The following is a 288358-nucleotide window of genomic DNA, read 5'->3' on the forward strand; positions in this document are numbered from 1 at the left end:
CCTTGAGGCTCTCTCAGCTGAATGGCCTGGGACCAACAATTCCAAAAAGACTCTTCTTCAAAAAGATTGTCTTGGTGGCTTTTCTTCTCTGATCTCTCTGCTTGGTAAGTGCTGGAATGTTGTGATGAAATTAGGTTGCAGGATTTATCTCAAGGCTGTATAGGCCATGGGTTACTTCTCACTGTTTTGAACTGTGTTGACTCTTACGTTGGCTGAGTGGATGTTAAATTATTCTTCACGCACAGGCAGTGATCCATCAAGTACAAATGGTCTGATTTATGAAACTGATCCATAACTATGACATAAAATTTAAGTGATAGTAATCTGGATCAATAATACCAGAATGTCAACCCACAAGTTAATATGCTTGCCTTTATTTAGATTTGAGGAATAAGGATGATAAAATTATGAAAAAGCTATATTGTTTTGCTGCCTATGTTATAAAAGTATATTACAAATGGCATTAGAAGCTCACCTTATCATCTACCTACTGTGGCATGAAATGGCAGACACATAAAGAACTGTCAAGTGGCCATTTATTTCACAATTTGCCTCTGCTATCAGCAGGGCAACCATAGCAGAGCTTTGGTTCCAGGCCCCACAACATTTAAGAAAAAAAACATGTTAAGCTAAAAAATGTTTTAAGCTAAAAGTCTTCAAGATACTTATTTCATTTATATATAATTTTAAGAGTCTGAAACACTACTTTCCTAAAGGATCAGTATTCTTACTGATTATTTCCAAAAGTTTATGGCTGATCTTTCACAAAGTTCATATTTATTACTTTGTGTAAACTTTTTTTTTTTCTTCACTAGCAAAGGACAAAACAAAACCATAAAAAGAAAATAAAAACTCTGGGGTTCATAAATTCTTTGTATTAATATCTTATTTCATAATGTCACCATACAATACCTAAGGATTTTATGTGGTATAGCATTTTGTATGGAATAGCAAAGGGAAAGAAATGATTAAACATATATATAATTACATGTAAAGAGATATAACCATGTATCTATGTGTGTGTGTGTATATACATATATATACATATACATATAATTATACGCATGCATATACATGCACAGATGTCTTACCTTGGATTCTTTTGAAATTGAGCTTGACACACAGCTTAACCGCTAATGCTTCATTGGGAAGAGAATTCCAGGGTGACTGGAGTGAGCGAAAAGGGAAGTGTGGCAAAGAACAGTGGGAAGCAAATGCAAGATGATGTGTTACCATGCTGACCGCTGCTTCACAAAGAGCCGCAAAGAGACAAAGCCATTTCATCAGCTGTGCACCTGCTTGGCCATGTGTGGCAATGTTTGGACAGACAGCACAGCAAAGTCCTGCATCTAAACAGCCCATCTGGTGGGAAGAAGTGAGATGATATCTATCTGCCAGCTTTCCTTCATCTTCTGCTTCCTAATGGTCACAGTTTGCCTTGTGGGAGTTGACTCCCTTACACTTAAGAAGTTCAATCACCTGGTCCCTATGGGAGATTTGGGGAAGCCAGATACCCCTCCGTGTGATGTGTGCTTCTGGAATCAAAGTCTAAAAATGGCAGGAGGAACCAGAAACACTAGACATGTCGCTTGTTTGGCCTCAGGCATAAAATCATGTGTCAGACCCACAAGTACGTCTCCGGGTCAGTGGCCGAGATGGAGGAATTTGCTGAGGATCTACGAAACAGGTGAGGAAAAGAGAATAAAGATAGAAACATAAGATGTGAATAATGCAACATAAATATATGTATCCAGACATGGGAATGGTGTCAACATAATATATAATGCATTCTTAAATCTCTGCATTAAAGAAGGAAAAAGAGGTATGTATAAGCTTGTATAGAACAGAATATAAAACTACACTGAGCTTTGAAACGGGTGTTTGTATTTACTGAGAACCAAGTAAAAGTCTGAAAACAGAGCAATAAGGATGTATTTAGGAGACTCGGTTTGGGAAAAGAAAACCATCTTTACCCATCCTCCTCCCTTTTGTCCTTGGGTTAACTGCTTGCAGTAAAATCATTTTTTTCTGGAGATAGATAAGATAATCTTCCAAAAAATGCCCAAAATCAGAATCCTAGGAAGAGATGTCTTCCCAGAGCAGAGGAAATAGTTATATCTTTTGATTTCAAAGAACTTCTCTCCAGGTTGTCTATAGAGTAAGCAAGAAGAGCTAAGAAGCCAATGATGCAAGTGGAGAAGTTGAATCAATAAACTTGAAACCCAGAAAACTCAAGTGTGAACAATAGTCTTTCAGATAAACATGGATGAGAATTATAAGTGCTTAATTGTAAATATATTTTCTAGATGCTATGGGAAGAGATCTATGTAGGAAAAAATGACTTCTAGAAATCAAGAATGTAAGGGATCAAAATAAAATTGTTAGACCAATATACTCATAAACAAAAAGTTATTATGTAATAAAATGTCAAGAATAAGTTCATTTTAAGAATAAGAGGACAGGGGCTGGCCCGGTGGCGCACTAGTTAAGTGCACACGTTCCATGTCGGTGGCCAAGGGTTCACTGGTTTGGATCCCGGGTGTGGACATGGCATCGCTTGGCAAGCTATGCTGTGGTAGGCGTCCCACATATAAAGTAGAGGAAGACGGACACAGATGTTAGCTCAGGGCCAGACTTCCTCAGCAAAAAAGAGGAGGATTGGCAGCAGTTAGCTAATTAGCAGTTAGTTAGCAGGGCTAATCTTCCTCAAAAAATAAAATAAAATAAAAATAAGAGGACGTTAACTTTGGGGTGGAATTCTGGAAGTATCCATTAGGGTTCCATGGAAAAAATGGGAGAATGCAAACTCTTGAAATGCAAAAGATTTCTAGACATAAAAAATACATTTAGGAGCTTGTTAAGCTCTTTAAGCTCTTTAGCCACCTTCAAGAAAATTACTCCAGAGAGATGTCACTCAAGTGTTCATCTTTTAACTTGTTATTAGTGCCTGCTAACTTTGGTTTCACCATGCTTGGTGGTTTTTATATGACTCTTATTATGTGTTCCTCATTGCTGTCTCTGGCCATACCTCTCTGACACATGTGCCATTTTGGTGACTTGCCTGTGCTTTCTTGGGACACTTTCTACCTACGACAACTTGGCGTTTAGCTTTCCTCTTCCCCTTTGGTACTAAAACCTAATTCTAGTCTCACAGATTGAAGCCCCCTGATGTTGCTGTAGGTCCATCCAAGTGACTGAATGTGACTGGCTTCTTACCTTCTGTGTGCCTGTGGTAGATAGACTGTATGAACAGCCCCAATTTTCCATGCTTCTCTGTATCCACGTCCTTTGGTGGAGGATGCCCTCCCACACCGACTCTGGGCTTGCCTTGTATCTTGCTTTGGCTAAAATGACCTTAACAATTTGACCCAAATGGAGGCTTTAAGTTGCACTGGCACATTTCTACTTCCTCTCTTGCCTCTGATTGTCTTGAAAACATACTCAAGAGGGCCTGACACCATGCCTGGGCTAGCCTGTTGGAGGGATATGAAAGACATGTACAAGTGAGGATGCAAGGAGAAGAGGTCAGTTGTCCCAGCTGAGGATATCCTATATCAGGTTGCAGTCAGATGACCCCCAAATACAGCCACCTACCCAACATGTATCTGGTGCGTGAATGAGCCCAGATGAGACTAGAATTGTCATGTTGACCTGTAAAATAGACAGCAGTAATAAATGCCTATTGTTTTAAGCCACTGAGTTTTGGAGTAGGGATGCTACATAACAATAGCTAGTTGATATAGTGTCCCAATTAATTAGTGAGATTTTTGATTAAATTTATAATATAATCTTCTCCTGGGAAATGAGCCTATAGGAAGAGTTTGAGCACTTACATACTTAACAATGTCCAAGAAAATGTTCTTATTATATTTTGAAATTTCTCAGAAGCAAAAGAATAGCAAATAATTGAAGGGTTGCTTTGGGGTAGGTTGTTTTGATTTGGGAGAATTTAAACATGTCTCATCCAGAAATTGAGCATGTTCTGGGGACATTCAAACCAATGTTTGTGTTGTAAATGGCATTCCAAACCCATGTCCACATAGGTAAGAAGACCTAGGGCTGGCACACAGAAAATATTTCCCAGCAAACCATTGCATTCACTGTTACTTTGAGGTCTCTAGGAAGAAATGTGAGTGGAAATAAGTGCATTGAGGACCTTAGAAGATTTGGCAGTGCAGTTTAGATGCTTATCTGAGCCACACAAGTTAGGAATCTGGGATGGAAATCTCCTAAGAATAATCATTCTCACGAAATTTCCAATCCCTCTTGTTTTTGGCAGAATTTAAAATTCCGTGGAAATGGCTCATGTCGCAAGACTTTTGTGTGGTGTTGGCCAGCACCAGGAGGAAGAGCGGCCCAGGGAAGGAAAACCAAACCAATGTGGCTGCATGTTTTCACGCCTTTGAAAAGGTTTAGGTTTGGCTCAAGCCAAGAAAGAACACTTGGGGTTTTTATTTTGTGCCAGCTCCTTCAAATACCATTCACCTGACTCATGAAGCTTTGAACATCAAGAGGGAACAGGGAGTGAATAAATTTCAGTATTCCTGATGTTCAAACATACTTTGAACGAGACTCCTTTCTGCTGGAAGAAAGAGCAGAACACAGAATACCATTAGAGCAAAATGTACTCTTACAATCTTTGCTGGACGGTGAGTGGCAACGCAATTTGTTAATCAGTCAACTCATTATGTTTCAGGATTATAAGTGATACTATGGTGGACAAGACTTAGATTCTCCCTTGAGATAGCTCACATGGTTGAGTCAGGGGGACAAACCTGGACCAAATTATTTTGCCCTTTCCAACATTTCCCTAGAATTTTAAAATCCAGTAATGCATATTATTTATGTTTTTGAGAATAATTTTGCTATTTTACTCATCTTACCATCACATATGCTGATTTCACTGCTTGGAATGTCCCACTACCTATTGTTTGCTCGGCGAATTCCAAGTTCGATCCCAAATGCAGCTCAGACATCAACCTTAATCTTGCCAAACATAATTACTCCCTTATCTTTGCTACCTCTCTGCTTTGTACATATTTATCTTATTGCATTTAACACACAAAATTGTGTTCTTAGCACAGTGCCTGGGGCATAGATGTTCGATAAATAGAAATGGATTGCACAATACACCACTATAAAAACTTCTCTTTCTGAAACACACGAGCCCCGAATCATCATTAGCCTCATCCTTCTTTCTCAACCCCATGCTAATCACCTGTTTGTCATTCCCAGCATGGCTTTCGCCCCAGCAGCTTCCACACACCTTCTCCATCCTCTAGGTCACTCTGTGAGCCTTCTCATATGCAAATATAAGGGGTCAGCAAATGCTCATGGGTTAGGACTTTGCCATCAGCTGATCTAACTTTAAGTTGCTACTTTAAAGGGATCATAACTTCTGGACTCCAGCACCATTTATAGCACTGAATTACTTGACATCTAATAATAGGGTAATATTTGTATTTGAAATATAGAAACTCTTTCCCATGAAGTTAAAACAGGATAAGGATAATCCGATTTCATTTTTTTTTCCAGTTGCCAGTGGCTGGGTACTTCATCAGATTACAGCATGAAATGGTACACATGGAGCAATGGTCAGAGGTTTACAGCTCTGTCTGGTCCAATTAGAGTTATTATTTTTCACATTCTCCTTCCATTTCCTTGAATTTCTGCCAAGTCTCCTACAAAATAGTGCAATTGTGCAAAGGGGTGTCCAGAAAAGAGAGCACAGGAAAGGTTCAGTGAAAAACTACTCATTTCTGGAAAGACAACTGGCAGTTTATATGCTATTGCTGTGCCTGTGTACATGGGTTTTGGGTATGGGAGGGGCATGTTCGGTCTATGCACAAATGTAAGTGTCTGTCTGTCTATCTAATCTCTTTCTCTCACATGATTTGAAAAGCATGCATTGTTTTAGTCAGATGGAAGGATTATGTTACTTGAATACTGGTATTTAATGTACATTATCGCATTTATTATCATATCAAAACCAGATGTTTAAAATTTGGGCTAGAAATTCCAAAATATGGCTTGTATTACCTCAGGGTCACCCCGCCACCTAATGCTCACTGCTCAGCTGTATTTTGTTATGGCTTTAATCGAGCAATAATGTGTTTCTACAAGTCTTACTCTGGTATTAGATGACATGTGGGCTAATTTAGGTGGGTTGAGCAGACTGGTAGGGGGTTAGACAAACCAGAGCAATTTGCTTTCCCAACAATAAGAAAATACATGAAGAATTATTGCCAATAGTCAAGGCACCTCTCTCTCTCTCTCTCTCTCTTGCTTTTGCTCGCTCTCTCCTTACCTCCCGTCCTCTCTCTCTCACTCTCTTTCATTCTTTATCTTTGACTCTTTCATTTAAAATTTGTTATTTTTCCTGCCTACAAATGTCCCCCAAACTTCATCCAGAAACAGGAGCTACCTCTAATTTCTAACTTTATCTCAGCGAAAGCTACTTGAAACCTTCCTCTGATTTGCCTTTCTTACATTGCTTCTGTACTGATAAAATTAAAACAGGCAAGTCCAGAAAACTGATAGCATTCTTGATTTGAAAAATTATAATCAATGCAATTTAGATAAGGTTAAAGAAAAAAGAAATAAAAGCCTGTGTGGAACCAAGCCAGCGATTCATCTCTTTGCATTAATAAGTTCCAGCAACGGTATACAGGCACGGAAAGCCTGTTCGCCACTGCTCTTAGCAAGCACATGAGCTTAAAAATAAACTTTGACAATGTAGATCTCTTTGTCCTTTCAGGAATGGAAAACATTATGTACTTCAAAGCATGCTAAGCCTGATTTTAAAATATAGTTGGGATATTGTTACTGTGGCAATTGGGAGGGTATTTGGGCTGCACGCAGTACATGGATGCTTCATATGTAATAGTACTTGAGCCACAAACTCCTGAGAATAAATGACGCTGACAATTTTGATATGCTCATTCATAAGGAAGAAACGTCTGCCTTTTAAGTTCTCTGGAAGAACTGAGATATAGTTCCTCATTTCAATCAGGGAGTTTCTTCCTGAACCAAACTGCATAAACAGAGCATTTGAGTAGCACATTTCACTTGCATACAGCAGCGTTCGTTCATTTTTGAGTGTTTTTGGACAGGAAATTGATCTACAGGGTAACATTCGCACAAAAAAGGAAACAGTATGGGACGATGGCTTCTTAGTACAAGTGACTCCGTTCTGGAAATTACGGACAAGAAACCTTGGAAGAAGAACAGCATTAAAGATCAAAAGCATGATGACTCCTGATGAAAACATCCCCAAATGATGAACCCACGAGCAAAAAGGAACTTCTACTGTAAGTATCTTAGCAATAAAGTATCTTATCTGTTTTCAAGATTTCTGAAGTATGTGGAGTAGATTTCCAAGCACGTATTTGATGTAGGGAGACTTCATTATAGACAAGTCTATAATTAAACTCATTGGGTGGTTCCAACAGAGGGTTAGTTACTGGAATTTTTTCCATGACCTTGCAACACTGAAATAAATTGCATGTTAATGTGGGCATGTTTTATATCAGGCTTTTATTGTGTGCTGTATTTCTTCTGGCAATGCAAAATTGATCAACATATATGTCTATAAAGTCCATTACATTTGGATTCTGGTGATTTAAACTATGTTTACTTTGGTTTCATGTTATGGTTAATCCTATAATCAATTTTTTCGTGTATAGATTAACACATATATTTATAATTTACTTAGAGAGAACATTAGCTGTTTCCTCAGTGAATCTTGTTTGCATTGTAGGGAAGAGATGGCTTAGAATCTTGGAAATGAGGAAGAAAAGGTATGATAGTTTAAACCAAAACTTGGGAGCTAAGACCTTTTTTTTAAAAAAATTTTTACATTTCCATATTTATTTGGTACGGAGTTTGAAAATTTTTAGGTGTCTCTATATATGACTTTTTTCACTCTATAGGAATATTGTTGTCATCTTGAAAATGTGACTCAAGCTCACCAACAGTAGAACCCTGTGTAAATATTAAATATAGCTAAGTCCATCTTTAGTGCTGGGCATAGAGTACATACTTAATAGACAATTTTTAAGTGTTGACTATGTGCTGATGTTGGGTAATAGGACAAGTATCCTGATTATATAGTAATCATTTCATATCTTGACTTTATTTTATGAACTTATCTGTGAGTGTGATTGAATCCTGTTTAACAAAGAACTGTATAATAATGGGGTTACACTGTATTGCTATTTTCAATCAGGAATTTCTTTAAAAATCAAATTTCTAGATGATTTCTATTCTTGGTTGCTCTTCTTTTGAACAAAGGAGTTTGTTCAAGTTGTTTATCTGAGGGGATATCATAAAGTTTTTGGAGCAATTCAGTATATAAAACATCACCTTATTTCCAATTAGTAGGTAATTTCCAGGTGCTAGTTTGTGGCATTGGGACTTGGAACTTGTAATTTTGGAGCCCCCTCTGCTGAGGATTGATGGGTAAGCCAAGATGCTGGCCAAACCCTCATAGAGGGGAGATCATTTTTTATGTGTAAAGGGCATGAAAATAAACTGGGAAGTAAGTGGATGCAGAGACTCTTGGAGTCAAACCAAGTGTTTCTGGAGAGACAGGAAAGAAAATATGGAGAAAGGCATTCAGTGGGATAGAGCTGGAGAGACAACTTAAATTCCTTAGAGATGCCACCTCTGTCTCTTATGATGCCAGATAACACTGTTTCAGTCCTCTAATTTTTTTCTAGGTCACCTGCCACAGATACTTGTTAAACTGAACACATGTCTTTCTGCTACCCCAAGTAGGAAACAAGAATGCCATACGTGTAATTTTATTTAATCTTAATTAGAAGCAGTGATGGGATCCTTTGGCTAGGAACTGACAGAAGCTACATCTAAGCAATAATTATCATCAGGGTAAAAAAGTTTTGGATAATCATATATAATGTTTGGATAAGTTTAAATTATCCCATTAACAGTCTGTTCATTCTCGACTTAGATGTGTATTTTATAGGTAATTTATCCAGGTAGATCTATCAGAATATAATTCTACAAGAATAATTTGGAAGTTCTTTTAATAATGAGAAGGCTGGTTGATATCATCTGCATGAATGCTTTTTTAGGCTAAAATCATCTGGATTCAGTATGCAGAATTCTGGGACCTCAGTCAAGAAATGGTGCAACATTAGAGAAGTCCTAAGGCTTTCTCTTTAAGGAAAGGGTAGGCATTTGCTTATAATATGACAGCCAAGTAAGTAATGTACGGTAAAATGATTAAGATTTTGAGGATTATCTTCAAAAGGAAAATATAGGTTTAGACCTCACCCAACAGGATCGGGTTGTCGTTATTGATGACAAATGATAACTTGAATTTCCATGGTACATTATAATTTTTTTTAGTTAGTTGTTTGACATCCGAAAGATCTATAGGCAGAACTGTCAAAGGTTTGCTGTATCGGGAAGAATGAGCTCCCTACTGCTAGTGGATGAGGCAGCAAGCTGGAGAAACAGAGTCACACAAATATGTATTGAAATTCCAGATCCCCCACTTAAAAACTATGAGATCTTGAGAAAATTACTTAAACTCTAAGTGTCTGGTTCCCCATACATAAAATAGGGTTAATAATTCTTCCTTCTTAGAATTATTGTAAAGATTAAAGGAGATAATTTATGTCAATGGCTTGACCCATAGTATATGTGCAATAAGATGGCTATGCTACATGAGATTTAGGGACCTTTCTAATTCTGTGGTTTTAGTAATTCTAGCTCCTTAAAAGAATCTAAATTCCCTGATTGTGCTAAATGCTATCCAAAGATGCAACTCAATAGAAATGTCTGTTCTTTACCTAGTGGGCTCCTAATATGAGAAAATTGTAAAACAAAGCCGCTACAAGCACAATAAAAGAATGAATAAGGCAATCAGAATGCATGAATTGAAAGTAATGAAGTTTTTTAAAAAATATATTTTAGATGTGTTAGGTGATAAAATCAACTTGATTGACCATCCTACAGTCCTCAATGATTAAGACAGTGGGAACACTGAATTGACTGTCACTAATTAATTTGCCCTTTCATTTTGTGTCTGATCGTCTTAGGAAACCCCCTGAAACCAGCAAGTGATTTTCAGCAGAAATGGCTTTTTGAGAGTTTAAAGACTGAGGACGTTCATCTTCAAAATATTTCCTATGACATCTTTCTATGGTGGCTGCAAAAGCCAAAGTTTTATGTGGGTGGTGTATTTTGATGATTTAATTTGTGTCCATTTGTTCCAAGTGCAGAGCGCTTGGCAGAACCATCATTCTTATACTGCTGCTTCAACTGGCTTAAGCAATGTTTCACATCACAGACATGAAATAACAAATGAGCTGTTAGATTTACTATATGGAAAGTTACTATATATTTGGGATAGTGTCAGCAGTGGCTGTTAAAGAAAATATTACCTTGACTCTATATACTGCCATTTTCTTTTTAAAACATTTCCGCATATGTTCTTTCATTTTTCCTCACCCTTGAAGTAGAGAAGGATGCTACATTATTTTATAATATGAATTATAAGCCCAGAGATTAAGCAGAATTGTCTAAAGAGAATGTTGAATGTGAAGTAATGAGACTTTGCCTCCGGTATAATTTGTCTGATGGTTTTGTGACTATCTCTGATTTTTATCCAGAAATATACAAATCATCTGCTTCTCTCATTCTTTAATAAGAGTCTTAAACTTGAGTGCTAATTAACACTTACTTTGTATTGTGCGTCCACAAAGACCCCACCAATCAGGCACATACACAAAAAGATATAGTGCAACTGGGTTCAACCTTAGTCAGGTGTGCGGAAAAACCTGTTTCTGGAATTCGCTGTCTCCTCTACTATCAATATATCCCAGTCACTTCAAAAGAGTAAAGGTGTTCCTTTTTACTCACTTAAATTTTTTGTTTTATGCAGGAGTCATGGCTACAATTGTACTCTTGGCAACCTTCCTTGGCTGAAATGACACAAATCTGGAAATTTTATTTTTTATATTATATATATATATATATATATACTTATATAGACATATTTACACACATGTAAATATATATGTATAACAAATTAGCAAAGGAACAACACGAGGGAAAATGCTGCTCCATAGCTCCTCAAAGGCTGGTAAACTAGGTCTTATAGGCATAGATTCGGAGACTCAGGGCATGGTTATATCTATTGATTTCAGTCTGGTCATCAGAAGTCTTCCATGTAGGACTGAAGATTTTAGGCAGCAGAAACCACAGTTTACAGGTGCAAGAGAGAAACAGAAAACTATAGAGCAGCAGGGTCCAAATATCTCACACAAGTTATCCACTAGGTGATTTTGAAATGAAATATGTTGATTTCTTTCCTATCAGTAGCTTCATCTGTGCAATATTCTCTTAGGGCAGTTCCTTATTTTCTTTTCATTTAGAAGCTTAACATCGCCACGGGTTCTGTGCAATACTTTTGGTTGGTGGCATTTTGTGACCATGTAGGCTTAAAGAGGAAATCATGGAAGAGAGGGCTTAGATGCATTTTGAAATGAACAGAACGAAACTTGGAGAAGATCTTGTTCTGCATGAGCGTTGCTCAGACGGTTTTATCCTTATTATTCCCTCCTCCTGTGAGAGGAACAGCCTGCAAGAGTAGACCAAGTGCAGTAGAGCTAATAGAGGTGCGATTACAGGTCATTCAATGGGATGATGCCAAAGTGTCTTATTTTCATTATGCTGTTTTCATTGTTTGAAACCCGAGGTAAGAGATCAAGATGAATGGAGCCATCATGTGTAAATGCAACCAGTAACTTTTCATGCCTTGACATTTAAGAGTTCTGGATAGTCCAATCCCGAAAAAGTTCTTGCTTCTTTTCCTTCATGTTTTTAAGATTTGTTTTATTTTGGAGAAAAGTACAGGATTCTCACTGCTCCAGAGTGAGACAGTCTGCTCCCAGAACACAGGATTTTATCTTGTATTTATATGTTAAATTATTTAAAAATCTACATAAAGTAAAATTCACTAATTTTTGTGTGCATAGTTCTGCAAGTCTGGACAAGGTATAGAGTTTTGTAACCACCATCACAATTAAGATCAAAATAGCTCCTTCACCCCAAAAATGTTCCCTCATGCTGCCCCTCTGCAGTCAAAACCAGCCCCATCCCTAACCCCTGGGACCACTTGTCTGTTTTCTGTCTCAGTAGTTTTACCTTTTCCAAAATGTCATTTAAGCAAAATCATACAGTTTGCAACCTTTTGAATCTGGTTTCTTTCACTTAGCAGAATACATTTGTGCTTCATTCATCTGTCAATAGTTTGTTTCTTTTTATTGCTGAACAGTATTTTATTGTACCAAAGTTTGTTGATTTATTCACCAGGGCAGAACATTCAGGCTGTTTCCAGTTTTTGGTGATTATGATCAATGCTGCTTTAAACATAATATGCTGTAAATACAGGTTTTCGTATGAATGTAAGCGTTCATTTTTCTAGGGTAAATGAATACCTAGGAGTGGGATTACAGATCATAGGGTAAATGGACATTTAACTTTAAAAGAAACTGCCGACCTGTTGTCCAGAGTGAGTTTAACGTTTTGCCTTCCTACCAACGATGTTTGAGAGTTCTAGTTACTCTGCCTGCTTGTCAGCACTTGGTATGGTCAGTTTTTGCTTTTTAAATTTCTTAGCCATTTCAATAAGTGTGTAATGCCATCTTCTTGTTGTTTTAAAATGGTGAGCATCTTTTCATGTGCTTATTTGCAATCTGAATATCACATTTGGTGAAATGTCTGTTCAAACCTTTTGTCTATTTTTTACTCGATATTTGATTTCTTGTTGGTTTTATGAGTTCTTTTAAAATTATGGGTATAAATCCGTACCCATAATTTGTGATTTGAAGATATTTTCTGTAGTTTGTCTGTCATTTTCTTAATCATCTTTTAGAGAGAAAAAGTTTTAGTTATGATGAGGTACAATTGACCTAGTTTTTTCTCTTATGGATCATGCTCTTAGTGTTGTATCTACGAAATCTTTTCCTAACCCAAACTCATGAGCATTTTCTCCTGTGTTTTCCTTTTTCCGAAGATTAGTAATTTTGTGTTTTATATTTAGGTCCATGATCCACCATAAGTTAATGTTTTTTATATGGTATGATGTGTGGGTTGAGGTACATAATTCCTGCATATGAATGTCTAATTGTTTTAGTACCATTTATGGAAAAAACTGTCTTTTATCCATAGAATTGTATTTTCACTTGTATTAAAAATCAGTTGACTATACTTATGCAAGTCTGTTTCTAGACTCTCTATTTTGTCCCATTAATTTATGTGTGCTCGTTTCACTAATACCGTGCTGTCTTGATTAGCGTAGCTTACAGTAAGTCATGAAATCAGGTGGTGTGATTCCTCTCAACTTGTTCTTCTTTCTCAAAGTTGTTTTCTACACTCTTTGCCTTTTCATATAAGATTTTGAAACAGCTTGACAATATCTACAAAACTCCTGCTGGAATTTTGATTAAGTGTTAAATCGACAGATAAATTTGGGGAAAGTTGACATCTCAATGATATTTGAGCCATCCAGTCCACTAATTTAGCTCTTCTTTGATTTCTTTCATCAGTGTTTTGTAGTTTTCATCATACAAACTCAGCACATCTTTCACTAGATTTATACTCAGGTATTTTATTTTTTGGAGTCGTTGTAAATGACATTTAAAAATCTTCTGTTTCAATATGTGGCTATGTAGAGATATGTTGGATTGTTTTTGCATATTGCCATTTATCTTGCAAATTTGTTGTTTGTTTCTTAGTTCTAGGAGATTTTTCTGGAAACTATTTAGGTTTTCTGTGTAGACCATGTCGTCTATGCATAGAGACAGTTTTATTTGTTCCTTTCCAGTATATGTGCCTTTTATTTCTTTTACTTGCCTTATTGTACTGGGTAGGGTTTTTAGTACTATGTTGAATAGGAGTGGTGAGAACAAACATCTTTGACTTGTTCCTGATCTTGGGGGAAAAGACTGAATCGTCATCATTAAATATGGTGTTAGCTATAGGGATTTTTGTAGATATAATTTATCAGGCTAAAGAAGTTTCCTTATGTTATAATTACGTGATGCAATTTGCTGGGAGTTTTTATTATGAGTGGATTTTAGTTTTTTCGAATCCTTCTTTTGCATCTGTTGATATGATCATGTGGTTTTTCTTCTATAGTCTCTTCATACGATAGATTATATTGATTGAATTTTGAATGTTGAACTAGCCTTTCATTTCCAGGATGAACACCACTTGGTTATGAGGTATTTTCTTTTTTGTATATTGTTGGATTAATTTTGCCAAAATTTTACCGAGGATTTTTACATATATGTCCATGAGAAGTATCGGTCTGTAGTTTCCTTTTCTCGAAGTGCCTTCCTATGGCTTTCGTGTCAGGGTAATGCTGGCCTCATAAAATGTCAAAAACTCTCCTTTCTGACTCAGAGTACAGATGTTAACAAAGTGTTATTTTTAAATTAATAGAGAGAAATTAACTATCAGCTATGTCATAATGCAGTTCCATCTAGAGGATGGTAATCTAGAGAATGTAAAATAAATAAAAGCAAGAGGAACACATAATTCATACAATTCAGTGAACCTGCCTCAGAAAATTGTTTAACATGATAATCCAAATATGATGTAAGTTATGAAACCACATCCAGCCAGGAACGCCTCTCATTCCCACCTTCCTGTCATGAGATTATATTTCTACAAGGAGTCCATCTGGTAATTTTTCCATGAACTGATGAGAGTGTGTTTGATGTTTCCATGTCCCTTCTGAACAGTATAATAGGTAAGTTCCACAGGGAGATGAATTTTCCAGAGTTAGTGGAAACCCACATTTATCTTCCTGTCCTCTTGATGGTACAATTGTAGGTTGCTTCGATAATGTTGTGATGCGTGTATAATAGTATGAACTTAAGGAAGAAAGTTCTAAATTCTGAAATTAGAGCCGGGTAAACTAGTATGGCAGATGTCAACCCTTTTAGTTCAGGCACAATGTGAGAAGGCAGTATAGCATAATATGATGGTTATGAAAGTGAACTCTGCAGTTAGATTGTCTAGTTTGAACTTGCCAGCTGGGTGATTTTAGGTAACTTACTAAATGTCTCATTGGTCATTTTAAACATAACTAGTTTAAAATTCCTTTCCTTTCCCCTCTTATCTCTAGCTTCCCAAGTGTAAATCCTCTGTTTTATTGGGGTCTATGTCTCTGGAGTGTTTTCTGTATATTGGACTCCCTAATGTGACATTCTCAAATTACTCATTTTGCCAGGATTAATGTCCTACAGTAGTCCTTTGTGTGAACTGGGTTGTGGTTGCCTCTCTTTGGAGAGATTTTTGGTGGCTTTAGAGCATATCCATAGGATTCACTGGTCCTGAACTACTTTATATATTGGATTTTGAGCTTGAGATTTCTGAGCCATATAGAATTCAGGCTTATACTCAAACCATACAGGTTCTGGACTCTTTGGCAGGTAACTCTGCATCCATTTATAACCAGGTATGAGTAGTTCATTTCTGGATGAGCCCATGGTTAGTAGATAGAAATTTTCTCCTTTCTGCTAAGAATCCCAATGATGGAGGCTTGTGCTCCCAGCACCATTTTGCCCTTGGATCTTTGATTCTTTCTCACTGCTGTGGGTTCTCTCTTAATTTGTAGCACTTGGAGAGTTACCTTTGTTGATTTTGAGTTGAATAAATTTTTAAGAAGATATTCATGTTGCAGCAAATGACACGGTCTCATCATTTTTTGTGGCTAAGTAGTATTTCATTGTGTGTATGTGTACATGTATATTGCATGGATGGACCTTGAGGGTATTAAGCTAAGTGAAATAAGTAGAGAAATACTGTTTGATTTCACTTATATGTGGAAGACAAACAAACAAACAAGCACATAGATATGGAGAACAGATTGGTGGTTACCAGAGGAGAAGGGGGTGGGAGGAGGGTGAAAGGGGTAAACAGGCACATGTGTATGGGACAGATGGAAACTAGACTTTTGGTGGTGAATACGATGCAGTCTATACAGAAGCCAAAATGTAGTGATGTACACCTGAAATTTACACAATGTAATAAACCAATGTGATGTCAACAAAATAAAAACAAAAACAAACTCAAAGATATTTAGTGTACTGTAGGATTAGCAGAAACTAGGTGAGACCCAAGGAGGGAAAAGAAAAAGAAGTAAAGAGAAATAAGAACTCTGAGCTGAAACCAGAATACTGAGCAAATATAAAAGTGAGCAGTGCCCTGGAGACAAATGCCAATCCCAGCACTGAGGTCATCAGGCTGGTGTCCCTCTCGATTGTAAACTCCTCCATTAAGCGGATGCTTTGGGAGGGAGTGACAGTAATTTCAGATCAGTAGTTCCCCTGGCCTCTCTCTGGAGGAATGCATTCCCAGTTTTGGCCCCCAGGATCAAGTGTAACCAAATGTGAAGGTACAATCAAAATTTAGCAAATACCCAAGGAAATAAGCTGCATGACTGAGAGTCAATAGAAACAACAAACAACAAATTAGAACCTGAAGAACTTGAGGTGTTGGAACTACATGATGCAGAATATTAAAATTCTACATGGAATGCTTAAAAATATAACATGAAATAAAATGAGTGGCGATTAAAAGTCTGTAAAAAAATGAACATGCATATTTGAAAAAGAACCAAAATGTATTTTAGCAATGAAAAATATAATCATTGAAACACAAAACTCAATTAACAGGTTAAACACTAAAGAGAGAATTAATGAACTGGAAGGTAAGTCTAAAGATATTATTCAGAGCATGGAACATAGGGAGACAAAGATATGAAAAATACAAAATAGTAAAGAGACGTGGAGGGTCTCTTTCATTTCATTTTGCGAGAATGGAGGAAAGGCACTGCCCAGATAAATAGTAACTGAGAATTTCCCAAAATAATGAATGTCGTGCAACCAAAGATGTGTAAAACATCGAACAGGTTAATAAAAAGAAAACCACACCTGCATATATAATAGTAAAACTATAAAATATCAAAGGCAAATAGAAGATCTTAGAAGCAGCCAGAGGGGAAAAGATTACCTATGAAAGAATGGTAACTAGATTGATAGCTAACTTTATGTAAACAAATTTAAGAATGTCGGTGAAATGGACGATACATTTCTAAAACTAACGACACAAAAGAAATAAAATCTAAATATTATAATTGCCAGTGAATAATAGAAACTATTAAACTTTGGTTCTACAGTTAAAGCCACCAAAACCTTAAGGAAGATAGACTATTCCAATAAAATATAAAATCTTTCAAATTCTTTTTATGAAATGGGATTCTATTGATACAACAGCCAGCCATGCAAGTTAAAAACAAAAACACCTACAAAAAATCTTACTTACAAATATACTTAAAAGTCTTAAATAAAACCAACAAAGATAATACAGCAGCAAAGAAAGAGAGTAAGTGGATTGTTCCAAGAATGCAGGCTTATTCAATATTAGGCAAGCAATTTAATATAATTTACCATATTGACGTATTGAAAGAGAAAAACGTGGTTATATCAATAATATATATGAGGGGCCGGCTCCGTGGCCAAGTGGTTAAGTTCATGTGCTCCGCTGCGTGGCCCAGGGTTCGGATCCTGGGCGCGGACATGGCACCGCTTGTCAGGCCACATTGAGGTGGCGTCCCACATCCCACAACTAGAAGGACCTGCAACTAAGATATACAACTGTGTACGGGGGGGTTTGGGGAGATAAAGCAGAAAAACAAAAAGGCGATGGTTGTTAGCTCAGTTGCCAATCTTTAAAAAAAAAAAAAAGTATATATATATATATGGGAAAAGGCACTTAATAACAATTACATCCACTCTTAATTTATAAAACATAAACCCTTAATAAAATAAGGGAGAATGGACTTCCTGAGTACTCAAACCAGATGTCAACATTATGCTTAATGGTAAACACTAAAAGCATTACCGTTAACGTTAGGAACAAGACAAAGATGTCATAGTCATCACAATAATTTGACATTGGTACCAGTACATTCAATATCGATCTGGCTGTACCAGATAATATAACTAGGCAAAAGAAAGGAAGTAAAGATATAAAAGTGGGAAGAACGAAGTAAATTATTATTTGAGGATGATGTTATTATATACATAGAAACTCTGAGCTAATAAATAACTGTAACAAATTAAAAAACCCCATCAAAGTAATGGATATAGTAATTAGTGCCTTCAAATTATATAGCCCCAATTAAAAGACAAAATGGAGGAAAAATCTCATTTTATAGTAGCAACTAAATGGATAAAATCTTTAGGAAAAATGTGCAACCTCAAATGTGCAAAATCTATATAAAGAAAAATGTACAGAATACCCAAGGGGCTTAAAAGAACAATTGAACAAATGGAAAAGCAAATCATTTTCTTGGGTAGATATCAAGTCTTTCTAAGTTAACTTATAAATTCAACATGCTCTCAAAAATACTAACAAGATTTTTTGAACTAGAAACACTGGTTCTAAATTTCTTAAAGAAAAATAAGCACAGAAGAATAGTCAGGGAAATTATTTTTTTAAATATGAAAAATGGATATATTAAAGCATATTATAAAGCTGTAGTAACTAAAACAAAGAGGTTAAAATGTCTGAATAGACAGACAAGTGGTACAGACTATGAGGTCCAGAAACAGATCTAAAGATATGTGAGAATTCAGTGTATGATAAAAGTGTCATTTCAAATCAGCAAGAAGAAAAGGAGAATTAAGTAAATATATCATGTTGACTGAGTCGCCACTTAAGAATAAAAGGAAAGAAAGTAAATTTTCTTACATCAGTCCTTCCACCACATAAATTAAACTGAGTTAACTACTAAAAATCTAAATTAAGAAAGTAAAACCCAAATTGGGAAGTTTTTCTAAGCATAAATTAAAAGCCACACACCAAACAAAAGGATTGGTAAATGTAATTACCTGAAAAAAATCTGCAAGATAATTAACACCATAAAAAGTCAAAAGATATTTTCAAATTATATCATGGACAAAGAGATTTGATCTATATGTATATGCTTATATGTATCTAGAAAGCCTAAAACCAACATGAACATGCCTAGCAACCAAATAGAAAAAAGGCAAGCACACGCACACACACTCAAACACACACCTTCACACACACACAGAAAAGTAAGTATAAAGTAAATATGAATGACTTTAAACATAAAATGAAGTTCAATTTCACACACAGTAAGAGAAAGGAAAACATTTAGGAAATCATACGGGAAAATATTTTGACATCTATTTTATCAAAGTTGTGAAAGACAGATGTTCTCATAAATTACTGGTGGCAGTTAAAATTGATGCAACCTTAATGGAGAACAATTTTGAATGTATATAAATATTATAGATGTACATAGTCCCAGACCCAACAGTTCTACTTGTGGTTCATTCTACAGATATGTAGATGGATAACATCATATGTCGAAGGGTATTTACTGCAATGTTTTTTGTAGCAAAACATTCGAAATAATGTAAATGTTCATTATCTTGTGTATGGTGAAAGAAATTATTGTGCACACACTGCTGTGTAGCTGTGGCAGGAAGAATAAAGCAACTCAATATGCGTTCATACAGAACATCTAGACGATACCAGAATGTAAGTTCCTCATTAGAATGTAACCTTCAGAACTAACTGAATGCTTCACAGGGGCAGGAATTTTTTTTTTTTTTTTTTTTTGCCTCTCTAATTCACTGTTGTACCTAGAACAATCTTGGTACATAGAAGAGCTCAGTAATTTCTTACTAAATGAATTAAATGGATATACTGAGAAGAAGAAAGCAAGATGCAGAATATATTGAATTTGAGTTGCCAAAGGATAGTTGGTTGAAGATGTCCATTAGGTCATTGGAAATATGACTCTAGAGTTGAAGGAAAAATTGGGAATTATCTGCTAAATTTGTAGACATAGCTGAGGCAGATGTGGTAAGGTGAGTGTCTTGAGAAGAGACTGGAGATTTATTATTGGGTGGTATCAATTTGTAATGGCAGATGGAGAAAGAAGGGCCAATAAGGAAGATGAGAATGAGAAGAGCCATAGGCGGTAATCTAGGAGAAAATGGTATTTGGAGCCAAAAGAGGGACTTTTAAGAGAATGATCAACTGTATCAAATGCTGTAGTGATGTAAAGATAAGGACAGAATATGGCTAAAAGTGTCCTTTGCATTTGTTAGTTAAGAGAGTAATTTCAGTAGAGTGTTGACAGCAGAAAGCCAGTTGAGGTGTTGAGGAAAGTGAACTGGTAGTAAGGAAATTGAGGTGTGAAGTAAAAGAAAAATGAAAAAATAAATCTTATACTAATACTAGTATTTTAGATGTTTGGCCATAGAGGAAAGGGGGGGTGGGGGAGGTGGGTGGTGCACGGAAGCATCTAATATAAAAGTTTATACTTTATTTGCAAGAAAATTTAGCTCAATTTTTGTGTTGATAGAAGGGAGCCATAAAGAGGGAGAGATCAAACTGATAGGACAATGGATGAATTGAGGATCTGGACACACAGAGATAATACTGTCTAGCTTTCTGAAACAAATGGCTTGATTAAAGTATTGACCAATAGAGTAGCAAAAATAAGCTGTTTACTCATGATCAAGGAAGATTTGTGTGCATAAGAGGGGTGGTGTTCCAGGCCCTGAAATAATGTATTTATGTGGTACATTGAGCACTTAGGACTCACGGGACACAGTTATAAAAGCAATTTGATTTTTGTATTCCACAGTCTTTTTAGAAATGTCCAGTGAGCCTAGTCCTTCCCTGCTCTTGGATGCTCACTCAAGCAGACCCCTATTTCTTCTCAGGTGATAAAAGTGCCCAGAGTCCCAGGAAGAGGAAGAAATGGGTTCGATTACCTGCTATAGAGCTGTAACACTTTGAGTAGATGAAAAAGACAAGAAAGACATTCCAGACAGGGAAAAGAAGAGCAAAATATTGAAAGTACTTGCCTTCATAGCATAATGTATTTTTCCTTCATAGCACACATGATAATTGTAAAATTTTATTTATGGGATTGGTTCTTGTTTAATTACTGTCTTTCTTGGCTACTGGATATACAGAGGATTAAAAAAAATACAAAGTCTGCATGGGAAAAAGCAGAGAAGAGCAATAAGTCACCTGATGGTTCTGCAACCAGCAGGAACTCAAAATCGTTAGCAGTAATTACTGAAAGCATGGCAGGTCAATTCGAGAACATCGGCTGAAGCTGGGAGGGGTTTTGCCCATCCGGTAGCAGTTAAGTGCAAGGGGCTTATGGTGAGATGTAAAGAGGCTAGAGCAGTGGTCTAGAGCTAAGCGGTAAACTCTCAGAATCAATGAACCAGAGCTCCTTTCCAGAACTGGATGACTCCCAAGTTCACACTTCTACATACTTCTTTTAAAAAATAAAACGCATCATCAATTTAGTTATTCAATGAATAGCCATGGAGAACTTCAAACATATTGTTACTTGTAGAATTGCAATCAAATAAGGATTGAAAATGAGAGAATATAATGTATAATGAGTATATGCTTTGATAAAATACATAGTATAATTATTAAAAATGGGTGGATATTGGGGATAGCATATGCCGAACAAGAATTTTAAATGGACCCAGTAGTCATACTGTTGGTAATATTAATGTTGTTATTTTGAGGTTATTCTTCATGTAACGTGAATAAAACAGATGAGTAGTTATGTTGTATTCTAATTCTATCATCCCCTGTGACCTTGAGAATCAGGAATCCTGATATGGAAAAAAATGAGATACAGATGAAAAATATAGAAGAAGTTAACTAAAAAGTTTTTAGTCTTGAATTTGAATTGGAAATATTATTAAATCCTTAGATATTTAATATATATACATATACCTAACACATATATAGTATATAAAGTATATATATGCACTTGAGAACATATGTAATAGGGTAAGTATGTAATACAATACATATGAGGTAGATATATAGATATGTTTCGCAGCTATGTCCTAGAAAAAATTGCCAAGCACCTAGCAGCCATGAGAATCTTTAGCACCAACACTGTGATCTTGATATACCATTTTTCCACTAACAGAAGCCAAGACATCTTTGAGAAATGTGTGGGTCAAAAAATGTAGAAGACGATCATGGAACACCTTATCATATCATATAGTGAAGAAGCTCTCCAGACTAATAGGGCTACGCCATTTGTTCATGAATATGCAACCAATTTAGAAAGGCTACTATTAGCTAAAAATGGGACCATTTGAGCAGGATCATAAATGCAATGAACTGAAATCTATCAAATGTTTAAATCCATGAATTCATAATGATAAGAAAAAAACTAACTGGAAATTCAGAGAAGGCTTCTTTAAAAGTGACAGTTAAGCTGAAATTGAGGGACAAGAAGGAAAGACCTAGTGAAAACAATGAGGAGAGTATGCGTGAGCAGCCAGAAGATGAGAAGAGCTCATCCTGTGTGGCTGGAAGATAGTGAGTGAGGGGGAGAAAGGTTCAAAATGAGGTTTGAGAGATACTCAAGGCCAGTTGTTCAGGGCCATGTAGTCATGCTAAGGATTTGACCTTTCCTTTTAAATGCAATAGGAACTTCTTGAAAAGTTTTATGCAGGGAAGAGACACGATCAGACTTGAGGTTTTAAAAGATCACCCTGGGTGCTACATGTCCAGTGGATTGGAGGAGTCTGAGCAAAATCAAGTGAGAGGGGAAGCTGGTCTGGAAAGCACTCATGGAATGCAATTGCCTTTCAACATGAAAAAAAAACAATCTAAGGAAGACCTGTTGCTCTCTGGAGTGATTTTATAATCTTCTATGCCCTAAATATCTGATAAGACAAGCCCTTTTATCCTTATTTCACATTATCAATAACAGGATGTAGCATAGTCTTCTCTGACAGAACCCAGACTCCATGTAATTTCTATATTTACAATAAAAAAAAAATTAGGAGGCCCTTTTCTGTCTAATAGAGTGATATCATTTTGCTTTTACTAATGAACAGAAATTACTTACTTTTACAGTTCGTTTTTACCTTTTATGAAGCAAAGTATGGACCTTCCAAAAAAATGAGTTACAGTTGGAGACTCTGTGCTTTTTACTGAGTTCATATAAAGAAAAAAGACCCATTTCTATGTAAAAAGAGCTATTTCTCCCCTTGAGAAACACTCACAATCCGGCCTAATACTCAGCTGAGATGCCCACTATGACAATGTCAGTTGTTAATGGCTAGTGCCCATTTGTTGCTGCATCTGTTCTGATTGGTCAGTGCTGATGCACTCATGTCTGTTAAATATTAAAAACTCACTCTGCTCATGAATATTAAAATAATATTTCCAATTGTCATTTGGAACGCATTTCAGTTAATCCATCTTCTATCTAGTTGGAATTAGAGTTTGAGGAGAGGCAACACTCAGACATACCACATACAATCCCTTTTGGGGGCAACGAAGGAAGAAGGTTAAAGAGATTCATTTTAGAGATGTTATAGGTTATCTCTTCATGCATTCTGTATTTTCAGTACGCTTGGTTATTCCCCATGAAGAACAACCCAGCTGGTTTGCCCCTCTTATGCTTTTCTTTCTTTCTTTGACTCAATATTACTGTTATGTTTTTAAAAAGGAGACCACAATTTTTTACCATGCTGTATTTTGAAAAAAGAAAAAAAAAAAAAAGCCAGGAGGAGTTAAACACAAGCCGTCGTAGATCCATTGGTCAAAGTTCATAGTGTTAACTGTCTTTTTCTCCCCTGTTGAATGAGTGTTCATTTTCTGTCATTTTTGCCAGTTGTTTGGTAGTTCATTAGGTATCCTTCAGAAGTGTGATATTTTGGATATTTTCAATGGGGGCATTCTTTAAAGATGGATTTGTGCTGTAAACTCCATTAATAATGCTTGGGACCAAATTTATTGAATAAGCATATCAAGTTTGGAAATATTATTAATAATCAAAGATAAAGTCTGACTACAAAGACTTTCAGACTGCTTTTCTTGAGTGGCTTATAAATTGGTTAAAACCTACTGACCGCACTTATTTTCTCATGGGGTTCATATATGCTATCTTACAAGCCAGCTTCAAAGGAGGGATTCCAAAAATATTTTCAGCATTAAGGTATTAACCATTCGATCTCAATGGTTTTCCAGTGTGACTGTTTTAGGATGGTGCTCATTTGGATGTGTGAATTCTGGAAAGTTGGCTTCATACTTTATGGTGTATTGCCACCATACATACTCAGACAAATAATCGGGATTGAAGAGTCTCCAATTATAATGTCGTACATAGGATACCACCTCTTAATTTCATTTTATATCTTCTCTGCCTAACTCTAATCTTCTAGTATAATCAAACATGTTTCAACAGTAATGAGAAGACTTAATTACTTCAATAGTTTTAAATGATCCAAATTTTTTAAAAAATCACAGAATGTGTATTTTATTGACAGATGATAGATATAGGACAGTAAGAACATATTTTTTAACTTCACAGTAATTGTCATCTATCTTTGGACAGTGAAAAAATTATGCTTGAGGCAGTCATGTGAAATGCTTGTGATTCTCAGCTTATAATCCATATTTAAGAAATGTGATTTGATTTTCCTATAAAGTGAACTTAACTTTTATTTCAGGTTCCTTATTTTACTTGGCAGAAATGTAATCTTGGGTCAACTTGGAGTTTCTTTCAGTGTTTCAGGCTCTTTTCAGTCAGTTCAGGTTCTTCCCAAATCCCAGCTTTGCTTCTAGATTCTGGAGCTTTCAGAGGTCCAAGTCTGGGGCATGGATATTTTGACATCTGTCTTGGTAGCATTTGCTGTGCATACGTGGTTTGTGGGTCCTCACAAGCTGTGTCTTCCTTGTCTTAAACATCAGGCCTCATCAAGTCTGTTTGACAGTTTCTGAGCCCCTCTCAGGAGACATGACAAGAGTGTGGCTGTTCCCTTGTTCCACTCTGGGTCCACAGCACACTCTCTGATGCTGTCTCAGTCCTCTTTTGGCTGGATGCTTTATGCAGCCATTGCTACTCAAATGATACCATGCTGAGCAGAAAATAGTGCATCTTAAAGCAATGCAGGGCCTTACTGAGATCTGCTGAACCAAGTTCCAGATCATAGGCTCCTCTGGAATCCCCAGACCTGTCTAGGGATGTGCATCCTCCCCCTGCCTAACTTGGCCTAGAGTCAGGGGAGGGTACAAGGCCCCTTCCTAAGGATTCAGGAGCATCTTCTCTCCGATTTTTTCTCTTCTTTTCCAGCCCAGATAATCTTTATGTTCTCTGAAATAGAAAAGAAGAAACCTTGGATTTCATACATCACGATTTTTCCAACTTTAATGTTTATGAAAGGTCTTTGGCTTTTAAAACACAAAAGTCAGTGATTTCCTTCTTTGTTCTTCTTTCCTTCCCAGAGGCTATGTCTAGAAGTGGCTTTGTCAATAGGGCTAAAATCACGTGAGTAAAAAAGAATTAGTAGGAATGAAGAGAAATAGCTCAGTTATATAATATCCAAGTATGAACCATATGGTTGTTTACACATGGCTTTCCACAGCCTATAGACCTTTAAACTGAAGGAGGTGCCCTTAAAGCGTGAGACTTCCATTTCAATGGAGCTATTGCTACTGTGAAACAGCTGTGTAAATCCCTTTCAAATGACCAATCTTGCATTTCAGGAACTTTCTCTAAGGCTTAGTTTGTTTTTTGTTCCTGCATTTTTTTTCTTATATAGTTAGATTAGGCAGGAAATTTATTCTTGGAAATACATGGGCTCTTTGGGTGCCAGCCAGCCTTCTATTAAAAAGACATCTTTCTGTGTACCCCTATTTGACAAACAGAATTCCTACTATGTCATCCAGCCGTACATAACTGAACGTGTCAGCTCAGTGACCCTTTAAAGAATCACCTTTTAATATCTGCCCATTGGCCATGAGTATGTCACTTCAATAATATTTTATAGTTTGAATTGAGTTACATGGAAGCATTCTGAGAATGGAGAGACATGACAGTGTTTTACTTTAAATCACTCCACAACAGTTACCGTCAATATTTGAGTGCCCTAGTGAGTGAGCCAGGGTGTGTTATCAAGAGTTGGCATCTAAGGATGTATATTACAGCTACAGTCCATCAATCAGCAAATGTCTTTTAACAAGCACCAAATTCCTAGATTTGTTTTGACATCTATTTTCACTAACAATGGGCGTGGTGCAAAACAAGTATAAATTTTTAAAAATAATTTTTAGTTTTCAAGACCCTCTTTCCAGGTAAGAAAATTTGGATAGAAGAAGTTGCTCAAAGCTTGGTTGATTTACTGCCTCGGCTGTGCTTGATCCCAGAGAGTTGACCCTGAATTTTACATTATGCTCTGTTTTGTTTTGTCTCCCATCTGGTACACTCTGCTGCCTTTGATGTTCTTGTCATTAGGACACAGAAGAGAAAGGCTAAATCTACACAGCCAGCTCTGGGGATTTTCCTAGCCCATGCCAGGAAAATTCACCCAGGGGCAGAATTAAAGCTGCTGCCGAGAAGTGGGCAGAAGAAGGGAAACGTGGCCCCTTTGTGAATGGGGGCATTTATTTCACTTCTGGCAAAGTAGCGGTGGCATGAGGTTCCTGAGGCAGGTGTAGGGACCTGAGGGGGTGAATGATTCTGCCAGACACAGCCTCGCCCTGATACCCTGTGGACTCACTCTGTGGATCAGAGGTGACAAGCCGCACGGCCTAAAACAATCTCTGGGTGGCACCAGTATTTGGTTGAGGATGTCCAGGCTGGAGCCAAGGCTAGGGGCATGTCAGGTGTCCAGCCAGCATTCAGGTCAGCTTCTCACAGTGTTAGTTCACAATTTTAAGAGGCCCAGTGCTGCAGGTGCCCAGTCCACTTGCACAGAGGATAACATGCTCCTAACCCTGGCATTCAAAGCTGTATAAACCTATGCCATCTCCCAGGTTTATTAACGCTGCTTTCATACAAAAATGCTTGTGCTATCCCAGAATCTTGAAGCAACATGTGTTTTGGAGATGACTTGCAGTTTTCTGCCCTGAAGTTTTTCTCATGGTATTCCTCTGACTTCTCAAAATCTTACCTATACACTAAATAACACCTCCTTCAAAAAGCTTTTCGTGTCTGAAACTCCCACTGAACAAATGTTGCTTAAATAGCAAAGAGCCCTAAAAACAGCTCAGTAATTCATTGATTTCTTTTACTATGTAAGAGACTATCTGGCTGCTTATCAGGCATGTTTCAGTGATTTATAAAAGCAAAGCTAATTGCCCCACAATTGTCTTTATATCCATCGCCACCGACTAGAACTCATAAATTAACAGCCTACAGATTAGACTTCTCCAACTTTCTTTTTGCTCAAGCAAACATACATATCTATAGGAATTTATTTTTTTACTGAAATAAAGTCATACTATCCACATTACACTGCAGTTGTGTATTTAGCTTAATGATATGGCCTGGGCATAAATTGGTTACCAGGCAGTATGTCTAGAGGTTAAGAGCCAAGGCTTCAGGGTCACACTGCTTGGGTTCCAATTCAACCTCGGGAGCTAAATAATCGTGTAACTCTGGGAAAGTTATTTAACCTCCTAGTTTTCTCATTTGTTAAAAGAGGATGATAATGATTTGAACCTCACAGGGTTGTTGTCAAGGTTAAATGTTGGTACATATAAAGGGCTTAGAAGAGCACACTCAAAACATGGAGTTATACATTGCCTGTGAAGGTCAGAAAATAAGCATATACGGGGGCCGGCCAGTGGTGCAGCAGTTAAGTTCACACATTCTGTGTCAGTGGCCCAGGATTCACCAGTTTGGGTCCTGGATGCGGACCTACACACCGCTTATCAGGCTATGCTGTGGCAGGCATCCCACATATAAAATAGAGGAAGATGGGCACAGATGTTAGCTCAGGGCCAGTCTTCCTCAGCAAAGCAAAAAGAGGAGGATTGGCGGCAGATGTAAGCCCAGGGCTAATCTTCCTCAAAAAAAAAAAAAAGAAAGAAAGAAAAGTAAAGAAGCATATATACACAAACTTCTCATTTTCTCTAAATGAGATTATCATGCTTTATTTCAGTATAATATTTTCTTTCCTTTTTTGTTTCTTCTTTTGGTCCCTATCATTTTTCTTCTTCCTCCCATGTTTGCCTCTCCTACTCCAAGCACTTGAAGTAATATAAACATTAGTAAATGTAAATCCTGTTACCTAGTGTAGTCTTACATGTATTCTGTAATGCCCCCAATGATATCTAACCAGATCTCACATATATCATATGTGTATAATATGCACATGTGCACATATATCTGTATGTTTTTGTCATTATTTTGCTCTACCTAACTGAAACCATAGTGTACATAATTTTCTTTTGGTATCTTATCTTTCTCTCTCAGTAATTACTTTTGGAAATCCCTCAAAGGGCCAGCCCTGGTATCCTGGTGGTTAAGCTTGGCACATTTCTCTTTGGTAGCCCATGTTTGGTTCCTGGGCATGGACCTACACCAGTTGTCCGTCACTGGTCATCCTGTGGTGGCTGCTCACATACAAAAAGAGGAAGATTTGTAGTTGATGTTAGCTCAGGGCAAATCTTCCTCAGAAAAAAAGGGGAAAAAACCCCTCCAAGCTAGCAGATATGAACAATAATATTGTGTTCTGTGGATTACCTGAATTTTCTGAAGTATCTGAATAATACTGTGTTGTATGGATTACCATGATTTATCTCTTCATGTACATTTTTTTGCCACTACAAGGAGTGCTGCAATAAATATGTGGGCTCCCACATCTTTACTTACTGGTGATTATATTTCTAAGGGGTATATACCCCGGAGAGGGATTACTGGGTCAAAAGGTTTGCGTATTTTTAATTTTAATAAATGTTGACAGATTGCTTTCTAAAGAAGCTTTACCCATTTACAATTCCACCAGCAACATAGGAAATATTTTTTCCACATTATCTCCAATAACAATGTTATCACTGTTTAAAATTTTTGTCAGTCTGATAGGTTCAAAGTGATGGTTTATTGCTAGCTCAGTTTCCATTTCCCTATTACTGAATTAAAAAAAAGTAATTACAAATATTTGTTGGCCATTTGGATTTGCTCATCTGCAAATTGCCTATTTACATCTGTTGCTCATTTTCCTCTTCGGCTGTTGTCTTGTCAATTTTTAAAGCTCTCTTCACGTGGTCACAGCTTTTAAATGCTTATCTGTCATCTGCATTGCAAATGTGTTTTCTAAATCTATCATTTGTTTACTATCTTCACTTATAGTCTCTTCTGCTATACAGCAGTTCTTTATTAGCTTCTATCTAGGTCTGCCCCAGAAGTCCCAATAAAATATTAGAATTATAATTGTATTCAACACTTCAATCTACCTGATCTTGCTGTTTTTTTCTACATGACATGAGATAGAATCAATACTTTATTTTTTTCAGGATGGATACCCAGATTGGGGAGAAGTTTTGTTAAATAGATCTTTTTTTGTCTCCCCAAAACTGAATTATACCCTGGTCCAGTATTAATAAGATTAATACGATTTATCGGTTTCATAGGTTCTGCGTCTTTTTTATTCAATTCAGTTTATATTGTTATTTTAAAGGGAATGTTTTCTCCTCTTTCTTTTTCTAGAGAAGAGAAAAATCTGTTGGTCTTCTTACCTAGTATCTAGCCATTTCATAAATTCTCTTATCAGTGCTCATAGTTTGTCTCTTGGATTTTTAAATACGAAATCATATCATCAGCAAAAGAGAGCTAGCTTTATCTCTTTATTTTCAACATTAATACCAACTACTTAATTTTCTCATCTCATTGTTTTCACTACACTTTCCAAACTGATATTGAATAGTGACAACAAGATCTCGTCTTGATTTCTGAGTTTTCTTGGATTCTTTCTATTGTTTTGACATTGAAAATACTTTTGACTCTTGGTTTTAGTACATATTACCTTTTCCTATCTTACCTAAAGATTTTTATTGAGATTGGCTGTTAAATACTATCAAATGTCATTTCAACATCTATTAATGTGGTCATATAAGTTGTTTTCCTTCGATTTACTGAAACACCGAATTATGATGATAGATTTTCTAATTTGAACTTCTTCTGGCACACCTAGAATAAACCCTGCTCAGTCAGTTTGAAGTTTCTGTTGAGATGTAGCTGGATTCTATTTGTTCATATTTTGTTTAGAATATCTTCATTTACTTTCCTAAGTGAGATTGATCTATTTCAATCAAGTTTTGATGTTTAATTTACTCTAGCTTTATATAAAATTGGGAAGCTTTCCATATTTTCTGTGGTCTGGACTAGTATAAATTATATTCTTTAAAGGTCTGATAGACCTCAACTATGAAAATACATGATGGATCTTTCTTGCCTTTCATTCACTTCTATAGAAATTGGCCAATGAAAGTTTCCCTCCTCGTTTATGGTTAATGTCAATAACTTTTGTATTTCACTAAAAATGATCCCTTTCTATTGTCTTTTCAAATTAATTGTCACATATCTGTGTCCAATATGTCCTTATGATTCTTTTCATTCCTTTTGCATTTGTGGTTGTCTCATTCCTAAGAAAAGTAATATTTTTTATTTTTCTCTTTTTTTCTTAGCCAGGCTTCCTAGAGATTTATCTAATTTAATTGACTCTAAAAAACAACTTTTAGAATCCTGTGTTAAATTTACTTCTTAAAAAATATGTCTATACCTTTAATCTCAGCCTTGTCTTTCTTAATTCCCTCTTCCTACTTTCTCTTGCTTTGTTTTGTTATTGTCATTCTAATTCTTACGAAGTTTGCTAAGCTCAAGTTCTTTTAATCCTTCTTTAATAGCAGAGCCATTAAACTATACATTTTCCTCTGGGTAAAATTTTCACTCTTTCCTATAGGTCTTTGCATTTTTAAAACTTGTGATATATTACATTCAGTGAAGTGCATGGACCAGAAGTGTACAGTTCAAAGAGTTTTGACAAATGCATTCACTGTGTGACTTACACTCCTATTAAGATATAGAACATTTCGATTAACACAGAAAGTTCACACATGTCCCTTTCCAGTAAATTCCTTCCCACACTTAGGCAATCATCACTCTGATCTCTATCACCATAAACTAATCTTCCTGTTGTAGAACTTTATATGTTTAATAATTTAATAATTCATTTTATTGTTCCAGGATCAAATCCAGGTGATCACATTGCATTGTTACCATGTCTCCTTAATCTCCTCTGATCTGTCTCTGATGTGGGAGAGTTTCCCAATCATTTTGTTTCTATTCTTGTTTTTTCATGACCTTCATAGTCTGGGAAGTCCTACTGGTCAGGTATTTTATCGGATGCTCCTGAGTTAGAGTTTGTCTGATGTTTGCTCATGATTAGACTGGAGTTATGGGTTTTTGGAAGAATATCACACAGGTGAAGCTCCCTTCTCATCACATCACATCTGATGATGTGAGATCTCAACATGACTTACCCCCAGGGATGTTAACCTTGATCACTTGGTTACGTTAGTCTGTCAAGGTTCTCCACCATAAAGTTTCTATTTTCCCTTTCATACTCTTTTTTCAGAATCCATTCACTAAGTCCATCCTACACTCAAGGAGACAAAAATCCAGCTCCCAGCTCCTGGAAGAGAAAGTATCTCTATATATTATTTGAAATTTTCTGTAAGAAAGACTTGTTCCTTCTCCCCCATTTATTATTGACTTAATCATTTATTTATATGTGTATGGTCTTGTAGATATTAATTTTCTTTGGATTATAATCCAATGCTATTCTGTGATTGTTACTGTTGCTGTTATTTTTGCTCACGGTCTTCCAGTTTTGGCCATTGGGACCTCGTTTAGGTTGATTCCTGTATCCTTTGGACATGCTCCATTCTTTTCTTCTCCCTCTTTTTCTCCTTGTTGTTTTTCTTCTTGTACTTTCTTATTTTCTAGCACTACAAGATGCTCCAGGGTCATCTTGTGTTATTCCTGATCCAGCTCTAAATTCAGCCATTTCCCCAAGGAACCCTGGTTCCTTTTATTGGATAAAGGTGTTAGAAAGCAAGATCAGGACAAATACATGTCTATGTATTTGTCTATCTATCTGTATATACTTTCAAATATATATGAATTCATATTGATATTGATGATTTTAATCCAACATCACAGAGTTCATTCTAATCTTCTCCCCCCCGCCCCCTGCTTATTTGTAACTTCTTTCCCAAAACAATGAGAAACCTGACTCCCGTTATCACAATTTATTGACTTATTTGTTCAACTCTAGTACACACAGTTTCGGAACTGCTAACCTGTATCCCATGAGAAACAAATTTGCCAACTAGAGTTAGTATTTGCATACAAATAGTTTTGTGTTTGTACTTACAGTGTCTAGTAAAAACACTGTTTTCCAAAGTTAAGGTCAACAACCATTTTCCAAGCCCCTTTAGTGATGTTATGTCATACATTTTTAATACAGTTAGACTCATTTGTCACAGTCTGCATTCCATCCTGTCCTCTCTTAACATCTGGTTGAGTTTTTAAAATTTGCATATGGTGAAGTTACTTTTTGTATTGTACAGTTCAATGGGGATTTGGCAGATGCATAGAGTCATGAATCCAACACCCCAGTACCATACAGAGTAGTTCTATCACCCTAAGATTCCTTTCTGTGGCTCCTTTGTTGTCAATTGCTTCTCAATTTCCAAACTCCTGGAAACTGCTATCTTTCTTCCATTCCTATAGTTTTGACTTTGTCATAATGTCCTATAATTGAAATCTTCTATGTAGCCTTGTGGTCTGGCTTCTTTTACTCAGCAAAAGGCACTTAAGGTTTATCCATGTCATTGTGTGAATCACCTGAGTAATAATCTATTATATAGATGTATGTTAGTTTGTTTATCCATTCACCAATTGAGTACTATCTTGGTTGTTTCTAGTTTTTGCTGGTAATAAACAAAGCTGCTATAAACATTGGTGTACAGGTTTTTGTATGAACATAAGTTTTCAATTCACTTGGGTGAATACTTAGGAGTGGAATTGCTGGTTTCTATGGTAAGTACATGTTTAACTTTATAAGAAAATGTCAAACTGCTTCTTAAAGTGACTGTACATTTTGCCTTCCCAGAAGCAGTGAATGAGAGTTCCTATTGCTCTCCATCCTTATCAGCGTTTGGTATTGTTGGCTTTTTGATCGGTTTACAGAAGTTCTTTATATATTCTGGACACTAATCCTTTGTCAGATGCATGCATAACAAATATTTTTTCCTGGTTCACTGCTTTCCTATTTGTTTTCTTAATGATGTCATTTGATAAACAATTTTTAATTTTTATGAATTCCAATTTATTAATTTTTTATAGTCAGTGCTCTCTGTGAACTATATAAGAAATCTTTGCCTACTTCAAGTTTGTGAAGACTCTCCTATGTTTTTTTCTAGAAATTTTATAATTTTAGATCTTACTTTTAAGTCTTTAATCCACCTAAAGTTAATTTTTGTGTATGGTGAGGGTAAGCATTAAGGTTCCTTTGTTTTCCATGGGGATATCCAGTTGTGACAGCACCATTTGCTGAAAAGACATTCCTTTCCCCCATTGAAATGCTGTGGAACCTTTGTTGAAAACTGGTTGTCTACGTAAGTGTGGATCTATATCTGGTCTTTCCATTCTGTTCCATTTATCTCTTTTGCCATATCTACATTAATATCACACAATAGCTTTACAGAAGGTCATGAAACATTAGCATTGTCCTTCAACTTTGTTCTTTTTCAACATTTCTTTAACTATTTTGCATTTTCAAATTTTTAGAATGAGTTTGTCAGTTTCTTCAAAATACCTGCTTAGATTTTGAATTAGTTTGTCTTGAATCTATAGATTATTTGGGGGAGAATTTGCATCTTGGCAAAACTGAGTTTTCTAATCCTTGAACACGCCACAACTCTCCATTTGCTTAAGTTGCCTTTAATTTCTGTCAACAGTATTTTACAGTATTAGTGTACAGACGTTGAGAATCTTTCATTAAATTTATCCTTTGGTATTTCAGGTTTTTTAATGTTATTGTATATGGTAGTGTTTCCTAAATTTTATTTTCCAGTTGTTTGTTGTTAATATAGAAGCATTCAACTGATTTTATTTATTAATCTTATGTCCTACAACGTTTATAAATTCACCCATTTGTTCTAGTATTTGCTTTGAAGATACCTTAAGATTTACTAAGTGGATAATCATGTCATCTGTGACATTATTTTATTTTTTCCTTTCTATTCCTTATGCCTTTTATTCTTTTTCTTGCCTTGATATACTTGATAGGACTCCAGTTCAGTATTGAATAGAAGTGGTGAGAATGGATATTGTTCCTGATCTCGGGAGGGCAAAGCATTCGATGTTTCAGCAGTAAAAATGCTGGTAGCTGGAGGTTTGGGGGTTTTTTGTAGCCAACTTTTATCAGGTTGAGAAAGTTAGCTTTTATTGCCAAGTTACTGAGAGCTTTTTCTTTCTGTCATGAATGGGTACAGAATTTTGTTAAGTGATTTTTCTATATTTACTGTGATGATTATATGGTTTTTATTTTCTCTTTTATTATGTCAATGTGGTGAATTATGCTGATTGATTTTCAAATGTTAAGCCAACCTCATGTTCCTAAGATGAACTGCAATTGCTTGTGATGGACTGACTTTCACATACTGCTGAGTTTGACTTACTAGTTTGTTAAGGATTTCCAGATCTAAGTTCATAAGGGATATTGGTTTGTAGTTTTATTTTTTTGTAATGTCATTACCAAGCTTTGATATGAGTTATATTGATCTTGTAGAATATGCTATAAAATATTCTCTTTTCTGCTATATTTGGGAAGAGTTGTGTAAGATTGTATTATTTCTTCATTAAATGTTTGATAGAATTCATCAATGAAGTTACCTAAGCCTAGCATTTTCTTTGTGGGAAGTTTTAAATTATGGATTCAGTCATTTAGCAGTTAACTTTTAATATTTAGATATTAATATTATGATAACCTTTTTTTTTTGGTGAGGAAGATTGGCTCTGAGCTAACATCTGTTGCCAATCTTCCACTTTTTGCTTGAGGAAGATTGGCCCTGAGCTAACATCCATGCCAATCTTCCTCTACTTTTTTTATATGTGGGACACCGCCACAGCATGGGTTGATGAGTGGTGCATAAGTCTGCACCCAGGATCCAAACCTGCAAATCCCGGGCCACAGAACTGGAGCACACCAACTTAACCACTACACCACTGCACCAGTCCCAACTATCTTTTCCTAAGTCAGTTTTGATAATTTGTGTCATTCAGGGTACTTGTGAATTTCATCTAGGCTATCAAATTTATTGGCATGAGATTTTTTTAAATATGCCCTTATCATCTTTCTAAGGTTTATAGAATCTAAAGTGATCTCCCTCATTTCTGATATTGATCATTTGTGTTTTCTCTCTCTTTTTTTTGAGTGATATTCAAGGTGGTAGAAGGAAGCTGTGTGTATTCAGTGATATAGCAACAGGTGGGTAGGTTGTCAATCCTCTTCCAAGACATGAAGGGGAAGCTTCTAGCTGCCCATTCTCTTTGTGTTTTCCTAACCTCAGAGATGGAGAAAATTCAGTCCACCTGTTTCTATCTTCTTTAAATCTTAGACACCAGAGAGCCCCTGCATCTCACTTAGGGCATCATAGACCCACTCAGCCCTTCCAGGGGTCTAAGGATCTCTGAAGACAAGCCTTCTCCAGGACTCACCTCCTTCAGTTCCTTGCCCTAGGGCTCCTCAATGTTATCTCCTGAACTTTAGTCAGACCCCAGATGGAGCGGATTCACAACTCCTTTACTCATGCCCTCCAGGCATATTTTACTTGCTATTACCAACAGCTGCTGGTCCCTCAGAAGATGGGTGGTGGCTAAAGAATATGTGGTATACATACAATGGAATACTGCTCAGCCATAAAAAATACAAAATCATCCCCTTTGGAACAACATGGATGGAACTTGAGGGTATTATGTTAAGGGAAATAAACCAGACAGAGAAAGATGAACACGGATGATTTCACTCATATGTGTAAGATAAACACACACACAGATAAGGACACAGATTAGTGGTTACCAGAGAGGAAGGAGGGGCAGGGCAAAAGGGGTAAAGGGACACATACGTAAGGTGACAGACAAAAACTAGACTATTGGGGGTGATCAAAATTCAGTCTATATGGAAACTGATACATAATAATGTACACCTGAAATTACACAATATTACAAACCAATATGACCCAATAAAATAATTCAAAAAAATTTTAAGATAGAGTTGAAAGTGAATAGAGTTGGTATGTGTTAAGGTGATAACCCCTTCCATTTCAGGGTCTGAACTTTATTCTTTCTTTTTTTTCCCCTTAGTTAACAATTTTTTTTTATTGTCACAACCTTGGCTTATGACATTATATAAATTTCAGGTGTACATCATTATATTTTGATTTCCATGTAGATAACATCATGTTCACCATCCAAAGACTAATTGCAACCTGTCAGCATACATGTGTGCCTAATCACCCCTTTCACCTTCCTCCCTGTCCCCTTCTCCTCTGGTAACCACCAATCCAATCTCTGTCTCCGTGTGAGTGTTTGTTGCTGTTTTTGTCTTCTATTTGTAAGTGAGATCATATGGTATTTGATTTTCTCCCTCTGACTTATTTTGCTTAGCATAATACTCTCAAGTCTATCCATGTTGTCACAAATGGCCAGATTTCATAGGTTTTTATGCCTGAGTAGTATTCCATTGTGTTTTTATATGACATCTTCTTTATCCATTTGTCCCTTGACACCACGTTTGACCATGCAAGGGAAACAATAGAAAAAATAAACAAATGAGACTATATCAAACTAAAAAGCTTCTGCACAGCAAAGGAAACCATCAACAAATGAAAAGGCAACCTAACAATTGGGAGAAGATATTTGCAAACCATATATCAGATAAGGGGTTAATACCCAACATATATAAAGAACTCATACAGCTCAATAAGAAAAAAACTAACCACCCAACTAAAAAGTAGGCAAAAGATCTGAACAGACATTTCTCCAAAGAAGGTATACAGATGGCCAACAGGCACATGAAAAGATGTTCAACATCACTAAATATCAGGGAAATGCAAATCAAAACTACAATGAGATATCTCCTCACAACCATCAGAACAGCTGTAATTAACAAGACAGGAAATAACAAGAGTTGGAGAGGATGTGGAGAGAAGGAAAGCCTCATACACTGCTGGTGGGAATGCAAACTGGTGCGGCCACTCTGGAAAACAGTATGGACATTTCTCAAAAAATTAAGAATAGAACTCACGTATGGTCCAGCTATTTCGCTGCTGAGTATTTATTCAAAGAACATGGAAACACAAATGTATAAAGATACATGCACCCCTATGTTCATTGCAGCATTATTCACAATAGTCAAGACTGGAAGCAACCTATTCTTTAAATTTAAGTTTGTGACCACTGTCTAGAAGGCTCTATCTAAATTCACACAGCATTCCTGTCACTGTAGACAAACTCCAGAATCACTTCTTATTTTTATCTCCATGTATCTCACTTTGTTCCCAAAGAATTTGCAAAGAGACACAGAAACTGAATCAATTGCTCGTACTCCTGGAATAGGGAGCTCTTTTCCTTTGTTGTGCAGTAAATTTTAGAGAAATATTCTTTATTTACAATATCTAATCAAAAGGCTTGGTTTCTGGCATTCTCTCAATTTGACCCTTTTTTAACATCACTGAAATCACTGAAAAATGTTTTATTCCAAGCACTTCTGCTTTCTGAATGCCACATTGTTTGTTTCTATTTCTCTTCTCTCTCTCTTCCGTTTTAAGGTCATTTACATGAAAATCGTATCTTAAGATGGTTTATCAATATGTTACGATTATTTTCACCTGCAGCAGAGAATACTCTCACATCTTTTGTTGTTGCCATGGAAACAATTATGCTATCAAAGAGGAGAATTAAGATTTCAGTTAGGGTAGAAATTAGGTTGGAGACAGCTAATGTTGAAGAAATGAAAAGGCACCTACTGTTTGTACCTGAAGGAAAACAAGATGTAAATTAGATAGTAATTGGTCATTTTGTTTTAAGGCTCTCTGTAAGAATGTAAAGTCAAATTTGGAGCCATTTGTGTGAGTTTTGCTCATACAATAAAGCTAAAAAGAGTGTCATTCTGTGCTTTGATTGCTCTTTAATTTTTGTCAGCTACACTGGGTTACACACAAAAAATTACCATAACCTGGATATACTCCTATTTTAAAACTCCCCCGTAACTTAGACTGCAATTCTTCCAGTAAGGCAGGGACAATCATATCTGTTCATAAAACTTCTCACTTGAAAACAAAATTAATCTTGAGAGATGAAATGTAGCTTGATCGGCCATTTATCACGAAAGCCACTGAGTTATATAGTAATTTCCCAGAGTCTCCACTTGGGAGACCCTTTTTTCCAGTTTTCCAATAAAATCTATCTGTGTTTGTTATGTTTCCATTATCTTCCTAACTAGAAATAAATAATTGTCAAATAATGTAGTATTAGATATTAAAGAGAAGTAACTTGACGGTAAGCTATTTTGTAAATTGATGAGGAACTCAATTTGAAGGGAAAGGTACATCACAAAATTTAACCTGGAGTTGAGGCATAGTAGGGAAAACTTAAGACTCCAAGATATTTTTTAAATTATTGTCAGAAACCAAACACAATTCCATTTCATGGAGTATTTTGGAATTTTTCTCTTTAAGTTCTCTTCCTACAATTATTTTTCTCCTTTTAGGCTATGGATAGTTCAGTGCTTGGATCATTGCCATCACATACAATTTGCTTTCTAATAGTTTTTTATTTATCACTTGAAGAACTTATCTACTCTGAGCCTCCTGAGATGAGGGTGTTTCGGACAGAGGAAGAATGAATGAAGGCTTTTTCTATCACTGTTTATTGCCTCCCAGGAGAGGTGATTTTCTGCAGCGCATTACAATCAACTAGGGACTGAGCAATCTGGTTGTGGTCGCTTTACGGAACATTACGGAATGCCATTCTTTGGGCGTTTTTAGAAGTGAGGGAGGATAAGCAGGTAAGAGAAGGAGCTCTGAATTGAGTGTCTAACATATTCCAGTTCCTGTGCTAAGGACTTTCCATTATATTACAGTAATGTAGTGGTCACTGGCTTTTGAGCCAGAGTCTGAGATCTAATATGAACTCCCCACTTAGCGTTATGGGATTTGGGATATTTAACCTATCTCTGCCTTTTGCTCTCATCTGTTAGGAAAATAGTACTCTATCCACCTAAAAGCCTTGTTGCAAGGTGCATAATCAGTGCTATGTAATATTTGCAATTACCTTTAATTTTTTAAACAAACCTGTAAAGAAAGTACTGTGATTACTTCCATTTTAGAGATGACAAGGCAGAAGGTTAAAGAAATTACATAGTTTGCCCAAGGTCACTCTCCTAGTTTAGTGGCAAGATCAGAAGCTAAACCTAGGCCTGTTTGATTTTAAAGACATTTATGATTATACCAGATGTAGCTCTGCTTCTGACTTTGTGATCCCCGGGAAAGATAGTTAACACTTCAGAGCTTCCATGTACACAACTGTGTGACTAGTGGGAATCCTGGGGCTTAATGTAAACAAAAAGACTGACCCACTTAGCGGAAGTCTCTGCTTATGAAGTGGGGAAGTCACTGTCACTAGAAGTCAACTGGCATGATGGAGTAGGAAGCCGTGTGGAGTTGTAGATACAGCATGGCTGCTTGCTAGCTGTGAGGTCTGGGGCAAACCAGTTTTCTCCTGTCTACTTGGGATTCAGCCAGCTATCAATTTTCAGTGCCCGCCAGCACTCCATCAGGTGAGAATAATATCCACCAGACATGTCAACCTCTACTGACTATCGGAGGATCAAATAAAACATTTGACATAAACCTGCTGATTGTACAGCATCCGTGCTCTGCAGACAAGAAGGGGCTGTGTTGCCTGTCGACTGCCCTGTAGTCCCTCGAGACTCAGAGCCAGCCAAGCAAAACAGGTCTGCACAGGGCTGGGACCTCTGACCCAGGGCTTGTCTCTTTTTTAAATTTTTGTATTTGCATGTTTCATTCCCCTCCTCCTCATCTACCATCTCATTTCTAGCTGAACTAAGAGAAACTATCACATATTCAGCATCCACGGTCCCTGTTTCTGGAGCCAAATACTCAGAAGATTATGCCTCATTCCATTTTCCTATTTTGTTGTATTTTAGGAATTTAAATAACTGGCTCTGCCACTTCTTAGGGATTTACTTTAAGTTATTTTACTCATTAAGCCTCAGTTTTCTTATCTGTAAACTGAAAATAATAAAAACCACTTCCAAAAGTTAAATGAGATAGTAGAATTAAATATGATAGTACATATAAAGTGCTTATTAGAGTGCCTGGCTCATAGTATGTGCTAACTGGGAGTTAGCTGGTGAGACGAGCTCAGAGGATACAAAATGAGATGAAACTTGAGTGTACAAATTTTGTTTCTTGTGAGTAACTCTGGTCCAAGGTGATAGGATAGGCCAACTTTGTTTCTTCTGGCTAAAATGGGATTTGGAAATTTTCTGTGATTCATGTTGTCTCTACCTATCATTAACATGGACACTAAAGAAAATCATATATAGCCAAATTTTGATATTATTTTGCAGAAAAGGCTGGGTTTTAGACTCAGATATTTGTCCACAAAACTGTGTGCTGAACTGTTTCATTTATATGTGCCTGGGGAGGCACAGAGAAATAAGACATCGTTCCCACCGCTGATGATTTTCAGATGAATCAAGGAGTTTACAAATCTATTCCAAGGTGTGTAACTTAATCACGAAAGGGCACAGTCTGGTAAACATGGTTTTGTCAAGAGTATCAGGTTTGGGGCTTTTCAGAAGCATGCTAAGAAAACAGTCTTTTTCTGTAGGAGTTCACAGTTTCACAAACAATATTTATGAAGAGAGTCATAGAGAGGACATAGGGACAAAGGAAGAAGTGCTGAAGAAGTCATTTACTTGCCTTCAGAGGGTGTTTTATTGGAGGTGCTGGTTTAGGAAACAATGGGTATGAAAAGAAACTTGAGAAGGTTCCTGTTGAAGCTAGAGTTTTATAAGATGGGTCAGTGATGGAGTAAAAGGGCTTGATGATTTTTGGACACAAAGAGGAGCACATTCTCGTCCAAAATATAATCTTAGGAAAGGGCATCGGCAAAAGTAGAATGGATGGGCCAAGGGAGAATTGAGCTAATTTGCCCAAGAATCACAGCAGGAGAGGAGAAAGTATAAACACATTGTCTTTATTCAATTTTTAAATTTCTGTCAGTGGCGCTGGTGCTTGACAATTACCCAAGATGCTAAACTTTTACTTCTCCCTCTCTTTTATCAAACCTTCTTGGGTTGATTTTATGCTATTTTATTCTCTCATGAACTCATGACTGGTATTGCCATTTCCTATGTGGACTCACCTCCAGAAAAATTTTCCCAAAACAAATACTCATTTTTCACCTCATTTACTTTCTCTAAATTCACGATGGCTCCCACTTCACCAATGGACAAAATACAAACTCATCTTCCCACTCTAGGCTTTCTCCTTGAATCTAATCATATCTCTTATTATATAATAAATGTTTACGAATCATCTGGTATGTATCATGTACCCTCCTAGGTACCTATGATCATGCGGTAAACCAGTGCATGCCCTCATAGGGCTAACACAATCAGTATTTGAATTGCTACTTAAAACATATGTCACTGCACATCCATTAAGGTGGCTATCATAAACAAAAGAGAAAATAAGTTTTGGAGAGGATGTGGAGAAATTATTATCCTCGTGCACTGTTGTGGGAATGTAAAATGTTGCTACTGATGTGAAAAACAGCATGGCAATTGCTCAAAAAATTAAACACGGTATTACCACATGATCCAGCAATTCTCCTTCAGGGCATATACCCCAAAGAATTGAAAGCAGGGGCTTGAACAGATATTTGCACACCCATGATCACAGCAGCATTATTCACAATAGCCAGAAGGGAAGCAACACAAATGTCCATTGAAGGGTGAATGATAAAGAAAATATGATGTATACACACAATGAAATATTATTCAGCCTTAAAAAGAAAGGAAATTCTCACACATGCTACAACATGGATGAAGTTTAAAACCATTGTGCTAAGTGACATAAGCTAGTCACAAAAGGACAAATACTCTATGATTCTAGTTATATAAGGTACCTAGAGTAGTCAAATTCAGAGACATAAAGTGGAATGGTGGTTTTCAGGGGCTAGGGGAGAAGGGAATGAGGAGTTAGTGTTTAATGGGTACAGAGTTTCAGTTCGAGATGATGAAAAAAGTTCTGGAGATGAGTGGTGATGATTATTGCACAACAATGTGAATGTACTTAATGCCTCAGAACTGTACTGTTAAAATGGTTAAAATGGTAAGTGTTATGCATATTTTACCACAAAAAAATAAAATAAAATAAATATTAGGTAGTAAACAGCAAGTTAGATACTCCCAAAAAATTAAGTTAGCAAGGTGGATGGCAAACTCAAGAAATCCATAGTTGATGCCAAAAAATATTAACATGATGAAAAGATGTGAGAAAAGATAGATGTAAAATAGTTCCCCAAATATGTGGAGAATAGGAGGATAAGACAAAGATAATAAGTAAGAAATAATAGAAGAAAATTTTGCTGAGTTGAGGAAGAGCACAAGTTTGCAAAATGTACAGGCTCCTTAAGTATAATAAACTAATGAATACAGAAAAACACAGATGTTTTAGTGGTTTTTCCCAAAGTGCATTCAGGAAAATACTAGTCCTAAGGGATAGTCTGAGTGGGGAGAAAGGGTGACTACATATTAATAAATTTTGGAAATACTGTAAATATCATCCTCCTCTTAGTGATTTGTAAAACTCAATAACTTATTCTTGTGGTGAAGAAACTGTTAATTTTCATTTAACCCAGCATTTCCCTGATTCATTAGAAAAAAACACCTATTAATATCCTAAAACACACTTTGGAAAGGATAATATAATTGAAAGTATATGGGATTTTTTAGTTGGGAGGCCTGGGTTTGAATGCCAGTTATGAGTCTCAGTTTTCTCAATTATAAAGTGAGCACAGTAATAATAATATCTGCTTCATAAGGTTGAATACTAGCAGTTATGGTTGCTTGGCAAAGTAACCCATTAGCGGATTTAATTAATTGGTTAACCAATTACCACCTGCTGTCATATCCATACAATAAAATGTAGTATCCTGAAACAGTAGGGCTACAAAAGGACACAATTTGATGGGGAGCTATGAAAATTGGGCCATAATTGGGGATCTTGTTTGGCCATAGTGGTGTTCTACAGCTAGATACCTGGGAGTTAGCATGTGTTTGTGTATGCTGTGTAAGTCTGTGTGTGTGTGTTGACGGTGAGTTGGCAAGAATTTATTAACGGGCGGACAGTTGAAGACAAATTTGAGATTAGCTAGACCATGGTGCAGTAACTATGCCTACCAATAAAATAAACCTTAGTGGTCTCGTATGAAACTCAATACTGGCCTGGAGGAGTAATTTATCTGGGTCTTTGTAGCGTTAATTATGTCCCTGTATAAGCTGCAGAAGGAATCTGATCTCTTTCCTGAATGCGGCAATTTTCCTTTGCAAACTAAAATTCAAAGAGAACTGTAATCTTGCTTGTTGCTGTTCATCAAAGGATAACCTTGTGAGTAATACTTGCGATAAGGATTTTTAAGGATTATGCATAACTTGGGTTTTTTATAAATGCATATAAAATAACCCAAAATATGCATATAACCTTTGCTTAATTTGATAGACAGCATCTGAAATTCTGTCCTTGGATTATTATGTGAAAGTCCTGTTCTTCAATCTATGTATAGTTTGGCCTTGAATAATCTTTTTAAATTAAAAAATGCCCTTGAATAGTTATCCAACGTGGTCTATGTGTTCCCAGTAAGTTTTCCCGTGCTCTCATCTATAAATAAAATTTTCCATTCTGTTGTTCCTGGTTTTGCCATGCCAACAAATGCATGACTCCTATAAGAGAGTTGATGTGTGTTCTATGAATATGTCCCTTGATGCTAATAATGTACAGGCAATTTGTAGTAATTGCCTTGTTGAAGGACTCACCATTTGCAGAATGTAAACATCCATTATACTGTAAAAATAGCTCCAGAATGTAACAAGTGGAATTCTGTGTGATGGATAACACATAGTAGTAGTTCAAGTCATCATGGAAAAATCTAGTATAGCAAGAATTGCTTACAATACAGGAGTGACTCACAAATATTTAGATCTTAAGCTATACTCAGACTTGTATATTCTAGGTCATAGAGAGGAAAATAGAGCCTAATGGAATTGTCCCCTGGGGTGAATAGAAATTTCTAACAAATGGTTTTCATTTGGAAAATACTGTTTGAGAAATACAAAAGATCTACATTTTATAGAGATGGCCCTTGGCATAAAAAAAGAATAGATCTAAGAAAAATTCTTAAAAGGTTAAATATATACATATTCATGCATTTTACTTCTCAATGCTATATCAGTTTAATATTTTCCAGTTGTTGTGGATATGGTTGGGAACTATATTTGACTAAGGTCAAATTTAATCTTAGTATATAAGAATATGGAACTTAAGGAGACTACATTTTCTGATATATGATACTCATTCTGATGCTTGTGCTTTCAACCTTGAAAGATTGCGGGCAAGTAACTTCACAGAGCACAGTTAGAAGAAAGTGGTCGTTAGAATAAACAGATATAGGTTTTGTTGAATTATTACCATTTTCATAGGCTCAGATCATTTTCTCAGCCTTTTTAAACCTGTATTCTTTTATATAAACAAAATTTTATGTGTTCTTTTTATATTATATAAAATTTAAAAACACGTAAATAACATGACAAAAATTAAGGCAATGGTAAAATAAATTTTACATCAAAAGCTATATTTCTTGACTTTTCCATGTGATATAAATTTGAGCCTTAGCTTTGCTTGCTTGTCACAAGCTATTTTATCCAAGAAAGTATTGAAGTTTGAGAAGAGAGTAGGTCAATTTCAGTGTTAAGCTTGTGACAAAAGAGAAACCTATTTAAATCTCTATGGTAATTTTTTAGCAATTATCTAAGATGATCAAGTCAAACTTGATTTTAAAACTTCTTAGTTAGAGCCTGGAAAAGATTGAAAATGATTAAGAATATGGTTTTTTATAAGATGCAAAATGGGAAATTGCAGCTCATGACAGGAAAATATTGCCTGAGTTCAACTGGCAGAGAAATTAAATATGATTTAATGTTCTACTTGAGAAGATTTTTCACAGAAAATGGACCCATATATTAGCACCAATTCCTATATTAATAGTGGTTTTGGACAATATTAATAAAAATAATACCTTACTGAATACTTACCATGTGGCCATTGTGCCAAGCATTTCACATTAATTTTGAAAGATACAGAACACTGTTTTCTTTAGACTTTCTATTTAATTCTAAAACAATGGAATGAAGTAGTTAGGATTATTATCTTCATTTTAGAGATGAGGTTTAGCAAGGTATAGGAACTGAGACTTAGAGAGATTAAGTAACTGACCCAAGATCACACATCTAGCAAATGGCAGAACCTAGATTTGAACCTGGAGCTCTTTGATTCCTAAGTCTCTAGTCTTGATCATAAATTCACAGTGTATGTGATCAATACTACTAAGCAGTGATTGGCGTTTGCTCCCTCTATTAATGCAATAAAACTTCAAATATCTCTGGAAAATTTGCGAAACTCTTCCGAAATTTACTCTTTATTTTGGAGTAAACTTTTTCTCCTTGCTTTAACAATGCAGAAAATACAGCTTTTCTATTACAGATCTAATCAAGCATATTTTCCTTTAATAATCTCTAACAGAGTTAAGTATCTCAGTATAGGTATATTCCTTATCTTTAATGACAGAAGGATTTTGTGAGCAGTCGTCAGATCTGTATCAAGGAAGGCAAATAAATTGGTGTTTCACACACTGTGCAAGGTTTGGAGGCCAATTTTTGCAGGTGAAAATGCAGAGAATTCCCCAAAACATTAAGTGTTCTTCATTGAGTTTTACCAAAAATATTGACCACAAACCCAGAATTTCTGGAGTAATATCAGCAAACATTCCTATAATATTTTTTCCAGTTCAATTTATTCACTTTAAATGGTTGACGAACTTTCAAAGATACTGTCAGGCTCTCACAGTGGTCTCCCTGGTTTGAGAAAACAATTCTTATTCTTCCATACCAGGAATGAATAATAGATGAGCACAATTCTTCTTCAACAGGTATGTCACCACTAGCTGCAAAAAGGAATGAGACTTTCTTCTTCTGTAAATGGTGAGTTTGCTATCAACTCTAAGTCATCAGTTGAGCACTTAACCTAGAGTTGAAGAAGAAATATTCTAAAGTCTTTTCTGTTTTCTCCAAGCAAAGTGTAGGTAGCATTCAGACTAGGGCTTTCAAGAGAATCTCCAGTGGTATGACTTCTTTTTTTTTTACATATTTAGTGATTAATAGGGAAGTTTCATATGAAATTTCCATTGCCTTTTTGGTTTCTTGAATGTATTTCTAACACTGGCTGATCTTATGTGCTACAGAGAATCATGCTTTGCAACAAAACATGATAAATAAAATAAATAAAACAAAATAAGCAAAAATTTCCTCGCATTCTTGGTTTTTAAAAAGGCTTGCATGATTTTGGATTCAAATTTTATTCAAGTCAAACGGGCCGCCGGTGTTTTAGACAGATAATACTTAGAGTAAATTGCATTCCCTCCTTTGCTGGGGCTGTGACTTACCGTTGGCCACTCAACCGAGGGAATAGGGGAGACTGAAATTCTCCTCGCTGGTCACCAGAACCCATGCCTTGGTCAAGCTGTGTCAGCCTGGAAGCATTCCTCCAAGCCTGGGATGCATCCAATTATTGTGTGTATCAATAGTTTATACCTTTTATTGCTGAGTAGTATTCCATGGCGTGATATACTATATATACATATAGTTATAGTTTGTTTAACCATTCACCCATTAAGAGCATCTGGGTTGTTTCCATTGTTTGGCTATTGTGAATAAAACTGCTGTGAACATTATGCATAAATTTTTGTGTACGCATAAGTTTTCATTTCTCTGATGCTGAAGAACACAGTGGCTGGGTCATATAATAATTACATGTTTTGTTTCATAAGAAACTGCCAAGCTGTTTTCCAGAGTGGCTGTAACATTTTACATTCCCATCAGCAATAATATATGAGTGATGGAGTTTCTCTGCATCTTGCCAATATTTGATGTTGTCACTAAGTCTTATTTTGGCTGTTCTGATAGGGGTATAGTGATATTTCATTGTGTTACTGTGTTTTTAATTTGTTCTTTCCTAATGGCTAACAAGGTTAATCACATTTTCCTCTGCTTATTTCCCCTCTGTACATCTTCTTCAGTGAAATGTCTCTTCATGTCTCTGACCATTTTCTAGTTGAAATTTTTTAACTGTTTTAAGACATGTTAATATATCTAGATAATAGTCGATTGTTGGACATGTGGCTTACAAATATTTTCTCCCACTCTGTAACTTGTTTTTTTCATCCTCTTAATAGGATCTTTCACAGAAAAAATGTTTTTAATTTTGATGGAATCGGATTTATCAATTGTTCCTATTATGTCAACTCTAAGAACCTTTTTCATAGCCCTCGATCCCTAAGATTCTCTTTCACTTTTTCCTAAAAGTTGTACAGCTTTACATTTTACATGCAAGTCCATGTTTCAGCTGAGTTAACTTTTGAATGAAGTGTGAGGCTTGGGTTTAGCTTCATTTTTCTGCCCATGGAAGTCCAATTACTCCAGCACCATTTGATGAAAAGGCTATTCTCCTTTCATTAAATCACTTTTACATCCTTGTAAAAAATCTATTGGGCATATTTGTGTGAGTTTATTTCTGGGTTCTCTATTTTGTGTGATGGATCCAAGTGTTTCACCCTCCGTCTGTACTACACTGTCTTAATTACTATAATAGCTTTACAGTATGCGTTAATATCAGATGCTTATTCCTTCTACTTTTTTATTTGTCATGATTATTTTAGCTATTCTAGAGCCTGTGCCTTTCCATATAAACTTTAGAATAAGCTTGCCTATGTCTATGAAAACCCTGTTGAGATTTTGATAGGAATTGTATTAAGCCTATTGCTCAATTTGGGGAGAATTAACATCTTTACCATGTTAAGTCTTATAATTTGTGAAGTTTCATTTTTTGTCTTGTTTTCTTTCATTAGCATTTAGTAATTTTCAGCATACAGATCTTGTATACATTTTGTTACGGGAGCAATCATAAATGGCACTACATTTTTATTTCAATTTCTACATGTTAGTTTATAGAAATGTGACTGGTTGTTGTGTGTAGGGATGATTTTCTCAAAAAGTTGTTCATAGCTCAAAGATCTCTTGTAGTATTACGTTATAACTATTCATTAGATAATTCATTCAACAGGTATTTATTGGAAGCCTTCCATGTGTCAAGAACTGTTCTAAGTGATGAGGATAGACTAATAAAAAAAAATAGATAAAGTTCCTATACTATGGCACTTACATTCTAGTAGGGGGATGGGAGGAGAGAGATAGAGAGAGAGAACAAATGAAAAATAAATGTTTAATGTTCCAAGTGGTGATAAATGCTATTGTGTAAAATAGTGTAGATTAAAGGCATGATGACTATATAATTTATCTTCTAAACTGGGACACTTTTGAGGGTGAAATATGGCACTGAGAAAATGGCACACAAAAACAAGAGGTGTAAACTTGGACTGTCCCAGCACACTGGTATATATGGTCATTTTACTTAAAGTCATGGGGAGTGCTTATTGGGGTTGGGAGTTGCTATTGTTGATGCCCTGCAGGCCAAGTCCACCACGAACATACCCGCAAGTGAACAAAGTTGGGTTTATTAACTCGTTGCAATGAGGGACACTGCATGCCCTGGGGAACGGTGTGTTTCAGTAAGAGGTTGTTAAGAGGGGCTTATATTGGATTTAAGCTTGTGTTAGGTGATTTTGGAGAAGTTTCAAGGAAATGTGGTTTTGCTCTTGCTTGGGTACTATCAGAAACTCAAAGCAACTCTATGATTGCCTTAGTAATCTTAATAAATTTATATGGAAGGTAGAGGGAATAAAGTGGGGCTAAGGCTGAAATTGATGAAGATAGAGCAGTCACTCTTATAGCAGGAGCAAGGAGAATGTTTGACAGTGTTCTCTCTTTCCCTTATTTTTACGTAGTTATTTATTTTGGTCTCTGCTCAGACGTAGTTACAGAGCGGTCTTGTTTTTGTCTTGATCCACCACATCACAGAGCAGCCCTGTCTAATGTTGGTGTTCTGAAAAACCGTTTCCATTCAAAAGGAGAGTGCCCTTGCCTGGCTGTTAGAGCCAGGACAGCTCTAAGCTGATGTTAGAGAAAGGCCACTTTTTCTTTCTTACTATTTTATATAAAGTAGTCAGGACCAGTCCTTCTACTAAGAGGACACTTGACCCGAAGCCTGAAGGGTGTGATACAGTGAGTCTTAGGACATCTGGGGCACAGCATTCAGGCTTGGGGAACAGCAGGTGCAATGGCTCTGAAATGAGCATGTGCTTGGCACGTTAGGAAACAGAAGGAAGGTCAGCGTGTGGCTAACATGTTTGAGACTCAAATGTTAGGAAATCACGTGGGGAGGATAGTAGTGATCCAGATCATGTGGGGCCTTGCAGGTAATTGGAGGAGCTTTTGCTTTAACCCTGGGTAAGAGAAGAAACTTTTGGGTTTTTTAGATTTAATAATATAAAAATTAGGCATTCTTTTAAAGTAAAAAATATGCTCACCTTTAAACAGAAAACACTTATTATTTATGATGTTCAGTTATTTATTCATTCAACAAATCTTTATAAAGTAGCTACTACATTCCAGGAGACAGCTCACAAAGCTGTGAATAAGATAGGCAAGGCACCCCCTGTTATGGAGCTAATGTAGTAGACGAGACAAGTATAAAATGAAAAGCAATATAATTTCCAATAGAGATAATAGATGTAACTACAGTGAAAATTAATGCAGGGTAATGGTATAGAGTACTTGGGGGAGAAGGGAGTTATTTACATAGGATGGTCCTGAAAGAACTGGCTGAGAAATGATATTTGAACAAACCTTTGAATACTACAAGGAAGTCAACATTCCAAGGAAAGTATGTGTAAGGGTCCTGAAGTGGGAAAACCTGGCTTGTTTGAAAAATGATATAAAAGCCAGCGAAAGGAGAGAACCGTGAATCAGGGGAGAGTGCTGGGAGGGGCTATGGTGAGCAGTTCTCAGTGTAGCAAGAAACAATGGGAAGGTTTTAAGAAGAGAAAAGGAAAACCCTGATTGAGGTTTTAAAAATATGCTGACTATCAAGCAGAAAATGGACTGAAGGGGATGCAGTGAAAAGCTGTTGCCATGGTCCAAGTGAGAGATGGGGGTTGAGGTCTGGGTCAGGTGGTGGATTTTTAGGGATAGATATTTAGATTCAGGATAAATTTTGGAACTTCAGCTTTCAGGACTTCTTAGACTGGGAGTGAGTTACACCCCCAAGGGATATTTGAAAATGTATGGGGACATTTTTGGTTCTCATGACTGGGGAAGTGCTACTAGCACGTAGAGGCCAGGGATGCCGGGAAACATCCTACAGTGAACAGGACAGCCCCTCGCAACAGGAATTATTCACCTCAAAACATCAATGGTGCCAAGGCTGAGAAACTCTGGATTAGATGTGGTGGGAGAGGAATCAGTGAGGATTCCTAGGTTTGGGGCATCAGCAATGAGAGAACAATGTTCGTGAGTCATTTTGTGATGAAAAGGAAGGGAAGAGGAACAGTTTTGCATCATGACAATCTTGTAGAATTAAGTAACATGCTGTAGATGAGGGTAATTGTAGGTATTTCTCCGAGTTTTTATCATGGTGCTTGATTCCTCTTTTTCTTTTATTTATTTATTTATTATTATTACTTTTTTTATCAAGTTAACCTTGCTTTATAACATTTTGTTTATTATATACGTTATATATGTTTAGATGTCTGTGTAGGCTACATCACGTTCACCACCCGAAGTCTAATTGCCGTCCGTTACCATACACATGTGCCCTTTCACCCCTTTTGTCCTCCTCTTTCTCCTCTTCCCCTCTGGTAACCACCAATCCATTCTATGTATCTATGTATGTGTGTGTTTGTTGTGGTCGCTGTTTTCTTCCACATATGAGTGAGGTCATACAGTATTTGGCTTTCTCCATCTGACGTATTTTGCTTAGCATAATGCCTTAAGGTCCATCCATGTTGTTGCAAATGGCAAGATTTCACCTTTTTTATGGTTGAGTAGTATTCCATTGTACGTATATATACTGCATCTTCTTTATCCATTCATCTGTTGGTGGGCACTTAGGTTGTTTCCAAATCTTGGCTATTGTGAATAATGCTTTGATGAACATAGGGGTGCATGTATCTTTTCAAATTAGTGTTTTCATGTTCTTTGAATAAATATCCAGAAGTGAAATAGCTCAATCATGTGGTAGTTCTATTCTTAATTTTTTGAGGAATCTCTGTACTGTTTTCTGTGGTGGCTGCACTATGGAGGATTCCTCCCTTTGTTTCCTGCAAATGGTAGTTATGTTAAAGTCAGTTAGGTAGATGCAGGAAGTGAGCAATGGGTTACTTGTTTCCCCCAAACCCAGAGGGAGACGAGCTTCTCAAATTTTCACTTGCAGGGGTTTTTGGTGTTTCTATTTCTGGGTTCAGCCGGTTAACAATGAGCTTGAGGCTCCCGTCTATAAAATGGAGGCAAGATGAACAAATCTGTGGAGAGACATGGAAAACTAAACTCCTCTCAGCAGGAGAATGCTGTCTCCTGGAAATCCTCCTGGGACAATAGTGACAATGATAGTGACAAGTGATATCTTTCTTAAGTATTCTAGTTGATATGTAGGGAGGTATCAGAAATAAATTGATCAACTGACAAATGTTCGAGGCCCTAGTGTGTACAAGGACATGAGGTTAGACCTTAGAAAGTTTGTTGAGTGAGCTGTGAATAAATGAATGAGCAGACAAGCAGGTGTAGAGAGAGAAAGTGGACAAGGCAGATTATAACAGCTTCTGGAAGATGGTCAATGTACATTGTTTTGAACAGAAAACTCACCTGAAAAAGTGATGTTTCCATACTTGAACTCAAAGCACAATAGTAACTAGGAAATTCTAGAAAATGAAAAAATAAATGAATATTATCTCTCTTCTGCATTTCGTTTCTAGCTTACAAAGGTGGACCAAAAGCGTTAGATAGATACTTGTGAACTAAATACAGCCCTGGCTGTTGTGCTTTGATTTCATGTATTGCAACATTTTTTTATCATGACTTTTCAAAACTGTCCTTTCCTCAGTAAATCAAAATGGCCCTCCACCTTAAATAAATGATGGCATGGTCACCATAGATAAAAGTGCAATTTTTGAGCTGTAACTATATTTTTTGAGCTTTTCTATTTCCGTTAGTATTAATTCTATGATTAAAGAAATCTATGGTTGCTAAGATTTCCCCTAACTCAGAGTTGTCAATGTCACGTTCCTTGGTGGAAGGAATTGCATAGTTATGGGACTGTTAAATGGAGCTGAGAGTCTTTCTCCTACAAGTCAGACTTATACATAGCTCCTTTTAAATGTTTGCTCTGACTCCCGAAGCCCCCAGGCCAGTTTGAAAAACTGTCCAACAGTCTCAAAGGCTGCTTTGTTTTCGGCACCATCCCTGCACCGGGAACACAGAATTCATCACATGAGTATAAAAGTGGGATATTCTATTCAGTGTAACTTAGCTTCCCCAGGCATGTATCACACGCATGCTGGAAATGGTTGATTCTTCCACAGGCTGCAATGCACACCCACCAGTGTTCTGAGGTTTGTCAGGGACAGGAAGGCACAAGTTATCGTGTAAAAGGAAAAGTCTGCAAGTTCTGTGTCAAGGTTGCTAGTGTGTTTTTCTATAAATAGCAAGCGATAATGCAAACCACAAAAATATGTGGAGACAAGGCAACCAAAACTGGGAACACTTTTTGAGTTATAAGAGAGAGTTTCTTGGCTTTTTCCATGCAAACCAATCAGGGTTTCTTCAGAAAGACTATTCTCTGTGCAGAAGGACTTTAAATCGTTTTTCATTTTTCTAGCATGTTCTTTCCACTAGGTTTGTTTTTACTTGTCTTTACCAAATACTACGAACATTCTTGAAACTATATCTTTAAATCACTAATTTGAATGTTGAGCACACAATTCAAGTGTTAGATCACTAATTTGAATAATGAACATAGAATTAAAATTCCATGGTAATTGGACTGGATGAACTGCTTATTTAAGCATATTACATGAATATCATAACTTATCATCAAATCTAAAATACACGAGAATTCTGAAAGCTTGACCTTGAATAAGTAGTTCATATTATGTCAAGAAGTGTCTGTGGCACTTCATCTCTGAAGGCATATTACCATTATTCCTGAGTAAACAGCAGAACAAGACAAGATTTATCAATATCTGGATGTCTTTATACCACCTTCAGACGGTGTTTTATATTTCCCAATCACTGTGTGTGATTAGAAATCCTCACTACATGCTCAAAATGTCTTCCCATTTCAGGGAGAATAAGACACATACCAGTTCCTCAGGAATATAAAAGAAGCTATGAAAAAGGACTCAAAAATGAATAATGCACTCTTCATTGGTTTTAACAAGATACAATAAGACATTCCCAAAGAACAGGTTCCATAGTTACAGCCACCTTCTCAAGGAGCTTGGGCGGTACAGCAGAGGAAAAGAACATACTCTTCCAGTGGCTGTTTGAAGAGCTTTGATTTTATTATGAGGAAAAGTAAAACAGGCCCCATGAATGCCCTCTGCAGTTTCCTATCTTCTTTTGGGTCTCACTTTTCCCTGCTTGAAAAAGAGAGACAAGATTTCTAGCCTTTCTTCTCTCCAAACTTCCCTCCTATTACAGTTTAAACCCTTTACCTTCTGGTTAGGTTTCTGTATCTGGTAGGAATGTTCGTTGGGCCTATAATAGGAACTCTTGCAACCTGCCATTGATCTTCTGATCTACCTGAGAAATGGCTACAACCAACTCACATGGGAATCTAAATTTAGTGATCATACATGCCCTGTTCTTGAAGGATTCCCTGTTCTTGCCCTGTGCTCGTCTGGTGGCATGGCAAGTTACTGGAGGTTTCTTTTTATATACAATGGCTTATGGGTTACAAATCCTAAAGCATACATTTAAAGCCCAAGGTCACCTCAAAATTAAATTACTCTGTGTTTAATTTCCTAAAATATGTCACAGTACCTGAAGGAGTGGCTTATACAAATACTAAAAAGCTCAGGAGACTAGGAACATGAGGATATCTAGAATAGCGTGTTTCATAGCAACTATGCTTATTACTAGTGTTATCAAAAGTGCTGACTAAACATGAAGTTCTGACATAATTACTTTCTGAAAGTTTGTTTAGAAAGAGAGAAATGGGATAAGACAGTAATATTATAGTTATCTAAATGTTTAATGTGTACAACATTTGTAAAAACGTAGCATCCACACTATGTAAGGCAGGATGTACCTTAAAATCTCACTTAGGCTGTGGACACAACAGAACCAGATGCAACACCTGGAAACTTATTTACTATCCCAGAGACTCACACTTGATCTTAGCCAAAAGGCCAAGAAGCCTTTTGATATCCTAGAGACTCATCAGTAGAATAGGAATCATATTAGTAATTATCTAAAATGTTTATTGTAAGAACTAAATGTAAAAGTCTTAACACCGCTCTAGCTCAGAGTGGGTGATATATAACTTTGTGACTCACCTTTCTAAATCTGTACACTGCTGCTCATTTCCTAACCTGTTCTTAGCTATTCTCTGGCTATATTCATTATGTAGCTGGATTACCCAATGGTGAGACTAAGCCTGTGTTTGGGGCAATAGCAAACCAGAGGTACAACATTTTTTTTTGGAATGAAGTTGAGCTTAGCATATTTAAGCTTAGAAGTGCTATAGGATAATCATAGTTTTTTGAACTTTCTTGCCCTTACTTTTTGGCTCAGGGTTATTTTCATTTTGAACTACACAAGATGAGTGATGTGAGGAGATGAAAAATGATCTTTTAAATGTTTATAACCCTGGTTGGGCGTGTGACAAATGTCCCACAAGTGCAGAGGGACTGGACTGGAGGTCAGGGCAGAGAGAGTAGTCTCCACAAATAGCACAGCTCTGGGTGTGAGATCCAGGGCAGGACCTACACAGGTGACAAGGAAGAGATGGTTTCTGCCTTGGTCTCGATGTATACATTAGGAGCAGTGGTTCTGTGGACTGGAAGCTACCCTGACCTGCTATTAAGTTTTGGCTCTGCCACCGAAGTTCTTTCAGCTCTAGCAGTCTATGACTTCTATTTTCTATTTGTAATAATATCAATTTCAGATTAGTAATAGCAAGATGGGGAGGGGACTAGGCAGGGCCGTCTGACTAGAGTAGAAGAAGAAAGAAGGAGAGGAGACAGAAGAAAGGGAGAAAGGCCAGGAGAAAGCCAGGGGATGACAAGATGAAGAGGAGAAAGAGAGAGAGACGGGGCCAGGAGAGAAAGGGCAGTGAGTGTGAAGGAAGGAGAGAGGAGCCACAGAGCAATAGAGAACAGGCTGAGGACACAGGCTTCAGAGTCAGACAAACCTGTTTTCACATTTGGCTCTGCCACTTCCCGGTGTGTTAACCTTGGGCAAGCTGCTTCATCTTGCCAAACCCAAGGGTACCTTTCAAGGGGGCTAATTGTATCTCCCCCAGGCAAGTTGCAAGAAGTAATTCAAACCATAAAGTGTGCTGGTTTAGCACTCAGTAAGTAATGGCGGCAATGATGGTGTTGATTATATGATGATGATGATCATGATGAAGGGAAAACTAACAAAGTTTAAGAAGTAAGAAACATAAAGATATGGAAAAGAAGCCTGGGGAGTGGGAAACTAGAACATGAGGAGTAAAAGAGGAAAAAGTGAACATGAAAGAGATTGATTTTTTTGAATGCCAGGAGGACCTAACTGAAGCTTTGCCCCCAACCCTCTTCAAGGAATCCCATCTCTTTCTCTTCCTCATGGCCGTGCCCCTCCACCAGATAAATACTTTTCATTTACCTGTTCACTGGCTGGCAGGGGTATTCACTTCTCACATTGTGCGATTTACCCCTTCTTTTTTTCCTTCCAGGGGGAATGGAATTGCATTTTACGCTTGTGCCTTTTAGTACCGGGAGCTGAAACTTAATTGAAGACAGAATCCAGGACCATTACTTATGCAGATTGGGAATGGATATACGCTCACTCTAACTCTATATATCTTTCAGAAATGCCTAAAGCAAAGAAATTATTCTTGATTTCTCTTTCCCTCACCTATCAGTAAGTCCTGTTAATTTCCAAAACATGTGTTAAAATCCATTTTCTTTATCCTACTATCTCACTAACCCAGGCCACCATTGGCGATCACCAAGATTTCTGTAATAATTTTGCTTCCACTTTTTCCTCCTCCAGTCTTTCTCCAAAGATAAAATAATTCCCCCACCCATGAAAACCATCCAAAGGCTTTCCTCTGCCCTATGTATAAAATCTAAACCCTTTCTCCTTGTTTACAAAGCCCTACATAATCGCCCCATTGACCCTTCCAATTTCATTCTACTTTTCTTCTTGCCATTTACCCTCAGGCCACACAGAAGATGTTTTTCTCCCTGTTTCTTGAACTTTCCAAGTTTTGTTTTTTTCTCCTTTAGGGCCTTTCGAATAGCTCTTTCTTTTCTTTCTTATCTTCATATGCCAGACTCCTTCTTGTCATTCTGATTTAGCTTAAAATTCACTCTCTGAGCAGCTTTAGATTGCCACTCCATATAAAAGTCACCCAATCTCTTGGATCACATTACGCTATTTTACTTTTTCACACAGGCACGTTCTCCCTTCTGTTGACTGGTTAGTATATGTGGGCACATGTACATATGTATACATGTAGGTCTCCTTGTCCCCAGAATTTCAACTTTAAGAGAACAGAGGCCTTGCCTGTCTTGTTCACAAAACCTTTCCCCAATGCTAAGAATTTTGTCCAGTATATAATAGGAACTCAATAAATAATCTGTTAAATTAATGATTCAGCCTTTGAATACAGAATCCTTGCCAGTATTTTAAAATTCTTTACAGGTAATCAACATTCCATTCAAGCCGTTAAGTTAGACAGCCTCCCCATCCTTCCCCTAATTTGATAAGTTAATAACGAATAATATTTGCCAAGTCAGTAGTGATAAAAATAACACAAAATGCTCTTTAGGAAAAAAGTTGATATGATTTTATTTTTTTCACTTTCATTGTACAAACAGCTCAAAGCATCCATCTGCCTTGGGATGAAGGGGGGATTAGGACTGTCAGGGAAAGAAAAAAATATCATTTATGTTATAACTTTCAAAACAGAATCTTGTGACAAATCAGTAGCTTTAAAGGCTGAGACTGTCGAAAGAGAAAGGATTTTCTAAATATCTATAGCTCCCGTTTAACAGTTCAAAATGCCAGGCCTGGCCAAATTAGATCACAGGAATTTATATATGGGCAATCCCGTGACAGACAGGAAGGGGAAGTAAAGAAAAGAAAAGTAAAGAAAAAGGAAAGTCCATCTCATCTAACATGAGAGAAATGGAAGAAAGATAGAAAGAAGATATGGGAGGTAGAGTCACTAATACATCCTTTCTCCCCTTTTGGTCTGAACCCCAGGGCTCCAGAGGTTTGTGTTACACAAGCCTAGGGCACATCCATGGCGGACATTCTCTGGCTGTGCTCGCATTTTTTGATGAGACCCTCACACAAGGAGGTGCTGAGACAACATAGAGAGGTGGGTTTGGAGATCCCAACACAGTTGACAGGACAAACCAGCATGATCAGTCATACAGGGTTGCAGTATAAAGCTTGGCTTCAGTTTCCCTGAGGTGAGAGCCAGCAGACCTGCCCTGGGGCCCTGTAGACTTGGCAAAGATTTAGAGGGTCTGCAGTGCAGCCAGCAAGAGCTGAGATGAGCCTGAGTGAGCAAGCAGGGTCTGAGCCCCAAATGAATGAAGGAAAAAGACTCTAGGTGTACTGACCAGAGGGGTCAAGAATTATGCCTGCAGAATTCTCTGGAAGAGACCAGCCTCATGATACTTCAGGGCGATTGTTACCGACTGATTACCTCAAGGAACTCAAGGGAGGTTTTGGAAGCATTTAACTGTTTCTCCAAAATTTTGTTGTTGTTGTTATGTTAAGAGATGCAATCACCAACCACCCTGAACCAGACAGAGCCCCATCACAAGAGCAGTGCCTTTGCAGGTGAGCCGAGAGATGCCAACTGAGCCTGAGCGAGTGAATACTCACCTCTTTGTGAATATTCAGTCCCCTTCTGAAATAAAAGGCCCCTGCTTTCCCCGTGCTTGGGGACAGTCACGAGCTTGGAAGTGAGTCCTCGTGGGCTCCTATTTGCTGCAAATAAGCTCCACTTTGTGTGACAACTACTTCTGGTGGAGAGTCTGATTTTAACTTGCCAAGAGGCAAACTCGCTTTGGTTCAGTAACAGGATCAGCTAATCCCTAACAAAAGATAACATGACCTCCTCCTGAGGGGCCTCCTTCCTCCCAACCCAAGAGATGATGTAAACATTTTCCTGTGCCCTAGACGCCACCTCTGAAAGGAGCAAGGAGAAAAGAAGAGTCTGAAGGACAGAGCAAATATTCCCAGGGGACTAGGTAGCACCTACGTGCCTGGAATGATTATTGCCTCAGATAGACTTTTAAACTGAGTTGGACTCATTTTCTTCCTTCCTTCCTTTTTTTCTTTGCTCATGCCATGTAGGAGGTAAGGGATTTAAGGAAGATCAGAGTGGTTTTAGACAAAATTATAAATCTATATTTTCTCTACATACCTGAGTACAGTATGTTACTTTTGTAATCCATTCTACAATGTTCAACTGGAACTCATTCCTCATTCTGATGCCTTGAGTACTCTCTGAATACAAATTGCCTTCTCTAGAAAATATGAGACTAGTAGCGTCAGCACAGAATCTTATTTCTTAATTTTGTCACTATTTATCTGGGTATGAAAATATGAAAGAATAAATTTAGGAAGACATTTAGATATTTAAGCTGAATATTCAGTTTAAGAATATATTATTATGCAACTAGAAGACTATACATACGTATATTAATTTCTGAATGATTTTCTGATTACAGGGGACATGAATATTAGGAAAATTTGAATCACACGACCATATATTAATAGAAATAGATCTAGTACAAAACTGTACAAAATTTAAAACTCTCCAAAGAACAAGTTTTTTAATTGTTTTATTGGTGTGGGATTTTTCTCATTCAAAAATCGTTCATGCAACTTAAAAAAACTTAGGATAGTCTGTCAAATATGCAAATAGTCTTGTGGATTAAAAGTTAATTTATTAGCACTAACTCTTGGGGCCTTTGTATAAAAATATTTTGAGTTAGTTTAGATAACTGAATGGGTTTAAAAGAGAAGTGAATTTCTTCAAAAATATTCCAGAAGTACTATTTTTCTCTAAAATAGTTATCCTTGTAAATATGGTTATTCTTGTAATTAGTTTTAACTATTAAAGTTAAATCTGAGCCACTATGGCTCAGGCTGTTTCTTTGGGAACATATTATTTAGGAAATAGTTGAGGAGTTGGTGGGATAAAGATGGATTTATTAGTATTTGTTTTATTTATAAGAGGAAATAATCTTAAAGTTTAAATAATCTTAAAGTAGAAGCTTTAATTAAACAGCAACTTTAAACTCTAAAAATTATTAATAAATTATAAGGTGGCTTGAAATAATTCTACAGTATAATAATAGGTGCTAAGGATGTTCAATACAATATTATGATTTTAATAGCATCCTTCTTCCTTTCTGCTCTAGCCAATACATGGCTTTCATTAAATACTACACAGGGCTCGGACAGAGTTAATTGTCTAAGCCTGTTCAAAAGGCCTGAAATTACTCTCAGGGAATCAAAACATTATGCTGGAAACTACAGACACAGATAAGAGTGTGGGCTTTAATTTAAAGAAAAGGGATGAGTCCTGAGCCATAAACAAAGACACTCTGTATTGGTTTGAATAGCTAGAAACTTTTTTATTTTTTAAATACCGCTTCAGATAAGTTTAAACCCCTTTGGATATAAATAAGACAAGTGATCAGCTCATGAGCCAAACTTGCTGAATTGTGGGGCCAGTACCTTAGACATTGTACAATGTCAGGTATTTACATGTAGGTAGAACACACTGGGAAAATGAATATGGTATCGTTTCAAAAAAGGGCAACTCTAAGGAATAATGTAGGACAAACACAGAACCTATAAGAACTGTAAGCCTGAGGTACATAATAAACCCTTTAAGTCAGTATTCATGATAATTAGATATGGGATGGACTGAAGTTTAATTCAGCACTATCAGTGACAGTTGGTTAAGCAATTGTGCAAATAAGATCACAGAAGACTTGTTTAAATCAAAGGTCTGCTTTTAAAATCTTTTGGTATTTCTGAAGTAGATTTTGCTGTTTCCAAACTCATTTATGGACTCTTCAAACATTTATTAAGACATCTATTATATGTTGGGCCATGGTCAGAAATTTGGGGATATAAGAAATGAAAGATATAGACCCTGATTTCGAAGGAGAATGAACACACCAAAAAACCAATGAGTACAAAACAGTGTGATGAGAATTATAAAAGGATGAACCTGGTGCTAGAAGGAGGAGTCCAGAGAGCCACCTGTGAGAGAAGAAAAAGAGAGAAGGTAGTGCTCAATCTTGGAAGGAGTTCTAAAGGATGAGTGGAAGTCAGCCAGATGGATTTGGGTCCGGGAGCTAGAAGATCTTACGCAAAGGGATCGATGCATTGGAGAGCGTGGCCCGTTTGGGGGAACATAGCAGTAATAAGGCTGGGAACCAGAGCCATAATATGTGGTAGCAAGACAGAACACGAAACTGAAGAAACATGCAATTGAGAGCCTTCCACATCTTGCCAGTAGCTTGAATTTACCCTGAAGGCTGTGGGAAGCCGCTGGAAGGATTTCAGCAGGATTGTATTCTGACCACGGCAGAGAGAAAAGATTAGAAACAGGTACGGTGGAGGCGCCAACTGGGAGACTACTGCAGTAATCGAGGTGAAAAATGATGAGGTAATGAGTCCGTCTTGCTTAGCCGGTCTCCATTCCCATCTCCATGCAGGCTTGCTTTTTGGATTTTCTACACAGCATGTCTCAAGCATTTGAAAGCTACATTTTCTACCTCTTCAGAGAGTAACTGTGCTAATAATAATAACAACTAATATCTATTGAGCTCTTACCATGTGCCAAAAGTCTAGACTCTTTACACATCACAAATTGTGTAATTGTCATAACAGCCTTATAAGGAACGTACTTCATTATCTCCATTTTACACACAAAAAAAGAAAGGAACAAGGCAGTCATAAAGCAGATAAGCGTCAGAAACTTCATTCAGAGTCTGTTTTTGACCCATTTGTCATACTGTCTCTCTGCTCTCATTACTGTCCTCAATAACATAATTCTTTGGGTGATTCCTCTCCTTTCTCCTGAGTACTCTTCCCAGCCTTATTTTGATTTTGTTTTGGCTGACTGAGTTTTCAGCCACTCACTCTCAACAGTGTTTCAGGTTCTGCCCCTGGTCTTGATGCTGATAAGACCCTCGATCCACCCCTCAGCTGTGGTCACCTGCCTCCATTTAAGACTTCACAGCCTAAATGGTTGGATAGAGAAGAAAGAGTGACTTTTTAAAACTATTTATGGGTTAGAATTAGTGGGGTTTGTTAACTAAATGCATGGATTGGGTCAGGGAGAGAACAAGGACGTTATGCCGCAATTATTAGTCAAATGAACATTCAATATTTATGGTATTATGATTAAAAAATATTATTCACTGTGACCCATATAGTGCAATGTGACTATATTTCCTTTCTAGTACTACTTGTCTTTTCTCTGGAATGAATAATTGCCTCATATTTTTTTATTTGCTTAGTTTTCTCTGTACCTGTCACTATGTTTTCCCCCAAGTCTCTGACAGAAGTATAAATCTTTTCTCAGTTAATCACCCATGAGGAAATCTGTTAAATTCATTTGTAACTTGTAGACATTTCTTCAGCCTTCTTTATATTGGCTCCAAATCAGATCGTTTGTTCTCTAATTCTCTCTGATGTCTGAAGTCCTGGGGTTTCCCTTTACCTGGGATTTCTGTGAATTGCTTTTGCCTCACTTCTATAGCCTGTACCCCATGTCTTCCAATATCTTGTTCTATTTCTTAGCTTTGTTGGAGCATGTCATCCCACAGCTGCTGAGAAAGAGGCCATGGAAACTGGGCAGAGTCCAGATTGTGCCCCACATGTTAATGATGGATGTGCATTCTGATGTCAGTCTTCTGACCTAATGGAGGTGTCATGCCATGCTGCTTTCTAAATATTCTGAATGTCATCTCAACATAGGAGGTAAATGTTTTGAGAATTTTCATGTCTGAAAATAACTGTGTTCTATACTGGCATATGATTAGTTTGGCTAGGTATAGAATTCTCATTTGGATCATCATTTTCACTTAGAAATTTGAAGTCACTGCTAAACTGTCTCCAAATGTTGGTGTTAATATTTCTAAGTCCAGCATCATTCTGAATCCTGGTTTGTTGCAGGTGACCTGTTTTTTTCTCTTTTGAAGTTTTATGGATCTTTTGATCTCCCTTGTTCTTGCAGTTCTAGCTTTTTCATTTACTGAGCTGTACACTCTGGGAGCTGTTTCAGTTTGGTGACTTTTGGTCTTCAGTTCTTGAAATTTTTCTTGTATTATTTTCCTGATAATTTTCTCTGTTAAAATTTTATCTTTTCTCTTTTTCTGGAACTACTATTATTTTAACACTAGAGCTCCTGAACGAGTCTTCCATCTTATATTTTCTTTCCTATTTTTTATTCTTTGTGTTTTTTGTTGTGCTTTCTGAGTAATAGCCTCAAATTTATCAGCTTAAACTTCTCTGCAGTTTTTTATTTCTGCTACCCAAATTTTGATTTCCAAGATTTTGTTCTCTGAATATTCTTTTTTTTATAACCTCTTGTTCTTATTTTGTAGATGCAATATTTTCTCATGTTTTGATTATTAATTAATTTTATTTAATTTTCACTTATAAAGGTAGATTTATATCTTTCTTCCAGCTTTACTGAGGTATAATTGACAAATAAAAATCGTATATATTTGAGGTATGCAACATGATGAGTTGATATATGTATACATGGTGAAATGACTACCACAATCAAGCTAATTACAAGTCTATCACCTCATCCTGTTATTTCTTTTATCTCTCAGAATAATAGTTATCTTTCCCCAGAACTTTCTTTGGGTCTCCAGATTGTGTGTGTCTGAGATTTTTGTTTTCCTTTTGTTTTGATCTTTTTCATGTTAAAAGATTTCTTCTTATGTTTGATGATCCTGGTGGTCCATTATTTATTTACTTGAGGAAGATTAGCTCTGAGCTAACATCTGCTGCTAATCCTCCTCTCTTTGCTGAGGAAGACTGGCCCTGAGCTAACATCTGTTCCCATCTTCCTCTATTTTATATCTCGGAGGTCTGCCACAGCATGGCTTGACAAGCAGTGGGTAGGTCCACGCCCAAAAGCTGAACCAGCGAACCCTGGGCTTCTGAAGTAGAGCACACGAACTTAACCATTATGCCACTGGGCCAGCCCTCCATTTATTTTTAAGAGAACTAATAGCAATGTGTGTCATGGTGGGGAGATCTTTGGAGTGGTGAGTTTCTGAGTGGGAGCCACACTATAGGATCAGGCAGCAGTGAGCTGTAGATCTTTCCTCTTGGGCCTGTTAGCTTCTCCATCGAGGAATTATCTAATCCTTAGCTTAGGGGGCTGACTTAAGCCTGAGGTCAGCAATCTGGGAGCCAAGTAAAGCAAGAGAGTATTTCTTTAAACTACCTTGAAAATAGCATCGACTCTTCTTTAATTTGATCTATATTTCCTCCCAATTTGTGAGATTAGTGAGACTTTTCTTCACAAACAATTACTAAATATTTGGACCAGTCCTAGAACCTTTACCTGTCACCATATATTTTAAAATTTGTAAGACTCTAAAAATCATTCTTTCAGATGATTACATTATTTTAGTAACTTGCTGTAATGACTGAAATTTTTACCATTAAACTCTGTAAAGAAAGCACCCTTTAAATGCACCTATGTTGCCTGAAAGAAGTACCCTCATCATTTAACATAGCACGTTAGCTCGTTGTCTCTTACTCAGGATCCTCTGAAAGAATGCCACGCAGAACAGTCACTTTTGATTGGGAGAGGAATAGAGGAAACATATATTGCATGATACACTAGTCTTAATTTCCCTAATGGATTGTCATAATCGAGGATCCTGGGATGCATTAGGAACCTGAGGGACAGGGTGTGAAATGGAAATGGAGAAAGAGCACAAAGAAACAGAGCCCCTAGGTAAATTCTTCCTTGACAATATTTTCAAAGGAAAACCAAAATTAGCAGTGGTTAGATCTGTAAAGCTGAGAGCTTAAAGATGTCAGAGAAGCAAGAGGCCCATAGAATGCATCTGGGAATGTCTGTGGATGAATCTGCTTGAGTAGAGTTCTAAAGTATGAAAAGTAGCATGACGTGGGGGGTGACAAGACTGAGAAAACAAATCATTGTTATCTATCTAGCAGGTTATTTGCATTTTTTTCTTGTAACCTAAGTAAATTATTTAGATTCACATGTGCTCGTGCAAAGAGAATTAGAGAAATGAGATTCTACGTGAATCATCCAAGCTAAAATATCACCTTTACTCAAAATATCTGAAATGTCCTGATAACTGAGACAAAAGTATGTCAATTTTGCATTTTTAAAAGCTTTTATGCTATGGGGAACTCCTTTAGTCAAGGCTGTGTGTATGTGTGTGTGTGCGCGTGTATTCAATATGGATCCAACCAAAGAAATTAAATAACTGGATTTCACATATCAGGAAATTCAGAAACTGCTCAAGTCCTAGACACAGGATGTTTGGCTGCATCACCCTGGTGATGAGGCTGCAGAATCTAACGTCTAGAACAGTGTTTCCTTCCCTCGGTGATTCCAGCAGGCTTGGACTTGCTCAGTATTTTCTAGGGAGCTCACCACTTGGACACCGAGCTGCTCCCTAAAGAGATGCAGGTAATTCAGAAAGCTGTGGCTTGCTATGGGTACAGATAGGACGTGGGTCAAGGAAGAAGAGGACAAAGCTACTAAAGATTCTAGTTTTCCAGGAGTCAGAAAACAGAGGCCACTCTTTGTTTTTCTTAAACGTCAAGGCTAAGCTTCATTGAGGGGAGGATTGTTGTCAAGCGTCCAGGCTGAAGTCCATCTCTGGTAATTATATTGCTTAGACTTTAATTCCTTTGAAGTTTCAAATAGATAAGGTCTAATTTCCTCTTCCTGCTAATGCCTTCCCTCCATATACCTCTTCATTTCTTGTGTTGGTGGCTTGTGCAGTGTTGTGGGGCGGTGTTATAAGATTAGCTGTGTTTTATCAAATAGATTAGGTTATTATTTGATTTAGGGAATCTTTGGAAATGAAAGGTGATAAAGGGTTACAAATTTGTAGGTATTACTATATTCCACTTATTTAAAGTAGTTTTAAGTTGGAGAATTAGGCATTATATTATCAAGGCTTTGCTTTCTTACCCACAGAGATTTATCTAAATACTTTAAGCAAGTATTTTTAAAATTTTTTGTGAACAGAACTTTGAAAATGGAACAAGATTTTTGTATTTTGAAGAAGCCCAGAGATAAATCCTTTTACCAAGCCCAAGGGCTGTCATGAGTTTTATCTGTTTTTGAAGTTTGGATTTTTGTACATGGTATCTTCAAGTACACATACCTGTCAACTAAAAGTTGCAGAGAAACTTATATGCTCTTTAAATTTCTCTAGAAGACATGATTGATCCTTAGCCTTAGCCAGATTTTCAGAAAACAAACAAAAAGGAATGAAGGGCAAGAAATGGACTCACGCGTCAATTTCATGAATTGAGCTATATCAAATGTGAGCACTAGAACCTTTAGGACCTCAAAACCAAAGTTCTTTCCTTAGCTGTAAGCATCTGGCTACTAACTAGAAGTAAATTATGACTTCTTAATGTTTCAGTTTCACCTTAAATGAGAATTAGGTGCCCAGGAGCCAAACGGTAAAAGAGGCTTTGTCTAGGCAAATGCTTTTAGGAAACTGTGCATGTAATTAACTAGCAAGTATCTTTTTCTAAGTCACTGCTTTGTTTTCACAAATGTTACACATCCTTATTTGAAGGCAAATTTGGACAGCTTGGGTTGGCAACCCACGTCCTGAGTTGGTCTGGCTATTAACAAGTTAAATGTCCTTGGAAGAATAGTTGAGAGGAAAGGAAGGAAAGATAGCTCTTCTGAAATTTCAAAAGAGAAATTCCCACCTCTTTTTCTTGCCAATGCTCCAAACGGAATGTGAATTTGGTGACTGCTAGACTGTTTGTGGTGTGGATCTGTGGGCCAGTGTGCACAGTTCAAGCCTTGCCCGTCATTTCTGAACCCTGACTAATAACAGGTTTTGGCTTTAATACATTAGTCAGCACAAGGTTGTTTGACAGGGCAAAAAAGCATGAAAGAGACTTTACTCTGTCTCTTCTGCTTCATATTCATAAGACCTTCTTTCGTTTTTGTATTTCATTTGTTTCATTTAAGGCCGACCAGCAGATTTTAGATGATAAAGATTTTTTGCTTTAAATATGATCAGGGAAAACGGATCATTCTGAAAAAGCTCTGCGTATTTCAACATGCACAAACCTTGAGAAATTTTGAATGAAATAAAAAAGCCAGTTGAAAAGAATTCATATAATATGATACATTTATGTAAATTTTAAACTTCTTTATATTTTTATGGCTACATCTGTACATTGGAAAGACGTATTTATATTCATAAGAAGGACGAACACCAACTCCAGGAGAGTGGTTATTTGTGGGGGAGGGAGAAAGAAGAAAGCAACAGCTTGCACTGGGGTGAATTGGGACTGTAGTTGTAATCTGTTTTTCCTCAAAAAAGGAGAAAACTATAACTCCTTTTAGCATATATGGCAAAATGTTAGTACTTTTAAAATCCAGGTTTACTTTTTTGCAATATTTAATAATTCAAAATTTACAAAATTTATATAAATACAACACAGTCTCTGAGGTTGCTGAAATACTTGAGTTCATTTCAACAAGCCTTTATGGAGAATCTACTATGCATTAGGCACTGGGAACACAAACCACAAACTTGAGGGTCACATGGTCCCTACCAAAGGGAACTCACAGGCACGAGAGAAAGAGAGATGTAACAAATACAATAAAACGTGGTAATCACAATCATGTTATACATAATGGTTTCTAAATAGAATGATTGACTCTATGATGATTACTTTACTAGACAAAAGTAGAGGAAATCTAGACCAGATTAATGTTAAAAAGTCATCATGCGTTGAATTAAAAAATAATTTACTTTCATATTTAATATTTCAAAGTATTCTCAAAAAGAGGTTTTCAAAATATAATTGGCAAATGTTCCCGTGTAATTTACTTAAATACTAAATATTTATTATGTCCTTTAGCAGATGTTTCCTTTGTGGTCACTTCTGAGTCTGTCTTTATGATTCATTTTGGTTTTTATCATGGAAACATTGTCATCCCAGATTGATAGCCAAATCTTCACAGAGAGGGCTGTCTAGTTTTCATATTTTTATCGCTCAATCTTTGGAGTTTTTAGCATAGTCCTATATAAAAAATAACAATTAATTTTTTAAAAATTTCAATTCTTTTTGAATGCCTACTATATGTTATCGGATCACAGTAAAGAGGTGTTTAACCCCAAACTCAGCATTTGGGGCCAAGGGCAAAAGGGAAGACACTTGGAATTACACTTTATCCTGTCCAAAATATGCAGATACAGTGTACGAAAAACATAACGTCATGTATGAAAATGGTGCAAATGACATCCATCACTCCAGGCAGAGGAAACACTACAGTTAATTACCAAGAAGGCTGGCGAGGCACTTTGGAATCTGAACAATGCACTACTGGCTCCCCTTCTGAGAAAATACTAATGGGAAACACTAAAGTTTTTTTCCACCCAACTTTCATCCAAAGAAAAACTACCACAAAACTTAGCATTCCACAGTTGGGGTAGATATAAAAACAGGAAAAAAGGCAGTTTATTCTATTCATAGCTGTACTTGGTTACCAATAATGCTAACAGATTGCCATCAATAATTGTCAAAAATAGAACAGTAAATATTTGATATCTCAGCTGTAATTAAAATGAGCATAATGTGATATTGGGGTGCGAGGAATAAGAGAGATCTCTGATAAATCAGCAGAGGGAGCAGGTACAATATGTGAGTCACAGTAGTAAACACACATTACACCTGATGGCTCAATAGAAAACTCCGTTCCTGGGGCATGCATTGATCCCCTTAGCAACAAACAACCTGGGGTTACAAAAGCTTTACTTTAACAAAAAAATCTGTTTGTGGAAAAGAAGAGTTTATCTGTGTCCAGAAAACAGCGTTGATAACAATGAAATGGAAAAAAATCAAGCAAACCCAGAAGCATTTAAAGCAATCATGGTTGCTAAGGAGATAGAAAGTAAAGTCAACACAATGTAAGGGACAGTTTCAGACAGCAACAGTCCAAAATGTTGGGGCCACAGCCAAAGCGAGAGCTGAGTATGTGCATGGTAGAGAAAGTGGTAACACCACATCTATAACGGTGAGAATAGACCTGTAGGTCTGTTTCTTGGCTCCCAGTGTAGCCTCGTGAACCTAGCAACCATCTCCCTTTCTGACCTAACTGGATCCCACTTATCCTCCATTGTTTGCTGGCTATATTCTGGTAAGGACTTCTCCCCCATCAGGTAGAGTGGGAAAGACTCCCTGTCCTAGGAAGGAGCTGCCTGAGTTGCAGAGTCCTCTTTGTAGAACAGAAGGGCTGGAATTTGCCTCTGTCTTCTGTAGCCTGGATTACCTGATTCCTTCCTTAATCTCATTTGCCCATTTGGTTCCTAAAAGCCGGCTTCCACGTGTTTGCTGGGCCCAGCCCCAGAAGATACTCCACCTCTTCCTTTGTGTTTCACTTCTTATCTCAGATCCATCTGCTTTCCCTCTCTCCATGGTTCAGTGCTACTGGTGGGAACACTAGCATTAACAGTGACTAATGTTTATTGAGTTCTTACTATATTTCAGGTATTGTTCTAAACACTGTTCAAGTGTTAACTCTTTTAGGTCTTATTAACAAGCTGAGGTTGATACACTTTTCATCCCCGTTTCACAGATGAGGAAACAAGGCACAGTTAAGAAGTGTCTGGGCCTGGAATTAAACTAGGTGGCTCACAATCTTGACCAGTACACTATGCTGAATTTCATGCGACTCTGTGCAATAATGGAATTACGTGGGATAATAAAGGGCATGGAAGAAATACAGTGACTTTCAATGTACTAAAAATACCTTGATGTGAATTAAATGCTTTCTGATGATAAATGTCACAGTTACCATGAAATCCTTCTTTGAAGGTCTTAAGAGCTGGTGCGTGTTGGGATAGCGGTGGTCCTTTTTCCACACCAATTCAACAAATATTTGAATACCTGCTATGTGTTCTAAGAAATCAAAAGCAATTCAGATGAGATACCTGCCCTCAGAAAGCTTTCAGTCTACAGGCCAGACCCATGGCTGAGTGGTTAAGTTCACGCACTCTGCTTCAGCTAGCCCAGGGTTTCACCAATTTGGATCCTGGGTGCGGACCTAGCACCACTCATCAAGCCATGCTGAGGCAGCGTCCCACATAGCCTGATGGGAAGGACCTCCAACTAGAATATACAACTATGTACTGGGGGGCTTTGGGGAGAAGAAGAAGAAAAAGAAGTTTGGCAACAGATGTTAGCTCAGGGCCAATCTTTAAAAAATAAATAAATAAATTTTTTAAAAGCCCCATATATCTTCTCTAGAGCCACCCTTCCCCCCCACCACATCACTGAGCTCGAGGGCACATACTCACGCACATACTGATTCCAGCTCCAGGTGACTGTTCTCCTTAGCAGCCCCTGCTAACCTTAAAAAAAGGAAAAGAAAAAGAAAGCTTTTAGTCTAGAGAAAGCCAGACATATAGACACATACTAGCGTAAGAGGTGCTATACGTGTATATCAAGATACATGGGCAACAGTGATCAAATTTATCAGAAATAAAGAAGGAGGGTTTCACAGAGAAGAATAGTTAAAATACATGACCAGGCATCGGTCCTGATCAAATTAAATTCATTGTCTAAGTATATTTTTTATCTTCTAATATTTGAAGAAGCAGATTTCACAGGAACTTGGGGCCAAGTTTAATTTTCTTCATCATGTCCTGTTCTTTCTCAAATTACAGTGAGAGAGATTATGTAGTATTGAAATTTCTACGCTGGTGCCAATTGTTTTCCCAATGGGTGCTTTGGCAGTTCATAAATATATCTGCATAATTGGCTATGTTAGGCCTGGTGTGATGTTGACATGTCTTGTGACTCTCAAGGTCTGGGAGAAGCTTGTAGAGATTATGAGAACCCTGAATTAACACTTTGCCCTCAGTTATTACCTAATCATGCACATTAATTATCTCATGGAAGGGTTTGTGGCGACGATGGATGAGAAGGGCTGTATTTTGAGTGGCTGCTTAGGAAAGGTCAAAAGTGCTCGCTAATATCTAGCCTTAAGGCACTTTAGATGTGATTTCCAAACTGAAAGCTACAGCAATGTAAGAGCCTTCCATGGTAACTCACCTGCATCGGCTGGGCTCCAGCAGCAAGCTGTGCAGGGCTAGAGCCAGAGCCCCCCTGAAGCAGCTCATAGTGTGGCAGAAGTGAGCAAGCATTAAGCTGAAGCCTGGGAGAAAAGTATAATTAAGGCACTTTCATTAGAAGTAAGTAGCACCATCTTAGAGACGAAGAAACGACAGTGCTCGAGATTCATTCTCTCAAAGGAGAGAGATGAACTGGAGAATCCACAGAAAGTGTAAGTTACTTCATCAAATTTGTGGTGCAACGCATATTTGGGCACAGAATTCTGGGTGGGTGAGGGGTTGCTTCTTCTGTAATGTAGCACAGTACTGGATCTACAGGAAGGGGTGCTGATGCAACAGAAGAGAGTTCCCATGTGTGATCTAGCAGGGAGGGTGAGTATCAGTGAAATGGGGGAGAGAGGCTAGGAACAGGGTGAGGCAAGTGAGGCTAATTTGTTCAAGTGTGGGATTCGGTTCTTTCTTTCTTTAAAATTTTGAACTTCTGTTCATCATAGATTTTTTATATTAATATTGATATTCTAAAATATTGTATTAAAGTATTATTTATCTTGATTACTATGTTTTTGACACCCCCTTAAATTTTGCACCCAAGGGGAGTGCCTCACTTGCCCCACCCTTGTGGCAGCGCTGCACGACTGCCATTGAGGGAGATGTTTCTGCATGAAACGCAGATTCATTGCACCTGATTGTAGATGCAACCTCACAGGGCATCTGATCTTACCTTAACCCAGAGGCTGCAATTCGAAGGCCTGAGGACCCTTTTATTTGCCATAAACATTATTTATTTTTGAAAATCTATTTGGTTGCCCCCGTTTTGAATTGGAAGATTTCTTCTAAAACAATTTGGACATCTGACTTCTCTTGAAAAGTTGGAAGGTCGAATACACTGGCTCTAGGTTGTTGCATGGCAGGAATCAATTAAGGCCGACTAGAATCTCCCGTCCAGTTCATTGGACTCACTTCCTATCTGGATGTTACTACCTGGTGCTGTAGCCAAGGAGATTCTAAGCCTTGATTAACTGCAGGATTCTGTCAATAAAATTTCTTAAAAATGGGCTTTCATTCATTTAATAAATACTGATTTTTTTGTGCCTACTATGTGTAACGTATCATGCTGAGGAGCAAGATGACAAGGTTCCTTCCCTCTTGGAACTTTTTAAATCTCATAGGCAATGTTATGGGTTGAATTGTGCACCGCCCCCCAACCCCCCGCCCTGAAAAAGGTATATTAAGTCCTCATTCAAGTACCTCAGAAGGTGACCTTATTGGGAAATAGGGCCTTTACAGAGGTAATCAAGTTAAAATGAGGTCATTAAGATGTGCCCTAATCTAATATGACAGATGTCCTTTAAAAAGAGGGAAATCGGGATACAGAGACAAAAACAAACAGAGGGAAACACTGCGAAGACACACAGGGAGACGATGGCCGTGGGAGTGGCGTGAGGCGTCTACAAGCCAAGGAATGCCAAGGATTGCTGGTAAACGCCAGAAACCAGAAGAGGCAAGGAAAGATTTTCCGCTAGAGCTGTGGGAGACCATGGCCCTGCTGACCCTTCTGACTTGTAGCTTCCAGAACTGAGACCATAAATTTCCGATGTTCAGCCACCAAGTTTTTAGTACATTATGACAGCAGCCCCAGGAAACGAATACGTGCAGTTAGTAAATAATGGTTTGAACAAATAGTTGAATAACAACTGTGACCAACATAATGAAGGGACCATATAGAGCGCTGTGAGAGTGGATGTTGAGGTGGCGAGCTGATCTTAGTAGGAGGTTATGGGGCCTTTTCTGAGGAAGGTGTGTTTTAGCTGAGGTCTGAAAGATGAATAGAAGTTACTTTCCAGTAGTGAGGAAAACAGGCACAGTCGGCTGGAAGGACTGTTGTGTGTGTGAAGGCTCTAAGGAAAAAAGGAGTAGGATATATTCAAGAAACTGGAAACCAACTGGTGGCTGAACCACAGAGGGGAAATTGCAGAGCCTGGTTAGGTGGGCCCAAAATAATAGGGTGTATTGACTTATAGCTGTGTTACTTTGGGGAAGTTATTTAACTTCTCTGACGATAATAACAGTACTGACCTCACATGGTTGTTATGAGGATTAAATGAGATAGTAAATAAAATAGTCTTAAAAGAACGGCTGGCACATATGCCTCCAGAGATATTACCTATTGTTATGACTCCTGTTGTTCTTGTTGTTGCCATTATTACTGACAGGGCGAGGATGGTCAGTGCCCTGGGATACCCTTAGCATGCTGGTCTCTATCTTGAAGGCAATGGGAAGCTAATGTACGCTTTTAATCAGGGCATAACCAGATTTTATTTTTGCAAGATCCATCTGACGGATTAGAGGTCAGCGGGGATGCAGCCACTGGCAAAAGTTCCTGTAGACAGGTGTTGGAAGGGGCAGTCCTGCCTTGCTCACCTTGTAGAATTTGGAGAGATCACACACCATTTAAATAAATTTTGAAATTCCATAGAAAGCTGCCTTCTTGTAGGTTTCACGGTTTTCTTCTAGAACAAACACGCCCTGGGTGATGCATGGATTTTTAATCTCAGTTCTTCTATCTATTTAGCAGATGGCCTTGAGCAAGCCTTGTATGTGCTCATTTAATTATAGGCACAAACAGGTATAAGGGAGAGCTAGATTCTATATATATGGTGAAATTAAGATCTTTGGTTATTGAACACATCAAAAATATCTCTATAGAAGATCCCAAATACTCATTCTCTTTTGACTTTTTATTGCCTTTATGTCTTGTGACTTCATTTTAGAAGAGAAATTGAATTGATTTGTTCTTCACAAAGCCACATTCATTGCTATCAGAATTTGTGGCCTCAGGTGAAGGCAAAATGCTGGACTGGCAAATGTTTACAACAAATCTAAGTTTTAAATAATGCACTGGATGTGCCAAAAATTCATTAGGTAATGAAAAACCATCAAGAAAAATTGAAAATGCTCTAGTTCTTTCTGGATTTACGGTTGATTTTAATACAAAGCATCACATTTGATATAATTAGTTTGCCTAATATTGGCAGACTTAAGAAAATTATCTGATGAATTCATTGTCAGTGGAGGATTTACCTGTGATGGCAGAAGTGAGAAATGTTAAAGTTTAGATACATATCAGATAAATGTTCGTTTCCTGGTGATAGTTTATGATACTCAGCTTTAAAAGGAGAAAGGAACTCCAGAGCAGAATTTCTTCTCTGTAAATTCTAATGTTTTCTGAATTTATTCTACTATAATAGAGTATCGTTTTATAAGGATTTCTTTCCTTTACAAGACCCTTATTCAATATTTTATTCCCTGTTGAGTAAAATTATATATGAGTATTAGTTTATTTGTGATAAACACTTGTGTGTACACTGATTAAAGCACTCATGTTTATATGCAAAAGGTGGGTGTTTTGACTTACATGAATTTTCAAAACTAAAAAGAAGTCACATGGGACTAAGAACTACCATTACTAAAGAGATTCTTGCTTACGTTAAAAAATTCTTATCCTTCTTCATATTTTTGTGTGTATGTGTTTATTTTAAAGTAAACAATATACAAAGCCATTAAAAAGATATTATTGACGTATATTTTAGGGTTACTTCTCTTTTTACAAAATGAACCTCCCAACTTTGATGAATTTTGCAAAGTTTTATGGCAAAATGACATTTTTCATTTTTCAGGGTGGGTACTTTAATCAGAAATCTTTTCATCAACTCAATGAGGTTTTACTGAACAGACGTGGAAATAGTTTTACTAATGTCATTCTTTCCTTATTTTAACTCCATGATTACAAAACTGTGGTGTATTTTCTTTGCTACTATATATCCCCAAGTGCTGGAAAAGTGCCTTCCTGGTATACAGAAGGTGCCTAATAAATACTAGTTGAATGAGTGAATAAATATATTTCTTGTACCATAAATGACATAATCCATGTTGATGGTGTTGTAAATGGTAAGAACTCTTGAACTGGACACCTTTGAGACTGAGAGTATATGGTGATTTGTGCCAGCGCCTGCCATGATTTGCCAACCATGTTGGCAGGGGACCTGAGTCGCCCACTAGCCCAATTTCTCACCAGTCACAGAAACAGCCTCTGTGACTGTGAGCTATCAGAGCAGAGTGAATCCAAATTCTATTTTTCATCCAGGATTATCAAAGTGTGTTCCCTGGATGATAGCATCAGCATCAACTGAGAACTTATTATTCATGCCAATTCTCAGGCCCCAGACATAAAGCATCAGAAATTCTGGGAGTGGGCTCAGCATTCTGTGCCATACAAACCTCCAGGCGATTCTGATGCACACTCAAGTTTGAGACCCACTGCTCTAGATAATTGTTATCTGGGCACTGCTAGCATGTACTTCTTCTCTTCCTTTTCTATTCTTCCAGTGATGTCCAACTTCCCTTCTGATTGACATATTCTAATTTGAGGGGTATGAGTACTTCAAAATGAATACATTTTGTCCTTTAAGGAATTGCCTTCTTAAAGTAATTTGCATAGCCCAGATCTGACTGACATTTTATAAGCTTGCTTGGGATTTAGCTCTTGTAGTATCTATTACTACATAGCAAATTACCCCAAAACTTAGCAGCTGAAAATGAGAACCATTTATGATCTCACAGTTTTGGAGGCTCAAGAATCTGAGAGGAGCTTATGTGGGTGGTTCTGTCTCAGTTGCTCAAGAAGCTGCCCTCAATGTGTTGTCTAGGACTACAGTCATCTCATGGCTTGACTGGGGAAGAATCCACTTGCAAGCTTTCTTACATGGCTTGAAACCTCAGCTCTTGGGAGACCTCAGGAGATCTGCCTCCAGGCTTACTCACATGGGCCTCTCCTCAGGGCTGCCTTATGGCATGGCAGTAAGCTTCTGCCAGAGGGAGGGATCCAAGAGGGAGTGAGAGAGAACACACAAGAGGGAAGCCACAGTCTTTTAATAACTTAATCTTGAAAGGGACATCCCATCGCTTGTCCTATATTCTATTCATTAGCAGCCCCCATTCAAGGAGAGGGCATGACACAAGAGCTTGAATACCAGGAGGCAGGATTCACTGCAGGTCAACTTAGAGACCCTTCACATAGGGAAATTATTTCTCACTCTGTCCAATATTTTGCATTGCAATGTTTCAGTTAGGACTTTTGATTTCTAGTGTCAGAAATCTTAACACAAACTGGCAAGTACAAAAGAAAATGTGTTGAGCTTTCAAAAATTGTCACCTTGGTTCTGTTTGCTTTGTATTGGCTCCATTCTCAGGTAGCTTGTCCTCTGATATCAGCATAATCGATTCCAAGCCTTTCAGGTTCAACGTCAGTGGTATAGTGCGAAAGTCTCTTTTCCCAGAAATCACAGGCCCATGCCTGAACCAAGTGAGAGGTTGAGGAATCTCGACTGTTTTAGCTAAGACCAGGACACATATTGCACTCACAATCAGGGATGAATCCCACAAGAAACACAGCAGCTATGAGAGGGGCAGGTAAGTGCCCTCAGAGGGACCACCTCAGGCAAGCGTTTCACTGAAGTACTGCCTATACTGTTGTCTACCCCCAAGTTTGCAGTCAACTACATCTCTTGGAAAATTCCTAACCTCTCCCTCACCATCTATTCTCCACACCCAATGGATCACAGAGCCCTGTTGATCTACCGGGACTGGTCATCTCCTCTCCTCCACTCCCATCCAAATCACCACGAATCTCTCACTTGGGCTAAAGCAATAACACTTAAATTCGCTATCTATGTGCTCACATTTTTGTTCACCTTGTGCCTGTTCTTCATGTAGAAACCAGAGTGATTTTTTAAAAACGCTGTCTGATGAGATTAGTCCTTGGCTGAAAATTTATCAAAATCCCATTAACTAAATCCAGGTGCCACACCACCTGGTCTTTGCCTGTCTCTCCAGCTTGATCATGGTCCACCACCAATCCTCACTCTCCGGGCTCCCCAAATTCTCCAAGCTTCTTCCTGCCATAGGCTTTCTACACGTTCTTCCTCCCCTTGAGGAAGCTCTTTCCTTACACTATGTATCTCTCTCTTCACCCTTGCTGATCTTCCGGGTCCAACTTTAGTGTCATTTCTTTGGACAGGCCTTCCCTGACCCACCAACATTAGATAGTCTCATAGCATTATGGCACTTACTGAATTTTAATTTTATGTTTGTTTAGCACCTTCCCTCTCTAGACTGAAGCTTAACGAAGGTAGCAACCTTGTTATATCCACAGAGCTTCTGTTTGGCACCTAGTAGGCATTCAATAAATATTTGATGAACATGATTCATTCTTCCTCGTCTTAGACCCGTGCAGTCGTGTTATCCAGAAGATTAAATAAATGGCTAAATTTATTACAGAGTTGGAATTTGCTGGTGGTCTTGCGTGGCCAGGAGCTGGTTCAAGGGCCCTGGTCCAAGGGGTTGGATCAAGCACAGGAGAGTATAAAATTCTTGTGAGACTCTACAATGTTAAACATTTATATGTTGTCTCACTTTGTCTTACAACAATCTCTTGTGAGTTTAGTGTATTATTCCCATTTCATAGATGAGGAAACTGATGGTCAGAGAGATGGGACTCCCTCAAACTCATGTGGTTCAGAATTGGTAGAGTTAGGATACCCATGGAAGTCACTTTGACTCTAAAATTCCAGGCTTGATTGGAATTATGGGAAAGACAGTGGCATGGTCTTTTTTTTTTTTTTTAACTATGGCATTTTGAGTAGGCCAATTTCAGAAAGCGAAATAAACATAAAAGTGAAGCTCTGTAGATTTCATGCTGCTAGTTGGAGCAGAACAACGTGCATATGAGGGCAGTATAGAACTTTGGGGAGCTAAATCTTTTTATTACGTACTTCAGGTTTTCCTATTCATTAAAATAAAGTTCAAGAGTGTCAAGTGGTCCTGCAGCATGAAAGACTTAGAGTGCACCTGGTCTTTCTGTTGCGCTTTTGATGGGGATTTATATGTGTTGCGTAATGTAGGCATAAAATTAAATAGGATAAACCATCCCATTTCCTTGTTTCTCAGGTTGCAATGATATACAAACTAGTCTACTTCCTTTTTTGACTCTTATTTCAAAGATCATGAGTGAGTGTGTGTTTGGCACCTCTTAAAGGGGTAGGAGCATTTGATCGAGGGGGCTGTAAAGGACCTCAATGGAAGGCAAGGCTAGATCAGTGTGGGAACTGGTTTCTTGATTCAAATTATTTGTGAGGTTGAGGCTGGCTTGTTGGAGTGACTCCTGCTAATGTTACAGTTTGGAATTTTCTGTTTTAAATCTTATTTTAATGTCTCTGTCAAGTAAATCCGCTCCCCTCTCAGCACTCTACGTATGTGTGTGCCTAACGTGAGAATAATGCAAAGGGGAACATGGAGGACAATGGCGACATGTAAATTGATAGAGAAAAGGAGGGAAAAGGGCAATTCAGCATTTGGAACTGGTGGTGAGTCCTACATCCCATGAATCTGGAAAAAGGGAAGCACGATACAATCATATTTAAGCCATGAGTTAATCCCCCACTGCAGGAAGCATTAGTCAGTTTGACAGAAGGCCAGTGCTTGGTAAGGTGTGGTTAAAGTTGCAAAAGACTCAGAGGAAATAAAAAAGAATCACCAAGTTGGTGAACCAAAAGGGAAAAGAAAAAAAAAAAGAATACTCAAAGTGTTTGGGATCATTTCATCTGGAGAAAAAAAAGCCTGTGATAGAGTAGAAAATGATTCTGAAGGTGGTGAATTCATCTCATTTCCTACATATGCAGGATATCTTGGTTCCAAAGTCCTGGAGGGAGACCAGGTGAATGATGTCAGCAATCCCGCCTTCATTCAGATGTTTATCAACACCTATTCAGTACCAGTCACTGGCTATTGTGGATACTCTGGGGAACAGAGAGACGTGTTTTATGCCCTCGCTGAGCTTACCTTCTAGTTTACAAAAAGCACACCACAATGCGACACGGGCAAACATGGAAACAAAAGTTGCCCTGGGAAGCAAACAGTAAGACACCTGACTAGCCAAGATTCAGGAGAAACTTCCAGGCAGCTGAGAGAGCTGAAGGATAGTGCCTGTGATGGTTAGTTTTATGTGTCAACTTGGCTACGTTATAATACCCAGTTATTTAATCAAACACTTATCTAGGTGTTGCTATAAAGGTATTTTTTAGAGGGGGTTAATGTCTACAATAGCTGTCTTTAAAGAAAGATTACCCTAGATGATGTGGGTAGGCCTCATATAATCAGTTGAAGGTCTCACGAGCAAAAACGTAGGTTTTCCCGGAAAAGAAGAAATTCAAGCCTCAAGTATCAACTCTTGCCTGAGTTTGCAGCCTGCCAGAGCTGCTCTGGGGATTTCAAATGGACTTGCCAGTCCCCATGATCATCTGAGCCAATTCCTTAAAATAGATCTTTTACACACACACACACACACACTCTCACACACACATCCTTTTGGTGTGTTTCTCTGCGGAACCCTACTGATACAGCATCTTAGTCATGTAAAATTGAGGACAGGACTGGGGAAGGTGTGTGAGAGAAAGTGACAGTACCCAGGAAGGCCTGGAATGAAAAAGAGAAGCCAGATCAGGAAGCACATTATATGTGACCTAGAGAGTTTGAAAGAGGTTTAAGTCCAGGAGCGAGAGGATCAGATTCACATTTTAGAAAGCACATCCGATTTTATTATTCCTGAGAGTACAAGTCGAGAAAAACATGTTTCAATTCCAGCAGGAAGGAATTCCTAATAAGGAAGACATTTTTAATAGGAGAAAAGGAGGTGCTGAATCTATTTTGGAATTTTAAAAATAATTAGACATTTTTAATCATTGATAGCCACAGTCTTGCAAGAGGTTTATAACGTTCTTTTTACAACCTTACCTCTTTCGCGTCTATAGCTTTCACTAGTTTCTCGTCTATAGCTTTCACTAGGAAGTTTTCCTGGTAACTGGGAAAAAGATAAACTCACACAGCGGTGGAGGTGGGAGGGTGGAGGTCAGCAGGGGATTCCGACTACGAAAGTGGGAAGGAAGGGAGAGTTTACAAACCGACTGAAGTTCCGCTACATCATGTGTGTGGTGCGAGGACTCGCCCGTTACAGCCGCAGCCTGTACTCTGCGCGCTTTCTTCCCCTGTCTGCGGATTCGGTTCCCGCACCCGTGTCGCCACGAGTTCAGCTCCCCAGCGCGGCGGTCCACGAGTCTGGGTGGGGTCTGGTACTTGCCAAGCTGGGATCTTAATGGAGAGATAAGCTGGGAGCACCGAATTCAGACTGAGGTCCGATCTCCCACCCAAGAGCCTTCGCAACCTCTGTCCCCAGAAAAGCGGTCTTGCCCTAAGAGGCTGGCCGATTTTCCTTCCATTCCCTCTGCATCCCTAGATATCTTCACCCTGGCTCCCGGTGCGTTCCCCATCCTTTCTAGTCCGGAACATTCTGTTGATCAGAGCTCCCTGCCCAGGTCAAGCACCCTTGGAGATGAGGTGGGGGTTGCTGATGACGCGAAAACCCTTCCCCGGGTGTAACCTGGAAGAAGCCAGCAGCCTCCTTACCGCCCCCACTCTGGGAGTCTCAGGGCGCCAAAGGGGGCACTTCTCTGTACAACCCTGGGGGGGATTAAAGGGAGGGGAGGATGCCTATGTGAAGGGGTCCTGGGAGCTGCGCCCTAGAACTCGGTCCCACACCCCGCACCCCGACCGGGAAGGAGATGAGTCGGAGCCCTATGTGCCACATCGCAAGAGGAAGGATGTGGGGAGGAGGCAAGGGTAGTGGAAGAGGCTGAGAGGAGAGGCAGCAGGTGAACCCAAGGGCTGTGCCCTAAGGCGTCGAGCAGGCTGAGAGGGACTTTGGAGGGGAGCCCCAGGCAGGGGCGACGCAGGCGAGGGTTGAGCTAGGAGAGGGTGTGGAGAGGCTAGCCCAGGCGTTGAGTCAGGGAGGGGGGAGGAGACGAGGGGGAGGGAGTTCCGAAAGGAGGGAGAGGAGCCGGCGAGGGGCGAGAGGAGCGAGCCTGGAAGGGAGAACGGCCGAGGGCGCCCGGCCCGTCGAGACCGTGCCACACCCCCGCCCGGGGCACGGAGGGCTTCGCCGGGGGAGCCGCACAAAGACATGCGAAGCGGGGCTGAGCGCGGCTCGCGCACAAAGACGCCGGGGCGCACGGCCGCCGCGGCTGCCCCCACCGCCCCCGCGCCGCGCCGCGCTGGGGCCGGGCCCGCGCCGAGCCCGGGGCGGAGCGCGCGGCGGCGGCGGCTGCGGGCCGGCGCGGGACCCGGGTCGCCCGCGCTCTCCGGGTGACCCGGGCCCGGCGGCAGGCGCGCGCGGGGGCGGCGGCGCCCGAGCCCAACTTGGCGGCGGCCTCGCCCTCTGCCCAGCCCGCTGGTGTCCCCTCCTTCCCGCGATTTCGTTTCTTCTCACGCTCCCCCCTCCCGCGTCCAGCCCCGCTCTCTCCACCTTGTAAAACAAAGCCGGGGAAAATGCCTGCCCGTGCAGCTCGGAGCGCGCAACCCGACTCTGAATAAGAAGTGAGTACAATGGCGTGTTTGTGAAAGCTTCAAGTCCGTCTTTTGCAAAATACATTTTGAATGCTGCATGCCTCATGCTTCCCAGCGCGTTGCGGGAGAGACCCGGCTATAGAGCGGGAGGTGAGACCCCCACCGCCCCCCCCCACCCCCGCCGCCGCCCGCCCCGCGCTTTCCCGCCCCAGCCTCTCCTGGGAGGGCTGCAAACGCCCCGCTGGCAGCAAGCGGACGTTTTCCACCTTCCTTTCCCCTCCAAGGTGTCGGGTCGGAATCCCAATCCTCTCCTGGATGTTTCTCCCTTTCTCCCGCTGGTGCCTGGGGGTTCTGCATCTGCATTGGGTATGGGTTTGGGACACCTTGGGGGAGTTTCCGAAGGAGGAGGAGGGTCAACCCTTGGGAGTAGCCGACAGGCAGGACGCATGGTGACCCTGGTCACACTTGTTGCCCACTGCCTGGTGGGACAGGCAGTGGTGCTGAAAAAAGCTGGTTTCTCCTGGTATTGAGTAGTCAGTTGCGGCTATGAGCAAAGAAGACAGACCTGGGTGAAGATGGGAGACAACGATTAAGAGGAGACTGTGATGTGCTGGGGGCGGAGGTAGAGTGATGGTGCTGAGAGTCTGTGGAAGGGGCGAATCTTTGATTCCTTGTTCTAAGGAGCTTCTCTTTCCGATCATACATCACACGATGTGGAGATGGAAACGGAGAGGGTTCCCCATATTAAACCGAGAGAAAAGGCTGTTATGTTTTATTTTGATATGTCACCAGTTTCTGCCCATTCCGTCTGCCAAGTGTGCATTATATATATTTCTGCTAATTAAAAAATAGGGCTTAAAAGAATTAAACTACATCAGGAAATGTATTAGCTTAATACACACAGACACACGATCTTTTTAAAAAAAATCTGTCGGCTTTCCCCCAAAGCATATAATGATACTCTCTGACTTTGGCATTGGGATTTAGGCTGGGGATTTGGGAGCATCAAGGTAAACAGTCTTGGTGTTCTCCAGTTCTGCAGATTAGAAACCAGTGGTGTGAAAAATCAGAAATATGAGAGACAGAGAACCCGAGAGGAAAGGCTTGGAAAGCTTCCTTCAGAGAGATAATGTAGAGCTTCCCTGTGATTTTCTGTTATTTTTATTCCAAAAATGGCTTAATTTTAGATTTTGATCTTTATTTTTCACTCAGACTCATTAAGCAGCTTGGAGGCGGGATGGGGTGGCTAGACAGCAGATGACTGATTTCAGCTGTTATCAGCATTTCTATTAGAAAAGTTTTTTTTTTTTTTAAATTCAAACATTAAACACATATCCAGTGCTAATTGTGAGTGAAGTTGCCTTTATAAATGTTACATGTTAAAGGTGTCTATTAGTTTATGGGTTTACTCGGAGCAGGTGACTATCAGGAGGGAAACGTGGACATACCTGTCCACAGCAGGTTGAACCACAGGGAATCGTTGTAATGAGCTGTCCGTTTGTAGACCCTCCACTTAAAGCCATGGGTGCTTTTACCTCTTCAGAGCTCTGACTTCATCTCTTCAAAGTCAGGAGCATTCAGAGCTTCGCTGGGTGAAGAGCCCTCGGTTATCTGCCATTAGTGTACAGCATTATTTAGGGCTAGTGCTTCACATGGCTTTGTTTCCAAAGCTTCTTTTTAATGGGCAACTGAAGGTTTCTTTTATGAACTCAAACTGTGGTAGTCCACGTTTAACTCTCAGTGGTAGTCAAGACGGTAGGCTACAGAGCCATGTGAAAATTGACACTCTTCATTCTCTTCTTAGCCTCAAGTAAATTCAGGTTCCTGTAGGGTATTTGGGTGTAATTCCATAGGGATTTCTTCTATACTTACCTAAAAGTGACTTTTAGATGAAGTTATCATTTTATCAAATCTGTATTATATACACTAGAATAGTTTTCCTTATATCTATACCAATTATGGACTGCAAATGGATTGTTTTGGTTGAGTTGATGGTTTTTGTAAGTCTCCTATTTGTTTGCTGTTTTATTAACCCTGTGGGTTCAATGTTGCCTTTCCAATCAAATATTCTGTAGTAGATGACTTATTTTCCCCTGGAAGTCTAGTATCTCTTGTGTTTTCTAAAAAGAAATCCATTAATGATATTTTTGAATAGCTGAGTTGAATAATAAATGGATTTAGAGTCACCTCGGAGTATATGGGGCTTTGTAAGAGAACACATAAATCCACTCTAATGGAGCAATTAGCTTTGTACAGAGCATGCAAGGTCCAAGGTGTGAGACAAGGTTTTAATTTTTTTTCTTGATAATGTTCACTCCTGAAATGGAAGGAACTTATCATGTCTTGGCTGCATCTAGAATTGTGCCACTTTGGGTAGGAATACTTTTGTTTTTTAAACATGTCGGAGATCAAATAACAAAATATAGAGAATGCTTAATTATGGGCCCACTTTAGAGAGTAGGCAAAAAGAAATGGTTGGGCTATTGAGTGGTTTCTTCACCATCATGTTTTACCAGAAAATGACTAATGTTTTACTTTGAGCAACAAAGTTGGATCACAAATTCACTTATAATACAATTCTTTTATTACAATGAATTTTTAAATAAAAATAGAGAATGTTCTTTACATTGATTGCTTCTGGTATAGAGTGTTAACTTCTTGAGAACAGGAATAAAGCATGAGCTTTCTTCATGGGTATTCAAATATCTCGTTTAGTACTGTTGGCTCTTAGGAATTCAGTCAGTGTGCATTGACTGGTGTGGTGGACAGATATAAATTTAGATATTAATTAGGAAGATGTTAGGCATTCTTTTACTTTTTTAGAAGTTTCTTGGTCCACCCCCTGTTTTTTCCCTGCCATCTGGAACCCCAATAACAGCAAGAGCTAAGACCCACCCCCTTTTCCTTGAACCCATTTATATGGTCCTGGATGTGATCTAGTGGGAGTTCTGGTTTAGGTTCCAGAGCTTCCACCAGGAGAGGAAGCAGAATTCAGTCAACCTTTGCCGACCTCGTAAAGAAGCCTAACCATTACCCCTCTAATCTCCTCCATCCTAACCTTCATTCTCTGTTGTTGTCAGTGGCGGCACCTGATTTGCTGGATCCTAAATCTGCCGCTCAGAACTCCAAACCGAGGCTCTCCTTTTCCACGAAACCCACAGTGCTTGCCTCCCGGGTGGAGAGTGACACGACCATTAATGTTATGAAATGGAAGACGGTCTCCACGATTTTCCTGGTGGTTGTCCTCTATCTGATCATCGGAGCCACCGTGTTCAAAGCGTTGGAGCAGCCTCACGAGATTTCACAGAGGACCACCATCGTGATCCAGAAACAAACATTCATTTCCCAACACTCCTGTGTCAATTCGACTGAGCTGGACGAACTCATCCAGGTAATGACAGAGAAGTTGCTCCTCTGTTTCCTCTATGGGGAAAGGAAGAGCAAGAGGAAGAGGAGACAATTCAAAGCACAGTGCCGTCCTGATGTGCCTCTCAGGACCCTATTCCACTTTCTCTTTCATGTGGACTTCTTTTTCGTAGTTTCCTTGTTTCCTTTCTGCACTTCCCTCTTTCTTCCCTCTGCCATCCTTTCTCCTCCTTTTCCTTTATTTCTCCCTCCTACTGTTCCTTCTCATCCCCTTCTGCTCTTGCTCTCCTGTATTTCTGTCCTGTTGTCTTCCTGCTTTCTTTTCTTTTGCCCTGTCTTAGAACTGCCAGTAGACATGGTGGACATGAGGCTACCTTGGTGGAGGCCCTCATGGTTAGATGATCATTGCCGACTGAGAAACTTTTCTGTGGCTAATGAGAGGAAAACAGAAGGCGGAAAGAGTGCGTTAATCATGGCAGTGGCCATCACAAGATAGAAAAGATGACTTTATGGTGTGACCCTCTTGAGATGGGTGGCCCCCATGGTTAAAAAGTTGTGGCTTACGTCTTTAATCTAGCCAAAGTATGAGTCTGATAATTGCCTTTTTTTAGATGTCTAAAACTCAACTAAAAGCAATTTACTACTACACAGAAAAATGGAGTTTTTGAATAAAAATGAATTTAGTTTTAATTTACTCTGTAATAGCAGAATAGTATCCTTATGGAAAAACATTTTGTTTTAAAAGTTAATCCCAAAATGATTGAAAGTTTCATTTAGACTCCTCGGAGATGGCTGTATTTTTGTTGTAGATTTCTTTTGCACAAAACAAGTCATTGGTCAAACCAAGACTCTTGGTCAAGAAGAAAGCCCTAGTATTTTCTTTCAAGGAGAGATCTTACTGGCTGTTGAAAACGTTTTAATTGTACATATATTCATTTTCCTGTAGAACCTCCTTTTCCTACCTGATGTAAGTCAAATTGGACTGAAAATTATCTGTGAGTCATCATCTGAGCAAGTTCTTCCTCACGTTTGGTTTTGGATCATTTAAGTGAGTTGGAATAGTAGATTGAGGGAAAAAAATTATTTATTTTAATCCAGTTTCTTATTCTAAGCCCTTTCCTCTCTTAGTTGCTCTTGCCATGGATCTGCATGTGCTGTTTCCACCCTTCATAGCCCTCTCTATTTGTAGAACACACATACAAGTTCTTCATTCAAGTTTTATTGAAAGCTATCAAAGCTAATGGTCTTTGACCCACATTTAGCTCCTACCATATTCAAACACTTCTGCATCTCACCTATTTGATGTAAATTTTGAAAAGGCTCTTCAGATACTTATATACTGAATTCTCTATTTTTAGATGATAGCAACATTTTCTGTATTGACAGTGAAACCGCCAACTAATATCATCATCCCAGCCACTGCGTTGCCTGTTCTTAAATAAGATTACTTCTCCTTCACTCTCTCTTTGTGCCACATAGTGGTACGAAGAGGTACTAAAAATCTTTGAAGAATCCCCACTTCCTTTAGGTTTTAGAAGAAGACCTCTGGTTTGTCCTGGAGGTGGCATGGAGTAGTAGTAAGAGCCTAAACTTCAGGATCACATGGGATGTGTTTTAAACTCCAGTTGAGTACTGTACTAGAGATGTCATCTTGAACGAGCAATGTTTCTCGCTAAGCCTTAAATGATCTGGGATGAGGAAAGAATACCTATCAAATCAGGCTGCTGTGAAGGGTAGAGAGATAATCCATGTAAGGCGTTTAGGTGCTCAAAAAGGGTTGAGTGTGTGTGTTTGCTGCCATTGTTATTTCCTCCTCCCCCCCTTATCTCTTTATTGGGTGAAGCATCGTTTTCAGAGAATTGCATTCTTAGCGTCTAAAGTGAGGTTGTTGGTTTTGGGCAGGAAAAAAAATGCCTGGAGTTTCAGAACAATGCTGGAGGAAACCCTGTGTGGATGTGAAAGCGCTCTCACTCTTCGGTAGTCCTCAGATTTAGTCGGAACTGTGAAGATAACTTGAAGGTCATGGCAGGTGGGCCCAATCTGAAGGTGGAGACTTCATTTTTGCTACTTTGTGTTTGGAATGGACACAAACAGAGCTCAATATGAGATTTCACTTTTTTCTTTCTGCTCTACCTAGGCAGTCCATTTTAGCTTTATTAATATTCACTGCTGACTGAGTGTTTTTGCTTCTTAAAAATCTTAAGTATTTTTGTACTTGTTCAGTATTTTTCAGCGCGAAGTTCCCTATTATTTATTGTCATATCAATCACCTTTATAACCCTATAATTTTAATAAATTATTTTTTCCTTTTGAATATAATTTCTTCTGATAGAAGAAATCTTTCTAATGACATGGCTTCAAGGAATCAGATCAGTCTTTAAATAGGAAGGAAGGCAAATGAACCAGTAATCATTGATTAGAATTTCATTTCATTCATATGATTCTCATAAATTTCCAAGAGTTTTGCTCAGATTTATTTTCCCATTTAATTATCCCTTAAAATCTCCTGAGGAGATATATTAGGCAGTAGTATCACAGCATTAAGGATTAGGAAATCAAGACACAGAAAGTTCCAGTGATTTCCCCGACATGGCATCGTTAGGATGAGTTCAGGTCTTCAGAATCTTGATCTGGCATTATTTCCAGGAATCTCTGCTCTTTCAGGGCTCAGCTCCTTTCAGTGCCGAGGGTTGGAGAAGTTACAAGTTCAGCCCCAGTGTTGGTGGAGAAGGAATTCTGGATTCCTTTTATGAAGGGTAGGGAAGAATGAGGAAGTGGGTAGTCAGACAGTAAGGCCAATGCTAGGTACAGTTAATCTAATCTGACCCCAGGCTCCAGGCTATTAATTACGCCTCTCAATGGGCTATGATAACCTCACTTCGTGCTGTGGTTGCCTCACAGGGTAGGGAGGGCAATGGTGAGGGGAGACATAGGGAAATGGAGCGTTGAGCAACTGCTTCTTCTGTTAGAGTCCCAGCATGTGCGTTCCCTCTACGTGCTGTTTTTGACACCAGCCCTTCAAGGTGAGATTGAAGAGGGGGCAGAGATATCAAGACAAAGAGATCTTTCCTGGGCTGAAGTATTTTGAGCACTTTGATTTTCAACCCTCATTCCATTTAAGTTAGTGTGATGTCAGTACAGAAAAATATATGGAAACGCTAAGTTTCAAGAGTCATGAATACCATTAACCATAGTCAGCATTTAATGAGCACTATGTGCGAGGCACTGTATGTTCTAACCCTTTACATGTATTATCTCATTTAATTCTCTTAAGCACTCCTATGAGGTAAGTGCCTTATTATCCATATTTAATATGTGGAAACTGAGGCAGAGAGAGCTTCATTTTCCAAGAGCATGCAGTGGTAGAGTGCACTGTTATTCAAACCTAAGTGGCTAGACTCCAGAGTTTAAATGCTCTTAGCTCCTGTATTTGCTGCCTCTAAAAAGCTGTAGTAAGCATTAAAGTTTGCTGTAAAGTTCCCTGATATTTCATGTATTAGAATGTGATAAATATCAAATTATAGTCCTCTGTATCTAGTGATATATATTATATAGCATATCTTTCTCTCCATATACATGCAGCGTATATAACCTGGATTTTAATATTCTTTTTGAACAACACTTCCTGTTGAATTTGGAGTTCGTTGACCATCTCCTGTTTGAATTTGTTAAAGCAGTATAAGCATGTTACATTAGATATAGCTGGGCTTCAATCTAGTCATTTCCATGTTTACTGAATCAATGCTGGGATTGAAAAAAATCAAAATTTATGACCTAAACGTTGCTAATAGAAATACCCCACTGGAGATTTGACTTTTGTTTTCTCATTTGAGCCCCACCCTTCTGTGAGATAGGTGGGGAAGGCGTCTGTTTTTGGGTGAAGAAACAGACACATTTGCACAAGGTCATGCAATGGCTTCACGTCTAGATCTTTGGAGTCCTTCCGCTGAGGGGATTATCTTCTCTTTGCCCTACCCTTCTCCACTTGGTTCTCACTGCTGCATTCAGTGGCATTTATTGAGCGCCTCCAATGTGTTGACCTTTGTGCTGGGTATTGAGCCATATAAAACGCTAGATAAAACATGGCTTCTCTGAAGGCCCTCCCTCCTTCGAATTCACGTGGAGGAGACTGCTGTAAACATAGTGGCAGTAGAAGTGCTTACAGACGGAGCTGACCTACGGAGGAAAAGGTTAACCACTTAATGAGAGTTGAGAAGACAGAAGAGGTGAAAGGGCCACTGGGTTTTAAGTGCAGAGTCAGAATGCTCTAGGGGAAGAGAAGGGCATCAGCAGACGTTCTAGGCAGAAGGGGCATGCTGTGTTCCAGTAACTGAATTATCTGGTCGTGGGGGGCAGGAGCATGAGCAAGTCTGACAAAGTAGAGTAAGGCCTGTTCTTCCACATCAGAGGGTGGAGGAGATGCGCCATTGACGACACTCGGTTGTGTACTAGCGGATACCTGGAGTTACATGCCTTCCTAAGAATGCTAATGGACTAGACTTTTTAAAAAAATAAACACGTGTTTTATATTAATTCTATTATCACTCATTCATTCAAAAGTATTTATTGAATTCCTGCTATATGCATTGTTATAGGCACTGAAATACAGTGTAGAATAAAACACATGAAAATTCTTGCCCTTGGTGAGCTTACATTCTGCTGGGGAAGATAAGTATGCCAGATGGTGATAAGTCTCAGGAGGAAAAATAAAGCAGTGAAGGGGGATAGAGAATATTGGATGGTGTTGGTGATAAATTTCGGATAAGGTCACTGGGGAAGCCTCACTGATAAGGTGACTCTTAAGTAACGTGTCTGTCTGAGGAATAACGCTCGGGTAGAGGGCTCCGCATGCACAGAGGCCCTCCCCGAGGTGAGAGCGTTCCTGGCATGTAGAGGCACAAGAAGGATGCTGGGAGGGAGTAGTAGAAGGTGATGTCAGGCAGGTAGTGGTGTCCAAGTCCTGTAGGGCTCTGTAAGTTACAAGAAGTTTGGCTTTCTGGTGCAAATGAATGTCCTGCTCTGGCTTATGTTTCACAGGATCACTCGGGCTGCTGAGTTGAGAATAGACTGCAGGAAGCCATGGGTCGAAACAGAGGGAGTGCTTATGAGGCTGTTGTAATAATCCTGGTGATAGATGAGGGGGCCTAGAATTAAGGTGGTGGCAATGGGGGTTGTGAGATATGGTCAGATTCTGGATATATTTGGGGTGGAGAGCCACTGGGATTACTGGTAGACAGCATGGACAGTGCAAGGATGTGGAATCAAAGATAATAGCAAAAGTTTTGTCCTAAGGAACTGAAAGAATACAGTTCCCATTTTCCTGAGATGAGGAGCTGGTTTGGGGATGATGTCAGGAGCTTAGTTTTGGATGTTGCACTAATAGTGTCAGTTAGACAGGGTTCCGTTATTGAAAAAGATTCATGGGACCCAAAACAGCAGGGCTTACAGATCTAAAGTTTATTGCAGGAAAATGATACAGTGTAACAGCCACACTCAAATAAAGATATGTACCACAAGCAGAGGCCACATCACAGCACGGGGTCTGGAGAGGCCAGGAGCCAGCTCCCTTGTCCTCCCTCTGCAAGCCCAGGCCAGGACATACTTCTCTCTTGGATCAAGAGCCCCTAGTGTGTGCTTGGAACACCTCAGAACCCAGGGAACCCAAACTGGTGTCTTCTTGGCTGGCATTTCTGACACCCTGCTGGTGACATAGGCATTTTCTTGCTATATAACCAGCCTCTGTGGCAGAGCTTTCCAGGAGTCTCAGTGGAGAGCAGGTGCAAATCATCCATCACACTGTTATCAATAAATGATGCTGACAGGCTAGGCCTGACCTCCCTAGAACTCTTCAGGCCACGGTTATAAAACAACAGGCTTGCTCAGCGTGTCTCATACGTTTACCAGGGGACAGGTGCAGTGCAGGTACTTTAGCCAAGCAACTCGGGCCAATTCCAGGCCAGCACAGCCAAGTTCAATTTGAGGTGCCTATGAGGGCAGCTAGTGTGGATGTTGAGTAGGAAAAGTGGTGATTAGGAAAAATGATGCTGAAAATGTGAGTTGGGAGTCCAGGGGGAGGGGTCAGGCTGAAGATAGACATTTGGAAGTCATCGTTGTACAGAAGGCATTTGCAGTTAAGACGTGGGATGAAATCACCTGGAGAAAGAGTGCATGTGGAGACGAGCAGAGATTCTAGTATGATCCCAGGAGCACTTCAACATGTAGAGGTTGCTAAGGAATAAAGTAAAAAATTCACATGAATTATTGATTTACAGCCTAAGGTTTCAAGGACATTTCTCTCATTTTAGGGAACTATATCACCCTATGCCCCCAGGCCTCTTAAGGTCTTATTTTTCTTTGCCCTCAGGGACCCTTTAAAAGAAACAATTATGAAGTCTGTCTCTAGGCGTGGGAGCCATTGAAGGTGTTTGAATAGGGGCGCCCATTTATGTTTTGCTTTATGGGTCTGTTAATGGCAAACGAGATGGTTTGGCATATACAGAGCAGGCCTAGAGCTGATTGTATGTGGTGGTGAGTGGTACTACATGATTCTATATACAATGGTTTAGTGGCTATCATTCCAGTTTGTATAAGCACCCGGGTATATTAAATATTTGGCTTCAGTTTTGGAAAGTGTATACTCATCTTTTATCATTTTATTTATAGACACAATTAACATGTTGTCCAGAAAGCATCTAAAAGGGATTTTTTTTTTTCTTACCAATGATTTTACTCTTCTTGTTCAACCTTAATGAACCTAAATTTAGATTTTAGGAACACAATTCTAACAAAAAATAGACTGAAAAATGTCTAAACATCCCATAAATACTTTACGTCCCTGAGGTTGATCTCTGGAAAGAGCACATTTAGACAGCAGAATGTATAAACTTCTTGGAAGCATATGAACGTAGTAGCTTGGATTATTTTCCTAGATTATCTAGGAGCCACTTAAAGGGCTGGGCTCTGATGGTGAGGGTAACACAAGAGTGCTGTCCTGGGGGAATTAGGTACCAAGGGACCAAGGCAGATAGAGAAATCTTGGAGGAAACCATGTCAATTTCCAGTTTTCCTAGGACCCTCCCTCCTTTGTGCTACTTTCTTAGTGGAATAACTTATGTTTGCCTCCCCTTCCTGCCCATATTGTCATGCTGTCTTGACTTTCAGAATGAAAGGATTAAGATGGAATGACTTTTTCATGTGTAAGTACATGAAGGAACAACTGAGATATTGTCATGCACTGTTTCCTAATTATAGTTAGGTTTTTATTATAAAACACGAAAGTAGTTTTTCAGAAAATGATTTTATCTCCAAAGGATATTTGAAGATTAACTAGTTAATATTGGTAAAAAAATCAGTAAAGTGCTGCATGAGTGTTATACATCAATGAGTGTTATATGTCAATAAAATATCACTCAAATCGATGTGATTAAAAAGGAATATTATTTTAAATAATGGCTAGGATGTTATTTAATCACTGGAATGGTTATTTAAGAATGAGAGAAATTATTCTGCATATACATTGTAACACATTTAGAAATATTTTTTGCCTGATGATTTATTTAGTCTAAGCTAAAAACAGGACTTAAATGTAAAACTCAGTCACACAGTATTAGAGTCACATGTGACCAGTATGGATCTGTCAACAGCAATTATAATGGCTCTAAAATTCTTAGACCGTGTTTGCATTTTATCATGCATTTTAAGGAACATTTTATTATTTAATTCCAGGTCCCTTAGACATATGTATTTTAGTTCACGTTTGCAAAATGAGGAAACAGGCACAAAGTCGCGTGCAGTTCAGGAAGAAACAAAATGGCACCTTGCTCAGATTCTTTCTTATGACTCCACCTCCAGTGCCCTTCTCCTAGATAATTGTACAGGAATGTGTGCAACACAATGTCTAGTGATAGGAGCTACCCAATAAGTGTTTAGTCCAACTCTTTATCTTTTTAGAAGTACTATCATATATATTCTCAATTATTTGGTCAGGAAACAGAGAGGATATTCTTCATCGTCTCCCTTTTGCAGATAAGGAAACCGAGGCACAGAATGTTAACCCAAGTCCACTCAGCCTTTTTTAGCTTGAGATGCTGATAGCGGCACGGCAAGCATTAGAATTTCAGAGCTGCCATTCAGGTGACTCTGAAGCTTGTTTCCACTGAACCAGAAGCCCTCTTTAGAAACTACATTATTTTTTTGTGTTTTCTCACCCCTGGCTGCTCTTTTATCCCCACAAAGCACATCGGATTTCTGACCTGTGCACCTGGGACACACACTCTTCATTTTAAGTTGCTGGTGTGTCTGTGTGCTCCGTGTTGTGTGAGCATAAAGCAGCAGCAGAAGATGCAGCAGGTCTGTAAATTTGAATGCAAAATATATATTCATGGAAAACTAGAGCACAATTATAAGGCCACAAATGAGCAACTGGAATATTGTGCTAGAACTTGTGTGGCTAGGCGCTAGTCATGCTGAGGCATGACCGGGTGGGGTAAGTCAGGGAAGGCAGTTTAAAGCTGGAGGAGTCTTACCTGTAAGAAAGACATGGACCGGGATGGAAAGAGGGGGAGCAGAGGGAAAGAATTGCAAAGACACTCTAAGTTAGTGTGCCACCTGTAGGATTACAAGACTTTTACTCCTTTCTTGCTTTCTAACGTTCACAAAGTAGTAATAACGTCTTGTACAAAATCCAGATAATATAAGAGCGTATAAACAAGAAAGTAAACATCTGAAATTCCTCCACCCAAGTTGACCAAGACCTCTCTTTAGGCATATATACACATATGGATATACTGAGGGGGGGTGTGTGTGTGTTTACACACACACATATTTCCACACAGAATTTTACACACATGGGATCACGAATGCATGCCATTTTGCCATCTCCATTTTTTGTCCCCCGTTGTGTAGGGGCTCACTCAGGACTGTTCCAAGTCTAAGTTTTAGATGTTGTCCAAAGGGTTTTGATATAGAAGACCTGACACAGAGGCTGCCTACTCCCCAGGCCCCTTGTGGGGGGTGGGTAGGCTGGCTGGAGCTTGGGAGACCTCACACAGCAACTGTTTCTGGTAGAGCAGCTCTGAGCATCCTTACAACATGGTCCGTTTTGAATTCACAGGTGTTTTGTCAGGCAACACAAATATAAACTGGCATAACACATTTTTAAGGAAATGGAGTGTAGATCCAGTAAAGTGCCTGAAAATTGAAAGCTTCTCTATCAGATTAATGATGTTTTTTAAGATACACACCTTTGATTTCACAATATTCAATGCTACGCAAAGTGGAGCCTATCAGAGTCATCCTAGGACATGCTCTTTCCTTGTGTTAACACTTCTAATCAACATAAAATTTCATCAGCAAAGGTAGGGCTTTGCTTTGTGTTCTTTTGAACATAAACCCTAGAACACTGGAGGAATTGATACAGGATAGAAAACTCAGTGTCTGAGTGGGATCTGTCTTGGAGCCCCGCTTCCATCTGAATAGCAAGCAGATAATTAATGGCTGGACCGAGAAGGAAGGGGCTTTCACCTAAAAATGCATTTGCAAAACTATGCCTGTAGTTTCTGAGAATAGTTTCTTAGCGTGTGGATAATGGTAAAATTTAATCAATTACATATTCATGTATAGATTAAGAATATGATTAGAGTAAGAGAAATGCTTTGGTGAGATATGTAAGAAGATTCTAGGCAAGTTTGGTAGTAGAGATTCTTAAATTGATAGCTGTGGTTTCTTCTCAGGTTAGGACTTACAGACTTCTTCCTCTTTCTTTCTCCCTTTCCCTCTCTCTCTCTTCCCTCCTTTTGCTTTTACTTCCATTCTTTTTCGTTAATTCTCACTTTTAAATAGCTATTTTGTTATTAGCCATCTCTACCCCTTTGGGGTGAATTTTTAACAACAAAAGCATTTTTTGAGGGGGGGACAGCATCTGAAATTACTTGAGTTTTTCCCCCTCTGCTACTTTTTTTAGTTCATTCCTTATAATTTCAGTTACGGACTTAAGACCAAGACTGTGGTGGTTCTGTTTCTGACAGTGATCTCCAATGGATGGTGGCAGATGAACCTTAATAAAAGTTCTCTAGAAGGTATCAATTCCTTTGTGATATTTGGTTGGAGTAGTGAAGGTTATCGTGTGATTCTCTCAAAGTGAAGTTTAGAGTTGGAGGACAGGTAAAACAGATTTGAATTTCCTTATGGTCCTTTGGTCCAAATGGCTCATTCTCTTAACAAGTAATGTAGAGAGGAACCCAAAGTATTGAGTGAAAGAGTTCAAGCATAGAGTATTGAAGAGTATAGAAGAACAGAACCTGTGGCACTGCGAAAGAGAGAAACTTCTGGGAGATGAATGGTGGCTCCTTTCGGCCGTTCAACTGGGATCCTGTACTCTGAACTCATAGGCGTGGCCTATGGCCCCATTCACTCCTATTTTGTTATTGATTAAATATCCACATAGGTTAGTTAATATCCTTATCAATAAGGGAATGAAATGATGTTTCTGTCTCTTTTAGCTGCTTCTCTACTTTTCATTTTTATGAACATTTGAATATCTTGGCTGGATCAAGAGCAGCAATTCCTCTAGCTCTGTATTTCTACTTTTACCTGTGGTACCAAGGGACATTTAAAAACAGTGCCATAGTTCCCTTTATAAAACTAGATTTAAAAGGGAGGACTGTACCCTGAGCATCATGACATTATGAAAGATTTGTCGTGGATCTAATATTCATAAACTTAATTTATCTAAACTGTTTGAATTTAAGCATATTTCAGCCTGTACCTTCTCTTGAGATAAGTGGTATCTTATATTCTGCTCAGTAAAGTTTTTCTTTTCATTTGATCTTTTATAAAATTACGTCCTTTAAGTTTTAAGCCATTTGCTTAGTGAATTTTGTGAACAAAGTCATGTCATTCCCTTCTAAAGATAGGGACATTGTCTTTTTTATCTTTATGCTGTGCTATGTCTAGAATTCATTCTCACTCAACTCTTTATGCTTTTATAATCCATGCTGATGTGTGTCTTGAGTTTTTGCCTTTCTAATAGTCTTGTGTTTTAATCTCTTTCTTAGCACTTATAGCATCCCCTTGATTATTTTACTTATCCTTTTTTGAACTGCTTTCTGCTCAGTTAAAACTTTGATAAGTGGTGGGCTGTCACCGTGGCTGAGTGGCTAAGTTCACGCACTCTGCTTCTGCGGCCTGGGGTTCGCCATTTCAAATCCTGGGTGTGGACCTCTGCATGGCTCCTCAGGCCATGCTGTGGCGGCATCCCACACAGAAGAACTAGAATGACCTACAACTAGGATACACAAGTATGTATGGGACTTTGGGGAGGAAAAAAAAAAGAGGAAGTTTGGCAACAGATGTTAGCTCAGGGCCAATCTTCCTCACCAAAAAAAAAAACAAACAGATACCTTAAAAAAAAAAAACGCAAAACTTTGATAAGTGCCAATTAGAGCTGTGGGCAGTATTCCAGAAGAAGAGGGGTCTTAGTGTAGCACAAGAGTAGCTTTCTGTTTAATTCTTTCTTTTTCCTTTTTCTTTTTCTTCCTGTTTTATTTCTTTTACCTCCCTGGTGATGCCTAGTGTTTTGTGTGCTGGCATTGTCGATTGATGTCCTCAGGCAGAGTCGCAGTGACCCTGAGGCTTCCTCCATGTTATTGAAAACATTGTTAGAAAAGGATAGCCTGGCTTATTTTCTCCCAGATCCATTAGTTTTTACTTGACAAGGATGAACCACAACCTTGTTTGTACTCCTCTTTACCCAGGCTTGTGAGATTTTAACAGTCTTATTGGACGTTGGTCATTTCACAGTCTTAAAGAGCCTGATGTTATTTCCACACTTTGATATTTCCCTTTTTAGTGTTAAATTAAGACATTGCAGGACAGATACCTAGATTTACATTTATCCCTTCAAATATACATTTGAATATATATTCAAATATATAATAAATACATATTTATTATATATAATATTAAATATATTAAAATAATTAATATAAATAAATATATAATATATATATTTACTGCATCTACATTGTTTTATATCATTAAAACCTTATCTTTTAGATCTGTAACCAAGCATACCCATTTTGTGTGTCTGTGTGAGGAAGATTGGCCCTGAGCTAACATCTGTGCCAGTCTTCCTCTATTTTATGTGGGACACTGCAACAGCATGGCTTGATGAGTGGTACTAGGTCCATGCCCGGGATCCAAACCTGTGAACCCTGGGCCACCAAAGTGGAGCTTGTGAATTTAACCACTATGCTACCTGGCGGGCCCTAACATACCCATTTTTATAGGGAACCAATTTTTATCAGTCCTTAGTTGATAATCTTCTTTTTATGACGACTTACATTTTGTGAATTGATTTTTCTCTGGGTCCTTATGTACCCCTCTACAATGGCTATTGAATTGGTGAAGCGTGCTCTCTGTGCATTATATCCCCTTCTGGTTAGTTAGCTTGCATATGTGTTCAGAAATATTCTTTATGTGCTTTCACTCTGTTTTGCTTTTAATTTTTCTCAGAAAACTCCAGTTTATTTAGAATTTATCGTTAGGTGTGAGAGAGCTCTCATTAGTGTATCCTCAGTTTATAATAATGTGGAGTGAAAGTGCCAGTATTTGCAGACTGCTAATTTAAAAACTGTGTGTTCTTTTTAGGGGTGCCTAAGGAATCCAAACTTACCAGAAGCTTGTAGAAGTGTAGTGTGTCCTCTGGGGATGTAGCAGGGAAGGGAGCTTTGGAAATAAGTCAAGTGATAAATGTCCCACTGTGGGAAGGGAGAAGCAGTTCAGTAGACATCACATGACCACGTGGGTTACATCGATGCACATTTCAGGGAAAAGAATCTTTAACTCTTACATTTTCCACTTTTAGGGTCCCAACCTGGTTTCTTGGCTGTTGTAAAGTTTCTTTTCTGCAGTTATACATCTGTTCTTGTTTTACTGAAACTCACTCAGAGGAGTATGGGGATTCATCAGAAACTCATAATTGCTAAAACAGGACACGTTCCTTTTGGGTGAATGAAAAATTTTCCTTTCCTGTTACTATCATTTATATACTATAAAGAGTGATTTGAAAACATTTGATTTGAGTGCCAGATAGAATAACATGAACTCTCTTCCCTTGGACGTCATGTACTTTCAGCACCAGCGTGATAATGACGGGACCAGGGAAGTGGATTCTGAGATTTACTGGTGAAGAGCCACCGGTTTGTGTCCATTTAGACATTTTGTGTTAACCCTGAGCGGAGAGGTACCTAATTTGTCCTCCAGATTTGAAGGGGAGTCCTTAGTGAGGTTTGCACCACACCGTGAGTCTGTGATGCTGTGTGTTCCCAACAGGGTGGCGGTGTGGTCCAGGATTCACTAACAGATTTCCAAACAAGGCAAACTTGAATGGATTGGAAAGGAGAAGCATAGTTATTAGATGGATTTAGAGTTCTTTTATTGTTCATGAGAATGCAAGGGAGGTCTTATTTTACTTAAAGTAGCCATGGAGAGTGTGTTCTGTAATGGGCAGCGTATTTTCATACAGCAGCATCTCCAATCATCAGGACCTAGGTGTTTCTTGAGCAAAGAAGAAACTAATGAATTCAGTAGGGGTCTTCTTAGCCTTGACTTTAAAGCTCAATTTGGTGATGTGCTTCTTTTAGGTGAAATAGGATTTAAAATACTATTTGCGTAACCAGTCCATAGAGAAATTTAAATCTTGCTGGATGCGGTTCTGATTTCCTGTTGCACTGGAGGTTGGTGAGGGTCCCTCAAAACACCTATTTTAGTTGAGGCAGGCTGCCATTGTTTTCCATTTGTCTAGTTCATGCACAGATCATCAAATACATAACAAAAATGGAGATAATCATTCCCAGTTGTTAGAAAATAAAATTTTGTAAGACAAAGTTACGTTTAATCATTGGTCAAAATAACTTATCACTCATACAGGAAAAAAAAAAGAATTGATTTGCAGCATAGTTTTGTGAATGTGAACTTTTTGGACATTTGGACGTACACTAAACATCCTGAGTTCTCTTTCTGAATCCTCATCGAGAAACATTTCTGTGTTCATCTCTTATGTTCAGATAGCAGATTAGCTCTTGAAAGACCTGAGGTGAGACAGTTGGTGTGAAGATCTACTCATGTAAAGGAAGAAGTAGTTAAAATGCACATTCACTCATTTATTTATTCTGCATGTAATATTTTTTTGAAAGGCATTGTCCTAAGCATGGGGCATAATCAACACAGAATTAAACTGATGGAGTCCTGCGCTCATCAAACTGCTACCCTAGTGGGAGTGACTAAAAATAAAGAAGCACCTGAATAAGATAATTTCAGAAAGTACAAATGTTCTGAAGACTAAACAGTGACCTAATGAGATAGAATCATGGGGGGTGGGGCTCTTCTAGAAGGGCCATGTTCAGACAAGTTTTCTCTGAGGAGTGACGTTTGAAATGAGACTTGAATGAAGAAGAGTCAGTCATGTAAGGATCTTGAGGGGAGGTGGTCCAGGAAGAGAAAGCATCAGAGGCAAAGGTGAGAGCATTCTTGGTGTGTTCTAGGACCCTTGCAAACACTGGTGTGGTTGGGCATCATTAGTGATGTGAGGGAAGCAGGCCAAAGCCTTATAGGCCTTGATGAGTGGTCCAGGTTTTTTGTGCGATGGGAAGTCAACGAATAAAAAATTTTAGAAAGAAACAGATAATTATATATGTCAAAATTGTGCTAGGTAATTAATATGGTGACTTGCTAGCGGAATTAGATCGAATAAAATTAGAAAGATTAGTTGGAGAAATTTTAATGAAAGTTGATCATTTGAAGAATTTTTAAAGAAGAAGCCGGGCTCAGAGAGGGTTTGGGCCGGTAGGAGAGGAGAGAGCCTTTCAGGGGGAGGTGCTCGAAGGTGGTGGTCCAGGTGATGTATGTTCTTCTAGGGAAGATAAAGGCAGAGGGGAGATGGGTAGTTGAGGGTTCTGAGACTGATACTAGATGTGTCTCAGATCCCTTGAGAAAAAGATAATTTTAATGAGCGTAGATAATTGCTAGATGATCCTTTTGCATGAGTTCTGTGTACAAGAAGCCCTTCATTTTATTTTTATTTTCTCAAAATAAATTCTAATATTTGTTTTAGGATAAAAGATGTTTATTTTACTATTTTTTAAAAATTATTTTTTGGGCCCAGCCTGGTGGCCAAGTGATTCAAGTTTCACGTGCTCCATTTCAGCGGCCCCAGTTGACGGGTTTGGATCCCAGGTGCAGACCTACTCCACTCACCAGTCATGCTATGGAGGTGTCCCATGTACAAAAAACTAGAGGAAGATTGGCACAGATGTTAGCTCAGGGCTAATCTTCCGCAGCAAAAAAAAAAAAAAAAAAAAAAAATATATATATATATATATATTTTTAAATCTTCCACAATATTGAAATTTCTGGACATGTTACAGCTTACATGCTACCAAAATTGATTGTGTAATTACTTTTTCCTCAATAAATATAGATTTCCTTGTTTTTCTCCCTGGTTAACAAATTCCAAAGCTTCACAGCAGTTTTCGTTTCTGGAAGATGTTTTATCAGATGATGACATTTGGCTCTTGATTTGAGCAGGCCTAAGAATCTATTTCATGAGGCTATTTTTAAATAATTTGTTTTAATTAAAATTGAAAATAATCTTATTTTATAATAATGATATCATTCCTGGGGCATATTTTTCTTGGACAGCTGTACTGTCCTATTATGCAAAAAGTATTTTTTTTATTAAAGTATAGTTGACATACAATATCCTAGTAGTTTCTGGTGTACATCAGAGCGATTTGATATTTATGTACATTACAAAATGATCATCACAAGTCCAGTTACCATCTGTCATCATACAAAGTTATTATATTATTATTGACTATATTCCTTATGCTGTACGTTACATCTCCGTGATTTATTTATTTTGTAACTGGAAGTTTGTACCTCTTAATCACCTTCACCTATTTTGCCTGCCTCCCCAACCCCTCTGCCCTGTGGTATCCATCAGTTTGTTTCTTGTATCTATGAGTCTGTTTCTGTTTAGTTTTATTTGTTTGTTTGTTTTGTTTTTTGGATTCCACATATAAGTGAGAGCATATGGGATTTGTCTTTCTCTGTCTGACTTATTTCACTTAGTGTAATGCTCTCTAGGTCCATCCATGTTGTCACAAACGGCAAGATTTCATTCTTTTTTATGGCTGAGTAATATTCCATTGTATATTTATATGCATACCACATCTTTATCCATTCATCTATCGATGGACACTTAGGCTGCTTCCATATCTTGGCTATTGTAAATAATGCTGCAGGGAATATAAGGGTGCATATATATCTATTTGAGTTAGTGTTTTCGCTTTCTTTGGATAAATGCCCAGAAGTGGAATTGCTGGATCATATAGCAGTGCTATTTTTAATTTTTTGAGGAACCTTCATGTTGTTTTCCATAGTGGCTGCACCAATTTACATTCCCACCAACAGTGAACAAGGGTTCCCTTTTCTCCACATCCTCACCTACACTTTGTATTTTTTATCTTTTTGATAATAGCCATTGTAACAGGTGTGAGGTGGTATCTCATTGTGGTTTTGATTTGCATTTCCCTGATAGTTACTAGTTGAGCCTCTTGTCATGTGCCTGTTGACCATCTGTATGCCTTCTTTGAAAAAATGTCTATTCAAGTTCTCTGCCCATTTTTTAATCAGATTTTTTTTTTTTTTGACGAAGATTAGCCCTGAGCTAACTACTGCCAGTCCTCCTCTTTTTGCCGAGGAAGCCTGGCCCTGAGCTAACATCCGTGCCCATCTTCCTCTACTTTATATGTGGGACGCCTACCACAGCACGGCGTGCCAAGCGGTGCCACGTCCGCACCCGGGATCCGAACCGGCGAACCCCGGGCTGCTGAGAAGCCGAACGTGCACACTTAACTGCTGCGACACCAGACCAGCCCCTAATCAGATTTTTTAAATATTAAATTGTATAAGTTTTTATATATTTTGGATATTAATCCCTTAGCAAATGTGTGATCTGAACATACTTTCTCCCTTTCAGTAGGTAGACTTTTCATTTTGTTGATGGTTTTATTTGCTGTGCAAAAGATTTTTAGTTTGGTGTAATCCCATTTGTTTATTTCTGCTTTTGTTGCCTTTGGGGAAAAGATGGTCTCTTCAATAATGGTGTTGGGAAAACTGGACAGCTACATGCAAAAGAATGAAACTGGACCACTATCTTACACCTTATACAAAAATGAATTCAAAATATGCTAAAGACTTGAATTTAAGACTTGAAAACATAAAAATTCTAGAAGAAAACATAGGCAGTCAGCTCTTTGACCTTGGTCTTAGCCAGATTTTTTTGGACCAGTCTCCTTAGGCATGGGCGAAAAGTATTTTTTGATAGGACAGGAACTCCTGCCTTATTCTCCATTACTCAGTACCTCACAACCTTGTTATTTCTTGATCCATGGAGAGCTTGTGTGTGTTTGTGTCTTGTGTTTTATTCCCTGTGATTCTTCCCTGATGCAGGATTAAATTGCTTCACATAGCCTTCTTGATAGGGAACAAATGCGATTTCCTTCTTCTTAAGGGAGAACAAAAAAATGTTAATCTCATATATGAACCAAACTGGGCTGTGTGTCTTTGAGTCTAAAAGAAAATGCATAGAACGAGCAAAAGTGGTGACTATCTCTGAAAGACATGGAGTTATAGAAAAGATTCAGCAATAATTTTATCATAATGTATTTTGAATTAATTGCATATAACATTTTACGGAATAAACTCTCTGCATTTGGAACTTGGAATCTATATAACTATATATGTCATTTTAGAACTAAGAAAGTGAACCGTTCATTTTCCTAGGAGCATACTGCTAGTTAGCGAGAGAACAGACACTGGATCTATGACTTCCAGCTCCCCAAACATCCCCCTCCCCAACTTCTTTTCCTTTTCTTTTTTGTCTTTCTCTTACAAATGTTAGCATCATTCTAGAATCAGAGCGGCTGTTCTAACATTTTAAATTTTGTTGAAGTACGTGATCCAGGTATTTTATTCTTTGCTCTCCAGAGTGGCAGTCTGCATTGTCTATACAGCTGTACAGACGTGACTCATTATTTTGCATTTATCATCTCAGTCTTCTTGCCACTATTGCTTGCTGCCTCTTATGCCGAATGAATGAATGAAAATCTTAGCATTTTAGAAATAGAGGGAATCCTCCTGAAACTTGAGGAAAATAAAAGCAGATAGTGTCCTTATGAAGCTTCTTGCCACCAAAATTGCCAGATAAAGTTATAAATAGATTTTCTTAAAGATTAATCCTTTTAATTAAAGGATGATAAACCAAAATGCATTAGGAAAGAGAAGTGAGACAAGTTAGAATTTTAAAAAAAATTTTTATCTGATAAGTGAATCAAAATTCCATGAGGGCCAGCCCTGGTGGCCTGGTGGTTAAGTTTGGCACACACCACTTCGGTGGCCTGGGTTTGGCTCCCAGGCGTGGGCCTACACCACTTGTCTGTCAGTGGCCATGCTGTGGTGGCAGCTCACACACACAAAGATGAAGATTGACAATAGATGTTAGCTCAGTGTGAATCTTCCTCAGCAAAAAAAAAGAAAGTTCCATGAGTGTTTACCCATTGAGGGAATATCTGTTGAATGCCTATGATGTACCTGGCGCTGTATGGGGCTATGGTCCCCTCTCAAAATTGTATTTTATGATACATATTACTTTATATCCTTATTGTCTCATTTTGCAATATGTTATGAATATATCTATATCTTTAACTATAGATTTATGGAATCCTTAAAGTGCCATTTTATGGATGACCATTGTCTTTTAAAACTACTCTCCTATGTCAGAGACTTTGTCTTTTATTTTATTTTTTATTGTGGTGAAAAAACATATAGCATGAGATCTACCCTGTTCACAAATGTTTAAGTGTACAGTATAGTACTGTTAACTGGGAGTACAATTAGCAAACTCTGAAACTTTTTCATCCTGCATAACTAAAATGCTATACCATTGAACAGTGGCTCTGCATTTTCCTGTTCCCCCAGCCCCTGGTAACCACCATTCTACTTTTTGTTTCTGTGAATTTGACTACTTTATACCTCATATAAATGGAATAATTAAATATTTGGCCCTCTGTGACTGGCTTATTTTACTTAGCATAATGTCCTCAAAGCTTCTTCCATGTTGTAGCATGTGAAAGGATTTCCTTCTTTTTTAAGGCTAAATAATATTCCATTGTAGGTATATCGCATATTTTCTTTATTTATCCATTGATGGACATTTAAATTGTTTCCACCTCTTGACTATTGTGAATAATGCTACAATTAACATGAGAGTCCAGTTGTTTCTTTGAGATCTTCTTTTCAATTCTTTTGGATAAATATTCAGAAGTGGAATTGCCAGGTCATAAGCTAGTTCTATTTTTACTTTTTGAGGAATATCCATACTGTTTCCTTTAGCAGCTGCACCAATTTACATCTCTACGAATAGTGCTCAAAGGTTCCAATTTTTCCATGTTGTTGGTAAGTCTTGTTATGTTCTGTTTTTTGTTTGTTTTGTTTTTATAATGGCTGTCCTAACAGATGTCAGGTAATATCTCATTGTGGTTTTGATTTGCATTTCCCTGATGATTAATGAGGTTGAACATTTTTTCATATATCTGTTGGCTGTTTATGGCCAAGATATGTTGGCCCTATCTTCTTTGGATAAATGTCTATTCAACTCCTTTGCTTATTTTTTAAAATCAGGTTATTTGTTTCTTTGCTGTTTAGTTGTAGGAATTCCTTACATATTTTGTGTGTTAACCCCTTATCAGATATCTGGTTCACAAATATTTTCTCCCATTCTGTAGGTTGCCTTTTCACTCTGTTGACTATTTCCTTTGCTGTGAGGAAACTTTTTAGTTTGGTGAAGTCCCACTTATCTATTTTTGCTTTTGTTGCCTGTGCTTTTGGTGTCATTTCCAAGAAATCATTGTCAAGACCAATGTTACAATGCTTGTCTCTTATTTTTCTTCTAGGAGTTTTATAGTTTCAGGTCTTATGTTTAATTACATCTTTAACCCATTTTGTGTTAATTTTTGTGTATGATGTACGATAAGGGTCCAATTTCATTCTTTCTCATGTGAATTTTTCCCAGTTTTCCCAGCACCATTTGTTGAAAAGACTATCATGTCCCCGTTTTTAGTCTTGAGACTCTTGTTGAAGATCATTTGGCCATATATGCATGGGTTTATTTCTGGGCTCTCTGTTCTGTTCCATTGGTCTATAAGTCTGTCTTTATCCCAGTACCATACTGTTTTGATTCGTGTAGATTTGTAATATGTTTTGAAGTCAGGAAATGCGAGGCCTCCAGTTTTGTTCTTCTTTCTCAAGATTGTTTTGACCATGTGGGGTCTTGTGTAGTTCCATATGAATTTTAGGATTGTTTTTTGTTTCTGCAAAAGATGTCATTCAGATTTTAATAGAGATTGTATTGAATCTGTAGGTCATTTTGGGTAGTATGGACATTTTAACAATATTAAGTGTTCCAATTCATGAACACAGGATGTCTTCCTGTTTATTTCTGTCTTCTTTAGTTTCTTTCAGCAAATTTTGTAGTTATCATTATACAAGTCATTCACCTCCTTGGTTGAGTTTATTCCTAAGTATTTTATACTTTTCGTTGTTACTGTAAATGGGAATTTTTTTCATAATTTCCTCTTCAGATTGTTCACTGTTAGGATAGAAAGAAAACTGATTCTTCTGTTGCTTTTGTATCCTGCAACTTTGCTGAGTTCATTTCTTAGTACTAACAGTTTTTTGTGGAATCTTTAGGGTTTTCTACGTATAAGGTCATGCAATCTGAGCAGAGATGCTTTTACTTCTTCCTTGCTGATTTAGATGCCTTTTGTTTCTTTTTCTTGCTTAATTGCTCTGGCTAGGACTTCCAGTGCTGTGTTGAATAGAAGTGATGAGATTAAGCATCCTTGCCTCAGTCCTAATCTTAGAGGGGAAACTTTCAGGTTTTCATTGTTGAGGATGGTATTAGCAGTGGGCTTTTCATACATGGCCTTCATTATGTTGAGGTAATTTCCCTCTGTTTCTATTTTGCTAAGAACTTTTATCATGAAAGGGTGTTGCTTTTGTCAAATACTTTTTCTCTGTCTATTGAGATGATCCTGTGATTTTTGTTCTTTCTTCTGTTAATCATATTAATTTTCACGTATTGAACCATCTTTGCATCTCAGAGATAAATCCCACTTGGTGATGGTGTGATATCCTTTTAATCTGCTATTGAATTCAGTTTGCTAGTATTTTGTTGAAGATTTTTGTGTCTATATATATTCATGAGGGATACTGGCCTTTGGTTTTCTTTTCTTGTAGTGTCTTTGTCTTGCTTTGTTATCAGGGTAGTGCTGACTCTGTAAAAATGAGTTTGAAAGTGTTCCCTTCTTTCCAATTTTTTGGAAGAGTTGGAGAAAGATTGGTGTTAATTCTTCTTTAAATATTTGGTAGAATTCATCAGTGAATCCTCTGATTCTGGGCTTTTCCTTGTCGGAAGGTTTTTGATTACTAATTCATTCCCCCTACTAGTTTAGATATTTTCAGATTTCCTATTTTTTTTCATGATTCAGTCTTGGTAGATTGTCAGTTTCTAGGAATTTGTCCATTTCATTTATGTTATCCAATTTGTTGGGTATAATTGTTCATAGAAGTCTCTTCTAATCCTTTTTGTTTCTGTGGCATTGATTGTAATGTCTTCTCTTTCTGTTTTTATTTATTTGAGGCTTCTTACTTTTTTTCTTAGTCTAGCTAAAGGTTTGTCAATGTCATCTTTTCAAAAAACCAGTGCTTACCTTCGCTGAATTTTTGTGTTCTCTATTTTATTTCTGCTCTAATCTTTATTATTCCTTCTAAACTTTGAACTTTGTTCTTTTTCTAGTTTCTTTCTTTTTTTTGTCAAGATTGGCACCTGCACTAACATCTATTGCCAATCTTTATTATTTTTCTTCTTTTCCCCAAAGTCCCCCGGTACATAGTTGTATATTCTAGTTGTGAGTGCCTCTGGTTGTACTATGTGGGATGCCACCTCAACATGACCTGATGAGTGGTGCCATGTCCGCACCCAGTCCGAACCAGCGAAACCCTGGGCTGATGAAGCAGAGCTCACGAACTTAACCACTTGGCCACGGGGCAGGCTCCTTTTTCTAGTTTCTTGAGGTGTAAAGTTAGGTTCTTAATATTTGAGATGCTTCTTTCTTAATGAAGGTGTTTACCACTTTAGACTTCCCTGTTAGTGATACTTTTGCTGCATCCCATATGTTTTATGTTGCATTTTCATTTTCATATGTCTCAAGATATTTTCTGATTTCCCTTTTGATTCTTTATTGACTCATTTGTTGTTTAGGAGTGTGTTATTTAATTTCCACATATTTGTGACTTGTCCAGTTTTCCTTCTGCTATTGATTTCTAGTTTCATTCCATTTTGGTTGGAAAAGATACTTGGTATGATTTCAGTCTTCTTAAATTTGTTAAGGCTTATTTTGTAAGCTAACACAGGATCTATCCTGGAGAAGGTTCCATGTGCACTTAAGAAAAATGTGTATTCTACTGCTGTTGAGTGGCATGTTCTGTGTATGTCTGTTAGGTCCATTTGGTTTATAGTGATGTTCGTGCCTTCTGTTTCCTTATTGCTCTTCTGTCTGGATGTTCAATCTATTATTGAAAGTGGGGTATAATTGTTATGTCTTCCTGGTGAATTGACCCTTTTATCATTATATAATACTCTTCTTTGTCTCTTGTGACAGTTTCTGACAAAGTCTATTTCGTCTGGTATAGGTATGGTCACCCTTACTCTCTTTTGGTTATCATTTTCATGGAAAATCTTTTTCTGTCCGTTCTTTTCAGTCTGTGTATCACCGTAAATATAGAGTAGTTTCTTGTAAAGAGCATGTTGTTGAATTTTTTTTTATTCATTCATTCATTCATTTTGTTCATTAATTCATCCACTTTGTATCTTTTGACTGGGGAGCTTAATCTATTTACATTTAAGGTAAATTACTGATAGGAAAGAACTTTACTATTACTATTTTGTTAATTGTTTTCTGTTTGTCTTGTAGCTTTTTTGTCACTCGTTTGCTCTCTTGCCATCTTTGTTTTTGCTGATTTTTTGGTAATGATATGTTTTTTACTTCTCTTTTTATTTTGTATATCTTCTATAGTTTTTTTTTTTGTGGTTTCCGGAAGGCTTATATAAAACATCTTATAGTTATAACAGTCTATGTCAAGCTGATAACAACTTAACTTCAAGTGCATATCAAAACTCTAGTCTTTTACTTCTCCTCACACACATATTTTATGTTATTGATGTCACAAATTGCATCTTTTAAATTTTGCATCCATTAAGATATTTTTGTAGTTATAGTTATTTTTTGTATTCTTTTGTTTTAAATTCTGTATCAGCATTAAGAATGATTTATGCATCACCATTACAGTTCAATAGTATTCTGTCTTTGTCTATACATTTACCTTTACCAGTGAAATTTACACATTCCTGTGCTTTTTTGTTGCTCTCTAGCATCCTTTCGTTTGAACTTGAAGGACTCCCTTTAGCATTTCTTATAAGACAGGCCAAATGATGATGAACTTCATCAGCTTGTATTTATCTGATAAAGTCCTTGTTTATCCTTGATTTTTGAAGGATAGTTTTTCCAGATATAGCATACTTGGTTGGCAGTTTTTTCTTGCAGCGCTTTGAATATATCATCCCATTCTTTTCTGCCCTGCAAATTTTCTGTCGAGAAATCTGCTTATAGTGTTACGGGGCTTTCCTTCTATGTGACAAGTCCATTTTCTCTTGCTGCTTTCAAAGTTCTCTTTGTCTTTGACTTTTGACAATTTGATTATATATATCTTGGTGTGGGACTTCTTTACATTCATCCTAATTGGACCTTTTTGGGCTTCTTGAATCTGGATGTCCATTTTCTTCCCCAGATTTGGGACGTTTTCAGCCATTATTTCTTCCAATAAACTCTCTGCCTCTTTCTCTCTTCTACTTCTGGACCTTGGGTGTATATTAGCCTCCCTGATGGTTGTCCATAAATCCTTGGTATATTTTCACTCTATTTTTTTTGTTTGTTTCTCTGACTGGATAATTTCAAGTGTCTTGTCTTTGAGTTCCCTGATTCTTTCTGCTGCTTGATCAGGTCTGCTGTTGAATCTCTCTGAATTCCAGTACAGTTATTATATTCTTCAGCTCTAAAGTTTCTGTTTGGTTCTTTTTTATATGTTCTATCTCTTTGTTAATCTCTTTTTGTTGATGCATTGTTTTCCTGAGCTCATTGATCATATTTACGGTTTTGAATTCTTTGAGGTAATTCATATACCTTTTTTTCTCTAGTGTTTACCTCTGGAGATTTATTCTGTTTCTTTGATTGAGCCATGCTTTCCTGGTCCTTTGAGTGCCTTGTAACTTTGTGTTTCCATCTGTTCATTTGAAAAAACAGCCACCTCTCTCAGTCTTAACAAACTGGCTATGTACAGGCTAAGACTTTCACCAGTCAGCCCAGCTTGAGATTCTCTGGGCCTCTCAAACCTTTTCTGTGGGTTCATCTTCTCTGGAGTTGTGTATGTGAGTTTCCAATTAGATGGATTTGCCAGTTTCTTTTTTCAGGAGCTTGTAATCTCTTGCTGTTTCTGGTGTCTGTCTGAAGTACTGCAGGTTTTCTGCAGCTACTGCAAACCTCCTAGGTCTCTTTTATGCTCAGTGGTCCCAAGGCTGAGTATGCTGCATCCTGTCAGTGCTCTGATTTGGGTGAGACAGAAACCAGTCCTTTGGGTAGTCCCCCAAAAAGCCAGAGTATTGAACATATGCTCTACTCTTCTCTGTTAGAGAGAGGCCACCAGGCTGTATCAGCCTCTGTTTTCTGTACCATGGGTCCCCTGGAGCAGAAGCAAGCTGTCCAGCTCACTTTTGTTCTTAACGTCCCCTGGGCATCTACAGTGTGCCAGGTTCCATCAGTCCTCTGAGATAGGCAAGACAGAAACCAGTCCCCTGGATGACACCCCCAAAACCCAGAACATTAGATGCACGTTCCAACTGTTTCCCTCCCCAGGGGGAAGTTGGGGGCTGGGAGATTTCTCCTGATGACACTGTGCTGAACTGTGGAGGACTATGGCAAATGAGTGCCATGAATTTTCCTACTAGCTTCCATGTGGCTGCTTTCACGCTCACTTGGAGTTCAGGAGCCTCTTAACTTGTTTCTGGATTTCTCACTAAGGGAATTGACCTGTGCATCATTGAAGCAGTATCTCTATTGGGCGAGGAGGGTCTGGGGCTTCCTATTTCACCATCTTGCTGATGTCACCCCACTTGAGGCTGTGGGTTTTAAAGCCATGAGCAAGTCACGTAAGGTTCTTATAATTATAGAAACAATAAATAAGTAAACTAATAAACACAAAGGGTAATTTCAAATAATTCTAAGTGTTTTGAAAAAATAATATTGGTTATGTGATAGTCACTGCCTGCACTAATTAAATTGGCAGATCAAGGAATTCAGATATTTTAGCCTGGATCTGAAAAAATAATAAGTGGTCAGCTATGCACAGACATGTGAATAACTGGGGAAGGCATTTCAGGTAGAGAGGAGACCGAGTGTAAAGGTCCAGAGGCAGGCACATTCTTGTCAGGGAGGCCACCTGGTTAGAAGGGATGAATGAAGGGGGAATTTATATGAAAAAATGCTAGAGAAACAACAGGGGCCCAGATACTGTAGGGCCATAGGGCCTTGTAAATAAGCATAAGGGATCTTGGATTTTACTTGTAGTGAGTTGCAGGATCATGAAAGGACTTTGAGCAGAGCAGGGACATGCTGTGACCCATAACTTAAAGGAATTATTGTGGTTGCCCTGTGAGGAATAGAGTGAGGGTGGACAAGGTTGGGAATCCATTCCAAGAACCCAGAGGAGAGATGGTGGTGGCCTGGATGAGAACAGACGCCGAGGATGTGATGAGATGTGGTCAAATAGGATATTTTGAAAGTAAAGCTAGCAGGATTTGATGTGAGGTGTGAAAGAAGTCAAGGATGATTCGTAAGTTTTGGGCCTGAAGAACTGGAAAAATAAAGTAGCCAATTAATGAGATGGGAAAAACTCAGGTGGAGCTGGTTTCAGCTCAGGAGGTCAGTTGGCTGATGATTGGTTTGAGTTGCTGTTCAGACATCCAAGCAAGGGAGCAGTGCAGGATGAAGAAGACGCTTGGGAGTTATAAGCCTATTGATGATACTTAAAGCCTTGAGTTTAAATGAAATCACCTGGGAGTGTGGCTGGAGGGAGAACAGAACCATGGGCTCAGAGACGAGGGGAATGAGACAGCAGTCAGGGACATTGGAGGAAAGCTAGAGAGTGTGGTGTTCCATGAGCCAAGTGAAGACATGTTGCAAGATGGGAGAAATTCGTTGTGTCAAATGGTATTGCAAAGTCTTACTCTCTTTACCATGACCAATAATATGCAATTAGGACTCTATTCTATCAGTTTATGATAGTGATTTTATGTGAACTTAGAAATCAGTAAGTACAAAATGTGCCACAAATAATTCTTGAGCAGTTAGCATTACACTAGATTTATGGGCCGTATGTGACACAAACATATAAGACAATGCCTGATGAGCATCTGGGATACGTTATATGCGGATAAAATAAACAAGATGTTCACCCAGCTTCAAGCTTATGAATGGATTCTTTTTTAAAAAATTCATTTATAACTGTATTTATTGTTTGGAACTTGCAAAGTGTTTTCATATAGAAATAATATTGTAAATGATGTCCGAAGCTAGACAACCAAAGCTGTAATACAGCTAAACTATAACACCAAGACCTGAGGCTGGTTTGCCGGATTATTTTATTATTGTTTTTACTTGTTTTGACCTAGTGGTCCATTTAGGCTTTCTATGCCTCAGCTTTTTTGGAAGATAAATAAAATTTATCTGATTCCTATTAAGTGATTCCATGTCGATAATGGTCAGAGGGTTATTTTTGTGAGATGCCGCAGCACCTTGGGTCTTGCACTGCTGGTGCCAGATAGTTACTCAAGGGCGGGTTGCTGTCTAGAGGACACCCAATAGATGCACAGCAGGTGATTAAAAATGAAAAAGTGAGTGAGGTCCAAGTGCATTCGGTAATCTCCTGATGCCAACCCTCTTCTCCCTCCATGCCTCCTCTAGACTCTCAAGAGAGTGCATGTTGCTTTGCTGTGACTTTTCATTTCTCTCTGTCCCCACCCAATTTCAACATATGCTGCTTGTTCCACCAGCCTGAACACTTCCTTGGTTTGAGGGAGTTTTGAGAGCAGGAGAAGTGAAGGTCACTAAGGATGTTTGGCCCAACTGATACCTTTCCAAGCATTAGACCCATCCTTTACTCAAGGCTGCCCTGGCGGTGGCATCTTCTTATTCTAGGCTTCTGAGCAGAGAGGACCCTCCGGTCTCATACTGATTATGTGGATTTTGGGGCATCTTACCTTTCTTAGATTGCTGTGCTCTGAAATGCTCCTGGGACTGGTGTCTTTGTGTGAATGAAGATGAAGAGTACAGCATATGTTAATGATTAATGTAGAAAACATGAGGAAAGATGTCAGGCTTGTTTCCAGTGCTGATGGCTGTAGCGTGACACTCTTAAGTCAGTCTGAGAAGTGCCCGAGAGAAGGGTTTAATTGCATTTTTGTGCAGTAACTATTGGACAGGTGTCAGGGATCGCTCTGACACTCCAGTTGGCTTGAAAAGGTATAAGAAATTCTATCAGGGACCTGTTTTCAACAAAATGCATTTCAACCAATTCAATATTTGCTATAACTGGTGAGTGAATGGGTGTGTAATTGAGAAAGACAGGGGAAACTTGGAGAAAAGCTAAGAAGCAAAGACAGGATAAGTATGAATCACTACATTTTGTGAAGTTATTCATGTCCTATTTTTGCTGTCTTGATTTTGTGACATTGAGCCAAGAAATATAAACATATTATGCAGTTTTGCAAGACTTCCTTTTCTCTGCATAATGTTAGTATGTCATTAGGAAACTTACTCTGCAGTGTATTAGGAAATTTTACCTGGAACCTGAAAGCACAGAAATTGCTTATTAATGGCAATGAGTCAACTCAGTTGAAGTGAGAAATACAGAAATTTTATGAGGCCTGAAATAGAGCAACTATCAGAATATTATTGGAATGTTTTAGTGTTGTGATATTTTGCCTTAACTGATGACTGATTTGGGTTGTGGGAAGTTTGATTTATTCAAATACAAATTGGGTTAACTGGTCACTTTGTCATTTGTGCGTGCATGTACAGAGTCTCAGATTTTCGATCCTTATGATCTTTTAGTTACATATTCAGGAAGGGCAGGAAAAAGTTTATTTGTTTTTAAAACCTATAACTAAAAGAAAAAGATTGCCTTTCTGTGGAAACTTGATAAATTTCCCTAACGTTTCCCCCTGTGATTGTGTTTATATAGGTATAAAGACTTTTTTGTTTAAACTTGTATGTGTTATGGAAATACAGGCTTAAGTGTATTGGAAAATCAAATGAGTAGAGATCAGGGACATTCTACTGAAAGAAGCCAAGAGAATCTCCAAATTTGGGAATTCTGTGGATGCACGTAATTGACAGAGTGAAACTCCCTTTGTTCCATTTTGGACTATTTTTTTCTCATCAGTTTAGAACTTCAGGCCTTAAAAACTGCATGAATAAATGTTGGTTAGTGTGGTATGCCTTAGGCAAAATGGTATAAAAATATTGTCTTGCTTGCTGTATCTCCTTGATCTCAGTCTTCTGCCTACTCAAATCCTATTTTAAGGACAAGCTCTTTTAAAAGAACTTCCTAGATAGAGTGAGTATAACTTGTGTTAAGTTCCTATCTTACTCTTTTAGAACATTCTCTTCTTTGTTATCTATACAACCTTTACCTTTTCCCCTCTACTTGTCCTTTTGTTTCTTTCTGACTTCTCATTCTATCTTCTTCTCTCTCCATATTTTCCTTTTCCTTATTAATCTTCCTTCCCCTGATTATGCTGAGATAAGGTGGAAGGGGGCCAGAAGGATAGAGGTGAATTTTCTGATAGAATATTAATGTACCATACAATAATATGAAATCTAGTAAAATTCATGGAAAAATGCACAGTTGGGGAAATTCAGTATGCTTGCTTCATATGTATTTTTCTGGCTCCTTCGGAGATGCAAGGACCCCAGGGTCTTGACCATGTTTTATCCTTTCTATACCACAGTGTCATTTTGCACAGGTCTCAAAGAGTAACAGAATTGCAGTGTTTCAGGTTCAGCCCTTGTCTGATATATAAATCATCTCTCTAGCAACTTTGAAAATAGTCACTTGAATTTGGATACCATCATACAAATTCATTCAATGATAGAGGAATGGTTATGTAAACTGTTTTATGTGTAGCTACTCAGTGAGATATTGATAACTTATGAAGTGAGATATTGATGACTTCAAAATGTTTGGAACATGCTTATGTTATGAAAGTAGCTGAAAGCAGATTTAATGATTATAACTGTTAACCAAAAGTTGAATATATGCATGTTGCAAAAAACTGTTTTAGGGACTGTGATTTTTTTATTCTTATTTTTCCAAATGTCCAGTAATATGCATATTACTTTTGTGATTAAAAAAACCTTCCAAGGGCTGGCCTGGTGGCATAATGGTTAAGTTCGTGTGTTCCGCTTTGGTGGCCCAGAGTTCGCTGGTTTGGATCCCGGGTGCAGACCTACTCCACTCCTCAGCCATGCCGTGGCAGCATCCCGCATACAAAATAGAGGAAGACTGGCACAGATGTTAGCTCAGGGACAATCTTCCTCAAGCAAAAAGAGGAAGATTGGCAAGAGAAGTTAGCTTGTGGCCAATCTTCCTCACATACACACACAAAATCTTCCAAAGTGGTTATAACCAGGGGAGATGACCCTAATATCCAGCAGCTTGCCTCTTGCTTTGGGCCTGTTGATGACATCCACATCCAACTCTCTGTTGTTCCCTGCTTTGGGTTTTAAGCTTTCGTTTCTACTAATAGGAAATAAATTTACACTTTCAAAAGAGCAAGAAAAAAGCTGCACACTTCATCAGTCTGTATAAAAATAGCTTTGACATGCAGTTGCATAATCCCTAAATAGAAGGAAAGACATGAGAAGGTAAGTGAGGTGTTTACTTTTAGAGGTGCTCTCTAAAGTCTGGGGTGTGGAAACTGCTTCCTGTAGGAAATACTGTCTTTTTAAATTATAAGAATTAAGATTTTGTCTTTTTAAAAGAGGATGCTTCTTTATGAGAAGTTTCTAATTAACATGTGGTTGAACTTAGGTCGTGCATTGCTTGGAAACACATTCCAGGATTTGAAAGCCTTTTTAAGAAAACACGAAATGTGTTTTGATTCGAATTGTTTCCAACAAAAACAAAAGATTGAAAACATGATTGCCTATTACCTTTCTCACTTAAAAGATGCACTCTAGGAGAACTTTAAAAACGTTCTTCTTTACCAGATTCTAAATATAGAATGATTTAATGATCTGTGTTCTGTATAAAATATGCAAATGTACTTCTTCATCTTTTTTGTCCACATGAAGTCAGAAACATACTATCTAAAAAGAAAAAGATTATTGATGTTAGATTTAGAAAATCTAACCTTTGTCAATACTTAAAAAGTTCATTTAATTGTGGGATGTAATTTTCGGATTTCTTTTTCTTTTTTGAATTTATATAGATGCCTCTCTTTTTCCTAGACAAAAAAACAAAACAAGTGCCATCTCCATATAGCTATAGAATAGCTGAAAAACTAAGTTATGTGTAATACATGTCAAGTTCATTTATCAGACTGGAGACTAGAATGTGTATTAGTGTGGAATAATTTGATATCAAATGATGAATATATAAATTTACTTCTACTAAATCTAGTCATCTTAAATATAAACAATATCCCTTGATTTCTTGGATATATATAAAAGTTGGACACAATGTGAATTTCCAATAAAGATTCAACAGTCAGTCCATTTTTTCCCAGAATAGCATTCTCAGCCATATAGAGTTTAACTTAAACTAACAAATATACATCCTTCACAGTAGAATTGTAAGCAAGACCATCATAGACTGATTTGTTATTAACAGTTTCCTCCTTATGGGAATTAGTTTTAATACTGCGCTAATAAATATCACAGTGCAATGAAATTTAGCATGTTATTACACACTGTTTATCAAATGTAAGTATCAGTGTTTTGGATGCTACTATGAAATTGTAATTTTGTAGACCAAAAAATACTTGGATATTGACAATTTCATATGGTTCAAACTAGTATTATCATTAGTTGAGTGCTGCTTCTGGAATATTCTTGTGGAGCAATATGCTAATACAGTGTGGTTTTCCAGAAGTCGTTTGCTCCCTTGGCAGATTATCAACAGTCCCAAGTGGTACTGTGCCAGAAGTATTATCTCGTTCAAGGAGCCAACAGCATTACTTTAGTTGCTAGAATACCATGAAAGGATAAAAAGTTGAAGAAGGTGGATTTGGTTTCTGGTTTTCCCGATGGTACAACAGGTGTGCCATGGGGTGGTTTTGTATATAAGTTTGCAATAAAGCCCTGTAGTGCCGTTTCTTGGCGGAACCTAATTTGATATGTGTAATGGCCCAAAGAAGCAGCCTGAGTAATTAAGACTGCTACATGTCCCACTGACATAGAGGAGAAGCTTGTCATGCAAATGATGTTTATAAATAATATTTCAGACAGATATGGCTAATAAAGTTCAGAAAATACTTAGGAAATGGATGAGCAAATGTGACTCCTCATTGATTCATGCCCGTCGAGGTTGCCTAGGCTCCACCAGTAAATATATGTAATTTCCTGCCTTGTAAGAGGAAAGGCCACCGTGAGAGACTCTCTGGTTTTATTATCAGGACCTTTACAACAGTTCACATTATCTGGCATTGAGTGATCATAGTGTTGACACACAGCCAGAGGTTAAGAATGAGATGTGTAAGGATCTTGCAGCCTTTGGCAATAGTACTCACACATGACTGCATATTATTGATGGATGTGATCATTTTTGTGGTGTAACAATAAATAGTAATGATACCTACTATTATATCTTCTCACAAAGTCCTTTGGCAATGAGAGCATCATTTATTATTTTGCTCTCCTCATTATGCATTCTTCAAGTCTTTCAAGATAATCTTGCTTACATCGTTGAAGTGATCAAAGGCAGTGTTGTGAATGTGTGATTTGATTCCTTCCCTGAAGACTAGCCTCCACTCAGGATGAAACTAGTTCCCCCACAAGGAAATAGTGACAAACAAAGATATACAACTGTACCTTATGGAAATTTGGCAAGAGGACACTTATGTTACTCTTTGAGGAACGGTGGAATTATACAGGTGTCAGAATAATTATAACTGGATTTGCCCATTATATCAGTTTATTGGGAATAATGTCCTTTTTCAAAGGAAAAAAATAATCTTAAATATCCAGTTAAAAGTTGTCACTGAAGTGGGGGGCCGGCCCGGTGGCGCAGCGGTTAAGTTCGCACGTTCCGCTTCTCGGCGGCCCGGGGTTCGCTGGTTCGGATCCCGGGTGCGGACATGGCACTGCTTGGCAGCCATGCTGTGGTAGGCGTCCCACGTATAAAAACTAGAGGAAGATGGGCACGGATGTTAGCTCAGAGCCAGGCTTCCTCAGCAAAAAGAGGAGGACTGGCAGTAGTTAGCTGAGGGCTAATCTTCCTCCCAAAAAAAAAAAAAAAAAAAAGTTGTCACTGAGGCAGCTGTACATACATCACTGGTGTAACCTCATTAGTTGTGAATACCTTGTACCTGCAGTTCAGAGTTTTTATATCACTTAAAAATTTCAGATTATTAATGTGACTCTACTTTAGGATTATAGGTATAATAGCATATTTTAATGAAATCCTGATTATGATATTAACAGTAAAGGAATTTGTGGAAAGCATTCAGAACATTCTGTATTGTTTTGATGAACACAAGCATCTGAGCATCAGATTAAAGGAAAAAAAAGTGAAATCAGAACTTCTGGTGTCGCTTGTATTTTAAGATCCATAATATAACCTCCTCTGAAAACAATACATTCTTCAAGCCTTCCCTGGGGTTTAATTTCCAATATCTTTTCCTTCAACGAAAAAATAGCTAGTCAGTTTCTTTATAACATGTGGAAAAAGCTGTTCCTGGGGATTGGACTCATGGGAACATTTTCATGATTGTCAGTTGAATTCCAAGGCTGTGCTAGTCCCATATGATTACAGATAAGTGTGTCTTAGCAATGTTTGGTGTTAAAGCTGCATATAGTTCCAAAATGCCAGATGACATTGAAACGTCAATTTCTGACAATTCAAGAATGTGCAAATTCACAGTAGAACTCAGTGAACTTTGATTATAAAGCCATCATTGTCATGGAAACTAAAATTTTTCATAATTACATTTATAGGTAATTACCTTTATCATCTCTAAGAGTATAAGCCTCTTAGAACTCTATTTCTTTCTTTCTTTTTTTTGCTGAAGAAGATTTTCCCTGAGCTAACATCTGTGCCAATCTTCCTCTATTTTTTGTTTTTAGTATGTGGGCTGCCAGCACAGCACAGCTGCTAACAGAGTGGTGTAGGTCTGCAGCCAGGAACTGAAGCTGGGCTGCTGAAGTGGAGTGTGCTGAACTTAACCACTAGGCCACCGGGGCTGGCCCAGAGCTCTATTTCTTAAGTTTAAGCCCATACTCTTGACTAGAAGCATGTATTCAACTTTCTTTACTTAATAATGTACATTATGTGTTTCTCTATAAACTGATGGGCAAAATTGACTGTGAATCCAATCAAAATTATCTTATGCTATTTCTGTTGTAGATTTTAGGTTTGGAGTCCCTTCCTTAAGCAATACTTCAGGTAATCGTATTTTAGGATTAAATGCATAAGATCTCACATTCTCTTTACCCTAACCTAAGCAATTCAACTTATTCATAAGTCATCAGTATGATTTGATGTTCCAGAAAAGTTGCCTTCAATCGAAAAGTGGATTTTTATTATTTATGAAGTGATTGTTACTTTAGACACATAATGTGGCACTTACAGAAACAGCTCTCACGAAGGCGTTTGTTAAGTGCTCTCATGGCCTGAATTGATGTTGAAATTGCAAAGACTCTCAGATCTATGTCAGTGCACTTGCTAAGGGCATCCAATTTCCTGTAGATGTTGACCAAGAGACCTTGTACAAAAATATAAAATAAATTTACAGGAATACTCTAGAGAAAGGCCCTCATGGTAGACTCATTCTCATAGTGGTTTGACATACTCCTAGTTCCATCTGAAGCCTCTGTTGCAATAACCACAGCTCTGTGATAGCTATTTACAACCCACACATTGCCAGACATTGCTGTTTCTGATTATAAGTCTATATTTGCTTTTTTTTCTTTTTGCGTTTAAGTAATTTGTGGACCTTACCCAAGTGTCTGGATAACATTGTACGTCATCACTGACAAGCAAAAGAATAGGCTAAAGTGATGATGCTGGCTTGGAAGGCTATATTAAATCAGTTAGCTTGCTTCTAGTCAATAAAATAATTAATTTTACTTAATAGGCTGGAGTCTAAAGATGTGCCTTCTCTTTAGCTTTATGACCCATGATTTTACTTCTCCGTTTGTTACCCACTGCCTGGCACCATAAACAGTTGATAAATATTTTTTGAATCAACGGACGTTTGAAGAAATGTCTGTAAAATATAAAAATAGACTTTGGATGGAATTATAGTCTGTCTAAATCCACTCTCTCCTTTATTTTTGCTGAGAGCATTAGTTTTTCCTGAGAGTTACAAAGCTAGAGATCAGTGAGCCTGTGCTTACCTTTTTGTGTACATCTCTGATTTGTTTATTGGTACCTTAAAATATTTTCCAAAGGCATTTTTAGTTTTTTGAGTTTTATCTGTCCTTTTTGTTTGCTTGCTTTCATCATTGTTTAGTAAGATACCATTTTCTTGCCAACAGTCAATATATTTAACCACAAAACACTAAAACCATTGAGGATTTTATGTAACAAAAAACAAAGAAGTCTGCTCTCATTATTTTTGCTTACCATTGCTCTGGAAATACTGGCCAATCTAATAAGAGATGAAAAATAACAGAACATGGCTGTTGAAAGACGCAGAGATATGATGTCATTATTTGTAAGCTATGAACTTGCTTACTTTGGTTTTTCAGGTAGAAAATAAACTCAAACAAAACAAAAGGAATAGTAAGAGCTCAGTATAGAGCAGTGGTTGTGATCCTAAGATGTGGTCCCAAGACCCTCTCAGAGGTTTGATGAGGTCAACGCTATTTTCTTAGTAGTACTAGATGTTTTGCCTTTTCCGCTCTCATTGTCTCATGAGTGTTCATTGTCTCCCAGAGGCTGTGTGATGCGCTCTCCCAACAGAATGAATGTGGACGCATTTTTTAGAATGTAACTGTTTTCTGTTAAGCCAGACATTTAAGAGATTTGTAGAATTGTGAAACAGTGCTTCCCTTCTCACTAAATATTTGTTTGTTTTGGAAAACATAATTAATTTTCATAAAAGTAGGTTACTTATGTTAACACAGAATAGAATTATTGTTATTTTTAAATGAATTAATCCAAACATTTTGCAAATTAGACATTTAAACAAATGTAGTAAATATCAATGGTTGTAACTCACATATACAAAAGCTCCTTTGAGACTGTAAAGTGGTTTTGAGATAAAAAATTTGAGAATTGCTGGTGCAGAGAATGGACAATATATATTTGTGTATGCAACAGCAATAACCAGTTATAATTTAAAATGGAAAAAAAGTAAAATACACAAGAATATCCTTACAAACCTATTTGAGGTATATAAAAATACTCTATTTCAGGATATTAAAGGGGACTCAGTAAATGGAGAGTCATAGCGTGCTCTTGATGGGAAGTTTCACTATTATGATGTGTTCATTTTCCTTATTTAATTTATAGATTTCACATATATCTCAAAAAAGAAAATATGTTAGACTTTTGGAAATGAAAATTTCTTTAAAATTTAACTAAATGATTCTAAAGCTTATGCAAGAATAGTAGTTTAGTGGGGCTGGGCCTGTGGCATAGTGGTTAAGTTTGGCGCACTCCACTTCAACAGCCCGGGTTTGTGGGTTTGTATCTCAGGTGCAGACCTACACTACTTGTCAGCCATGCTGTGGTGGCAACCCATATATAAAATAGAGGCAGACTGACACAGATGTTAGCACATGGCTAATCTTCCTCAGCGAAAAAAAAAAAAGAGAGAGTAATAGATTAGTAACTGCAAAAAAATATTTTTAAAAGAAGGATAGTCAGAGAGAACTGGCTTATCTGATATTAAGTTTACAATAGACAATCAGATAAAGAGAATCAATTCTCTCAAAACTAGCTCTACTGCATGCTGTACCTATATGTGTGTGTGTGTGTGTGTGTATATGTGTGTGCATTTAGTATATGGTAAAAGAAGCATTAGTGTTCAACTTCACTCACAATCAAGGATATATAAGTGTAAACAACTCTTGTCAGCTCAGTAAAGATAAAATACTAATATTAGAGGTAACAGTATTGCTAAGCATGTGTAAATTGTTGGGGGGCAACTGTAAATTGTAACAACCTTCTTGGATAACTGCTTGCTCCTATACATCAAGTGCTTTAAAATATTCATAATCTTTAATGTGGCAAATTTATTTCTAGTAATCTCTCCTGAGGAATATTCAGAAATGAAAAAATATTTATACACAAATATGTTCACAGCAGCACTTTTTATAATTAGACAGACTTTAGAACAGCATGCATGTCTACAAATGAGGCAATGATTAAGTGAATATGGTAAGGACAGGAAAAAACTGCATATAGAATAATACTAAGTACAAATAGAGAATACGTTTCATATGCTTCATAAATCCAACTATGTAAAAGTATAGCAAAATACCAGGGGCGGATACCTTATGACATTAACAGTAGTTATCCCTGGATTCTGAAATTATGAATAATTTTTATTATTCTCTTTATGCCTTTCTGTATTTCCCTAATTTTTTTTTACAGTGAACATAATATCATTGTTAAAGTCAGTAGAAGCATTACAATCCAATTAACTTTACACACAATTATTGAAGTTTTAATTTATAGATAAAAACAAATCAGACAAAAGAGATTTTATATTGCGTTTCTGCTGTGGATTACCTGCTCTTTTCCATCTGACAGTCACCTCCTTGGATGGTGCCTTCATTTTCACAGGGTAGTTTGTGTCCATTTGCCAGTAAACTATATAACCTTAAGCAAATCACTTTACCTCTCTTGGTCTTTAGTTTTCTTGTCTATCAGGTGAAGTTCCTTCCAATTGTAAAATCTGGAAATTAAGTGATAAAGATTTCTAAAACTATTTTCCCAACAGAAACATCTTTTCCTACAATCTGTGTGTCTCTCTTTTACTGCACATTTTCTCCTAACATATTCTCTTCCATGTTGGGGCTTCTGGACCTCCCCATCTCCTCCCAAACATCTGCTGATTGAAAAAGGATTTAAAATGTCATCTTTCTGTCTGCCCCTCAGTACTACTCATGGTAGCAGCCAGATTCTAGTGTCCCTATATGAATGTCGTTGACTGTCATCTACAGGTCTTTGTCATAGAATTTATAAAAATCAGTGGAGATTCTAAGAATGTAGGTATAAATGGACTGGCTTAAGTGTGATGGTGAATTGCTGTTGCCTTTTCTTCTCATCTTAGCCTGTTTTTTGGACCTTACTGATATATACTCTCTACTGTTACAACTCTCTACTATTACTCTACTCTGTTACTGTTACATATATTGATATATACTCTCTACTGTTACACCTCCCCCAGGCTTAGATGCATGTTTCACATTTGAAATGATTAGCGCTTTGGAAATACTTGTGTTTTTGATGAAGCTATTATATATTAATTGAATTGTAGTTTGCAATCTTGATATTTTTACTCTGTGGTGCTTACTAAAGAACATTGCTATATTTAGTTGTTAATTCAAGTAAGTCATTAAATATGCTAATGGTGATGATAGGAATGCATATTGGTACAATATGCTAAGCTTCATGCCGATCCATTCACTTGATATCAAATAACTTTCTTATAATTGAACCGTTGTTAAATTTTTTAGTATGAAGTTTTAACCTATATTGTACACTTTAAATGGAAGAGCAAACCTTAGAATTGATTCTCTTTGTCTAATTAGTCATTGGGGTGGGATAAATGCTGTTTGATGCCTCCATGTGATTCCTGTGTACTGATGAATTTCTTTTTAAACTTGCAGCAAATAGTGGCAGCAGTAAATGCGGGAATTATCCCTTTAGGAAACACCTCCAATCAAATCAGTCACTGGGATTTGGGAAGTTCCTTCTTCTTTGCTGGCACTGTTATTACAACCATAGGTAGGAGACAACTTATTTCGTTTATTTTGGTACAGTTTGTAAGCTAAAATTCATTTGTTTGAATTTACTTTTTACGGTTGATCAAAATGTTCCACTTAAGTTAGACAACCAGCTTTCAGTAAGTTGACTTTTAAAGGTTTGAACAAAGGAAGGATGGAAATGAATTCGTTATTGTTTCAGAATACTGAGTTAAGTTTAATACGTGTGAAACTCAAGAGCAGTGCGTCGAGTCTTTTGACTAATGGATAGAAGTGTCAAGAACTGGCTTGAAATGATGATTTTTGGGGGGCAAATAGTTTTCAGTTTTTCCTCATCTTTGATTCTTTAGTGTAGAAAGAAAGGATTTGTGTACAATTTTGGCATTCTTTTCATGAAGTTCTCATTCGCTATCACCTTTTTCAATTTGTAAATTTCAACTCTACCGTATACCAGGTTGTTCTCGTTCTTGTATGCTTGTCTCTTATGATTACTCTAGGGTTGCTGCTTTCACACGTTGTTTTTCCAATAGTAAAAATGTATAAAAATTAACACTGAAATGTGAGGATTACAAAAAGAATTAAAGTTTAAGCCTTTGCTGTTTTGCCTTTTAATCACGTTTGTTGTAATGTTAAAAAGGGTTACATAGTGGAACATGGTCTTTTTTGGGGGCTTGACTGTCCTCACACTGAGCACCTTCTAGGCAGCCGAATGGGTACACGTGATGACGTCTCTGCTGGTAGTTATTCAGTGCTCAGGAACTATCCCAAGGATGTAAATACAGACCCCATAGTGAAAGCCCCACTTGCCGGGCTGTGAGGATTCAGAAGGGTTACAGCTGTCTTACTGTAGAGGTGGGTTTGCAGCGTAATTTTCAAGATAGGGAAGGAAATTGTCTCATTATAGTTATGAAGGAATTTCAGGTGGGAGAAAATACATGGTGGAGTGCAAAAGGGAATTCTTCCCTTCCACCTATGTTTGTGATGAGATTTCCTCTCATGGGCCTGATCTCTGATTATGGGGTGTGAATTAAGATTTAAAAGTTTTAGTTTTATTCTTTGATGTCGTTAATAAATTATGAAGAATATAAGGTTTTTAAATCAGTACTTTATATCAAAGTCCTAAATAAGAGAACGTGGTCAGTTTATGGATGAACTCTCACTTAAAATTTCCCTTTGAGAGGAATTTGTAGTGTCCTGTCATTATGTGAATCCGCTGTAATGCCTCTTTGTGCTGGATCACTTGCCAGTGAAATAAATACCTTAGCAAGTTGATTTTTGCCTTTGTTAAGAGGTCAGGGAACTATATTTACTCTTACATTTCCATCAGCTAGGTCAAAAGTTGTGTGGCTGTGAAAATCTGGAAGAATGGTAACCTTGATTTCTAACCATAATAACAGGTTAACTTTGGTGCTTAGACATCTTGGCCATTTCTACTATGGAAATAACTGTTTATTGTGTAAACTACTTAGAGTCTGGAAGGAAAAAAAAGCTCACAGACTGAGTGAGAATGGTTAGTTTCTGCCCAATGAAAACTCAAAAGTCCAAGTTATAACTCATCATGACCACCACTAAATTATTCTGCAAGAGACTTAGTTATTATGCAGACTTGCTGTTGCATCGTATGTTTATAAACAGTCTCATTTTTTGAATCCCAAATTCAGTAAGTTTTGCAGACATATACTTCAACACATGAAAAAAAAAATAAACCATTATTACCAGCCTTACCCCAAATTATAGCCATTAAGCACAGTAGCTGATTATTTAGGTTGTTTAGGGAGCTGACTGACAGCCCAGATCTCCTACTGTTCTATCTCAAGTGTTAGTCTGTGGTGGATTAAGTCATTCTAGATTACCCACATTTACTCCATGGTCTTTTTCTCCCAGGTCAAGGCCATCTCTTCTGACTTTGAACTAGATTATCATCTAGGCCAGGGTAAAAATTTTGGCCTCTTTCGTAAGTGTCTACTTGACCTCCAAATCATAATTCAATAAAATTCAAAGTACAATTATTAATATTGCTAATGATAATAATTGTGTGAGCTTTGAACTGACTTTTAGCAATCATAGAAATTGTAACCTCTAGCACTAGCTGCATTGCATTTAGTCATTTAAAAATAGAACTTGAGGCAGTTTGGGAGAATAAATTGCAGTGACTTATATAGGGTGCCTGGTACAGGCAGTGCTTCATGGAGCTGTATTGGCTGCAGTGGTCCAAGATTTTTTTATTTAGTGTTATCAATTTGTCTAAGAAGACGAAGGGCCCTTCACTATTCATTGGAAATATGCCCAAGGGAAGTTCAGTTATACAAAGTAGAATATTAAAATTTAAGGCCTAATTTTAGAGAATCTCTTCATATGTCTACTCATTGTTTCCAAAATCATACCCTTCCAAACCCTTCACAAATTCCATGCCACGGTCGGCAGACTAAAATCCATTCTTGACTATTCTCTTTCTCTCCTACCTCACTTCCAGTCCATCCGTCAATTCTGTTGGCTCTTCCTTTAAAGTAGATCCATAATTTAACTACTGCTTACCATTCAAACTGCTACCATTTTGGTCCAAGCCAGCATCATCTCAACGTCAGCATGGTTGCAGAAGGAAACCTTCTGCTCAGAATTCTTCTGTGATTTCCAGCTTGGTTAGAGCAAAAACCATAATCCATTGCTTGTCTCACCTAGTAAGAGGCAAGTTCTTTGGGTTTAGGGATTTTTGTGTGTTTGAATCTTTTCTGTATCCTCAATGCCTGACACATAGTGGATGCTTAATAATTATTTTTGGAATTAAAAACAAATAGCCATTCTAAATGGTATGGACTGTGGATTATTGGAAATTATGTAACACTCAATTGATACCTCTTATGCTAAATTGTTAGCTTTTTCAACAGATTTCATTACCAGCTTGTTTGTTTGCTTGTTCATTTATTTATTCAACAAATAATAAAACACTATCACTCTGCTACTGTAAAGATAAAAGATAAATTACTTGAGCCTAATTTGCACACAGACCAGTCAGGCAGGCCAATGGGCAAATAATCATTTACAATATAGTGTGCCAGGTACTATGGGTTAAGAGAATTTAATGGGAATGTATAGCAACGACACTTTACATAGATATTGGGGTGGGAGGGTGGGTAAGGAAAGGGCAAGGGATACTTCCCTTTCCTTAGTAAATGGTGTCCTGGTTGAGACTAGAAAGAGAATTAGGAATTTTCTAGGTGAATAAAGGTGGACAGGTAACATTCTAGGCATTGGGAGTTCATATGGGAAAGATTAGGGGTAAGAGAAAGTATATTCTGTTTGGGAATTGCAAGTTATCTAGAACTGTGGTTTGTAGTTGAAGGGATTCATCCTTAGGACCACGTCAATCGGGAAGTCAATGTAAGTAGCTCTTGGTGAGTCACTGCTGCTTCTGAGACTGCCGGGAGTGTGAGGGACACAGTCCCTGCTTGCAATCCAATTTGGGAGATGAAATTTACACATATGAAATCACTGAAGAATAACAGAAATAAGTCTTGTGTAATCGAATGTTATGTGGAACAACAGTTTAAGTGCTATAAGAAATGGGAAAAAGGAAAGAACATGTGGGCTGGACCTGGGAGCAAAGTCTTCATTAGAGAAGTTGGATTTGAAATATGCTTTGAAGAAGATGTTTTGGTTTAGATTGATGGAGGGGAAAAAGCCTCCGAGTCTGTGACATGGCTCAGCAAAAATACGAAGAGGGGAATGAACTTGATTTTTTTCGAGGCTAGAAAAGGAAGTGTTTGAGTAGACCAGAGGAATTGTTTAAAGGAATAGTGGGAAATATTACTGACTGATTCAGATGGCCAGAGTACGGTTCAAAATAATTTGATTTTTGAGAATTTTAGACCTGCTATAATGAGATGCAGCATGGATATTTTTGGAAAGTGAGGTGACAAGTTAAAAGTGATCTGAGAAGATGCATCTGTCAGGAAGAGGATCTATGGAGACTGACAGCTGAGAGAGAAATTAGGAGCCATTTCAGTGACCCATGGAAGGGGGATGAGGGTATTGACTGGGATGGTTGGAGATGGTGTTGAAAGATGAGAGTAAGACAAAATGTTCAAATAATTAGTTGCAAGAATCAATAGGCCTTGGTGGCTAATACAATGAAGAGAGAGGGGTCAAAATTTTGAATATTGAAATTAATATTTAGGTAGCAGGCTTGCAATTCATAGGCAGTGATAGTCAATCCTGTGAAGAGAAAGGAGTTAAAAAATGGCCAAGATTTTATATGTTGTGTTATATTAGGAAGCTTCGTTTTAATAGTTTCTCTCCCCTCAATTTTTGTTTGTTTATTCTTTAATTCAGATGGCTCCCTCCTGGAGCTCACAGTGAGACCGAAGAGACAAACAATCAGCACGTTAAAAAACAAGACCATTATCCACAGCAATAAATGCTACAAAGGAAGTTCATGTGCAATAACAGAGTAGACAGTGGAGCCAGAGCAGGGAGTGGGAGGTGTTCTAAAGAAGACTGATTCAAAAGCTTTCTGAGCAGGTGACATTTAAGCTGAAGCCTGAAGGATGAACAGAAATCAGCTAGGTAAAGGAGAGTGCAAAGATGAGTTCAGACAAAGGGCACAGCAATTGTGGCATGTTCAAGGAATACAGATGAAGCCATGTTGCAGAGCCTGGGGGAAGAGGCAGGGTTAGGAAGATTCACAGGAGCCAGAGTATGTAGGATTCAGTAGGTCATGGCAACGTTCTAAATTCAGTGGGAAGCCACTGAAAGATTTAAACAGAAGAGAGGCATGATGTGACTCAGGCTGCCGTTCAGAGGGCAAAAGGGGAAGCAGGAAGACCAGTGAGAGGTTATTGTGTGAATCCATATGAGAGAAGATGTTGACTTGGACCAAAGAGGTGGCAGTGAAGAGAGTGAAAAGTAGACAGATAAATGATTAAAAAAGGAAAGCTTACTGATAGAGATATACTTATCTCTGAGAATAGTGCCATGGCGGGGGGTTAGTGTTTTAAATTTTAAGTTATTTTAAAGCTAATAAGAAATCACTTATGCTCTAGGAAAGGCTGTTGGCAAAAATGATGTAGTGGACAACTATATTCTGTATTGGAGGTCAAACTGCATTGGAGGTCAATTTAAAGATTAGAATACAATGTAAGATGATTTTATTACCTGAAGGAATTAAAATATAATAAAATTTTCCCCAGTAGAAAGTAAGTTGGAATGCCAGGGTCAGAATTTCCACAAGCTTATCCCTCGATCGTCATGATCTTTGAGTGTCAGAAGGCAAATAACAAGGGCACCACTATGGTCTCCAGCAGCTTTAATATCCTAGAGCATCTTGTTAAGTCTTATGGAAAACATTTCCTTGGAGTACCAGTTCTCATATTTACAAAAGATTCTTGTTTTCTACCACTTGAGTATAGAGATTGAATTCAGTTATGTAGTTTCTGTGTTTAGTTTTTCTATGTTTTGAACCAGCCACCAGGAGTTTCAGTTTGTTTTTACCTAAATTGAATTGCTAAAGTTGTTATGACAAAGGTCACAGATTTACTACAAACCCATATTTTGCCTGTTTAGCACAATGCTTAATTGATTAGAAAAACAAAAAAAGAACAGGAAAAAAAAGTTTTGGAGTAATTTTAACAAACAGTTCCAGGTGAAAAGAAGAGGTCAGTTTTGGAAATGCGGAGGGTATGTTGAAAACTATAAAGCCTTATGCACGTCTTCAGCAGGAAATCTAGACCTTTCTGTCAGATATGGTAGAAAACTATAACTTAAAGGGTGAGGGAAAAATTGTAAGAGTATTTTCTGTTCCGTTTTGTGATCTCATGAGGCTGCTATCTGAAGTTGGAAGTGAATAGATTCAAAGCAGTGGTGTAGAATCTGACAGTAAGCATTTTCCCAGGGCATGATGTCATTGCAGCTTTCGGTGTTGAGTGTTATCTTATTAACTTAGTACCCATGTAATTCTGTGGCATTTCACTGGTCTCTTGGCTGTTCTCAGAGAACTGCCTATTGGATTTTGAAAACCCATTTTAAAGGAAAGTTAAGGTTTGTTCAGGCAGTTTACAAGGCAGATAATCTTCCACGATGACTTCCAGCTAACTCTGCCATCTCGTTGCATTTTTCTTTATGTCAGTTTGTTCAAGTGGATGACTAAATTTTTCCAAAATATGTAATTCTGGTGTTGTGTGGTTGAAGTCCAGAAGTCGAAATTAAGAAATTGTTCTAGGTCTTTGATTCTCTGTTTCTCTTCCTATCCACTTAAATTAATGAAAATAAAACCTATTTCAGGATGTTAACGTATGTTCCTGCCATTCAAAATCTTTACGTAGATTTATTTATTTTCTAATTTAAAGTGCATTTCTCAGAGAAGATGTCTTATGAATGGTAGTTAAGTTTTCATAGTTCAGAATTATGCTTGATAGGCAATAGAGCTGAATTATTGCAGGAATAGTGTTGTACACTCTGAGGCAATAATGAGACAGATTAGTCATCTTCTCCTCTCATTACGTATGTATGTTACATCAGTCACAAAGAGGTTCAACCTGGAGCATCTAGTACTCAGAATCCTGTGTTGGGGGCTGGCCTGGTGGCGCAGCGATTAAGTGTGCACGTTCCGCTTCTCAGCGGCCCGGGGTTCGCCGGTTCAGATCCTGGGTGCGGACATGGCACCACTTGGCACACCAAGCTGTGGTAGGCGTCCCACATATAAAGTAGAGAAAGATGGGCACAGATGTTAGCTCAGGGCCAGGCTTCCTCAGCAAAAAGAGGAGGACTGGCAGTAGTTAGCTCAGGGCTAATCTTCCTTGGAAAAAAAAAAAAATCCTGTGCTGGTTGGAAGGGGATTTCGGAGCGTTAGGGATATAATTTTCCCTGGAGTGAGGCAGCTTTTTTTTTTGGTGGTAAGAAAACACAGAGCGAAATAGCATAGATCTAACAGAAACTGGAAGTCCCAGTGAGAGGAGGGCCGGCCGTGGTATCAGCGTGGTAGTCATCCAGATCTTGAGGTTGTTGAAGTCAGAAATTGCTTGTATTCTAAAACAAATACACTTTCATATTTTTCTGCATACTTTTGAAAAGTGTGCAATAACGTATTTTTAATCTTCTGGAAAACAATCACTGTCAAATATTGCGATCAAGAAATTACCCAAAAATTGAAAGAAAGAATTGTCGTGAAGTTCATGCCCTGAATAAATACAGAATCAATTTTTTGTTGTCTTTTTTTCCCTTTCCAACCACTGAAATGCAGCTCTGTTTGTCATAGATTATAGATTTTATAGAGCATCTGACTGACCACCAGATACACAAATATTGCTCCAAATGTGATTAAAACTAGGTGAGATGTTTACCAGAAAAATACTTTTTGTAACTGTCTCAAGTATGTCTTTTGATAAGGAAGGAATGTAATAACATTTGTCTGGGCCTGTCTACTTTCAGCTAGTAATTATGGTACATATTTGTTTTCTTTCCAGTACTTTTTTTTTTTTTCAAATTTTTTTAGACTTGTGCAATCTTGCTCTTGGAAAATTGGCATTGTTATTTATGTGGTGCTGTAAATATAGCATGATGTTTACCAAAGACGTACCTGTGCCAAATGAAGGTCATGTGAAGTGTCGTGGTTTGTGTGTACCTAAAGTAGAATGCAGAAATGACTAATTCTAAATGGAAAGGAATTCCATGCAGCCAACTTGTGGTTCTAACATACCGTTGGGGGAAATATTGATAATATGAACAATTAAAAGTCACAGACCATCAAAATATGCACATTAATTACTAACCTTAAACTTTTTTCCCTTCTGACTTTATTTTTAAGGCAAAAACAACAAATATGAGCAAATTTAGTTGATGTGTTATACCTCTCCCCTCTAAGCTTAGATTTCTCTTATTGAAGATGCTAAAAAAGAGTGAAATTCCCAAAGGCAAGCAGCAAGAGAAGAAAAAAGGAAAGAAGGGGTATGAAATAAGTCATAATCTGCCTAAATGGCTCCTATCCAAAGCATGTATGTTTTGGGGGCTGGCCTAGTGGCGTAGTGGTTAAGTTTGCACACTCTGCTTCTGCGGCCCGGGGTTGATGGGCTTGGATCCCGGGTGTGAACATACACACCACTCATCAAACCATGTTGAGGTGGCATCCCACATACAAAATGGAGGAAGATTGGCATGAATGTTAGCTCAGTGACAATCTTCCTCAAGCAAAAAGAGGAAGATTTGGCAACAGATGTTAGCATTTCCTCATGAAAAAAAAAAAAAAGAATGCATGCTCTAGTAGGTAATTTCGATGATCTCTGTAGATAACGGAAACTAGTTTTAACTTTATTTGATGCATAAAAAATAGATTTAGACATGACCTCCTAATAAATATTATACTGACACTAAATAATATGCTATACATAGTCATGCAGACACTTAGCCTAGTTTTATTTACGTAGTACAGCTTAGAATGAAAATATTTCTCCCCTATATTTTTTTTAGAGGAGTGATACAGTAGAAGGAACATCAGATTTCATTTCAGAAAGTCTAAGTTCAGGTGTTTGTCTTTGCCACTACCTGAGCTTGTATTCTTAAGCAAATCACAGTTCTTGTATTATCCTTGATTTTCTCATTTGTCATTGGGGCTAGTGTTTCTTACAATCAGAGTTGTGAAATTTAAATAAGATTATATATGTGAAAATAGTCTGTATACTGAATGTCAGTGTACTAATTTAGAGTAAGCTGATTTTATTTTTAGAGTAATTTTTATTATTATTAAAATGAACGAATATTATCTTTTGAACATGTATTTACATTATCAATTTCAACAAAGAAAGAAAAGACATTCCTTTAATTGTTATAAAGCATATAATGTTTGCCTTCACATAATTTATTAAGGTTTGCTCAAACCAGTTATTCTCACAGTGCTAAGTGCCAGACTTGACGAGTTTCTTCTAGTTAATTTGTATTTGATTTAATGAAGTGAGTTGATTGGTTATTTTAATGATATATGGATAATCCAATATGTGATCATCAAAATAATATATAATGTAAGTTTGAGATATTACTGTTAGCTTACTGAGTATAATAAAAATTAATATTTGTATAAATCTGTTTTCTATATGATTTAAAAACAATTTATGATTCTCTGTCAGAATATGCGAAGTTATTTTCTGCAACAAACAATCCTCACATCTTGATGGCTTTACAAAATGAAAGTTTATTTCTTTTTCACACTATATGTCCAGTGTGGATTGATGGGAAGACCCTGCCCATTGTTCTTGCTCAGAGACTTCTGCTGGTGGCGCTTCCTCTTTCCATAGCCTTCATGAACGCTTTGGCATAGGGAGGAGAGCATGGGAAATTGCACACTGGCTGATCAAGCTTCTTATAAGTGCCCACATTGTTTTCACTTATATAACATCGGCCAAACCAACTTCAAGAGCATAGGTGGAGAAATGCAATTCTATGGTATGTTCAGAAAAACCAGAATATTTGGTGGCAACCCTAAAAACTACCATAAACAGATATACTAACTGAATACTCTCCTTTAAGGTTATTTGATATTCAAACTAATTAAAGATTATAAGAAAATATATTTTATATTTTAACTTGCTTTTCCAAACTATGTCTCCATGACTGCAATAGAATTTTTAATTTTTGACATGTAATATTGGCTCCTTTTGTACTATTGAAGGAGATTGTGTTCCAAAGCTACCCTCCTGTCCAGTGGTTTCATCAGTGAACTATCTCAAAATAAAAATAAAAGTTAACTTGTAAAGTTCTAATCTTAGTTTTTTGGCAGAGATTTTGCTGTTGTTGGTGATATTATTTAGGGATTCCACTAGTGTTTAGAGTATTTTAGTAATGATCACTTAACAAGGGCAAAATTATGATGACAAAAACATTCAAACCATTTAGGAAAATAAATAAAAATAAAGACTGAGTTTATTTTTGATGTAGAGGCAAAATAATGCAGGGGTCAGCAAACTATGGCCTGTGGGCAAAACACAGCCCACCACCTCTTATGTAGTTCCTGGAACACAAACACACCATTTATTTTAGTATTGTGTTTGACTGCCATCACACTGTGATGGCGGAAATGAATAGTTACAACAGAGGCCATATAGCCTGGAAAGCTGAAAATATTTATCGTCTAGCTCTTTACAGAAAAAGTTTGCCAACCATTGGACCAAAGAAAAGAGTATAAAGCAAGAAAAAATAATAGAATTTGTAAATAGAAAACCTAGATTTGAGTATTGACTCTAACATTTATTCACTGTGTGATTTTCTTCCAATGGTTGAACTTGCCTGAGTTGTTTCCTCGTGTGAATAGTCTAAATGACTTCCTAATAGGTGAATAATAATAACTGTGCTTGCCTTCTCACAGGATTTTATGAAAACTCAAAGAATAATATATTTAATAATGTTTAACTATTATTATTAACTATGCAACGAAAATTGACCATTTGTAAGGAATATGCTGTATTTCTCCATTTCTCTTCATTGTCCAATAAAGGCTGAAATAAACTTTGTGACTTCATTTCTATGAACCTCTGGGAAGAGAAGATTCAAGAGTATATAATCATGTTTCTTGAAGAACAGGTCCACAGTGTGTATGAGATTCTCAAAGGACTCCACAATCCTCAAAAAAGTTTAAACAATTGGCTCAAATAATTTCTATTTTAGTTTTCAGACTGATAAAAAATGATGTTTTGAGGCACTTAAAAAATTGCCAGAAAATACCATATTAGAAACATAGTAGCAATATGCTCATGTAGATGCCGGTGGACTAAATAACTACTACGAGAACTGGGCATAGTGCTCAGAAAGAAACCATGTGAAAATACATTTCTAAATATGAGAAAATCTTATTCTACTGCTGAGCTCTGAGTGATATTACAGTGTCAAATATTTTCAGTTCTCCCAAACTCCTGGAGATTTTGAGTTGTTTTCTGTAAACATATTGAGAAATGTTATATTTTCAAAAACTAGAGTGCTACTAATCCCCATCCGTGGCATTCTGGGTTTAAAAAATTCAGACTTTGGGAAAAACTTCAAGAAAATGAAATTTAAGTGACAGAAAAAAGTCAATATATTCTTTTGGGGATACATTAAGGGTAGAAATTGTAGATTTATGATAATAGAAAGGAGGTTGTTATGCTAAAGACACTCTTAAAATGGATAATGATAGAGAGAAAAAATATATCATAGACCTCATTGTAAATTATGTTTCACAAACTCTTCGTCTTTCTACAGTGTTTCCTGGTTGACTTTTATAAATGTTTGCTGAAAGTCTGAAGATGTGCAGTGCTAATTGCCTTTCAAAATTCATGGAAACTCTAGAAAAGATATAAATCAAGACAACTCAAGATAGGTGTTTTGTTGGTGTCAATAGAGAAAAGAAATCATATTCTTTTATGTGGCAGCATTGGACATGAGAATAGTGAGGAGTTAATGATATGCTCACTTAAAATCAAATGCCGTATACTTTTACTTAAAAATTTAATAAGGAGTACATGTACCTGATTAAAGAAATAGATTAGAAATCAATAAGCAGTATAAAAAATATAGAGAGACAGCTAAGTCTTCCTCCTGCAGCGGACCTCCAATCTCATTCTCTTTGCAGAGTCAACCACTATTAACATTTCTTAGCATTCTAGAAATCACTTGGGTCTATATATTTATGTGTGCAAGTGTGTAATTAATATATACATGTTCCTTTATTATACAAGTGAAAGCTGCTACCTTGCCATCTCCACATAATAATAGATCTTGAAAAATTTTCTTATCTCTTCCTAAAGATTTGCTTTATTTTAGCAGCTGCATAGTATTCCATTTTAATGATGTCATATCCTTATCCCCTTTGATGATCATTAGTTGTTTGTCACTACAAACAGTGCAGCATTGGATATTTAAATGTTATATAACTTATAACATATATATTTGAGATTTCACATTTTCCTTTATCCAATATCACTTTTTAACAGTCCTTTTCCTATGCTTGTTTTTTAAAAAGTTATTATTATGACTCTTTTATTTTTTAAATTGCATATATAGATTGTTTTCTTCTCATATATGGTAATATATGATTAATATAAAAATAGAAAATACAGAAATGTATAAAAAAGGAAAATAACTAGATATGACCATGTTTCCTTGTAGTAATTTTTCTGTATATGCTTGATATAGTTGATATCATATCATAATTGCTGACTTTTAGAGATATTTAACATGCTAATATCTATGATCCTTATGGATGTTATAAATTTGAGTTTGTTGACATAAGATATCTGTCATTGAGTGCCTAATTAGTTTTTCAAATTAAAAATAAAACAATGACTTAGACCTTTTAAAGTAAACTACAAAGTTACAGAAAGTCATTACTTAATCTACTTGTCATTTATAATGGCTATTACTTATACTGTGCTGCCTTACCTTTGTAAAGGAAAATAAATGTTTTGTTCACTTATTCTCTAGGCAACATGATCCCGTTATCTAAATTGTTGTATCACCCAACGTAAGATCCAAAATGTGTCACTTAAGCTGTGAGAAAAAGAATGCAGCATGTCATGTAAATACCTTGTTATGAAGATTTATCTCACAATTAGCTTACATAATCCTCAGACAATTTTTTCAATGAAGGTACGTGAGTAGAATAAATATTTGCATATTTGCAAGTAGCTTCCTTTTGCTTTCACACATGAAAGATAATTTAACTTGGTGGAGTATCAAATTCTTGGATCACAACTTTTTCCCATCACAACTGTGTGTATTTCTTCTTTATTACCTGTTGGCATTTCCTGTTAGACTGGAGTAGCTTGATACCTGCCTGATTTTCCTTTTTTTTTCTTTTTTTCTTTTTTTTTTAAAGATCAGCACCTGAGCTAACAACCGTTGCCAATCTTCTTTTTTTTCTGCTTTATCTCCCCAAACCACCCCCATACATAGTTGTATATCTTAGTTGCAGGTCCTTCTAGTTGTGGGATGTGGGACGCCACCTCAACGTGGCCTGACGAGCGGTGCCATGTCGGCGCCCAGGATCTGAACCCTGGGCCACTGCAGCGGAGCACGCTAACTTAACCACTCGGCCACGGAGCTGGGTGATTTTCCTTTTTTTATTGGTAACCTGTTTTCCTTAACTTTTTTATTTTAGAGATTTTCTTATAGTCTTGCACTGGTTTCATTTCTTTTGTTAGTTTTTTTTTTTTAAGAAAAACTTTTTTTAATTATAGTTTTGATTATTCTAGTCTAATGATTTTGTTTTTCCACCTTCAAGGACACTGATAATTTTTGTGTTGTTTCTCTGTTCTCAATTTTCTCTGTGTATCATTTGCCTCTTAACATTCTTTCTGTCTTTATTTTTTCTGTAATTCTGGAAAATCTTTTGTGTTCTGTAAGTTGCAGCCTTGATTAGAATTCTGCTGTTTCACTCTGCTCCTTAATTATCTTGAATCCAGATTTTAATTTTGCAATTGCGTGTTTAGCTTCCTTTCAATATTATATTATCATGCCCATATCTTTTCCTTACTTAATTTTGTCTTTAGATCCCAGTGAATTCATTTTTTGTTGCTTTAAACTCCAAATTCATAGATAGAGTGTTTTATTCTTTCCTGTGTGGTTTGTAAACATATTTTGCTTCTACAGTATACCATTTTCAGAGACCTGCTCTTCCTAGTCATTCATTCGTTCGCTCAGCAAATATTTATTGAGTGACTATTGAGTAGTTTCTAGGTGGTTGGAGTGCATCAAATAGACAAAAAACTAGTGAGAGACTTACTAGGGAAGTAAGTTATATAGCATGTTCCACGATAGTTAGATAGCTCTGGGGAGAAAATGGACCAGGAAAATAGGCTGGGAGTGGGAGGTACGATTTTAAAGACGTCTAAAAGGTGATATTTCTTTTCCAGTTTTCTACATTACTTGTTTTCACTTTGGATTTGTGTTTCTAACCTGTGGACATAGAGTGGAGATGGGGCCTCAGAAGTTCTTTCCACTTAGTTCACTGTGGGCAGGCTTAGTAGTGGGGTAACAAAAGTATAATGAGCTACCAATTTGTGCATTTTGGTTCACTTTCTTCTGCTGAATGGAAAGTCTCATATTCTCTGCCTGTAGGCTCTGAATTGTTATGGAAACAAGGAAATAGTATTTTTCTAGCTATTGTTCTGAGCTCTCTTTGGAAGTAGTCCTTTTGATTTCTTGCTAAAATCCTGCATTCCAGGATTAGGTTTTCTAATAGCTTGAATTTAGGGCAAAGGGCTTAATCTGAGATAGTTTTCATAACTGTGAAGAGATTACAGAAGGGGAAAAATGTATTAAGGGTACATTAGGGCAAGGGCAGGCCTTCTCATGATTATCACTTCTTTTGTACTTGTATTTCACTTCAAGGCCAAATGAGAGTGTGTAGGAAATTAGGTAGTAAGGATGCAACGTGGTGTGGAAGAGTGGTTCTCATGCCCCTCCCTGCCCTCTATCCCATGGAATCTTTTCTTTAAATTAAATTTTATGAATTTCAAACATATATAAGACAGATAAATGGGTCTCTTTGTGTGCATGTGTCTCTGTCTGTAGTGGGGCAGCGAGTGGTGGCTTGCATCCAAGGGCGGGCAGCCTGCTGCCATGGTGGGGAAGACTTTGAGGTCAGACAGATCTACGTTTAAACACTGGTTGTACCACTTTTGATTTGCCCCTATGTGTTTTATTTAACATTTCTGAGTCTTGGCATAAATAAGTTTTAAAACACTTTTCCCAGGATGTTACTTTGGGAGTTAACTAAGAAAAATATACCCAAAGTGCAGAGGATACCACAGTCCGTTGCTCATAGTGGATTGTTAGTCAGTGTTAAGTTCATTCTATACATCTTTCCTGTTCAGATGTTCCCAGTCAGAGGTTGGGAAATGGCCCTTTCTCCACCAACTTCTCCCAGTCCTAAGGCTTAAAGCACACATTGTACTCTCTGTGGGGAATTATGGCAAATCATCTTAGACAGCAAAGGAAGTTCCCCAGATAAAAGAAGAATCTACATTAGGTGGGACAGAACCAATAAAAAGATTAATAGCATATGATTGATAAGTCACCAACAGTTATTGGGTGGATTATTTGTGCTTTTTGATGATTCTTTGCTTGACAGAAATATATAAGAGGTGTAGATTGGTAAGACCTAAAAATCCAAGAGATGTTGAGAAGTCAGGAAAATTATGGCATCAGACTGAGAGATTTGTCTTTTGCATGGTCTCTTGTGTGATAGTATAATAGTAGCAAACAAAAATAGCGCTAAGTGGATTCCAGGTACTGTTTTACATGCTTTATGTATATCAAAAATTTTCATCCTTGCGACAACCCTATAAGGTAGTTGCTGTCATGATTCCCATTTTTGGATTAGCAAACAGAGATGTTGAGAGATTAAATGACATGTCTAAATCACGCAATGAGTACATGGTATTAGTGGGGTTTTAAACCCACAGAGCCTGGTACAGTGTTGGTGCTCATAACCTCTGACCTGTATTGCATCATATGTTGAAAAAAGTAGAGTATATACTTTACCATAAATTTTGAGTGAACTGATATCTGTTCTCTCCCTCCTAATGGTTAGGGACTTACTTCTAAGACTCTACCTTTCCAGGTGAAGGGGCTATGCCATTGTTACCACTGAAAAATTTCTAAGTAATTTGCAGAAAATAAGCTTGAAAAACACTGCCTTCTATCTCTGATGTGTCCCCCAACACTCTTTTTACTTGGAGATATTTTAATCAAGCAAAGTATATCTGCCTTTACCATGTGTGAGAAAACCTTGTATGTTATTCAGGCTAAATGGCCTTATTCTTTTGATATTGAGGATATAGTTTTTAAATATGTAAAATGTGCATCTTTAATTTTCTTCTATAGTATATCTTTTAAAAAATAAGATACACAAATAAGTTGGTTTGAAGATATTTAATTTGTCAAAGTCAAAGAATGTGTGGGAGTCTGGTCTCTTACCAGAGATAAATATTAAAAATGCTAATGGATGTTGAATTTAAACTGAATGTAATCAGTGCCCCTTATTGGTTTTGCTGATGTATCCTTTCATGTAAATGATCCACCTTCAGCTGTCATCACTCAAGTTGAGTATCTGGATAATTACGCGTCTTTCAGGTGGGTGGGCTGTCACACTCTCTCCCTTCTCCTGTCTGACACTAACAGTAGTTGATGAGTTTTGAATTACTGCTCCAAGGTAATAGCCGTGGCAAGTATAGTTCCTTACACTCTAATTTCAAGTTCACTTATATTAAATATAGACGCTCAACACTTGAAAACCTTGCATTTTATCTCTTCAACCTGTGCTATCTGCTTACTGCCATTACTTCAATTTTCTTGGCCCCCATTTTCCATATTTATGTAATGATGGTGTTAGAATTCTGTTGGCCATTTCAATGCTTACATTTTTCGATTTTGTTTAAAAAATTCAAGTGCCTATTTTCCCTCAACTCATGACACTTTACATTGTGGATTTAGAAAAATAATGGACCATCTTAGACAAGATACTGTCTAGCGATCCTAAGAGAGATGCCTAATTAGGTCCTCCAAAATAATAGGCTTTGTTGTGATATATTTATTATGTTTATCACTTGCTAATGAAGGGTGAAATATTCTGATAGCTACCAGTGCTTGTTTGCTTGTGACAATAAAAGGTGAACTGCAGTAACTTAGAGTACTTCATTTCATGGATTATTTGATTGGTATCAAGTAGCTGTTTTTGTTTCGTTGGGTAATCTGCAAAGTGAAGAGTGTGAATGGAGAATGTTGGCTCGGCTCCTCCATACTTTATGCTTGTTCAGGGGAAAAGTACTGTGATCATCAGCATACCATCATTTCCACCATGATTTTTATCAACACTGGACACTTATTCAGAGCATCACTGTCAGTACCTGAGCCCTGCTTTGTGGCTGGGAAAGTGACTTTAGCTGCCTGATACTCACTGACTACTTACTATATGCCAAGCACCCTACTGAGTCCTCTATGTATATTATATTACTTAACCCTCATTATTGTTTTACAAATGGGGAAACTGAGGCACAAAGAGATTTTTTGTTTTGTTTTGTTTTGTTTTTTGTCTCTCTCTTTCAGTGACAGAGTGGCAAAGCTAGGATTCAAAGCCAGATATTTAGGTTCTAGAGCCTACAGTCTTAGCTGCTATGCTATACTGCCCTCAGTATACTTGAAAGTAAATTTGAATAAGTCTATTTGCAGTTGAAGAAAATTATTGCAAATAAAAGATAATGTAGCTTTCTTGGCAATTCAGATTATTCATGTCCACCAACATCCAATTTTCTAAAATTAAAAAAAATTAAAATTTTGCATTTATTATATCTAGTTTATTACTTTTAGGGCAATTTGATGACAGAGGAATTGTATAGTCTTATCTTTTTACTACTGATAATGTTGAAGAAAAAACCATTCAATGACACTTGTTAAAGAATGATAAGGCAGACTTTATTCAGGACCACAGTCATAGGTGTAGGGACCACTGCAATGGAGTTTTGTAGTAGGGGAGAGAGATTGGGCTCAACTCTGAATACACAAAGGCAAAGTGGGAGTTTACAGCCAAGGAGCAGGGAGGGTTTCAGTGGATAGAAAATTACTAAGAGGAAACACCAGGTGTAAGGAGGGGTTTGGGCTAAACCGACCTAACAGGATCCTTACTGAAGGCTTGTCAGGGTGATCAGACATCACCTGGGTGATGGTGGAGGCTGGGGAACCCAGGATGGAGGATTCTGGCTAAACTGACTTAGTGGGATTCTTGCTAAAACTGGACTTTAAAGGACATGGAGCCCAAGGCTTAATAAAAAATAGAGCTCAGAAGAGCATGGCCACAGTTTGGTCAAGGAGAGAATCTTTGCCAATACATAGTATAGTTTTGTTTATTGCATTGTTTGATGCCAAGTATGGTCAGGAATATAACGTCAAATTATACTGAAGTCCCTATAGGAAAATTCTTTTAACAGTCACCTTTAAATCCTGATTTCCAGGAAATTCATTATCATAGCAGTTAAGAGTTCTGACTTTATAATCTCTCTCAATACATGGGAAAACTTAAATTATTCAAATGTCTTGCTAAGAAATAGTCCCCCATTTCCTTGGTGCTGTTGGATCTTTATTTGCCCCTCATGGGATAAGAGTAGGTACACATACTAAGAGACAGTTAAATAGCACATGAATTTACAGCCGTTTATAGAAATATCATTTCATTACACCTTGAACAGATCTCTGTTTGTTGGAGTGAGTCTCAGATAAAATAGTTGGCCAACATTTAGTGGTCGTGTTTTATTAAAAATGTACATCTTTAAACACTTAGCATCAAATCCAGAACAGTCAGATGCTGTCACTGTGAGAGGCATGTGAGGACTGAGAAGGACTTTGACATGAGCTGTTTCACCTCTTTCGTGTCGTGTTCACTTTAGGCTGTTCTTACCAGAGGAATGTGGGCGAAGCTCTCGTACTGTTTAAATATGTTCTCTTACTCCTGCTCCCCTCCCATGGTCTCTCTCTCCCTCTTCCCACCCCCTCTCCAAGCACATATTTGCATAGGTGAAAAGAGGTAGGATGTAGTTCCAAAGTATTAAAGAAAAAACGCTGGAGAAGTTAGGAAACAATATGCAGGGAGATTGTTATTGTTCTTGTTCTTTGGCAAACTTCCTTTGCAAGGGAATTTCCCCTCAACGGTCAGCTGTAGTTGTAGGTTATGTAAATGTATCTTGTTAGCAAACAATGTTTGGTAGAAGTTCATTCAAAAAGCAATTTAAGAAATCTGTAAGTTGCTATAGATTTGCAATTTTACAACTGTGATGTAGGGTCTTATTATGTAAGTTGCAGCTGAGGATAGCAAGGGAGCCATCTTGTGAAATGCTGTTTGAACTGCAGGCCCGTGGCTTCTGGGCCAAGAGGAAGTTTGGGAAGGTAAAGTTAAAACAGAGTGTTAAAAGGACCCTTTGATTTAGTTACTTTAATTGACACATTTGTTTTGATGCACCTGTACATCCTTTCCCAGTCTAACAGCAAATATTGGCAGAATGGCATGTCCAAGTATGGATCCAAACTTCTCTAACTGAGGAAAACTCTGAGAAACAGTGTCTATAGCCCTGATCCCAAACGCTTGCTCTATGCAATTGAGTTAATGGTTTAAATCTGTCTTACATTTAACCTAAACACATTACTTGACTTCAGTAAACCCCAGTTTCCACATTCAGAGTAGGAATAATTAGTTGTACTGAAATCTCATGGGGTTGTGAAAGTTAAATTAAATATACATATAAAGGGATTAGTAGTATATCTGGCATGTGGTGAGAAAGTGAGTGTTCAAAATTAATAGTGTTGGCCATTATTTTTATTATTGGTAGTAAAATTACTTTATTAATGGTAATGAAAATATAGTAATTTAGTTATACCATAGTCAGTCTAATCATGGTCGTCCTAAATATAAAGGGGCAGATGCAGATTTACCTTGAGACTAATGAGGGTTAAGCTTCCAGACTTCTCATTTGCATGGATTTGCTTCCTAATTTTGTATTCTTTGTTCCTAAAGAGCACCTCCCCCCATATTGTATAGCTCTTAGACCCATATATCCTGCCTCTGTTACAGATGCAAATCAGAATCACTTCTGTAGATATTTAAAAAGGCATATACACATTCCCCTCCCCTCCCAGGGGAAGACAATAATTTAGTTGTTCCTTGGTTTAAAACGAACGATCTAGAAGAACAGGGTACAACTTTGAGTGTGAAAGTTCTGAAATGAATCCATCTTTTTATCAAGACATTGTTCAACTGTCTTTTAATTAGAATCAAATTTTTCTGGAAGCCTTTTCCTTCTTCAGTGTTTAGTCTGGTTCTTTGCTTATACAGCATAGCCATGGCTCTGACTAGCTTTTTTAAAGAGACCAGACGTAATTATCATTTCACTTTCATTTCTGAAAGGCTTGCCCCCTTCCTTAAATTGCTAATTGAGCACATCCTGAATTTATGCTGTTCCTTTTCCCAACTCACCTCCAACATTTTGCGCTTATGCTCTACAATATTAATGTTTTCCTGCATCTAAAATAATTTAAATTGTCTTGCATTAAAATAATATTTTAATGTTACTTTTCGGGGTGATTTTTTAAATAACGTTTGCACAGATCAAGAACTTTGCTTTTCCTTATCAGTTCTGAATAAAATGAAAAGGAGTAAAACAAATTAGTACAGTAGAACTGTTGAGATCTGGGCATGTCTATTCAATTAAAATCTGAAGTATTAATGAAAACCAATAGACCGTTCTTTTCAATTCAACATATTTTCTTGAACATCTGCTATGAGCAAAGCACTACACAGGATATATAAAGGAAAGAAAACAGACTACAACAGAGTCTCTGCTCCCAAGAAGTTTGTCATCGAGAAGAGACAAAAGTATATCACCAAATGGCAGGAATTCATGTTAGAGTAATGCCTAATTCCTCTAATGGAAATGGACAGTACTGTGTACGTTGAAGAAGGCAATATCACAGCTGATTGAAGGGTGAGGAATGGCCGTGTGTGGGAGGTGGTGTGGAGAGGGGGCAGAAAGGACAGACAGAATTGCAACATGATAATTGCCGGGCCGCACTGGTGCCAGCCAGAAGGAGCAAACAACAACATAAGAAATATAAGGAATCAGAAAAGTCCAGCTTATTTTTTTTCAGGGGATAATGATGACTCTGGTGTTACTAAAAGGTATAACAATTTCATAACAGGGAGTGTTAGGTGAAGACTTTGAAACACCTAAGGATTTTAAAGCTACTGAGTATCAAGATTGAAGCTGCACCCTGGTGGAGAATGAACTATTATGAGATGGATTTGGGTGAGAAAAGACCACAGTTAGGCTGTTTTGATTCATTGAAGTGATGGCAGTGGAAGAGTTAAGAAGCAGAGAAAGAGAATCGAAGGGTTATGGTGGTGAGGGGGTCTGCCTCATTTCCTACAAAGCCATAGTTGGCTTTTGGATCTGGGAGTGAGGGAGCTTTGAGAACTCTGGCCCTGTGGTGATTGATTTAAGCCTAACAAGATGGCGGTGGGGAGGCCAAGAGGGTTGGGTCAGGCTATTGTCCAGATGACATGGAGTTGAGGAGCATCCTCAACACTCCTGATGTGGGGGTGTGGGGGCTGGGGAAAGGGCAGGCTTCCATGAAAAAATGCTCCATGAAGAAAGTCTTTATAAGACAGTCCATGAGGTATTAAAGAAAAAGGTCACTGAAAGACAGTGACAAGACAAAGTGAGTTGCCGCTATAGTTATCTGCTAGTCATTCACTAAGAACAAAACCCTGAATTACTGAGGAAGGGAGATGAAACATGCTAGTCTGATTGTTTTTAAAGGGAAAGTACCATTCAGAAGTCAAAGCAATAAAAAGAAACTGCAAATAAAACCTATGTGTAGAAGAGATTTCAAAGGATAACGAGAGTCAGTAGAGGGATATCTTCATGTAGCATCTTTTCATAACCCCACCATTTCAGTGGGAGCCACAACGAACCAGCTATTTGAGAATATTTTAGGTCCAAGCTCTGAAACTGTATCAGGTATTCTTGAAAACCGCAATACTTAGGATGGGGAACTGCCAGAACAGAATGGAGAGAGGGCTGCCATGAAGGACAGACAGTAGGAAGGGAGCCTCGGGAAGCATATGTTTATTTAGATATCCAATGGAAATGCACCAGGGCTACACTGATGACTAAGGCATGGTCCCTGACCTCACAGAACTTCTAATTACAGAACCGATGATTACAATCTAGTGAAATAAGTTGGAGGATCGGGAAACAGGCAGGAGGTGGTCAAACCCAGGCTTTGGGGTATGTAGTGAGGTCTTAAGGAAGGCTTCTTGGAGAAATTAATATCTAACCTAAGTAATTATGGGTTCTTAGGGATGAGCCAAATGAAGAGTGGTGGGGTTGAAGGATGTGCATTTGAGAGGCAAAGGAAGAAACATAATCAGAGGGGATCAATAGGGAGATAGTTTGATTTGGTTAACTTATTTATATCTTTCATCTGCATGGGACTTCTTTTCACATAGGATGAATTTTTTTTTCTTTAAAATAGTAACCAATTTACCTAGCACTATTAATTACACAATTATTCAATTTCCAACTTATTTATGATGCTTTAAAATATATATATATGTGCTCTTCCTGACCTTTTTCTTTTCTGTTCTTTCTTGTTTTGTTCCATCCTATTCTGCATTAGCCCAAGCTGTTCTCTAAAGTTGCATATGTCTTGATAAGATTACTTTTAGCTATTTCCTATTTCCCTTGATATTGTAAATAAGGTATTTTTCCATTTCACTTAGCACATTTGCAGTAGTTCTAAAATACTGTAGTGCTGTTGGTTTCTGCATATTTTTCATGTACTCAGCTATTTTTTTTTTTAAGATTTTATTTTTTTCCTTTTTCTCCACAAAGCCCCCCAGTACATAGTTGTATATTCTTCGTTGTGGGTCCTTCTAGTTGTGGCATGTGGGACGCTGCCTCAGCGTGGTTTGATGAGCAGTGCCATGTCCGCGCCCAGGATTCGAACTAACGAAACACTGGGCCGCCTGCAGCAGAGCGCGCGAACTTAACCACTCGGCCACGGGGCCAGCCCCTCATGTACTCAGCTGTTTTGATGAACTTTTCTCTATTCAACAATTTTCAGTATTCTCTTGTATTTACCAGAAATTTAATTCAACCCACAACTAATATATTTGTCTTTTTCTTTATAATAATTATTCCTTTTATATGTTTACTGCAATTACACCTGCTAGAACTTTCAGAAAATGATCAACAGTAGTTGTAAAATGGATATACCTTTTGCACCCTGGTTTTAAGGGAATTCTTGTTGTGCTTTAAGATTAAGTATGATAGTAAGTGTTTTGAGATAGACATTCTTTGTCATGGTAAGACAATATTCTGTTTCTAGCTCTTTAAAGAACTGTAAGAAATGGGAGAATATTGTCCAATATCTTTTTGATCTATTAATGTAATGTATTTATAGATATTCTCTCTTGATTTTACTATTGTGCAATATTTCAAATATGTAGAAATGTCTGCAAAGAAAAATATTGCACACAACCATCTATGCATCTACCATTATCAAATCTTAACAAGGCTTCATGCAGTTTTTGTTGTTACTGTTGTTAAATAATACACAATATAGAAAGTTGAAGGTCCTTCATCCTTCTCTCCAGTCTCATTGGATAGCCAGCTCTCCACTCCTCTTCATTGACAATTGATCTTCTCCCCGCCTTTGGCAGATGTCCATGTTTCCAGACATGTTGGGGTCTGTTTCTGAGCTCTCTCTTCTGTTTTGATTGGTCTGCTTTTCCTCGTCCAGTATCACATTGTCTTAGTCATATTGCTTTTTAATGGCTATAGTAGGTCCTGACATCATGTAGGGCACATCTTCCCAACTCATTTTTCCTCAAATATGTCTGAGCTATTATTGGTCCTTTATTTTCATCTGTGACTTTTATAAAAGTTCAAGTTACACTGAAAACCTTTTTGAAATATTTATTGCAGTTGCATTATGTTTAATGTAAATTTGGTAAAATTGATACCTGTATATATCCTTATTTATTCAAGTCTTCTTTCATGTCATTTATTTTGTATCTTTTTGGTAGTTTTATCCTTAAATATATTTACATATTATTTATTACATTTTTTTCTTAGATCTCTTTATTGCTATTGTTGTTGAGATATTTTGTTTTTGTATTACATCTGCTAATTGGTTCTTTCTGGAGGTATAGGAATCTTGCGGTGTGGGTGAGAAGAGCCCAGACACTGAACCTAAAATACCTGAGTTTGAATCCTAGCTCTCCCACTTTACTAGCTATGTAACCTTGGGAAAATTATTTAACCTCGCTATGCTTCAGTTTCCTCTTTTGAAAAATGAGGATAATAGTACCTACCTCATTACAGTTATTGTGAGAATTAAGTGAATTCATATGTTTAATTGGTTGTAAGAGTGCTTGGCACATAATAAGCACGTATAAATCTTTATTATTGTTATCATTGTTTTCTTGATTTTGAATCCAGAAAGCTTGTTCTTGGCTTTATTATATAGACAAGCATATCATAAAAAAATAGTAATAGCTTCAACTTTTACTTTCTCATTTTACGCCTTTTTTTCCTTCAGATTTTATAGCATTGACCCTCAATATAATATAGGAGAGAAGTCGTGATGATGATGTATTCGTTATGTTCCTGAATTTTTAAAGTCAGTGCTTGGAAGTTTCACCTTAAGTATGTGTTAGCTATTAGCTTTTCGATAAAAACCAGGTAAATAAAATTTTGTTCTGTTTCTAGTTTGGTAAAAGTTCTATCATCAATGAGGAATCGGTTTTATCAAGTGCTTTTTCTGCCTCCATATACCTACAAGGCCTTCCGGCCTTCCTTGCAGGTTACAGCAGGCCCCCATAGTCAGGTCCCCTCAGGTCCTTCCACTCTCCCCATGTCATTCAAGCCACACAGGCTTTCTCAGGCTTCCTCACATGTGCCAGGCCCGCTTCTGCTTCATGCCCTTTGCACGGGCTCATTCCCTTCTTCCCCTAGATATTTCCATAGCTCCCTCCCTTACCTCTTTCAAAGCTTTGCTCAAATGTCACCTTCTCAGTGGGGCCCACTCCAACTATGCCATTTAAAATTACAGTCCTATGTGCCATATTCCTAATGCCCCCCATTCTTCTCTATTTTTTATACCATGTAATTATTTCTAACAATTATATTTTATTTTATTGTTTTCACTCTCTATCACACTCTCCAAAAAGAGAATATTAGCTCCATTCAAACAGAGAAGACTTTCACCCTTTATTCGCTTGTTGCGTCTATAATGGTTCACATTGTAGGTACTTGATAAATATTTCTTGAATAAGTTGAATGAATTCATCTTTTGAGATAAGCATATTGTTTTCCCTTGCAATCTGCGAATGTGGTATGTTGCATTAGCTGCTTTTCTGATGTTGAATGTAAATTTGTCACTTTCTTACGATCTTGTCAGCTTTCACTTAATAGTTTACAAAGTTATGGTGCCTGATACCTACAAGATCATGATTGCTATAACATCTCTCCTATGATAGTACACGGTGCCTCACATTATTCCTAGGAATATGATTAGCCTTAATTCTATTTGATTGATATTAAAATCATTATGCTGACTTTGTTTAGAGAAGAATTTGCTGGCAAGTCTTTTCCCGTCCCTTTATTTTCATCTGATCTGTGATATTTTTATAAACTCTAATAATCTCTGTCTTTATGTTTAATGTATTTACATAAATTGTTGTGATTGTTGATATATTTGGACTTTCGTTCTACCATGTTATTTTATGTCATTCTCTGTTTCTTTTCCCCCTATTTTTCTACCCTTTTGTTGGATTGACAGTGGTTACCATTATTCTTTGACACATAGCTAATACTTTTATTTCTAGCATTTTAGCCAAGCAATGCTGAACTTGTGTATTGAACATCCCCATTCTCCCATCCGTTTTGTTGCTGTTGTACGTTGTTCACTTTTAGTGTGCATGTGTGCATGTACATGTTTTGCAGTTAATAGTCGATTAACTTTTCTGACCTGTTTTTTCCTATTTCTGTGCCCACTCCTGTTTCTCCTATGCTACGTTATCCTTCTAAGTTCTCTTTTCTTCCTTCTGAAGAATATAATTTCTCAAGCATACCTAGGTAGTTATTTTAGCGAGGGCTCTCTCAGTGGTAAGGATTATTGGTCTTTGTATGTCCGAAAATTGCTAAAATAGGACCCTCGTTCTTCTTTGATAGTTTAGCTAAATATGAAATTTCAGAACAATAGTTATGTCTCCTCTGTACTTTGAAGATATTACTCCATTATTTTCCAATGACTATTATTGCTCGTGTGTTGTTCATTTGTAAGTAATCTTTTCCCTTCTTCTATTTGATAACTTTTTAGATTTCATCTATTCCTATGTTCTTTGGTTTCTCTGTGCTATATCCAAGGTGTGGATTTATACTTATTTATCATATTCAACACTAAGAGTACACTTTCGATAGGAATTCACAAGTCTTCAATTCTCGAAAATTCTCAGCTAACAATATATTAAATATTATTTCCCTGCCAGTCATCCCATGTTTTTCTTCTGGAACTCGTATTATATGATTGTTGAGGTCTCTCCATCCTCCATGTCCCTGTCTCTTAAGTATTCCATGTTCTTATTTTAAATCTCTTTTCCTTTCTGTGTCAGGTTCTTGGTGGATTATCAGCATCGCCATCAAATTCACTAATGCTTCCTTCACTTATATTAGTGTATTTCATCTCTTTAAGAAATTAGTTAATAGTATAATTTTTAATATACCTTACTGTTTCCTTTTTTATCTACCTGTTCTTATTTTTATACCTTTTTAAAAATTATTCATAATTTTAATAAAACTTTTGTTTTTTTATCTCTGGATATTTTAATATACCTCTTTCAAAATTCAGTTCAAATTGTCTCATGAAATTATTTTCATCTAGAGTAAGTTCCTGCTCTAGGTGTTGACTGTGTTTAACTACCTTTCTTAGCATTTGATTTATTTGTGGACTTTTTATTTAGAGGCTCATGTGAAATAGAATGGCCTTTATTTTACTCTCCTGTCATTCCTCACTGTTAATTTATTGTTGGGTCCTTGCAGAATTTCCTGATACAGCACATTAAGAATTTTTGTCCCAGTACGGAGTGATTTCAGTGCTCTTCTTGGGTCTGCCCTACTATCAGTGCTTAACTGCTGCATATCGAGAGCAGTTCGAGCCTCAGTAGATTCAGCATTTGAACAGACCTGATTTAGGTGCTTCCTAGTTGGCCTGCTCTTGTATTTCAGAGATCAAAGTAAACATGGGACCAAAATTAAGCTAACCCAGCATTTTAAATGCAGAGTTTTAATGGGAATGTTTCTTACACACATACTGCCATCCTTGGTTTTCTGTGTAGCAAATCTTTGTCCATTTGTGTACCTTTGTTAATGTTTAAAGAAAAGTTAGTAGATAGAATACTTAGTTGATTTTCTCAATAATTTGGAATTTTTTTGAAACAATGTTTTCTTCATCTTTGTGTCCTCAGTATCTAGCACAGTGATTGGCATGTCGTATTTATTGAACAATTTTTCAGTGAACAGAATGAAATTGTACTGATTTTTGTGGTGATAATTTGATTTCTTATTTTCTATGTATAGTACGGAATTGATCAGAGTAAAATAATACTATGCGTTTTTTTAATCTTGCTTAATTTTCTCTCTGTGGGATTGGGCTAATAAAGTCCTACCTCCTAAATTTTTGGTCAGAATTACTTAGAATCTTTCATCTGTTTCCCTCTAGAAGAGTCTATATGAATGCCATTTCAATTTATTGTTGCTTTTATCATTGCTGTTGTCGTAAATGTAATCATAAACTACTGTCTCCACATTGAAAACTGGCTAAGAGATTAAAGATTTGCAGAAACTGCCTGTTAGTCCCGTAGAACTTTTAAATCTAGAGTATGTTGCAGCCAACAAGTCCAGTTTAACTATGTTGCTTAATTTCAGTAAGTCTCACACAGAAGGTAGAAAGTCTCACAACACTATTATCCAAAAGTGTTGCTTGTTACAAGTTTAGCCTGACATTTTTCAGTGGAAGTGAACTTGTGAAAGTTGGCCATTTGACAGGCTTTCTGTAAATATCCCAAGTACCCGTAGCCAGTAATGTATTTTGGGTTTATCAAATTATCATTATGGATATTTAAAATTTCCTAGGAATAGGTATATTCATAAGTAACAGTCCAAAGTTTAAATAACTGCAGTGGGAGACTAACTTAGGAGAACATCTCAAATCACAAGTGCAAATGGGATGGATTCAGGGCGACTTCAGCCCTGAAATGAAATGAAAGCTTGGTTCTTCAACCTGGAGGAGCCGTGGTAGGACCAGGAACAGAGGCATTTCCGTCTTTCTACACTACCTCTTGGCAAAAATGTTGGACCTTTACATAGCATTTACGCTCCAATTTTGACATACAGCATCATTTTTTTTGTGTAGTCTTATTTACCTTTCATTTCTTTATGGTTCTGTCCTAGGAGTTATGCTTAGACAATTATTCTCCTGTCTTTTCTTTGTAGTATTTTATGGTAATATTTTCTTTATATTTGATAATTCAGTCCATCTGATAATATTTAGTTTGTAATGTGAAGTAAAGACATAATTTATTTTTGAGTAGCTTACTATTTATCCCATCACTATTTACTGAATAGTCAACTTCTGTATTGATTTGAAATATTGTATGTATCAAACATTAAATTCATTTACATGCTTGGGTCCTTTTCTATATTTTCTGTTGTTTTCTTTCATTAATTTGTCACATAGTTTTAATTATTAAAACTATAGATAACATCTTTTTAATTTGAAGGTAAACTTGTCTTCCTTTTAAATATTTATTGACTACTATTGTTAATTTTATTCCAGGTGAATTTTAGAATCATTTCATTAAGTTGTAAAATTTAAAAACTGTGGAACTTGATTGCAAAGGTAGTACATTTATTAATGAGTGGGGGATAAATTTAATTTTTTGTGAGTTCCCACATAGAAACGTTGTATTTCTTTGTATGTTTTTCTTTTTCTTTATCCTCTTTCTAAAGTATTGTGAGTTTTTTAGGTTTATGTGCCAGTGAATCAGTCAAGAAATATTTATTAATTATCAATTATGCACTAATTAATAAGCCAGTAAGGTTTTGGAATTACAGTGTAAAAATATATATAAAAATAAATAATAAATCAATCTCTACACTCATAGAACTCATAGTCAAGTGGGGAATATAGACATTAAGTGGATTATTGCAAAGAATTAAATAATTGTAAGTGTGTGCAGTGCTTGAGGGGGTATTCTTTATTTGTAATATTAATAAATTCTGTCAGAAAAATGATATATCTACTTGGGACTGTACAGATGGGGGTGGCATATGTGGACTTCCTGCTAGATGGTCCATTTACAATGGACTTACAGTAGCTTTCCATGGAAGTCCCTTTCCTGAAAGCAATATGAAGAAGAGATGATAGCTGTTCTGGTGATGCACTCATTTAAATGTCAAGGGCTGGCCTTCAGGCATTGGCTGAGCTTCCATCTGGATTTCTGGCACAGACTACGTACAGTGTCTTAAATTTGACTGTATCTTATTCTGTATTGTATTCATAAATATTAGGTAGCTGAGGAGAGAAAAGCCTTAAATCGTAGTACTTGCCAATTTGTTTCTTTTTTTTAGTTGAAGTATAGTTGACATAAAATATTATATTAGTTTCAGGTGTACAACATAGTTTTGACATTTATATACCTTACTAAATGATTACCCCAAGTCTAGTAACCATCTGTTGCCATAGAAAGTCATTACAATATTATTGACTAAATTCCCTACATTACATCTCAGTGGCTTATTTTATAACTGCAGGTTTGTACCTCTTAATCCCCTTCAACTGTTTCACCCATCCCCCCACTCCCCTCCCCCTGGCAATCACCAATTTGTTCTTTACATCTATGAGTTTGTTTTTGTTTTTTGTTTGTTTGTTTTGTTTGTTAGATTTCACATATAAGTGAGATCATATGGTGTCCGTCTGACTTATTTCACTTAGCATAATACCTTCTAGGTCCATTCATTTTGTCGCAAATGGCAGGATTTCATATTTTTTTGTGGCTGGGTAACATTCCATTGTATATATGTACCGCCTCTTCTTTATTCATTCATCTATCAATGAACACTTAGGTTGCTTTCATATCTTGGCTATTGTGAATAATGCTGCAATGAACATAGGGGTGCATATATCTTTTTGAATAGGTTTTTGTTTTCTTCTGATAAATATCCAGAATAGAATTGTTGGATTGTATGGTAGTTCTATTTTTGATTTTTTGAGGACCCCATCATACTGTTTTCCATAGTGCCTACGCCAATTTACACTCCCACCAACAATGTATGAAAGTTCCCTTTTCTCTATATGCTCCCCAACACTTGTCATTTTTTGTCTTTTTGTTAATAGCCATTTTGACTGATGTGAGGTGGTTTCTCCTTGTGTTTTTTATTTTTTTTTTAAAGATTGGCACCTGGGCTAACAACTGTTGCCAATCTTTTTTTTTTTTTCTGCTTTATCTCCCCAAACCCCCCGTACATAGTTGTATATCCTAGTTGCAGGTCCTTCTAGTTGTGGGATGTGGGATGCCGCCTCAACGTGGCCTGACGAGCAGTGCCATGTCCGCGTCCAGGATCCGAACCCTGGGCCGCCGCAGCGGAGCACATGAACTTAACCGCTTGGCCACAGAGCCGGCCCCTCTCCTTGTGTTTTTGATTTGCATTTTCCTGATGATTAGTGATACTGAGCATCTTTTAATGTGCCTATTGCCCATCTGTATGTCTTCTTTGGAAAAATGTGTATTCAGGTCTTCTGCCCATTTTTTAATTGGATTGTTTGTGTTTTTGATATTGAATTGTACGAGTTCTTTATATATTTTGGATATTAACCCCTTATGGGACATATCATTTGCAAATATCTTCTCCCATTCACTATGTCAAGTTTTCATTTTGTTGATGGTTTCCTTTGCTGTGCAAAAGCTTTTTTTTTCTTTAATGTGGTCCCATTTGTTTATTTTTGCTTTTGTCGCCTTTGCCTGAGGGGACAGATCCAAAAAAAATTACTAAGAGCAATGTCAAAGAGCTTACTACCCATGTATTCTTCTAGGAGTTTTATGGTTTCAGGTTTTACATTTGTCCTTAATCATTCTGAGTTTATTTTTGTATATGGTGTGAAAAAGTGGTCCAGTTTTATTCTCTTGCATGTAGCTGTCCAGTTTTCCCGACAGCATGCATTGAAGAGACTGTCTTTTTTCCATTCTATATTCTTACCTCCTTTGTCATAGATTAATTGACCATATTAGCGTGAGTTTGTTTCTGGTCTCTCCATTCTGTTGCACTGATCTATGTGTCTGTTTTGATTACCATAACTTTGTAGTATAGTTTGAAATCAGGGAGCTTGATACTTCCAGCTTTATTCTTTCTCAAGATTGCTTTGGCTATTCAGGGTCCTTTGTGGTTCCATACAAATTTTAAGACTATTTGTTCTATATCTGTGAAAAATGCCATTGGTATTTTGATAGGGATAATGCTGAATCTGTAGATTGCTTTGGGTAATATCAACATTTTAACAATATTAATTCTTCCAACCTGTGAGGGTGGAATATCTTTCCATTCAGTTTTGTCATCTTCAGTTTCTTTCAGTAGTGTTTTATAGGTTTTGGATTAAAGGTCTTTCACCTTCTTGGGTAAATTTATTGCTGGGTATTTTATTCTTCTTGATACAGTTATAAATGGGATTATTGTCTTAATTTCTCTTTCTGATTACTTGTTATTAGTGTATATAAATGCAAGATATTTCTGTATATTAATTTTGTATCCTGCAACTTAGTGATTTCATTTATTAGTTCAAATAGTTTTTTGGTGGTGTCTTTGGGGTTTTCTATGTATAGTCTCATGTCCTCTGCAAACTGTGAGTTTTACTTTTTCCTTTTTTTGTCTGGTTGCTGTGGCTAGAACTTCCAATACTATGTTGAATAAAAGTAGTGAGAGTGGGCATCCTTGTCTTGTTCTTGATCTTAAAGGAAATGCTTTCAGCTTTTCACTGTTGAATATGATGTTAGCTGTGGGTTTGTCATATATGACATTTATTATGTTGAGGTATGTTCCTCTATACCCACTTTGTTGGGAGTTTTTTTTTTGGTGAGGAAGATTCGCCCTGGGCTAACATCTCTGCCAGTCTTCCTCTGTCTTTTCGTATGTGGGCTGCCAGCACAGTATGGCCGCTAACAGAGCGGTGTAGGTCTGTGCCTGGGAACCAAACCTGGGCTGCCGAAGTGGAGCATGCCACACTTAACCACTAGGCCACTAGGGCTGCCCCAAGAGCTTTTTATCATAAATGGATGTTGAATTTTGCCAAATGCTCTTCCTCGGTATGTTGAGATGATTATATGATTTTTATCCTTCATTTTGTTAATGTGATGTATCACATTAATTGATTTGTGGACATTACACCATCCTTGCATCCCTAGGCTCAATCCCACTTGATCATGGTGTATAATCTTTTTAATGTATTGTTGAATTTGGTTTGCTAATATATTGTTGAAGATTTTTGCATCTGTGTTTATCAGGAATATTGGCCTGTAATTTTCTTTTTTTGTAATATCCTTGTCTGGCTTTGGTCTTAGGGTAATGCTGGCCTTGGAGAATGAGTTTGGAAGCTTTCCTCCCTCTTTAATTCTTTGGAATAGTTTGAGAAGGATGGGTGTTAACTCTTGTGTAAATGTTTGTTAGAATTCACCTGTGAAGCTTTCTGGTCCTGGACGTTTGTTTCTTGGAAGTTTCTTTATTACTGATTCAGTTTCATTACTAGTAATCGGTCTGTTCAGATTTTCTGTTTCTTCATGATTCAGTCTTAAAAGATTGTATGTCTCTAGGAATTTATTCATTTCTTGTAGGTTTATCCATTTCTTCTAACTCTCTTACATTTGACTCTATCTTATTCTTTAGTGTTTTGGTAAATATTAGGTGGCTGAAGGGGGAAAAAGCCCTAAATTATAGTGCTTGCCAATTTCTGTGGTGTAAATATTCCTACTGTAGCTGATTTCAGGCTACCAATGTGAAGTCAGCTGACTTGGAAAATTTCTGAAAATTTAACAATTGATCTCTCAATCCATCTCCAGTATACACTTGAAACCCCCTCCTCCGCTCAGGTCCTGTCCTCTGGTTTCTGCCCTACCTCATCTCCTCCAAGGTCATGCCCCATCACTCTTCAGTATTCTCTGTAGCTCTTTGGAAGCTGGATTGACTGCTACTCCTTTTACTTTCTTGTTGTGCATACATTATGCCATAAACTGACAGCTGCTTTCCTCAGGGGAAACATTTTGAGTGTGAACACCTTAATTTAGGAATTAAAAGAAAATAAAACTTAGTACTGTTTGTTTTTTTACCCTTCTTGCTGTAACTGTCTATTTCACCCCAAGGCAGTAAAGATGCTGCTGACTGACCAGGGAAAGAGTCAGGAAGTCCAGACAATCACAAAGATGAATATTTTAAAAGCTTAGCATCCTCTATTGCTTAGAGTCAATGGATACCTTTCATAAATCTGTTACTAGTATCAAGTCATTTAATGAGTGTCTATTCATTGGTTAGAACACGTGGTAAATCTGTGGAGGGAAGTCTACTCTTACTTTGCACACAGAAGAGGGGGGAAGAAAACATGAGGAACCATCCCCTGAGCAGTCATGTGGTTCTCTCACCCAGGGAAATGTCTGGGGAGCTGTAGGCATGCCCTTTATGTCAGAAAACTCTAGGTCACTTTTTGTGTGCGGGCACTGGGAGTGGTGACTGTGTGAGGGATGCCACCTCTGAGCCACAGATTCAGCCTTAGAGCTCAGTGTAACGGTGGTGAGAGAAATATTTGGAAGGTGAAGCAGAAGAAAGTCAGAGAACAACCATCAGGATCCCTCATTCCTACTCCCTTCGGTCTTCCTTCTGCTAACTTTGTCGTGGAGATACTAAAAATGAAGTACCCAGATGCCACAAGGAACTGGTCACCGTTTTTTGATCAATGAAAGGTAGATTGTCTTTCCTTTCATCAGGAATTCTCTTTGGATTTTGGGTCATTTCATTGGTGATGTTAACAGGCTTCCTGAGGAAATCTTCTGTCAGCTTTTCTGAAGATGTTCCAGTGGCCTCCAGGCTGAATCTAAGTCCATGATGGATGAAAACTTGGAGTCCTTGTTTCTTATGCCCTTTTAACTTGCATGGGGCAGATCAAATTGAGCCCTCTGACAGCTAGGCTTTATTTTTTAAACAGTAGAGCCTATTTATAGCGATGCTACAGTTAGAATTTGTAAAAAGTCCTATCTTTTGTTTTTGACCCCTAATGCTTCCTGGCGGTCGGTTACTTCTTATAGCTATAACTCTGAAGACATTTGTCCTCTTATGCAAAAAGAGAAAATGGGATGGAAAAGGATAACTCAGATGTCTGCGCTCCCTCAAGCCACATAGTTATTCATCTGGAGTGGCAGTAAAGCACAGTGCGGGATCTTAGCAGGACTCTAGAAGAATCAGAAAACCCGTGTCAAAACAGTCCACCCCACCGACTTAGCAAGGCCTCCTTGTTCTTGGTAATCTGCATATTGATGTTAGACTAAATGACAGGGTTGAGGTTGTTGAGGCCCTTTCTTGAATAGTGTACTGTCCCAAATAGTTCAGGTTAAACTTTTTTTTTTTTTTTTTGAGGAAGATTAGCCCTGAGCTAACATCTGCTGCCAATCTCCCTCTTTTTACTGAGGAAGACTGGCCTTGAGCTAACATCTGTGCCCACCTTCCTCTACTTTATATGTGGGATGCCTACCATGGCATGGCCTGCCAAGCCGTGCCAGGTCCTCACCTGGATCCGAACCAGCGGACCCCGGGCTGCTGAAGCGGAACGTGCGCACTTAACTGCTGTGCCATTGGACTGGCCCCTAAACAACTTTTTAAACCTTTGGGATGGCCTTTTTTTTCTTCAAATTACCTTGATACAAGATTTCTGGGCCTTTTTCCTACTTGCCCTGGGTAGATCTCTTGCACATATTGCTCTGGTGTTCAGCATTCCAAGGCATTAGTAGATAAGAGCAAATGGAAGGTAAATGAGTTAAATGCGTAGACGCCTTACATCAGTTTTCCCTCCATCATGGAGCACCGGCTGTGGCAGACTCTTCATCCTGACTTGAGGCTTCTTCCTTTTCTCTTGGGCTCTCAGGCCTCCTTGTCTTCTGAGCAGAGCGTATATATACTGCTGGGTCCTTTATAACCCATGGAAGTTTCTTAAGCCACAACATAAGAGGACTGTGGGTAGACAAGAACCTCATTCACTCCTTCTCTGATTCTTTCTTCCCTGCACTGTGATCTACTGGGGAAAGAAAGAGGGAGCTCTGGGCTTTTTTCTTCTACATGAAATGGAAAAGCACATCAATATATTTTTTAAAAGAGTATCTTTGTTATATATGTAATACACTTTCAAGGTGTTTTAAATGATTATTATCTCATTTACTATCCTATTGTTTCATCTGCCTTCACGTTTTCTTTTCTAGCACCATTTACATGTTTGTTACTTTTCAGATACTGTAAGTAATAGGTGAAAGTTTGAGGAACAGGATATTTACATATTCTCAAAGTGTTTCCCCATAACTGATGTATTAATTGCAAAAGAAAAAATAGTAACGTTTCAGTGGAGAAATCTAGTGGACATACCTTAACCAAGTATTCAAAATCAGCCTCACTATTATAGGACAGACCGTCACGTGCCTCCAGATGTGATGTACTGAGAAGGACCCAATATCAGTTAAGTGGTATTCCTGCCAAAAATGTATAACTTGAACCTATTTATGAGAAACTATGAGACAAAAGGAAAAGAGAGCAACATTTTATGTAATAACTGGCTTGCATTGTTTAAAAAACAGTAAAGTCATAAAAGACAAAGAAAGGTTTAGGAACTATTCCAGGAGATTAAAAGAGACTAAAGCGAGATGCCAGTTAAATGCAATTCATAATCTTGGATTGGATCCTGGAACAGAGAAAAATAGCGTTACAAATGACGTTAATAGGACAATTGGCGACATTTGAATATAGACTGTCGATTAGATGATAGTAGTGCGTCAGTCCAAAATGTCAAACACTGCAGGTGATCATCTGGCCTCTGCCTGCTTCTTATAGCCTTACTCTTACTCTGTTTTGGCTGCAGTTACCTAGCATGAACTCACTTTATGTCAATTGCATCCATTACTTTTGTTCTTTGCACCGAGCATCAGATTCGGTCTGTTTCCTTTTCCTTATTTAATCATTCAGATAGTTGAAATTAGCTAGTCTGCTTCCTTCCACTCTCAGTCTTATTTTCTTCAGCACAAACACCCCCAATCCATCCAACCATTATGCATGCCTTCCTCTATGCATGCTATTTTGCCAATGTTCTTTCTAAATAATGGCACCCATAGTTTGACAGAACATTTCAGAACATAGTGGAGAGTGTGGTGTAATCATGACCCATTAATCTAACTTTTAAATAGTTTGCATAGTGATAGGGCTAAATACATTGATCCTCTAATCTTTACTTCTATCAGTGCTATTACTAATAGTAATTATAATTATTATTATAGCACTTAACATATATTGAGCACATAGAGTGTAATAGATTTTCCTAAGCACCTTTCATGTAATACCTTTCTTAGTTCCTACAACTTGATGAAGTAGGTAATAATAATATACTTTTTTAACAGGTGATAAAATAATTTGCCCGAGGTCACATATGTAATGAGTGATGGATTCAGGAATAGTTATAATATATTGCCAAACTTTTATAGAGTTTTTATCTTGATATCTCTCTCATTCAGTTTTAGACTTTAAACTAAAATGCTTTCAAAAACTATGATGTTTGCATGTCTTTCTATAAGTCTGTGGACTTATTAGATGATTCATATTTAATATCTTAGAAAACATTGGTAAATTCACAGATCCAATTTCTTTTCTGATATAAACATGAATTTACCTTATAAGCTGTTTGATATAAGCATGCATTTACCTCACATCACCAAAAAGTTGCATCGAGATGACAGAAAACATAAAAATAGTGGGAAAAAATTCCATAGTATGCTTGAAGGCAGGGAAGGTGTTGTGAGGGAACCACAATAGGAATGCATCTGGGGGCCGGATGTGAAGCTTATAGATTCAGATTGACAGTGAAGTCTTTTTGAATTGAAAAGCCCACATCCCCCATAGAAGAAAAACAGAGGATTCCAGAAAGAAAATTTTTCTAAGGGAACGTGATAAAGGCACCAAAATTAGAAACAGAAGTGAGCCCATGGGCCGTAGCCTGTAAATTCATCAAAGTTCTATGGAACCACTAATCCTAACAGTTACAGTGGCTGTCTCCAGTCTTTGCCTCCAGAATAATGCTGTGAATACAAGCTCTTCAAACAGAGTTATGTTACAGATATCCCCAGAGTAGGCAGGAGGCCTGAGGAGCAGTAAGACGGCCGTGAGCTGGTGGCTGCCATGAGAAATTAGGAGACCCTCCTCTCAGAAGTTACATGAGGTCCATGCTCACATGAAAGCCCAATCAGAAGCCAGTCCCCTTTCTTTCTGGCTAACACAACTACTTCAACTGGGCTCCTTTAAAGAGAATCTTACGTACTCTACCAGATCAGCCACAACCTCACGGAGGCTGGGAAACACATTTCAGCTGCAAATACTAACCAATTTAATATTGTATTGTGCTTACAAGTATGAAAATATGACCAGGAGCTCTCAAACATGTGAAGAAATTTACCTAAATAAAGGAAGTGTAGGACTTCTGTCAAGGAATGGAGTTAACGTATAGTACAACACTGAAAAAATGAAAAAATGAATATAATTATTATTTTCATGGCATAAGAACAGGCTAATGATAAAAGGCAAAACTCTTGAAAATTAGTTACATTAAAGTAAACTGTATATATCTACCACAACTTCTTTCTCCATTCGTCCCTTGATGGGCACCTTGGTTGCTTCCAAGTCTTGGCTATTGTGAATAATGCTCCAATGAACATGGTGGGCATATATATCTTTTCAAATTAGCGTTTCAGTGTTCTTTGGATAAATACCCAGAATTGGAATAGCTGGATCATATGGTATTTTTATTTTTAACTTTTTTGAGGAATCTCCATACTGTTTTCCATAGTAGCTGCAGCAATATCTTGCCATTTGTGACAACATGGATGGACCTTGAGAGTATTATGCTAAATGAAATAAGTCAGATGGAGAAAGACAATTATCACGTGACTGCTCTCTCATGTGCAAGATAAATCAACAAACACATAGATATGAAGACCAGATTGATGTCTACCACAGGGGAAGGTGGTGGGGGGAGGCGAAAGGGGTAAATGGGCGTGTGTGTACGGTGAGGATTGGCAACTAGACTTTTGGTGGTGAACACAGTGCAGTCTATACAGAAGTCGAAATATAACGATGTACACCTGAAATGTATATAATGTTATAAACAACTGTGACTTCAATTGAAAAAGAGACTCACCAAACCCGTAGATGAGTTGACTAGCAAGGAACACCAACCTGACTGAGTAGGAAGAAAAGAAACATGGACATATTATGGGGAGAAAAATGCATGAGTTGAAGTGACCAAATATTAGTCTAGCCCCGTCCCCCAGGGAAGGTGTTGTGAGGGAACCACAACAGGCATGGATTTTAGGGGATGATTTGAAGCTCTTCGATGATATATGCCCTTTTTGTTTCCAGAAAATGGAACACCCATATTATTTTCAAATAACAGTGAAACAAATTCAAAAATTGACCATTATAATTATAAGCCACAAAGAAAATCTCAATAGATTCCAAAAAGTGAAAATCATGCAGGCCATACTCTTTGGCCATAATAGTCATAAAACTAGAAAGTAACAACAAAAAGCCCATCCTAACATATCTATCCACATTCTTGAGTAAAAGAGGAAATTAAAAGTAGAATTCCAGATTAATTTAATATGGAGGACAATGAGAGGATTATATATCAAAAAAGGTACTCTGTGTACTTCTAGAAGGCATACATTCTTCCCTTCAAACATGTATGTAGATATTGCTTCTGTTATTTAAAAAAAATAGGGGAATTAAGCTGGACTGACTTAATCATAACAAGTAGACATCCTTACACAAAATTGGAAAACCTTCAAAATCCCCTGAACTTTAAAAATGTTTAATAATTTTAAGTTTTTAGTTATTGCTTTTTGGTAGGTACTTGAATGAAAACAAGATTTAAAATTGTTAACTTTAATCTTTAAATAATTTAAGCATATTTGAATTCTCTTAAATTAAGGCAATATACTCCTCTCCATAAATGGTAGTGAAAGCTTTCTAACTAACAGGATTATCAGTATAGAGAGATAGAAGGAAATTTAATGAAAATATTGGCGTTATTACATGTGTTACCCCCTCAGTTTTCATCATCCAGTTTAACAGGAAGATTAGCTATACTTTGTAGATTACTGAAGTATTTGCTTATGAGTATTTTATGTTGAAATATATTAAAAGGCTATGAAATACAAATGGATTCTTAACTACTTGAAATCTATAATTGATATCTTACAATATTTGGGAATTTCTGAATCAACTTTGAGGTCACATGTTTTAAACTATTACTCATTTACAAACAACTGAATTCCTTTTTTTGTATTTAGGATTTGGAAACATCTCACCGCGCACAGAAGGGGGAAAAATATTCTGTATCATCTATGCCTTACTGGGAATTCCCCTCTTTGGTTTTTTGTTGGCTGGAGTTGGAGATCAATTAGGGACCATATTTGGAAAAGGAATTGCAAAAGTGGAAGATACGTTTATTGTGAGTATGATAGCCTTTTAACTACGTATGTTTACTGTTAAATTTTTAAAAATATTCCAACTTTTCCATCACCTGGGGTACAGTTAGATATTCAGTTATTGGGGTTCCATATCAATTTATATGTACCCCCATTAGCATGCAATTGCTGTATTACTGTATTATAATACTGTATTATAATTATTTTATGCTTATCTGAATGAATAAGTTAATCCAAGAGAAAACCCCAGAAATATGTAGAAAAAAGTAAAAATCTGACAATCCTAGGTTCAAATTCCAGATGTATTGTCTCCCAGCTTATATTCTCTTACACTAGGTATTTTACCCCTAATTGTCCATTTTGTCATTTACGTAGTGTGAATAATGGTACTGGTGACGAGAGATTATTCTGAGAGTTAGAAATAATATAAATTAAAGCTTAACATAGATAGTAAATTGCTAATGATATTTTATTTAAAAAATTGCTCTGGTACCCTTGTTCCTTGCTGGTGGCATTATAGACTTATGGAGCCCATTTGTGAAGGATGTAATAATATATGGCAAGCATGATAAAAGTGATCATGTGACTTAATTTACTTATACCAATGATAGAAATTTATCTAAGGGATGTAATTCAGTAGAAGTAAAAATAATATACATGCAGATCTTCATGACTGTATTATATTCAATAGAAAAAATAAATAAAATAAAAATGTTTTTAAGCATTTTAAGTTAAAAATCATAAAAATATCATTATGATTACAAGTGTATATTCTTGAAGAAAATTATAGAAAGAGAAAATGATTGTTTTAGAAGGTGGGATTATAAATAACTTGTAACTACTGTCACCAGCATCACAAAAACATTTTATTAATTTCTCAATGATAGTTTCTTTTCACAGAAATTTCAACAGTGTTTTACATTTAACTCCATTGATGAAATAAAACTATTGAGTATTGTTTTTTCAAATTAAGTTATCATTCCAATTTTTCACGTTAGTTATGTTTCATATTTAAGTTCAAATTTAGCTCTAAAATTTTTTTACTTTTGGTATGGAGTAAGGCATGGTTATCCCAAAATAGGAGTTTTATCCTTTTTTTGGTATTATACTTTTCTTATATTGATATTAAAAGTGTTCTGCATTTATATAACCAAGAGGGCAGCTTAGTGGCATGGACTTGTAACATGACATTGTTCGTTCATTCAACATGTTTGAGTGCCTTCTGGATGTTGGGTAATGTTTCCATGCTGCATCTATATCAATGCACAAAACAAATTCCATGCCCTAGTGGTGAATACATTCCAGTGGTCACGATTCTGAATTTAGAACTAAACACTATTCTGAGAACTTTACAAACGTGAATTCCTTGAATTCTCACATATGTGATAAGGAGGGGTAGACTAGAGAAACTTGTTTTTGCTGTCCATTCTATGATTTCACAGATCTTTATCTCTAGAAGATTTTCAGGCTCTAAAATTCAGTGATATTGCTATGGTGGGGATGTGACCTATAATTTTCACAGTAGACAGGACAGATCCAGTGGGAGATGAAATATATATGGTGACTAACCTCAAAGGGAGATCTGAAGATAAACTGCTGTATGTACCAACTTCACTTAATACATTATGCTGCGGAGACTCCTGATAAAAGAAGGAGGTAAAAAAATATGGGTCCTCTGAGGGCAGCTGTAGCGTAGTGTTGTTAAAGACTTATCTTTGCCTACATATCATGTTTAATATATTTAGTTGTACGTTTCAGGTCCATAGAACATCTAGTTAAGGCCGTCTGTCAATGGGAATCAACTGTGGACTTTGTGTGTTCGTATTACACTCTCATCAATTGGATAATAATGATAGGCAAACGTGATAGGAGTGAGAGGAAAAAGTCTTCATGAAATTATTAATTTTATTAATTATCAACAGTAAATGTTTAATTCATGGTTCAGTTTTCTCCATTTTCCTGTATTTCTAGATTGTGTTTGGCCTGCAATCAGTTGTATGCCTTTAGAATAGAAATACTTCAAAAGTAGTTCAGGTAAACAAAGAATGACGTAAATTTGAAATCGTATTCTCAGAGCAAATGAATTTACTTTTGAAAGTGTTTAGCATTTGGGGTTTCCATACAATTTATATGTATCTCTATTAGCCATAACTCAATGTACATGCTTTACCTGTTGTAAAGCTATGTAAGTGTAAAGTAGTGTCATCATTAGCATTGTTTTGAGTTATTTATGTTATACCTAATTTTTATAAGTAAAGACGATTGAAAATTAAGTATAAAAGGGAATAAAATAACATTCTCACTTGCTAATTTACTGATAACAGTGTCTATAGGTTAGCTTTGCAGGCACACTGATAATCAGTCTCAATTTTTCTCTCTCTCTATCTCATTCTCTCTCTCACTTTCTCTATCTCTTTCTCTCTCATCCTTAGAAGTGGAATGTTAGTCAGACCAAGATTCGCATCATCTCAACAATCATATTTATCCTGTTTGGCTGTGTACTCTTCGTTGCTCTGCCTGCAATCATATTCAAGCACATAGAAGGCTGGAGTGCCCTGGACGCCATTTATTTTGTGGTTATCACTTTAACCACCATTGGATTTGGTGACTACGTTGCAGGTAAGTTTTCCTGGAACCAACACTGTCTTCATAACCAGTGTCCTTTCTTTAGACTTCTCACTGGGGTGTGAGGCACATCGCAGTGGCTGTGTTAGTTTCCTTGGGCTGCCATAACAAAGTACCACCAACTAAATGACTTTAAACAAAAGAAACCCATTCTTTCAGAAAAGTTCAATATAAAGGTTCCAGCAGGGGCATAATCCCTCTGAGACTCTAGGTAGCACCCTTCATTGTCTCTTTCCAGCTTCTGGCGGTGGCCATCGGTCCTTGGCCATCCTTGGCTTGCAACTGCATCGTTCTCACCTCTGCTTCCATCTTCACGTGATGTTCTCCCTGTGGCTCTGTCACTGTGTCCAAATTGTCCTCTTCTTATAAGAATACCAGTCGTATTGGCTTAAAAGCCCACCCTCCTCCAGTATGAGCTCATCTTAACTAATTACACCTCAAGGACTTTATTTCCAAATAGGGTCATGTTCTGAGGTACTGGGGGTTAGGACTTCAACATTTAATTTTGGAAGACACAATTTAATCCATCACAGTGACAGAGCCAAAAGAGGTCATTCCATGACGGTGAAAAAATGCAGAAAGGTATAGTTGAACATTTATTTTTCATTCTGTGAAAGAAATTTAAATTGTTGGTTGCTGAGAATTTTATATTCCCACCCTAATTTCAGAATCCAAATATTTGCCTCTTAACTATTTTTTCAGCAATAAAAGAATTTGAATTTAACTTATCTTTGCTCTTTTTACTTAGGCCTTTTCATGTCTTAGTTTTAAAAACACCTGAAAACTTCAGAAGATGTTCTTAGCTTCTTAAAATCCTCTTTCTCTAAGATTTTACCTCTTTTAATTTTCAATTCTCAGGACAATATTTTTGACCTTAGCTAAAGTGTCCACATTTTCTTATTCATCGTTTTCTATTTTTCCTTTCCTATATATATTATTTCAGTTGCCATCTGCTTTATTGTTGTATCTCTTAGGTCTTATATTCCTGTCATTTCGACTTTCTCAGTGTATTATCCAGTTATTATTATTGTTCTAATCCAAATTTAAATAAGTGATACTAATAGTGTAAAAGTAATGTAGTAATGCTCTCTCATGGCTCCTGAAAATCTAAACTATCCTTTAGAAAAAAATTCTGTTTGAAGTATTAGAAAAACATGTTTGAACATTTTAGTAGGTATATTCTATTAAACTTCTCAGAATAAACTCACTAGCCTAATTTAGTTTTACAAGAGTTTTATACTTTCTGGCTGCTTACTATTTATTCTTGACCAAAACCGCTTACTTAAATATTTTCAGAAAAGAAAATATGTTGTATAGTTCTATAAAACCTCAGAGAAGACTAATAGTTCATCTGTTTTTATTGACTTGTTAATTACATTTAACCTGGCAAAGCCCCCCTTTCTGGGGAATGTATAATATCCTTGAAGGTGGGGATGTTTTTGTGAGCGAAGCTTTGCCTTTGGTCAAAAATGCTGGATGCACATCTCTGTGCTGGATGGAGACCCTCAGAGAGGAGGGTGCCTCACTCTGCTGGAGATCTTTTAGTTTTCCAATTAGCAAAAGGTAGGGAGAAGAATCTCAGACATTTGTAGCTCCATATAAGAAGACAAGCTTCTGTCCTAAAATACTCATTTTTCTACCTTTCATTGATGATGTGTAATTGACTTAAGTAGAAGTAGAAAGTGCGTTAAGAGAAAGGAGAAAGTGAGACACAATGGTAACAAAATTTATACTTGAGATATGTTAATCCTAGGCTGTTGTACCACTTTATAATTAACAAGCTCTTATAGCAACTGTGTAATATTTAGGTATTAGGTGACAAGTCTTCTATTTTCAGGCCAACAGCCTTGTACTGCACGTTTTATTTTATCTTTATTTTATCTTATTTTTGCTGAGGAAGATTCACCCTGAGCTAACATCCACTGCCAATCTTCCTCTTTGTCTATGTGAGTCACTGCCACATCATGGCCACTGATGGACAGGTGGTGTAGGTCTGTGCCCAGGGACTGAACCTGGGCTGCCAAAGCAGAGCATGCTGAACTTAACCACTAGGCCACTGGGGCTGGCCATATTCTATTTTGTTTTTTTGTTTTCACTTTTTTATGGTAAAAAATACATATATTTATTTGTTTATTTTTCAACTTTATTGAGATATAATTGACAAGAAAATTGTAAGATATTTGAAGTGTGCATCATGGTAATTTGGTATAAGTATACATTGTGAAAAGATTCCCACCATCCAGTTAATTAACAGCATCCCCTTATTTATTTATTTATTTGGTAAGAACATTTAAGTTTTATTATCTTAGCAAATTTCGACGATATAATACAGTGCATGAGTTATTTTAAACAATTGACAGACCGTGTCAGTTCAATACATGGCCTGATTCATGGTTTGGGAATCTCTAAAAAAGCAAAAATTGTAAATAAAAAAAATGTGGGTGGAATCCTAAAATAATGTTGTATTTGTGACCACAGTATAAACTGGCTTAGGAAAAAAGAACAAAAATTTTTACTTTATGGTTTTGTAGAAGATGAAAAAAAATTTTTTTCAACTCACCTTAAGAAATTGACACTCTGAAACTGGCTAGATCATGTGGGTCTGTTAGTAGCCACTCTCAGCTGCCTGAGGAGAGAAGTTCAATGAAAAGGTCTTGTGTGTATCAATCGGGACCCTGAATTCAGAGTTATGTCTTAGTATTATAGAGGAATAGGGTAACAAAATGATATTTGCATGGCATTAAGTGTAGTCTAATAAACATCATTATTACTAGGATTTTATTTTCTTATACCACTCTTTAAATCCATTATTTTAATTTTTCAGAGGAAATCATGAAAAATGGTAGAAATACACCTTGCTAATAATTAGCAAAGGAATTTGATATGATTAAAGTGACAAATGTTGAGAAAGATAAATTAGAGAAGAGGCCGATTGACACTAGTCTTGTTGCCTCACCTCTCTCTCCTTAATTTATGTATTTTGTGGGTATTTTCATCTTTGTGAAACTGTAGAACCCTTTGCCTGGTACTGTCGTCCTTACATGCCGGGTCCTTGTGTCCGGGAAGCATTTTTGAAATGAGAATGTGGACGAGGGTGCAGAGGTGGCAAATGCAGAGTAGGAAATGCGTGCCCTTTGCAGGAGCCTTTGGAAAAACAAAAATTATGTGTTTTTTTTTAAAGGATTTTGGAAAAGAATTGCCTCATATAGTTCAATAGAGTACATAAAAATTGTCTTTGCTTCTGGGTACCTTGTGACTAGAAGTAAAATTAGCCATTGAGTTAAGGCGAGTACCCCATCTGGGAAATATTAGTTGTTTACTTTATAGAACCGTGTCTTTTCCTATTAAATGTCACTACAGATAGTATTCTCAATTTTGGTAATTTTGCCAGGGAAAAGCAAGAGGCATTGCTCAACTTGAATTTTATCATCGTTTTATTGAGCTATAAAATCTCAAAAGACAACAAAGATGTCCCTCCTGTGGTGCACACTCACTCTGTGATGCCTGTCTCAAGCCTGCAAACCCTGTTCTGAGTAGGATTAGGGTTCACTTACACTGTTGTAGTGAACTTCTTTGAAGACAAATTAAAGAACATGTTGTTCAAACTGGTGTTAGTAAAGGAAAAGAATTAAATTTTGGAAAGTGCTGTATGAATGTTTAGGATACAGGCTGTAACCTCGGTGTAATTATTAGGAGCATCTCAAGAGCACCAAGTGATGGTGGGGTGTTTTAGACCAGAGCTCTGAAACAGAGTGCTCATCCCCAGGGAATGAATGAGGAAGTCTGTGCAGGTAGACTTTCTGCCATGAGAAAAAAACACAACAACTCCTGTTTCGATGTTTTTTTGGTTTTTTTTTTTTGCTGAGGGAGATTCTCTCTGAGCTACCATCTGTTGCTAGTCTTCTTCTTTTTATTTGAGGAAGATTCACCCTGAGCTAACATCTGTTGTCAATCTTCCTCTTTTTGCTTGAGGAAGATTTGCCCTGAGCTAACATCCGTGCCAGTCTTTTTCTGTTTTGTATGTGGGTCACTGCCACAAGATGGCTATGGATGAGTGGTGTAGGTCCGTGCCCGGGAACTGAACCTGGGCTGCCGAAGCAGAGCTCACTGAACTTAACCACTAAGCCACGGGGCCAGCCCCTGTTTCTATGTATTTTTAAACTTCCTTCTTTAGTTTTTATTTTTTCTATGTCATAATGTTCATGATATAATTAGAGCATACTAGATTTCTAATTCATAAATAAATATATATTTAAATTTGCATGCACAAATTGTTTTCACTGTTGCCAATGTTGAATCAAAAGCATTTAGAGACCACTAGTAGAGACAAATAGGCAGAGTGTTGAGGTTCCTCTGTGTATGTGTCTGAAGAGAGGAATTCAGCATTTGGCCATTTTTGTACAGGAAGAGATCTCCTGGCAAATTTTAATTTTATATTTATATTTATGTTTTAGTGGCTGGTTGGTTACCTTAGTGATTGGTATGGGCTCCTTCCTGATGGCGCTTTTGGTTCATTCACCAACAGTCAATGTTCTAGAGCTAAAAAAGGACCTGGGAGGCCACAGAATCACTCCCACACTTATTTTACATGTGAATAAAATATGGAGGGGCAGACGCACCCTATCTTTTGCTTTGTGTTTCCAGCCCTAGCTAAGTGTCAACCATGCAGGATGGGCAGAAAAGCTTGGTGAATAAATGATGGGAAGGACAGTAGCTAAACAGACCCCTATTGCTAAGAGTAGTGCATGCGGAGTAATCCTTCGTAAAAGGTGAGGAGAGAAAGTAAATTATTTATCAAAGTGTCATTTACTTGATTTTAGCAATACCTATAACAGTTTCTAGTCAAATTTGTAGAGGTAAGTTAGGGTTAATGGCAAAAACTATATTTGAGAATTAACTGTTGATTTCCTGTGTTCTGTTTCTTAACTTTTGTCATTTTATTTTTCATGTGATGAGAAGTCTGGGTTGATGACTTGTTGAATCTTGCTTGCCTTATGGACTGAGAGCTAGAGCAGCTCTTCTTCATTAAATCTAAGAAGTGATATTAATTATATGGAAAGGTGTGAAACATTGAATTCTGCTTATTCAGGTTTGCTTTTACAACTTGTTTTCCAAGTCCATGATTAAAAGAACATTAGGGGTCGGCCCGTGGCCGAGTGGTTAAGTTCGCGCGCTCCGTTTCGGCGGCCCAGGGTTTTGCCAGTTCGGATCCTGGGCGCAGACATGGCACCACTCATCAGGCCACGCTGAGGCAGCATCCCATGTGCCACAACTAGAAGGACCCACAACTACAAAAATATACAACTATGTACTGGGGGGATTTGGGGAGAGAATAAAGCAGAAAAAAAAAAAAGATTAGCAGTGGTTGTTAGCTCATGTGCCAATCTAAAAAAAAAAAAAAATTAGTTGACAAGTCTTCAAAATTGGAGGAAAGTCAAATAATTACCTAATTTAACACAATTTAAACTTCTTTTTCAACATGAGTGTCTCCTTTAATATATATTGTTAGGGTTATAATGGGTCATGCAAAGCAAGAAACACATTTTCACAGCTTGTTTAGAAGCTACCCAGAGCCCTTAAAAAACTTCATAAACCAGGTTAGTTCCTAAGAGATAATGTGAATGAGGGAAAGCCAGATGCAAATTTATAATCTCACAAAGCAGTTTCCTCACATTGCCTACTTTTCTAAGAAAACCCAAAAATTTTAGCTAAAACTTTAGATGTTATAAGAAGTCCTCATGGTTAATATTATGAAAACACACTTTCCATCTGAGCAAAACATTTATTTAGCCATCCAAATGTATCTTCATCGAATTTTGATGAGTGAAATTCAGTATATTCAGCTGAATAATGAAATTTTCTTCATCTCACATGTAGTTATTGAATGCTTACTGGGTTAATCATACTTTATACTTAGTGCCTTATGCTTCTCTACATAGAAAACACAATTTGGGGCTTTCCCAGGTAAAATTCTTCTTCTGGTGCATTTACCTTTGCTAAATTTTTACAAGTTTTCACAGTTCTATAATCATTGTTCATCGCATTTTTTAACTTGGAAAAAACATATTTGTATATCTCATATTAAGAATTAAATTTTCTTGGAATTATATTTTCAAAGTCATTATCGGAAATGCAGGTTTTAGTAACCAAACTATTCCTTTCCCTTATAACTGAAAATGTGACTCATTCCGTGGCGTGCTCAGAGCTTGCTTCATGGGAGGGGATTTTATTATGAAAATGTAGAAATCTCTGTTGAAAAACCATGGCACGCTTTTTGTTCGAAACAGTTTATTGTAGTAGAGACCCTCTAGAAAACAGTTCCTGATGTTGCCTAAAAGTTTTGCAACTATGTCAGTGGCCAGTTATTAAAATTGGTATTCTTGAGCTGATCACTGACTTAAACTTTGCCAGGAGTTCAACAGATAACAAGAAAGTGATTGTTGAGAGGTGAATACTGAAGAACAGTGACTTTCACGGCAGTAATGCTCAGAAAAATCACTTTGATCGGAAACGCAGGGTTTACGTGACTACTAGAGAGATGGATCATATTCATCATTCGTTCATTTGTTCTCTCAGATAGTGAGCACATTCAGATAGTGAGCACATATTGTATGGCAGACACTGTGCTTAGCACTTCCTCATAATGACTGCTCTATTCCCTGTTCCTACGGAACTGAATGTTTTAAATCCAGGAGCAACCATTAAATTAAATAGAGAACCTTCTTCTCTTCCTGTTAGTTAGTTCTTCTGTTTGATAATACAGAAAATCTCTGCAAGAACTCTAATCACCCCTGACTCAGCCAGTGCCTCTCAGAGTACTCACAAGAGAATTGATAGCTATCTGCGTGATTAATCAAATGGGATTTGATCCAAAGGGTTCAAAAGTCCTAAGGACTGTGGTCAAACCAACAACTTATTTGACTTCTAGGATTCATAATGGATATATAGAAGCATGTAGAAATATGTGGAGAAAAAATAAACAAATGTTCAATGAGTAATAGTTATGGCTTGGTGAGGCAGGCAGTAAATTGTACTTAATTTAATGAAAAAGATTCCAAATTGCTCTATATTGAGACAAATGTAGTTTCTAGGGATAACAGTTGTGTACCTCCTAGGCACTGTAGATTTCCATCCTTGTAAAGGATAAGTGAGTGAGACAATGTGTTGGTCTTTCTTTCTTTATGATCCTGAGACTGCCGTTTTTGATGGAAGTTTTCCTAATTTTAGATCAAGTACTGAGTGGGAAGTGGACAACTTCTTGAATGCTGAAGTGGAAAATGCCAAAATATAGGTTCAAATGTGTTTCATTTATGTGTTCGGATATAGATGCCTTGTGTTTTTCTGACTTGATAACATATGAGAAGCTTGCTTTAGCAGATGAGCTATTGTTTAATCCTAAAGTCATATTTCTAATTGTAAAAAAGAAAACAGAATTTATGTTATTCAAAGAGCCTCTTAGTTCTTGAAGCACTGAGAAAATGCTCCATTCAGTTACATTGCTTTATTGTAAAAAAAGAAAAATTAGTATATTATCAGAAAATAATTTTTTCATATTAATGCAGGATAGCTTTGATTATTAAAAGTAAACAAACCAAAGAAACTGAAATGAATATTTGATATCTGAACTAAAATATTTATAGACCAGTGTAAAGAAATGGCCTCCATTTTCTTTAGAACAAAGTTATCTATCTATAGTCTATAACATCATTTTAGGAAACCAGAGGTGAGCATGGAGTTGATAACCTTAGCCCAGAATGGCTAGATGGTTCTTTAAATCCAGGATATATCTTTTTTTTTTCTTTATAAATATTTTGTGATTCAGGAGCATCACAGGGAAAGATTAAGTTTAAGGGGGAGAGGGCACTGTATACTCAAATTCTTTAGGGCATAATAGGGCCGACTGCTGGAAAATGTTGGAATGAGGACCGAAGGAAGGTCAGGAGCCTCCTGCTAAAGCAGTGCTATCGTCAAAGCCACCTGTTTTCTCAGTAAGAACCTGGAGGGGCAGAGGCACACCATGTTTGGCTTTGTGTTTCCAGCCCTAGCTAAGTGTCAACCATGCAGGATGGGCAGAAAAGCTTGGTGGATAAATGATGGGAAGGACAGTAGCTAAGATCGTAGGTGACATGGACAGCCTGGTTCAGTGAAAAGAGCCTGTGATGGGGAGCCAGGCAGGCCTGGGTTTGAGTTCTGACTCAGCTGCCCCCTTTCCTATGTGGCCTGACACATGTCATTTTACCCTCTGAGACTATGGCTTCTCTGTTATAAAGGAGCAATAATTCCCCTTGGGGTTTTAGGGGAGCCAGTACAAACCTGTCTTTCACTCCTAAGTTCTGAACAGACTGTGAGAGTGATGACAATTGAATTATCAGCTCAATTGCTGGTAAAGGCGACTAGAGCTATGGCTTAAATCTGTGGGCAAATGGTCTTACTAATAGCCCTGTCCTAAATCAGTGGAAGTGTGAGGAGTAGGAATGTAACTCTCCTCGACGCCCACCCCCCGGGGCTTTAGGATGGAATGATTTCATTTAGGTAGGCAGCAGCCAGTCTTAGTTTCCATTTCTCTCTCTCTCAATCAGATTTTGAATATTTTGTAAATCAGCTGAAATGAGCATAGAGACTGGGTTAGGTAGGACTACCAGACCAAAATAAAAGAACCTTCCAGGAAGTGCCTTCTGTGGCCTCATGGGCTGTTCTGCCCCCAACTAACAACTCTTTGGGACCAGATAGGAAATGGGCTTTCTTAATGATGAGTAGGAGGATTGTTGCCAGCAAATGTTTAGGAAACCCACCTGAGGAGAGAATGGGTTCCTAGCAATAATACCAGCCTGAACGTTTCCTGAGCTACGTTTTTAGTACTGTAATCTGCTACATGAGATTAGAGTCTGGTTGGTTTCCTTATTTAATCACCAAGGAGAAGAAGTCCAGAGAAAAATGGCGCCTTCTAAAAGAGGCTATCACATGTCATGTGAGATTTAGGAAGAGACTTATTTCAACCACTTGGAAAAGTTTGTAAGATTACTGAAACCTTTGTACCTCCACCTCTCCTGGTAATTTTTATTACCATCTGTCTGCTCTCCTGTAATACTTAGCCAGAAAGCTCTTAAAATGGAAAGGACTTGTGTGCGTATTTTGAGTGGCAACAAAGAAAATAGCAACGAGGTGACTGTTCCTACCAAGTGGGTGAGGAATTCAAGAGGCGAGAGTGGGTTGTAGCATCCTGCAGGCTGCATCCCAGGACTCTGTGGCAAGAGAAAAAATGATGGAATGGGGGAGTGGAGGTGGGGATAGGGAGTATATAGGCAGTGAATCCAGGACAGAGAAATTGCCCTGGGTTCTTAATAAGCAAGAGACCCATGTACAGCTTTCCTGAATGTTAGCTAGACTAAAATTAATGCTTATGACAGCCAAGAAATTTTTTAAATGTTTTCTAATTTAAAAATAAAGCTACCTCCTTTTAGCAAGTTATCTTAACATTATAGACATTTTAATTTGTCTAAGAGTCTTGGATCAAGTGAATTGAGTAATGTGGAAATTAATTCATAAATCTTCGATATCAGAAAGCGAATAGGATTTGTGAGTTGTTTGACAATATTCCTATATATATTAGTTTTTCCGAGATCATTTGACTGTGGTATTTCATCTTAACAGTGGCAATTAAGAATGGGAAAATATTCCCCCTGCCACCCCAGGCTTAGAATCCGCTAAAACTTGTGGGATGAACATTTTACCCAAATGTAGACCGTTAGTGATTAAGCTAATTTACTCTTTGCAAACTGTGACATCCTGTTTATAAGAAAGAGGGCTTATAAAAAGTTATCTTGAGCATGAACTAACTTCTAAAATCAACATCTTGGTGAACTTATGTGTAAAGTGAGTCACAAGTATTTGGATGAAGATTTTCTGGTTTTGAAAGAGAAAGTACTTGGGATGAAATATCATTTTGGTTTCATTGAAATGGAAACATTTGCAAAATGGAATTTGCTGGTGAGCCTATCGTATACCAAGTTTCCACACACTTCTTACGTCACTTCTGTGAATTTGTGGAGCTGCATCCGCCATGGGCCAAGGCTTAACCATCACGAGATGCATTTAGCCTCCACAGTCCTTCCCAGAAATGATATTTTTAAAAATGCAGCACAAGGTAAAAATTTTTACAGCATTTTGAAGGTAATATTATTTACTTTGTAAGCTGTATTCTTAAAATTATTACTTGTCCCAAAAGAAAGCTGAACTGGTGTCTATTTGTATTATTTGCTCGATAGAAAAATATCCTCTTTTTACTCTAACCCTTTAATATTGGAAAATGTCATTGTGGGCAACTCACAGTCTAATTTATATACGGTAATGTTACATTCAAAATTTTGTATTTGATTTTTAATGTATGCGTGCTGTTTATTAGCTGTTCTTCTGAATGTACAGCTTGAGTTTTTGTGAATTAAATACATCCACAGCCCCTGTTTAAGGATCCCCGGTCTCTGTGTTGTTGATCCTGAAATCCTCTCTCCCTCTCTGCCCTGTTAAGTGTTAGATCTGTATTTAAGGATCATGCTGAGTATCTCCACCTGTTTATACCTAAAGCCCTTCAAATCTATTTGTCCCAATGTGAATTACTTTTCTTTTTCTTAGTTACTGTTGCTTCCCCTGTGTTTCCTGTTCAATTGCTGGCAGCATTTCCCTAGTGAGGGTTCTAGTCATCCTAGAGCCCTGCCTTCCACTAATCACACCACCTAACTGGTCATCAGTCCCTGATGATTCAGCCTCTGAAATGCCTCTTCTTTCCATTCCAGCCCTAACTTGGGCACAGTAATTTCTTAGCTAGTTCAGAATGAAAATTTCTCATGAAGCTTCTCTTTCAATCCTTCCTTCCCTGCCACTAGATCTTTTTGTGCATGCAGTCAAACGTGAGTGTAAAACTTCGCTGTATATAAACTTTTACATACTCTCCATTGCATGGGGAACAAGTCCTTACAACCTGACACAACTTACTTTTTCTAGATTCCTCTCTTCTACCCCTCTGCTCCCTGGCCCCCATCCACATGTAGCTTTAGCCACTACTGAAAGTCCCCTGAATATACTGTGTATTTTCACACTGAACTTTTCTCTGTTTTGATCCTCATTACTTAAAACTCACCTTCTATCTTCTTACTTTCCCCCTTCAAGATGTAAAAATCGCTTCTTCTGTGTCCTCTCATAGCACTTTTTATTCCTTTTTGTTCTCTCTCGATGTACCTCATTATGGTTAATAGTCTGTGTGAGGCTTTCTCAAGCTAACTTATGAGTTTCTCAAGGGAGATGCTTGCTTCCCTCTCTTGTGAAAAAAAGTAACTCTTTTGGTGTTTAAGATTTAATAAGAACACCATTAATATGCGCTGAAGTAGGGATGTGTTGAAATGTATTCGCGTTCTCATAGGTGCAGTTACTGTACCAAATGGATGGAGAAGTAACAAAGATTAGAGTAAAGCAAAAGATCTCCTTTACTAATATTTCCTTGAAAGCTAGGGATTTAAAATTGTGACAAACATGGGAATTCCTCTGAAAAGTAGGAATAATGAATGACTGACTCACCTGCAAATTACCATTTGTTCAAATTAGACCCATCAAGGTATTGTTTCTGGCATTTGTTACCAATCCGTTGTCTTGATGGCTTTAAAATAAGAAACACTTTCTGTCTGGGTTGGCATTGAATTGATGGGTCAGCATGTACTGATTGGTTGGCATGAATGATTGGCAACAAGGTAAATACACTACGTCAAATGCATACCAAAAATAAAAAATGCTGTCTCTGTCTTCTACTTGTTACAATAAAGATGGAAAGAGCAAACTGGTACACATGGATTCTGTAAGTACTAGACTAGTTGAGACAGACTGTAATAAACAAAAAAGAAACATTAAACAACGAAGAATCATTATGACCAAGAGAAGTAATGAAAAGTCTCATTAAGAACTTACTCAACTGATTCTTGAAAAATGGGTAAGGATTACATGAGTGAAAACAAGGAATTGCATATGAAGGAAATAACGTGGATCAATTGCTCGAAGATTTCTGTTTCGCAAGCCAAAATTCAGTTGAATAATTTCAGCAAATATCTATATTGTTTACTTTTATGAATATGAAGTTATTTTGTTCTGCTTTGTCTTTCTCTCACAGGTGGATCAGATATTGAATATCTAGACTTCTATAAGCCTGTCGTGTGGTTTTGGATCCTTGTAGGGCTGGCTTACTTTGCTGCTGTCCTGAGCATGATTGGAGACTGGCTCCGAGTGATATCAAAAAAGACAAAGGAAGAGGTGAGAATTAAGAAGTGTGTAAAAATACTCCTTTTTAGTTAATTCAGCAGAGGTTACTTTTAATTCTTCTTTTACATTCACATTTAAAAATATTTAAAGATTATTTAAAGTTTTAATATTTATATTTGGTGTGGATTTGCTGTATATGGTAATGGGAAAATATTTGAGTTATAATTCATTTACTTAACAAATATATACTAAACACCTTTATGTGCCAGATGCTATCTAGGTACTGAGGCTTATTTGTAATGGAAAAGGATGTAATTAGAAATATTTTCTTTGTTATTTCTTTTTTTCCTTTTCCTTTTTTTTTCTTCACGGGCACAAAGTACATATTATTCTGTAAAGAAAAATACAATAGAAAATATTTGGGTCGAGATATCAATAGCATGAAAAAGTGAATGTATTGTATAATCTTGTTTTTTTTTTTAACTATATTCAATTATTTCCTTTTTTCTTATGTCTCTATAAATGCGTGCAAATGCACACGTATACACATGCATATATTCCCCCAAAGCTGTGTGCTTTATGGCCAATTTCCCAGTGTACAGATTTCACCTCTTCAAAAAGATATTCTTTTACCTGCTTTATACAGCTATACATATAAAAATGAACATTAAAATTTTGACCCATGAAATTTTGGAAATATTGAAATTTAAATCTTGATTTAAATATAAAACGGGGAAATTTTATCTTTACAACATTGGTATAGAATATTTGATTAAAGTTTAAAAACCTATATTATTAAAATCCAGCACTTGTTGTGATAGGACCAGCTGGTCCAAACCGTTAGCACACTTTTCCAGAGTAATGAGAGAACCGTCTATATTAGTCTGCTCAGCTGCCATAACAAAATGCCACAGACTGGGTAGATAAACAACAGAAATTTATTTTTTCATAATTCAAGAGGCTGGAAGTTCAAGATCAAGGTGCTAGCAGGGCTGGTTTCTGGTGAGGTCTCTCTCCTCAGTTTGCAGACGGTGCGCTTGCTGTGGCGCCACGTGGCCTTTTCCCTGTGCACGTGCGTGGAGAGAGCGAGCTCCGGTGTCTCCTCCTCTTCTTGTCAGGACACTGGTCCTGTTGGATTAGAGCCCCACCCTTGTGACCTCACTTAAGCTAATTGCTTCCTTAAACGCCCTGTCTCTAAATACAGTTACACTGCGGGTCAGGCCTTCACCATGTGAATTTTTGAAAGATTGCAGTTCAGGCCATAACGCCATCCTTTCAAATAAATTTAAATTTCAACATTAACTGGTTTATTTAATATGAAAAACAAGTTCTTATGCCTACTTATGAGTGATCTTCATGATTCTCAGCTGAAAGTATGAGATGTATCATTGGGTTTTCATGCTGTTAAACACTGGAAAGTAGTAAACTATTTCTTTCTTGCAATGTGAATTATCTTTTTCTTGTAATGTGAATTAGAAAGACTCTTGGCTTCTACCTAGCGTTTTGAGTAACGTGTATTTTCTGGTGACTGCGTCTGTAGAAAGCTCATGTGACTTAAGGCCATGAGCAATTTTATGTGAGCCCTCCGCAGCTGCAGCTGCTCCAGACAGTTGAGCCAGCTGAAAGGGAATTGTCAGTTTGAGCCGATGTGTTTTTTCTATATAATGCAATTTAGGGAAATGACAAAATTGGGTCACAGATTCAAAAGAGAACGTGAAGAAAGAAAGGGAAAGGACCTATAATTTATCTATAGATTATCAGGGCCAAACTTTTTATAAATGAAATACTACTAAAATGTCCACAGCAATGGAAAAAAGATCGTTAGATAATTTTAGTTTCGCAATAACTCACTAAAGAGCATAATTAAGTAAAAACCACTAAATGCATTCGAGCTGTCGTCTTTACATAGATGAACCATGCTGAGTGACTGTTCACTCTGTATTCCTTCGCCTCTGTACCTAAACCATTCCAGATACTCCAGCTTTGAAAAACTTCCCAACTGTTCAGAAGCAGCAAGGCTATTTCTGGCTTTCATTTTTGATGAATAAAAATGCTAAATATTTTTAATAACTTGGAATCTTCTCTATTAAAAAATGTAACTAGTACAGAATATAAAAAGTACAAAATAATATGTAGTATCAAATTTCCGAGTAATAATACTAAAACACATGCTTTCCCTGAAGGAAAAGATTTTGGCCAGTAATAAGCCCCAGTCTTATATTATTTTTTCAGAAACAAATCTTCTTAAATCATATTGGTTAAGTATAAACTTACAGCTCTAGTCATATGTGGCCTTACTTCTGTTTTTTATGTTAAAGTATATTCTATTTCCAATGAAAACTAATTTTAATGAAAATATTATGTTTAGAAGTAAGGAAAAGTAGTTTTTGACGAACCTGCTGAATTAAACAGGTTGGTATAGCTAATCCATCTAAAATATTTGAAGAGGAAGTAGCTGGAATGACACCACATTGTTTCAGAAGTGTCACATATAATTATAGTTGATCTGCATTCCTCAAGGAAAATAATAATGACCTCAATAATTTTTTCATGAGACATAGGCGTTTCTGTAAAAGTGTTTGTTTCATTATTTTTAAAGCTTTAATGGAGAATAGGCACATGTTCAACCGTAAGACTTGATATGACTAATTATCTTTTTCTATGAACCTGTGTACCCTTTTCTGAGGAAATGATGTTTCCATTTAGAAAATAAGGATTATTTAGGTATTCTGGATAATACAATAATACTGCTATCTGAGGCAGGTGTAATAAAAATAAAACATGCCCACAAAAGTCAGAAGGTAAATTCCTAAGCAGGCAGGGAATAGTGCATCCTTATTATGCCTAAACATACAGTAGTTCAGTTGGCTACTGTTTACATTCCTTGAGTTTGAAAGGCTTGTGATTTCTTTATAGTTCTTGTGTTGATGTACATGTTCCACAGAGTCTGGAATTCTCCTATCTGTATGTGAGACAAACACCACCACAGCCACTGCTACAGCATGCCAGTGTTGTCCGGCCATGTGGCACTACAGCTGGCCACAATGAATGGATAACCAAGCATGACTTCTTTACCTGTATTGTTTCTTTAGTCTCTGGAGACATTCATGCAAATGGAGACACTCATTTTAGTAAGTTCGCCTTATATCATGTTAAGAAGACTCCCTTTGATTGGGAGGCTCTAGTGCCCATTGAAAGACTGTCCCTGGAACTTATATTTGGCCCCAGCATTGTGAAGGGACCTGAGACTGTGGAGGGGCATAGTTTTCTTCTGCCGGTTACCTGGTGAGAGCACTTGGTCTTCTCTGAACTTGACTCAGGGTGGCGATGCCTCCCTTCAGTGAAATTGCTGGGGCTTGGCAACTCTTTATCTTAGCCTGAGATGGGTAATTAAAAAGCAGTTGCAACCTGGGCCCTGGAAAGGGTGCAGTAGAACACTTCATCATTTCTTATGGGAGAAGTGCTTTTAATATGAAAGGTTTTATATGCCATTTGAAATAGTTTAGACTTTGTTCTGAAAACCTTAGGGAGCCATTGAAGGATTTTAAGTGAGTGGAGTGATTGGTCCTGTCAACAGTGAAGAAGATGGATTGGAAACAAAGCTGGATGCAGGGAATTCAGTTGGGAGACATTATTGCGGGAATCCAGGTAATACAGAAGGAAGGGTCTCTGGTGGCAGTGGAATAGAGATGAAAGTACGGATTTCAACATTATTTGGGGGATCGGAGGAATAGGATTTGGTAACACATTATGTGTGGGCAATAGAAAGAGAGGATGACGGATGACGTTCATGATTCTAGCTTTGGATGGGATTATGAAACACAGGAAAATGAGAGATTCTGAGGAGACAGGAGGAATGAGAATGTCATTTTGGACATACTGTGAATGATAGATGTGTTGGACATCCAGGTGGCTAATTCAAGTGTAGATAATTGGATATGCAAGCCTGGAATGTAGGAAAGATGGGAGCTGGAGAGAGAGTTTGGGTGGGTCATCACGACATACATGACAATGGAAGTTGTGCCTATAGATGAATTCACCTAATGAAGATTTGTAAAGTAAGTCAACAGTAGAGCTAAAGATGGAACCTGGAGTAACACTTGTGTTTAAGAGGGCGGCTGTAGGGACTGAATGGGATTGTTTAGCAAATAATGTCATCAAATAAATTGATTCATGGTAGGGTCTGTTGGAAGAGCAAAGGAGTTGAGGTTTTGGAGAGAGGATGATTAAAGTGATGGATCAGATTGGCTAAAGACAATAGGGAAGAAAAAGAATCCAAGGAAAGGCTGACACAGTAACATAAAATAGATAAATAAAGTAACTAGAATTCCCTATGAAGTTGTTCTCCAGGGGTGCCACTCCTGTAGAAAAAATCATAAATATTGTGCCCTGGAATTGTGCAATGCAGTGGGTATATCCTAAGATAGTTCTTTAAGCACAATTCCCAAGGGCTGCATTCACAGTGTATTTTATGAAAAGCCCTTGGAGCACAACTAATAGCAAACTCTGTGATTGGTGCCCCCTGGAGTTGACCAATGTAGCAGCCCTGATCGTAGCTACTGGTGGGCATGTGTATGTGGTAAATATGGATGGTGGGGTGGGAGATGAGCTTTGGAATGACAGTGTAATGTGGCAGGAAAGGAGGAAAAGACTGGAGACATAGAGACCAGTTAGGAGATTATGTAATGTCTAATTCATTCCTAAATCATTCAAAAACATTTACTAAGTGCTGCATGGTGAGCACCGTGTTGGGTTCTGGGAGTGACTCTTCATCTGTGGTCGTCTGAGGCTGATCTCTGTATTGGGTGGATTCCATTGGTGGTACATTTCTTTATTGATCTTTATAATATTTGCTCTTAGTTTTCTTCTTCTAGAGACGGAGAAAGGAATTTTGAATAAGAAGGCACTTAGTCTTTGATTAGCTCTTAAAATAGACTGTTTTTACTTTTTTCTTTTCTCTTTTTCCCTCCCTCCCTTCCTTCCTTTATTTAATCTTCTGACAGCTTATCAGACTTAGTAGTTGTTGCTTTGATTTCTAACATATTTGGGGGGGGCGGGCATTACTATTTAATTCAAAATTTTTCTTGGTATTTTTTGTTTTTGTTGTTCTCTCGTTGCGATACTAAAGTGGTTATAAATGACTTTTGAGGTTGAACTATGGGCACAATATACAGTGATTGTAAAACTTCTCAGGTTTATATTTTAGCACATAAAACTCCTTTTTGGCCAAAAGGTAAGAATAAAATTAAATAGAGGCAAGCAATATCATGATGGGCTATTAAAAATAAGGCATATATAAAGGGCCCTTCTTTCTATCCCATGGGGAGGGCGGTGTCCTTCACTATGCTATGGAAAAAAGATCAGAGCAATCAGACTTGAGGTTCATCTGCTGGTCTGTATTTGGCTCTGCCTAGTTATGCCAAGGAGAAAGTGTCTTCTCTTTTCAGTCCCAGCCTTGGCTCAGCAAGTTGTTGCCTACTTAGTAAATAAGTGATTGGAAAGAAGAATAAAAATAAAAAACCAAATAACTATATAAGACTTAAATTATACTTTGAGGCAACAGCAACTCTCACGTGATAGTACATGTCTAATTTCTAAATGAATTTTATGAACAGTCATTTCTGTAGAATCAAGACCCCAAATATGTCTCTACATAGTCTCAGTATTATGTTTCATACTATGAACCTTTGTGGGTCTAATGTTAGAAAGTTCCACCAAGTCAAAATGTATGCTAAAAATAAAATTGGAAATGCCTCTCTTCTAGAAAACATTTCATTTCTTTTTTTTAATATTAAATGAGATGAAAATGAAAAGTGCTCAGCTGTCAGCTAATAATTGCTAACAACGAAACTCTAGCATAGGCGGTAAGGTGACTTTCTTGACACTATACGGCTAGTAAGTGGTAGCATCATTCATCAGCCCAGATGGCTTGACTCCTTGGCCCAGGTTTCGAGCCTTTTTGTGATGCCTCCTCCCACATGCTCAGAAAAGGTGGTTGTGTGCTTTAGTTATTGTCATTCTTTCTTCATCCTTTTGTATGTAGGTAATATCGACATATTAGAAATAAGTACCCGAATCTGACCTATCTGTTACTATGCAGCTACAGACGAGGACTTTGTGAGTTGAGTTCCGTAACTGACTGTGTTATGGTTCATTTATAGATCAGTGAAATCTTGAAACCTAACGTTTTAACAATTTTTAATGAATGGAAATGATTTTTATGATTTCTAAAATGTGCCTGGACTTTAGAGCCCTTAGAAGTGAGATTTAGTTCTAGCTTAACTATTTACTACCTCTGCAAACTTCACCAAAATACCTAATCTCTCTGAATCTTCCTTTTTTTTTTTTTTATAAAGAAAGACTTAACTTCGTTTATGAGCCTGATGTAAAAATTCAGTGGGTAGAGCGTGGAATGTGGCTAAATGCTTACTAAATGCTTGTTCTTTTCCTCATGGATTTCTGAAGAAATTAGTATCAAATTATTGTCAAATTGAGTAATCCTGTAAAGCTCTTAGACTATCATCTATATATCATATATTGTTCTGTATAGAACATAAAAATGCTGTGAATGCTTATGTCTAAACATCTTGCCTGGTTGAAATAATGAGTAAAAACAAAAGAAAAGATAAGAAAACATTAAGGGTATGTATATTGCTAGTCTTTAATCACAAACCCAGGGTCCAGAATAGGCTAGGAAAAAGGTAGGTATGGGAATTTCAAACATGTTGGATGTTCTATGGACTTGAAAACTAGTTTCTGCATTAAATTTTCCTTAAATCTACCCAAAATACTATCTTAATTCTTTTCTTGAATTAGAGTCACAGATTTTCTGGTGTCCTGATGTGTGGACTGAGGCAGAATCCATTTGTATTTTTCCTTTTATTAAACTGAGAGAGAGTAGCTTGATTGCTACTTTAAAAAATAAAAACATGCAGGAAGATTTCTTTTTTCTCTTTTTTAGATTTTAGATGGAACCCTCACTATTTACAAATTGTAGCTTCTTTTTGCTTCAGGTATTTCGCAGAATGTCATGTGGTAATGGAAATTCAGAGTAATTTTTTCTATTCATTTGTACATAATAGGAAAATAAATTAATAGTTTTTGCCTCAAAGCCCTTTATAAGTAAGTTCATTTTCCTTAGCTAGAGAGCACATTATGGGGATTTAATGAATCAAGATATAATGCTATCTGTCCCTTTTGACTGTTTTTATACTGTCGTCTGTTCTGAGAATTTGTGTTAGGAAAAGTGACCACCATGAACTTTGCTTTCAAAATTGTTTTTGGACGGTCTTCATCATACAAACCGAAGTATTGTGCTTGTCTGTATTCAGAGCTACAATCAATCACACTCTACAAAAAATCAAACCTGTTTTCCTGAGAACACAAGCAACTGTGTTTTCAAAGATGGATCAACAAAATGAAATTGTTTTCAGCTCCTCTTCCTAGATGGCTCTTTGTAAAAGCATATTAGTTTGTGGTCAGTTGGAGCTGAGAGTAGGGGGGACACTTGGAAGTTTGATCAGAGATCATTTGATCATCTTTTGTAACAAAGTATGGCGATTTGTTTACTGTTCAGTGGATAGCACCCTAATTGTAATAAGAGAATTTAGTTCTTCCTGCCTCCAACTTGAATTGAACCAAAAGAATGGCTTCCAGTTAATGATATGTGTGTATGCACATGCTCGTGAACCCCAGTTCTTCCTTCAGTAAAAACGTTAGTCATAAGTGCTATTCATGAAATATTTCCATTTGTCTCCCCTTCTGGACGCCTGTTAGGATTGTACTTCCTCTTCTGCTGTGGTTGGTGAGCCATGTGAATGGTTCTAGCCAATGAGTTGTGAGCAAAACTGATGTAAGCAGAAGGGGAATAAGATTGAAGTGCACCTGTGAGCCCCTCAAGAGCTCCCTTGCCCTTGGGACAATGACTAGAGGAGATCATGGCGCTGTGTCAGCCTGGGTCCCTGAGTGGCCACAGTGAGCAGAGCCCGCTGCTGGCATGTAGGGACATTTGGCACGAGTGAGAGATTATCCCTTGTTGCTTTAAGCCGCTGAGATTAAGGGGCTGTTTGTTCTAGATTCTGTCCTCCCCTATCCTAACTAATCCAGCAGAACATAAACATTATTGCTCTACTTCAAGGAAAGAATTAAAATAATAATAATAACTTGGGAGATTTAAACTTTATGTTCCATGCTCATATTTGGTGAATTTTGTATTAGTTTCCAAATCTCTGATGGGCTTAGGTATATTATCTGCATTTATATTAAAATATTATATTATCTGCATTTATTTTATTTAAGATTCGCTAGTGGTTTGATTAAAATAGAAGCATTAAGGAAAGAGTTGAAGTGAAATAGAACAACCTACTTTTTAAGGAAACTGGAGATGGGCTTTAAATTGTACAGCGACCAGATATTTGTGTACCTATAGAAAGACGATCTCTGCTCTCGTTCAGAGTTATATTCTTGCTCAGGATTGGGTCCAATGATACTGAAACTGTTTTATATGTAAACTTTCCAGAAGTAAGTATCTTGAGCTGATGTTAAGTTTCCTAAAACCAATGCATCATACCGAAATAATTACAGATATGAAAGAGCAGGATATCCTTATATGACATTATTTTTGAAATTTATGAGGTTGAACTGTATGAATTGTTGACATTCAACTATTTTTGACCTTAAGTATCACAATTTCATATGATGCAACCTAATATTCTAAGGAACTGTATTTACAAACCAGATTCTGCAAATATTATAATTTTCATAATATAATCTATATATTGATTATGACCTATACATTAGGCAAAATCGTATTTGGCTAGACATTTCTGGTATACTTTCCTTATTCATTACTTGGCTAAAACTTTTCAAAATTCTCTTTTGATTCTGTGTAGACTTTAGGCTGATTATCTCATCTCAACTTGAAAATAGACCAATTTGTTGTACTTGCATGTTCCACAAATCTGCCCTTGTTACACTTGTTACTTGTCGCTCCAGACTGTAGCTCCAGATTTCTCTCTTTGGTTCTCATCTGGCCTCCCAAAATGTTATAACTGCTTCTCCTAGTGCTGAAGCTCTTTCTGGGGCCACTTCACGCTGATCATGGATACAGACTCTCCACTTGATTCCCCATAATACAGCTAATAGGAGAATGGAACAATTTATAACTTTATGGATAAGTTAAGGGAATTACAGTACTGCTCCTAGGAGTCCATTGGTCGTCTTCTCAAAGGGTCCCTCCTTTACCTCAACCTCTGGCTTGGTGACATAGCGCAGGCGTCTGCTTATCACTCTAGACAAGTTCATTCTATTGGGTACTTCCCTCTCCAGAGGGCAGGGACCAAAACAGCAGAAGACCAGTTGACACAATAGTAATATGACATATACAAAATATGCAGATATACTCTCCCCTTTGGAGATAGCTATTTAAATTATTAAACATGATACCAGATGTTTTAGTCTCAAGCAACTCCATTGGGAGTGCTTCCTCAGGTAAAGTTGTTCCTCAGAACAGAGGATAGGTGCTTGACTTACCTGTCTGTGATTAAACAAAGAAATGCGCTCACTAAAGTAGTAGCTTTCATATGGAAGGGGGTCCGACTCCTAGGATAAACCCTATCTCCAGAATCTCAGGATACTTATGATCCCTAAAATGTCTGGTTTTTTCACCTTTAGAATTGAAAAAAAAAACCAACACAGAAAGCTTCTCACACCTTCTAGCTGGTTATCTCTGCTACACATAGTTGTTCATAAACACCCTGGTGTTATTTTCATAGTCTCTCTATATCAACAAGCACTTAGTTATCTTTTGAGCAAAATATTTTGTATGAAATATTGCCCTAAAGCTAAGTGGAAAATAAGTCATATGTTACCATACGCAGGAATTTATTTTCAAAATTGGAGACTGTGTGTATAAATTTGATGATATTTTCATGGAATTTCTCACAAATGCCAAGGCTTCTAATGTGTTGATTGCCCTTTTAATTTCCTGGTACCTATTTGTGAGAAGCTAAGATATTTCTTTCAACGAGAGTATTTTTATACAATCTAGTGTGTATTATATGTATATATTTATACACACACATACACACACGCACACACAGCCATGCACCACAAGTCATGCACCGCATAATGACGTTTTGGTCAATGATGTAGGGCGTGTACAACAGTGGTCCCAGAAGATTAGCACCATTGAGCCTAGGTGTGTAGCAGGCTATACCATCTAGGTTTCTGTAAGTACACTGTATGATGTTCACACAACGACAAAATTGCCTAGCGTTGCATTTCTCAGAATGTATCCCTGTCATTAAGTGACACGTGAATGTATATATGTATCTTTATGTGTTCATCTTTATAAATATATGATATGTTCATCTTTATAAATATGTGAATATATACATATATAGATGCATATTATATGTTATATACATGTATTATATATGACTGTATATATGTTATCTTTCTATGTTCATCTTTCTAAATATATGAATATATACATATATACATACATATTATATGTTATATACATGTATTATATATATTAATCTTTACTCCTATTTGTGTCATTTCTACCCCACTTTGAGAGCCTGTTGGACAGATTTAGCCTAAATATGTTTGATTTAATGACTACAGTTTTGTGTTCAAAACATGTTTCCGAATGAGCAGTGAATGCTCCAAGGACATATATAAGCAGGGCAGGATAAAAATTGCTCTCCTGTCTTGAAGGCACATGGACTGCAACATGCGAGCTTTGTCATAAATGTGAACTGACCCAAAGGCAACATAGTCTGAGTATAGGAGAGAGAAGGATTTCGCCAAGTAGAGTTAGGGAGTGCTATGCCACCTGCAAAAGGTGCGTAGAACAAGTGGCTTCCTTCCACAAGCACTCATTGATTTGTTTGTTCATCAAACATGCTTTCATTGCTCATGGTGCATCAGGCATTTTACTAGGTATTGGGAAGAGAAGTATAAAAAAGTCACAGCATCTGCTCTCAAGGAGAAATTTACAGGTGAATGCTTATAAGCATGTACCAGTAATTACTAAAGGGTAGGTACTTTGGTAGAGCTACAAAGAAGATGCTTTGTGTGCAATGGTATGCATAAATGGAATGACTAAATTTAATTGGGTGAATTGGTTAAAATTTCGTGAAGAAGGTGACATCCCTGACTTCTCTCTTTCTTTCTCATTTTACATTCAATCCTATGGGATTGATCTGAAGATGTATCCAGAATTTAAACGACTGCTCACCTTCTCATCATCCTTTTCTGTTCCACAGTTAGCCCACACCTAGATTCCAAAATCTGGCTACCTGGTCTCCCTGCCTTCAGCTGTGCTCTGTGTAAAGTCTGTTCTCAACCAAGATGCCAGAATAATCCTTTGAAAAAGTGATAATGTATTTTTCTGCTTAGAAGCTTCCCGATGTCTCCCCATTGTCCTCAGAGTAAAACATAAAGTCTGTAAAGTAGCATAAAAGGTTCTACGTGATCTCATCCCCATTACCCCAACCTCTTCTCTTACTATTCTTTTTCCCCTTGCTAACTCTGCTCCAGCCTCGCTACCCACTTGCTGTTCCTCTCCTACCCCAGGCACACTCCTGTCCCAGTGCTTTTGCATGCACTGTTCCCTCCATCGTGAATGCTCTTTTCCAGGATCTCTACCTGGCTCCCTTCCTAATATCTTCCAGGTTTTCTTTTAAACAACTTCAATTTGTAACAATGAAAGTAATTTGCTATTCCAGAAACAGCTTTAGGGGAAAAACATCTTCTCTATAAAAATAAACTCATCAAAATTGTAAATATTATAACTATTTAGTTCTTCGATTTAAAATGCTCCTCCATAATACTACTCCTCCCTTCAGTACCTTTCCTGTGCCATCACATATTGAAGAGAAAACAGCATTACAGCAAAGCTTGATCGTTTAATTTAACATAAGAATTTGTATAATGACTTTTTTAGATCTTTGGCCTCAGTGGCCTTTCTTCTTTCACAGATTAAAAATGCTGCCTTGATAACCAGTGTTTGGGAGACAACATCTTCAACTTTATCATATCCCATCTTGTGGAATGAGGCCCACCCCTTGACCATCTCATTTCAAGTTGAAACTGCTCTACCCCCAGCACTCGTGCGTCTCCTTGCTCTGCTCCATTTTTTCATCATATTTACCAACCACTAACCTTCTATGTGATTTACTCGTTTATTATGTTTCATTGTTTATTGCCTATTTCTCTTCCCACAACCTATTGTTCATAAAGGAAGGAATTTTTTTGGTTTTACTTCATCAAAATCCTGTAGAACAGTGCTTGGCATATAATAGGCACTCAATAAATGCTTGTTGAGTTGAATGAAGGAAAAAGTGTGGAGATAAAGTGACTCAGAGGAAGGAGTAGAATGCAGAGTTAAGAAGAATTTGGAGAGATCTAAAATAATGCAGGGAGTTTCTTTTTCATGCTTGTTTTTAAAGATTAGTGTATTTTGTACTTCCTCAGTGGTAAAAGAGGAAGCTGTGATTGGGCCAGCCCCGTGGCTTGTGATTAAATTCGCAGGCTCTGCTTTGGCGGCCCGGGGTTTGCAGGTTCGGATCCTGGCGCAGACCTACACACTGCTCATCAAGCCATGCTGCAGGGGCGTCCCACATACAAAATGAAGGAAGATGGGCACAGATATTAGCTCAGTGACAATCTTTCTCAAGCAAAAAGAGGGAGACTGGCAACAGATGTTAGCTCAGGGCCAGTCTTCCTCACCAAAAAATAAAGAAGAGGAAGGAGTAAGTTTTTCTTCTTTGTCAAATCAGAGATACAATTTTAATTTTGTTCACTTTTTTACTTTTCAGTAGAACCAAAACCAAAGCATACTTACTTTGATGGTTTTTATTCATTCTATAATTGTTTACAGATACAAAATAAATTATAATTAGTATGAAGGGCTGATTAATTTCATAATTAAATAGCTTGACATAAGCTACTTAAAATTTTCAGTAAGTTAAAATTATTCATGTTTCAATTAAAAAAACTTGAGTAATTACTGGAAGATGTAGTACAAAGTGTGATGCCATCAAGTTAGAAACTAGTTCAAACGTGAGTCTCTAAGTGCAGCAAAATGTCAAGAAAATTTCATTTTTATTCCCAGTGTGATGATTTCTTGGAAGTTTTAATATTTTTATTGTTATTGCTGTATGTTTTATTTTATTTTAAAATAGTTAGTTCTTATTATTTCCCGCTATGTTAGTTTCCCCCCACCCCACCCCATGAGCAGCACTGCTTATAGCAGTTGATTCTATTTTAAGCATTATGAACATTTTCCAGAAAGTTTTAATATTTTCAAACTTTCTAAGCTATATAAAATTACAAATTTGCTGATCTGAAGGGCACTTATTTGATTTGAAAAGTAAAAGGTATGCATGAGTGAAGAAAAATGTAGGCTGGCAAGATGGGTTGTATATAACTGACAGGTTTCTAGAGAACAATACATATATTAATAGTATTGGATAAAGTGAAGAGAGTGCTCAGAGAAATTGTTTTCTTAACATGAAACTTTTAATATGGAGTTCTGAAAGAGGAACTGGTACGTTTTCCAAAATCTCCAGTTAGAAACTATAGATACCTCTAATGCATCATGCTAAATAATCTACTGCTTGTGTTTTGTTTGTTTGTTTGTTTATTTGTTTTGAGGAAGATTAACCCTGAGCTAACTACTGCCAATCCTCCTCTTTTTGCTGAGGAAGCCTGGCCCAGAGCTAACATCCGTGCCCATCTTCCTCTACTTTATATGTGGGACGCCTGCCACAGCATGGCTTGCCAAGCGGTGCTATGTCCACACCCGGGATCTGAACCAGTGAACCCTGGGCTGCCAAGAAGTGGAATGTGGGAACTTAACCGCTGTGCCACTGGGCCGGCCCCAGCTCTGCTTGTGTTTTTAATTAGAAAACTTTTCCTCAAAAATGCTGGCTTCAAAATAGTTGTTAATTTCAAATAGCACAGGTTTTCTTCCCCTGTTGGAGCTTAGCAGGATTGTTCTTTACTGGAAATGGTGTGTCTGAGGTTCAGTTTGATCCGCTTACGAATTCTGAGTAAGCAGCTTTGAGAAAGAAGTCATACTGCCTTCCTCTGCCTTCAACAATCTACACACTAAAATATCCCCGGAACACTGATAACTGTTTCTGGCACTTAAATAAATGCTAATCTAGATATTTTATATTTCTGTCAGTATGGTTTTTATAATTTGAGAGGGAAACGTTTGGTGCTGCTTGTGCTTGATTGGAATAAAAGTGTTCCTGGCTTTGCAATGTCATGTAGTTTAAAGACTATCGAATATGAAAATGTTTTACAGTTTTCTATTCAAGATGGACTGGTGGCGCAGCGGTTAAGTTCGCATGTTCTGCCTCAGCGGCCTGGGTGTTCGGATCCCGGGTGTGGATCTATGCACCGCTTATCAAGCCATACTGTGGTAGGCGTCCCACATATAAAGTAGAGGAAGATGGGCACGGATGTGAGCTCAGGGCCAGTCTTCCTCAGCAAAAAGAGGAGGATTGGCAGCAGATGTTAGCTCAGGGCTAATCTTCCTCAAAAAAAAAAAAAAAGATAGACAAAAGTTTTGTTGTTCTACATTGGACCAGTGAGAAAGCTCACAGCTTCGTGTAGTTCTTTTCAGGCAGTAGGAGAGTGATGCCATCATTAATGATGTTTTGAAGGAGGGCTAATGAAAAGTGACCAAGTTAGAGCACTGTTCTTCTTTTCTTTTCTTTTCTTTCTTTTTCGTTTTGTGAAGAAGCTTGGCCCTGAGCTAACATCTGTTGTCAATCCACCTCTTTTTTTTGCTTGAAGATTAGCCCTGGGCTGACCATCTCTGCCAGTCTTCCTCCACTTTGTATGTGGGATGCCTCCACAGCATGGCTGATGAGTGGAGTAGGTCCACACCCGGGATCCAAACCCCAGAAGCGGAGTGCATAGAACTTTAACCACTTGACTCTGGGACTGGCCCCCACTCTTCTTATTTTAAATAAGCAGATTCAACCTTACAGAAAATTTCTCTCAATTTCATAAGTATTGTAAGCTATGGAATTATTAGAAATGATGGTTATTGAAAAGTTAAATAATAACACGCTAAAGCGGGATCTCATAAAACAGTACTTCCTTAAAATAAGTAGAAGTGTTAGAAATATAAATTTGAAGTTGCCTCTAGAACCCCGACCTTGCCAAATAATCCTAGATTCTCATGATTAAAAGTGTAGGTTCTATACGTTGAAAGGACATAGCTCAAAAGTATTGTTTTAAAAGTTCTTGGGAAATATCAAAGTTGTAGAATTCAATATTTGATATTAAATGTTTAACCGATTTCGCCTATTGTCTATTTGTAGGTCTTTGCATGCTTCTCTCATTTAACACTGCCCATTGGGCCAGAAACAGCTTCAGACGTACACGTCTGCATTGTTGCCTCTTTGAACCTGTTTACTATTACAAATACACTCCATTGTCCACATTTGGCTCCATGAATAGCATGATATTCTTGTATATACTAAAGCTCTCGTGTAGCTGGGTATTTTGTCTCACAAAGTAATTATTTATATGGTTTGTCCCCTATTGGACAACACAGCCATTTGAAGAGATTTTTAAACTAGAGAAAGATGAATTGGTTAATTCCCTCTGCTCTTTCCCTGGAAGTTTCCACCATCCATTATTCAAAATGCACAAGCAACCAACTTTTACATCTGAAGGAAAAGAAGATAAGGAGGCTAGTGAGAGGGGAACTTGGGACTAGTTAAAGCCTTTGAGAGCTTTGTTATGAGCCCTGAAGAGGTTAAAATCAGACCCAGGCACAGCTTCCATCTCACTCCCCGTCTCTGAGCATCGGTTTAATGTAAGCGATAGTGAAGCTGGCTTTACTTAGTCAATATCAAATCAAAAACAGTAAGTAATGTGGCAAGATACCTGGAGAGGCATTTGGATTTGTCCCTGCACCTCCCCTGCCTTTTCTCACCTGCCTGAATGTTCCCTGCCCCTTTAGTACTTGATGTATTACAGGCTTCATAAAATAACCAGACCACGGTTTAGTAGAAACCCATTATAACGCAGCTCTCTGTTAAATGGATACAAACAAAAATAGGTCAAATCGTGTTCTCTAAAGCATAAAGTGATATCCTAAGTGCTGTAGGTGAAAGTCAGCCTGCCTCAGGAGATTAGCAGTGGAAGTCGGGGGGTTCCATTTCATTTTCTCTCGGTAGAGTTCTTTCCTGTTTATGTGGTGTGAGGAGATGCTTTGGACAGCTCCGACCGCCACAGGCCAGGGGTGGGGGTGTGCACATCAAGATGCCTTTCCAGAGACTGTTGAGAAGCACTTGGTGAAGGGCTATTCAATTATAGCTCTTTCACTTCTTTCACAGTAACACTTCCTATGTTTTGTCTTTACGTTCCTGAATTCTAAATCCATAAGCCATCGGTGGAGACAGCTGAGGAGACAGCTTCACAGCATTTCTGATCTGTATTTACAACACCCTGCATACTTCCGAGGTGAGAGGCCAGCCGTGCCTTGCTGTCACCTCCTCAGCATTTCCATTGCCCCTTCTTTTATTTTCTGTCTTTTCTTCCTATTTCTTAGGCAGCCTCATTACAGTTTGGCCAAGTTAATTGAAATACGGTGGCATGCTTGTGAGCCAGAGCATGTCCCGCGCAGTGAGCAGCATTTCTGTAGCACTAATTTGGCAGGGCTCTCTTGGGTTTGGGAAAGGCAGCTGGGAACACTTGCTTCCTGGGCAGTGAACACGCTGCATTATTCGACCCTCTCTGCTACTTTTACTTGTTGAAATCGAGTGGGGGAAAATTCCTGGTTTTGTCTTATTTTTCAAACATACATGACCACTTTTAGTTTTTTTTTCTGAAAGTTGTTTTCTACACATTCATAAAAGAATAAGAGCGTGATTTCTTTTGTAGTCCAGTTTAAAGATGGCAATAGAAAGGCATCCTACGGACCAGGCTGTCCAATAGAAATAGAATGCACAATGCAAATGCAAGCCGCATATGTAACTTCAAGTTTTCTATTAGCCTCGTTAAAACAGTAAAAAGAAACGGATGAAATTAGTTTTAATAATGTATTTTATTTAACCCAATACATCCAAACTACTATCACTTTGATATATAAATGTTTAATAATGTAGAACTTATGAGTGAGATATTTTACATTCTGTTTTGTGATAAAATTTCAATATCTGGTGTATATTTAACACTTACAGCACATCTCAAACAGACTGGCTAACGTTTGAAGTGTCCAATAGCCAGAATGGTGGCGGCCACTGAAGTGGACAGCACAGCTCATCAGAATATAGATTATAGCTATGTTATAGAATATATACTAAGAATCTCTGTCAGTAAATTGTTTTAAAACAAAGCTGCTGCTTCTGTGCTAATGATGTAGATTGTGTTTTTCCTTCCGGAAATGTTATTGTCCTTCATTGATATCATTTCAAGGAGTTAGAAGGGAGAAGAGTAAAAGGCCAGTTGCAAAGGCAGTGCTATGAATGTAGAAACTCCCATTACTTACTCTTTCCCCTATCTGAAGCAGTTCTTGGAGAATATCTTTGAGCTTTATATTGCTTTTGCTGCCTCTGCATTTCATCTAATGTGACAACGTGAACAGCTATACGTGGATCATCAATTACTTCAGAGAATTTCTGTAAATGTCGACCACCCACACCCATGCAATTATACATGGGAGAGTTTACTCTGTAAGAGAAATTTCTGGAAGTAATTTCCCCTTTGTAAAAGAAGTTGGAAATATAATTTTCCTGGCTCTGCTGAGACCATAGTGTATATTTTCTCCCACATTCCATTATGCAAATTTTAAATGTGATAGATATTTTTAAACTGATAGAGCATATATTCAGAGATAAATGCATTAACCTCTGAAAATAATAGCAACAAAGAACAACAAAATGAGGACTTACTCTCTTCTCACTTCTTCCTTACTCACTTCTCATCGCCTTTTCGCACTCTAAAACTCTCCAGCTGCTCCCGTCTGTAACTTGCACTGACACTGATTCTGGTAATGCATCTGATCAGAGACTGGTTTAGCCCTGGAGCTTAAATAACTTTTTCCTTTGACTTCCATGGAACTAAAGAGTACGTATCTGGCACTGCTTGGAACAGAATTTCCAATATGCTTACATTTCATGTATACAAACTGGATTTAAAGGCTTTAAATTTTAAAACAATCACCTTTAATTTCAAGAAAAAGCAGCTGATTTTATCTGCACAATTCAGTTGTTTGAAGTTCTATGGGGCAGCCACGATGTTTCAGGCACTGAGATTGGTGCTGGAGCTAAGATGACACAGTTAGACACAGTCTCAGGCCTCAGTGGCCAGTGTCCAATAGGAAACATGATAGCCAGAAACCAGTAGGCACAATAGGATACATGGCTATCAAAGTATGTACATATAGTGTTTGAGGGAACTTGTAGGGGTTGGGAGAGTATAGAGGTGATGCTTCGTGGAGAATAGCTAGAATAGTGAAGGAAGGAGTCAAGAGGGACCAATGGACTAAGACACTAATGGGCCAAGCATCTGCAAGGCTCAGTGAAGTCACAACATAGGATAACAGTGGTAAGAAAGTAAAAGAGCCAGAGAGATGGGAGTTATGGTGAGACTAAAGACGTGAATGGGTGCAAAAGTTAAACTGCTACGAAGGCTGGAGGGAGCGTTTGGTGAGGCTGTTGTACTCAGTGAGTCATTCACATGGAAGCTGAAGTTCCCCCAAGAGGATGGCAGGAGCTGCCATGCGGGGAATACCTTGTAATCAACCACCTGTTTATCATCTCAAATTAAACAGGACCCACCGGGATTGTGATAGCCCCATCCCAAATGTCGTTCCCCTCTCGTGTTCCGGTTTTCAGCACATATCACTTAGTATCTATTCATTTGCTCATGCCAAAATCTTTCCAGTCATTCTTGATACTTTCTTCTTCCTCACCTCCATGGCTCATACAACACAAGTTCTGGTGACAGCATCACCAAAACACGTGTCAGTGCCTTTCTCTACTCTCTGTCTCCATACCACTACTTTGGTTGCATGTCTCCCTACCTCCAACTACCATATTAGTCTACCTGGTCCACCATAATAGCATCCTAACTCGATGTCTTCCTTCTCTCCTCACCTCCCACCAATCCATTTCCTTTCTCCAATGTCTCCCAGATTTTTATTGTGAATCTTTATTAATAAAAAAATTGGGGGCATGTACCTCCACTGTATGCATGTTTTTTATAAATTACAGACCTGTACTACTGTGTTCCTATACCAGTACATTAGATATATATTTAAAACATATGCAAAGATAGAAATGTTAAAAGACAAAAACAAAGTAGTTTTAAATGCTTTAATTGGACTTACTGATAATAGAAAAACTTTTTTTGCTCTCACTAAAAACTAATAATGAGATCAACATGATTTGTATGCTCCATTACGTTTTCAGACCTACATTTGACACCCCATGTTATGGGAATTCCTGATTCTGCTTCATGGTGCATTTTATTTTGATTCTTGATTTAATGGCTGAGTCTGGAAAAGTTAATTTACATAGCTATATAGATCCAAATGAAAGAATTACATTTTTTAATTTTTGCCTATTCAACGTTGTACTTGTTTTTCTGTATCATTCACTAGTTGTGCAAATGGTTTACTTAAACGAGGGAATATCCATCTTACTGATGTCAAACTGTTGTTTTAAAGGTCAGTCCATGTTCAATATCCACTGAAGCCCTTTGTTTGGGAGATTTTTCAACAGTTTGTAAAATCCTTTCAAGTTTGCTACAAATTAAGACGCGATTTGATAAGCGGCATCCCCTTTCTGTAGACAAATGTAGCAGTGACATTTCCAAACACCCATTTTAAAATTTTCCTTCCATTATCCACATTTAAAAAATGTTTTGAACAGCGGTTCCCATCTTATATATCTTATATCCCTTAAAGGCCTAGATTAAATGGGTTGGTTTATTTCAAAATATCTGCCAGATGGCATCCTACAGAAAACATTTGTCATCACAGAGCAGATCATCAAATTTTAAGAAAGAAAAATGCATAGGTGATCTTTAAGTGTTATGCCATGAGGTAACCAGTATGTTGGTGCCTAAGATTTTCATGGTCACACCTCCTCTTATTACTATTTCAAAAGTTCTACTATTTAAAGATCTTGGTTTTATAAAAGCAAACACATTGCCCGTAAATTCAAATACACCAGAATATGCTGACAGCAATGAAGTGAGGGAGCCCCTGTCAGTCTTCCCATCATGGAAATCCTTCTCTTCTCTCGGCATTCCTCCTTGGACCACAGGGACCAAGTGAGGGCACTAGTGTCATTCCATATATTAAATATTAATTGTAGCTTAATAAAAATAAAGAAAAGTAGAAGTCCTGTTCTTTTCTCTGCACTCCCAGGTGCAGCACATGTGGTGCATGCACAGAAACCAAAACCCAGGAGCCCACCCAGTGGCGCAGTGGCTAGGTGCGCACATTCTGCTTCAGCGGGGTTTGCCAATGCGGATCCCGGGTGCAGACATGGCACCGCTTGGGAAGCCATGCCATGGAAGGCGTCCCACGTATAAAGTAGAGGAAGATGCGCATGGATGTTAGCTCAGGGCCAGTCTTCCTCAGCAAAAAGAGGAGGATTGGCAGCAGATGTTAGCTCAGGGCTAATCTTCCTCAAAAATAAATAAATAAGGGGCTGGCCCCGTGGCCGAGTGGTTAAGTTCGCGCGCTCCGCTGCAGGCGGCCCAGTGTTTCGTTGGTTCGAATCCTGGGCGCGGACATGGCACTGCTCATCAGACCACGCTGAGGCAGCGTCCCACATGCCACAACTAGAAGAACCCACAACGAAGAATACACAACTATGTACCGGGGGGCTTTGGGGAGAAAAAGGAAATAATAAAATCTTTAAAAAATAAAATTAAATAAATAAATAAATAAATAAATAAATAAATAATTTAAAAGAAAAAGAAAGAAACCAAAACCTAAATTTGTTAGTTATTTTCTGCTTTAGATTTTTCAGTTGCCACACATTGCTCTGAGAATAAAGTTCAAAATCTTTCATTTAACATGAAAGATGTTAATTGAACATCTTTTTGGGCCCTGCCTACCTCCCGAGTCTCATCTTGTGGATTCATTGGAATCTTGTCACCTGGGCCTTCCTTCAGCTCTCTGATTATACCAAACTCTTTTTCACATCGGTCCCTACCCCACCCACCTGCTCTGCGCTGGTCTAGAACACTCTTCTCCACACCCGTCATCTTGATTATGTGGCTCTCAGATTAAATGTCACATCTCTCCAGGCATCCCATCTGACCCCTCCAATCTAAATTACTCCTCTTCCTTATATGCTCTCATCATGTGTTTTATTACTTTGCCTTATTTGTACTTAATCGTGATTTGTAACTATGTATTTATTTGTGACATTATTTGCCTGTCTCCCCCAGTAGGCACCATGAGGGCAGTAGCTTTTCTCCCAACCCATTCCAGTAAGCCTTTGCATGACACTCTTTGTCTGAGATTTACGGCATTCTCTCATAATGCTCTCTACCATCCTCTTCTTTGTTATCTGCCAATCTCCTTTTAACACTCCAAAATTCATTTGGCTCCTAGGACATTTATTCAACAAAGATTTGTTAAGTGCCTAAGTGTGCCTGTACTGTGCTAGGCAGTTGAGATAAAACACTACACAAAATGAAATTTATAAAAAATATTGCTTTGAGTATCCTTCCACTTTTAAAAATCAAGAGTCCATTTATAGAAATGCGTGTTGAATTTACTTCATATAGCAGGGGTCCATAGCCTTGGCCGGGTCACGTACTCTTTGAGAGTTTGTTAAGAGCTCTGATCTCCTTTCCCAGTAAGAAATGCACGGTTCCTAATGGTGTATATACAGTGGTAAGAAGTTCACATAGCCTCAAAAGCTCCTGGTTGGGTAACACTTCCTAAATCAATCGTATTATAGGGTACCAAAATATTTACATTCCCTTCTTAAAACTCTGGGATAGAGGGAGAGGAAAAGGTGAAATGAGGAATAAAGCAGAGAACTACAATTTCTGTCTCTGGACGAGGAAAAGGAAGTAGGTTGGAGGAGAAAACTTTTTCTCATTGCTCCCTACTATTGTAGTTACAAAGCACTGGTCCAGGGCAGGGGTCTTCGCACTTTTGTGCGCGAACTTCCCGAAAGTATTTTGAAAAGCGAGGTCTGTCCGTGCATATTTTTAAATTAAAATCTAAAATTCTTCATTTTAGGTCAAATAGTGACAAAGGATATGACTATCAGTGAACTTTAAATACTGACATTTGACTATTCTATATCTCTTTAACTGTGCCACTGAGATATAAATATCACAGTAATTGATACCCAACGTAAATCTAACACATGAAAAAGCTCTTCTCGCTGCCTTCTGTCAGATGGCACACAATTTCAATCTGTCCCATTACTGGTGATGTGAACTAGATCACATAAAATACTGGCTGCCAGGCTCCTCCACTGCAAAGTTAACTCTTTTCCCTGTGTAATTAATATGTATTTGGTGGGGAGGTACTTTGAGATTTTATGGTTGTTGCTTTCATCATCAAACTCTCTATTCATTTACATCAGGACGGACTCGTGGATTTCAGCTGTAATCAATGGGTTATAATCTGTTAGTATCATCATTTATTTCGATCCTCTAGTTGTCCCGGTCTTGGCCAGTGGGAGACCCTTCAAGCTGTCTTTTGTGTCTTTTGGCGTATCCCCATATTTTCTTTTTTGAGGAAGGTTAGCTCTGAGCTAACATCTGCTGCCAATCCTCCTCTTTTTGCTGAGGAAGACTGGCTCTGAGCTAACATCGGTGCCCATCTTTCTCTACTTTATATGTGGGACGTCTGCCACAGCATGGCTTGACAAGTAGAGCCTAGGTCCGCACCCGGGATCTGAACCAGCAAACCCCAGGCTGCCGAAGCGGAACATGAGAACTTAACCGCTGCATCGCTTGGCCGGCCCCTGTATCCCCATATTTCTTAGGCAATTCTTTACCCTCTGACACAATAAGATGTTCCAGGTTCCACTTATAATTTCTTGGCTCTAGTCCTATAATCATTTATTTCTCCAAGGATCCATGGTTTCTTTTAGTGGATAATGGTATTTAGAAACAAAGATTTAGATGCTCATTGCTAATGGGGTTATCACTGCTCCCAGGCACTCTGACTAGACAGAGCTAAGGAATATATTTTATATTCCTGCATATACACATTTCCATCTGTATTTTATATCTATCTATATGTCTTTAAAACCATGAGTTCATATTGATATCTCTAATTCCAATCCAACACGAGTTCCCTCTAGTTTTCTGCATTTTTGTATTTGTAATTTCTTTCCCTTACAGTGAAATACCTGATTCCTGTTATTCTCAGTATGTTATTTGATCAATATCCTTGTTTGTAGCCAGCCTTGAACTACCACTCCTGCCAGTACCCCCAACCCTACAGGGATGCCCTCCCCACGCTGCTTGATCTCCAGCACTAGATGCTGGGCCTCCCTTGTGTGGGTTGCCCTCCTCACCCCACTCAGGCTCTGATAGCCCACACTGAGGTGTGGGTACTTGTTCAGTACTCCTGTCATGCTGATGTAACTCTGACATTCTACTCTGGCACTACAGCCCCCGCCCCAAACCTGCCACACTGATGCCTCCTTGGTTCTGCTCCACCTAACTGCTTCGGGGCTGAGTGGTTTTAGGAAGGAAAGTGGAAGAGGAAAGGAACCAAAACCATCATTTAGTGAACAGGTCTCGTATTTCTATAGTGAACATAAAATGCCCTTTTGTTATAGGTAAACTACTATTAAATCTAGGTTTCCTGAATGAGTTTTGAAACATTATTAAATGTTTTGATTTTATTAAGTGTATAATGAATATATTTTGTGGAGAATGCTTTTAAGCTTTCAGCCTACCCTTTCATTCAGTTATTACTTTGTGTGTGTGTGTGTGTGTGTGTGTGTGTGTGAGGAAGATTCACCCTGAGCTAAAATCTGTTGCCAATCTTCCTCTTTCTGCTTGAGGAAGATTGTCCTTGAGCTAACATCTGTACCAGTCTTCCTCTGTTTTATGTGGGATGCACCACTACATGGCTTGACAAGTGGTGCCAGGGCCACACCTGGGATCCGAACCCGCGAACCCTGGGCCATCATTGCAGAATGCACAAACTTAACCACCATGCCACCTGGCTGGCCCCAGAGTTATTACTTTTGACTTGGTATTCTTTACACAGCTATGTGCTTTTCAGAACTTAAATAACAAACAGGTGATTACGCCACCATCACCCCCCCAATCATAGAGTTTGCACACTGTACTGACAAATATCTAGTTACTATTACTCATTCATATAAGAGTGTGTGGAATTTTATAAAAAGTGCATAAATTATTTTATATTGTATTACGAATTTTAATATCCCCATCTTTAAAATACAATAAGATGTTATAAAAGTTGGATGAGCTCCATAAAATGAATTATTAAAGAAAGCCCAATACCAGAGCAGTTGGGAGAATTTCATGGGTGTTCAGTGACACAGTGCCAATGTCTCACTACGGTGACAAAAATTAAGAAGTTGAGATTGCTTTACAACAAGTGAATGCTTGATTTTGCAGCCCCCTCCCATCATTAAGGCAGTTCACATTATACATAATACTTTAAATTTTTAGAAGAAAGATATTATTTAACATCTTGGTATTAATATTAGTATTATTATTTTTCTTAATATCATTTCTATTAAAGCTATTGTACTTAATCTTTACACAGTTATGTTAATATGTGTGCTATTAAGAAGTGGAGAAACTACTAGCTAAAAAAAGCAGTTTAGATTAAGGAGACCTTATGAATATTACATATACTTCCCTGAAAACCAGAGAAAAGTGTCAGGTACTCTTAACATGACACTTAGTAATCCATTTAGTTGTTGTGTTTTTTGTAACCTGGTCGGTAAAGAGAATGATTTGAATTGTTCTTTTTAAAAGCACAGTTCAACAGTACAATGAAATGTCAATACTTCAGCAAACGTATTAATGATAATTGTCAGGAATTATAGTCTAGGCAATCTCTGAAATTGGAATGCAAAGTAGGCTTCAAATTATTTTTACAAATTTAACCAGAGGGATGTTTTCAACTCAGCTACCTGCTGTTAATATTTCACTTTCTTCAAGTCATGAAGGTATATAAGCATCTGAGCCCTGAGAAAAGTCTATTAAAATTCCACTGTCCAAAGGGACAGGAAACAGCAGTGGTCAAAGATGAGAAAAACCTTTTTAGTTTTATTCTTGGTGAAGAAAATTACTTAATGGCCATTAAATCCTAAATGCTCAGCTTTTCTTCAGGACAAAGTCTCTCTATCCATGGTATGCTGGCCACATCAAAAACAATGATTAGAGCTGCACATTGGGGGTACTGGCAGGAGTGGTAGTTCAAGGCTGGCTACAAACAAGGATATTGATCTCTTTTTTAAAGAGAAGTTGAAGCTCTTCCAAGCATTATCCAATACCTAGAGATGGCTGTCGGTATTTGGAAAAACCTTATGAAAACCTTACAGAGTTTCCGATAGAAATTCCTCATCCAGTTTGACTCCATGAAAAGGACTTGCTTACCCACAGTAAGTTATTATTATTCATAGTTCCTTGAGTAGTACATGAGAAGAAAAAGTAAAGCCAATTAGAATAGAAGATATAGATAAGGCAGAGTAATGTCTGTAGGGAGAAAATGACTATCAAAGATTGTAGGACTGCAAAAAAAAAAAAAATGGCCTTGTACATGAAGTGAGAACAAGAAGGGAGAGATTGAAGGGAAAAGACTGCTGGAAGGGGATTTGAGAGAAAGACCATTTGAATTGCTATCTTACCACAGTGGATTGGCAGCGTTGCTCTTGCCACATTTCTAAATCATACGACCAATTTCCATTCTAAAGTAGCTGCCTGAAAATAATTGGAAAAAAAGGTTGCTGAGAAATTTATATTTAGAAATAGATGATTTATAATATTAGCAAATTTTGATTATTACTCATCTATTAATGACCCCAAACCAAAACTCTGTAAGAAGTATTGTAGAATTTCAAAGCTATTGGGTAGCTGGGGAAAATAGGACAATTATGATGCTGGATGAGAAGCTGAAGCAGAGAACACCAGGTTTCCCAGTTTAATGGAAATTTACAGAAGGGCTAAAGACTTGTTCAGGAGGACAAAGCTTGGGTGGCTCTGAAGGTCAAAGTGAAATAGAGAGTTAAGGTAAATAAACAGATAATTTAGGTTAGAATTATTCTAAATTTGAGCAATTTCACAGGTTCGTCTAGCTAAATTAAGCAACAGATTTAAAATGAACTAATGTTCAACCTCTTGGTGATTGTTGAATTTTATAGAAAACATTACTTATGCAACAGCATGGTTTAAAATTGTAGCGCTTCTTGCATATTAGTTAATATTCAACAGTGATATTTTGGGTAACCCCAGCTGTTGGGGAGACAGTGACTTCTGCCATGTGGAGAAGACACTTTCAGATGAAATGCACCCTGAAATCTATTCTCTTATCAAAAGTCAGGATAGGATGCTGTCTTGCTGTCACAGAAACATGCTTCAGAAACAGATCAGAGAGAAAAAGAAAGTATAAGGAGGTGCTGCTCCTCACAAATCAGCTTTACTTTCGTGGAAGAACTCGTAGCTGGCATTTTGCTGAGTTGTTTGGAGGAAAATAATCTTAGAAATGCATTTGATAAAGACCAAGCATTTAAAAGACCTGAAATTTTAAAAAATTTTTCAATCTGAGAACTCTGAAAATTCTCTTTGGGTCGTGCTGCACTTTCTGTTACTGAGAAATGACTACTCCAGTGGAGACCGACCTGGAGTAAGTAATAAAGTATAATGAATTATACTTTGGTAAACAAGCTGGAGTTATGGCTCAGACATATAGACTCAAACATTCTCAATCACTTTTTTTAGAACTTTTTATTTTTTAATTTTTTTATTGAGGTGTAACTGACATGCAACATTATATTAGTTTCAGGTGTACAATATAATGACTACATGTTTGTATATATTGCAAAATGATCATCACAATAAATCTAGTTAACATCTGTCATCATACCTAGTTAATAGAGTTTATTTTCTTGTGATGAGAACTTTTAAGATCTACCCTCTTAGCAACATTCAAATATGCAATACGATATTATTAGCAATGGTCACCATGCCTGTACATTACATCTGCATGCCTTATTTATTTTATAACTGGAAGTTTGTACCTTTTGACTTCTTTCACCCATTTTGCCCATTCTCTAGCCCTTGCCTCTGCCAACCACCAGTCTGTTCTCTGTGTCTATGAGCTTGGGTTTTTTTTTTTTTTAGATTCCATATGTAAGTGAGATCATACAGCATTTGTCTTTCTCTGTCTGACTTATTTCACTTAGCGTAATGCCCTCAAGTTCCCTCCATGTTGTTGCAAATGGCAAGGTTTAATTTTTTATGGCTGAATAATATTCCATTGTTTATATATACCACATTTTCTTTATCCATTGATCCATCAATAAACACAGTTGTTTCCATATCTTGGCTATTGTAAACAATCCTGCATTGAACATAGGGGGTACATGTATCTTTTTGAATTAGTATTTTCATTTTCTTCAGGTAAATATCCAGAAGTGGAATTGCTGGATCATATGGTAGTCCTGCTTTAAATTTTTTGAGGAATCTCCATACTGTTTTCCACAGCAACTGCACCAATTTCCATTTCTACCAACAGAGCACAAGGGTTCCATTTTCTCCACATCCTCTCCAACACCTGTTATTTCTTGTCTTTTTGATAATAGCCATTCTAACAGGTGTGAGGCGGTGTCTCATCTTGATTTTTTTTTTTTTTTTTTTTTTGGTGAGGAAGATTGGCCCAGAGCTAATATCCATTGCCAATCCTCCTCCTTTCTTTTTTAAAGATTGGCCCTGAGCTAACGTCTGTTGCCAATCTTTTTTTTTTCTTCTTCTTCTCTCCAAAGCCCCCCAGTACATAGGTGTATATTCTAGTTGTAGGTCCTTCTAGTTCTACTATGTAGGACGCCACCTCAGCATGGCTTGATAAACAGTGCTAGGTCCACACCCAGGATCCAAACCAGCGAAACCCCAGGCTGCCAAAGCAGAGCATGTGAACTTAACCACTCGGCGGCCACAGGGCCAGCACCACCAATCCTTCTCTTTTCGCTTGAGGAATATTCACCCTGAGCTAACATCTGTGCCAATTCTTCCTCTATTTTGTATGTGGAATGCCACCACAGCGTGGCTTGATGAGCAGTGTGTAGGTCCACACCTGGGATCTGAACCTGCAAACTCTAGGCCACTGAAGCAAAGCACATGAACTTAACCACTATGCCACCAGGCCGGTCCCTTATTGTGGTTTTGATTTGCATTTCCCTGATGATTCGTGATGTTGAGCCCCTTTCCATGTACCTTAGGCCATCTCTGTGTCTTTGGAAAAATCTCCATTCAGATCCTCCACCCATTTTTTAATCAATTATTTGTTTTTTTCTATTGCGTTTTATGACTCTTTATATATTTTGGATATTAACCCCTTATCAGCTATATGATTTGCAAATTTTTTTCCTGTTCCATAGGTTGCCTTTTCATTTTGTTGATGCTCAATCATTTTTTTCTTTATAACATTAAAAAGTGAAGACTCCTTCGCAGTATTTTTTTACTTTGATACCTAGATAAGAAAGACTCCCAGTGGCAATTGTAGTCCAATTCTGATATATGTGTTAGTCATAGAGAACTCTGCCCTCACAAGGTTGATTTAGGGCTGAGTATGCTATACAATGAATCTACACGGGTAATATTATAATATCAGTAAGGGAAGATTTAAAGGGAAAAAACTCAACAATTTCTGCAACATAAGAAAATCAGCACTAAGCCCAGCACCTGGTATGTAGTAGATATTCAGTAAGTGATCGTTGAAATTCACAGTTTCTATTTTTGTGTACTTTTACTTTTAATATCCTTACCTTATGCATTCATTATTTTATATAGTTGTAATCAGAATAAAGTTATAATTTTATTTTCTTTATCACTTTACTTATCACAATCATAATAGTAGAAAACCGTTTCTATAGCTGATTGACCTCTCATAAACATTGACTTCTTAAATGACATTTGTTAATCTTAATATTTTGCTATTAAAAATATGGCTCAGAGACTATCTTCCTGCATACTTACTCTTTCCTTTGGTGTAAATTCTTTCCCAGAATAAATTTCTATGAATTATTGACTTTAATCAAAGGATATGAACATTTCAATGATTATTATAATTGATTTATAAATTGCTTTCTCTTCAGCACACACTGATATAGAACTTGTGCATTTGTCAGCTTCATGTGAGAGCCCCTGAGAGTGTTTGTACAGAAAGAGGGCTGTTGCAGTCAATGGTCACAGATTCCTTACTAGTCAGTCAGAAAGTATGCAGGAATCCAGTTTATTCAAATTACCATGTTGGGTCCTTTTTTTTCTTTTTTTGTTTTGGTAAAGAAGTTGGCCCTGAGCTAACATCTGTTACCAATCTTTCTCTTTTCTCCCCCCACGAAGCCCAAGTACGTAGTTGTATATCCTAGTTGTAAGTCCTTCTAGGTCTTCTTTGTGGGATGCCGCCACAGCATGGCTTTTTAGTGGCAGATAGGTCTGCACCCAGGATCCAAACTGGTGAACCCCAGGCAGCCAAAGCGTAGCGTGCAAACTTAACCACTACACAACCAGGCCAGCCCCGCCATGTTTGGTACTTTTATGAGGAGAAGAAGTAAATAGGGTGCGTATTCTGTGTCATTAAGTTTACCATCTAGTTGGGAAGACTAAACTTATTTTATTAAATTACTCTACTCAATGCACCGTGCAAGATGCTGCAGTGTGGAGTGGATGAGAAGGAAGGGTGAGCTCGATAAGAAATAGGGCATGATCCTCATCCTCAAAGAATCTGCCATATAGTTAGTTGACTGGAGTCAATAGAGTGATAAATACTTCTTATGGTTACAAATGAGCTTCCTGTAAACTTCATAAATTGCAAGTGTCTAGAATAGTGAAATTTGCCTTTCTTAAGCCATCCTGTCAATTTTATGTGATGTAGGAAAATTGACTTAAAAAAGTGGAAATATGGCAGGTACTTGTTTTTAAATTATGTTACTGCCATTCCAAGGGCCTTCTTGGTATTATTTGAGATACTTTAGAGAACCTGAGGCTATAGGGTTTGGAACCAATATTAGGGAGGCAAATACTGGGCCTCTGTAATCATAAGGATTTGCTACTGTGAAAAGCAATTAGATGCTTAGTAAGTGTTCGTAGTTGCTGACAAAGATGTTAGTGATTCTTCTAAAGCGAAAGTGTTAACCCTTCTTTACCTTTAAAGGTTACATTCCATAAGGGTGGTGAAGCCCAGGTTCTGGGATGGCCTAGTCAGGTATTGTCATGCCAAGTGTTAAGGACAATGAAAAAGGTTAGGGGGCTGGTAAGGAGAAGGGGAAGAAAAGGAAATCTGATTTATAGGGTCTATACAACAGGCATGATGCTCTTCATTTTGATGATGAGACATTAGTAGCATCATAGGCTTCTTAGAATGGTGGGGAGGCTCTCTAAAGACGAAAATGTTTGGGGAAACATACTTTGAACCCTTACTATGGATAGACCTGGCTGCATCTCCCTCCTGAGAGGAATAGAGATTAACCCATGAGAGTCAACCAGGAAGCCGACTTTTTACTAGAGAATGTATCCAAAACATGATTGATTTGTGCATCATTCATTTGTCCAACAACTGCTTCTTGAATTCCCACGATGTACACTCTTCCACGTTCTGGGAATACTGAAGAGGACATGGCAGACATATCCTCTCTACTGCCATGAAGCCAGGAGAGCAATTAAACTACTAGTTGTAATAAATTGTGGTGAGAGTAATACCAGGGAGGTACGGGCTATTGTGGATACAAACAGCACATGATCCTGATGTAGTCTAGGGGGTCAGGGGAATGGCTCCATGAGGATGTCTAGTTTAGGATGAGTGGGAGATGTACTAGAGAAGGACTGGGAAGCAGTATTCTAGACAGAGAGAATAGTAAGTAATGAATGAATGAAGGCAAAAGGAAGTGTAGCATCTTCGAGGAAATAAATGTTCAGGATGGCCCCCAAGAGCAGAGTTTGAGAAGGATGGTGGTTAGACTGAGGCTGAAACAGTAGGTAGGCCCACAATCATATGAGCCATTTTAAAGAGTTTTGACTTTATCCTAAGTGAAATGGAATCAATTGAGTGGTTTTATGCTGGGGAAAGTACTTGATCGATTTGTGTTTATTAAGGGGCATTCTGGCTGCTGTGTGGAGAATGCATTTGAGGGAGGTGGATTTAAGTCAGCAAGACTGCTTAGGCGGCTGGTGAGGTAATGCAGGTGAGACAAAATGGTGGACAGGGCCACAGTTTTGACAATGAGAATGGAGGGAAGTAAAAGGAATTGAGAGAAACAGGTAAATCGGCAAGCCTAGGGTTGTTTTGATGTAAAACTGAGCAAGAGGAAGAATAAAGGCTTATATGGAAGTTCAGCTTGGGAAACTTAGTGGTTAATGGTGCTCTCGACTGTGATAAGAAATTAAGTAAGAACAGGTTTGAGAAGTTCAATGATTTCATTTGGAGATATGCTGAGTTTGAAATGCCTGGAAGTCATCTAAAGTGAAGATGCTTAATAAGCAGTCAGTTATACAGATATAGAATTCAATAGAGAGATTAGACCGAGAAACATGGATTTGGGAGTCATCAACAAATCGATGGTAATTGAAACAGCTGGAAGGATATGATCACCCAGGGAAAATGAGAAGAATAGAACCCTGAGGAACAAAGGTAGTCAAGGGGAGGGTAAAAGAAAATGAGCCTGCAAAGTTGATTTAGAAGAATTAACCTGCATTGTAAGACAGCACCATGAGAGTGGACTCATTTGGAATCTAAGAGCAAAGACTGATTGTGAGGGAGGGAGAAGTCAGCCATGCGGCTGTGAAGATCAGGCAGGATGAGGACAGAGAATGGTCCACTGAATTTAGTGACATGGATTAGAGCAGTTCCAGTAGAGTTTAGAGGGCAAGTGACTGTTTGTAGCACTCCAATTGCTTTCTTTTCCTGTAAATCAGAACACCTGGGCTGTGAGAATTATGTGAAAATCAAGAATACATGGAATCCCGGGGAAGACCTCTTCTTTGAGTCAAGTGCATGAGCTGTAGGAACATTCATTGTGATCCTTCAGCAGCTACTTTTGCTCATTTTGGGTCCTCAACTTTGTTAGTTGTGTAGATTGCTTAGTTTTAGGGAGATGAGATACTATTTGATTGAAATATGGAAAGAATTTTTTATAAAAATCCAATGAAACAAAAATGTTTTAATGCATAAGGATTAATTTTAATTATCCAGAACCCCACAAAGATTTAGCATTTCAATCAAGAAAAAGTTTATTTGTATAAATGTGATATTTTCAGGACCTTTTTAAAAAATTTCTTTGAAAACAAAAAAGCACCTTCAGAGTTTGAATATACAGTTTTATCACCACTGACAGATATGAATCTGTACTTTAGGACACTTTGTGTTATTCAATCAATAGTGAATATAGCAGGAGCCAGCCCTGATGGCCTAGTGGTTAAAGTTCATTGCTCACCACTTCAGTGGCCCGAGTTCACTTCTCGGTCTCAGAACCACACCACCCATCTCAGTTGCCATGCTGTGGTGGCAGCTTACATAAAAGAGCCAGAACAACTTACAACTAGGGTATACAGCCATGTACTGGGGCTTTGGGGAGGAAAAAAAAAGAGGAAGTTGGCAACAGTTGTTAGCTCAGGGCAGATCTTTCCCTGCAAAAAACGTAAAATAAAGTAAGGTTCTTTAAGTTCAGTATTGTCACAAATAGTAGAAAGATAAGTTACAATAGAGAGGGAACAGATACCATCGTTGGTTTAGATAAGTAGTTCTAGTGCATACTTTTATGAGTCAATTTTTGTTTTTTTTAGTCTCTTTAGGAAATTACGGCAATCTATCCTCACCCTAATATTACCTTCTTTAAGATGGATTTCCATATAGTGTGAATTTGCCTTGTACACCTCCAAAAGATGTTTAGTCCTTAGAATTAATAAGATTTACTGGTGAGGTAGAATAATAGGCTGGAGCTAGGCCTCCAAGTTTGAACCCCAGCTCCCCCGCATATCCATTGTGTGTCTTAAGATTTTTAACCTCTCTAGCCTCAGTTTCCTCTTCTTGAAATGGGAGATATAATCGATAGAATAGAATCCTCCCCACACAGTTGTTATAATGATTAAATAAATTAGCATTTTAAAAAAAAGCAAATCCCTAGCTCATAGTAGGCAGTATATACATACGAAACCCCATGACATGGACCTGTGTTAATAATGAGAGTTATTTTTATCATGAGTAAATATTTGAGTTATGTATTGAGTTCGTTATTATATTTTACAATATTATTCCGGTTGTCGTAAAGAGGATAAGGTAAACGTCAGCTCTCTCTTGCCTTGGCCTTCCTCTGAGTGATGTAATGCATCATCCAATATTATCAGGCCAGGATGTTGTTGAGCTATATGTTTTAGGGATGCCTTCAACAAGCTCAAAGCACCTCAGGACTTAAAGATCTGTAAACCCAGGGATTAGGCAGTCTTGCATTTCTGGTGAGACACGCAAAGAGACCTTCGAATTTGTGAATTATATTCCTGGGAGATGTGTCCCAGTTTTTCAATGCTATATTGCTTTTTCTCTCTCTAGTACTCTCCTTTCAGCTCTGAAAGTACCCTTGGCAAGCCGTATCATCATCACCAGCCTCATGATCATAATTAGTAGTTGTGTAGACCTTTATATTTTAAGAGCACGCACATACTGCTTGTTTCCCCTGTGAAAAGATCGTTGTTATCCTTATTTTATAGATAAGGAATCTGAAGCTCAAGAAAGGTAAAATGGCTTTCCTGTGGCACACCCAATGTGAGCGATGGAGCTGGAACTGGAGGGTCTCGACCTTCCCCCGCCCCCTGGATGCTTAGAACATAGCCACTCAAACTCAAAGCTTGAAAAAAAGGAGGAAAAAAAATAGAGAAATAAAGGACAGTCCTTCAAAAATCAAACCAAGGCCATCAATATAAAGAATTACTTATTTCCAGTCCTTAAAATAAAAAAATCCTGACCTTGGAGAATTGTCTATAGCGATGTATTTATTACTCTCTTTGTAGTTGGTGAAGTACAGTGGCCCAGCCATCTTGTTAGGTGTGTACTGTGAAGACACCTGGTCCACAGCTAGGCAAATGGCAGCTCAGACAGGTTGAGTAGCTTCACGAATTCCACAATCATTCATTAAGAAACTATTCCTTGAATTTAATCGTTCTCCAAATGGGCTTGCCAGTTCTCATATCTTTGCTTTCCCTGACAGCAGAAACAAAATATTTCATTGCTTATTGAGTGACTAGAGAATTCCTAAATGACCGGTAGTGGTGGGGGGGTGGGTGGGTGGGGATACAAAGTTCCTGCACGTACCATTTCTGGCCTCTGAAATCTGGATTTTTACATTGCTGCTATCAAGACTAACCAGGTCACCTGGGTTCCCATTCCAGGCTTTTACTCTGTCTTACTGATTCTATTATGTCTTACTGCCTTTTCGACATTCAAGTACTCCTTGAAATTACAGAGGAAAAAAAAATACCTCATGAAGTTTTAAAAAGGTAAAGATTGGGCCTGGCCCCGTGGCTGAGCAGTTGAAGTTCCACGCACTCCGCTGCGGCGGCCCCGGTTCACAGGTTCAGATCCCGAGTGCGGACCTGCCCCACTTCTCAGCCATGCTGTGGAGGCATCCACATACAAAACAGAGGAAGATTGGCACAGGTGTTAGCCCAGGGCTAATCTTCCTCACCACACACACACAAACGTTAAAGATTGCCTCTTTACAGCATCAGAAGTTTCAATGACAGGATTCACATACAGAAAACAAGCACTTCTAGTCCCTCTAATATAATTTGGTTTAGAGAGGTAAGTTTAAGTTCATAGATTAACGTTTACAGCCATATCTATGTGAAATGTAATCTTACCCTGCACAACTTGCCTAATTACGTTGGCTCAGACCTCCAATATTATAAAAGACTGCAATCTTCCTTTTTAAAACATTAAAATAAAACGATCCGAAGATAAAGCACACAGAATGCTGACGGTGGTCACATGGTTATCTTTTTGTCTTTTCTCTGCATGCATGCTCCAGGTGGGAGAGTTCAGAGCCCATGCTGCTGAGTGGACAGCCAACGTCACAGCCGAATTCAAGGAAACCAGGAGGCGGCTGAGTGTGGAAATTTATGACAAGTTCCAGCGCGCCACCTCCATCAAGCGGAAGCTCTCCGCAGAATTGGCCGGGAACCACAACCAGGAGCTCACTCCTTGTAGGAGGACCCTGTCAGTGAACCACCTAGCCAGCGAGAGGGATGTCTTGCCTCCCTTACTGAAAACTGAAAGTATCTATTTGAACGGATTGACACCACACTGTGCAGGCGAGGAAATTGCTGTTATTGAGAACATTAAATAGCCCTCTCTTTGAAGAGCCTTAGGCATAGCCATAGGTGAGGACTTCTATATGCTCTTTATGACTGTTGCTGGTAGCATTTTTAAAATTGTGCATGAGCTCCAAAGGGGGAAAAAATAGATACACCCATCATGGTCATCTACCATCAAGAGAGTTTGGAATTCTGAGCCAGCACTATATTTTTGATGATGCTTGTTGAACGGTCCACTTTCTTTGATGAGTGGAATAAAACAAGCAATGTCTCATGCCGTTTTGTGCCCAGACTGTTTGCCTCCCTTTTTTCCTAATGTGCCATAAGGCCTCAGAATGAATTATAATTGTTTCTGGTAATAATGTAGCTTTGAGGGATCAGTCCTTAATTTTTCAGGGTCTACCTAACTGAGCCTAGATATGGACCGTTTATGGATGACAACATGTCTTTTTGTAAATGACAAGAAATTCTTATGCAGCCTTTTACCTAAGAAATTTTCTGTCAGTGCCTTATCTTATGAAGAAACAGAACCTCTCTAGCTAATGTGTGGTTTCTCCTTCCCGCCCCACCCCTAGGCTCACCTCTGCAGTCCTTTATCCCACAGCTCCCGTTTGAATACCGTACCTTGCTGGAAACAGTGTATAACATGACCGAAATGATGATGCCCGAAGAAGGAATAGATGCCAAATTAGATGGACCTTGAAGCAACACTCAGAAACCCTAGCGTTAAAGGCACTGCAGAGAAATGAGGTGCAAAGGTGGCCCCTCTGAGTATTTATTTGACTCAGGTACCAATGGTACATATATACAGTGTAATTATTACCAGGCCGGTGAAATTGGCTGCTCCCAAACAGTCTCTTTTTTCCTGGCAGTATTTAGAACTTATCTTTTATTAATAACTATACGGTTTTTTTAATAGTGGAAGAAGAAAATCCACATATATATATATATATATATATATATATATATAAATGATCTGACAGAAGAAAACTGTTAAAAATGGATATTTATTGGAGGTGATTTAAGACAACTGGTGTGAATTACCATTCTGATGAAAAGAAGATAGCAGAACAATGTGTTATGAACATTTGCTAATAAACATTATACTGCCAGCATCTATTCGCTTTTTGATGTATGAAAGGCTTATATGATTTTTTCCCGTGGGTGACTTTTGCCAGACCAGAGGAGGTGATGTGGCAGTCAGAGCTGGGCACAGTCCTAGCCTTCTGTGGGTGTACCTCTGCAGTTGTGGCTGAATGTGGGAGCAGAAGTTGCAACTGGGATCACTGTGATTTTGCACATGGAAAAATGCAGATTGCAGGCATAATTCATCTCTGACATTAGAGAAAAAGCTGTAATAGCACAATTGACATTTTGAGAGCTTTTTTTTTTTTTTTTAGATAGAAAAGGCTGATAATCCTTTTTAGTTTAATTTTATATCCTGTAACTCTTTGGATGTTTCCAAGATTCAGAACAAATTCAGTAAAGGCACCTAGTGGATTGCTACTCTTTCTTTTATTTTCATACTTAGATCTACTGTACATTGTATATATAATTTTTAAAATGCAGAAAGAAAATGATTTCCCTAAATATAGTTGCAAAACATTTCTTTTACTCTTGGGGGGTATCTGAATAAGCGGCATTCAGATTAGGGTCTAAGAAAACCAGGATCTTAAAAAACAACAACTTAACAGATGCTTATTTTCCAAAATTTAAATTTAAGCTAGAAATGTAAATATTCAGTTAACTTGTGAAGGTACTTTTATAAACTTAAAAAATTCTAACCAAAATTTTAGAGTCAGGCTCTTTTAAAAAGAAAGCTAAACCCATTTCCTCAAGAACTGTTCTGCAAGTTCCTATGGTGGAATGCACCATGTATAAACTGTGAATTGTATTGACAAATAAAGTTTGTAATTAAAGTCAGCATTTTCAAAGTCTCCTGCTTGCTGCTGAGAATTGAGGTCTGATTCTGGCTAAGAAGAACTCCAGGATGTCACTTTTCATGCTGAGTTTTTTGTGGCTCCTTCACTCACAATATACAAGAAATATTTTTGATGCGGTATTACTAACCTTGTTAAATACATGCAGAATATTCTTCTTGGTGGCTGTTAATCAAAAGTAAATATCCTGAAATTTCATTTTTTGAAATATGATATTTTAAATAGCATATAGATTCAAGATAGTTTCTATTAAATCACAACATATCAATATCTTATCGTATCATTGTTAGACCTTGTCTTGATGTTGAAGTAATCTGAATGCAGAACACAGGCACCTGAAGATTCTTGTAAAAAAAGCAAACATCCTGGCAATGTTGAAGTCTAAAGAAGGTAGTTGGCAACTAGTCTTCTAGACCTCATACTGCAAATATTTGGACTATGTACCTTGTCAGTATCTCACATGAATTTATTTTTTCATTCCCAAGCACCTTGAGGCTCAGTAAGTGTCCTAAAACTGGTCCCCAACATTATCCTCAGGATTGGGGAAGAGCTAAGACACCATGCATATTATATCAATTTTGTTTTCTCCAGCTTTATTTTGTTTACTTCTTGTAGAGAGAACATTAATAAAGATTCTAACATAGTCTAGAATTTTCTAGTGAGTTTATTTTTTCATTGGACCAGTTTAAGAGTGAGTAGTTTTTCCCTGAAGGATATTTGAAAAAAAATTAAGTGCTAGAACCAGCAAGGATCAGAAATTCTGATCTGAAATCTTAGATGTGAATTCTCTCTATCTCCTTTACAACTATTAAATGTAAAAGTGATTATTTTGGAGTTCTTTCAGTTTCTTACATAAATCTCTATACTTTGCTACATAGTTCATACCACACACCCTTTTTTTTTTCGCCAATAATATTTCACTCTTGCAATGCAGGGAAAAGTTAAACTTCTAAAGCCAAGGGGGAATTGAATAATTTGTGTCTTGGTCTTCAAAAAAATGAGGGGGCAGTGTGTAGGGCTTTGTCGCTTTCTCAAATTCTGAGGAACATGTGACATATAAGAAAGACCAAATCCCACCTCACTTTGTGTAAAAAATTCTGTAGAATCCCATGATTCTTAAGGCCAGAAGTTCAAACAGACTAAGGGAAGTTTTAGATGGAATACCGAGAAAACAAATTTAGACTTTCTGCGAACTTGAAATAGCTGTTTATGTCTAAGAACTGGAGGCCTAGATCAACTTTTATTTTTGTTTTCCTTTTTTAAAATAAATGTTTGCTGTTCTAGTGAAATCATAACTTATTTGTGGTTTGCATTCCTTATTAAAATGTGAGTATAAATTTGCTTTTGTAAAAAGTAAAAGATGTCTCTATTTGAATACTCATAACTCCATTAAAATTAATATATGATTTCTGCTTCAGCATGAGTTTACTTAAATGTCCTTTTATAGTGAAACTTACTGGCCTTGCACATGGTCGTGTGTTGGTTCCAAGATGGCATGGAGTAACATAGTTAGTTTTGATAGGAACTTTTGACAGTGACTTATTGAGTTTATCTTTTTATGGGGAAACTTCAGAAGTTCCCTCTGCTTCCTTCATCTCACCCTACCTCAAAGGTTTATACAGCTTTTGTTTCACACATGATACTTACCCACCTGCATCTCGGCTACCCCTTCCTGAAAGACAGGGATTAGTTCCAATGACCAGGAGTTTTGACACTGCTATTTCGTTTGACACAATACCTTTTGTTCACTAAGCCCCAGCTTTTACTATTTTTAATATTCATAAAACCATTTGTTATTTTCCTTATATTTTCACTGTGTGATGCTTGTCTCAATTTACAACTATTTTTTTTTTAATCTGTCATTCCTTTCCAAAGTATTTCTGTACATTCACCAAAAACTCTGCCTAGTTTTCATTCTTTTTCTTTTACACTCTTAGACTTGGATTTCTCTCTGATCTCTGTATCCAGCTAACTCCCATTGGATATTTCCACTTCTCAAATGCACCTCAACATGTCTAGGACTCTCAAAATCTCTCCGCAGACCTCGCCTTCTTTCGGCATCACCTGTTTCACTGAATGGCACCACCATCCATCTGGTTGAGCAAGACACCTTTGATATCTTCTCTCCTTCATCGCCATAGCCACCTATCACCAATCCATATTGACTTGCACCCTGAATGTATCTTGTGTACACAGCCACTTCCTTAATCCAAGCCACCACCATAGCTCCCGTTCTATTAACTGCTTTTGTATCATTCTCTGGTCTTGTCACTGATGCAAGAGTGGGCTTTTTAATATGCAAATCTGATTGTGTTACTCTCCAGTTTAAATCCACTAATTGTTCTTCATTCTTTTAGAATAAGACCAGAACCCTTCAAATGGCCCCCAGGCCTTCTTTTGGTCTACCCTATGCCATCCTCTGCAGACTCATCTTGTATCACTCTCTACCTCTCTGTATCCCAGCCCCATTGGATTTCTCTCTTCTATCGCAAGGTTTTGTCGATGTTATTTTTGCCTAGAATCCTTGCTCTCCTTTTCCTCCTCAGATTTTTTCACCTAACAGACTCTACTCATCCTTTATAACCCAGCTCAACTATCACTTTCTCTGAAAAGCTTTTCCTGACACCAAGTACCTTTGTAACACACTCTATAAAACCCTATTACTTTCCCTATTTATGATTAGATATTCATCACTATTCTTCTTTGATTATGATCTTTATTTTCCACTAGAATGTAATTCATTTATTTTAGCTTACTAAAGTACTACTTTAAAGTACGTACTAAAAGTACTAGATCCTAGCAAAGTGCATATAGTAGATGCGCAAAAAATACACAATGAACAAATGAATGACGATAAAAACAGAGATTTAACCATTGTAACTGTCTGAAATATCCTTGTGTGTAAGTATCCCAAATTTTCTCAGCTCCACAAATGTTTATCTGCCCTCTTCTAATGGCTTAGTAGTAAGTGGGATACAAATAGCAGTTATTTCTCCTATTAACTGACAAGCTGGTACTAGTTACTCATTGTGTATAAAAAAATCAAAACCAGTTCTTCAACTAGAGAGACTTTCAGTTTATTTGTCATTATACATTCTTACTCCTTGTAAGCAAGAGTTTCATTATTTTCATTTTCAAATTTTGGCTCACAATAGATACTATCAAAGCTTTTTAGTTATAATTGAATCCTGAAAATTTGTTTAGAAATTAATTGTAAAAGTATTTACTAATTCTAATAAACGGATGCCTTTTATTAGTAGAAAGCTAAATGCACATTTATTATCCTTGCCAAATAAAATTTAGCTTTTTCATGCTTAAACACATTTGTAAGCAGTCTGGGAAGAAATCCATTATTGGGCACATTTTGAACTGTATCCAATAGAGAACATTAATCATTTACATGGTATAATTTTGAAATTAACTCTATAGAGTAAACATTAGTTTTCATTCCATTGATGCCTGACTTTGGTAGATAGTATCCCTTTTTTTACTAGACAGTTAACAGAGAGTAGTATGTAGATGTTTCTATCATGCCATCTACTTTGTTTAAAAAACATTTTAGACTTTTAAATGCTATTGACATTAGACTGTGTGTTTGTGGACTTTTATTAAAAATTTTAAACGAGCATCAGTAAGTGCCAATGTCTGGTCCAGATTCAAATTTTATCATTGTCCAGGTATTTCAGAGTTGGAAAGATATAGCATCAAGATACTGTTAAGACATCTAACTAACCCATCTTGTTTCTCAGTCAGGTTCAGCAATTCAGAGTTTATGCATGCACTGAGAAAGTTTAATATTGCCAAAGTCTAGATACATACAAGTGGATTAGCCAAGTGTATGAATCTCTTCAATGATTACTTGTATGTGCAAATGGAATGTTACTCTTCTCATGGATTATCAAGTCAACATTTTTCTAGGGGCTTTAATGTTCCAGTCACTAGAAATAATGAGCCGAATAAATGTCTACTCTCTAGGCGATGGCAGGCGATGGCAGGCCATGGGTGAGACAATGACAGGCAGCACAGATGCAGGGAATCTTCTCAGTGCTGAGGCGCCCTGAACAAAAGGCTCATTCCTTTTTATGGACCCAGAGGCTGAGGGGGAAAAATGGGGGAAGAGCCAGAAGTGGAAAGTTACTGAGGCAGAGTGGAGAGAAGGGCCTAAGTGCCTGCCAGGCAAAGCCTTGAAATTGCCTTTGATTGGGCCTGAAAGATCACACACAAGATTTCAACCTGGAGCCAGACTCCCCAGAAAGAACGGTGATGCCTTCCTGAGAATTTTGTATTTGGTGATGGAAAGTCATTTCAAACTTTAAAACAGAGAGTGAATAGATCTGTACTTTTAGAACATTCCCTCTGGCAAAAGTGTGGAATAGATGCTGAAGGGGAAAAGATGAGATGTATACCAGGAAATCAGAGCAATCCTGCAGTGGTCCCTGAGAAAGGGATCCAAGTCTGAACGATACGAGGGACACTGGGTGGGTGCACTGGGTGGAGGCCGGTGCCTTAGCTAGGATTAGAATCATGGGGCTAGACGGAAGGGGGAGAAGGTTTGAGGGGAGACTGATGTTTTGAAATTAAGGCACCTACTGGGGCACCAAAATGAAAACCCTTAATGGGCAGTTCAAATAAATGAGCTCAGGTCAGGGGTCCTGGGTGGACAAATGAATGTAGGAATCGCTGACACTAGAAATCTGCACATTAATAATGAGAAGTTGAAGTCACCACAGTCAATATTGTTAAAAAAAATACTCCTAAATATTATCCCCATTTTAGACAATATATGTAGGTTAGGAATATTTCATTGCAAGTCAAAAATCTCTCGTATGAGTTAAATAAGAAGGTCTTGGAATGTATGCAGCATAGATGTTAATTAAACATTACTTGTGGGCTGGTGCTATAGTAATTACTGTGTACACTTTGTGGTAAACAGTTTTCATCTGCAAAGCATATATATGTTTGTATCTTTTTAGCGCTGCCTACACTGCTTCATTTGGGTTTGTTAATTTTAACATATGTTCCCAGGACATCCTTTCTTCTTGGAAAGGACAAATATAACTAATTCATGCATTAAAATACAAAAACACAAATGAACATGTACGTGACAACTCTGGTGGACACTCTTGGTGTTACTGGGCCAGTGGCCTTGTCCCCAGCTGCTCTGGGTGCTAACAGTTCACAGCCACCCCTTTTCTGGAGAGTATCCTTATGCAGATCAGAAGCCACTCCACTGGGAGGTTACCCAGCTCCAGCCCCACCCCAGTGTGGGCAACCCACAGCCAATCACTGCCACGAGGATAACGGAAACGCAGACATCTTTGCATTAAAGGGCACTAACTCTGTGCTGCAACTTATACTCCAGAGCGCTCTGTGCGCCCAGGCTGAGGCGGAGGCTCCAGCTGAGGCCGCATCCTTGCTTAGCGCCTTCCTCTACCCTCTCCCATTTCCCTCACTCCCTTTCTCTTGAGTGCACTCCCCCAAATATCACATGCACTCGAATCTCTGTCTCAGGCTCTATTTTGAAGACAACTGTATAAGTTATATATTGGAATGGAAGGTCAGGTCCAGGGTGGAGAGAAATAAAACTTTTTTTTTTTGTCAGTAAGCCAATGACTTGGTTCTCATTGTGCGTGATGAGGGAGCGTGTCCACGTCGCATGAAAAAGCCTTTCTAGGAGTGACTTCTAAAAATAAAAATTCCGTATGGGGCTTCGTGTAGGTAAGAGAGAGATTAGGGGAAACAATACAATATCCTTACAAAAATGTTATAGTGGATTCCATGGCTGATTCTTATGTTAATTCTAGATGTAAGATAATGGTATAGTACCAGTTTTAGTTTGGTGAAAGCATTTCTTCTGCATGGGTCAAAATAATATGATTCAAGTGCACATCTTTCTGGTATCTGCTTTGGTAATGCTTTGAATTTCTAAGCAGCATTTTACTTCAGTGTCTCTAAGAATAATCAGAAAGTTGGATTAAAAGGCAAATTTCTGAGTCCCTTCACTGGAGAAGCTTGTAAAGTAGGTCTAGAATGAAGCTCTGAAAACCACACTTTCATACATACCCCATCAGCCAGTTGTTCAGGACCCACACATTAAGAAACTAATGCAGACGACTAGGTAAATATGATTCCCCAAATTTTCATTTGCGTCAGCACAATTTTTAATAAGAGTGGATAGCAGAAATTTCACAGTGTTTTTCTCTGATATTTGACCAAAGTGTCATTGTAAATTGAGTATGGATTGATAAACTTTATAGATTGAATATGCAGGTGGTCGGTATGGAAATTCTTTGTGACAATTGAGGTCAGCCAAGTTTGCCATGGCCCACATGGAGGTTGGCCCTGAGATAATCCTCTGTGGAGGTGTGGTTAAGGAGGAGAAATGAGGATATTTACAATTCATGGAGGAGTTTGTGGAGTCTTCCTTACTGATGGTTTATAGTTAAAAACCAACTTCCCTAGAACCAGTTCCACCTTCATGCTTGATCACTTTTCTGCATTCCATTTGGGGTATATTTTCAGGATTCTGAAAAGGATAATATTTGAAATGGCAGCAGAAGACAAAAAATATTGGATGCATTAAAGTGATACAATTGTGGTGTAGGTTGGAGATATTTAAAGTTTTTCCCTTGGATTCAACAGAAGTTGCAAACTGGGTAAACCATTCACTAAATAGCTAAATTAGTGAAGTTAACCACATGCTAACTATGATTGAGGGAGACTGATTAACAGCTAAATACAACACCGAATTTGGAAAAATAGAACAATATGGCTTCTAACTAGATCAGAGTTTCTCAACTTCTGTGCTGTTGGTATTTTAGACTGGATAGTGATTTGTTGTGGGGGTTGTTCTGTACATTGTAGGATGTTTGACAGCCTCAGTGGCCTTTACCCACTAAATTTCAGTAGTATCCCCCAAAACATGGCAACCAAAAATGTCTCCAGACAGTGCCATATGTCCCCTTGGGGCAAAATTGCCTCTAGTTGAGAACCACCAAACTAAACAATTGTATATGTTGTAGTAAGAAGTTCAGTAACGTCAGCCAAGAGGGAATTACATACTCCAGAAAAAGAAATAAGTGAACACCTAATTAAATATATACAATTGAGAGATACTCATAAACTAAGGAATGCTGTTAGGGAATTGGTTTAGACCAAAAATTTGTTCAAGCCAAAGGAATGAAACCAATGAATGAGGGGAGCTAGCTAAGTTGCCGGCAATTCCTTCTGGGTCAAATAAACAGAGAGCTTCCTTGATTAGGTTTAGATTAAGTGGAATTAAAGCCATTTTTACATTGTGGTCTGAGATTCTTACATTGTCCATCCACGGGCAGCCATTATAACCAAGGGAAGTGGTTAGATAGTAAGCAGTTCTGTCTGCTATGCTTGCCACAAGCTTGCATTAGCCAGGTCTGCATTTTGGAGGTTAGTGGCCTGGGAATAAGCCAATCTCAAAATCTTTTTACCCTGAGAGTCGTGTTACTCCTCTTTGAGTCTTTCCCCAACATGTTCTCTGAGGAAGCCTACTGCAATGGCAGCCTCCCTTGGAAAGGTCTTACTCTCATCGGAATCCAAGTAGTGATTTCCTTCAGCAAAACAAAGCTCTTTATGTTTCAATGTAGGAATTAAAAAATACATTTCCTATTAATTTGTGAATGCTCTCTCCATAGAAAAGCTGAAATTTAAAGCTTTAATATTTGCAGTTTGGCAATCAGCTGTGGAACATAACCAACATTACCATGAGGGATTCTAATCTTCATGGATTATTTTGGCAATGGCTCTTAGCAGAAAAGTATCTATTTAATCAGATCCTGATAATTTCTGTCAATTAAGTGTAACAATGCCCTCTGCAACTGCAGGAAATGCACCAAAGAGCAAAGATTTGGAATGCTTTTGACTTCTGCACTCTACTTAGCCAAGCGCATCTGGGCTTTTCCAAATTCCTCTAACTGCTCTGAAATTGCTGCTTAACTAGCTGGATCTGATCTCTTGTTAATCTGACTGTGAAGAATCAAAGCTCTATGTCAGCCTTTCCCAAAAAAATGTTTAGTGAAATGTTACTCTTCAGGAGTCTTTGGGAAAAAAGAAATGCTTTGTGGTAAGAAACCTTGGGATACAGTGTATACTATATCGGATACCTTAGAGGTCCACAATTAACACTAGCAAGTTAAAGGCTTTGAGAAGTCCTACAGAAAGGAATCTATATTAGTTAATTACCCCCAAACACAGCAACTTAAAACTTGCATTTGTTATCTCACAAGGTTTCTAAAGATCTGGAATCGGGAAATGACTTAGCTGAGTGGTCTGACTCGGGGTCTTTCATGAAGCTGCAGTCGAGAGCCGTTTCAACCATAATACCTATTAACATAATCAGCCTGTAGAATGAACACAACTAGGGAAATTCTGAATTATACTCTTTTTATTTTCACTCAAGGAAATGTGGACAATGAAAAAGTATAGATTATGTACAATACATAATAAATTGGAATTCAACAAAGTATCATCCTTGGTTTCTTCTTTTCTAATTTTGCAAATATATCTTGCACATTTTGAAAGAAAGTTAACTAATATTAGTGAAGAAAGTTATGTAAATGTAAAGACAATCCTACTCATTCCTCACGTAACACTTATAATGCTCATTCTATGAACAGCATGTTGAGGTTGGAGGCACTTTTGCTGTTTAAACAACACTCTAGACCAAAGGATTTCCCCAAGTTCAAGAGAGAATGATAACAGTTGCAGGAAAGATAAAGTGATTATTGCGGCCTCCAGGAGCATTCTCTCAGATAGCTTTGAAGAATTTGTAAGTATATGAATCTTCAAAATGGAAGTAGAGGGTAATACATATACACAGATCTGTTAGAAACTGATATTCTTGACTAGACTAGTTGAACTTCCTTCCATATTTAAGAAACTCTGTTTTGGTTTTGGATAAGAGTTCAAACTTTTGACAATCTGATCCAATAAAATAATTTTTGGACAAGGCATTACTTTTCAGATAATTCATAACCCATGCTGCATTGTTAAAAAATATAAATCTTGGAAAAGAAAATTAAAACTGATTAATAGAGGTATAGGTTATATTGGTTCTCCATAGCAAAGTGCATTCCATCTTGATGAACATTTAAGTATGCCTTTATTACTTATCATATATATATGAATAGTTTATTATCAGAAAATTTTTTTCATAGGAATATTTCTAACCCCATCTAAAATTCCTTTTTCTCCAGTGTGAGAAACACGTGGTATGTCAACTGCCCTACGAGAGTTGAAAGAGATTGATATCGACCTTAAGCCAAAGCCCTGTGAAATCTATTGTGGATCCAGATAGTATATGTCACGCTCTTCTTTAGCTTTCATGTGAATATGTGACAATAGCTCTTAGAGAAAAAAGATCAAGAATGATTAGCTTAATTTTTATTTGGGTGAGTTTGCTCACTTGTACGAAGCATACTGGTGATGACAATGCAAATACCCCTATTTGCCAAAGAGCTGCCCTCTATTTCATGGCCACAGTCCAGAGTTCCTGGCCAGTCATTTTAAAGATGGTTGCTTGAGATAATTAAGAAATGATGTGAAAGAATGTGGATAGCTCAATAAAAAAAGCAAGTCATAACTGGATTAGATAAGACAGAAACATGAATTGTATACATTACTTATGCTCAATTTTAAAGAGTCTATAAATTCATCACCCTATATTCTAATGTGTCTAATGCACCACATCATACCATAGATTTAAACAGATTGTTCCAAGCTTTCACAACTTAACATACCAGAGTCTCTATTAATGTCATTCTTATTTCTTTGAAACACATAAAACTGGCCTTTGCTTCATCACACATTAAGTTCTATGGCAAATATTTTAAAGAATCAGATCTACTGATTCACATAAGTACGTAATATCACTTTGGAAATAATACATACCAGGTTTTAACTGGAATTTCATTGAGATATATGCAAAACGAATGCAAGATATAAAACGGTATATGCCATCAGTTATAAAGAAACTGCTAGATTTGGAGGAGGTAAGATCTCACTCATCCCAAGTTTTGCAGAGAATCTCATGGAAGAGCTAATAAGTGAGAACTAGTGAGAGTGATGGGATTTCGACATTAAGGAGAAGTGAAAATCTGTGGAGTCCTTTACTCCTCTCCCTGTCTTCTCCCCTACTTCCATGGGTCATCATGTCAGATTGATTGGTCTATCCCCCAAACAAGTAGATAAGTGTCACAATTAGGGATCTCCAAGAATCCTATGTGAAAACAGGGTTAGATATGCAAGAGATTTATTTGGGAAAATACTTGTACTAGTTTTCTAGGACTCCCATAACAAAGTGTCACAAACTGGGGGACTTAAAATGACAGAAATGTATTGTCTCACAGTTCTGGATGCTAGATGTCTGAAATGAAGGTGTCGGCAAATCCACGCTCCCTCCAAGGCCTCCAGGGGAAAATCCATCCTCATCTCTTCCTGCTTCTGGTAGCCCCAGGTATTCCTTGGCTTGTGGTATCATAACTCCCGTCTTTGCCTGTTTTCATGTGACCTTCGTCCCTCTGTGTCTTGCAAATTTCCCTCTTCTTATAAGGGCAGCAGTCCTAAAAGGTTAAGGACCCACCCTAATAAACTCATCCTAACTTGATTACCCAATTTCCAAATAAGGTCACGTTTACTGGTACCAGGGGTTAGAATTTCAACACATTTTTTGGGGGGACACAATTCAACCTGTAACAATCCTTATGAAGGATAAACGGAGAGGGAGCAGGAGTATCCAAGGAGCATCTGCAGAGTGCAATGCAAGTCTGACACCTGTGAAAGGAGGGAAGGAAGGACAGATTGGGTAGGAAGAAACTCAGATCAAAATACAGTTTTTGAAAAGTTCTGACCACGCTGGTGGGGAATTCCCAGCCAAGTCTGCCGTTAAAGGAATCCCACCTCAGGAAGAAATTACCTTCTTCTAGTACCCCCACTACGTTCAGGTATTGGCTAGGAACAGCCTGGAAGAGGAATGGCCTGGCATGAGTGGAACCCAAAATGTTGTAATTAGAGGCTGTCAATCAGCTATGCTTCCTGCAGCAGTTTCTACTGAAGGGAGATCTGAGCAGGGCACGTCCATGGCCATAGTCCATTTTTCTATACAGATTTGGAGAGTGCTTCCTCCACAGTTCCTGTGTGCCTCTCTTCCTGAGAGGAAACTTAGAAGAGGAAGGTTAGTAAGAAGAGATATAGCTCTCATTTCTGCAACTGGTCTTGGGGCTGCAATGAATACTCAGTCTTTTTAATCCACTACTCATGTTGAATTCCTCTCAACTTCAGCAAGTCTTTCTGGCTTCCTGATGGTGTAAATCAAATCTTTATTCCTGAAGGCTCTGAATCCTCGATAATCAGATCCACCTCAGGCTGAGTTGTAGCTCATGTCCATTCGCAGTCACAGTTGGATAAGTAAGTACCAAGAGACACACAGGTGAATGCCTGGGTTCCAAATACATTCCTCTATACCTTCATTCTGTAAAAGCTGCCCTACATTTTACTGCTGATAGGGTCAATTACTCTTACCAACATGGTGCATCCTCTTCACACCTGCAGAACCCTGGACACAAGGAGTTCAAAATGCCTGGCAGCAGCCAAAGCTTGTCTTTCAATGGGACTGGTTGTGTACCTTGTAAGGGTATGCCTTCTATGGGAACTGGAATATGCAACGCTGTGGAGTTCAGATATGGGAAGCAGAAGTTTCCCAGTGCATCATTGGGAATGACGGAAAGTGGGACGTCTTCTGTCCCTTGGTTCCCAAGACGCATGTATCCTAGTGGGGACAAAATACCATATAGAGGTCTTGATTTAATGGATAGACCGCATCCTGAAGGACAGCATCTCCTCCTTAAAAACTGTTGCCTCCAAGCTTGTGCTTTACCTGTGTTTTCGTGAGCTGTTTTAACACTCATGAAGCTAGCTGTTTCTGAATGTTGTGGTATGTTATACAAGTGGATATCATGGTCATGGTCATGGACCCACTCTTGCCCCTGCTTCACTGTGAAGTAGGTCCCTTGGTCAGATGTTATGTAGTGTTCCAGGCCAGTGGATCAGGCATTCCTGAAGCCCCTGGATAGTGGTGTTTGCTGAGGTTTTGTGAGCAGGAAAAGCAAACCCATCCCTAGCGTAGTTATCTATCCTGGTGAGGATAAACTGCTGGCACTTCCAGGATGGAGGGGCTCAATGTAGTCAACCTGCTACAAAGCGACCAGTTGGTTATCTTGATGAATAGTGCCACATTGAGGATTCAGAGTTGGTCTCTGTTGCTGACAGTTTAGACATTCAGCATCAGTAGCTAGATTGCCTTTTCAAAGTGGGAGGCCCTGGACCAAAGCTGCCATTGGAGGAATCTACATTGGGCAGGGATTGTCTGGTCCTAATATCTCTACAGTCTTCAGCTGTTGGCTGGGAGCAGCCCTGCAGAATCACAGCCTGGAGTGAACTACAAGAAATGTGTAAACTGAAAGTTGTCAATCAGCTATACACTGTGCAGTAGGTTTTCCTGGAAGGGAGATCGGAATAGGGTACCTCCATGACTGCCACAGGCAGTTTACTCGACATACCCTGCGGGGAAGTAAGAGAGTGAACAATAGGATGAACACCAACAAAGATATCAGATGGATCATTGTTCCTTGATTTGCCCGGATCTCCATTGACTGATTGAATTGAGTGTAGTTAATACGGCCACTTGTGTTCTCATTCTTAGAGAAAACCAGAACTTTCCTACTTGTATTTTGACCAGGCCTTAATCCTGATTCCACATAGACTCCTGTCTTGCTATCTATGACCAAAAGTGCATTTGTGACAAAGGGAATAATTTGCTATGGCTGAAGAGAAAAAGTGAGTGAGAAAAGTTTAAAGGTAAGTTATTGCTAAATCATGGACACCCTGAGGCTGTGGTTCTTTGACTTTCATTCTATCTGCAAATTGTCATAGAATATTAATTATGTTTTCAGTGAAAAAGAATCATTGTACCACAGGCAAGAAATCATAACTACACTTCATTGTGGAACTAGAAGTAGAAATGATGTCTCTTATTTTTAAAAGAATGTTAAATATGAAAGAAAGTATGCATCTTTTCATTGCTTACTGTTTTTTAAAGTGCATCTAGGTGGAAATCTCTGTGGGATTATTTGCAGTTTTGTTTCTGATGTCAAGAAGCATTTCTGCAAGTAAACGTATTCTACTGAATTTCATAGCCCAGTTGCAAGAAAAGAATTGTTTACCTTTCAGATCCCAAAGGACTAGACTACGGGATAAGAAAAAAAATTAAACAAGTCAGGACTGACCCAGAGGCAGGGAAGTTTCTAGAATAGCCCAGGGGTGATGCTGACCATAAACCAAATATAGCAGGAAATCCTCCTTTACCTTTTAAACGAATCTATATGTCTAGTGACTCTGAAACTAGATTAGATGCAATCATCTCAAGTAAGCTGGTATAATTACAGCATATCCAATTACATCTATTCAGAAGCCATATTTCTTTCTTTGATCAATTAAAGTTAGTAAGGAGAGATTTTAATTAGTGCCAGCCCTCTGAGAATGCAGAATATGAAGATTGATATAGCCTGGAATGTTAGTGGTTTCAGGAGTCTCATTTGCCCCCCAAATGTATTTCCCACTGTCTCCTAAAGGAGCTCTCTCTTGAAAATCATTAGAAGTAAAATGTATTTTCAAAATAGACGTAAATATTACCCCAGAGTTTACAAATTCTTCTCACTTCTGGGATGTTATCCCAAGGAAATAATTCTAGGGAGAAAAATAATCCGTAAGTATAAATAAAGGTGTTTTAGAAGTGTTGATTATGTAACCAGATTCCCCAGTCATCATTAGACCACAGGAACTATAGGGTCATATCATTAGTAAGAACTTGAAATTCTTGGAGTCTTCTCCTCACCTTCTGGCAAATGATCTTCCCCTAAGTATTTTTAGGAATCCTCAGAGGTGTCTCCCACTTGCCCACAAACAAGTCTGTCGGTGAGCATCATTCTTGCTCTGTGTCTCTCACCAGGCACTGCCACCTCCATTAGACGTTACTACTGCTGCTCTTATGGAACACTCCATCTGCAATAGCTGTGACTCTTCCATTGCTCAAGGTGTGTCACTGTGGGTGGTGGAATGGAGAATCTCCCAAAGCAATTTTGCTTCTTGACTTCAATAGTTTACTGAGAAATTGAATTTTAAAAAATCGTTAGTTTTCACTTATGACCCTTTGCCTCCCATATGAAGAAATGAGTGTCATGTGGCTGGACTGGGTATGGATTTTGAGTGGCAGCCACCATGGTGAGCTGAAAATCAGTATTCCTTTCTGATTCTGGCATTTTGTTTCTAAAACCTTCATGCTGCACCTCTCTTGTAGGCCCCCACCCAGTTTGGTTTCTGTTGGGCACAGAAGATCAATTAGCATGATGTGACTAGATCTACCTAAATTTCGGGTGAGGCTCAAAGTTGAATCTTTTATTTTATTACATTTCTATTATCGAAAAACTAGAAACAAAGTGAGTTCTTGGCAGATTATAAGAGGAAAAATTCAGTCAAATATGATGTGAATATTTTAAATGCTAAATATTAAAACATTGCAAATGTATGGGGAAAATATAGAAGGGTATAGACTTTAATGTTAAATATAACAAAATAATTATTTAGAAATCACATTTCATGTACACAGAGATTATAGTAATATGCATATATGAAAAAATAAGCCATAGAAAACATATATAATGCATTGTGATTTTATAAATAAATAAGAAAAATTACACACTTCCTGAAAATTAATGTGTGGAGCAGAGAGATACATATATAGTAACCCATTGACACTGGAAAAGTTCATTAAGGAAACCAGCAGGATCCCAAGGGAAAGAGAGCAGACAGAAATGTTGTCAGAGCCTGGAAAGTAATTTTGGTCCAGAGAATGGAGCTGGCCAAGGTGGGAGACCACACTGGAGTATGGTCCTGGGGCAGTAGGAATCTTGACTTACGGGGGAAAACAACAGGGGAGGTGATTCGATCACGGAAGGAGGGTGCCAAGGGTACATTAGTCACTTTTTGGTTTTGCTTTGGGCTTTAATAGTTGTTTCCTCCCGGTGTATCATAGTGAAATGCCGAGGGACCCTACTCAGAAGTTAAAGCAAACTTTTAAAATCACATTCATTTTTGTGCTTGCCCTGAACTTATTTAAACTGTCAGAGCTTCTCAATGCTTTGGCTCTTCTCTCTTTAAATACCTGTATGTTCGTGATAGCTGTGCAGCATATGGCAATTATGCAGTTATATTTAATAAATGACATTAGAGCAACCACAAAGGTTGGCTTAAGTCACAGTCTCAAATAAATGTTCAGATAAGAGTAAGAGGCAAATCCTTGAAAGGACATGTGATTGACTGGAACAACTCATCTTTGTTCATGGAGTTCTAGAGTTACAAGGCTTCCTTAAATCTTTCTAAAATTTTAGGGAAAAATCTAAGGCTGGTCCAAGGCTGCTGAATGGAAAAGTTGGCAGGCTTCAGCTTGCTAATAAGTATAGTGATTAAATGTTAGTGACTCCATCTTAAAGTGAAAGGAGCCGCGCCTATGACTATGCTCTGCAGTCAACCCTAAGAGCTGAGGAGGCTTAGTCATGACTCGTCAAGCATTGTCCAAGAAACAGAGTCAAGACTGACTGGGTTTCCTGTGTGTTAGCCATTGATCACTGAGAATAAGAGATGTTTGTATTTGAGATGTACAAAGAGGAAAGGAAAAAGATCTATAGACAATATTGGTCTACTGATATATGTCTGGTGATAGCCTGACAGAGGAATCTCTTCCAATCTTCTCACAGAATTTTTTTTTTTACTTGGGAGTTCACATGTAATTTATATAATACAAGTATTTTCGTAGACTGTTGAATAATAGTTCCTTGAAGAACAGTACTTTTTCCATGTTTGTTTTACTTTGTTCACCCACATGCACAGTGGCTTAAGCTTTTGACATGTGGAATATCTGTTTGTGGAGGAGGGGAGAGAGGGAGGCGACAGGTGCAGCACGTGGAGGAGGGAAAGAGAAGCTAAGCTGACAGACTTGAAAAGTGTTGTGGCAGGGGAAGGTTGTGACACAAGTTTGTAATTTTTGTTATACTTGATAAGCTTTGGAAGGGGTCTGCACCAGAGTAGGTTGTCCTCAAATGCCTGCTGGGTTGAATAGTTTCTCAAAAAGTCCAGTTTTCAAACAAACATCAGATTCCACAGGTCAGGCTCATTGGGAAGCCATAGCCTGGATCAGTGTAGGTAGTCTCGCCTCTCCTCACCCAGGATTACGTTCTATCGTTATAATGGCTACCATCATAATAGTAACGGACATTTAAAAACTAAAGTGTGCTGAGAGAACCACATATCAAAGTGAGATCTGTCAGACTCCACAGCAGCTGGTTTTCCCGCTCTTCTAGAGTCACAGGGCTGCCGCGGTAAATTACAGTCTCAATGGGTGCCAGCAATACTTTTCCCACAAAAATGTCTTGAGTAACCATCATGGGGAAACACCCAGCTCATTCCTGAGTCAAGATTCCTGCTCTCTTAGCAGCCTGTAGACCTGATGTTAGAGGGTAGCTCTGGCCCTTCCAGACACATGAGGACCACCCAACACAGATCATGTGGCAATGACTTAGGCCACTTCCTTAATCCTGCCCTAGGTCAAGAAGGAGCCCAATTTTTAACCTCAACCTTAAACTCTAAAACCATCCTTTCTTTTTTCCCCAGGTCCGTTCCATCACCTGTTATCAGCACGGATGCTATAAGAGCAGCCACACATAGTCGTAACCAGGATGTGTATTTGAGAAACAGCAAAGTGTGATCTCCTTCCCCCTGCAAACTCACCATCATCCTCAACCCAACCTGCCCCATGGAAACCAGTCTGGCAATGATCATGAGGAAGAGATGGAATCTCTTCTAGACTCCATATATCTTGGAGGCCAGAATAGGTACATCTTTGAGTTTCTATAAAAATATGACTGAGCTCTTTCCTCAAATTAAAAAGATGATGCAGTAACATCTAAATTACATAGCAGTTTCTTCTTTGCTACATTTTTGTCCAAACTCTTCATTTCGTGCAGGTACAAGGTATATCCGTGGTGGGTCAGTAAGCTAACACCTTATACAGCTTTTGACTAATGAACATTTCTGAATACTGTAGTGTTGGAAGAGACTTCTGACCCAGGAAATATTTTGACTGCTTGAGGGGTTCAAATGCAATAGCATGTTCATCACAATTTTAGGACGCACAGTGAAAGAACACGTTTTGGCTCTTTGCACACGATAAACCAACCCCAAGCCCTTTTAATTAGCCAGAGACAATCTGTTATATTATGTGGATCTAGTGAAAAGGTATTAGAGGTAATCATTTCCTGAATCAGAATCTTTATATAATGCCTGAAATACTGGTCTCTAAACAATGTTCATTAAATTGAATTGAATTAAGGGTCCAGTAGAAAATTACTATTTCTTTTGACCTAGTAAATTTGTCTGGTGATAATCTTTGCTGAAATTTGTCACATTGGATATTGGCACAGAAAAATGGGTACTTAGGTTGAAACTGAGGAGAATTATTCATGGTGGAATGGAAAGTGTCCTAGTCTTGGTTCTGGTCTTAATCCTGCCACTCTCTGACTATGAGATGACAAGCAAGGTGAGCCTAAGTTTCCCCATCTTGCAAATACAAGGCTGCAATTCAATACTCCCTTTAAGATAAAAATTTCTGATACTATAATGTCTTCAAGACCAAGATGGCTTCTTTTGTAATCTCCTGAGCCATTAAAATCTATCATGATGAAAAGTAGAAATGGAAATGGAAAAGGACCAAAGGCAGACCAATTCAGCCATTCAGAGATGAAAAGTATCCTGGACTCATGCTGCTAGTGGAAGGAATGAGCGCTCAGTCTCTCCTGACACCACAGAAGAACTCAGTTACTTTTTCAGCCTCATTTCAGGTCAGCAAGATCGTTCCATTCAAGGCTGTGAGAGAAAAATCCAGGGCACTCTGGTCATTAATATTTGGGACAAAGAGTGTCATGACATTTGTTCTATTTTGAGTGGCATTTCATTCAGTGGAGACTGTAAACATGTTTGGCACGTCTTAGTTGTCACTTTCTTAATGAAAATCTGTAGAAAGCATGCTGGCATGCTGCCAAGTGGCATGTTTGTTCCTCTAATTTCCCATATAGTAGCTATTTATCTGTCTTCAAAGCAATTCTAACTGTAGCATCTCAGAAGCAGATTGGAAGTTTAGAGTCGAGAAAGACTGCAGTCTCTATTAGACCCAAGTCATCAGCTGGCTGTCAGGGAAGAAATATGAGCGAGAACAAAACAGATGAGAGATTTTAACATCTACTAAATAGAGGTGCAATGACCAGTTAGCTCTTGACTTAAAATACAGTTTTTTCCAGAGTGTACATCTTACAGCTCCATCCTGTTGAATCTCTACAGTAAGATATTTGCTTTGCTTACAGCAATTATTACATGGAAGTTGCTTGAATTGGAAACCTTGTATTTCCAGCGGAGAGCAGAGTTGTTTATACCCAAACACTTTGACTAGCCCAGAGGCTAAGCATGTTTTGTAAACCAATAAATGTGGGAGACAGTGCCACTGATCCTTCCCCTTGCTCCATGTCAGGGTTTGCTATGTGCCACTATGGACAACTGCATGGGATTCCTTGGGGGAATGAAGGTCAACTTCCGTGGGTGCAATGGGAGGTCACCATCATTTTGTTCCCTGGGATTGCACCTAGTGACCACTGTTGGTGGCAACTTTAGCAATCCTAAGTGAAATGTAAGTTTTAGGACAAGATAGGGTAGTGTGTTTGGGGTAGGGGGATGTATGCAAAAGATAGGACCCCCCGTCTCATGATTCCTTTTGCTCTTGGGGGCCAGCCCAGTGTCATAGTGGTTAAGTCTGTGCACTCTGCTTAGGTGGCCCGGGATTTTCAGGTTCGGATCCCGGGTGTGGACCTACACACTGCTCATCAAGCCATGCTGCGGCAGTGGAAGATTGGCACAGATGTTAGCTCAGCAATAATCTTCCTTAATCAAAAAAGAGGAAGATTGGCAACAGATGTTAGCTCAGGGCTAATCTTCCTCACCAAGAAACAAAAACAAAAACAAAAAACAAATAAAGCATTCAGTTAAGCAAGAATATACTGTGAACTGTTTATTCGAGAAGGAATTCAGAATAAATAGCAATGACCCTGGAGTCCCTCTGTAGGAGGGTAGTTTCTGAGGAACTGAGAGAGTTTGTCAAGGAGGGTCTCCCTGTGGGGCGGATCCCAGTTTGGGCTCAGGAGACAATGTTTGAAATTTAGCGTTATTTTAGCCATTGTTGTTTTCTTAATATATCACTCCAAAGAGAAAGGAAGTTGATTATATATACATCACTTGTTCGAATGTATGATTATAACAATCTAAGACCACTCAAAGTCACACATGAGAGACTCAAAATGAACCATTAAACTCTGATACTAGTATCACATTCTTCTCTCAACTTAATGTATTTACAAATAATCGCTCATTTTATCATTTTGAAGGATCTCAGTGATCTTATGGTTAGCATGTGCTCAGACGCCCAGATTTCCAGACAAATTCTCTTTCCAAATTTTGTTTAGCTTGAGGTCTGGTCTGGAAAGTGAGTAAGCTACCATCCCCTATTTCCTCTCTAACTTGTTTTACATTTATTCTCTCCAGAGGTCTCTGGATCCTTAAGGGTTATCACTAGCTAGTGGGTATTTTCTGCTCTGCCAGGTGTCCTGCAATCGGATTAGAATGTCTCCTCACAGAAATTGCCTGATGTTAGGGGATTTTTAACAGCTCTGCTTATGAGTTTTTTCTTATAAGGTCTGGAGGAGTGTCAAGTTTTTAAAATATTACTTTGTCAATGGATAAACAAAATCCTAATAATTAGATTTCTTCTTGTTTATTCCAACGGTGAACCCTGAAACTCTGAGTAACTCATTACAGTTAACTCTAGTCTAGGTTCTCTTTGGTCCAGGAAGTTTACTTTGGTGATATACTATTTATTCAGAAAATGTCAGAACAGCTGAGAATACACTACAATGAGTAGATTTTCTTAATATACAGTACTAACTGAATTAAGAAGTATTCTGGAAATTACTCTTCTTTAATATAATGAACTATTAAACAAATTTAAAAAACTTACAAACCTTATGATATAAAACTTTTCTTTGTTGCTGGTGTGAAAAAGTCAGCTGCAAGACGTCTAGGAGTCTTTTATAATTGTTTTAAAGCAATTTTGCAGCGGCTCTCCGTTACTTTTGTCCGTTCTGCCCCTCTTCCACCCTTCCTCTCATGACAGCACCCCAAGTTTCTTTGCAGAGATACTCCCCCCTCACCCCACGTGATTGGGTTGGTGCATCCAATCAGAATATCTCCTCCTGCTGCCTATAGATGTGGCCACATTATGCAATGCTGGCCTCAATGACTAGCTTTCTCATACATGTCCCTCAACAAAATTCCTTTATGCCAGAAGAAACTTGTAGACCATTTCTGTCTTTTTTGATGTGTAATTATGATCTCTCGGTTAGAGAATCTTCCAATGATGGTCATGCCAGCCACTGTAAAAATAGAGATTTTTATGGCTTTTAAGACCCAAATAATCCCCAGTGCTGGACCCTGAAGCACTCTGCTGTAGCCCTGGTATTTTTCTAACCTTGTGGTTTTATTACCATTATACTACTTTTCAATCTTTGACTTCTATCCTGTGTTGTATTCCTGCCACATTTCTCAGTTTTTGATAACAAGCATCCTGTACTGTTGAATCCGAACTTTGATCCACAGCATGCTCTAGACAAGCTGCACAGGTGCAGGAGATCTATTTTTAATTGATAGAATAGGGGAAAACCTCAAAATTACTTAATTGAAACATGTTTGCCACAAACCTCTTTCCCTCCAGAGAGGATTAATTTCTTAAACTGATAAATCTGTAGAACCTGGGTGAAAAACAAACCAGAAAATTTACATAAGACTTTTGAGTGTTGATGAGTTTACAGAACTCACACGTAACACTAACCAAGTCAAATTCTCTGTACACCGTTCCAGGTCACGTAACCCCTGCCTGAAATAATTCAGCCCTTGCAATGTGCCTCTAGCATTCAGAGGAGAGTCCCGTTTCATGCCGAGTTGATTCTTGCTCCCTTGCACCAAAAATCGAGGAACCAGAGCGAAAGTTCCTTCTTGGCTCAGTTCTGGGATCATTATCAGGTCTGCGATGGTACAGATACTAGATTTGGGGTCCAATTTCTACATAGTATCTCCAAAATGTAATTATTTTAAAGGTGTGCTGTCTGTTCAGTCTTAGCTAAGTGTTGCCTTCAGAAGAAGTGCACATTCAAATGTGCAAAAAGAATTGCAAAGCAATTTAAATCTTTACTCCAGCCTTGTGTGAAAGGACAAAGGGAGGGACTTCAAACCATGCCATGCAGAAAAACCACACACATCCACCTACTTCCTCAGAAGCTTTTCTTGTCACATATGAGAGCTACCTCCCCCTATTCTTTCTCTCTTCCAGTGTGGGTCTTCCTCTTTTCTTCACTTCTCTCATCTTATTTTTGTTTTTTTCTTTCAATGGCTCCTTGCCCTTCCTAATAGAATCCAACACAGTCTTTCTAAGGTTTTGTATTCGTAGGGAGAAGTCCATGTTGTTGAGGCTGTGTATTGCCTCTATCCCCACCACCATTGCCACTTTGTGCTAATTGGCCCATTGGCCACCATGTGCATGCATAGTTATACTTGGGATAAGAGGTTACATGACATCCATAAAATGTGTGATTTTATCTGCTTCTTTTATGGATGTTCTTTAGTGAATATTCACATGTAAAGTAAATAATTTTACACTCTGTGCCTATTTCAAGAGGTCTATCTACAGACTTCTTTCCCAGACCTCTTTGTCACCCAATCTTGTTGGGTTTTTCTCCCCCAAGGCTGTGACCATGCAGCTCAACCATTAACAACTGCCCATGAATCAGTGTAGATCCATCTTTCTGGTTTCTCTAAGTCCAGAAAAAGTGGACAACCGAATATATCACTCAATGTCTGACCACTACGTGGTTTATCCTTTGCCAGTTTTTCAGAGCTCCTCCTCTATAACGCTAGAATGCTGCATCTGTCTACTTTCAGTTTAAAGAACTGTGTTTATCATTTCCATTCTGTAAGCACTCCAGTGCACTCATAAAAATCCATCCCATATCACAAAGTTTGTAGGTATCCTGACTCCTGTCAGAGTCAAGTCAGTAGCCACTCGTCCCCAAGGCATTTGCTTTAGTAGATATGTCATCACAATCAATCAGAGGTGGTAATTCGATTAATTGTAATGAGACTATGTTATGGGTTATTAGAATCTTATTTCCCATTGGCAAGGAGCTGAATATTGCATTCAAGCTCAAGAACATGACCAAACTAATCCCAAAATGACTTTGAGGATCTGTTTCCTAAAATGACCCCTGGAACCAATTTCCAGGTAAGTAAGGGTGTATTCAGGAGACAGACACAACACTACCTATTTGAACCAAGAAAATTTAATGCAAATAATTGTTAACTGGCAGAGTTCAGCCCTGACATCACAAAGCAGAGTATAGAAAGGTGAGTCTGGAGCTTAGGGCGATGACTTAATAACTGGCACAGGCTTCTTCCAGTTCTGCTCTTAGTCCGATTTGCTTTATAAATCCAAAACAAGAATCTGTTTAGAAGATAGATAAAGGGAGAAAAACTACATCAATCTGATATTCTGTTTTCAGTTAATTCAATAAAATCATGCACTTCCCTATTCCAGAGGTGTTTGGCCCTATTGACGACTTGCTCCTCTTCTCCTGGATTTTATGGTGTCGCTGTCCCCTAGCTTCTCTATAGCTTTTCTGATGTTCCATCTCAGTCTCACTTGTAGGCTTTTGGCTTCACCATCTTTCCCCTAAACCTGCCTTTCCTCCTCTGTTTGTCAGTTCAGTAAATGGCATTAACTCCCACATAGTCACCCAAGCCAGAAATTGAATAGTCACTTCTCCATCTTATCCAGGTTGCCCACCCAGATGGTTACCAAAACCCATGTATTCTACTTACTCCCTACACCTCTCTCCCAAATCTTTCCTCACTTCCTTCCGTTTTGCCCCTAACTTTACTTAGGCTCTCATTGTCACCCATTAGCTCCCTTCTAACTGATTTCCCTGCCTCTAATCTAGACCTTTCTAATCCATCTACCACACTGCCCTGCTTAAACTCCCTCAACGGTTCTATCACTTCAGCCCAGTGGGTCCCACCCAACGCTGTGCTAGAATCACCAGAGAAACTTTTACAAATACAGATGCCTGACCCCTCCCACTAGGGACTTCATTTTAACTGGTCTGGACAGGTGCCCAGGCTTTTATATTTTTTAACCATTCCCCAGTTGATTCTAATGTTCAGCCAGGATGGTGAACCACTGCCTGAGCCTCAGTGTCCAGTGCTTTGTATAAGCTATCTCATTTCTATTTTGCTAACCACATCTTCAACACCTTTCTCCCAATAAACCACGTGCCCTAGTCTTATAAAGCACTTGCTCTCTTGCCGCAAATGTCCTTCCCACTCCTTGTCTTCCTTATAAATTCCTAATCATTCTTTAAGACTCCACATAGGCACCAATCTAGGAAGTAACTACTGCCCATCTTTGAAGTTGTGTAATGAACAGCTAAGAGCACAGGTTTTGGAGTCTGAAAGTTTTAATCTCGATTCTATTGCTTAAAATAACTGTGTGGCCTTGGGCAAGTTGCTTAGCCTATCTAAGCTTTAAATCCTCATCTGTACAATGGAGATAATACCTGCCTCACAGGTTGGGTACACCAAATAAATAATGTATTTGCACCACCTAGCATAGTGCCTGGCAGTAGATATTATCTAATAATCAGCAGCAGCACACATGTTATGTTATCTATCTTTCTTCCCCATCAGTTGTAAGCACAGCACTGGCAGAGACCAGATCTTTCATTTTTATACCACAATACTTAGCACAGCAGCTGGCACATTGTAGGTATTAAATAAAATGCCTCGTATAAATAAATATATGTTTCCTGTTCTAGATGTCTGAGAGTCTATTACAAGACATAGTCAGAAAACTAACCTTACTCTGTGAATTTTTTGTTCATTCATTTATCTCTCTTGCAATTATATAATGGATGGCTCATGGAGACGCTCACAAATGTTTTTTTTAAATTGACTTCCATGTGGTAAGTGATATAGCACAAAAACTTCCACAAATTAGAATTCTTCACCTATCTGAGCTCCCTTTTGTACACAATATACCCATTTCTTTCAATAGTATTTATTGAGTATCACACATAACAGGCATCATCCTAGGTACTGGGGGAGATTTGTGAACTTCTACTTTGGCCCATTACGCATTTAGCGTTATATAGGATGTTGGAAGGAAGAGAAGGAGGGACAGAGACAGAGAAGGAGAGAGGGAGGGAGAAATGAAGGAAGAAAGACCTCTGAGCTGGCTGCTTTCTCCACATACCCTCCTTCGCCATCTCCATCTTTACAAATTTCTTCTTTGCTCTTCATGGTGTTTTTAAAGAAAGTCTATACAATCTCTCAAGACCTATTTCAAATGCCACACTTCTACAAGGCTCTAGTGATCCTTCAGGTGGAATCAATCATATCCCAGTGAATGTGTGATCATTGCACTTTGTGTCTGTTTCATACTTACACCTCCACCCCCTGCTGGAGACATCTGGTCTACCTCTGACTCTTCAAACAGACTGCATTCTTTGACTCAGCGCTGACGCCATATATCTTCCTACCCCTCACAATATGTAGCATAGCTCAATACACATAATGGTTATCCAACAACAGTTTTTTGACTGCAGTTTTATCTATTATCCAGGGCTTTTTTTTTTTTTCACTCTCATTTACTAGAACATTTGTACCATAGTCAACAGAATTATCGTCACCATCGTCATTATTGTAACATAAAAATAAACATTATTATGATTAGAAAAGTTATGAAAAAACAGTTGAAAAAGTGTGTTTCTTTTTTTAAACTTAGTGGGACAAAACACAACCACAAAATCACTTATCTTTAAAACTTCTGCAGTGAAGGTAGAGAAATGCCATAAAAAACACAACATATTTCTGAAACCTCAATTTCCTGTGAGTCATCCTTAGGGAAATACAATATGAAAAGAATCAGCACAGATTCCAGATGGAAAGTTTCCTTGAAATACCCTCAGAGTTGCATGAGGATGTCCTCTGAATTGTTTGTGATTTATTAATCTATACCGAGTCTGGACAAGAAATGTGTGATCCAGCCTGGTCCTTCTCTCTCTCCAAGTCCTCTTACCTCAAGTGTTCACTGTAAATTTGCCTAAATGAGAAGGACTTTTTGACTTTACAGAATTCAATAACAATTACTGAGAACCGTCTTAGAGTTGCTTCTTGAAGTCACTGGCTTTAATAGCAATCAATATTCAGTCATTTTTTTATTCTGTGAATTAATTATATATTACAAAAAAGAAGCAATACATTGTGGAAATTAACAGCGTGGAACCTGGGTTAAATTTCCTGCGTTTGAATGCTAACTCCACTATTATCAGCTGTGTGACCACAGATGGGTTACTTAACCTCTTTGTGGCCCAGTTTCCCAATTTTGTCTGTCTCTTAATATGTGTTTGCTCCATTAGATTACTTAACACATATCAATTTCTTAGAATAGGACATAGAGTAAGCACTCAATAAGTTTTAGATGTCATTATTATCAAAATTATTAAAATTTTTCTCTTTCCAAACTTACCTCAAGCATGCTCTTTCCTTCCTCTTTTATTTCCTTTCTTCCATCCTCCCTCCTTCCTTCCTTCCTTCCTTCTGCATTAACAAATATTATCAAGGTGCCATTGTTTGCCAAGAACTTCTCTATGTGCTGGGGAAAAAGAGGTGAACAAAACAGACGACTTTCCTTTCATGAGGAGGGTCCTTTATGCATGAGGAGGAGCCTGACAATAAATAGATACATCTACAGCATGCCAGAGAGCAATGACTGACAAGTACTAGAAAGAAAAATAAGGCAAGATAAAATGAACATGTAGCTTCTCCAAGCACAAAGATGGGCAATGATATATGGAAATCTGAACTAAACTCAAGTGGATGATTGTTTCAGATTTCACAGTATATAACATCTGCTTGCTATTTTAAATCTATACCAAGAAAGTATTTATCTAAACTTTGATACTTTGCTTTGTCAATTTGTATTTGTCCCTGGGGTATTTGGAAGCCCAGACTGTCATAAAACAGAGATGACCAAGTATAAAGGGGACCTGGAGACTTGACACCTGCTCCAGCATCTGTAGGGAATCCATAAAGCCCAGAAAGCAATGATGGAGGGCAGTTCAAGTACTGGTCAACATTAGGCCCCGGTTAATAATAGTAATAGTAGCATTTTATGAATTACGAAACGGAGACTGCAGGAGGTTAAGTGACTTGCTTTGGTTTCACAACTTGGAAAACAGGAATTGAATAACTACCTCATGGAGTTGTTGTAGAAATTAAAGCTAAGAGCTAAAAGTAAAGAGGGAGTGATTCAAACCCACCCTGGTCAGATCTAAAGTCTATGGTATCTCCACCAACAACCCTCCTGATCCCAGCAGGCAGGCTCATGTCGGCATCAAGCAAGTCTTGCTGCAAGAATGAAAGTCCTTGGGCATGGGGTGATGAGTGCTGTTTGAAGATATAGGGCCTATCAGGACAAGAAAAGTCCCTCAAACCAGAGGAATAAAAGTGTCTGGCATTGAAGTAAGACAGAAACTGGGGCAAGACGGAAGAGATTTGCATCATGGCTTTAGGAGTGTAGGTTATTAGGAAGCCCAGTTATTAGAAATGAACCACAGATTGATATATGAGATTAACAGCAGATTTGGCCTCCTGACTCACCGGAAAATCGATAGGCCTTCATATTTTCCATATGGAGATGGAGTCAGTCCTTGTGTGTAAGTTATAGTTAAGACATGCAGAGGTAAAAAAATAGACAGTTAGATGACATTGAGAAAACATGTATCATAGATGCACCAGTATTGTTCACTATGAATTAATATTCATAATCCTTAATACATAGGATTCTTGATCCTTAAACTGTAAATAGCAATGGATACCATGTGTTAACCCACCTGAATGTTTTTATTAGGTGTAAAGGCTCAGAGGTAGACACTGTATCATAGAAAGCACATGGTCTTAAAATTGAAGTCTGAGTTTTGATCTTATCTTAGTCATTTAATTTCTCTAAGATTCTACAGCTACAAAATTGGCACCATTCTTGTTCTGCAATGTTCATAAAACTAAGATAATATGAATTAATACAGTTGAAGAATATGAAGTACTGACATAAAAGTTGATATTTTTGTGTTCCTGTATAGTCGAAGGTAAAATTTTATTAAACAAGTTCTATATACCAATATAGTTAATACTGGGAGCTGTCGTTATTTCAGGTAATTGTGGCAATTCTTTGGCCAAAGTTTCAACTCATATAAAAATGAATAATTTCTCAAATGCATCTATTTATAACTGCTAATTCTATATGTTGGATTTACTCAAATTTAAAAAGCCAATATCTTGAGCCCAGGTTATTAAAACATTTGAGCCTAGGTACATGTAAATGGAGGGCACCTCTGCCAGGATGGTGATGAAAGCTGCTGAGATAGGTGTTGGGGGTGACACCTGATAGTTGAGCGCTGACGGCTCCTCGGACTCTTCCTCTAGTGGTAATCTGAACCGAGTAGACTTCAGAGGTGGTCCTGACTGCAGATGGAAACTATTAAGAGTCCATTGCAACAACAGAACAGAAGGCAGCTGTATTCTGAAGTTGACCAGAGCCTACTCAGGGGAGAAGTAGGAAAGATTAAGAGCACGGTAGAAAGAATCTGACTTTTGTATGGGTTCACTTACGCAACATCATGAAAGTTATTAACTTTCTTCTTTCTCCATACTTATTCTCCAGTGAGTCCTGTCATTATGAATATACTTATTTTTCACTTGAAAAAGGACTTGGATGGAAAGAGATATTTGGTTCTCTGATATCCCTGCCTGGAGACACTGGATTTAAATGGAACTCAATAATATCAGGAATAAGAGAAGGATTAGGAAGATTGGTTTAATGTTCTAAATGCTCTGAGTAAGTGAAGGCACAGGAAGATCTTGACTCCTTTGATATTGGTGGTTGCTCCTTTCTGAGAGTGAGAAACTCACCACAGTCCTGTGAGGCAGGAGAAATTGCTCAATGGTTTTCACAGATGGTAGCATAATCCACTTGGTAGCAGAACACCTAAGTTTGAAGAGAACACATAAGCAGAAGAAAGCTATTTCTATATTATGAATCTTGAAATCCCAAGTCTATAATGTGATAATGAATGCCCAGGTTGCTGGTCCATGGAGCTAAACAGCCTATAAGATAAAGCCTTTCAGACTCTCTTTGACTTCACTCAAAGTGTTAATTTTATTTATCAGAATCTTCTATGTTTGGCAGCTCAGCATTGTTGCACATGTTTATTGAAACGTTAGAGATGCCCACAATAGGATTCTTTCCCTGATCGAACTTCCAACCAAATTAAAACCAGGGGTGTACTTTTCTTCTAACCAAAATTAACTTTATGACTGTGTTGTCCAGATGTACAATGTCTTTGACAGTTTGTTTATGGATTGTACACAAGTACTGCTTTGAGAAATAGACTGTTGTTCTGGCAGTTGACTGTCAATGCACTTGAGGCAGTTGTTTGTGGGACCTGTAGTGGAAATCTGCACATCTGACTGACTCAGAGTATGGCTTTGTCTGGTTTTCTGACAACTGGTACCCTCTAAGCCCTCAGAATCTTTCACACACCTGAGCTTGCTATCATGTCCTATTAAGATATAACTGTAATTCAGGGAGGTACATGTGGTATTTCAAATTATATACTCCAAGAATGGCATGTCCAAATTAATTAGTTATGATTCCAGGCATTGTTCTGAGTGTCAATAATTTTCTTGCAGGAGAAAGGAGAAGGGATGCATATTTTTCCACTATTTTCTCATTGCTAATGAGTTTGCACATTGCATCAAAAGTCATTTACAGTCAGCTTGTTGTTTTCTAACAGGTTACATGTGCAATGATATACAATGAAAGTTAACAATCAAGTCATGTCTTCATAATGGCCAAAGTTCCAGGACAATTAGTCTTTAAAAATTCAAATTGAGTCTGTTTCATTTGCAGAAAAATTGTATGAGTGTTATTAGTAGAGATGATTTAATTCATCTAAAAGGTTCATTTAAAACACTTTGTTTGTGTTTTAGCTTGAGCTACCATAACAACATATCACAGACTCAGTGGATTAAACAACAGAAATTCATTCTCACACAGTTTTGGTTGCTGGAAGCCCAAGATCAAGATGGCAGCATGGTTGGTTTCTGGTGGGAGCTCTTTTCCTGGCTTGTAGACAACCACCTTCTTGCTGTGTCCTCACATGGCAGGGAGAGAGGGAGAGCAGACTCTCTGGTGTCTCCACTTACAAGGAGACTAATCTCAACACGAGGGCCCCCCCCCCCCAAACTCATCTAAACCTAATTATCTCCCAAAGACCCCGTCTCTGAACGCCACAACACTGGGAAGTAGAGCTTCAACATGAGAACTTAGGGGAACACAACTCAGTCCCTGTGCATGTAAACCATTACTTCCGCCTCTAAACTGATGGAACCATCCAGACCCTTTCAATTGTTTCAGTTAGTCGAGTGAGATTCTCATATAAAATTGATTGTATTTCACTTTAATTTAAACAATATAAAGTTTGTAGCCTCTATTTCTGTGGAACTTAGAGACTAACAAGAGTAAATATCTATAAAATAATAGAGCTATTAGTGGACTCAAGATAGGCAAAGACTAAAACAAGCAAAAATACGATATTTCTACTTCAAAAAGTTTGGAGCCATTGACGTAATGAAAGCCAAATCACTTGGATATTTGAGAGCTGAACTATTCATCTGATGAGCTAATAAATGCTAGAAGTTTTGACAGTGTGTAGGCAGGTTTTAGCTCAGTAGTAAGTGTGACTTACAAATTATTAGGCTTATCCTCTGAACAGCACAAGTGATGGTTCGAACAAACCATTGTGGTAGGTCTAGTTATCACTTTGGTATAGTTATCACTTTGGAACCAGGACGCCTGGATACAGGCTATAGGAAGGGCCCTGTGTTGCAAACTTCAAAAATCACCACCCATCTCTTCAGTGCCCTGTTCCAGGTGGGCAGTCGGCACAGAGAGAGCACATTTCAACGGGGCCAAATAGACCCAATCTGAGTGGGCCAGCCTTTGAATTTTGCTTAAAGTCAGTCTGCCAGATCACAACCCTCAAAAGTTCAGCTTGTACACCTGTTTGGCTTTCTTCCAAAAAATACTTAAGGATCTGAGAGGAGGGGCAGTTCCCAAGGGATTCACAGGGTTCTGAAGCCTAATTGCAGTTGTGAAAATAAGTACTCAAACTCTAGGCAACTCCTATATTTATTAGGAGAGGATAATGACTGAGAAATTAGCTTTCTCTGCTCTAAATATGCTGTTGACTGTTCCCCTTTGGACACCTGAGTTCAAGTCCAGATTCTGCCACTTGTCTATGGATCACTGATCTGAAAATGACTTAACATTCTGATCTTCATTTACTCATTCATTCATAGTTATATTAATAGAATGTTAGAGATTTACTAGTTTCTGGACAAAATGCTTGAGACAATGTTATTTAATTTAATGCAATACAGTAGTCCAATTTATTTGTACAGGATGCGTTCCAAGACCCCCAGGGGATGCCTTACACTGCAGATAGCACTGAACCCTACATATACTGTGTTTTTTCCTATACATACATATCTATGATAAAGTTCAATTCATAAATTAGGCACAGTAAGAAACAGCAACCACAATAAAGTAGATAATTATAACAACATACAGTAATAAAAGCTACCATAGATCTCAGCAATCTCAGCTTGTAAATTTTTTTTCTGTCCTTATTAAGTCCAGAACTTCACCTTGCACTTGAAGGAAGCACTTTACAGCTTCTCTTTGGCATATCTGAACTGGCAGCATCTCTACTCTTGTGCTTTGAGGCCATTATTAAGTAAAATAAGGGTCATTGAACACAAGCACCGTGACACGAGACAGTCAATTTCATAACCGAGAAGGCTACTAAGTGAAAACAGCATATTGTAGGTATTGTAACATATACAGCATGGATGCTCTGGACAAAGGGACAATTCATGTCCTGAGCAGGAGGGTGCAGGTCTGCATGAGATTTTGTCATGCTACTCACAATGGCGTGCAAACTTAAAACATGAATTCTTTATTTCTGGAATTTTCCGCTTAATATTTTTGGACCATGGTTGACTATGGGTCACTGAAACTTTGGAAAGCAAAATCTCTCATAAGGAGGGACCACTGTATTCACTATTTTAAAAAAGCACTCTAGCTGCATAAATATGATATTAAATATTTTATTTCATTTGAACTGATTAATCTATCCAAGAGCAGTTTGATTTTCTATTAGTACGCCCTCCACTCCTCTCCAATATGTTGGATAATCTGTCTTACCATAATTAATTGTCACCTTATTTTTTTTGTGATATTTATATATGACATATAAAATGAAATAAACCTTGGAATATTCCATAGGCAAAGATCTATCCTCAGTCCTGTGATGTCATATTTACTTATAATTGAGTCCTTGAAATGTGTATCTCTCCTTAGAAGAGTAGTTCTTAAAGTGTGGGCCCTGGGCCAGCAGCATCAGCATCATCTAGGAACTTATTAGAAATGCAAAATCTGGGGGCTGGCCTGGTGGCATAGTGGTTAAGTTCTCATGCTCTGCTTCGGTGGCCTGGGGTTTGCGAGTTTGGATCCTGGGCGTGGACCTACACACTGCTTGTCAAGTCATACTGTGGCGGTGTCCTACATACAAAGTGGAGGAAGATTGGCACAGATATTAGCTCAAGGACAATCTTCCTCACCAAAAAAAAAAAAGAAGAAGAAGAAAATAGGATTGGAAATATGTTTTAAAAAAAGGAAAAGAAAATGTAAAATCTCACCCCCCACACACACCAGGCCTGTTAAGTCAGAAAGTTTGGAGATGGAAACCTTTATAATAATATATATTTTAATGAGCCATCCAGGTTATTCTGAGGCACGCTAAAGTTGGAAAACCACTGTTCTGAAAGCTAAGACCATGTCTTTTTTGCTTACTGCTGAATCCCCAACACCTAGGATAAGTGCTTGCATTTATTAGATGTTCAATTAATAGTCATTGAATAAATGAATGAATAAATTGGCACTTTTATCAGCAAATTGGAGAAAGAATTAAGAAGACGCTTATAATTAGCAAATAAATAAGTAGGAGGGATAACAAATTTAATGGATGATATCGGAATCCAATGTGATTTCAAAGGATGGTTTGATAGATTCAGCCAGAATAAATTTAGCATAGATAAACATGGATTTCTATATTTGGATAAGAATAAGAAATGCTCTTGTACCAATACATGCTAAGAGAATATGGTTTGGATGTAATATATAAAAAAAGTATTTGACACCCAGCCCTGGTTGCTTAGTGGTTAGACCACTCTGCTTAGTTGGCCTGGGTTTGATTCCCAGGTGCAGACCTACACCACTGGTCAGTGGCTATGCTGTGGCAGTGGTTCACATACAGAAAGAGGAAGATTGGCAACAGACGTCACTTCAGGGCAAATCTTCCTCAGCAAAAAAAAAAAAAAAAAGTATTTGATTTTAATTTAAAATGTATTTGGTATGGTTGGAGGAAAAAAGATGCTAATATAATCTCAAGCTGCATTATAGGGAGTTTGATAGTCTATCTTGAACGAGTATAGCTCCAAGCCCCTCTATATTAGTTGGACCCCATTTGAACTACTGAGTTCATTTCTGAGAGGGAGAGGCACACTCAAAACATTAAAAGGGGAATAGCTGGATCCGTCTACAGTCATGTGCCACTAACCATAATGATGCTTAGGTCAATAGCTTACTACATATACAACAGTGGTCCCGTAAGATTAGTACCATATAGCCCACATGGGTATTAGGCTATATCATCTAGGTCTGTGTAAGTATCGTTGGGGAGGAAGAAATTTTCCTCTAATCTTCTAGGTTCTTCTGTCTGGTAAGAATTAAATTGGCATGAGACAGATTCACAGGAGAAAAACAAATGAAAGCTTAATAACATGTATACATAGGAGAAACCCAGGAAAACTGAGTAACTCACCAAAATGGCCCAAGCTTTCACCTTAAATACCATCCTCAGCTAAAGACAAAAGAAAATGTTGGGGGTGGGGAGAGTCAGGGACTTCAAAGGGAAGGAAGGCAATTCACAGGTAGAGGAAAAGGAGCAAACATTTGGAAAACAAGTGTTTGGCCACATAAACAGAAGGACACGAAGGGGAGCCCAACAAACAGGCTTTTCTAGGTTCCTCCCTGTCTACCACCTAGGTCATGTTATTATGCTAAGGCGATAGCTTGTTTCCTGAGATAGGCTTTTTCATCTGAACTCTTTTAGGCAGTTAAGGGGAAGGTAACAAGAAAAACTTTGAGTCTTTTGTTCCTTAAAAATAATCAGCCTAAAATAATCCTCATGTCAAGGACACACATTTAGGAGTGGTAAATTTTGTTTCCCTTTAGTTCTATGACATTATCGCAACAATGAAATTGCCTAACAACGCATTTCTCAGAATTCATCCTCGTTAAGCCACACATGACTTTATCTATTTGTTTAAAAATAAATGAATATGAAAGTGCTAATAACTGGGGCAAGGCACTGGGAATACAAGAAAGAATATGACACCACACTGATTCTAAGGAGCTCACACACCACAGAAGAGTCAGTGCTAACATAGCAGCACTGGCACCTGCCAAAAGAGAGTTGTCATAAGGTAGTGAGCCCTGGAGGGAAGACTTGGTCAACAGGTTCTATAGGTTCTAAAAACATGTTCTTGCAGACATAGTTTCTAAAACTGGAAATTTCCAGCTTAGGGCAGAGTAGACAAAGTAATAGCTATCATAAAATATTTGAACTACTAACATAAGGAGAGAGATTGTGCTTTTATTTTTAAGGGTCCAGAGTAGTAGAGAGCGGCAATGGATATAACTGATGAGATAGAAAGTTTGATATGGGAAAGAACTTTCTCAAAGTGAAAGCTGGCAAAGACTGGAAGGAATTTCTTGGAAAAGAGAGAATACAAGCTAGGGACTATTCTAAAGAATGCTTTGGCTTTGGAAGAGGGTTGGAGTATATAAATTTTATGATCCTTTTTTTTTCTGTGAGATTCTATATAATTTACTGTGATTCTGGTTAGGATGGAGAGAAAACAATTTTGTTTGGGATTTTTTGCCTTTATCTTAAATGCAAATTTCTCTTAAACAAATTTAGGTATATTTAACCCATAAATCCCTTGACAGTGCTCCCTATGGACCAAACCCAGAAGTCAGAGGACAAGGGATCACATAAGCTAGTCTTCAAGAACAGAGTGGAAATGGTTGAAGAGTGGAGCTGAGCACAGAGCAAAACTTCATTGTGGGGAGAAAGAAGCAAAATCTATAGACTATTTGGTGACAAATTTAGGAGAATTCAGACTGCTAGGCAAATAAATAAAGCTTGATATCAAACAATAGAGGACTATTGGAGGTTCTTGAGTATAAGAAGATGTGATGAAATTAGCGTTTTAAGAAGTAGTATGTCAATACTTTGAGGATTCAGCTATTAAGCGGGACTCAGATGTGAGATTTGGAAAGTAAAGTTAGGAGAGGGCAATACGTGATGCATTGACAAACAAGATTCATCAGGACTCATTAACTGATTGCCACTACAATTGAAAAAAGAAAGGATCTAAAATTATAGCACAATTTCAAGTCTGCGAGACTAAGAGAATTGCGATACCATTGACAGAATAGGGGAATTTGAAAGGAACTTTGAGGAGTAATGATTCTGACTCCAATTCTGATGGAGGGGGCAGTTCCCTCAAACAACCAAGAAATTCTCTGACACCAGCTGGGTGTCCTACAGTTCAACTCAATTCTGACACTATCTACCTAAAGATAGTATCAGATTCCACAAGTTTAGGGCTCAGTCTCACAAGACTGCCCTCCACTTAGGATGCCAATTGCAAAACCAAGTTGTCATCTATGCTTCTGACCTACCTGCTATAAATCAGAGGTTCCTATGACCCCCTTCTTGGATTCAATTAATTGGCTAGAGTGGCTCACAAGACTCAGGAAATCAGTTCACTCACTAGATTACCAGTTTATTATAAAAGGATATAACTCAGGAACAGCCAGATGGAAGTGATGCAGAGGGTAAGGTATGCAGAAAAGGGAGCAGAGCTTCCACGCTTTCTCTGAGCCAGCTGCTCTTCCCAAATCTCTACGTGTTCATTGACCCAGAACCTCTCCGAACCTTGTCCTTTGGGGTTTTTACAGAGGCTTCATTACATAGGCAAGATTGATTAAATCATCACTTATTGGTGATTGAACTCAATCTCCAGCCTCTCTCCCCTCCTGGGGGTGAGGAGGTGGGAATGAAAGTTCCAACCCTCTAACCTCATGGTTGTTTCTCCTGGCAACTAACCCCCATCCCAAGGAGCTTTCCAAAAGCCACCTCAGTAACATAACAAAAGACACCTCGATTACTCTCATCACTTAGGAAATTCCAAGGGTTTTAGGAGCTCTGTTCCAGAAAGGGGACAAAAACCAAATATATATTTCTTATTATAAATCACAACACCACAAAGAGTCTAAGGGGAAACATCCTGGAGACACTTGAAAAGTTTCCAGGTTGTTTTTTAAGCTCATGATTACTTCTTATACCAGGAGAGAGCCTTACCAGAAGAGAATGATTCAGTGATGTGTAAAGCTATATGCCTAGTGAGTGAAAAGTTTTTCTTCCATCTAAGATCTATACTCTGAATAGAAGACAATTAAATTGTCATTGGCTCCATATCATTTTATCTTTTGTTAACTTTCTGTTGGTTTTTACATCAATAATGACAAGAAAACAATTGATTTCTTTTGCATTTTTGGAATTTGTCATTATTTCAGTGTAAAATGGAGTCTGACCTCCAGGGTACAAGCTGAATGGATCCCAGCAGTTACCATTGCTGTTGGGACAGCTGCAATTGGTTATCCAGCTTACAAAAGATTTTATGTTAAAAATCATTGCAACAAATCTATGGCAAACCTTCACATCCGGCAGGACAACCCCAGGATAGCACATGCTTTTCACATAGAGGATTTGGGAAATAAAGCTGTGTACTGCCATTGTTGGAGGTCCAAAATTTCCCATTCTGTGATGGCTCTCACACAAAATGCAACAAACAGACTGGAGACAACATGGGACTTCAGATAATTCAGAAAAAAGAAACAAAAATGGACAGTCTTGATGCTGTAAACCAACTTGTCATGATGTTACCTGATTGTTTAATTAGAATAACTACCACTTCTGTCTAGTTCACCTCCCTTGGGTTCTAGATGTGGTATATGGCAAACTGCAGCTTTCATATTCATGGTGTTGATTCAAATAATCCATAATCAGTCTATAAATCAAAACTGGGGTGAGTTTATTGAGTCAAGTTTGAGGACTATAACCCAGGGCCTTCCTTCCCCGAGGAAGGAAGGGCATCAAAGAAGTAAGGTGTACAGAGTGGTTATATACCATCTCAGAACAAAGAGCATATGTCACATATGATGGGAATGTTCTTTTTATGATAGTCATGTGATTGCTTTGCTGGCACAGCAGGTGAGTGGTCACAAGGTGAGTACAGGAGGTTAGTAATTAATCCTTAGTTTTTAGGAAGCGATGCTTACCCCTAAATGAATGCCAAGATGGGGAAGATACATCCTTATCTTTAAGGGCATCATTCTTGTCTTTGGGACATCATAAATGTTTAAAGCAGAAGTACAATGCATGCTCAACAGGCCACGTCAGGCCTTCCTGGAAAAACAAATCAGGCCAAATTAGTTTTAAACCAAATGGCTTCCACTTACACTCCAATATACCCTATTGCTTGTCATTTATTCATCAATGGAGTTTGCCTTACTTGGTGAGCCATCCTGGTGCACACGGGAGACAAATCATGCACTGGTTTTCTAAGGAAGGGAATAAATTCTCATTCTATAAAGTCTTTAAAATTACACTGTAATATTGTTTTGATAATTGTGTATATATTTTTATTTTCTTTCTTTACTTTTTATTAATTTTTATTGCAGTAACATTGGATTATGACATTATATAACTTTCAGGTGTACATCAAAAGATATTTTGAATTCTGTGTAGATTACATCATGTTCACCACCCAAACACTAATTACAGTCCATCACCACCTATGTGTTCCTAAAAACCCCTTTCACCCTCCCCCTTCCCCCCCTTCCCCTCTGGTAACCACCAATCCAATCTCTGTTGCTATGTGTTTGTTTGTCGTTGTTTTTAATCTTCTCCTTATGAGTGAGATTATATGGTTCTTGACTTTCTCCCTCTGACTTATTTCACTTACCATAATACCCTCAAGGTCTATCCATGTTGTCGCAAACAACGGGATTTCATCATTTCTTATGGCTGATTAGTCTTCCATTGTGTATATATACCACATCTTCTTTATCCATTCGTCCCTTCGTGGGCACCTAGGTTGCTCCCAAGTCTTGGCTATTGTGAATAAGGCTGAAATGAACATAGGGGTGGATGTATCTTCATACATTTGTCTTTTCAAGTTCTTTGGATAAATACCCAGCAGTGGAATAGCTGGATCATATAGTACATTCATTCTTAATTTTCTGAGGAAACTCCATACCGTTTTCCATAGTGACTGCACCAGTTTGCACTCCCACCAGCAATATTAGAGGGTTCCCTTCTCTCCACATTCTCTCCAACATTTGTTGTTTCCTGTCTAGTTAATTATAGCCATTCTGACCAGAGTGAGGTGATATCTCATTGTGGTTTTGATTTGCATTTCCCTGATAGTTAATGGTGTTGAATGTCTTTTCATGTGCCTGTTGGCCATCAGCATATCTTCTTTGGAGAAATCTTTGTTCAGATCTTTTGCCCATTTTTTAATTGGATTGTTGGTTTTTTTGTTGTTGAGACATATGAGTTCTTTGTATATTTTGGATATTAACCCCTTATCTGATATATGGTTTGAAAATATCTTCTCCCAATTATTGGGTTGTCTTTTCATTTTGTTGATGGTTTCCTTTGCTGTACGGAAGCTTTTTAGTTTGATGTAGTCCCATTTGTTTACTTTTTCTTTGGTTTCCCTTGCCTGGTTAGACATGGTACTTGAAAATATGCTTCTAAGATGGATGTCAAAGAGCATACTGCCTATGTTTTCTTCCAGAAGTTTCATGGTTTCAGACCTTACATTCAAGTCTTTAATCCATTTTGTGTTGATTTTTGTGCATGGTGTAGGATAATGGTCTACTTTCATTCTTTTGCATGTGGCTGTCCAGTTTTCCCAACGCCATTTATTGAAGAGACTCTCCTTGCTCCATTGTATGCTCTTGGCTCCCTTGTCAAAAATTAGCTGTCTATATAGATGAATTGTATATTAAATTATTAAAAAACAATACTCTATATTGAAGAGCATATGGTATAATAGTATTTCTTCTATGCAACTAATCATTTCTTTTTTGTAATATTTTATTATAGAGAATGTCTTACATTTATATAAGTAGAGAGAATAGTATATACTGAACCCATTTTCTGCCTTTAAGAATTATTAACCTATTGCCAATCTTGTTTTCTCTCTTACCTACAGACTTTGCCCCAACCTGAAATTAACTTAAAGAAAATTCTAGACACTATATTATTTTATCTCTAAATATTTCAGTATGCATCTTTGAAAGCTATGGACTGTTTTTAAAAAAATATATAATCACAATGTCATTATTACATCTAACAAAATTAAAATTCCATAATATCATCATATGCTCAATTATCCTATAATTTTATTATACTTTCCTTTTTGCTTCTAAATCCAAATAAAGTCCATCCATTGAAATTGATTGGAATATTTCCTAAGTTTCTTTTAACTATAAGTACCTCTTCAATCTCTCTTTTATTTTCTTTCAATTTTTTGTTGAAGAGACTGTATTTTGCCCTATAGCATTTCTCACAGTCTAGATTTTGCTGATTGTATTCTCATGGGTGACGTTTCACATGTGCCTCTTTCCTCTGTATTTCTTGTAAATGGTTACATAGATGGAGTGCTTTAATCAGATTCAGGTGAAATTTTAGGCAAAACTGCTTCGTGGGTGGCAGTGTGCTCCATTTGGCGGTACATAATGTTTGGCTGTCTCTCTTTGTGATGCTAGTAGCCACTGGTAATCATCATCATAAATGTAAATTCTTATACAATATATTATTCACAAGAAAGTGCTAGAATTTCCCATCATCTAAATTACTCTCAAGGAGCTTTGAAAGAGCTAATAATGAGTTCAACACTCCCTTATTTATCTCTTATGGCATATCTTTACCTCTTAAAATACTTATTTTACAAGTAATTTAAGAACATATACATTTTAAATAATCTAGGGGTAACAAAAAAAGTATTTGGTTATTTGAATGAATATACAATAAGCACAAAATTTATTTATCTTTAAATGTGTTCTGTTTCCTCTATTTCTTCCATAACATCAATTTTTAATATAATTTGTCCTTTTAAACAAACTTTTGCCGTGTTTTTCTAACTTAAAACTTACATTTTTCACTGGCATTATAGAAGATAATCTTCTTATTTGCCTTTTTTTTTTCTTTTTTTACAACTACCAAGCTATCCTGCTGGGTTTTCTCGGTCATTGATAGACTCAGCTCTCACTTTAGAAATAGTAAGTTCTGACTTCATATTCTAACATTTTATTTCCAATATGATTTTGCTTAAAACTTTACACGTGATTTTTAATGTCAAAGTTTAATGATTTACATATTCATAATAAGAGAATTATATGGATGTGACTTACTTTTTTTTTGATTACCCATATACTTATGTATTTGGCTCGCATTAACATAAAATGTCACTTCCTTATATCTTCCTGCATTTTTTAAATTTACTTCTTACATTTGAATAAGAAAAGGGTACATACTTTTAGGTTCCTATACTGCTTGGATGGAGCCTTTAAAGCAAATGCATTCATTCTGCTCTCTCTTTTTCCATTGTTATACCATTCGGACTAAAAGTGCTGGTAAGAAAAGTATGGGCTAGCATGATAAGTACTGGAAAACTAAAGCTGTTGTTTCTTAATCATTTGAGAAGTGGCCAAGGTTTCTAAAATTAAAGAAACAATAAATCAAACAAATAAATACCGGAAAATATTTATATTTGGAAACAATTTCTTTTAAAAATATTAATGTAGCCTTGCTGTCTTTTTAAATGACCTTTCTTTCTAATCAAGCTATGTTTTATAGTAAAAAGAGGTAAAAAAAAAAAAAGAATAATAAGGCCATGTAGTGACCTGTAGAAAGGTCTATTCACCTCTTATAACCTTTTTAATTAGTCAGTTTACTTTATTTTTTCTTTCGATTCCATGAGGTGTGAGAGAAGGAAAAGTTCTCTCTGAAGAAACCAAGCAGATTAAAGACAATAAATTATTATGGCAGAGAAAGAGCGCAAATAAGAAACACCATCAGTAGAATGGCCAGATGGTCTGGATAATGACATTGTGTATACCCAAAGAAAACCACAGCTGTTTATAAATGCATCTGTTGACAAATGTTCATTTTTTTTGAATGGAAACCTACTCCAGTGAACCAACGAGACTATTTAATTGAAGTTTAATATGAAAGCAGAAGAAATTTAATAATAGAACAGAACTTTAAAGAACTATCAGCCCTCTGCTCAGCACGCACCCTAGTTCTTTGAATGTATTTTTATTGTATACTAGCTGGGGCTAATCACAACCAAATGTTGAGTGTGTATTCTATATACTTGGTCTCAGCATCATATTTGCATCCCATGTGGTAAAGAGTTTTCCACTCAAAACCTTAATTACTCCTATGCATGTGCGTGAGTGGACAGGATGTATGTATCTATGGAAATTAACGGGGCTCTGAGTTACATCCTGATTCCCAAGGAATAACTTATACCCACAGGAAGCCATCAACTTTTGCCTTCCTTCTAAAATAATAAAACACCCTCATCTGTCTCATAGAAGAAGAGCCACATGTTGCTTCTTAGAATTTACAAAATTCTCCAAGACCTAGGGCTGTGATGATTTAAAAAACAAGAGTTCTGTTCCCATGAAGCCTAGCTCTTTTCTATACATAGACCAGATAGACCTGCCAATTCGTCACCATACTCAGGCAATTCCAGAGGTAAAGAAATATTTGAAAGTCATTTGATTTTTCCCCACCTTACTAGCCATGTAAATGCCAAGAGATATATGACATGTTGCTACAAATGCAATTGGTACAATGAACACACAGGACATCTTTGCTCAACCAATTTTCCTTCAAGAGAAATCAATATTCATTTAAACAACACAATAGTGTGACTTCCTGCATAACCTAACAGGATAAAACAGTTACACAGCAGAAAAAATTGTAATGAGTTACTATTTTTCTGCTTGGATTATATTCTGCTTTGAGATGAGTATTTTTGTTGCTGTTATCATTGCTGCTCAAAGATAATATACGTTCCTCTGTGTTTGCTGATCTTCCACATTATGTGCATCACTAATCTCTTACTTTGAAAATTTTCCCATCAATTTGCTGCTTGATCAAAATATTCTCTCCATGAACTTCAATCAAACTGTGATAAATTTTGCTATGGAACCTTTTTCATATTTAAACATTGAGTAATTGCACACACATTGCCTGGAGAGCCTGCATCTAAGACAGCAGTCTTTTTTTTTTTTTGAGGATTGGCACCTGAGCTAACAACTGTTGCCAATCTTCTTTTTTTTTTTTTTTTTCTGCTTTATCTCCCCAAACCCCCCCTGTACATAGTTGTATATCTTAGTTGCAGGTCCTTCTAGTTGTGTGATGTGGCACACTGCCTCAACGTGGCCTGATGAGCCGTGCCATGTCTGTGCCCAGGATCCGAACCCTGGGCCGCCGCAGCAGAGCACGCGAACTTAACCACTTGGCCACGGAGCCAGCCCCCAGCAGTCATTTTTTAATTAAGGGTTCACCAAGTCATAAATGGTTACAACTGACTGCCTTAACAGTATGTATTTGCCTAGATAATGTTAAATCACTAACAAATACCTGTAGTGAATGCAAGGGCTTCAGTAACACACTTAGTAAGCTTAAATTTTAAATAAACTTAATTTTTAATAGATTCAGACACAAATTCTAAACTACCTTCATTGGCTCTCCTTGGGGTTGTTCACGTTTAACTTCTCGGTATTTCTTGGGCTAGATAAACTCTCTCAGTAGACTTCTTTAGCCTCTTGACCACAGCACTCAGCAGGTGAAGCACATCTTCTGGCTTTACTATTAATTTGATAGGTAAATTACATCATTGTTTATTTTTCTTCTTCAGGTGACTCAAAACCAGTATCATTAACTTCGCCATTGGGTCAGTCTTCCTTCAGCTCTTCAAGTTGTCTTGGCTATGAGCAACAGGTCCAGAAATGTTAGCTTCAGTTATAATAACCCTTAACATAATGCAAAGTCTTCCAGGTAACTGAATTGGTTTGTACACAAAAGGCAAAGTTATTTTAGAGTCTTATATGTGGACTTCTGCCTAATGCATGTCAGGATATCTGTGGAAGTTCTTAATATGGAAGCCATTGCCACAGTTAAAGCTGGGAGCATCAACCAATAACAAGGCAGATCATTTGTAAATTGTTAACAACAATTTACAACAATTCAGATTATTTTATTGTCCTTAGAGTCTTACAAGTGAAATAACCACAGTCCTCACTCCTCCTTAGCCTTTCAGTGTTTTTAATTCCACCTGGAACTCATTTCCTCAAGAAAGTCACTTGGACATGTTTGCCCCTTTGATAACTACTGGAGACCAAACATATTCTAACTGGAAAAGTGAAAATTTCTTTTCAAATCATCTGGCTATTTTGTCTACATGATGCCAAACATATGGATATTTGGGACGCCCCCAGCTGATTGACTGAATTTTTCATTTTCAACCAACATGGTTTCTGGCCTCATGGAGACAAAGCATCAGTCTTTACTGATGCTTTGATGATACACAGTGGCTTTAAGACAATTGCTAAAGAGTAAACTAGTGCCTGCCCACATGTGCTGCCCTGTCTGATAAGAGGGAACATCTGCTATTAGTTTCTTCTTTGTTTTGTTTCCTAAGGGCCTTGGAGGGGTAGAGGAGTTGGTGACTGATAGTGAGAGGTGAGATCAGAGATAAAAATTGGGGCTAGATCTTGAAGGGCCTTCAAAACTATGTTAAGGGAACAGACAACTACAGAAGTGCTATAAGCATGAAATTAGTGAGTTCACATTTGATTTTAGAAACAATCACTCTGGTCAAGGGTTACCAACTTGATTAGAATCAGGGTAACTGGAGGTGGTAAATGTCTATTAAAAGTGGATTGCAGTAATCCAGGTGAGAAATTGATGGATGGCCTGGACTACAGTATTGGCGATGGTGATGGAGAAATGGCAAAGGTTTGTGAAAAGTAATAGGAATGATCATAAATATACTTTAGGAAATTTAATATGGCAGTGCTATATAGGACAGAATGGAAAGGAAAGTAATTGGAAGCTGGAATAATAGACTACATGAGAAGTAAGAGCCTGAACAGGGTAACAGCTTTGGGAATGGAGGAGGAAATGGATACAAGAGAGGTAGAAAAGTTAGAATGGCTAAGATTCAGCAGGATCTTGCATGAAGAGCAAGGATAAAGGTATATTCCGAGACTAGTGAGGTTTTAAGACATAGTGACTGACAAGACAATACCAACAAAAGAAACAGGGAAATCAGGAAGGTTAGCTTTGATGAAGAAGTAGAGTTCATCTTAAGATTTGCTGACATCTAGATACAGCTCAGTGGAGATATTTGACAAGTGGTCTTAGAATGCAAAACTAGATCTTAGGTGTGATGCTGGGACCATGTATGTAAACCTGAAATTAGAAAAGTAAGTAAAATTGTCAGAGAGAGAAAAGGGTGGAAGCCCTACTAGCATGTCATAGCAGAGAGATGAGGGATATCCTCAAGAAAGACAGGAAGAGCAAAGTAGGGGAGGCCAATATCACATGAGCCATGTAACACAAACCCTTCGCCTGTTCCCCTCCGCCACTTATGCTTCCCAGGCATAGGACTCTTCCGAACTTTCCTATTCACCTGTGCTGCCAATTTTGTAAAGAGAAAGGACACCTGGGACTGTGATGAAAGAATTTCCTTCTCTTAAACACCAGACTGGCTCTGGCTCTTGAAAAGTAACTATTTTGACAATTACTTGGACTATGGCCATTGTTCTCCCATGTCTCTTTCTAGCTGTGATTTGTGATGCATGGGGTGGGTTCTCTGCTTTACTGGTTACCCTCTAGTTCCTCTGGTTCATCTACTTTCTTCATCCTTCTTGTGTCTTCACTTTGGTGACTTGATCTATACATTGATTCAATTGTTTCTCTCTGAATTGAGCCCAACAAAACTCTCGTCTAGCTGCCTAAATCTCTGAGCTAAGAGAGTCTGTCTCCGAGGACATACTGGTAGACTCAAATTGCTTATCCCTGTATGCAAATCAGCAATTACCCCTTATTTCTGACCTTATACTGGCTTCCGGTGGCCACTGGCTCCATCACTCCATTTAGAATGCAAAATGATACTTTTAGTTTAAATATATTTAGTCCAGATCCCAAGGCTGGAGAAAGTTCAAGAAGGGAATGAGTAAATCAAATACTGCAGAGAAGTCAAGAAGGATAATAAAGAGATTATTTGATTTGGTAATCAATAATGGAGACTAAAGTCACCAGAGTGTTGATAGTAGGAGAAAAACTATAGTAGATAAAGAATGAGTTTCTCCATTTACAGAAATTAGGTCCATGTAAGCAAGTATTTAGTATTAATACCCACTACTTACTACTTAAGTATTAAGTAATTTTAAGGTGAGTTTTCTTCATAATCTTCCTTAATACCTTCTGTAAAAGATTCTATAATGGAAATTTCAACTGGAAGCTCTCTCTCTCTCTTACTCTCTCACTCTTTTGTTCCCTCTCTCTTGCTAAATGTGTCCTTGTAGCCAGTGCATGGTCAGTGCTGATGGTACAATTTGTACTCTCAGTAATGAGTTCCCTGCTGTTTAGTTTTTAACTTTTTCATTGCTCTTCACATTCAACTTCTTTTTTAGAAAGTGATTCCTGTTCGTATCAAGTCCTCCCCAGCTGGCCTGCTAGACATTTATTTGAGGCACTGACACAGATGAAAATCAAATACAGTTATGAGGAAAATAAAATGAGTTTGTGGCAGGCTGTATTCAATAAACAAGGAGCAAAGCTAGCATTTCCCTGTCCTCTTAAAGTGCTAACAATATTACTACAAACGCAAAAAGGACAAGCTTGAGAGCAAATTCTCCCTTCTACATTGGCTGTCCCACATTGCATTGGCATCCTGGAATGTGGAAACTTGGTTTGAGGGCAAAATCTAACTCAACTGGCAATAAGAAAGTCTCTGACCCAGGACTCTTGAAATGTTCATGGGAGATTCTTTCAACTTCTGGTGTCTTTGGGTATGTGAAAAGATAAGGTGGCTTTGAAAATATCCAAGGCTTGGAAACCATGTCTTATGTAATAGTCTGGGATTAGAAACACAAGTGTAGCTACTACCCAGGCAGTCAATCAGTGCTTAGAGCTCATAAAAACAGAGGGTCTTAGCATAAGTGCATTTTAGAGAATAGTACAAGTAGTTTTGCAAGGTTTGTTGGTTATTTATAGCAGACACTGTTTATTGTCAACCCTGCATCCTATTCTCCTTCCTTCCTTGAGGGCAGAGCCCTGGTTTTGTTCTGGGGTCCACCACTTCCCCAGAGGACTCAGTAGAGAATGACTCTACACTGACTCCACACATAAATCCTGGTTAGTGTAAACTAGTCAAGGCGGGCCCTTTCTTCTTGCTAGTGATGAGTTAAAGGAGGGCATATGACCCAGTTCCAGCCAATGAGATATAAAAGGAAGTCTGTTGGGGACTTCTGAGATATATCTCCCAGCTCCCTTTTTTGCCTCTGGACATTGTGGGCCTAGATGTGACACCTCTTCCAACCAAGGGGATAGTTGATCTGAGCATGGTAACAAACATTTACTTGAGGCTGACTCTGCTAGGCTCTAGTAGCCTCCAATATCTTCCTATTACACTAAGTAACAATACAAGTCCTTACTTTGATCTACAAGGATGACACCATTGCTATCTCATTTACTATCACCCACCCCTGCTCACTCCACTTCAGCCACACTGCTCTCCTTGCCTCTGGCAGAACAGACTGGACAAGCTTCTGCCTCAGAGCGTTTGCTCTGTGCTCTCTCCCTTTCTCCACCTCGACCATACTTCTCCCAGATACTTGTACAACTCTCTTACTCCCTCACTTGATTCAGGTGTGTACTCAGATGTCACCCCATCTGTCACTTTCCTCTCACTCTGTTTTCATTAACATGGATTATATATTACATATTTATTTGTTCATTTATTTTTATTATGTCCACCCGCTCCAGCTCAATTTTTGTAGGGGCTTTGTTCTGTTTGTTGCTACATCATTAGCATTTACTATAGTGACTGACACATAGTCAGTCCTCAATAAATATTTGTTGAAAAAAGAGAAGATGACACTAATGGATATGGCAGGAGCTCTAGGATACAGCAGATGCTCTCCTCCAGAGACTCAGTTAAGCTGTACAATATAGTATAATCCAAAGGATTTAATACTGTTAGGTTATAGTTCTCTATTACATAGCACAGTTAAGCATAAACCCAAATGGTTGCCTTTTCCATTTTTACATCTGAACACAGGTTAATAATAACAAAAAATTTTAAACTCAGCTGCTGTTACAATTTTCAAAATCTGATTTTTGATGTGGAAATTGCTGGTTAGCCCTTATTTGACCCTGCTGGTAAATTACGTCTTCCCTTGTAACACAGAAACTTGTAATACAATGATTAATATGGATAGTAACCTTAGCAAAATCTAGAGCAAACAGGAGTATTATTCTTGATTCCTTGTCACACCTAAAGTCAACTTAAAAGAATTTTGCAATAGCTCTGGCATTTGGAAATGTGGGTTGCGTGAGCAATTTCTCCCCAAGCAAATCCAGTACATTCCATTTTTGTGCTGAGCATGGGGCTGGCTTGAAAACTGGTGCCAAAACCAGATGTTTGACTCTGGAAAAAGGGCATTCCACACATTCATCAAGAACACTTCTTGGCAAATCCAAGCCAATGGTACAGGACACATATGTGTCTTCGTGGTCGATAATGCAGAAACCACATTGGTTATTTACAGGAAGCATTGTAAAGTTGGATGTATTTATAGAAATGCCTATGAAACATGCAGTTATTTTTAACAAGAAAGAGTTGAAGTTGTTTGGTGCAGATGCATAAATTGTCTTACAAATGAAATGATTGATTGTAACACAATCCACACTTTCAGATATCATCTGATAGCTTCACCATCAAGTGCTTATTGTACATAGCAAACGTTTGGGAATTGTACAAAAAGATCTAATAAGCATGGATCTCGATCTCTGAAGAAGTTCATGCTCTCAAAGAAAAATGAGAGGCTTATGCTGTGGAGAAATCAAATTACTTGAGAAATTGGTCATACTCCTTTTATGGCCATCAGCACGCAGCATAGAACCTATTTGATCAAGTCTTTGCTCTTTATGGGTTGTAGTAATGGATGTTACTGAATTCTTCAGTGGCACCCCATTGTGTCCTCTGTACTAATGAAAGCTCTCAGCTGGTAAATAAACAAGACAACCACGTCCTTACATCCTAATAGCTTACAAATTATATGAAGACTGAAATATAGATGAAATTTTGAAAAGGCAACTCCCAATTCAAGGTGAGGTATTATTAAACCCTCCACAGACATCCCTCTACCTTAGCCCACCACCTCCTATTTGTACATATAAACACAAAGTGGCAAGAATTCAAAGGAGGAAAAAGTCACTATAAATAGAAAAGCTCTATCTTCTTGGGGACTGTAGGTTTTGAAATTGAGCCCCAAAGGCTGAGTAAAATGTGAAGAACACAAGAAAGAAAATTTCATTGTGGAGAGAGAAGGTAGGAACAAATGATATATTTTTGTGATAATGTAGTAAAGTGTTAATTGAAAGGACCTTGTAGGAGTAAGACTATATAGGAATTCTGGCCAAAAGGAAAAATAGGTGATCTCACCTGTTTGTTCACACTGTGTCTGCATAACCTAGAACGGTGCCTGGCATGCAGTAGACGTTCAGCAAATATTTACTGGGAAGAAAAAACACCAGCAAACTTGGCTTGGACTGACTGTGATATTACCATTGAAGAGGGATCAAAAAGTACCAAAACATTAAACTGAGATCAAGGGGAGTGTGTGAGCTTTCAGAGCTCTGTTGACACGGTATTCTCATTTATCAAACTGTGACACATAAATAGCTTGGAAGTTGTCACTTCTATCTTTACAACTAGAAAAAAGCTAGCAAACTGAAAATCAATGACTTTTATTGAACTCGTCAGAGAATTGAGGTCACAGGACAAACTGCCATCCTGAAATTGGGAGAGAGAGGAGAATACAGAGAATCATGGCTGAGATCGGCTTATCTGGAGCAAAAGCTACAGAATCCATAGACTGGTAGAAAAACCTTAATGGTAATTTTGCTGAATTGTTACAGCCTGAGAATGAGAAGCTAATGTGAGAATGAGAAAGTCCTGGGGGCCACAGTCTTATGGGGGTCCACACATTTTCATGGGTTTACATCCAGGAATCCCACAAGATTCTCACTGTGAAAAGCCAAGAAAAATCCCCTTGTGTTTCTGGCAGGGGGAGAGGAAAAGTAACCCTATATTTGAAATATACCCACAGCATTCTCCATAGCCAAGGCCATTATGCAGAGAAAAACACTTCACCACAACTTTATTCCACCTGGGGGAAGGGCAATTACCCTACTCCAGCCCCCTCTAGTCTTCCTGTCTCTTCTAAGGTAGAAAAGCTGATAAGAAAAGCTTCTGAAGGTAACAGTCCAGGGACACAGGCCCACTGAAAGACTGAGATTGAATCACAAGATTATATGCCAGAAGACTTCTCCATCTCCACACCTTACACAACATCAACAGGGCTCCAGTATAATAACAATGGACTACAGCTAAAAGAGCAGCAAGACATCACCTCCATTTAAGGAGGAGTTTTTAGAGAAGCCCAAAGATAACAGGGGAAATAAAAAAAGGACACCAGAGCAATCTGAAGTCTCAGACACCTACAGCTATAGCAAAAATTAAACAGTCCTAGCCAGATTGACATAAAACTTCATATGAAAGGACTGTTTACCTCAGTTCCTAGTATCTGATAAATCATGTCCAGCTTTCAGTGAGAAACTACAAAGCAAGCTAAAAGGCAAGTCAAAACACAATTTGAAGAGACAAAGGAAGCATCAGATCCAAACTCAGATAGAACAAAAATTTTGGAATTATCAGGGAATTTATGATAACTATGACTACCATGTCAAAGGCTCTAATGGAAAAAGTAGATGACATGCAAGATCAGATGGGTAATGTAAGCAGAGAGAGCAAAACTCTAAGAAAGAATCAAAATAAAATGCTGAAATTGAAAATACTGTAAAAGGAAGAATGCCTTTAATGGGCTCATCTGTAGACTAGACAGGGCTGAGGAAAGAATCAATGAGCTTGAAGATATATTAGTAGAAACTTCCCCAAATAAAATGCAAAGAGAAAAAAGAATGAGAAAAAGTAGAATATCCAAGGGGATGAGGCTAAATAAGAAACAGATAGATACACACATACACATATATGTATGTATACATACCATACATACGAATATATTAATACATAATTTTTTATAATTTTTATATATAGTTAATATTTATATAATACTCTATAGCAAGCAACTTTCTAATATTTTCACATATACTGATTTATTTAATCCTCAAAACAACTTGGTGAGATAGATGGTATTATTGTTCCCATTTTACTGATGAGGCTGTAGCAGTTGCAGTGGCTTTCCCAAGATAAATAGTTAGTAAATGGTAGTCTGAGAAGTGCCAAGATAAAGAAAGTAGATCAAAGGGGAGTGAAGAGTCCAAGATCCAAATCTAAGAGAAGTCAGGAAATGACAAGAGAATTCAATGAACACATTGCTAACTTCAAATCAAATGGATAATAAGAGCTGTAGCAGGTTATAAAGGCCAAGATTGTGAACTGCCTCTATTGTGGCCCAGCTAGTGGGTTAGAGGGTTTATAATGAGAAGTAGAAGATCAAATTGAAAATGCTAGATGAGTGAGGAAGTGGAAAGCCTTGACTACCAGGATGAGTAACGAGCAGTAGGAACTGTAGAGGTATATGAATTAAATAAGCCTCAATAGGAAAAAAGTAGATAGAGGGATGGGTGAGCATTATTAAGTTTTCACTGGACTACAAGCATAATTATGAACTAAATTGGTGCTAAGAACTTAAAAGTAACTGAAGTTCCTTTGCAGTGTGGAGATGAGTGATCTCCACAACAACCTGAACATCAGGAGAAGAGAGTACATAATAGAGAAGACATGAGGGGTCAGCACAGCAGGTAGACTATCCAGGAGTCCTCAAGAGTAAATCCAAGATCTATCTCTCTGCTCAGCCTGCCATCCTTATCAACTGTAATTATTTACTGAAAACCTATTATATTCCCAGTGAAATTCTAGATACTGTGAGAATTGTCACATCATGAAGAAGATGGCCTAATCTTTGCCTTCAATGAGAATACATACTAATAAAAACATTTCCTTTTGATTTGGGGCCAATTGCTAAAGTTGTATGTTTGAACACACGGATGTCTTTTTTACAAGCAAAGCACAAAACCAGAGACTGAGCAACACTTTTGGAAGCACAGAATCTGTGATCATTATCTAGCTTTCCAGAAACATCTGGAATTTGAGTTTCTGTTTTCATTACTCTGGAAAGCAATAAGCTTCCTCCTGACATTAACCTCCAGTTGACCTTATTGTAATAATGCTTAAAAGGAGCCCCAGATTTGTCTACGGAAGTAACATCTAAGACATTGCCTGCCTCATCTCATGATCCATATTGTTCCGAATCATTCTGCTTGAAAGTGAGATGGTAATGACTGTTACGAAGTAATTAAGTTTTATTTATTTAAGTGTTTTGTTTCACTTACCTTCTGTGCCTTTGTGTAACTTATTTTCATAAGACTAGGCTCTTCAAATTTTCCACAAAGTTTATAAATGTTAATTTTAAAGTTATTTGATCCCATTGCTGCTATCAACTAATTCAGGGTAAATAAGTAAAAAGATCTTGCAATTAGGTCAACATTTTACTTTTTGTTTTTGATTAGTTTATTTAAAAATAGAGCTCTTATTTTAGCAATTTAGCCTCTGTAGATATGTGAAAATCCTATTGATCAAGTGGACACCTCAGAAGGTAGCTGGATTAAACAATTATTACAGTAACTTACTCAAGAATCTTGATTGCCAAATCAGCTTCCCAAATACTCGATTTATTACTAATATAATATGAGATGAAATGCAAATAGAGGGAAGAGTATAAGAACAATTAACGGCTGTGGCACGTACTTTCTACAGCAACAGATTGCAGAGTCACCTGTCTTCCACTTAAGGTCTTAATGCATGTGTATAGAGGGGGAAAAGAGAAATTAAGAACTATGGACACACAATTAAGACCATATGAGGAGAACCAGAAGGCCTCCACAATGACTTTGAAAGAGTTCATCATCTCTGATAGTCACAGGGTAGATATGGCTGAGGGCAAAGCCAAGTCTGATAGTAACCAGTGTAGAGTTATACTGTCAATTGAATGACTGACCTTGCCAAGTGTCTCATACTGTTATACGATTGTATGCTCATACCATTGTAAGAGCATTGGTGAGGAAGGACTGGAAACCATAATCATTGAATGGAGACATTTATGCAGATATGAATTACCAGAAAAATTAGTTTGCTTTTGTTGCTTTTTTCTTTTTTTGCATGTCAAGGAACTTTGAGATATAATTGAATACAATAAACTCCACATACTTAAATTGTGCAATTTGACAAATTTTGATGCATATTTACAATTATGAAACTATCATCACAATCAAGATAATTAACATAGCCACCATCTGCAGAAGTTTTTCATCCCTCACATTTGCACCGTCCTTTCTTATCCCATCTTCATGCAAACCACTGATCTTTTTATTACTATTTGGATCAGTTTTCATTTTCCAGAATTTAATATAACTTGACTCATTTTGTACTCATATGTACTTTTGCCTCACTTCTTACATTCAACATAATTATTTTGAGATTTATCCATGCTGTTGCATGTAACATTCATTTTTATTGTTAGTAGTCCATTGTGAAATTATTGTACTGTTCCATTGTGGTAGTATCCCATTGTGTGGATATAACGTATTTTGTTTACCCTTTCATTTGTTAGCGGATATTTGAGTTGTTTCCAGTTTTTGCCTGGTACAAATAAAGCTGTTACGAGCATTTGTGTACAAGTCAATATGTGGGCATATACTTTTATTTCTTTTAGGTAAATACCCAGGGTAGAATAGCAGGGTTATATAGTAGATGCTTTGTCAGAAACTGCCAAACCATTTTAAATAGTGGATACACTATTTTATATTCCCACCAGTATTATGTGACAGTTCCAGTTGCTCCAAACTTTGAAATGATCAATCTTTTAAATTTTTGCCATTTTAACAAATGTGTAGTCATACTCATGAAAAATGAAATAAGAAGAAAAGTCAACCAATTGAAATTTACCCTAGAACAACACAAATAATAGAATTGACACAGAAGGCTATTAAAACAGTTACTATATCTGCATTCCACATGTTCAAGAATCTATAGGAAAGACTCGACAAGTTAAGCAGAAGCACGGAAGATATAAAAAGATCCAACAGACCTTCAAAGGGTGAAAAAAAAAGTCTAAAACAAAAAGTACACTAAATGGGATTAACAACAGAGTAAGCCTTGTAGGAGAAAAAAGTAGTGCATTTGACAATATAGTAATAAAGGGAAAGTAAGACTGAAAAAAACAAATAGAGAACATTGAAGAGCTGTGGTACAACTTCAAGCAGCCAAATATACCTGTTTTTGGAGTCCTCAATGAGGAACTGGAAAAGTAAAAATATTTTAAGAAATAATGGCTAAAAAAATTCCATACAAGATGCAAACTATAAGTCCAAAGATCCAAGAAACTTGACAAACCCCAAGTGCCAAAAAAACTAAAGAAGAAAATTACACTAAGACACAGCATAATAGAATTGCTTAAAATAAGTGATTAAGAAAAGAAATTTAAAAGCAGCCAGAAAAGACACGCATCATGTGCAGAGGAACAGAGATAAGCATGATAGCAGACTTTTTATTAGAAATAATGCAAACTAGAAGAAGACACAAAAAGAAACAAGCTGTCAATCTAGGATTTCTTACCCAGCAAAAATATCCCTCAAAAAACAAAGGTGAAATAAAGACTGTTTAAGACATACAAAACCTGGAAGAATTTATTATAAGCACATCTTCCTCAGCCCTGGGTAGTTTCCATATCTGCATATGTTAATCACTAATAAGCTAAACTACTAAACTTTAAAATTTAGTTTAATTCAAGGAGGCTTTGCAGATTTCCAGAGTTCTTTCTCTATGGAGCATTCTCCTCTCTGGTGCTCTGCTCTGTGTACTTTAGCTGACTTGTTCTCCTGTACTCTGAGCTCCTTCTTCTCATCTCTGGGAGGCCACTAGGCTCCTTCTGGGGTCTTCCACCATATACTGTGGCCTGGAAACATTCTATAGGCAGTAAACTGGGAAATCATAGGACTTAACTTTATTTGTTTCTTATCTCCCAGGAAACACAACAATCCTAGTTGCTTCCTGATGTACAATATCTTGAAAACCATTGCTTCGTAATTTTGTCCAGTTTCTTAGATGAAGGGTAAATCCAATCCCTGTTACTCCATACTGACTAGAAGTTGAGACTGAGAAATTTGAACTTCAAAATTTCTTTTAACATCTTTGCCAGTAGGGAAATTCTCTCCTATCTGTCCTCCTCTGGAAAAAATATTTTAATGGTTGAATCACAAGCTGATGCCCATTCTTATCTGGGTACATCCTTCCTCCTTTCATTGCCTCTAACTTAGAAGACATAGCCTGGACCGAGTGACAGGACTATTCTGGAAACAGACAATATTTACATCAGTACAACTACAGGACATAATCTATGTCAGCAAGTACCTAAGGAGTATGTGTAAAAGTGGATTCCAATGGTGTTCAGCCAATGGAGACAGAACATAAGACTTATTTGTGGCAAATTCATTGTTATATGTTCCTTCTACCTCAAAGTTAATTTGTTGTTTTGAGCTTCAGGCAGTGGGTTAATAGATTGCTGGGTTAAATAATACAAATATGAACTCAATCAGGGTCTACAGTTAGGTCAAACTTCCAGAATTTCCCTTGCATCCTACAGAAAGGAAAAAGTCCAAAGGATTCAGGAAGTAAGAATATGTCAGAATGAATCTATGACATGCAACTTGCTCAGCCACTCCCATCATAATAGCTAGGTGAGTCAGGAGAACAGCTAATGCGTTAAGAAATGCATTTGTGAGAGACCTGTCAATATCTTTGAGGTGTACTGAGGCAGCTGTCCTAAGATTAAAAATGGCAGAGAAGGATGCTACTATGCATTGAGTTCACTAATCTCAATGAGAATAACGACCTCTCAGACTGGTGAAGGTCACTTGAGAAAGTAAAGTAGGTGAAATTACTGCAATGACGCACAAGAACAAAATTATAACTTACATGTGTTAAACCACTAAGGTTTCGTGGATTTGGAGTTGCTAGTACCCAAGGAACTTCCACCAGGAAACAGTCGTATTCCCAATACATTTGAAGCTGAGAATACACCCAGCCATTTTGGTCTCCTTATGAAGGTGAACCAACAGGCATAGATGAAGTCAGTGTTCGGAATTTGATCCCATTTACTGGGAGAAATTAGTGTGCTGCTACATAATAAAGGCAAGAAAAGCTATGTTCAGAACCAAAATAATTCAACTTGTTTCCTCTTATTACCTCCTTTACCCAATAGTCTATTCAATTAAAAAACTCAGAAATCAAAAAAAAAAAAGACAACCAAGCACTCAGAAATTAATGAACCACCTACTAGCTGAGTGGCTGGCAGAAGACAAGGGGAACATGGAATGGATGGCGGGAAGTTGGCAACAACATTTACCATCTTAGGCCTCATGACCAAGTAGAGAGTCATGGACCGTAACACCTATGTTTCATTATCGTTTGCTTTCTCCTCTTTTTTTCCATGCTTCCTTATATGAAGAATGCCAGCAGCAATTAACATTCAGGTTTCAGCTGGGATCAAGACTTAGCGATGCAACCCCTCACTGGTATGGTAGTTGGTAGAACTTTTTGCTTTTCCTGTGCTGGAGACATGAATTTTTCACTTAGATGAAGGACAAGAGCAGATGTTGATGGGATAAAGACAGATAGATAAATAGATAGATAGACATCTTTATGTAAATATCAATACATATCTTTTGCCTGTCAAGACCCATTATTCACCCATTTTCACTGTTTCTGACTCAAGAGACTCACCTGCATGAATTACACCAATCGATTTTATGACACCTGACTTCCAGTTGGGTTTGGCCAATTAGGCACTCTGGCAAGAGACTGGAGAGAGAGAGAAGAGTAAAGTTAGAGCTCCCTCCTATACATCTCAACAAGCTGGTTATGTCCTTCACACAGCTCATTGCTTCACAGGCCATTAGTCTTAAAGTGTCTGACTTTACGCAACACTTTTCCTTCCAGGCCACAGTACCAACACTTCACCCTTGTCCCTGCAGGGGTGGTAACGGCTTAGCTGCTACTAAGCCCCAAGCTGCTGCATTATCCTTTCTATTTTCCCTAAACCCACCTTTGTAAATATCCCTTGTGAATAAACTCTCTTTTAATTATCCTATTTTGACTAATGTGTCTGTCTTCTGCTGGAATCCAACTAATACAATTTTTTCCTCCTAAGTAATCCTCCTTTTCTTGAGGAGCTAAATGCCAAAAGGAAAGGGAGCAATGAGCCCTAATGTGGATATAAGATTGAAATGTTAAGCATGATTAAAATTGGCCTAGACTTTTTAATAATTGAAAGTGAGTAGAAATCTATAGAATCAGTCTAAGGGGTCATTAACATGGTAAAGTGAAAGTCAGCAGAAATGATTTAAAAATAGTTATTGTGGAAAAAGAAGTAAAATCATTTCCTATTTGTTTCCTCCTAACAACGACCCTGATTAGCTACCCTGGGTTGCTCAATCACTGTGTAAAGTCGTTTTCAAAGAGGCACAACCTAATGTAAATAAAAAGGATTTCCAAATGTCCTTGCGTCCCTCAAAGAAAATGAATATTATCCGACTTATAAAGCATAGCGAAACTTCTCAAAAATCATTTCTCCCCCTACAATTCCTGAACCCCCTGCAGAGCAAGTCTTTCATCCTCACAGCTGCTTTGCATCCTTTCAACATGGCAAAATTCTCCCAAATTCTCTCCAATTCTTTAGACTACCCACAACAGTCATGTCTTTTGTCCTTCTTCCCAACTTTTCAATACATACACAAAAACGAACATTTCTGCTTTTTAAAGTTTTGTTTCATCAATTTCCTACATTCTCTCCAGAAGAGAGAGAAAGAGAGGGCTGTAGATCTGATCCAGCAAGCACACAGGGATAAGCACTGTTGAGTTCCATCCTCTTTTGTCCATTCTATTTTGCATTAGTAAAACAAAACAAAAGCAGGAAAAAGCAAAAGAACAGAACAAAACAAAAGAACTGAGAAATTGCTTGGCAAAACAAAATTCAGCTAAAGAATAAGGGATGCTAAAAAAGAAATGCTCAGTGGTTAATGGACAGCATGGAATACCTCTCTCTTTAAAAGTATAATGTTCCCGGGGCTGGCCCCGTGGCCGAGTGGTTAAGTTCGCGCGCTCCGCTGCAGGCGGCCCAGTGTTTCGTCGGTTCGAATCCTGGGCGCGGACATGGCACTGCTCGTCAGACCACGCTGAGGCAGCGTCCCACATGCCACAACTAGAGGAACCCACAGCGAAGAATACACAACTATGTACCGGGGGGCTTTGGGGAGAAAAAGGAAAAAATAAAATCTTTAAAAAAAAAAAAAAAAAAAAGTATAATGTTCCCTTCACATGTGCAGCTTAGAACAGCACCAAAGCAAATGGCGTGAACTCTATGAATCCCAGCAATAGAAGGATAGGAGTGATTTGGGTCATTTTGGTATCTCTGAAACTGAAGCTTTTGATCATAAAAGTTTGGATTTGAAGAATCTCTTTGTAGAAAGGTTGACTATAAGATAGTTGCATTATTTCCCGTATCATATTAGTCAGCATCCAGAGAGTTGCCTGATTGAATAATTAATGGTTTCCTGACACATTTTACTTTGATCCAGGGAGCGGATGCAGATGTGGACAAAAAGGCTCATGAAGCCACATACATTCAGTCCTGTGTTTCACATGGCAGATGCTGTTGCTGTGCCTTCTGCTATTTTGATCTTCTCCTAGACTCTGTTTTTGGGTTAATGGAGAATACCTGTCACTTCTGGGTTACCTTCACTGCACTGTGTAAACTGTACTACGTATTTCTTGTCTACAACAGCCCTTTTGAGTGTGACTTCATTAGGTCAATTTTAAAACTTTTTTAAAGCTTTTCATTATATTTTATCCACTGAAAAACAAAATAACTACTTGTGGCTCACCCAAAGTGGTTCTTCAGGAATATTATTTCCCTTTGGTGGTATTGCTTTTTATTGGGTACCAGGCCGGTCTGTCGGCCGCTCTTTTCTCCCGTCAGTCCTTGCTCTGCTGTGTTGTTAGAAGGCATGCTTTAAAGTACTTGCAGTTTCCAAGATGCAATAAAGTTTTCTTTTTGGCCTCCAGTTATCTCTATAACCTCACACCTGGCTTCTTGAATTAAAAAAAAGAAGTGATGGTCCTTGGTAAATATTGCAGCAAATTGTAAGCTATAATTCAGTGTTTCACTTCTCAGTGCGGGCCGTCTCTGTAATCTGTAGTGAGGTCTCATAGGGAGTCTTTCTAATACTGTTATGGAAAATAGGCCACACAAGAATTAGACCGCAATGGAAAGAGCCTCATGGTAAACAGCCTTCCACGAAACTTCAAAAGGACAAAGGCACTTTAATTAAAACAGCCTTGAAACTATCCCAGCCCCTTTGCATCAGACACAGTCAGTAAGAGGTGTTTAATAAGCTCTCCTGTACAATAATACCCAAATTCTTGAAATGTTCCTAAAAAAAAATCTGGTTTCCAACTTACAGAACGGCTACTAATCTAATGGTTTACGATAGTAGATAAAATATTCTTCGGATCTCAATTTCTTTTCCCCTTCTTAAAGTGGATCTGTTACCTTTACCTTAGTGTAATAGCTAGTTTTTGCTACATAACAAACTATACCCCAAATTAGGGACTAAGCCATCTATTTATATTTATCGTCGCGCACAGTTCTACATATCAACAATTTGGGTTGAGGTCAGCTCTGCAATTCTGCCAATCTAAGTCACACATGTGTTTGTAGTTGCTGTCAGCTTCCGGTTAGGCTGGAGGCTGGCTAATTATTGGCCAGGGCACTTGGAATCTCCTCCACATGGTCTCTTGATCGCCAGGAGGCTAGTCTGGGAATGCTCAATGGTGGCAGGTTTCAAGAGCAGCAAGGCTATGTTTTTCAAGTCTCTCCTTGTGTCACATTTTATACTGTCCCATTAGTCAAAACAAGTCACATGAGTCATTATGGGCGGTCACTGCCAAAGGGCAAGATTATAAGAGGAGTGAAAAATAATGGGCCATTACTGTAATCAATTCACCACACTTAGTTTTTTTTTCTTCTGTCTCCTATAATAGTGTTTCCTGGACAACGAATTGGCCCTATATGGCACTTTTCTCAATGTCACAACATAAAAAGTAAATGGTTCAACCAAAATGTCTTCTGCTCTATGACATATTGACCTATCGCCTTTACTTATGCTGTAAAGAAGTGAATCAGAACTAAGATCTCACAAGATCCTAGGGGTTTGAGCAAACCAGATAGAACCACCACCAATACTAAGAACACCAAAACTAAAACATTGAGTCAAATAAATATTTTGATGTCTATCTCTGTCAGCAAAACAAAAACACATCAAGTTGACGGTAGCTCTCTCTTTCCTTCTGCTCCTTCTTCCTCAGCTAACCTTCCTATCACTCAACTGAAGTTACCTGCTATTTGGATCAAATCAAACCCTGAGGAACTTGGCACCAAGTGAAAATGGGAAATCAACTGCCACCCACACTCTTTAACTTGGGAGCTGCCAGGAAAAAAATGGGCTTTTCAAATGTATTGTTTCAGAATTTGGAGCTGCTTTCAATGGTAGTAACACAACACCCACCCCCACCTCCCCGTCATATCCAAAATCCCAAAAGAGACAGCAGAAAAAGCTATTCTACTGGTTACCTTGCATAACCCCAAATTGCTATTCATACACGTAAAAAAGGTCATTTTTAGACCATTGCTTCAACGTCTTGAATGCAACCTAATGGATTCACTTTGTATAATTTTATGTCTTCTGAGAGCAAGTCAGTACCTTCCTACACTGAAAAGGAATTACTCCTTCATAGGAAATGTTCACTAAGTAAGAAATTGGAGGCTTGGAGCCCAAGACAGAAGATCTGATTAATCTTTTTAAAGGAGCTTTCCAGCTGCTGTGTTGAAAATTATAGGAGATGCAAGGGAGGAAACTGAGAGAATAGTGAGGAGACTATCGTAAGAGTTAAGGCAAGAGATGATAGTGGCTTAACCCAGGACGTAACAATGGAGGTGGACATAAATGGACATATTTTGCAGATAGATTCAAATCCCTTATGAGTGAATTAACGTAGTGGTAGTGGCGAAATAAAGAGAGGTGTCCAGGGCGATGTCTACATTTTGGGTTCAAAAACTTGTAAGTGGTGATGACACACTAAGATGGGAAAGGCAATAATGGTGGGGAAATCATTGGTAGTAGGAGGACTCAAGTGTTCAGTTTTGGACATGTCAAGTTGGAGACGTCTGTAGGATATCCCATGTCATTGATAGGTTGACAGTCAGATATAATGTCTGTCACTCAGAGGAAGAGCCAGAAATAAATATGGGAATTTATTTATATATAAACATGTATATTACTACATATATGAGTATTTATGTATATCTAAACAGGGGAATCATCATTATGTAGATAGCAATAAAGATATATTAGTGGATAACATGCCTTAGAGAGGTATACTAGATAGAGAAAATTACTCAGTTCTGAGCCCAGAGAAACACCAAAATCAGGCCACCCCTTTCTCTCTTAATAAATTCTTTCTTGCATTTTTTTTTGTTTTTTTAGTTTTTAGTCTTACTTAATTTTTAAAAATTTTAAATACACTATTATTTTTCTTTCTTCCCTTCTTTCTGGGTCATTGCTTCCTCTTATTTAGGGATCCACTTCATCACCATCATTTACACGCACGGGCACACACACACACACACTCTGAACGTACCCTAGGGATCGTCTTGAATATTTTCACTCTGTACTTTTAAATTATTATTTTGGGAGTCACTTCCACGTTTGTAGCTGTCCTATAAGTGGGTCTTGTAGTCTGCGTGGGACACAGCTCCAAACCAGACACGTTCTGGATATCTGTGCTTGGGGTTCTAGCTCCCTGCTGGTGGTGCAATACTGGGTCCCACACTTGCACCCATGGCCCAGGTGTGGGGCCCATTTGTGCGTGGGCAATACCGCTCCTGCTCCCTGCAGTAGAATGGAGCCTCATATCTTGCTACAAACTTAGCAACTGGGTATGGTTGTTCCCAGGTAACTAACGATGGCTCCTTTCCACATGGTGTCACAAAATCACGCTTTGACTGATTTCCAGCCTGAGAGAGTGGCTCCATACACAAAGCTGTTGAGACCCTAGTCCCGATGCTATGTGGTTGGCACCCATCCAGTAGAGGATCCCTCTGGCTTTGAACTATTAGTCCGTGTCGCTTGATTACCATTATGGGTTTCCATCTTTTTCCCTTCTAATTTTATTTGTTGTTAAGACCTCTCCACCTCTCCATTTCTAATATACAGACTTCCCTGTCTTGTTTTTGAACATTGCATTTTTTAACTGAGAAGGAAGTTTCAGTATGTGTTCAGCCAGCTATCTCATCACTTTAAATTCAATTATCTTGAGGTATAATTTCCATACAATAAACTGCATTCATGTAAATTGTACAATTGAATAAGCTTTGGTAGATGTATGAACCCATGAAATCATCCATCACACATCCCCGATTCCTTATGGCCCTGTGTAGCCTTCCCTTCTGTTTCATCCCATTCCCAGGCAATTTACTGAACTGCTTTTTGTCACTATAAACTAGTTTGAATGCTGTAGTATTTCATATAAACAGAATCAGGTACTATGTACTCTTTTGTGTCTTGCTCCTTTCACTTCTTTTCCTTTTTCACTGCTGAGTAGTGTTCACATTTTGTTTATCCACTCAGCCATTGATGGATGTTTAAGTCATTTTTATTTGGGGTCTATTATGAATAAAGTTATTATGAACAACCATGTACAAATCATTATGTGAACATACACTATTATTTCTCTTGAGTAAATGCGTAGGGATAGAATGGCTGGTTTGTATGGTAGGTATATGTTGACTACTTAGGTACATTTATTGCCAAACTGCTTTCTAAAGTGTTTATACCATTTTAAATTCCCACGAGCAGTATATGAAAGTCCCAGTTGCTCAACATCCTCACCTTGGTATTGTCTGTCTGTTCTAATTGGTGTGTAAGTAGTATCTCATTATGGTTTTAATTTGCATTTTTATGACTAATGAGTTTGAAGAACTTTGTTCATTTTTTCTAATTGATTTATCTAATCTAGATCTTCTATGTTTCCATGTAAATTTTAGTAACTACAGTCGTGTGTCACTTAACGACGGGGATACATTCTGAGAAATGCATCGTTCGGCAATTTCATTGTTGTGTGAACATCATGGAGTGTATTACATAAACCTAGATGGCATAACTGACTACATGCCTAGGCTATATGGTATAGCCTACTCTCCTAAGATACAAACCTTTACAGCATACTACTGTACTGAATACTGTAGGCTATTATAACACAATGGTAAGTATTTGTGTATCTCAATGTAGAAAACACACAGTAAAAATACAGCATAAAGAATGAAAACTGGTACAACTGTATAGGGCATTTACCATGAATGGCGCTTGCAGGACTGAAAGTTGCTCTGGGTGAGTCCTTGAGTGAGTGGTGAGTGAATGTGACGGCCTAGATTACCGAACACCACTATAGGCTTTGTAATAAACACTGCACACTTAGGCTACACTAAGTTTATGAACAAACATTTTTATTCAATAATAAATTAACCTTAGCTTACTTTAACTTTTTTACTTCATAAACTTTTTAATTTTTTAAAACTTTTTGACTGTTTTGTAATAATGCTTAGCTTAAAACACAAACACACTGTACGACTGTACAAAAATATTTTCTTTCTTTATATCCTTATTCTATAAGCTTTTTTCCATTTTTAAAACTTTACTTTTTTTTTTTGACTTTTTAAACTTTTTTGTTAAAAACTGAGACACAAACACACACATTAGCCTAGGCCCATACAGGGTTAGGATCATCAATTTCACAGTCTTGCACCTCCACATTTTGTCCCACTGGAAGGTCTTCAGAGTCAAAAACACCCGTGGAGCTGTCCTCTCCTATGATAATAACGCCTTCTTCTGGAACACCTCCTGAAGGACCTGCCTGAGGCGTTCCTTGAGGAGGTGTCACTCTTTTCAGAAATATGCCCACGGTGGTTTGCTTGATTTGTTTCTTTTTTTCACCATTGATTTGCCTGTAAACAGACAATGTACCATGAACATTCCTCTCTATTACTGAAAATATTTCGCTCTTGTGATCTGTTTTCAATCTCTTTAAGGAGCTTGTTGAGGTTTGCAAAAGCTTCTGCTAAATCCTTCACTGTGAGTTTTCTTGGGGGTTCTTCCTTTTTTTGTCCTGTAATTTCTTTTTCTTTTGCCTCTTCTTCAGTTATATATTCCTGTTCCAGTTCCAACAACAGATCATTAGTCAATTCCTCAGGAACCACCTCTAGGAGCTCTTCGATGTCATCCTCATCCACACCCAGGTTAAAATTCTTTGCCATCTCAACAACAGCCTTGTTGATTTTTGTGGTTCTCATCCTTGAAAATTCTTTGAAGTCATAGATGAAACTCCTGAGTGTCTTCTTCCAGATGCCATTCACACATTCATTGGTGACGTCACCCCAAGCCCAAGCAAGGTTCTTGACGCAGTCATAGATGTTGTAATCCTCCAGAACTGCATCAGTGTATTCTCAGTGTCTTCCTCAGTTGCAGCAATAGCCTGGGCAAAGGTCTTTCTCAGGTAGTAGACTTTAAAAGCTGCTATAACTTATTGATCCATTGGTTAGATCAAAGAGGTGCTATTATAAGGGAGAAACACTGCTTTGATGTTGGAATGAAGAACACCAACAACAGGAAAATGTTTGGGACCATTATCAACAATAAGCAGAATCTTGAAAGTATGTTGTTCTCCAAACAGTACTTCTCCGTTTTGCTGGCATACCAATTTGTGATGGCATCTTGGAAGAAAAGCCAGGTCATCCATGGTTTCCTACTGCTCCTGTAGTACACTGGAAGTGTGTGCTTACTGATATGCTTGAATCAGATTCAAGCATATGGAGGTTCTCACTGTGCCAGATCACAAAGGGTGTCAATTTGCATCCTGCAACATTGCCCCCAAGCAAGATTGTCATCCTGTCCTTAAAAGCCTTGAAACCTGGCATTGACTTGATATCCTTATGGATAAAAGTCCTTTCAGTCATCTGTTTCTAGAGTAGGGAGCTTTCATCCATATTAAATATTTGCTCTGGCAAGTATTTTTCCTCCACAATCAGCTTATCTAGAGTTTCTAAATATTCTCCAGCTGTCTTCACATCAGCACTCACAGACTCACCACTCACTTTCACATTATGCAATGAATAACAATTCTTGAATCGCTGAAATCACCCAGAGCTAGCAGTGAATTCAACATTATGGTCGGGTCCAGCCTTTTCTTCAACATCACAAACAAACTTTTGCTTTGAATGTGATCTTCATGATGCTGAGAGGGATGGCTTCTGTATGTGGTTTTCTATCCAGGTCATTAGAAGTTTCTCCATGTCTGATATAGGCCCTTGTCAAATTTTTGTCAGTCTCATTGCCTTCCGTGAAGTAAATCCTCTAACAGCTTCTATCACTTTGTTCTTGTTCTTCAATCTTGTAGCTATGTTGGACTGGGATATGCCTAACTGGCAAGCAATAACCATCACTGACTTTTCCACTTTTGTAATCTTTCATCCCTTATAATTTTTTTCCAGGTCAATTATTCAACACAGCCTCTTACTGGCAACATTAGCAATGGATTTTGTATGCTTAAGGGCCATGATGAACAAAAGAACATGAGATTAAATCAAGCACAAGAGAAAAGTGATGCAATCAAGAGATGCAGTAAATACAAGATGTATGAGCCTTCTGCCAACAAAACACAACATACTATTTTACAGTAAACTTTGTTTTAATAAGTAGGAAGAGTACACTCTAAAATAACAATAAAAAGTATAGTAGAGTAAAAAGATAAACAGTAACACAGTCCTTTATTATCATTATCAAGTGTTATGTACCATCCATAATTATATGTGCTATACTTTTGTACAACTGGCAGCGCAATAGGTTTGTTTACGTCAGCATTACCACAAACACATGAACAATGCATTGCACTTTGACCTTAGGACAGTTATGACGTTACTGGGTGATAGGAATTTTTCAACCCCATTGGAATCTTATGGGATCACTGCCACATATGCGGTCCCTCCTTGACCAAAACATTGTTATGTGGTGCATGACTATATTTCTCAATTTCTGTAAAAAAAAAAAAGACTTCTGGGATTTTTCTTGGGATTTCCCTGAATCAGCAGATAAACTTGAGGAAAATCGTTAATTTTAATATCCATAAATATGATATATCTCTTTAGTTATTAGGTCTCCTATGGTCTAGCCCAAGAGTATTCTGTAGTTTTCAATGTGTAAGTCTTGCAAGATTTTGTTAATTTATTGCCAAATATTTTAGGAGGTTTTTTTTGGTGTTCTTTTAACTGGAATTGTTTTTTAAATTTTATTTCTAATTGTTTGCTGTTACTATATAAAAACAATTGATTTTTGTGTTACAACTTTGTCTTATGACTTTGCTAAATTTGTCTATTACTTCAAGTAGTCTTATAAATTTTAACAAGGATTTTCCATATAAATGATCGTGATCATATTACCTACCAAGTAAGACAGTTTTACTCTTCCTTTTAAATAAGGATGCCTTTGATTTCTTTTTCTTTACTTATTTTGTAATGACCTCAACTTGCAGTGTAATATTGAATAGAAATTGTGGGAGTAAGAAGCCTTGCTTTTTTCTCTGTCTTAGGGGGAAAACATTCAATATTTTATCATTAATTAAGATTATAGCTGTAAGTTTTTATAATTGCCCATCATCAGGTTGAGAAAGTTGTTCTGTAGTCATTAGTTGCTGAGAATTTTTAGACTAATGATTTCATGTCAAGGCTCAACATCATTAGCTATCAGGGAAATGCAAATCAAAACTACAATGAGGTATCACCTCACTCTGGTCAGAATGGCTATAATTAACAAGACAGGAAACAACAAATGTTGGAGAGGGTGTGGAGAGAAGGGAATACTTGTCCACTGCTGGTGGCAGTGCAAACTGGTGCAGCCACTATGGAAAGCAGTTTGGAGTATCCTCAGAAAATTAAGGATAGATCTACCATATGATCCAGCTATTTCACTGCTGGGTATTTATCCAAAGAACTTGAACACACAAAGGCATAAAGATACTTGCACCCCTATGTTCATTGCGGCATTATACACAGTAGCCAAGACTTGGAAGCAACCTAGGCGCCCATCTAAGGGACGAATGGATAAAGAAGATGTGGTATTTATACACGATGGACTACTGCTCAGCCATAAGAAATGACGAAATCCGGCCATTTGTGACAACATGGATGGAACTTGAGGGTATTATGCTGAGTGAAATAAGTCAGAGGGAGAAAGTCAAATACCATATGATTTCACTCATAAGTAGAAGATAAAAACGACAAAAAAAAAAAAAAACCACACATAGCAACAGAGATTGGATTGGTGGTTACCAGAGGGGAAGGGGGGAGGGGGGAGGGCAAAAGAGGTGATTAGGGTCACATGTGAGGGGATGCACTATAATTAGTGTTTGGGTGGTGAACATGATGTAATGTATACAGAATTTGAAATATGATGTACATCCGAAAAAAATAAAAATTAAAAAAAAAATTATGCCTATGCAATGAAATCCCATATAAAAACTCTGCACACCCAGCTCAGTGGAGCTTCCTGGTTGGTGAACTTAGTGATATACTGGGAGAGTGGTATACCCTGACTGCATGGGGACTGATGCTCCTGTGCTCAGGACCATCCTAGACCCTGCCCTGTCTATCTCTTCATCTGGCTGTTCATTTGTATCCTTTATAATAAAACGGTAATCATAAGTATTAAAAAAAAAGGTTTATTTTGGGTTTTTTTGGGCATCTATCAAAATGATCATATAGTTTTTTGACTTTATTCTGTTAAAAAGCAAATTACATTGATTTTTGAATGTTAAGTGAAATTTGCCTTCCAGAGATAAACTCTGCATAATTATGATAATTTACCCTTTTCATATATTATTAGATTCTATTTGTTAATATTTTTAAGCATCTGTTTGTTTATCTTAAAGAGAGATACTGCTCTTATTTTTTATGTATGTAATGTAAGTCTCATCTTTGGTTACTAGGGCTTTGCTGGCCTCATGAAGTGAGTTGGGAAGATCTTTCTTCCTATAGTTTCCCAAAAATGCGTGGATAAGATTGATGTTACTTCTTTTTGAATGTTTAATAGAATTTACCAATGACATCATTCAGCCTGGAATTTTCTTGGTTGAAATTTTTGTAACACATACAACACCTTTAATAGATTTAGAGAAATTTAGATTTTCTCTTTTGTCTAGTATCAATTTTAGGAAGTTGTATTTTTCAAAAATTTCACTTTAAATCTAAGTTGTCAAATCTACTGGCATAAATTTATTGCTGTGCTCTTTTATTATACTCCTAATGTCTATGAGGTTTAAAAGTATAATCCCCTTCCCACTCATAATTATAGTGATTTTGTTCTCTTTAAATATATTTTCATCAATCTCTAGAGGTTTAGAAATTTTGTTGATTTTTTTCAAAGAATGAGCCTTCACTATCATTTGTGTATTTTATATTTGATTGATTTCTGTTCTTAGTCTTTCATCTCCATTTTGTGTATACTCTTTTTCCTATGATTTTGAAGCTGAAATTTAGGTCATTAATTTGAGACCTTCCTTTTTTTCCTAATATAAGCACTTAATAGCATAAATTTCCTGTAAACATTGCTTTAGCTGATTACACAAATTTTGTTATAGTGTAGTTTTACTATAATTCTGTTTTAAAGTAAATATTGATTTCTACTGTAATTCTGCTTCGGATAGAGAGTTCACCTTGTTTGGTTTCAATCCCAGTATGCAGTCTATCTTAGTAAAATGTACTTGGAAAAAAATGTGCATTCTTTGGTTACAGAGCTCTATAAATATCATTTAGATCCGGGTGGTTAATATAACTGTGAAATCGTCTACATCTTCACTAAATTTTTGTCTAGTTGTTTCATTTATTGCAGGCCAATGACATTTAACTCTCTGACTATAATTATAGAATTGTCTACTTCTCCATTTAATTTTGTCAATTTTTGCTTCATGTATTTAAAAGTTTTCTTATTTGGTGCATACAAGTTTATTACTGTGATGTATTCCAAATAAATGCACATTTTTATCATTATGAAATGTCCCTATTTATCTCTGGTAATATTCTTTGTTTTCAAACTTATTTTTTCAGATATTAATATAGCCACTCGAGCATTCTTATGCTTAATATTTGTATGGCATATTATTTTTCTATTTACTTTCACTCTATGGGGCTTTTCAGTTTTAACTATTCTGATTATATCTGCCTTTTGGTGTTTGGTCCATTAATACTTTCTTTTTAAACTATTTATTTATCTTATTGTGGTAACATTGGTCTATAATTATATAAATTTCAAGTATACATCATTATATATTTCGATTTCTGTGTAGATTACATCATGTTCACCACTCACAGACTAATCAACATCCATCACCACACACATGCCTAATCACCCCTTTCACTCTCCTCCCTCCCCACTTTCCCTCTAGTAACCACCAATCCAATCTCTATTTCTATGTGTTTGTCATTGTTTTTATCTTCTACTTATGAGTGAGATCATACAGTATTTGATTTTCTCCCTCTGACTTATTTCACTTAGTGCAATATCCTCAAGTTCCATCCATGTTGTCACAAATGGCCAGATTTCATCATTTGTTATGGCTGAGTTGTATTCCATTGTGTATATTTACCACATCTTGTTTATCCATTCATCCCTCGATGGGCGCCTAGGTTGCTTCTAAGTCTTGGCTATTGTGAATAATGCTGCAATGAACATAGGGCTGCATGTATTTATGCATTCTTGTTTCATGTTCTTTAGTCCATTGATACTTAATATAATAAGTTGATGTGTTTGGAATTATGTTTACCATTTTAGCAAATCTTGTTTTGTGTTTGTCCCTTTGTTTTTTCTTTATCTCTTCCTCATTTCCTGCCTTCTTTTCATAGATTTGAATATATTATTCTGTTTTAAATGTATTCATTGGCTTTTTAGTGGCACGGATTTTTTTTAAATGAGAGGAACTGGATTTTACAATACGCTTAGTAATGTGAAATAAAACTAAATATTTACTTCTCCTTCTGCTTTCCAGCATGGAACAAGATTTGAAGTACAGCAGCCTTGGCTTCTAAGCTTAAGAAGGGAGACTAAAAGGGCACGAAACACTTGGAGCTTGTCTGTGTTTTCCTCATTGTAGGAACTTTTTATTTTGTGTTTTTGTTTTAATAGCGTTTGTGCAGCTTGACTAACGATTTCCTTCTCTGTGAAGTCCAGGCACATTCCTTCACTACAGGTTAAGTCATTAGCAGCAAAAAGGGCTATACTATAAGGAAAAATACAGTGTAGGTAGGCACAGATGTCTCTGCTAATTAACAAGAACAGCAGGATAAACAATGAAAAAGGTGAATGAGTTCATGTTCCTAGTCCCAGGAAGAGCACTTTCATTCAGCTCAAGGAAAGAATTTCTTAAAAGCTGTTTAACTACTTTAGAAGTAAAACATACACATTCCAGAAGCACTAGAGATTTTTTCAAGTTAATTCAGTGCCAAAAAACAACACATTTATGCTGGAAGAGTAATAAAAATGAAGATGAATGTGTTTAGGCCCAATTAATTGTCTGGTTATTTCCTTGTCGTAACAATGAGCTCATTTCTTTGTCAACCATTTAGTTCAAGTAGACTATGAGTTAATTCTTTTGGACTCTAGGACACTCGCTCCAAAATATTTACTGTCATCAGAAAGAATGGTGGTTTTACATTTTTCTGTAGTCTTACTTTTCACTTTTTCATGCAATAAAAGGAGTAAACAACTGATATACACCACAGCACGAATGAATATCAAAGTCATGATGCTCAGTGAAAGAATCCAATCATAAAAGACTCCAGACGCTATGATTCCATTTATATAAAATTCTAGGAAAGGCAAAATTATGATGATAGAAAGTGAATTAGTGATTATTGGGGGATCTGCGGGTTGGAGAAGATTGAAAAGAACAATGCAGAAAGTTTTTGAGATGATAGATCTTTCATATAATAATTGTGGTACTGGTTACACAACTGTATACATTTGTTAAAAATCATCAACTTACGCAGTTGCAATTGGCAAATTTTATTGGATGCAAATTAAACTCCCAAGAAATTAACAAAAATGTTAAGTAGAAGCAAAAGATACAACTTCAAATTGTTTCTAAAACAAATACTCTATAAAGCTGGCAATAAAATTCCCATTAAAATAAAGGCAAAATAGTTTAAAAATCTGTTTGGACTGTCAAAGGCTGAGCTGAAAGTACTATATACTCCGTATACTTATTTGAGATTGCTGTAGTGGGAGAATTTCAAAAGTATGCTACGAATTTTATTTATTGTATTATAAAATGAGAACTCGGACCCTTGAGGAATTAAGATTATGTCTATGTGTTAAACTGGCCTGTTTCAACATTTTGACTAAATTGCTTATTAGATTTTGCATACATATTAATCAATCAATCATATTTTGCATGGATTTCAAGTGTGAGTTAATCAATCCATTCTTTACTATAGATATGACGTACATTCCATTTAATTGTAGCTCCTCAGTCTTCATAAGAATGCAGGCAGAAGGCTCAAGTTGCTAAATTTGCTGTGCTCCTGTATGAGCATCCCTCACTTTACCTTTTTTCTCATTATTTTTATTGGTTTAATTGTTTTTAAGAGTTGTCTCTGTCAGACTCTATCTAGACAGACTCATGATTTTCTTTAAGCTTTCCAAGATGATTCCAACCTTCAGAGATTTTTCTTTTTCTTTTTTTTTTTTTTTAAGATTGGCACCTGGGCTAACAACTGTTGCCAATCTTTTTTTTTTTTTCTGCTTTATCTCCCCAAACCCCGCCAGTACATAGTTGTATATCTTAGTTGCAGGTCCTTCTAGTTGTGGGATGTGGGACACTGCCTCAACGTGGCCTGACGAGCAGTGCCATGTTCGCACCCAGGATCCGAACCCTGGGTCGCCGCAGCGGAGCGCGAGAACTTAACCACTCGGCCACGGAGCCGGCCCCAAGATTTTTCCTTTTTAAAAAAAAAATATTTACAGCAAATGTGACATTTTACTGCATGTGGTAGTACCTGATTATATAATATCTTCATGTTGACAATAATTAGAAAAATAGGAAAATGGAGATTGAAAAGGTGAACATTTATAGAAGAGCAATATTAGATGTTTTTGCAATGAAGACTTAGAAGACAGAGAAAGGCTGAGGCAACGGGTTCTAGTTGAAAGTTTTGGAACTGCATTCTTTCGTGCCAGACAGGCTTCAGAGGAGTGGGGCAAAGTGGATACGCCTAGACTAGAGGTCTCTGCTCTGCCGGTCATACAGAGTCATTACCAGGGTTAATGACTGACTACCGGGAAAATACTGAAATGGAGATTTCCCACTACTTATGCTCCATTTTGTAGTTTAATAACAATAATTGAAAAGCTAATCAGAACTTTTCCTACATCAAGCACACTAGCATCTCTGTATCTTCAGATTCCTAAGAAGGAGGGGGATGGGTCAACATTGCACTTTCTTAATTTTTTGTGTGTACTATTCTCATCTCTTCATTAGAAACTTTTCAGAATCAAAATTCCTCTCAGACTGTTTGCATTACCGTAATGCCTTGACTATATTAGATTCCAAACAATTTGCAATAACTGCTTTTGTATTACTACAGCCTTTGTAGAGCAAGGATTCCCAGTCCCCGTGTATGAGTTCCATTGGTGATAAACACAGATCCTGCCAACCAACCTAGTGAAAAGAAAGTACTAGAAATTTCAAAAGTTGGTGTTTTTTCTTTGACTCAGTAATTTCACTTCTAGAAATACATTTTTTTTAGTGCCAACTGATCCATTCCGACTCCCAGCAACCCTGTGGACAGCAGAGCGGAACCCCGCCAGGACTTTTTGTGCCATACTCTCACCTTCTGGAGCTGTATCAGATAATGCTTTGCTGTTATTCATAGAGTTTTCATGGCCAGTTCCTCCTTGCTAGTCTGTCTGAGTTTGGAAGCTCTGCTGAAACTTGTCCACCATAGGCAGCCCTGCTTGTATTTGAAACACTGGCAGCACAGTTTCCAGCCAAATGTGGCCACCATAGAGTGACAACCCACCGATGGGTGGTTTCCTGACCAGGAAATTAACCTGGGTGTGGCAGGGAGAGCACTGAATCTTAGCCACTACATCATCAGGGCTGGTTTCTAGGAACATATTCTAAGTAAAGTATAGCAAAAATATTTAGCTATATAGAAGAAGAAGGAAGATAGGAGGAAGAAAGGTGAAGAAAGAAAAATGGAAAAAAGAAAAGGGAGGTGAAGGGTACCAATGCAGATAGATTCAGTTTTATGATTTAGATGCCTTTGATTTTTTTTTTTCCTACTTCCATGTTCTGTTTCACTAACTCAGTATATGGAATTGTATGTTCCTTCTCTCTCACAATCCTCATTTCGTGAAGAATACTTTTTATCTTTAAATAAATGACATAGGAAATAAATATTTCTTTTCAGAATGAAGTACTGTAAAACTCACCCTGCCAGCAGTGATAGCATATTCCTTTTGAGAATAACTAGGACTGCATACAACTCTGTCCTTCACTTCTAGTTATTATGTTAAAGGGGTGTATACAGGGGCTTGTTTGCTGAGAACAACTGAAAATATCATGTCTGAGTCAACTTCTCACAGAGAAAAGTCTTGGTTGCCTGATCCTAGACCACCTTTGCATCTTGGCTAATATCCAGCTGACCACTATTGGTCAAACAGGGATTAGATGAAGAAATGTGGATGGTTTAGTTGCAAGACACGCTATTTATATGTAACTTTCATAATTGTATGCTCTTCTAACAGAAATCTGAAACATCATATTTATAAATTGTTATTGTTGAGATGAAAATTTCAATACGTTATGCAAAGAAAGACCCTCCAAATTCATACATCTCAGAGATAGCCAAGAGGGTAGCAGCTGCTCTGGTTATAGAACACATTTGGATTTAGGACCAGCTATTATGTACTCGGGGTTATGTATTATCTCCTCTCAGAGGCTGCAACAAAATTAGTTCTGTTAGTCAGATATTGAGCACAGTCGCAGATGTTGAAATAGCCATTGAAACCTGATGCTTGTCTGTCTGGGGTAGTATTGTTACTGATGTGTTGTTCTACGAGGAGGAAAAGCCTACTCAGAATCTGTCCTCACGCAGGCTTCATTGTGTAGAATTCTCAAGAAAAAACTTCTAGAAGATGTGTTTAGAAAAGAAGTTATTTTATGAACCTGAATTGCTGTTAAAGTAAGTAAATAAAAATTCAGATTTCATCTTCTTTTGAACTCATGACAGTGTTAGTAATCTGATTGTCATCACCACATTGTACCCATCAGAAATTTTCCCTCTAGCATGGTCTGGTTGGTCAAACCAACACCCTTCTTTCAGCCCAATGGAGTCTCTCACTCAGGTTAAGTGAGGTCAAAACCATCTGAAATATGCTCAGGAGCC

At 37.7% G+C, this 288358-nt stretch overlaps 1 protein-coding gene across 7 annotated transcripts; it reads left to right on the forward strand.

The window, feature by feature from the left end:
- The first annotated feature begins 6872 nt into the window (after positions 1-6872).
- Positions 6873-214732, forward strand: KCNK2 (potassium two pore domain channel subfamily K member 2). 7 transcript variants are annotated; one of them, XM_070497504.1, is made up of 8 exons: positions 81328-81463; positions 84394-84704; positions 122980-123097; positions 162272-162432; positions 164842-165028; positions 177186-177325; positions 212524-212875; positions 213385-214732. In XM_070497504.1, exons 1-7 carry the CDS (start codon positions 81418-81420, stop codon positions 212839-212841), a joined length of 1281 nt encoding a protein of 426 aa, XP_070353605.1. In that variant the 5' UTR covers positions 81328-81417; the 3' UTR covers positions 212842-212875; positions 213385-214732. The 7 variants fall into 7 exon arrangements, with proteins under 7 accessions (XP_070353607.1, XP_070353606.1, XP_070353609.1 ...); XM_070497506.1 differs by lacking the exon at positions 81328-81463 and adding an exon at positions 6873-7310 and having other exon boundaries at positions 212524-214732; XM_070497505.1 differs by lacking the exon at positions 81328-81463 and adding an exon at positions 62335-62498 and having other exon boundaries at positions 212524-214732.
- Positions 214733-288358: the final 73626 nt, after the last annotated feature.

Source organism: Equus asinus, chromosome 25 (genome assembly GCF_041296235.1).
Source record: "Equus asinus isolate D_3611 breed Donkey chromosome 25, EquAss-T2T_v2, whole genome shotgun sequence".
In the NCBI taxonomy this organism is placed as follows: Eukaryota; Metazoa; Chordata; class Mammalia; order Perissodactyla; family Equidae; genus Equus; species Equus asinus.

Bases quoted from the DNA above. Each gene is read 5' to 3' on its own strand.
- KCNK2 (XM_044758435.2), top strand. From the start codon at position 81,418: ATGCTTCCCAGCGCGTTGCGGGAGAGACCCGGCTATAGAGCGGGAG. The intron at 81,464-84,393 runs GTGAGACCCCCA...TGTTGTTGTCAG, and splicing joins ACCCGGCTATAGAGCGGGAG to TGGCGGCACCTGATTTGCTG. The intron at 177,326-212,523 runs GTGAGAATTAAG...TGCATGCTCCAG, and splicing joins CAAAAAAGACAAAGGAAGAG to GTGGGAGAGTTCAGAGCCCA.